This window comes from Eurosta solidaginis, chromosome 4, assembly GCF_040869045.1.
Source record: "Eurosta solidaginis isolate ZX-2024a chromosome 4, ASM4086904v1, whole genome shotgun sequence".
Taxonomy (NCBI): Eukaryota; Metazoa; Arthropoda; class Insecta; order Diptera; family Tephritidae; genus Eurosta; species Eurosta solidaginis.
Genome location: NC_090322.1, coordinates 227244828 through 227533185, shown reverse-complemented (window position 1 = coordinate 227533185; position 288358 = coordinate 227244828). Strand labels below are relative to the sequence as shown.

The following is a 288358-nucleotide window of genomic DNA, read 5'->3' as shown; positions in this document are numbered from 1 at the left end:
GAGCTAAGGCCCAATCCCTTTTAAAATACTCATTAACACCTTTCCTTTGATACCCATATCGTACAAAAAAATTCTAGAGTCACCCCTGGTCCACCTTTATGGATATATCTCGAAAAGGCGTCCACCTATAGACCTAAGGCTCACTCCCTTTTAAAATACTCATTAACGCCTTTCATTTGATACCCATATCGTACAAAAAAATTCTAGAATCACCCCTGGTCCACCTTTATGGCAATAGATAGAACTAAGGCCCACTCCATTTTAAAATACTCATTAACACCTTTCATTTGATACCCATATCGTACAAAAAAATTCTAGAGTCACCCCTGGCCCACCTTTATGGCGATATCTCGCAAAGGCGTCCACCTATAGAACTAAAGCCCACTCCCTCTTAAAATACTCATTAACACCTTTCATTACCCATATCGTACACAAAAATTCTAGAGTCACCCCTGGCCCACATTTATGGCGATATCTCGAAAAGGCGTCCACCTATAGAACTAAGGCCCACTCCCTTTTAAAATACTTATTGCCACCTTTCATTTGATACCCATATCGTACAAAAAAATTCCAGAGTCACCCCTGGTCCACCTTTATGGATATATCTCGAAAAGGCGTCCACCTATAGACCTAAGGCTCACTCCCTTTAAAATACTCATTAACACCTTTCATTTGATACCCATATCTTACAAAAAAATTCTAGAATCACCCCTGGTCCACCTTTATGGCGATATCTCGAAAAGGCGTCCACATATAGAACTAAGGCCCACTCCATTTTAAAATACTCATTAAAACCTTTCATTGGTACCCATATCGTACAAAAAAATTCTAGAGTCACCCCTGGCCCACCTTTATGGCGATATCTCGCAAAGGCGTCCACCTATAGAACTAAGGCCCACTCCCTCTTAAAATACTCATTAACACCTTTCATTTGGTACCCATATTGTACAAACGCATTCTAGAGTACCCCTGGCCCACCTGTATGGCGATATGCCGAAAAGGCGTCCACGTATAGAAATAAGGCCCACTCCCTTTTAAAATACTCATTAACACCTTTCATTTGGTACCCATATTGCACAAACGCATTCTAGAGTACCCCTGGCCCACCTTTATGGCGATATGCCGAAAAGGCGTCCACGTATAGAACTAAGGCCCACTCCCTTTTAAAATACCCATTAACACCTTTCATTTGGTACCCATATTGTACAAACGCATTCTAGAGTACCCCTGGCCCACCTTTATGGCGATATGCCGAAAAGGCGTCCACGTATAGAACTGAAGCCCACTCCCTTTTAAAATACTCATTAACACCTTTCATTTGGTACCCATATTGTACAAACGCATTCTAACGTACCCCTGTCCCACCTTTATGGCGATATGCCGAAAAGGCATCCACGTATAGAACTAAGGCCCACTCCCTTTTAAAATACTCATTAACACCTTTCATTTGGTACCCATATTGTACAAATGCATTCTAGAGTACCCCTGGCCCACCTTTATGGCGATATGCCGGAGAGGCGTCCACGTATAGAAATAAGGCCCACTCCCTTTTAAAATACTCATTAACACCTTTCATTTGGTACCCATATTATACAAACGCATTCTAGAGTACCCCTGGCCCACCTTTATATCGATATGCCGAAAAGGCGTCCACGTATAGAACTAAAGCCCACTCCCTTTTAAAATACCCATTAACACCTTTCATTTGATACCCATGTCATACAAAAAAATTCTAGAGTCACCCCTGGCCCACCTTTATGGCGATATCTCGCAAAGGCGTCCACCTATAGAACTAAGGCCCATTCCCTTTTAAAATACTCATTAACACCTTTCATTTGATACCCATATCGTACAAAAAAATTCTAGAATCACCCCTGGTTCACCTTTATGGCGATATTCCGAAAAGGCGTCCACATATAGAACTAAGGCCTACTCCCTTTTAAAATACTCATTAACACCTTTCATTTGATACCCATATTGTACAAAAATATTCTAGAGTCACCCCTGGTCCACCTTTATGGATATATCTCGAAAAGACGTCCACCTATAGAGCTAAGGCCCACTCCCTTTTGAAATACTCATTAACACCTTTCATTTGATACCCACATCGTACAAAAAATTCTAGAATAACCCCTGGTCTACCTTTATGGCGATATTCCGAAAAGGCGTCCACATATAGAACTAAGGCCCACTCCCTTTTAAAATACTCATTAAAACCTTTCATTTGGTACCCATATTGTACAAACGCATTCTAGAGTCACCCCTGGCCCACCTTTATGGCGATATCTCGCAAAGGCGTCCACCTATAGAACTAAGGCCCACTCCCTTTTAAAATACTCATTAACACCTTTCATTTGATACCCATATCGTACAAAAAAATTCTAGAATAACCCCTGGTCTACCTTTATGGCGATATTCCGAAAAGGCGTCCATATATAGAACTAAGGCCTACTCCCTTTTAAAATACTCATTAACACCTTTCATTTGATATCCATATTGTAAAAACGCATTCTAGAGTACCCCTGGTCCACGTTTATGGCGATATTCCGAAAAGGCGTCCACCCATAGAACTAAGGCCCACTCCCTTTTAAAATACTTATTAACACCTTTCGTTTGATACCCATATCATACAAACACATTCCAGGGTTACCCTAGGTTCTTTTTACTACATGGTGATTTTCCCTTATTTCATCTCCACAGCTCTCAAATGAGTATGTAATGTTCGGTTACACCCGAACTTAGCCTTCCTTACTTGTTTTTTTTTTTTTTTGTTATTTTTAAAATCTATTATGTAATATGTATGTATAAAATGGGAATGGTATCAAATTCAAGAAGCCAAGTTTTTATTTTTTTTAAAAACATAGATCTGGATCTAATGTATCGTATATTTTCTGGAAGGGAATTAAAAAGTTTGCAGGATAAGACAGTGTAGGAATTTCTAAACAATGTTGTTTGAAAAACTGGCAAAGAAACAAGTGCGCTATGGTTACTACGCCGGCTGTACATACCTCGTGTTGGATTTTGCAAATAGCCACCTCTCATGTAAACAATTTTTAAAACTTTGTAATAGGACAAATGCCGAACTGGGAATATATTTGATCTTTTAAATAAGTCAAAGGAGTGAGTCCGACGTGGACAATTAAAAATTTTTCTTACCGCACATTTTTGCAGTACAGTAAACTGATTGATTTTATTGGAATGAGCACCACCCCTGCAACTTATTCCATATTCTAAATTTGAATGGAATATATAATAATAAACTGTTTTCAGTGTATGGTTTGAAACGTATTTTCTGAGACAGTAAAGTATACGATTGGTTGAAGTAAGTATTTTCATAGAGTTGCGATTTGCTCATTCCAGTTTAGATTACAGCCAATTGTGACTCCTAGGTATTTGAAATTATTCACTTTTTCAATTTCAAAGCAGTTAGAGTCACATGCTGTATTATTATGAAAAAAATACTCATAACGATGGATGGAGCACTTATTACTGTATAGGATATTGCGTTTGCATATTGCACTGTGAAAAGTTATATAGAAAAAACAGATTACTTTGCAATAACAAACCGATAGATTGTCGATGACACATCGATAACACTTCGGCAACAAACTTTGTCGAAAACAAACCCATAACAAACCGATAAATCAGACAACATGCTGCCATATCACTGTAGCGTTTTCCAAGCGGAAGTACGAGCAGTAACCAAAGCAGTAGAAACACTGGAAGAGGATAGCTTAAGCTCCAGCCGTGTTAACTTTTATATTAACAGCAAGGCAGCAATTAAGGCAATAATCGTTAGGGTGTAGGTAATCCCTGGAAAGAATCGGGACAGTGTAAAGCATACATCTATATTGGGTATCAGGGCATATGGGAATAGATGGCAAGGAAAAGCGGATGAACTTGCTAAAAAGGGCGCATTCCTTGAAGCTTGCTCCGTAGACGTCCCAATTAGATTGAGCGAGATTAAGAGAAGGCGAGAGGTGCACAAGCGGGAAAGGTGTGGTCCGAGCGCGGGGCTGTAAATTGGCGAAGATTATGTGTAGGTTTTACAATCTTAGACCCACAAAATTGCTTCTATCATTAAAAAGAGAGGACTGTAGACTCATGACGGGTATTATGACTGGACACTGCCTTCTGGCGTCACTCGATTTTAAATTAGGCTTGATCAGTGATAGCAGATGTAGAAAGTGCGGGTTGGGGTAGGAAACGATCGAGCTTGTGTTGTGCTCGTGCCGTGCTCTGCGTTTGCCAGGCTAATACTCCAGCTATTAGGAGTGATACAGCTATCAGATCTATAAGCAGCAAGTGCCATAAGTCCTACAAAGCTTCTAGTATTTGCCAAGAGGACGGAGTTATTTCATAACACATGTGCTGGGTTTTGAATGGGTTTTTTCAGTTTGGTCGTTAAATAAACTTCTGGTAACACTCCGGTCTCATTCAGTCTATGTGAGGTGCTCATGTACCGGCCAAGAGGACGGAGTTGTTAAACGGTTTTATTTAGCTTGACTCTGTGTAGCGACCGGTCGTTGTTTACGAGTTTTGTAATTAAAATTTTAGTAACTTCCCGATAAGCTACAAACTTGAAACTTGTAATATAGTTCAGAACCGGATGACAATACCATAATAAGAAAATAACTCCGATAGGTGGCGCATGGTTCGAAATATTTCAAAAATTCGTATAAGTGGTCCGATTTGGCTCAGTTTTGGAACACATAATACATACATGAAGGGAAGCGACCTATGAAAAAATTGCCGCTAGGTGGCGCAGGTATTGAGATATTCAAAAAAAATCGTATTTGTGCTCTGATTTGGCCCATATGTATTTGGAACACATAACACATACAGAAATAGAAATCGCCTTATGAAAAGAAAAACCCCGCTAGGTATGGCAAAGATCGAGATATTAAACATACTTGTATTTGTTGTCCAATTAGGCTCATATTTGGAACAAATATTACTTACAGTCCGGTAGAAGTGACATGAAAATACTTTGGAGTTCGAGGAGGGACAAGCATATGTACGTGGCGCTGAGTCGAGCAAAGTCTTTGGAAGGATTATGTATTTAAGACTTAGATTGAAACAAATTTTCAGGAAACAGTCATTGCAATAATGAGTCACTAAATGAACTAAATAGAATAAGAAATAATATGCAATTAAATAAAGACTTACCTAGGACCTACCTAATTATTTTCTACCTTTTAGTTTTATTATTACTTAATGTAAGTATTGTTTGCAATAAAACCGTTTAACTTAAATTTTTTTTTTTAATTATTTTATTTTATAACATAGGTCCTGGTTTTTGATAGGGGTTTTTCAGTTTGGTCGTTAAAAAAACTTCTAGTAAAACTGTGGACTCATTCAGTCTATGTGAGGTGCTCATGTACTGGCCAGTTAAACATAATCGATATATATCAATATTCTTTTATAGTAAATCCATAACTTCTCAATAAATTTTCGATAACAATTTGAAATATTTCCGATAACTACAAACAAACCGATAACTCAACGATAAAAAGTCGATAATCCGTTGATAAAAACCAACAGCTCATCGATAACGGTGTTTATCGACAATAATTTTTAGCACTTCGATAACCAATCGATAACACACGCTATATCTCGTCGATAACACGCCAATAACATATCGGTAACAAATGGATAAAACTTAAATAACTCATCGGAAAGAAATAGATAACACGCCTATTGGCCCTCGATAATAATGCGAAAATTTGTTGAGACCGGTTGTTCCCTATAATAAATCTATAACTCCACGATTCAATGGCGCGATATCATGCCATCCGGTTTAGGTTTTAGTTTTTTATCCCTCCCTTCTTTTTCTTTTATAAAACCTCTTTCTCTTTCCTTCTTTTGGTTTCCTTTCCTTTCCATATATTCCCTTTCCTATCGTCTTGAATGGAACCTCGCAGAACTATCACCAACTTAGTGGACTCACGACACTTTGACATGAATGACTTCGATCTGGAGACTTTAGGAGGTTACATTTTTAACAATACAAGTCGCCCTTCTTAAAAGTCCTCGGAGTCCCTCTTTTCATTTCCCGTGAAGCCAGGTCATCTCACCCCAATTCCAATTTAGACCAACTGTATTAAAGTGTATTTTGCTAAGGTATATCGGCTAGACTGCTTCGCACGATCAAAACATCTTCTCCGATGGTTTAAACACCATTTTGATTCATGAACTAAGAACTTGACGTCGGGCTAACCACAAGCTTATGAAATTTGTTTTATAATTTGGAGCCAAAACAATGTTCTTTTATATGGTTTGAATCCATGAACCAGTTATGCAAGATCTGCTTAGACGAGTGGAAAAAGAAATTTTCGTACGTGATGTCACAATTATGGAGTCACAAGAAATGTTGAGAAAGTCGGAATTACCAAAACTGGGGTGGTAATAGAATCTTTATTGATATGGGTCCATTCTAATGAGACACCCGATTTAACACCGATAATTAACAATCGGAAGCGAGATCGGAATAAGACGCTTAAAGTTCAGACGTTTCGGAATAGAAGCTCCGCTATATCTCTATAACATATCACTCAGCTAAAATGTTACTCATACGCCGTGTCACCACGCGAATACTTACAGACCACTGTTACAGTTATTTACATACATACATATTTGATTTGAATCCTGGGAGCAATTTATTTAATTAATGAAGTGAAGATATGGCGTTTTTCTGAAATTAATTCCCTTAAAAAAGTGCAATAGAAAAAGTGAGTCAAGTAATTATTACCACGGCAACTATGTATTTGTTCTTGCTGGGCAAAGCCTATGCTATGAGCTAAGCGCTGATTTGTTAGAAACAAGGAAATTAAAACATATATTCCTTTGTACATATTTTTATATGTATGTAAATGATGAGTACGTGTATATCAAATGTCAGGTGGAGGAAAATGTAGAAATGACATTGTTTTCAAAAATAAGTCCTATTTATACAAATGCATTTATATAAGTATATTTGTGTGTGGAGTACATAGCCAGATGTATTTGTTGTTTTCCTTGAGCATTCAAATATGTTTCAATACATATTTTCTGCACCCATACATACATACTAGAGATATACGCCACCGCCGCCGCCGATTAGGGTCGTTTTTCGCACGCCGCCGCCGAATGTCAAAAATATCGGCGCGGCGGAGGCGGCGGCAGTGGCGTCCGGCGCGTTACTATATTTTCTACTCGTTTAAGACTGTTTAGGCCATTTATTGTTCATGTCGAAAATTGGTCGGATATGGTCGAAAGTGGTGTCAACGGATGCGCATCACTGCCAGTTATAAGAAACTAATTGCGAAATTTAACTCTTTCTAACTGTTCAAAAGTTATTTAAAAAAACAGGCGCTTTCGATGTCAGCTTAACACAGACTTTGCAACATCCAATTAACCAAGTTATTAAAACAAAACACTAATATAAAAGTTATATATCTAATAAATTTATATGCTCACTTTGCATATTTTTTTCAAAAAATTAATAATGAATAATGAATTCAAATAAAATGACCCAAGGCGAACATGTTTTCAAATTGTCCTCAAGTTGTTAAAAAAAAGCAAATTAACCAAAAAAGGTGCCAATTTAAAAAAAATTTATATTGCGATTGGCTGAAAGAATAAGCGAAATCAGTGACGCAAAATCCTTTAGTAGGTTCTAGGGGCATACACACTCCTTTGAAATGATTCTTACCTCATATAAGGGTTTGAAAAATCACTTGGGCTTACATTCAAACCTGTTATCTATTTGCGAAACTATACAATAGGGTCTGAAATATTAGTTTTGATTTTCACACTTAATCATTCAACACCCAAGTCTCCGGGTTTGAGATTTCCTAAAGTTAGCGACCCTATCCAAAACTAGTCCCTTGGAGTGAATCGCATTGATTATAGCCTATCAACCAAGTTTAAATATCACCTACACGTTACGGCTCCTTTTACAAATGTGAATATGTAGGCACATATATATTTACTAGGTGAGGCTTTGTCCTTCGCAAGAACACTCAAAGTGGTGAAGGAAAACTTTCCCAAGACAGTCGAACTAAGAACCGTGTGTTCTACTACCCTAACGTAGTGGACAGTCGAACTAGTCTGAAAAATGAAGCTACGCGGTCATCCATAATGAGATCTTATATCATAAGGAAAACAGAAGTTAACATCTTCCAACTTAAAATCGGTCGACTTTCATTCCAAAATATCGTTTTGATTTAACGAAGATTATTGAAATCAATGTTGTGAACGCAAACATATGCAAACTTTGGTCTACATTTTAAAAATTTTATCCAGGGTCCTTGTAAAATTTTAACTACCGGGTGGCTGATGAAAGCCGCTACCAAAAAAAAAATTAAATAACTTTTTTTCTATTTAATGAATCTGGTTAATTTTTTTTTTATTTTGCAGATTGACTTTTACATTTAACAAAAATGGATAACTGGGACACTGAAAAAAGAATTTGGATTGTCCGCCGCTATCACGCACTGAAGTCCGTGGTTGCGGTTCAAAGAGAGTATAGGCGCACGTTTGGCGGCAATCCTCCGAGAAGATGGCCCATAATGAGACTTGTAAACAATTTTGCCGAGCATGGGGCAGTCAACAGAAGACCTTACCATCGAAACCCTTCAGTTCGAACGGAGGAAACAATCGCTGCTGTAGCTGCTGCCATACAAAACAATCCACGTGATTCGACAAGAAGTTTATCTGCTCAAATGGGTGTAAGCAGACAGTCATTACAGTCAATTATGCACAAAGATTTGGACTTATTCCCATATAAAATTCAAATGGCCAACAAACTGAACCCTGCAGACTTGCCGATTCGCTTGGAATTTCGCCAGAAGATGCTTCAAATGGTGGAAGAGGATGGAAACATGTTGAACTGTCTTATCATGTCTGACGAGGCCCATTTCGATTTAAACGGCAACATAAACAAACAAAATTGTTGAATATGGAGTGCTTCCAACCCACAGATACTCCATGAGACGGAATTGCATCCACTTCGTGTCACAGTGTGGAGTGCAGTTTCATCACGCTGCATTATCGGGCCCTACTTCTTCGAAGAAAACGGTCACACGGTTACGGTTACTGGAGACCGTTACTTGAGTATATTGAGAGAGTTTTTCTATCCAGAATTACGCCGAATGAGAATTTCTTTCAACTTTGTGTGGTTTCAGCAAGATGGTGCAGGCCCGCACATAGCCCGACCTGTTATGACAGAATTGCGACGAAAATTTCCCAATAAGCTGATATCCAGAAACTCCACATTCCGTTGGCCACCCAGGTCGCCTGACCTTACTGCACCTGACTTTTTCTTGTGGGGTTATTGCAAACAGGAAGTCTACAAAGTAAAACCAACAAATTTGAATGAACTAAGGCAATCCATTCGAGAAACAATTGCGGCTATTCCTGTCTCAACTCTCCAAGCAGTAATGCACAACTTTTTGGTAAGATGCCGCATATGCATCAATGAGCAGGGGGGCATTTAAAGTCCATTATGTTTAAAACTAATTAAGCTGTATTTAATAAAATTGAATGAGCTTTAACATAAATAAAAGAAAAATGAATTCCATACACTGAAAAAAAAAATTATTTGAGTTTCTTAATGTAGCAAAATTCATCAGCCACCCTGAATAGGCTGAATAGTCACTCCCTAACGTTTCAAGGTGTTTCTCTGGTCTAGCTCGGTAGCATAGCGCGACAAAAGCATCCATTGGAAAGTTTTTGGAGCTACACCTAAAGCTTCTAGAAAAGTGACGTCAACGAAGGTATGAGTTCGAATTCGCAGTCCTATAGCTTCTGTTCTGGTACATGATGTGAGGGACAGGAGGCGTGGTAGAGACTGGTGGTCGGAATTGCTACTGTTCGCACATCGGGAATAGCTCTTAAAACAGCCGAAACAACTGGAGGCGCCCTGTACCACGAGAGTCATTAGTATTATAAGACCATTAATAGCAATCGTAGTCGCCTTTGTGCGTGGCCGCCAAGGAGCCACAAATGATTTAAAGGAATTGTATTCGCGACGATTATTAGGACAAAAGTGTGACTATTTTATATATCTCTATTTCTTTTCAGCAGACGCAGCAGTACCAATTCCAAAGACCGGGGTTAAGTTCGAAGCCTCTCTGGAGTAAGCGAACGAGGGACAATCCCTCAGCAAGGAGCTACTCCTGAAAATTTTTGAACGGTCTGCGAGATTTTGAGGCAAAAATCCCGGATATTTCCGAAATGTCCAACACGTTGATTTCCTTAAATACATACAAACAAAACCTTTCCTAAATATTATTTTTTTAAATAGAAATATAAAGCTTTTTAAAGTAAGAACACAGGCGTAGGCCCGCGCCGCCCACGCCGCCGCCGCCGGTATATAATAGAGCCTAAGCCGCCGCCGCCGATAAGGTGATCGGCGTAAACCTCTAATACATACATACATACATATGTATAAGTGTTTTGTTTAACTAAATGTCATTGAATATAATAGGGAAATTCAGGATGTCATCATCTACTCGTATGGTTCCGTCTTTACTACTTTTCCACTTTGCGCCTATTCTATTAACAAAGCTTAAATCATATTGTAAGATATACTAGTTACGATATGCTCTAAAACTAGTAGCTGTGGGTACTACTTGCGTCTTTTCATAATTTTTAATTGCTTTTATACTACTAATACTGTGCGAGGCAACTAAATCTGTAAACAGAGGCACGCCCCAGGGTGGGGTTTTATCACCAATGCTGTGGACCCTGGTTATAAACCAATTGCATAGGCGGTTCGACGGGGGACCAGTCAAACTTACGGCATATGTAGATGACGTTTGTGTCATCATAAGCGGCAGTTGCCTAACAACAATCAGCTCTCTGATAGATCAGGCACTTCGGGATGTACATGCCTGGGCATCTGGAGTCGGGTTAACCGCCAACGTGGAAAAACCCGATTTGGTATTATTTACTAGGAAGTATAAGGTCCCTAATTGGACTAAGACTAAGCTTGGAGGGTAACTCTGCGAGAAAAATAGAGCACAAAGTATATAGGGTTATACTATATAGTGGAAACTCCATGTGGAAAAGAGAGCGAAGAAAGCCTCCGCGGTACTCTATGCATGCAAGAGGATGCTAGGATGCACGTTGGGCCCATCACCCAAACTCTGGGTATTTACGGCAATTGTCAAACCCATACTTCACTATGGGGTTCTTGTTTGGTGGATAGCCACACAAAAAAGTACGTATACCAAAAAACTACCCCGACAGCAGCATTGCATGTCATTCTACACATCCCGCCTGCAGACCTAATAGCTAAAAATATCGCGTTAGCAACGGCAACAAGGCTTAGGACCTTAGGTGCAACGAAATCCTCTAGTATCTTGCTGCCGGCATATAGTGAAAAGACAAACAAAATTTCCTTCAGGTCAAAGTGACGCGTGGACAAATCTAATAATAACTAACTGAAAGAAGTTGCAAAACCTGGCACAAAACCCCTTAAAGGACTACCATAGATTGTCGGGGTTAGGGGCTTAGAATATATTTGCGGCAGGTATGCCTGTTATAGGTAGGTAGGTAGGTTGAACTGGCCGGTCCATGAGGACCTCACATAGATTGAATGAGTACGTAGTGTTACCAGAAGTTTGTTTTAACGACCAAACTGAAAAACCCTATCAAAAACCAGGACCTATGTTATAAAATAACTCCGTCCTCTTGGCAAATACTAGAAGCTTCCTATGACTTAAGTCACTTGCTGCTTCTAGATCTGACAGCTGTATCACTCCTAATAGCTGGAGTCTTAGCCTGGCAAGTGCACGGCACGAGCACAGAACGTGCTCGATAGTTTCCACCTCCAACCCGCACTTCCTACATCTGCTATCACTGACCAAGCCTAATTTAAAGGCATGTGACGCCAGAAGGCAGTGTCCAGTCAGAATACCCGTCATGAGTATACAGTCCTCTCTTTTTAATGATAGAAGCAACTTTGTTAGTCTAAGGTTGTAAGACCTACACATAATATTCGACACTTTACTGCCCCGCGCTTGAACCCACGCCTTTCCCGCTTGGTCGATCATGTGCACCTCTCGCATTCGCTTAATCTCGCCCAATCTAATTGGGATATCTACGGAGTAAGCTTCAAGGGATGCGCCCTTTTTAGCTAGTTCGTCCGCTTTTTCAGTCATACCTATTCCCATAGCCCTGAGACCCAATATAGATGTATGCTTGTCCCTGTTCCAATTCTCTCCAGAGACTGATTACACTCTAATACGCATTTTGATGCTGTGCTATGCAAGATTATTGCTCTAATTGCTGCTTGACTGTCAATATAAAAGTTAACACGGTTGCAGCTTAAGCTATTCTCTTCCAGGGTTTCTACTGCTTTGGTTACGGCTAATAGTTCCGCTTGGAAAACGCTACAGTAATCCGGTAGCCTGAAGGATCTGCTTATTTCCGGATCAGCGCAGTATACCGCAGACCCTACTCCTTCCACTACTTTGCAACCATCGGTGTACACATGTATCGCCTCGTCCGCCATTTGCGCACCCTTCCGCCAACCGTCCACCTCTATTGTGGCCTTAAGATCTCCCTCGAAGCGCAGATAGGGAATCATGTAGTCTGTTCGTCTTGTGATTGATGAAGCTATACTACTATGACCATATGGTCGGCGCGCAAGCTGCCCCGAAGCACCGAGCCTGGTTGCGGTCGCTAACGCTTTGTTCCTTGCTACCAGGTCTACAGGTGTGATGCGCAGAACTGCATACAGTGCAGCCGTCGGGGTTGTTTTCAGGGCATCGATAGTCTGCATAACCCCTCTAATTTTTTGAGGTATGTTGTTTTTTGTGTGGCTTTCTACCAAACAAGAACTCCATAGTATAGAATAGTGCGCTGTAAAAACCCAATGAGAAAGAGAGGGCGATAGCCCCCACGTTCACCCCAGCATTCTTTTATATGCATAGAGTGCCGTTGAGGCCTTGACCCTCTCCTCCACGTTGAGCTTCCATGACAGCTTACTGTCTAGGATGATTCCTAGATATTTTGTGCAAGGTTTCTCCTGTAAGGTCACCTCTCCTAACGTAGGCCTGGTCCAATTTGGGACCTTGTACCTCTTTGTAAACAAGACCATATCCGTCTTCTCCGCATTGACTTTCAACCCGACATTAGATGCCCAGGTACGAATATCCGGAAGCGCCCGATCCATCAAAGAACTAATCGTTAGAAGACACTTTCCACTTATGACAATTGCAACGTCATCTGCGTAAGCCGTAAGTTTTACGGGTCCCTCATTGAATTGCCTGAGATGTTGGTTGATGACCAGCGTCCACAGCAGAGGTGACAGCACTCCTTCCTTCGGCGTGCCCCTGTCCACTGATTGTACGAGGCCTGTCGTAAGAGACAACTAAAATACCCAATTGGTGGCGCAGATTCTGTCTTTTGGTCTGTAAGGCTAAAAAAAGTGTTTATCAAGAGCCGGCTCATCAGCGAATTAGATAAATAATTCCAGTTTGAGCCGGAATGCAAACGACCTCGCTGGAATCAATGTCATTACAGCGTTCTGAATACCCACTTTTTCAGCATGCGTGGCCAAAATCTACTCTAACTTTAATGTGTCTTAGCTGCAGCTTTTATTGCTGCTTGGCAGTCCAGGAAAAGGTAGCTACTAAACCAGTTGTGTTGCGCCGCTTGGGAGATTTCCAGGCTTTCCAAATCCTGTCGTCTTTTGCATAAAAACACTATTATACAAAGGGAGCAGAAAATCGACAGTGTCCGACGATTGGAATCTAAGTGTTCCTTTGCCCAGTTCAGAAGAAAGGGGGATACTGTAATCTGCGCCAACTATCGCGGAATCAGCCTTCTTAATATCGCATATGAGGTCCTGTCAAGTGTATTGTGCGAAAGATTGAAGCCCATCGTGAATCGGCTGATTGGATTTTATTAGTGCGGCTTCAGACCTGGTAAATCTACAATCGACCAGATTTTCACAATACATAAAATGTTGGAAAAAACCCGCGAAAAAAGAATCGACACACATCACCTCCTCGTCGATTTTAAAGCCGCCTTCGACAACATGAAAAGGATCTTCCTATATGCCGCTAAGTCTAAATTTTGTTTCCCCGCAAAACTTATACGGCTGTGCAAAATGACGTTGAGCAACACCGTCAGCTCAGTCAGAATTGGGAGGGATCTACCTGAGCTGTTCGAAACTTAACGAGGTTTCCGACAGGGTGATCCCCTATCTTGCGATTCTTTTAATTTGATGCTGGAGAAGGTTATGCTAGCTGCAGAACATAACTGCTCTGGAACAATATTCTATAAAGGCGTGCAATTACTGGCATATGCTGACGATACTGATATAATCGGCCTAAATAACCGCGCCGTTAGTTGTGCTTACTCCAAACTGGAAAAAGGAGCAGTAAAGATGGGTTTCACGGTGAATGAGGACAAAACGAAGTACCTGCTGTCTACGAGCAACGAGTCAGCGCATATGCGCGTTGGCAACCACGCTACTGTTGGCAGCCATAATTTCGAAATAGTAAAAGACTTCGTTTATTTGGGAACCAGCATCAACACTAGCAACTGCATCAGCTCTGAAATCCAGCGAGGAATCACGCTTGCCAATAAATGTTACTTTGGACTAGGTAGGCAATTGAAAAGTAAAATCCTCTCTCAGCAAACGAAAATCATAATCTACAAGTCACTTATCGTACCCGTGCTGCTATATGGTGCAGAAGCACGGATCATGACAACATCAGATGAAGCGGCTCTGGGAGTGTTGGAGAGAAAAGTTCTTCGAAAGATTTATGGAATTCTACGCATTGGCGATGGCGAGTACCGAAGAAGATTTAACGACGAGCTCTAAGCAGACATCAAAATAGTCCAGTGAATTGAAATGCAGCGGCCGCGGTGGCTAGGCAATGTTGTGCGAAAGAATTATAACGCTCCGGTCCAGAAAGTGTTTAAACTCCTTTGGTGTGACCAATTGGTGCAGGTCGGCAAAGAGATGAAGCGACTGGCACGCCTCGTTGGACGGCCATAACCGTTTAAACGGTTAAGCGCGAATTTAGTAAGTAAGTATCAGTTCGTACTGTGATCTCTGTCAATCCTACGTGGAAGTATAGTAAGGCAGTGTTAATGCTTTCAAAGTTTAGTACGTGACAATTTTATCAAATTTCGACAGTTGAGTTCTTCTTTTGTTTAATTTTTGATAATAAACTAGATAAATAATTTTTTTTTTACTGATACTATGCCAACCCATCAGAGCTGTTGAAGAATGAAATCATTTGCTTTTTGAAATTAGAGCTTTTGTACAATCATTATTTCACAATTTTTTCTTCATACGAGAATTATGCTTTAAATTTTTTAATTCTGCAATCATGCTGAGAAATGAGGATTTCATTCAGCACCGCATGCAATTGAAAAGAATGCTAAATCAAGCTGCAGAAATAAATATACTGCAATCAATGAGTGCACTCAGGTGATTTCACATTTTTGGTGTGTGAAGTCATGCATTCAGTACCAATCACTTGCTACAAAAATGCTCAAATACTCCCTAAAATAGTACGAAAAATTTTAAGTTCCTTTTTATGAAAGTTGAAATTTAAAAATTTATTAAAAAAGATGTATGACATTCTTCAGGATAAGAATAGTTGAAACAACTTGCTCAATAGAGTTAAACATGACAATTTGAAAAAGTGCAAGCAATGTATAACAGAAATAAAAGTATTATTTTCGGCAGGTTTGACATTCCTGTCTTTCATACTAACTTCTTTTTCCCCAATAAACAATGGAACAAAATATCTGAAAGAAAGAAAATGTTAATCCACAATTTTATTATCTGTCTCTTACATCATTTGAGAAAAAAATTGTTCCGAAAGTTAACTCAAACATTAATTTGCAGCTTGTTTTTTGTTTAAGAAACATTAGAGACGGGCATTTCGGAAAATATTTGAACTTTGGCCGATCTATTGTAGGCCACTTTGCATGCACATGTATATACAATCCTATCGTCAACTGCAGAATACGAGAAAATAACATTGGCGGTCGAATGTTAAAATATCTCCAAGAATGTTGGGAGAGGTGTCAAAATTCGAAATCGAAATTTTCTTGAAAAAACAAAAATTCTTGCATTTTTTAAGATTTTTGTACACGCCAGGGATCCAACCAGTTACGAATTTTATAATAAAACACTAAAAAAAAGTTTGATTGGATAACGGTTGGTTGTACAGGTATAAAGGAATCGAAATAGATGTAGACTTCCATATATCAAAATCATCATGATCGAAAAAAAATTTGATTGAGCCATGTCCGTCCGTCCGTCCGCCCTTTAACACGATAACTTGAGTAAATTTTGAGGTATCTTGATGAAATTTGGTATGTAGGTTTCTGAGAACTCATCTCAGATCCCTATTTAAATGAACGATATCGGACTATAACCACGCCCACTTTTTCGATATCGAAAATTTCGTAAAACCGAAAAAGTGCGATAATTCATTACCAAAGACAGATAAAGCGATGAAAAGGTAGGTGGGTTGAATTTATGACGCAGAATAGGAAATTAGTAAAATTTTGGACAATGGGCGTGGCACCGGCCACTTTTAAAAGAAGGTAATTTAAAATTTTGCAAGCTGTTATTTGGCAGTCGTTGAAGATATCATGATGAAATTTGGCAGTAACGTTACTCCTATTACTACATGTACGCTTAACAAAAATTAGCAAAATCGGAGAAGGACCACGCGCACTTTTAAAAAAAAATTTTTTTAAAGTAAAATTTTATCAAAAAATTTAATATATTTACAGTATATAAGTAAATTATGACAACATTCAACTCCAGTAATGATATGGTGCAACAAAATACAAAAATAAAAGAAAATTTAAAAATGGGGGAAGCCACGCTCAGGTTTTATACACAGTCTTCCGTCTGCCCTTCCGCATGGCCCTTAACACGATAACTTGAGCAAAAATCGACATATCTTTACTGAACTTAGGTCACGTACTTATCTGAACTCACTTTATCTTGGTATAAAAAATGAACGAAATCCGACCAAGACCACGCCCACTTTTTCGATATCGAAAATTACGAAAAATGCCATAATTCTATACCAAATACGAAAAAAGGGATGAAACATGGTAATTGGATTGGTTTATTGACGCGAAATATAACTTTAGAAAAAACTTTGTAAAATGGTTGTGACACCTACCATATTAAGTAGAAGAAAATGAAAAAGTTCTGCAGGGTGAAATAAAAAACCCCTGAAATCTTGGCAGGTATTACATATATAAATAAAATAGCGGTATCCAACAGATGATGTTCTGGGTCACCCTTCACATATACAACTACCACCACTCCCTTTTAAAACTCTCATTAATACCTTTAATTTGATACCAATATCGCACAAACACATTCTAGAGTCACCCCTAGTCCACCTTTATGGCGGTATCTCGAAAAGGCATCCACCTAGAGAACTAAGCCTCAAGCCCTTTTAAAATACTCATTAACATCTTTCATTTGATACCCATATCGTACAAACATATTCTAGAGTCATCCCTGGTCCACCTTTATGGCGATATCTCGAAAAATCGACCACCTATAGAACGAAGACCCATTCCCTTTTAAAAATACTCATTAACACCTTTCATTTGATACCCATATTGTACAAACGAATTCTAGAGTCACCCCTGGTCCACCTTTATGGCGATATCTCGACCACCACTCCCTTTTAAAACCCTCATTAATACCTTTACTTGTATAACCATATCGTACAAACACATTCCAGAGTCACCCCTGGTCCACCTTTATGGCGATATTTCGAAACGGCTTCCACCTATAGAACTAAGGCCCACTCCCTTTTAAAATACTCATTAACATCTTTCTTTTGATACCCATATTGTACAAACGAATTCTAGAGTCACCCCTGGTCTACCTTTATGGCGATATCTCGACCACCACTCCCTTTTAAAACCCTCATTAATACCTTTACTTGTATAACCATATCCTACAAACACATTCCAGAGTCACCCCTGGTCCACCTTTATGGCGATATTTCGAAACGGCTTCCACCTATAGAACTAAGGCCCACTCCCTTTTAAAATACTCATTAACACCTTTCTTTTGATACCCATATTGTAGAAACAAATTCTAGAGTCAACCCTGATCCACCTTTATGGCGATATCCCTAAAAGGCGTCCACCTATAGACCTATGCCCCACTCCCTTATAAAATACTCTTTAGTGCCTTTCATTTGATAGACATGTCATACAAACATATTCCAGGGTTTCCCTCGGTTCGTTTTCCTTGATGGTTATTTTCCCTTATGTTGTCTCAACTGAGTATGTAATGTTCGGTTACACCCGAAGTTAACCTTCTTTACCTGTTTTATTATAAATATGTTTGTTACAAATTTACAGGATACCCCCGACTTTTATTTTTTATTCAGATAATGTCAGTTAAAACACTACAAATATTTTAAACCTCTATAAACAAAATTTGTATCATCGTTATTTATTATATTGCCCAAGATATCCAGAATAGAAATACATATATAGTTTGTATAAAGCAAAAACTTCCCCAATCTAATAGCACTGAAATTTTTAATGAATAGAACCCCACACGGAAATTGTTCAGCACTGTTTTTGGGTGCACCGTTTAAAAAATATCTCTGAAGGCAATGATGCGAGGGTAATAATACCTGGCAGCTAAATGAAAAATATCACTACTATAACATTTTAGAAAAACAGGCGGGATTGGGAAAGGGGATGTGACACGTCCCCTAAAGAATGTATTTCCATATCTCTTAACTCCTGAACCGCTAAATCCACATTACTGGAGCTTCGAATAGCTGCTAATCTTGTTATTGCTGAAGTGTTAACTAAATCCAACTGAATTTTTTACATCTTTAACCAGTGAAGTGACATCACTGGAATTTAATGCAGTAGCTTTTATTGGTAATATTTCACTTTTACGAAAAGTGGGAAACCTTGCAAATGGAAGTGTGTACCCACAGAACTCTATAATAGTGTCTTGAATGTATATATAAATACGCGGACTATTGTGCGAACAAGGCCCACTCCCTTTTAAAATACTCATTAACACTTTTCATTTGATACCAATATCGTACAAACGAATTTTAGAGTCACCCCTTGTCCACCTTTATGGCGATATCTCGAAAAGGCGTCCTCCTATAGAACTTAGGCCCACTCCCTTTTAAAATACTCATTACCACCTTTCATTTGATACCCATATTGTACAAACAAATTCTAGAGTCACCCCTGGTCCACCTTTATGGCGATATCTCGAAAAGGCGTCCACCTATAGAACTTAGGCCCACTCCCTCTTAAAATACTCTGTAATACCTTCCATTTGATACACATGTCATACAAACACGTTCCAGGTTACCCTTGGTTCATTTTATTAGGAGGTGATTTTCCCTTATTTTGTCTCCATAGCTCTCAATTAGTATGTAATGTTCGGTTACACCCGAACTTAGCCTTCCCTACTTGTTATATATATTTTGTAACAAAAAAGAAAGTACGCTTAGAAATTAGAATTTTCGATCCTAATTTCGGATCGTGTAATGTATTGAAAATGTTGATTCTAATTTCTGGACATTCTAATTACTAAAGGTTTTAATTTGTGGGCCACTACTGTACCACACTTCAACTGTACAAATATAGAAACGAACAATTAAATACAACTAAATTTTCCTTTGAAAAAGAATAGCAAAATATTTACGCGCTAAGTGGGAAGGAGGGGGCGTCACCCAAAATTTTTAACAGAACCTATTTTGCTCTATAGCATTTATATCAAACAACATTAACCTACATGGAGAATTAAAATTTTAATTATCATCACATTCTTTTACCATTTCACAAATGTTAAGTCTAAAGTATCAAATAAGGTGTGTTCGGCCAGAAAAGCCAGCAGAAATTCAGTACCAATTGGTACCAATTTTTTCTACACATTTCCAAACACTTGTTTTCGTTCTTCGTTTATCATAATAAATTCCCGAGCTTACGATTTCTCGGACTTGTTCGCCTTCTCGCGAGATTCTGGAATCTCGAATTACTCGTAAGGCTTATAAGGCTCGCGAGTTTCTCGACAATCAATTTAATCGATTCATGGGCTGTTTTATATACATAGAGCTTACGATTTCTTCTGGAGCACAAGCCAAAATTTCCACAAAACCGCAATTAAAAAACACCGAAATGTATAGAGTACTGCCAATGCAGCGACTGAATTGAAAGTCAAGAAGCTCGCGAGTATTCCGAGTATTTCGAGATTCGAGAATCTCGCGAGAATTGAAAGTCGAGAAGCTCGCGAGTATTACGAGTATTTCGAGATTCGAGATTCTCGCGAGAAGCCGTGTTCTCGATGTCTCGTTAAAAAATAAAATATTGTGAACAAAATTATATGTATAATAAATATGTTTTGAGTTAAATGTCATTGGAAAGCAATATAATCAAAAAAAATTCACAAGTAAAAAAAAACAAGTGTATAAATACTGTCCATACAGCAATTAAGTTTATGTCGAGAAGCTCGGTAAATTTACGAGTACTTCGAGACACGAGAATCTCGCAAGAAGTCGAGTTCTCGATTTCTCAGGTCTCGAAAATCTCGCTTGTGTTTGAGAAAAAATCGTATGCTCTAATAAATTCTGTCATAATCTCGACGATATTCATTTCTCCTACTGTGTCTTTGTGCATATTTAGAATCATGCTGTGATTCAAACGTTTTTGTGTCAAGTTCCTTAGATAGTTTTTTAAACTCCGTAAAGCACTGAGTGATCGCTCCGCTGAAGCAGCCGAGGCTGGAATTGTCATTACCAGCATAATAAGCTTCACTACCTGTTCCAGCATGTTTTTGACATCTTCGTTTTGACTCTTTCGTTAATTTCGCAGCCAAAGAAGATCAAGTAGTAGATAATGCTCCCGGTAATTGGTTTAACAATTGAAGTTGAAATTTGAGAATTTCAATGTCAAAATCTTTGGCAAAATGCCCGAGTTTTTGCTACAAAACAGAAGATTCTGGAACTTGACCACGTTCTGCATCGAGAAGAATTTCCTCAAGTTGACTCAGCACATGGAATCCTTCTTGATCGAAACGGCGTTCTAGTTCGTTCACGAGCAGATCGAGAATTTCGTAAAATTCTTTTCTGTAAATCGTCTTGAAATTGAGATCAGCTGATTCTGTTGCCTGTGAGTTATGCTCTATTCGCTTGGAAATTTTTTTCCTTCGAGGCTGAAGAGGGAGGTAGAGCTCTAACTTCCTCGCTTCTTCCATTGTTTTGTCATAAATTTTATCAGAAGATGATTCCGATCGCATGTCAGGAAATTCATGAATGAGTTATTTTGCTGACTGAAGAACACCAATTGCTATCATTTCTGGTTGTTGGAGCAAGAATTTCACATGGCCCAATCACCTCAATACTGACATTTAAAAAAAAACAGCTCGAACTCACTGAGTTTTTTATCCATCCACTAATGGAACTCCTCCTTTCAAGTGTAATTGCACCTTTGTCGTCAATAATTTCTTGCAGTTTTTTGAATTTTTGCGTACACGCATTTGAATCTCACTAAAGATTTACATCGAGCGCACCATCTAGTGGGACATAATGCTACAAGACTACTCGGACTGCATGATTCCACGTTTTCTTGATTATTTTTACAGGGCGGAAGAACGATGTTTCCGTAAATTTTCTTTCTTTTTGAAGATTCAAGAATAATATTGGAGGGTTCTTTGACGAGGCATAATAAATCACACATTCCACTCCTGGTTTTATTGACTTCTTGTAACGCGAGATCAGCAGAATGGTTTGAACAGTGAACGTAAATTGATTTCGGCTGTTCATCCTTCAACATTTTTTGTACGCCTTTAAAACGACGGGACATACAGCGTGCACCATCGAAGCAATAACCGCATATATCGGAAAGAGGAAGATTAAATCTCAACAAAACATCTTTAATCGTGGCAGCCAAAGTAGAGCCTTGAGAATTTTCCGGATTGTACAGTTCAACAAGCATCTCATGTATTGTCAGTGTTTCAGGGGAAACAAATCGAATGCAAACTGAAAATTGCTTTGTCCCAGAAATGTCAGTTGTCCCATCTGCAATAATGGAGAAGTATGCAGACAACTTGATTCTTTAAGGGCTCTTATCAGCAAAGAATAAGCCATGATCTGTAATATTTCGTTTTGAATATCACGACTCAAGTAACTGTCGCGTTTTTTTAACCATGGATGAAGTTCTGGAATATCAGATGCTCTTTCTTGAAGCAAGTTCATGAGATTTCCTCCGTCGCTTTCATGTCCTCTAATGCCTATTCTAGATCGAACTAAGGAACGAAGAGAGCACTAAACATTTTCTTCCCTCCTTTTGCGATTTTAATGAAGATTCTTGTAATTGAGCATTAATAGGAACGGCAGTTTCTCTTTTTATTATTAAACCTGCGCCCTTTAAAGGAAAACGCTCTTTTGATGGGCGGAAAAGTTGGCGTTAGCATCTTTCCAGTTTCTAAATCCAACATTTAAAAATGCCTATTCCTCCTCAGAATGCCACAAATAATTATTCTCGCCCACTAACTTGCATGTTTTTATGCAAGTAAAACAAAACAAAGAATCATTTTCCTCGTTATAATGAAGCCAACCAAATCTTTGGAACCAAGAATGCTGAACACTCCGATTGCGACTTAGTCCACTTGTTTGTTTTGGGAAAACAAATCGATTGTTTGGATGATATTTCGATAATATATTTGGAATTTCTGGACATTTACTGTATTGGGAGTGACGAATGTTTGACAGGCTTGGCAGTATTGATTTATTCGATGATTGTACAATCGATGGTCCCGGTAATGAATCATTTTCCCAATCTCCTAGAGCGATACCAGGGTCAGTGGGAGCCATTGACGTTGAATTCAGCAAAGGTCATTCCTTTTTGGGTGGAGAAGACGTGCTTGAGTGACTATTATGAAATTGCTTTTCCAACAATCCATTAGATTTTTTTGCGCCATTATTAATGTTATTATCAAACACAAAAATTATAAAGCACTTTAATAGATGACTTGAATGATACGCGTAAAAAAAATTGAATAAAATCAAACTACAATACGCAACTGCAGTAAATAGGTTTTTAAAAAACAAAACTGCATAGGTGAAGAAATTGAGATTTTTATCTAAGTATACTTACTTTTATTGCAAACGGCTTCTACGGTTTTTTTATACTCATTTGAGCAGAGCTCACAGAGTATATTAACTTTGATTGGATAACGGTTGGTTGTATATATATAAAGGAATCGAGATAGATATAGACTTCCATATATCAAAATAATCAGGATCGAAAAAAAATTTGATTGAGCCATGTCCGTCCGTCCATCCGTCCGTCCGTTAACACGATAACTTGAGTAAATTTTGAGGTATCTTGATGAAATTTGGCATATGGGTTCCTGAGCACTCATCTCAGATCGCTATTTAAAATGAACGATATCGGACTATAACCACGCCTACTTTTTCGATATCGAAAATTTCGAAAAACCGAAAAAGTGCGATAATTCATTACAAAAGACAGATAAAGCGACGAAACTTGGTATATGGGTTGACCTTATAACGCAGAATAGAAAATTAGTAAAATATTTGACAATGGGCGTGGCACCGCCCACTTTTAAAAGAAGGTAATTTAAAATTTTGCAAGCTGTAATTTGGCAGTCGTTGAAGATATCATGATGAAATTTAGCAGGAACGTTACTCCTATTACTATATGTACGATTAATAAAAATTAGCAAAATCGGAGAAGGACCACGCCCACTTTTAAAAAAAATTTTTTTTTAAAGTAAAATTTTAACAAAAAATTTAATATCTTTACAGTATATAAGTAAATTATGTCAACATTCAACTCCAGTAATGATATGGTGCAACAAAATACAAAAATAAAAGAAAATTTCAAAATGGGCGTGGCTCCGCCCTTTTTCATTTAATTTGTCTAGGATACTTTTAACGCCATAAGTCGAACAAAAATTAACCAATCCTTTTGAAATTTGGTGGGGGCATAGATTTTATGACGTTAACTGTTTTCTGTGAAAATGAGCGAAATCGGTTGATGCCACGCCCAGTTTTTATACACAGTCATTCGTCTGTCCTTCCGCATGGCCGTTAACACGATAACTTGAGCAAAATTCGACATATCTTTAATGAACTTAGTTCACGTGCTTACTTGAACTCACTTTATCTTGGTATGAAAAATGAACGAAATCCGACTATGACCACGCCCACTTTTTCGATATCGAAAATTACGAAAAATTAAAAAAATGCCATAATTCTATACCAAATACGAAAAAAGGTATGAAACATGGTGAGGTAATTGGATTGGTTTATTGACGCGAAATATAACTTTAAAAAAAACTTTATAAAATGGTTGTGACACCTACCATATTAAGTAGAAGAAAATGAAAAAGTTCTGCAGGGCGAAATAAAAAAACCCTTAAAATCGTGGCAGGTATTACATATATAAATAAATTAGCGGTATCCAACAGATGATATTCTGGGTCACCCTGGTCCACATTTTGGTCGATATCTGGAAAACGCCTTCACATATACAACTACCACCACTCCCTTTTAAAACTCTCATTAATATCTTTCTTTTGATACCCATATTGTACAAACTCATTCTAGAGTCACCCCTGGTACACCTTTATGGCGATATCTCGAAAAGGCGTCCACCTATAGAACTAAGCCCCACGCCCTTTAAAAATACTCATTAACACCTTTCATTTGATACCCATATCGTACAAACATATTCTAAAGTCACCCCTGGCCCACCTTTATGGCGATATCTCGAAAAGGCGAACACCTATAGAACGAAGGCCCACTCCCTTTTAAAAATACTCATTAGCACCTTTCATTTGATACCCATATCGTACAAACAAAGCCTAGAGTCAGCCCTGATCCACCTTTATTGCGATACCTCGAAAAGGCGTCCACCTATAGAACTAAGGCCCACTCCCTTTTAAAATAATCATTAACTCCTTTCGTTTGATACCCATATTGCACAAACGAATTCTAGAGTCATACCTGGCCCACCTTTATAGCGATAACTCGAAACGGCGTCCAACTATGGAACTAAGGATTACTCCCTTTTAGAATACTCATTAACACCTTTCATTTGATACTCATATTGTACAAACAAATTCTAAGGTCACCCCTGGTCCACCTTTATGGCGATATCTCGAAAAGGCGAACATCTATAGAAAGAAGGCCCACTCCCTTTTAAAATACTCATTAACACCTTTCTTTTGATACCCATATTGTACAAACAAATTCTAAGGTCACCACTGGTCCACCTTTATGGCGATATTTCGAAACGGCGTCCACCTATGGAACTAATGATTACTCTCTTTTAGAATACTCATTAACACCTTTCATTTGATACCCATATCGTACAAACGCATTCTAGAGTCACCCCTGGTCCACCTTTATGGCGATATCTCGAAAAGGCGACCGCCTATACAACAACCACCACTCCCTTTTAAAACCCTCATTAATACGTTTAATTTGATACCCATATCGTACAAACACGTTCTAGAGTCACCCCTGGTCCACCTTTATGGCGATATTTCGAAACGGCATCCACCTATAGAACTAAGGCCCACTCCCTTTTAAAATACTCATTAACACCATTCGTTTGATGCCCATATCGTACAAACATATTCTAAAGTCACCCCTGGTCCACCTTTATGGCGATATCTCGAAAAGGCGAACACCTATAGAACGAAGGCCCACTCCCTTTTAAAAATACTCATTAGCACCTTTCATTTGATACCCATATCGTACAAACGCATTCTAGAGTCACCCCTGGTCCACCTTTATGGCGATATCTCGAAAAGGCGACCGCCTATACAACAACCACCACTCCCTTTTAAAACCCTCATTAATACGTTTAATTTGATACCCATATCGTACAAACACGTTCTAGAGTCACCCCTGGTCCACCTTTATGGCGATATTTCGAAACGGCATCCACCTATAGAACTAAGGCCCACTCCCTTTTAAAATACTCATTAACACCATTCGTTTGATGCCCATATCGTACAAACATATTCTAAAGTCACCCCTGGTCCACCTTTATGGCGATATCTCGAAAAGGCGAACACCTATAGAACGAAGGCCCACTCCCTTTTAAAAATACTCATTAGCACCTTTCATTTGATACCCATATCGTAGAAACAAATTCTAGAGTCCCCCTGGTCCACCTTTATGGCGATATCCCTAAATGGCGTCCACCTATAGAACTTTGGCCCACTCCTTTTAAAAATACTCATTAACACCTTTCATTTGATACCCATATCGCACAAACAAAGTCTAGAGTCACCCCTGGTCCACCTTTATTGCGATACCTCGAAAAGGCGTACACCTATAGGACTAAGGCCCACTCCCTTTTAAAATACTCATTAACTCTTTTCGTTTCATACCCATAATGCACACACGAATTCTAGAGTCACCCCTGGTCCACCTTTATGGCGATATCTCGAAACGGCGTCCACCTATGGAGCTAAGGATTACTCCCTTTTAAAATACTCATTAACACCTTTCTTTTGATACCCATATCGTACAAACGCATTCTAGAGTCAACCCTGATCCACCTTTATGGCTATATCCCTAAATGGCGTCCACCTATAGAACTATGGCCCACTCCCTCATAAAATACTCTTTAATGCCTTTCATTTGATACACATGTCATACAAACACATTCCAGGGTTTCCCTCGGTTCATTTTCCTACTTGGTTATTTTCCCTTATGTTGTCACCATAGCTCTCAACTGAGTATTTAATGTTCGGTTACACCCGAACTTAACCTTCCTTACTTGTTAATTATAAAAAACATTGATGTTGAAATTGATGAGGTTATTTTAACTTTTGTGGTAAGGCAACAATAACAGAGAAAAATGGTTGCTGAAATTAGCTGCTATTGAAACTAGGGCTACAAGTCAGTGGTGCCAGATGCTTTTGTCAAAACATCGTTCATAGGTGGACCTAAAATCGCCGAGTCAATGAGATTCTTCGCCGCGCTTATTTAAAAACACTAAACCGACTAATTTTAGTGGGGGGCTTAGGATCTGGCACATCCAGCCCTTCCCCTCCGGTTACTACGCCACTGGCGTGATACATGTTTTATTTTCATAGTAGAAATACGCTTGGAGTGTATGCCAAATCACTGCCGAGGATCGACCGCGCTTAGACAAAATTTTTTCCAATTGAAAAACTTGTTTTGAATTTTTGATGTTGCTTGAACCGGATGAATTTAAGATTCAAGACCTTCGGTATGGTATGCGAAGCACGCTACCACCACACCACGGCGAACGCTTTTTATCAATAAGTAGTTTGAGATTGTGGCAGGCACACGGTTAAAAGTTAGAGCCTAAATCTGAAACATTTTGGACATATGACAAAACCAAATTTTGTTTAAAATATAGGTTATACCGGTCTTCCTGAAAATTAGTGCATAGAACTGGGTTTCCATTTGAAACTGGAGAAGTCTACACTTAAAATTATAAAAAAACAAGTAAGGAAGGTTAAGTTCGGGTGTAACCGAACATTACATACTCAGTTGAGAGCTATGGTGACAACATAAGGGAAAATAACCATGTAGGATTATGAACCGAGGGAAACCCTGGAATGTGTTTGTATGACATGTGTATCAAATGAAAGGCATTAAAGAGTATTTTATGAGGGAGTGGGCCATAGTTCTATAGGTGGACGCCATTTAGGGATATAGCCATAAAGGTGGATCAGGGTTGACTCTAGAATGCGTTTGTACGATATGGGTATCAAAAGAAAGGCGTTAATGAGTATTTTAAAAGGGAGTAATCCTTAGCTCCATAGGTGGACGCCGTTTCGAGATATCGCCATAAAGGTGGACCAGGGGTGACTCTAGAATTCGTGTGTGCATTATGGGTATGAAACGAAAAGAGTTAATGAGTATTTTAAAAGGGAGTGGGCCTTAGTCCTATAGGTGTACGCCTTTTCGAGGTATCGCAATAAAGGTGGACCAGGGGTGACTCTAGACTTTGTTTGTGCGATATGGGTATCAAATAAAAGGTGTTAATGAGTATTTTTAAAAGGAGTGGGCCTTCGTTCTATAGGTGTTCGCCTTTTCGAGATATCGCCATAAAGGTGGACCAGAGGTGACTCTAGAATGAGTTTGTACGATATGGGTATCAAATTAAAGGCATTAATGAGAGTTTTAAAAGGGAGTCGTGGTAGTTGTATATGTGAAGGCATTTTCCAGATAACGACCAAAATGTGGACCAGGGTGACCCAGAACATTATCTGTTGGATACCGCTAATTTATTTATATATGTAATACCTGCCAAGATTTTAAGGGTTTTTTATTTCACCCTGCAGAACTTTTTCATTTTCTTCTACATAATATGGTAGGTGTCACAACCATTTTATAAAGTTTTTTCTAAAGTTATATTTCGCGTCAATAAAACAATCCAATTACCTTACCATGTTTCATCCCTTTTTTCGTATTTGGTATAGAATTATGGCATTTTTTTAATTTTTCGTAATTTTCGATATCGAAAAAGTGGGCATGGTCATAGTCGGATTTCGTTTATTTTTCATACCAAGGTAAAGTGAGTTCAAGTAAGCACGTGAACTAAGTTCATTAAAGATATGTCGATTTTTGCTCAAGTTATCGTGTTAACGGCCATGCGGAAGGACAGACGAACGACTGTGTATAGAAACTGGGCGTGGCATTAACCCATTCCGCCCATTTTCACAGAAAACAGTTAGCGTCACAAAATCTATTCCCCTACCAAATTTGAAAAGGATTGGTCAATTTTTGTTCGACTTATGGCGTTAAAAGTATCCTAGACAATTTAAATGAAAAAGGGCGGAGCCACGCCCATTTTGAAATATTCTTTTATTTTTCTATTTTGTTGCACCACATCATTACTGAAGATGAATGTTGACATAATTTACTTATATACTGTAAAGATATTAAATTTTTTGTTAAAATTTTACTTTAAAAAAATTTGTTTTTAAAAGTGGGCGTGGTCCTTCTCCGATTTTGCTAATTTTTATTAAGCGTACATATAGTAATAGGAGTAACGTTCCTGCCAAATTTTATCATGATATCTTCAACGACTGCAAAATTATAGCTTGCAAAATTTTAAATTACCTTCTTTTAAAAGTGGGCGGTGCCACGCCCGTTGTCCAAAATTTTACTAATTTTCTATTCTGCGTCATAAGTTCAACTCATCTACCAAGTTTCGTCGCTTTATCTGTCTTTTGTAATGAATTATCGCACTTTTTCAGTTTTTCGAAATTTTCGATATCGAAAAAGTGGGCGTGGTTATATCGGACCGTCCGTCTGTCCTTTAACACGATAACTTGAGTAAATTTTGAGATATCTTGACGAAATTCGGTATGTAGATTCCTGGACGCTCATCTCAGATCGCTATTTAAAATGAACGATATCGGACTATAACCACGCCCACTTTTTCGATATCGAAAATTTCGAAAAATCGAAAAATTGCGATAATTCATTACGAAAGAGGGATAAAGCGATGAAACTTGATAGGTGCGATGAACTTATGACGCAGAATAGAAAATAAGTAAAATTTTGGACAATGGGCGTGGCACCGCCCACTTTTAAAAGAAGGTAATTTAGAAGTTTTGCAAGCTGTAATTTGGCAGTGGTTGAAGATATCATGATGAAATTTGTCAGAAACGTTACTCCTATTACTATATGTATGCTTAATAAAAATAAGCAAAATCGGAAAACGGCCACGCCCACTTTTAAAAAAAATTTTTTTTTTAAAGTGAAATTTTTACAAAAAATTTAATATCTTTACAGTATATAAGTAAATTATGTCAACATTCAACTCCAGTAATGATATGGTGCAACAAAATATAAAAATAAAACAAAATTTCAAAATGTGCGTGGCTCCGCCCTTTTCCATTTGGTTTGTCTAGGATACATTTAATGCCATAAGTCGAACAAAAATTTACCAATCCTTGTGAAATTTGGTAGCGGCTTAGACTCTAGGACGATAACTGTTTTCTGTGAAAAAGGGCGAAATTGGTTTGAAGCCACGCCCAGTTTTTATACACAGTCGACCGTCTGTCCTTCCGCTCCGCAATTAACACGATAACTTGAGCAAAACTCGATATATCTTTACTAAACTGAGTTCACATAATTATCTGAACACTCTTTGTATTCGTATAAAAAATGGCCGAAATCCGACTATGACCACGCCCACTTTTTCGATTTCGAAAAATACGAAAAGTGAAAAAAATGCCATAATTCTATACCAAATACGAAAAAAGGGATGAAACATGGTAAGTGCATTGCTTTATTGACGCAAAATATAACTTTAGAAAGAACTTTGTAAAATGGGTGTGACACCTACCATATTAAATAGAAGAAAATGAAAAAGTTCTGCAGGGCGAAATCGAAAGCCCTTGGAATCATGGCAGGAATACTGTTCGTGGTATTACATATATAAATAAATTAGCGGTACCAGACAGATGATGTTCTGGGTCACCCTGGTCCACATTTTGGTCGATATCTCGAAAACGTCTTCACATATACAACTACAACCACTTCCTTTTAAAATTCTTATTAATACCTTTAATTTGACACCCATATTGTACAAACACTTTATAGAGTCACCCCTGGTCCACCTTTATGGCAATATATCGAAAAGGCGTCCACCTATAGAACGAAGGCCCACTCTCTTTTAAAATATCCATTATCACCTTTCGTTTGATACCCATAATGTACAAACGCATTCTAGGGTCAACCCTGGTCCACCTTTATAACGATATCGATGTCCACCTATTGAATTAAAGGCCACTCCCTTTTAAAATACTCGTTAACATCTTTCATTTGATACCCATATCGTACAAAAATTCTAAAGTCACCCCTGGTTCACCTTTATGGCGATATCTCGAAAAGGCGTCCACCTATAGAACTAAGGCCCACACCCTTTCAAAATACTCATTAGCTATTTTCATTTGATACCCATATCGTACAAACAAATTCTAGAGTCATCCCTGCTCCACCTTTATGGCGATATCCCGAAAAGGCGTCCACCCATAGAACTAAGGCCCACCCACTTTTAAAATACTCATTAGCACCTTTTGTTTGATACCCATATTGTACAAACGCATTCTAGAGTCATCCCTGGTCCACCTTTATGGCGATATCTCGAAAAGGCGTCCACCCATAGAACTAAGGCCCACCCACTTTTAAAATACTCATTAACACCTTTCATTTGATACCCATATCGAACAAACAAATTCTAGAGTCACCCATGGTCGACCTTTATGGCAATATCTCGAAAAGGGGTCCACCCATAGAACAAAGGCCCACTCCCTTTTAAAATACTCATTAACACCTTTCATTTGATACCCATATCGTACAAATAAATTCTAGAGTCAGCTCTGGTCCACCTTTATGGCGATATCTCGAAAAGGCGTCCACCTATAGAACTAAGGCCCACTCCCTTTTAAAATACTCATTAACACCTTTCATTTGATACCCATATCGTACAAATTAATTCTAGAGTCACCACTGGTCCACCTTTATGGCAATATCTCGAAAAGGCGTCCACCCATAGAACTAAGGCCCACCCCTTTTTAAAATACTCATTAACACCTTTTATTTGGTACCCATATCGTACAAACTAATTCTAGAGTCACCCCTGGTCCACCTTTATAACGATATCCCGAAAAGGCGTCCACCTATAAAACTAAGGCCCACTCCCTTTTAAAATACTCATTAACTCCTTTCATTTGATACCCATATAGTACAAATTAATTCTAGAGTCACCCCTGGTCCACCTTTATGGCAATATCTCGAAAAGGCGTCCACCCATAGAACTAAGGCCCACTCCCTTTTAAAATACTCATTAACACCTTTTATTTGGTACCCATATCGTACAAACTAATTCTAGAGTCACCCCTGGTCCACCTTTATAACGATATCCCGAAAAGGCGTCCACCTATAGAACTAAGGCCCACTCCCTTTTAAAATACTTATTAACACCTTTCATTTGATACCCATATCGTACAACCAATTCTAGAGTCATCCCTGGTCCACCTTTATGGCGATATCTCGAAAAGGCGTCCACCCATAGAACTAAGGCCCACCCACTTTTAAAATACTCATTAACACCTTTCATTTGATACCCTTATCGTAAAAATTAATTCTAGAGTCACCCCTGGTCCACCTTTATGGCAATATCTCGAAAAGGCGTCCACCCATAGAACTAAGGCCCACTCCCTTTTAAAATACTCATTAACACCTTTTATTTGGTACCCATATCGTACAAACTAATTCTAGAGTCACCCCTGGTCCACCTTTATAACGATATCCCGAAAAGGCGTCCACCTATAGAACTAAGGCCCACTCCCTTTTAAAATACTCATTAACTCCTTTCATTTGATACCCATATAGTACAAATTAATTCTAGAGTCACCCCTGGTCCACCTTTATGGCAATATCTCGAAAAGGCGTCCACCCATAGAACTAAGGCCCACTCCCTTTTAAAATACTCATTAACACCTTTTATTTGGTACCCATATCGTACAAACTAATTCTAGAGTCACCCCTGGTCCACCTTTATAACGATATCCCGAAAAGGCGTCCACCTATAGATCTAAGGCCCACTCCCTTTTAAAATACTCATTAACTCCTTTCATTTGATACCCATATAGTACAAATTAATTCTAGAGTCACCCCTGGTCCACCTTTATGGCAATATCTCGAAAAGGCGTCCACCCATAGAACTAAGGCCCACTCCCTTTTAAAATACTCATTAACACCTTTTATTTGGTACCCATATCGTACAAACTAATTCTAGAGTCACCCCTGGTCCACCTTTATAACGATATCCCGAAAAGGCGTCCACCTATAGAACTAAGGCCCACTCCCTTTTAAAATACTTATTAACACCTTTCATTTGATACCCATATCGTACAACCAATTCTAGAGTCATCCCTGGTCCACCTTTATGGCGATATCTCGAAAAGGCGTCCACCCATAGAACTAAGGCCCACCCACTTTTAAAATACTCATTAACACCTTTCATTTGATACCCTTATCGTAAAAATTAATTCTAGAGTCACCCCTGGTCCACCTTTATGGCAATATCTCGAAAAGGCGTCCACCCATAGAACTAAGGCCCACTCCCTTTTAAAATACTCATTAACACCTTTTATTTGGTACCCATATCGTACAAACTAATTCTAGAGTCACCCCTGGTCCACCTTTATAACGATATCCCGAAAAGGCGTCCACCTATAGAACTAAGGCCCACTCCCTTTTAAAATACTTATTAACACCTTTCATTTGATACCCATATCGTACAACCAATTCTAGAGTCATCCCTGGCCCACCTTTATGGCGATATCTCGAAAAGGCGTCAACCAATAGAACTAAGGCCCATTCCCTTTTAAAATACTCATTAACACCTTTCATTTGATACCCTTATCGTAAAAATTAATTCTAGAGTCACCCCTGCTCCACCTTTATGGCAATATCTCGAAAAGGCGTCCACCCATAGAACTAAGGCCCACTCCCTTTTAAAATACTCATTAACACCTTTTATTTGGTACCCATATCGTACAAACTAATTCTAGAGTCACCCCTGGTCCACCTTATAACGATATCCCGAAAAGGCGTCCACCTATAGAACTATGGCCCACTCCCTTTTAAAATACTCATTAACACCTTTCATTTGATACCCATATCGAACAAACAAATTCTAGAGTCACCCATGATCCACCTTTATGGCGATATCTCGAAAATGCGTCCACCTATAGAACTAAGGCCCACTCCCTTTTAAAATACTCATTAACACCTTTCATTTGATACCCATATCGTACAAATAAATTCTAGAGTCAGCCCTGGTCCACCTTTATGGCGATATCTCGAAAAGGCGTCCACCCATAGAACTAAGGCCCACTCCCTTTTAAATACTCATTAACACCTTTCATTTGATACCCATAAAGTACAAATTAATTCTATAGTCACCCCTGGTCCACCTTTATAACGATATCCCGAAAAGGCGTCCACCTATAGAACTAAGGCCCACTCCCTTTTAAAATACTCATTAACACCTTTCATTTGATAGCCATATAGTACAAATTAATTCTATAGTCACCCCTGGTCCACCTTTATGGCAATATCTCGAAAAGGCGTCCACCCATAGAACTAAGGCCCACCCCCTTTTAAAATACTCATTAACACCTTTCATTTGATACCCATATCGAACAAACAAATTCTAGAGTCACCCATGGTCCACCTTTATGTCGATATCTCGAAAATGCGTCCACCTATAGAACTAAGGCCCACTCCCTTTTAAAATACTCATTAACACCTTTCATTTGATGCCCATATCGCGCAAATAAATTCCAGAGTCACCCCTGGTCCACCTTTATGGCGATATCTCGAAAAGGCGTCCACCTATATAACTAAGGCCCACTCCCTTTCAAAATACTCATTACACCTTTCATTTGATACCCATATCGTACAAATAAATTCTAGAGTAAGCCCTGGTCCACCTTTATGGCGATATCTCGAAAAGGCGTCCACCCATAGAACTAAGGCCCACTCCCTTTTAAAATACTCATTAACACCTTTTATTTGGTGCTCATATCGTACAAACTGATTCTAGAGTCACCCCTGGTCCACCTTTATAACGATATCCCGAAAAGGCGTCCACCTATAGAACAAAGGCCCACTCCCTTTTAAAATACTCATTAACACCTTTCATTTGATACCCATATCGTACAAATAAATTCTAGAGTCAGCCCTGGTCCACCTTTATGGCGATATCTCGAAAAGGCGTCCACCTATAGAACTAAGGCCCACTCCCTTTTAAAATACTCATTAACACCTTTCATTTGATACCCATATCGTACAAATTAATTCTAGAGTCACCCCTGTGATAGGTCCACCTTTATGGCAATACCTCGAAAAGGCGTCCACCCATAGAACTAAGGCCCACCCCTTTTAAAATACTCATTAACACCTTTTATTTGGTACCCATATCGTACAAACTAATTCTAGAGTCACCCCTGGTCCACCTTTATAACGATATCCCGAAAAGGCGTCCACCTATAGAACTAAGGCCCACTCCCTTTTAAAATACTTATTAACACCTTTCATTTGATACCCATATCGTACAACCAATTCTAGAGTCATCCCTGGCCCACCTTTATGGCGATATCTCGAAAAGGCGTCAACCAATAGAACTAAGGCCCATTCCCTTTTAAAATACTCATTAACACCTTTCATTTGATACCCTTATCGTAAAAATTAATTCTAGAGTCACCCCTGCTCCACCTTTATGGCAATATCTCGAAAAGGCGTCCACCCATAGAACTAAGGCCCACTCCCTTTTAAAATACTCATTAACACCTTTTATTTGGTACCCATATCGTACAAACTAATTCTAGAGTCACCCCTGGTCCACCTTTATAACGATATCCCGAAAAGGCGTCCACCTATAGAACTAAGGCCCACTCCCTTTTAAAATACTTATTAACACCTTTCATTTGATACCCATATCGTACAACCAATTCTAGAGTCATCCCTGGCCCACCTTTATGGCGATATCTCGAAAAGGCGTCCACCCATAGAACTAAGGCCCACCCACTTTTAAAATACTCATTAACACCTTTCATTTGATACCCTTATCGTAAAAATTAATTCTAGAGTCACCCCTGGTCCACCTTTATGGCAATATCTCGAAAAGGCGTCCACCCATAGAACTAAGGCCCACTCCCTTTTAAAATACTCATTAACACCTTTTATTTGGTACCCATATCGTACAAACTAATTCTAGAGTCACCCCTGGTCCACCTTTATAACGATATCCCGAAAAGGCGTCCACCTATAGAACTAAGGCCCACTCCCTTTTAAAATACTTATTAACACCTTTCATTTGATACCCATATCGTACAACCAATTCTAGAGTCATCCCTGGCCCACCTTTATGGCGATATCTCGAAAAGGCGTCAACCAATAGAACTAAGGCCCATTCCCTTTTAAAATACTCATTAACACCTTTCATTTGATACCCTTATCGTAAAAATTAATTCTAGAGTCACCCCTGCTCCACCTTTATGGCAATATCTCGAAAAGGCGTCCACCCATAGAACTAAGGCCCACTCCCTTTTAAAATACTCATTAACACCTTTTATTTGGTACCCATATCGTACAAACTAATTCTAGAGTCACCCCTGGTCCACCTTATAACGATATCCCGAAAAGGCGTCCACCTATAGAACTATGGCCCACTCCCTTTTAAAATACTCATTAACACCTTTCATTTGATACCCATATCGAACAAACAAATTCTAGAGTCACCCATGATCCACCTTTATGGCGATATCTCGAAAATGCGTCCACCTATAGAACTAAGGCCCACTCCCTTTTAAAATACTCATTAACACCTTTCATTTGATACCCATATCGTACAAATAAATTCTAGAGTCAGCCCTGGTCCACCTTTATGGCGATATCTCGAAAAGGCGTCCACCCATAGAACTAAGGCCCACTCCCTTTTAAATACTCATTAACACCTTTCATTTGATACCCATAAAGTACAAATTAATTCTATAGTCACCCCTGGTCCACCTTTATAACGATATCCCGAAAAGGCGTCCACCTATAGAACTAAGGCCCACTCCCTTTTAAAATACTCATTAACACCTTTCATTTGATAGCCATATAGTACAAATTAATTCTATAGTCACCCCTGGTCCACCTTTATGGCAATATCTCGAAAAGGCGTCCACCCATAGAACTAAGGCCCACCCCCTTTTAAAATACTCATTAACACCTTTCATTTGATACCCATATCGAACAAACAAATTCTAGAGTCACCCATGGTCCACCTTTATGTCGATATCTCGAAAATGCGTCCACCTATAGAACTAAGGCCCACTCCCTTTTAAAATACTCATTAACACCTTTCATTTGATGCCCATATCGCGCAAATAAATTCCAGAGTCACCCCTGGTCCACCTTTATGGCGATATCTCGAAAAGGCGTCCACCTATATAACTAAGGCCCACTCCCTTTCAAAATACTCATTACACCTTTCATTTGATACCCATATCGTACAAATAAATTCTAGAGTAAGCCCTGGTCCACCTTTATGGCGATATCTCGAAAAGGCGTCCACCCATAGAACTAAGGCCCACTCCCTTTTAAAATACTCATTAACACCTTTTATTTGGTGCTCATATCGTACAAACTGATTCTAGAGTCACCCCTGGTCCACCTTTATAACGATATCCCGAAAAGGCGTCCACCTATAGAACAAAGGCCCACTCCCTTTTAAAATACTCATTAACACCTTTCATTTGATACCCATATCGTACAAATAAATTCTAGAGTCAGCCCTGGTCCACCTTTATGGCGATATCTCGAAAAGGCGTCCACCTATAGAACTAAGGCCCACTCCCTTTTAAAATACTCATTAACACCTTTCATTTGATACCCATATCGTACAAATTAATTCTAGAGTCACCCCTGTGATAGGTCCACCTTTATGGCAATACCTCGAAAAGGCGTCCACCCATAGAACTAAGGCCCACCCCTTTTAAAATACTCATTAACACCTTTTATTTGGTGCCCATATCGTACAAACTAATTCTAGAGTCACCCCTGGTCCACCTTTATAACGATATCCCGAAAAGGCGTCCACCTACAGAACTAAGGCCCACTCCCTTTCAAAATACTCATTAACACCTTTCATTTGATACCCATATAGTACAAATTAATTCTATAGTCACCCCTGGTCCACCTTTATGGCAATATCTCGAAAAGGCGTCCACCCATAGAACTAAGGCCCACTCCCTTTTAAAATACTCATTGACACCTTTTATTTGGTACCCATATCGTACAAACTAATTCTAGAATCACCCCTGGTCCACCTTTATAACGATATCCCGAAAAGGCGTCCACCTATAGAACTAAGGCCCACTCCCTTTTAAAATACTCATTAACACCTTTCATTTGATACCCATATCGAACAAACAAATTCTAGAGTCACCCATGGTCCACCTTTTTGGCGATATCTCGAAAAGGCGTCCACCTATAGAACTAAGGCCCACTCCCTTTTAAAATACGCATTAACACCTTTCATTTGATACCCATATCGTACAAATAAATTCTAGAGTCAGCCCTGGTCCACCTTTATGGCGATATCTCGAAAAGGCGTTCACCTATAGAACTAAGGCCCACTCCCTTTTAAAATACACATTAACACCTTTTATTTGGTACCCATATCGTACAAACTAATTCTAGAGTCACCCCTGGCCCACCTTTATAACGATATCCCGAAAAGGCGTCCACCTATAGAACTAAGGCCCACTCCCTTTTAAAATACTCATTAACACCTTTTTTTTGGTACCCATATCGTACAAACTAATTCTAGAGTCACCCCTGGTCCACCTTTATAACGATATCCCGAAAAGGCGTCCACCTATAGAACTAAGGCCCACTCCCTTTTAAAATACTCATTAACACCTTTTATTTGGTACCCATATCGTACAAACTAATTCTAGAGTCACCCCTGGCCCACCTTTATAACGATATCCCGAAAAGGCGTTCACCTATAGAACTAAGGCCCACTCCCTTTTAAAATACTCATTAACACCTTTCATTTGATACCCATATCGAACAAACAAATTCTAGAGTCACCCATGGTCCACCTTTATGGCGATATCTCGAAAAGGCGTCCACCTATAGAACTAAGGCCCACTCCCTTTTAAAATACTCATTAACACCTTTCATTTGATACCCATATCGTACAAATAAATTCTAGAGTCAGCCCTGGTCCACCTTTATGGCGATATCTCGAAAAAGTGTCCACCTATAGAACTATGGCCCACTCCCTCTTAAAATACTCTTTAATACCTGCCATTTGATACGCATGTCATACAAACACATTCCAGGGTTACACGAGGTTCATTTTCCTACATGGTGATAGGTTCATAAATCTTTCGAAGAACTTTTCTTTCGAATACTCCCAGAGCCACTTCAGCTGATATCGTCATGGTTCATGCTTCTGCACCATATAGCAGGAAGGGTAGGGATAAGTGACTTGCAGAGCATGGTTATCGTTTGCCGAGAGGGGACTTTACTTTTCGATTACCTATCTAGTCCAAAGTAGCATTTACTGGCAAGAGTGATTCTTCGCTGGTTTTCAGAGCTGATGTTATTGTTAATGTTAATGCTGGTTCCCAAATAAATGAAGTCTTTTACTATTTCGAAATTATGGCTGCCAACAGTATCGTGGTTGCCAAGGCACATGCGCGCTGGCTCTTTGCTCGTAGACAGCAGGTACATACGTTTTGTCCTCATTCACCATAAAACCCATTTTTACCGCTTAAAGAAATCGCACGTTAGGGGGTCACCATTTCTGAAACCTCGGTTATTTTCGAAGGATCCGGAGCGGTCCTTAGCGGGGATCATCTCAATTGAGATGCAGCATTTCTAACTGTATATTTATCAATAGAATGTTGCTATGTGACGACGCATTCTCAGTGATCGATTTCCTTGTCAGCTAAACTAACTAAACGACGTATATTGTGCCGGATATGGACGCTTCACAACAATCTTTTCCAACGGAATCATCTGAATGAGGAAAATGAGGAACAATATTGCTATCTAGAGGTACTAGGAGGTCATAACAATGAACAATGTACCCTTGCGAGCAAAGTTGCAGGAAAGTTCGCATATCACTTATGGTTGCCGCCAAGGCATATCTCCTTAGGAGGTGTAGATACTCATAACTTAAAAAAATGCCTGTAGTTCTTACTTCGATGAAAACTTAAAAGACACAGCAACAAAAACTTGGTAGACAGGGAACCGCCTCCCAGACGAATATTGAGTCAAATTTGCGGGATTTTCCCAGCAAGAGTTCGTCATTTGAGCCCTATCTCCACCTAAGCAGAGAAGGATCCCAACATGCCTCAAGCGGTCCGGGTTGCGTTAGGTTGAGTTGTAGTTACCCAGATAGAAGAAGCATGTAGGTTGTGATACCACATACAATTACGGTGATATAAATTATAGCAAGGTTATGTTAGGTTTCGAGGGCTGAGCTGGATACTGTGGTAACAGCTCACTACTTAGGCCACGAATGGGCCCATTGTAATACCCTATACGGTCTCAAAGAAGACCCATACACTGCCTCAAGCGGATCAAACCACTTCGTGGGATATATATATTTTGCTAGAGCCTTGAATTCATAGCTAGAGACCTCAACAAGGTCATGTAGAAAAGGTTTACCAAGGATGGCCAACGTATGCCTACTAAGCGCTGGACAATAACAGAGAAGGAGCTGCACACTCTCCTCCTCTTCTGTACATCTGCAGCTGCGACAATAGTCAAAGGTCGTTACACCCATTCTAGCACCATGCGTGCCTATTAAACAATGCCCTGTTAGAACCCGTATCAGGGACGATAGAAATGATTTGTTTAAAATAAGAAGCGCTTTTGTGCACCCTTGTCATATGAGGGCCAGGTTAGCCTGGATGTCGCACACGATGATATGGCTGACCATAGTCCATTTGCAATTCTTATAGTTCTTGTGTTTACACGAAGCCTGAAAGTGGCCATGGGTACACCTACCGAATCATTTCCCGGAAGGATATGGTCGGTGGTGCCTCTTCTGGCCAGCTCGTCTGCTCTGTAGTTGCCTTCAATATCCCTGTGCCTAGGTACCCATATAAGGCTGATACTGAAGTGCTGAGCTATCTCGTTAAGAGATCTGCGGCATTTAGTGGCCGACTTTGTGTTGTCGACGAATGAGTCCAGGGCCTTTAATGCGGCCTGTCTGTCGGAGAAAATAAACACCCGTTTACCATCCTTAGGCATAAACCCGAGATGATTCACAGCCCTGTGTATTGCCAGCATTTCCGCTTCGTAAACACTACGGTAATCTGGGAGGAGAAAAGAGACCTCTAGACCCAGACCCGGTGAAAAGAGGCCTGCTCCCACCTTCCCTTCAAGCTTAGAACCATCCGTGAATATCTTGATGGCGCCCGGTACCGTATGTTGCCTGGTATTCCAGTCTTGTCGCGATGGTATATATATATGCTATAGATTTTAACGAAGACGTTCTTTGGCGTGCAGTATTCAGTGCGTACCGGTATTGGAACTGGGGCGTTCGTGCGCAGGATTGTTGCGTGTCCACTAGATCCATTTCACCAGAGACCTGTTTCCTTTATGCGTAGAGCGGCGATGTCCGCTATTTCCTTCGCCACCACATCAAGAGGTGGAAGGTATAGTATTGTATTGAGTGCTTCAGACCGAGTGGGGTCGAGAGCCCTTTTAAAGTTATAGCAAGCAACAATATGATCTTGAAGGAACCATTTGTCGCCCTTGGTGGATTCCTCCTGAGAGGAATCTAAGTGAGTCAAGACCAAACTATTTTTTCCAATTTTTTTGTTTGTGTTTGTTTTCTAGCTCTGACTATCCGCATAGCTGGCGGAGTTCTGTACTCTCTACTGCCCTCTATGACCACTTCAGTTGCGCGCCGAAAAATTCACGTGAAAACTCCTCGGAGTACTGATATTGACTCAGATCATCCTAACTTTAGTTCGATCCAGCCACAAACGAGATTAGGCACTTCTAGGCTACACTTACGGCTGAGCTTTTGAAAAGACTCTTGGCTTTCGCTTAGTTCGTAAGTTCTCTTACAGTATAGACATCATCGCATTCAGTGCATCTTTAATCGGTTCAAACTCCGTTTGGAAGACGCAAAACTATCTCTAGTTCTAACTCCTTGCAAAAATCCTCTACATACCTTCCCAGCCAACGTCGATTCTTCTGTAAAGCAGCTAACTTGTCCACTTCCCCAGATGAGTCCAACTCCCCAGTCCTCATACAAGAAAATTAATGAGTAACTGACACATGGGGCAGTTTTCGGCATATAATAATTTGTCCTGTCTGGGACGGAATCTAATTCGGTAAGAATCGTAGTGTGGCCGAAGTCACAAATCCCCTACAACGTATCACGAAACTTGATCAAAGATCGGGCCGTAGCCGCCTCGTGTGTAATGTTTAGCGTGGCACCAAAGACAAGGCAGGTGTTGTTCTAATAGCGCCGCTTATAAAAACCAGCGATATCCGTTGCTATTAACATTATGGACATGCTCGCCGCGTCCAGTGCGCTCCGCTACAGCAGCATCTCATAGAGCATAATTGACTTAACTTCTATCTCATAAAGTAGAACTTGTGAGAGTCCTCACATCTAATAGCTTCTCTGCAACAGTAACCTTGACCATGGTTGACCTCTTGGTTTTTAACCATTAGACGAAGAATAGTTCTCGTTGACCTGTCCTTACAATATTCCTGCTTGTCAACAGTCCTCCTATCCATGTCGCATACGTGATGAGAGCACAATGTGCTACGGAATGTCGACCCCTGATGTAGAGATAAATGAAATGGTGGAGGGCTTTTGGGAGCTACGACGAGAGATTGATTTTTCTGATGTCCTCCTAAGTCACACGCTCCAACGGGATTTTGAAACGACCATGTCTTTGGTCATGTTCCCAGTTTAAAAAAATTTGTGCAAATGATGATCAACAAGCGGAACCCTTATTTGACGGCTGGCTTATTATTTAATAAAGGCTTCTTAATGTCGGTGGGTCTTTTTTAACCCGTTTTGTTACTAATCGAAGAGATCCGTCAAAGTTTGTGGACTACAATTCCTGACACTTTCCTAGCAAATCCCCTTATTAAATTGGTTTGGCTATTGATTATTTGATACACATGACGCAATTAGTAAATCTAAGGCCTTGATCTTGTGTAGGAACACGAACACTATCAGAGATTGTATATTTTAAGTATGTGTAGATCTCCATTTTATGTTATTTTGCTTGATAGCGATTATCATCTCTTTAGGACTACTGTTCGGTAGGTACTAGAAATGTTCCTATCCATAATTCTCATAGCTCAATGTCATATTTCCTCACCCCTCAAGATATTCAAACGAACTTGCCGTTTAAAGCGCAAAACGAAAAGTCAGCTAAGCATATAAGACATTTACGTAAACACAAACGAGCTTCGTACTTCGTGTATAATGTCATAAATTACACACTTTAAGCAAGCATTTTTTTAGTGAAACACACCAATGATTTTAAATATCCATGATCAAATATTTACCTGCAAATCGAAACTATGCGCCGAGCGTAGCGTACCCTTAGAACCGAATTTTGACTTCGTCAATTGTATGCTTTGCGAACGTGAACGTGCGCTCACTTCTTGTCCAGCGTTTTCTTTATCCTCATCTGAAGTACCGTCAGCACTTGGCGGCTCTTGAGTGACAATCGGTGGTGGTGCGCCACTCGATTTTCTACGTTCACTGCCTGTACTGCTTGTTATTGGTCTGCCATGCAGATCAGAAATGCTGTCGGCTAAAGTTTGTAAATAAATAAAACATTAACAGGTAAGGACGGGTTTGTCTTCGGCTGTGCCGAAAGCTTCATACCTTTCATGAATGGAGCTGAGCAATAATCTTATCCCATTTGTAATATCGGAATAATCGGCTGTATAATCGATAATTATATAGAACAGACGTACATACTTAAGAGATATTTTCGATAAATATAAAATAAACAAGTAAACCGAACATTACATACCCAGCTGTGTACTTGAAACGCTGTTGTTTGCTTTGTGTGGTTAATAGTGTTATAAGGCTACGCAATAGTACATATGCATATTATACTGGGTCGATTTATTAACCGATATCGCGCCATCGATTTTTCGATAGGATTTTGGCTTAGGAAAAAAAGTTCCACTACGCATACCCAAAAAAATAACTTTCGAGCCTTGGAAATTTCCTTTTTGAAAACTGTGATGAGCTCATACAATAAAACCTAATTATCCAATTGCTATTATTGCATAAATTATTCCTAAATAACCAAAGGTTTCTTTTTTTCCTGATTCTTGTCTAATAATATGTGAAATTATTCCAAATCCAGGTAAAATTAAAATATAAACTTCTAGATGACCAAAAAATCAAAATAAATGTTGATATAAAATAGGATCTCCACCACCTGCTGGATCAAAATATGAAGTATATAAATTTCGATCTGTTAATAATACTATAATAGCTCCTGCAAGTACTGGCAGAGTTAGAAGAAGTTTTTTCAAAAAACTGTTATCGAAAACGTTTTTAGCGGACATTTTTTTGTCGGCCGGGTATACATATGAACATTTTTTTAGTAGGTCATGAAAAAAACCTTAAAAATCAAAGTCGAAAAAAGGTCAAAAAAACTAAATTTCGCAGGCTCGAAAATTATTTTTTGGGGTATGCGTATTGGAACTTTTTTTCCTGAGCTCAAATCCTATCGAAAAATCGATGGCGCGATATGGGTTAAGTTTCGTCACTACTAATTGACCCACCCTACATTGTACATGGCTCTATTCTGAACTCATTTTCGTTCAAAAGAAGTAAAAAGTATACAGAGGCTACCACTTATGAACTTGAGCGGGTAAAAATGCAGTTTAAAAGTTGTAGCTATGAAAAAAATGTTTATGCCAAACTTCGTTCGGATTGGGTGTTTTTCGTTCCACTTATAGCATTGATTTTGATTATCTCCACTCAGTCTGTATAATTTGGCAAGGGTAATGTCTCTGCCAAATTTCAATGTAATGTCTTCAACGACAGTAAAGCATGTTAAAGTTCCAAATTTTGCCACGCCCATATTTCTAAATGTTTCTATTTTTCTAAATTTTCGATATCGTCAATACCAACCCATTTTGGGTTCAGATATCAGAATCAGTTTGTCAGTTAAACTACGCTTAAACTTATTCGGCAGATTTCCAGTCAACTTTAACTGAAGTTTAAGCTGAGTTTAAGCGGCCGATCTGGCAAGGCTAAACTATGGTTAACCTATCGGCGATTTGCATTCGTTCGAAATGGCGTCGAATATACCCAACAAGTATTTGGGCTTGAGTACCATTAGAGCTCATGCTGATAACTAGCATACCTCTAAAATATCAAGAGTTGTTACGAAACAGTGGCTAAACTTGAGAATCATAGTGCACTCAGCAAAATTGGGAATTTTTTATAAACCGAAAAATGATATTACTTAAGAAAAAATTATCGTTACGAACGTGTGGTTCTTTGACTGGACTCAAGTGTAAGATTACAATACAACAGTATTTTCACGAAATTAAATAAAATATATTGTAGCAAATTTTGGAATTCCGCTTATTCCAAACCTTCTGCTAACGTTCGAATCGCTAAACTGTTAAATAGATAACTCCAATATTCAGTAATGCAAAATGGTCTTTATTAGACTACTTTGAAAGTACTGCACAATAACACTTATACTTCACAACCAATAGCGTGCTTAAATCAAAACTGATTACTGATTCCTCAGTTTGCGCTGCTTTTATACTCTCAGTTTTCTCGTTCATCTATTTCTTCTAAGGTCTAGTCATTTCGCGAAACTGTATTCCAGAATAGTTGTATCCCTTGCTTGGTTATTAGCTACATACATATATACCTGTTTGTAGTTTATGTTTCTCTTATAGCCATAGGCAGGTGTATGCATGAGTACTGCTTCGGCTGATGATTACATGGATTTGTGAGTGTCTATTCGTTGCCTTGTATGTACATATGTGTGTAAATGATGATTGATTTGTTTGCGTACATACGAGTGGCTGCTCAGTATCAGCTTAGTGATATTAGTATCAGGTTAGTGATTCTATTAGCAAAGGCATACATCGTGTGGAAGTAGAAATACCAGAGTGGGTAGACAAAATTTTGGAAGCATTGAAGGGTACGCCGCAGAGGAATAATGATGCAGTCATGCTTTAAGTGTGGAAAGCAGGGAGCATTGCGCGTTATTGCAACACCAACCCTAATAGTTCCAACAATGTGGGTGGTCGTAAACGCAGAGCTGAAGTAGATGAGAAAATCTCCAGGACCACTCAATCGTTAAACTAAAGCGAGTCAGCCGCAAGCGGCGACAGCTGGCACCGCAATTGAATGCCCCATAATCTCTATCTCGCAGATTGGAAGAAGGTCGTGCAATCTTACTGTCGGAGGAGATGTGGATGGAAAGGAACGTTTACTGACTGTAGATATGGGTGCATCTCATTCCATCATTCGATCAGATTTAGTCAACAAGAAGATAAGACCATTGCTTGGAGCAAGATTACGTACAGCCACGTGAGAGGACACCCATGTAATTGGAGAAGTAGCAATTGGGAACGTAACGGTACTACACAATTTTATAGTGGCAGAGATTGTTGATAAAATCATAATTGGAGTGGAATTCTTAATCTACCAATGCATCAAAATCGATATGCAAAGCAAGACGATGCGTAATAACAACATGGATGTGCCACTTAATTTCGCTTACGAGAGAGACTACAGCAGTAAACGAGTGCTGGTGGAAGAGAGTCAGCAAATACCATCAAAATCAGCAACAGTCATCAGGACAAAGGTTGATAGAGATTGTGAGACAAACAAATTGTGGGTTGTAGAAGCAGCAAACAAATAAAACTTGTTGGAAAAACCCTGCCTATGACAAAACAAGATGGACGTATTCCGGTAAGAGTACTCAATGAGTTCAAACTGAACAAAGGAGCTATATTGGAAAGATGCCAAGAGTCTGAAATAGTTATTAACTGTGAACAGCTCCAAAGAAAAGTTTCAACTAGCAAGATTAATCTTTCAAATGACATCAGGACATGGACGGAGGGGCTAGAGGAAGACTATCAGAGTAAGGCAAAACAGCTGATCATAAAGTACGCAAACATATTTGACCAAGATGGCTCCAAACTAGGCCGCACCAACCTTGTGAAACATCAAATTGGTACTGGAGATGCGAGGCCGATCCGTCAAGCTCCTCGTAGTGTTTCAATGGCGAAGAGGGAAGTGGTGCGTCAAATCATACAAGAAATGAGCGACAGCGGCGTAATCAAACCATCAGATAGTCCATGGAGCTCACCGGTGGTACTTGTTAATCGGAAGTTGAATGACGTTACGAAAAAGGATAGCTACCCATGGCGAAGAACTGACGACACTCTGGGCTCGCTATCTGGCACAAAATGGTTTTCCACACTGGACTTAAAAAAGTGGCTACTGGCAAGTGGAGGAGAACGAGGAAGACAAGGAGAAAACAACTTCCAGTGTCGGAGATGGTCTTTGGCAGTTTACAGTAAAGCCCTCTGGACTATGTAATGCACCACCTACTTTTGAAAGACTCATGGATCAGGTACTGAAAGGACTACATTGGAAAACATGCTTGGTGTACCTGAACGACATCATCGTATTGGGCAAGAACTTCGAAGAACATCTGAAGAACTTGGAGGAGGTTTTCCAAAGAATAGCTGGTGGTGGTCTGAAACTTAGTCCAAAAAAGTGTTTTCTGTTCAAGAAGCAATTTAGTTACTTGGGTCATAAAGTAGCGACGGAGGGCATCTGCACCGCGAATGAAAAGATAGAAGCAGTGATGGATTGGGCAAGACCACAGAATCTTCATGAGTTAAGAACTTTCCTTGGGCTGTGCACATATTACCGCCGATTTGTACCAAATTTTTCGCGCGTAGCCCATAGCCTCCACGAGCTCACAACAAAAAATAAAGCTTTTGAATGGAAGAAGGAGCAAGAAGTGGCTTTCTAAACGTTGCCCCATTGAAATATCCGATTCCAGGAGCAACGTTTATTCTAGATACAGATGCGAGCGGATATGCTACAGAAGGCGTTTTGTCACAACTGGTTGATGGACAGGAGAAGGTAGTTGCATATTACAGCCGTTCAATTGGAAGACCAGAGGGGAAATATTGCGTTACACGGAGAGAGCTGTTGTCATTGGTAGAGTGCATTAAACAAGTACCCTTACGGGCAGCGATTCCGCGTCAGGACAAATCACGCGGCGCTGAAATGGCTCCTGCAGTACCGTAATCCGGAAGGGAAATTGGCACGGTGGATCGAGCGACTCCAAAACTATGACTTTCCATTGAGCATCGAAAAGGTAGTACCCATGGAAATGCTGATGCAATGTCACGAAGACCATGTAGTTTGGAATGCAAACAATGTCCAAAAGCCGAGGCTAAAGAAGACATTATAGATGTCCGGCTAATGACTATAACGTGTACGGATGAATAGGACAAGGAACAGCTAAGGAAGCTTCAGCTAGAAGATACAGATCTGTCACATGGTATGCAAGGGCTCGAAACGAAAGGAAGGACCAAATAGAGAGGAGATGTCAGCAGAGAGTCCCATTGCGAAGTCAAATTGGGCACAGTGGAAGAGTTTAGAATTGATATCCGGTTGCTTGCATCGACTATGGGAGAGTGAGGATGGTCAATGCAAGAAGAAACTAATAGTTGTATCCAGGAAAAGAATTCTTGACGTGCTCAGAGAGCTGCATAATGGTCCATGCGGAGGTCATCTTGGAAAACGAGTAGAAAATATAGTAACGCGCCGAACGCCGCCGCCGTGCCGATATTTTTGACATTCGGCGGCGGCGTGCAAAAAACGACTAAAATCGGCGGCGGCGGCAGCATTTATCGGCGGCGTATATCTCTAATATGTATATATACGCTAAATCAAAACAAGATCAAAAAAACAAATACTCCAATTACAATAAATAAAGTTTTTCATTAAAAATACATAAAAGATCGATAGAAACACATTAAAAAAGCCAAAAATGAAACAAAAACTTCATAACTAATATTCAGCGATGTGTAATGCTTTTTGTTAGCCGCATGATAGGCATTAGCTGATTGCAGATGGCGTCACATCAAATTCTAGGGCTAACCGCTTCCCTTGAACACCTTTCTCAAGCTTTTTCAAGATCTGAACTTTGGTTTCCATGGACAAAGTATTTTTCTTACATTTATTTGGCATTTCAGCGAATTAATTTTAAACAAACAATGCCAAAACTCGTGCTTGCGCATCGAATTTCACACAAAAACTAACAAAAAACTGTACAGAACCGTGACGAAAATCCAACGACTACCGAGCGTAACACGAATAAATTGGATTCCCCTTTTTATAACTATTTTGCAACAAAAAAGAAAATACGCTCAGAAATTAGAATTTTCGATTCTAATTTGAAATCGTGTAACGTATTGAAAAAGTTGATTCTATTGCTGGACATTCTAATTACTAAACGTTCTGATCTGATACTGTACCAAGATCCAAATAACTACAAGTTCGGTACTAAAAAGATTTTACCCAGTTATAAAATCGACAGCTTAGGTTCTTATTTTTCATATTTAATTTGAGAAATATGCTATCTACAAAATAATTGCTACCAGCTTTAAGTAATTTCGATTATTAATATGATTTCTTTTCCCAAACTTTCGGAGTTATCGATAAATGCTCTAATATCGTACTAGAAGCAGCATTTAGAATTTCTCTTTGGTTTGGAACCAACGAAATAGCACCACCTAGTACAAATAGCAACAACTAAGCTGTCACTTTTACACTAGTTTGGAGCTACTGAAATAGTTCAAATAAACCAACTAGTTCTAAAGTGGAAATATTTATACAGTTCGTAACTATAAAAAAGTTAATGCAACTCGAACCAACTAGGACATCACCATGTTAAATACGCCAGTTAGAAGCATGTAAAAGATATAGAAGGCGAACTAGTAGAGGTTACGAATGTACATACTACAAACGCACCAGTTTTGAGCTAGATATTTTTCCTACAGCGTTGCTCTACCTACTGTGTTAGAAATCATTTCATAACACCTTATATGTTTAACAAAATTTTTTGAAAAAAATTCGATAATTTGCAGCACTTTTCACAAATAAGTTTGATTGAAATTTTGCACACGTATCAAGGCTCAATGACAATGTAATAATGTGATGGTGGGGTGACATAAGGTTAACGTACATAAGGTCAATTGAACTTATGACCACCCCAAATGGCTATAGATTTGAAACCTTGCACATAATGCGAAGAACGCATTCCTTTATTAATGATAGAAGGGGGTGCATGGCACATCTACGAAAGAGCATACTGGAGCCCTTCTTAACACGCTTTTATTAGCTTGGCCTGTATCTATCTATGTATCCATGTATGTATGTAACGGAATCTGGAGTGGAGCCGAGAGGCCCGGTAATGCAGAGCTCCAAACTCCGTTGCACCTTTTGAAGCATTTTAAGATAGGTACTATTAGCTAGTGCAGGCCACCAGACCAAGGCACCATAAAGAAGAATCGGACGCACAATGGCTGTGTAAATCCAGTAGGTCACCTTAGGGGAGAATCACCAGGAGGTGCCAATTGCCCTCTTGAAGGTGAACAGCTCTGCTGCTGCCTTCTTGGATCGCTCTACTATATGGTCACTCCATAATAGCTTCCTATCCAGAATGACTCCCAAATACTTGACTTGATCGCTAAACACTAAGAACGTACCCCCAATTCATGCGGTGTAAGATTTGGTACTTTGTACCTCCTCGTGAAGAGGACAAGCTCGGTATTATTCGGGTTGACTTCCAAACCTGTGGCGGGTTGTACTCCAGGATGTCAGCTGGGTCCGTTGTCGTCACTGGAACCCAGGCTCTAGCCCTTGGTCGTGAGGGGATATCACGCGTCTGCACTACCTTGAGGCGCGCGCCCGGATATACAGCCCCTTTCAGCGTGACGGCCGCCCTATAGAGGTTTACCGACCTGGCGTCGTCAAAGGCAATTAGCTTGATATTTCCAGGGAACCGCCATGCATCGGTGTAAGATGGCGGTGGACCAGGGTTGTCCTTCTTAATCTTAACGGCCACCGTAGCTAGCGCCGCCTCGATACACTTCCACTGTTGTTTCGGGATCCTGCCATCTTCGCTGCTCTCGTCTATAATGCCAATGATCTGCCGACCCTTGGCAATTTCGGCGAAAGACCGCGACCAGCCCCCCTGCGTCTTGGCCCTTTTCGGTGTTGTGGGGTTGGATTCATCCATGGACCGCTGCCGTTTCGAGGTTTCATCACTCTCCACTACAACTTTTAAAATTACTTGAACTAAAAAATTAAAAATAAATAATAGTTTAAAAAACTAAAAAAACACGCTTCTATAGCTAACCGAACTAAAAAATAGAAAATAATTTTCAATTAAAAAGAGTTTATATAACAGTAATAGAAGGTCAAACAATCATTTATAACAGAATAATTTAATTCACAGTAAAAAGCATGGGGTGCTTGATATTGAATGCTACAATCATTCTATTGGCAACTATCTGAGAGGAAAGATATGAAATGTAGTCAAATGCACCCCACGCTTTTTACTCTGAATTAAATTATTCTCTTAATAACTTAAATTTTATTATAATTTTATTTTGAGATGATTAACTATAAATGATTGTTTGACTTTCTACTACTGTTATATACACTCTCTTTAATTGAAAATTATTTTCAATTTTTTAGTTCGGTTAGCTATAGAAGCGTGTTTTTTAGTTTTTTTAAAGTATTATTTATTTTTATACTCAGTTGAGCAGAGCTCACAGAGTATATTAACTTTGATTGGATAATGGTTGGTTGTATAGGTATAAACGAATCGAGATAGATATAGACTTCCATATATCAAAATCATCAGTATCGAAAAAAAATTTGATTGAGCCATGTCCGTCCGTCCGTCTGTCCGTTAACACGATAAATTGAGTAAATTTTGAGGTATCTTGATGAAATTTGCTATGTAGGTTCCTGAGCACTCATCTCAGATCGCTATTTAAAACGAACGAAATCGGAACGCCCACTTTTTCGAAATAGTGCGATAATTCATTACCAAAGACGGATAAAGCGGCGAAACTGGGTAGGTGGGTTGACCTTATGACGCAGAATAGATAACTAGTAAACTTTTGGACAATGGGCCTGGCACCGCCCACTTTTAAAAGAAGGTAATTTAAAAGTTTTCCAAGCTGTAATTTGGCAGTCGTTGAAGATATCATGATGAAATTTGGCAGGAACGTTACTAATATTACTATATGTGCGCTCAATAAAAATTAGCAACATCGGAGAACGACCACGCCCACTTAAAAAAAAAATATTTAAGTCAAATTTTACAGTATGTAAGTAAATTATGTCAACATTCAACTCTAGTAATGATATGGTGCAACAAAATACAAAAATAAAAGAAAATTTCAAAATGGGCGTGGCTCCGCCCTTTTTCATTTAGTTTGTTTAGGATACTTTTAAGACTGGGTCGAAAAAAAAAGTTGCTAATGTCCGCCCCTAAATTTGAAGTGTATGTTGAGAGGATTTCGGAAAAATATTTTTTAATTTTTTTCGATCCTTCGAAATACAGCCAAAAAGGTTTTTTCGTTGTAACTTTGTTATTTGACGTCCGATTTTTAAAATGGATATGTCATTATTTTTTCCTTGAGAAGCTTCACATTTCCGCTTAATGTCCTTTTAAGCTATGAAGTCGTTTTCACATGATTAGGTCAGCTAACAAAATTTTACTTTTTTTATGGGTATTGAACAAAACCTACTTTTTCGTAGAGATTGAGGCTTAAGTAAACAAAGTACTATCTCCGTTTTTCGAAGTTAGCCGCCAAAAAATAGATATCGGCTTACGAAGTTCGAAGTTCGAAATTCTACATTTCGAAATTTCATTTTATTTTTTTGTTAACGCGTTCAGCAAATTGAAAGAGTAAAGGTGAAAAGTCAGAAGTCAGAGTCTGACTTTTCACCTCGTATAACAGCTGTTATACTAGATTTCTCAAAAAAAAAGAATTCAGCCCTCCAGATAAGGGAAAAGAGCGGGCCACGCCCACATTTTTACTCTTTAAATTTGCTGAACGCGTTAACAAAAAAATAAAATTTCGAACTTCGAAATTCGTAAGCCGATATCTATTTTTTGGAGGCTTAGTTCGATATTTGGCATATCTCTATTATTCATGATATTTGGCATATCTTTATTAACTTTTCAATACAAACCCTGCAATTTTTCCTCTAAAAATATCATGTGTTTCAGGTCTAAGTATAATAAGATTCAGGTAAAATAACAGTTGCAATAAATATTGAAAGTGCTATAACTTCTTTGTTTATTATTTTAGTAATATGGTTTCAAAGCAACATTTTCTTGAATTTTCAATTACTTTCGTTTGGTAAGGAAAAAAACATACATTAGGGGGGTAAAATTTTGTTAGCTGACCTAATCATGTGAAAACGAATTCATAGCTTAAAAGGATATTAAGCGGAAATGTGAAGCTTCTCAAGGCCAAAATAATGACATATCAATTTTAAAAATCGGACGTTAAATAACCAAGTTACAACGAAAAAACTTGTTTGGCTGTATTTCGAAGGATCAAAAAAAATTAAAAAAAAAATTTTCCGAAACCCTCTCAACATAATATTCAAATTTAGGGGCGGACATTAGCAACTTTTTTTTGTATGGGGAACAACCCAGTGTAATACTTTTAATTCCATAAGTCGAACAAAAATTTGCCAATCCTTGTGAATTTGGTAGGAGCTTAGATTCTGGGACGATAACTGTTTTCTGTAAAAAAGGGCGAAATCGGTTGAAGCCACGCCCAGTTTTTATACACAGTCGACCTTCTGTCCTTCCCCTCGGTCGTTAACACGATAACTTGAACAAAAATCGATATATCTTTACTAAACACAGTGCATGTACTCACATGATCTCACTTTGTATTGGTATAAAAAATGGCCGAAATCCGACCACTTTTTCGATATCGAAAAATTACGAAAAATGAAAAAAATGCCATAATTCTATACCAAATACGAAAAAAGGGATGAAACATGGTAATTGGATTGGTTTATTGACGCAAAATATAACTTTAGTAAACAACTTTGTAAAATGGGTGTGACACCTACCATATTAAGTAGAACAAAATGAAAAAGTTTTGCAGGGCGAAATCAATAGCCCTTGGAATCTTTAATTTGATACCCATATCGTACAAACAAATTCTAGAGTCACCCCTGGTCCACCTTTATGGCGATATCCCTAAATGACGTCTACCTATAGAACTATGGCCCACTCCCTCTTAAAATACACTCTAATACTTTCCATTTGATACACATGTCATACAAACACATTACAGGGTTACCCTAGGTTCATTTTCCTACATGGTGATTTTCCTTTATTTTGTCTCCATAGCTCTCAGCTGAGTATGTAATGTCCGGTTACACCCGAACTTAGCCTTCCTTACTTGTTCATATTTAGTTTGAGAAATATGCTATCTACAAAATAACTGCTACCAACTTTAAGTAACTTCGACTATTAGTATGATTTCTTTTCGCAAACTTTCCCACTGGCTCGGAGGTATCGATAAATGCTCTAATATCGTACTAGAAGCAGCATTTAGAATTTCTCTTCGGTTCGGAACCAACGAAATAGTACCACCTAGTACAAATAGTAACAACTAGGAAGTCATTTTTACCCTAGTTTGGAGCTATTGAAATAGTTCAAATAAACCAACTAGTTCTAAAGTTGAAATATTTATACAGTTCGGAACTATAAAAGAGTTAATGCTACTCGAACCAACTACGATATCACCATGTTAAATAAGCCAGGTGGAAGCATGTAGAAGATATAGAGGGCGAACTAGTAGAGCTTCCGAATGTACTAGAAACGCATCAGTTTTGAACTAGAGATTTTTCCTACAGCGTTGCTCTACCTACTGTGTTAGAAATATTTTCATAACACCTTATATGTATATCAATATTTTTTGAAAAAGATTCGCTAATTTGCAGCACTTTTCATAAAAAATTTTGTGTTTTTTTTTTTTTTGAATTTTCAGAACCAAATTTAAACTCTTATGATAAGTTTTAAAACCAGACGCTTCTATCCCAGTTTCTATTTTTAGATTTTTGAAACCTTTTGCTTTTATTTCAAACCCAGAAGTGACTACAACTTTATATTTTTTGATTTTTTGATTTTGTTTTAAAACAATTTTTAAATTTTAAACTTATTGTTTAAACAAGATTTCCAATTTAGTAGCAAATTTTTTCAAAAAGTGTTTAAACCGATTAAGGGTTAAAAATTTAGGCTCAGATTTCTAACCGTGCACCCGAAAATTTCATCGAGCTTCACCGCTGTATATAAACAGCGCCCACAAAACTTTTCTTGCTATAGTTACTTTATACTTCTTAACAAGCAGCGAAAAAAAAACGGAAACAGAAATGAATTTAAGCAATTTCGCGATTTTGGTTGTGGTGCTAAGCTGTCTGTTGACCCATATAAATTCAAAAACTGACGATCGGCGTTATTTGGTAGCATTACTTAATAGGGAAGAATATCATTGCGCTGGGTCATTAGTGACTATGCAAATAGTGATCACAGCTGCGTTATGCCTGAACGATGTGAAAACAAATTTAATCAAGGTTACAGCTTATATAACTAATGCATACTACTTCCGCGGACCACATCGCAAAGTGAAGAAAGTATTTTATCAAAATAATTTAAAATGCGATACGGATATAGCTGGAATCCAACTGAAGGAAGCCTTTGAAAATAATGATGGAGTGAAGCCAATACCACTTTGCGAAAAGCAACTTTCGGTGGGCAAAACGATGCAAATTAGTGAATGGACTTCTCGATCATCAGGACTCCGCCGAACGCGTTTGAACCTCGTAAAACATAATTGTACTATAGTAGAACCACAGAAATGTGTGGCTTACTCCAAAGGAAAAAATATGTATTGTGTTAAAGATGACTGTGCAACGTGTATTGCACATCGTGGAGCACCGGGCATCGTAAATGGGCAACTTTGTGCGGTGGGGTTATTTTCGATTCATGGGAATTACGGAAAATCGAAACTTTATGTAAATGCAGCTGATCCAAACGTTCTAGGTTTCATAAGAGAATTGCCTGATAAAGAAAAATCTGGATGTTGGTTTTTTGAAAATAAATTGTAAATTATAATTATATAATAAATGCTGAATTAACTTTTTCAATAAGGTTGTCATACGATTTGTGATTTAATAAGAAAATAAAAAGATGATAAAAAAATTTTAAGGACTGACTACATTTATATAAATGGACCAAAAAATAGAAGGCAATTTTTCCTTTAATGCAGTTGAATTTTTACTAAAAAATTTAAGAATAGCTCTCGTAAAAGAATTTTGGGATTTAAAACTATAAAGGTGGATCGCAAATTTAAAGCAAACCATGTACTTCAAGGCCTTTAAAGTCTAACTCCCTGCGCGTCCTTTCAAACTTTCAGGCGTATGCGACTTTCACCACAATTTTTAGCTGTGTAGATTGAATAGCTAACAAACGAGGTGGAATTCTAGAACGCCTGCTACGCCCACGAGGTTATCTATGGAGTTCTGGCTAAATTCAATAAGCATAACATTTTTGTGCCGGCAGATTTTAAAAAATTTTAAAGTCTTGTAACAACATAATTTGTTTACAGAATTACCTCTTGGCTGTGGTGCATCACCACCACTAATATTTTATTCACTAGAACCCGTGATTCACCACTAGTTAGGTTATTGCGCCCAACAATTCATCAAAGAAAATCAAAGTATAAGAAGCTTCATAATAAAGAATAGTGGGTTAAGCGGCTGATAGACGAACGAAAGTCCGAAATTAACTGCCTTGATCGGAATTAACTTGAAGATACTCCTCATAGTTAATTCCCAAGATTTAAGAGAATTAGTGGAATTTTCGCTTACAACACTGGCAAAAAAACAAAATTCCACCTCGCATCATAACAATAGAATTCCACCCCGAAATTCGCATATGCCTGCAAGCCTAAAGGAATCGTGGTGAAATTCGCGTACGCCTAAAAGTATGCAAGAACTTGCATTGAGTTGGGCCTTTAACGAGGTGGAATTCTACAACGCTTGCAACACTCAGGAGGCTAGCCATGAAGGTATGGCCTAATCTTCTAAATAGTTCGACTTGTGCGTTACGTAGCTCAAATTTTTTGATCAAACATTGCACTGTCACCGAGTTTTAAACTATATTTCAGGTTTCAAGTCTCTAGATATCCAGGAAGTTAGTTAAAAATGGATTGAAAGATTCCCAAATTAAAATTAATTTTCCTAATATCTCGATCCGTGCGCCACCTAGCGAATTTTTTTTGACAAAATATTGCATTGTCACCGGGTTCTGACTCACGGCTCAAGTTTCATATATCCAGCTCACCGGGAAGTTACTCAAAAATCGATTGCAAGATTCCCCTCGTTTTTCAAGGATTTGTAGTTATCTCACTTAGCGCGCCACCTAGCGGAATTTTGTTTTCTGTAAATTATATTGTCACCAATCCTGGAACTGTGGCCAAGTTTCAAGTCTCTAGGTCACCAGGAAGTTAGTTAAAAATGGATTGAAAGATTCTCAAATGAAAATTAATTTTCTTAATATCTCGATCCATGCGCCACCTAGCGAAATTTTTTTTGATCAAATATTTCATTGTCACCTGGTTCTGACTCACAGCCCATGTTTCAAGTCTCTAGCTCACCGGGAAGTGAAATCGATCGCAAGATTCCCTGCATTTTTTCAGGGATTTTCGTTTACCTCGATTCGTCTGCCACCTGGGGGCATTTTGTTTTCCACGAATTGCAGTGCACTCGACTCGCAAACTATGCGCTAACTTTCAAGTCTCTGGATCCCCGAGAAGTTAGTTCTAACTCGATTTTTTCACCTGCATTATAATGCCCCCCAGATCTGAATTATTTTCTATGTATCAAGTGTCTAGCTCAAAGGGAAGTTACCAAAAAAGACTTTTCCGTGGGTCAAAAAATCGTATAGAAATGAGGGGACAAACATAAAAGGGACTTAATATAAAGGTAGTAAAAAGGATACAGAGGCTACCACTTGTGAACTTGAGCGGGTAAAAATGCAGTTTAAAAGTTGTAGCTATGAAACAAATTTGTATGCCAAACTTCGTTCGGATTGGGAGATTTTTGTTCGACTTATAACATTGATTTTCATTATCTTCACTCAGTCTGTATAATATGGCAAGGGTAATGTCTCTGCCAAATTTCAATGTAATATCTTTAACGGCCGTAAGTCATGTTAAAGTTCCAAATTTCCTTGTTCAAATTTTTTCCATTTTTCTAAATTTTCGATATCGTCAATACCAATCCATTTTGGGTTCAGATAAGCCCGTATACCGAATTTGGTTTAGATATCTCAATATTAGCTCTAGTCGTCGTGTTAAAAGATGGACAGACGGACGGACGGGCATGGCTCGGGCCCGGGTTTTCAATACAAGTTCAGCTCAGTTTTTCAGTTAAGCTACGCTTAACCTTATTCTGCAGGTTTTCAGTCTATTTCAACTGAAGTTTAAACTGAGCTTAAGCGGCCGATCTGGCAGGGTTAAATACTAGCTAACTTATCGGTTACTTGCGTTCGTTCCAAATGGCGTCGAATATACCCAACAAGCATAAAGCGAAAAATGCTATTACTTAAGTTGAAAAACTGATCGTTCCCAACTTTTGGTTCTTCGACTGGACTCAAGTGTAAGATTCCAATACAACAGTATTTTCCCTAAATTAAAGAAACTATATTATATATAATTAATTTTTGATAAATTACGATTCTTTACTGCTATCAATCAGGTGTTTATTTCTCGCAATAAATAGATGTTGGCTGTGGTGGTACCACCTTGGAAATTTTTTTCAATTTGACCTCAACTCGACATCAAATGTAGTATATTAACTGGTGAAACATGTATCCTCTGGGTAGCCGCTAAACATCCGTTAAGCGGTGAGCTAATGTGAGAAGGCGACAACCTGGCTAGGCCACTCTGACATAATCGGTTTAAGGGCTAGCCGTGGGAGATCTCATCGGCAGCGTCTGTACACCTCTAGGTGCGGCTGCAAGCGGGCGTCTGTCTTGGAGCAAGCGGCTCGCTATATAAACGTGCAAGTAATATTTACACCCCCGCTGAGCGTGTTGTACGCTGGGCTTGGGACCCGCCACGTAAAACCATACTTCAATGAAATATAACAACAAGCCTCGGATAAATACACTCTCTATTGATGACGACCATGGCAAAAGTTTGAAGGACAATGAATGGAGGGCGTGCATCTGGAACGTCCGCTCCCTGAATGGGATTGGTGCAGATGCCCGGCTGGTTGATGTCCTCGTCAAAGCAAAATCTGATATCACCGCCATCCAAGAAATGCGTTGGACGAAGCAAAGAAGAAAGAAGATCAAAAATTGTGACATCTATTGGAGTGGCCATACGAATAAGCGCAGTTTCGGCGTCGGATTCGTGGTGGGAGAGAGACTTTGTCGCCAAGCACTGGCGTTCACGCCTGTGGACGAGCGTCTCGCCGCTATCCGAATAAAAGCAACATTTTTTAATATATCATTCATCTGCGCCCATGCGCCGACAGAGGAGAAAGACGATGAGGTGAAAGACACTTTTTATGAACAATTAGAACGCACATACGAGCGCTGCCCCCGTCACGATATAAAAGTCGTGCTTGGTGACTTTAACGCCAGGGTGGGCAAAGAAGGTATTTTTGGCCCTAAAGTCGGAAAGTTCAGCCTACACAATGAAACTTCTCCTAAAGGATTGGGGCTGATTGACTTTGCCGGTGCTCGAAACATGGTCATATCCAGCACGAGGTTCATGCATAAAAAGATACATCAAGCTACATGGCTGTCTCCTGATCGAACTACTCGCAATCAGATCGATCACGTTGTGATAGACGGACGGCATGCCTCCAGTGTTTTAGATGTGCGCAGGATCCGACGACCTAACATCGACTCGGACCATTATCTCGTTGCAGCCAAAATTCGCACCCGCCTCAACGCGGCTAAAACCAAGGAACAAAAAACACAAGGGAAGCTAGACGTCGAAAAGCTTCAATCACAACAGACTGCCAATGATTTCACAACTCGACTCTCACACCTGCTCTCTGAGAGCACAACTCATCCTGAAGGAATACAGGAGCAGTGGGAGCATATTTCCAAAGCACTTCGTACTGCCGCCGAGCAAAAAATTGGTTACCGGCGACCACGAAAAAACAACTGGTACGATGAAGAATGCCGCGTTGCAACTGAAAGAAAAGACGCTGCCTACAGGGCTACGTTAAAAGCGAGAGCGACAAGAGGAGTGTGTGAACGCTATCGTGAGTTGAAAAAGGAAGCGAGACGCCTTTTCAGGAAGAAAAAAACAGAAGCAGAAAGGAGTGATTGCGAGGAGCTTCAACTGCTAGCCACCAGGAATAACGCCCGAAAATTTTACCAAAAAATACGGCGACAGACGGAAGGTTTTAAGACCAGGGCAAACTCCTGTAGGAACGAAAACGGCGACCTTGTAACTGATGTCCAGAGAGTGCTTAGATTATGGAGGGAACACTTCTCTGTTCTTCTAAATGGAGGCAGCAATTCAGCGCGCAGAGATGAAGAACCCGATCCCGCAATCGATGATGATGGAATATATGTCCCCCCGCCCGATTATGACGAAGTTAGAATAGCAATAACCAGATTGAAAAACAACAAGGCCGTGGGCGCTGATGGACTGCCTCCGGAGCTATTCAAGTACGGCGGCGAGGAGTTGGTAAGGCGCATGCAGCAGCTTCTTAGCAAAATATGGGTGGAAGAGTGCATGCCCGACGGTTGCAATCTAAGTGTTCTTTGCCCAGTCCACAAGAAGGGGGATACTGTAAAATGCACTAACTATCGTGGAATCAGCCTTCTCAATATCGCATATAAGGTCCTTTCAAGTGTATTGTGCGAAAGATTGAAGCCCACCGTGAACCGGCTGATTGGACCTTATCAGTGCGGCTTCAGACCTGGTAAATCTACCATCGACCAGATTTTCAGAATGCGCCAAATCTTGGAAAACCCCGTGAAAAGATAATCGACACACATCAACTCTTCGTCGACTTTAAAGCCGCCTTCGACAGCACGAAAAGGAGCTGCCTATATGCCGCTATGTCTGAATATGGTTTCCCCGCAAAACTTATATGGCTGTGCAAAATGACGTTGTGCAACACCATCAGCTCAGTCAGAATTGGGAAGGACCTCTCCGAGCCGTTCGAAACTAAACGAGGTTTCAGACAGGGTGACCCCCTATCGTGCGATTTCTTTAATTTGGTGCTGGAGAAAATTATACTAGCTGCAGAACTTAACCGCACTGGAACAATATACTATAAAAGCGTGCAATTACTGGCATATGCTGATGACATTGATATCGTCGGCCTAAACACCCGCGCTGTTAGTTCTGCTTACTCCAAACTGGAAAAAGAAGCGGTAAAGATGGGTTTGATGGTGAATGAGGACAAAACGAAGTACCTGCTGTCATCCAGCAAAGAGTCAGCGCATACGCGCCTTGGCAAACACGCTACTGTTGGCAGCCATAATTTCGAAATAGTAAAAGACTTCGTTTATTTGGGAACCAGCATCAACTCTAGCAACAACATCAGCACTGAAATCCAGCGAAGAATCAATCTTGCCAATAAATGTTACTTTGGACTAGGTAGGCAATTGAAAAGTAAAGTCCTCTCTCGGCGAACGAAAACCATACTCTACAAGTCACTTATCGTACCCGTCCTGCTATATGGGGCAGAAGCATGGACCATGACAACAGCAGATGAAGCGGCTTTGGGAGTGTTCGAGAGAAAAGTTCTTCGAAAGATTTATGGACCTCTACGCGTTGGCGATGGCGAGTACCGAAGAAGATTTAATGATGAGCTGTACGAGCTATACGCAGACATCAACATAGTCCAGCGAATTAAAGCGCAGCGGCTGCGCTGGCTAGGCCATGTAATGCGAATGAAAGATGATGCTCCGGCCAAGAAAGTGTTTCTATCGGAACCCGCCTATGGAAGCAGAGGTAGAGGGCGGCCCCCACTCCGTTGGAAGGACCAGGTGGAAAACGATTTAAACTCCCTTGGTGTGACAAATTGGCGCCGGTTGACGGAGCGAAGGAGCGACTGGCGCGCCTTGTTGGACGGCCATAACCGTTTAGACGGTTAAGCGCCAATTAAGTAAGTAAGTAAGAAACATGTCGAATATTCATTTGAGAACTGTACATTTTTCAAGATCTCTCAAATGTTGGATAATAATTTGAAAATGCTAATGACGTTGGAGATCAGTTCGAGATAATTATAAATTTTACAAGATTTCTTAAGGGTTGGAGAGTGATTAGAGAATGAAGCTGGATATCAACTAGAGAACTATCTGGTTTAAGAATAACTAAATAATAATGTTGGATATAACCTCCGGAACTAGATATATATTTCGCTGTAGAAATATCTTTTAAATGTTTGCTGGGTAAGCAAAACCCAGTTTTTGTCGTATCTACAAATTATCTAGATAATAAAATACCAATGTTGCCGTATAAAAAGCCTACACCAAAGGCGACCTTAAACTGCGACTGAATCAAAGTTGTAATACGCTATGCACAGGTGCAGCTGAGTATAAAAATAAAACACCAATTAAGAAATAATTAATTCAAAGGTACTATGTAATTACTAAAAAAATTATAGGGATTTCAAAATTAGCAGAACTTTCTATACCAGTCCTTAAATGAAATACTTCAGCTTAAAAAAATTTGAAACTAGAATTAGACATCTTACAGATAAAATAAGAAATTGGATCCCTATGTAGTTTAAACTCGTAATATAAAGGACTTTTCGATATGATATTTCACTGGCAATTATCCTTGGTATTTAATAAATTGCCATGCGCTTTCGTTTTGCTATTATAATAAACACTTCAAATGAACATCGGTTCGGATTTATATATTCAGATAAGATTAAGTAACTTATAACGAATTTGGTTTAGATAAAAACTTGGTAGCCTTCTTGTTATACAAGGAAATATCTTTGAGACACCGGTGTCCCATATGCGTGAAATGATTAAAAATACGGTCATATTGTTAACTTAACTTATGTGAACTTAAAACAGTAGACGCTCACAAATTAGAACCACTTTATTTTTAAGATGATTCTAATTTCTGAAAAATTCAAATTCCTGGACGTGCTTTTATTTGTATAAAGCCATAAAAATGAAGTCAATTTGCACTAAAAAACTACAAACGAAATCTTGTCTTATTCACTTTTATTTATAAAAACGATAAAATATAAGATAAAAATCCAGTACAATACATATCACATGTTTTTTTATTAAATATACACATAAGTATATATACGCTAAATCAAAACAAGATCCAAAAAACAAAAACTCTAATCACAATAAATTTATTTTCTCACTAAAAATAAATAAAAGATCTATAGAAACACATTAAAAAAGCCAAAAGTAAAACAAAAACTTCATAACTAAATATTCAGCGATGTGCAATGTTTTTTGTTAGCCGTATGATAGGCGCAGATGGCGCCACATCAAATTCTAGGGCTAACCGCTTCCTTTGAACGCCTTTGTCAACCTTTTCCAAGATCTTAACTTTGGTTTCCAAGGACAAAATATTTTTCTTACATTTATATGGCATTTCAGCGAATTACTTTTAAACAAACAATACCAAAATTCGTGCACGCGCATCGAATTTCACACAAAAACTAACAAAAAGCTGTACAGAACCGTCACGAAAATCGAACGACTACCGAGCGTATGAATAAATTGGCTTCCCCTTTTTATATATATTTTGCTACAAAAAAGAAAATACGCTCAGAAATTAGAATTTTCGATTCTCATTTCAGATCGTTTAATGTATTGAAAATGTTGATTCTAATTTCTGGACATTCTAATTACTAAAGGTTCTGATTTATGAGCGACTACTGTACCACAATTCAACTGTACAAATATAGAAACGAACAATTATATACAATTAAATTTTCCTTTGAAAAAGAATAGCCAAATATTTACGCGCTAATTTCATTTCGCTGGGATAAACATAACAACATTGACTTTGCTGTTTTGGTAGAACAAAAGCTGTTTGTTTAACTGTTTTAGAATTTGCTTTACTCTTGACGCATTAACTATAAAAAAATAAAAAATAAGAAATAAAATTAATTAATGCTTGGCGCAATTTATCTCAGAGAAGATTTAGGCCGAACTTCTCTTCGAATTGGTGTCTTGATCCCTTTTAATTTTCCCTACAAATTAGCGGGATACATGTTTTATTTTCATACTAGAAATACGTTTGGAGTGTACGCCAAAAAACTGCCGAGTATCGACCGCGCTTAGACAAACTTTTTTCCAATTGAAAAACTGGTTTTGAATTTTTGATGTTACTTTTACCGGAACTTGAATTCAGGACCTTCGGTGTGGTATGCGAAGCACGCTCCCACCACACCACGACGGCCGCTTTTTATCAATAAATAGTTTGAGATTGTGGAGGCACACGGATAAAAGTTTGAGCCTAAATCTGAAACATTTTTGACATACATATGAAAAAACCAAATTTTGTATAAAATGTAGATTATACCGGTCTTCCTGAAAATGAGTGCATAGAACTGGGATTCAATTTGAAACTGGAGAAGTCTACACTTAAAGTCATAAAAAAAAAATAGTGGGCGGTTCCCTGAAATCCGTTCAGTCAGTAACTAGTGATACACATTTCTGGTTCGGAACTAGATCTAATTTGCCAAATGACTACAAGTTCGGTACTAACAAGATTTTACCCAGTTATAAAATCGACAGCTTGGGTTCTTATTTTTCATATTTAATTTGAGAAATATGCTATCTACAAAATAACTGTTACCAGCTTAAGTAAATTCGACTATTAGTATGATTCCTTTTCCAAAACTTTCCAACTGGCTCGAAGGTATCGATAAATGCTCTAATATCGTACTAGAAGCAGCATTTAGAATTTCTCTTTGGTTGGGAACCAACGAAATAGTACCACCTAGTACAAATAGTAAGAACTAAGCTGTAATTTTTACACTAGTTTTGAACTACTGAAATAGTTCAAATAAACCAACTAGTTCCAAAGTGGAAATATTTGTACGGTTCGGAACTATAAAAAAGTTAATGCAACTCGAACCAACTAGGACACATGATGTTGTCAGTTGGAAGTATGTAAAAGATATAGAGGACACACTAGTAGAGGTTCCTAATGTATTAGAAACGCATCAGTTTTGAGCTAGAGATTTTTTCTACAGCGTTGCTCTACCTACTGTGTTAGAAATCATTTCATATCACCTTACTAATATGTATATCAAGATTTTTTGAAAAAGATTCGATAATTTGCAGCACTTTTCACAAATAAATGTTGTGTTTTTTTGAATTTTCAGAACCAAATTTAAACTCTTATGATAAGTTTTAAAACCAGACGTTTCAACCCCAGTTTCTCTTTTTAGATTTTTGAAACCTTTTGCTTTTGTTTCAAACCAAGAAATGACTCCAAGTTTGTATTTCTTGATTTTGTTTTAAAACAATTTTTAAATTTTAAACTTATTGTTTAAACAAGTTTTATATTGAAATTGAATAAAGTTAAAAGACAATATTAAATTGAAAGGTTTCCAATTTAGTAGCAAAATGTTTCAAAAAGTGTTTAAACCGATTCAGGGGTAAAAATTTAGGCGCAGATTTCTAACCGTGCACCCGAAAATTTCATCGAGCTTCACCGCTGTATATAAATAGCGCCCACAAAGCTTTTCTTCCTATAGTTACTTTATACTTCTTAGCAAGCAGCGAAAAAAAAAACCAAAACCTGAAATGAATTTAAGCAATTTTTTCGCGATTCTGGTTGTGGTGCTTATCTGTCTTTTGACCCATATAAATTCAGAAACTGACGATGGGCGTTATTTGGTAGCAATATTTAGGAGTGAAACATATTATTGCGCTGGGTCATTAGTGGCTATGAAAATAGTGGTCACAGCTGCGATATGCCTGAACGATGCAAAAACAAATGTAATCAAGGTTGCAGCTAATATAACTTACCATGCACACTACTTCCGCGGACCACATCGCAAAGTGAAGAAAGTATTTTATCAAAATAATATAAAATGCAGAAACAGCGATACGGATATAGCTGGAATCCAACTGAAGAAAGCCTTTACAAATAATGATGGAGTGAAGCCAATACCACTTTACGAAAAGCAACTTTCGGTGGGCAAAAAGATGCAAATTAGTGAATGGACTGCACTATTAAGATACCGACACCGTATTAAGCTCGTAAAACATAACGATACTATAGTAGCACAACAGGAATGTGTGGATTACTCCAAAGGAAAAAATATGTATTGTATTAAAGCTGGCTGTGGAAAGTGTATTGCAGATTCTGGAGCACCTGGCATCGTGAATGGACAACTTTGTGCGGTGGGGTTATTTTCGATTCATGGGAAGTACGGAAAATTGAAACTTTATGTAAATGCAGCTGATCCAGAAATTCTGTGTTTCATAAGACAATTGATTGATAATAAAAAATCTGGAAGGTGGTTTTGTTAAAATAAATTATATATTATGATTATATAATAAGCGCTGATTTTCAATAAGTTTGTCATACGATTTGTGATTTAATAAAAACAAAATGACTAACTTAACTCATTTGTATTTAATGAACCTACTTTAACTACACGGTTAAAAGTTTGAGGCTAAATTTTTAACTTTTTTGCACACCAAAGAAAATTTGGTTTAAAATTTAGATTGCACTTATTTTCGTGAAGAAAAACTGTAAAAAGCTTCTTATCTTAATAATCGGTTGTGGGGAATATATTTTATATATACGACCGATCTCATCCATTTTTGCAAACAACAATATGTGCAATATTCGAAAGTATATGGTGAAGTCTGAAGCTTCAATCTGATAAATCGAGGAAGATATGACAGAAATTCTCTTTTCTGAAAAATCGGTTTTATGGGGGATATATCCTATAGAGGGCCGATCCGGCCGGTTCCGACAAATGTCTAATCGGACAACCTAAATATACCCGCTCACCAAGATATCTCAAAAATTGAGGGACTAGTTTGTATACAAACAGACAGACAGACAGACGGACATGCTAAATTAACTCAGCTCGTTATCCTGATCAGTTCGTTATACTTTTTGGTGGGTCTATCTAAGGACCTACAATTTTGAGATTTGTGACAAAGTTAATATACCATTTCATTTTCATGAAAAGTATAAAAATCGTTAACTTAGTTGTCCGATTTCATTTTCACTCACCATCTTCCGTATCACTTTCGCTACCCTCAGCACCACACACTTTCTTTACTAATTCTAGCTGTGTCTGACGCTCAATATCGCGTATATCGTCAATTGTTAGGCCATACCATTCATCTTGCCACGCCCAAGCCTGTCGATGTGCACGCACCATAGTTTTTCGTAATGCTACGTCATGTATGAATTTTTCAAGCTTCGTTTGCATACCCTAATAACGGAACTCGACAAATTTTTTAGGCGCACATCAAGGACATATTACGAGCTGTTGGTTGCTTCTTGCCTTTCACTTAACTAGTTTTCTCAGATACAAATAGCTTTGGGTCCTCTTCTTTAACATAGTCACCGCCATACAATTGATCTTTGACAATGTCAATTAAATCTATGGAGGAGGGAGAAACACAAAAATAAATCTTCAGAAATAGGATAATTTTCTAGCAAAAGTTCTATTGAAAACGTTCTAGATCTGGGGTTACTATTCTAATATTTCTATGCTTCCATTTTCATGCGTGCTAAGAATTTGGGTGGATTGCCGCCTTAACCTATATGGAAGGCGAAAGTCTGGCTTGCGAGCGGACAGCCAGCTTACCGGGTAATAACCCTCAAACTGAAAAAGATCCCAGGAGGTAGAGGCCACAGAGAGGAGAAGAGCCGTGGGTCTGAGATCAAATAAATAAATGCAAGGCGCGATAACCTCCGAAGTGGTTTAAGGCCTAGCTTCCCTTCCAACTTGCGTCGTGCTCCTTTTAAGTAGTGTGGGCATGGCAGAGGAATACCAATCGAGAACTTTAATACAAATAGAGGGCAAACTATTGATAACACATTAATTCCACTAAAATAGGAAACTGTTGAGGGAGTCATTTCGAAGCCAGTAAGAAGTAACAACAATTTCTGCTTAATCTGAGGATCAAAAAGGATATCATATAGGAACTCCAGCCATCTGAAAAGATGGGCGAGGTGACCAAGAAATGCCTGACTGTAGCGCTGCTTGTATACAGCAAACCGTAAAGGCCAGGGCTCGTTGCAATGTGTTGATCTATAAAGAGAAAGCTGAGATAAATAATCAGTATGAAGCGGGACAATTTGTACGCACCATGGGCACAAACTCTAAAAGCTCCAAAATCTGTACATCGAATAATAGCTTTAAGAGTAGCCTCCGCTTACCGAACCGTTTTGGCACCACCCGTAAACATCCACCTCGATCGCTTATATAAAAAAGGCAGACGGATGAAGAGCGCATGAAAGTTGTAAACCAGGAAAGCTTTAGGTTTGTTTATGTGGCTTTAGAACCGGCAGTGGCATGAAATGATCCCTGTTAATACTTGTTGTTGTTGTAGCGATAAGGTTTCGCCCCGAAGGTTTAGGGATTTGTTATCGATGGGATGGTCCTTTGTCGGATACAGATCCGGTATGCTCCGGTAACACAGCACCATTAAGGTGCTAGACCGACCATATCGGGTAGATTTACATGGCCAAGCTAAACCTCCAGGCCATCCCTCCCTCCCCACCACCAAGGTGAGGTTGACAATTAGGTTTGGAGAAGCTATATATTGCGCTGGCAGCCTGAAAGGGTTGCGCTACACACCCCCTTGGATCTAGTATCTTAGTCGCCTCTTACGACAGGCATACCAACGGCGGGTATATTCTGACCCCATAACCCGCTGGGGGGCCCTGTTAATACTCTCAGACCGCTCTTGTGGTGACTTGTTCCATGTTGTATTCCCTGGCATTGAATTTGACTGTAGTCATGATGTGGTTTGAAATGAAAACTCTTATTTAAGATGAACCTGTTTTGCCTGGGTCATATTTTATCGTGTAAGCCATGCACTCAAGCCAACATGATGTCACTAGCTGATGAGAGGCTCAATATCCTCACACACTCAAGGAATTATTAAGGCTTAGCCTGAGCGGAGGAAACAATTTTAGTTAAGTGAAATGGGGCTTTCACTTAGTCAAGCAATCTTCTAATTTGCATTGAAATATGCTCGAAAACTTTCTCAGTGTTATAGGTATATTGGATCTTTCTTGCGGTACTGGTTAACGTTACCTTCTCCAAAAGTCTTCCTTAATCCCTAGTGAGTTAGGGGGCTTAGAATATACCCGCGGCAGTTATGCCTGTCGTAAGAGGCGACGACTAGCCGTCAAATTGATTTAATGAGTTGTGTAGCGTAACGCTTTCAAGAGGTTGCCAGCGCAATTTATAGCTTCTCCAACCCAATTGACAACCTCAGCTACCCGTGTAGAATCCTGTTTCCTTAATGGCCATAGTTACCGGAATCTACCGTACCTATATCCGGTAAAGGACCATCAACATCGATAACACTGCCCACAACCTTCAACAACAAAGTATTCTGTATCTTCATTAAGCAGAATACACGGGCTGCCGGTTCGGTTAAAATCCGTAGGGGTTGGCAAGTACGCAAATATCAAATAATAATAGAGACACATGACAAGCGCTGCAGTTTGACGAAACCTTTCAACACTGCCATTAAAATTGCTTAGCTCCCCAGGGACTCGTTTTATATAAGTTACACAGCTGGCTGGTGGGACAATGCTACGTGGCAGGTTGCATGGCGAAGATCTATAGTAAAAACAAGTAAGGAAGGCTCAGTTCGGGTGTAACCGAACATTCCATACTCAACTTAGAACTTTGGAGACAAAATTGTCTTTTTCATGGATACATACAAATGGTAATACTCAAAAGCGTAGCAACTTGCCTTTGTTATTTCTTCTTCTTTCATTTTAAATAGCGATCTGAGATGAGTGCCAAGGAATCTGCATACCAAATTCCATTAAGATACCTCAAAATTATGCAAAGAAAATTAATATACCTTGTGAGCTCTGCTCAGCTGAGTATAAAAAGAACAAAAATAAAAGTGTAGTTTACGGTGAACAACCCACAAATAGAGACAGTGAACGAGTGTAATGCTACGTTTCCACCAAACCCAAACTCCGTGTTTGCCAACCCTTTTATGCAAAATATCTCTTGGCAGAAATGCAAATTTTGATTTTGGCTTTCGCATTATTGATACCGAATTTAAAGCGCGTTCTTCGATTGTTTTCGCGATACGATCCATCAAAGAACTAATCGTTGGAAGGCACTTTCCACTTATGACAATTGCAACGTCATCTGCGTAAGCCGTAAGTTTTACGGGTCCCTCATCGAATTGCCTGAGCAGTTGGTTGATGACCAGCGTCCACAGCAGAGGTGATAGCACCCCTCCCTGCGGCTTGCCCCTGTCCACTGATTTCGTGGCCTCGTACAATCCCCATTGTGATGTAATCTTTCTGCAATTTAACATGCAGCCGATCCATCTGATTAAGGCAGGATGTACTTTAATGTAATTAAGACCATCCATAGTCGCCCATTTTGCAACATTATTGAAAGCCCCGGGAAATGTCCAAGAAGACTCCTACAGCATACTCCTTATATTCCAGGGATTTCTCTATGCTTATTACCACCCTATGCAATGCGGTGTCTACCGACTTGCCTTTGGTGTACGCATGCTGTGTTGTGGAGAGCAGCTTTTCATCCACGTTGGACTTTATGTATACATCTATCAGCCTCTCAAAGGTTTTGAGCAGAAATGATGTTAAGCTAATGGGTCTATAGTCTTTGGAATACATGTGACCGATCTTCCCCGCCTTTGGTAGAAAAGCTACACGAGCAGTTCTCCAAGAGTGCGGTACATGATTCAGTCGTATGCACCCATCGAATATTATTTTAAGCCATTCCACGACCGCCCTACTTGAGACTTGTAGCATGGCCGGGAATATACCATCTGGGCCCGGCGATTTAAACTTAGAAAACGTCTTCACTGCCCACTCGATCTTGGTATCGGTCACCAAGCCCGGCACTACTAGCTCCGTGATCGAAGTGTGAGTGATGTCTGCTGGCTCCTCTAAACCGTCTGCCGATGAGAAATGTGTATCGAGAAGCACCTCACGGGATTCCTCACTATTACGTGACCATTCCCCGTTCTCTTTCCTTATTAGTCCCTGGACTATGTTTCCCTTTGTTAGGAGTATTTTCAACCATGCTGTTTCGCTGGAGCACTCTATGCCCGTACAGAAACTTTTCCATGAGTTTCTCTTCGCCCTGGTAACTTCGCGCTTGTAGATCCTCAGTAGATCCCTGTACTCGTCCCGACACGCTTCGCTTTCCGCGGTCTTTGCGAGTTTAAACATTTCTTTTACCTGTCTTCTTAGAAGACTCAGCTCATTGCTCCACCATGGCGGCTTTGCTTTTCCTCTGAATCTTCTTAGAGGGCAAGCTTTGTTATACGCAGTCATAAGCGTCCTTGTTAGGAATTCATTCGACACCTCCAGTTCCTCTACATTAGCAACCTCTTTGGGTTGTACCAGTTTCGTTTCTACATGTTTCTGGAATTTAGTCCAGTTCGTTGACCTAGGGTTTCTAAAGGTTCTTCCCTTCTCTACCCTCTTTAGGGGGATGTTGAAGCTGATATACGCATGGTCGAAGAAGGATGGTCTATCAAGAAACATCCAATCATACCTTGATATATCACGCTCGGAGCTCAATGTAATATCCAGAACATTGCTGGATGTTGGACCAATGTATGTAGGGACATTTACCCTGTTGGCTATCTGCAAATTGGTTTGCAGGATGTAACAAAACAGAGATTCGCCTCTCTCGTTCGTATCTGCTCTTCCCCACGCATTGTGGTGCGCATTTGCATCTGCGCCTATGACCAACCACCCTTTGCGCCTTTCCTCCTGTACTAGCCTTTTGCACTCCATCGGTGGGACCTCCGCAGCATGGGCCATGTAGCATGACGCCAGGATAAATGCCTGCTTATTCTTTTGCTCAACGGCCACCGCTACGAGATCCTCAGTGGTGTAATTAGACAGCATATATGAATGCAGCTGTTTCCTTACCATTACTACAGCTCGCACCCGTCCTTCCGTTTGCGCGTAGTAAACGCCAAACCCGCGCGCGTTAAGTCCAGAAACCTTTCCTCTCGATGAGAGCCACGGCTCCTGGATCAGCGCCACGTCAAACGAACCCTCCTCAAGGGTTAGGAGGAGTTCGCTCGACGCCACTTTACTGTGTTGGAGGTTTATCTGTAGGACTCGCAGCATCATTGGGCTGTTTGTCCCCCTCCAGCACCTTCGTCTTGACGTCGTCGTCCTCCCCTTGCCCTTTTGGTTTAGAGTATTCGAGGCCCCCTTCAGCCTCTCGTGACTGTTGTGCAGGGTGTTCCTCTGTGCGAGTCACAGCACTATTTAGCGGTTGGACCTCTTCTAGCACATTCGTGGTGACGTCGGGGACCTCCATCTGTCTTTTTTCCCTTAGGCTTTTCAGGTCCTTTTCGACTTCGCCCACCTCTAGCGTGTTAGGGTTTTTATCCTCGGGACTTCTTTTCCTGAGTCGCATGTAAATTTTGCCAGTGCCAAAGGACATTTTACCAAGCTGCGTGTACAAAATATCCTTCGCCTGCTTGTTTATTTGGAAGATGTAGAACTGACCATCCTCGGTAGGCCGAGATACAGTAAGTACCTTCCAATCCTGTGTCGGTATGTTCGGATTCTGATTCTGCAGAAGTCACAGTGTATCCTCCGACTTCATCACGCATGGTATCCATACCTTAACTTTTGGTACCGTGGGGATTTGCGCTTTATCCACCACCTCAAACCGCGCGTTCGTGTCTTGCCTTTGGAGGTTTGGAACCACTTCCTCCAGCCACCGCAAGCTCGCGATGTTGTCGCACGCTATCATTTTCACACCATTATACCATCCGCCCGAATCAAAGGTTGGAAGGGGCTTACTTGGTTGTTCCCGCATCATCTTAAGCATTAAGCTAATAAGCTCCCTTTCCACAGATCTCCACCTTTCAGTAGTCATTTGTCTGAAAGGACTGCCACGACCAACCAGCGCCACAGTCAGTGACTGCTTTGCCACATCACTCATCTTCTCGGGAAAAGCAGGAGTCTTAGTGTTATCTCTCTTTGGCACCCCCGAGAAAGCCGGAGTCTTATCGTTAACTCCCTTTAGCGCCTCTGAGAAAGCCGGAGCCTTAGCGCTATCTCCCTTTGGCTTATCTCCTACTTCGTTAATTGGAACTTCCCTCTGACTCGCAGCTTTCGAGGTATTTGCTACCTCGCTATTGGAGCCCATCTGTCTTACAGCTTTGGGCCTACTTGTCTTGTCTATGCGACTGCCCTGCCTCGCGGCTCTAGGACTGGGTCCTTTCTGCCTCTTAAAAGCAGGCTTGTCGCCTTCCGCCGAACTTTGCCTCTTCATTCTGCCATTCGACGCTTCTTCCTCCTCGTACCGGTTGCAGAACCGAGGGTTTCTCGCAGCAAACCTTTTGAACTGCCTTCGACCTACTTCTACCGCTTCATGGGCCCATTCCAAGCGCTCGATCTCCACTTCTGTTGGGTCGACCACTGCTCCCAAGCGTTGTACAATTCTTAGTGCTGCACGGTACTGCGAGAGAGCTCTTTTACTTCCTCTGCTCCGTACCCTTCTCCACTCTTCTACTCCGTTTTCATTTGTGTGCTTCTCCAACACGGAGTTCATTGAATCAGCACTACTCTCGCCCCCCGAGTCCGACGCATCGCTTAATTCGTATTTGTCGTCCTTGGATTGCGACTCAGTCCTCCTCTTTACATCGTCCCGACAAGGCGGGCTCAGCGGTCCAGTATTATATACGGGGAAAGAACCGTACGCCACAGCAGCGCTCCTTACTGTGGTAAGGCCATTAATACTTCCCGAGGTGGTCTGGTATCGGGAAGGCCAAAATCGATTGTTTAGCCAAAAAGATTAACTTAATTTTATGTTTCAATATAGAAAAAATTTTGCAGAAAACTAATTTTTGTGGAATTTTCTAGAGAAATAAAGCAATCGAAATTCAATACTTTTGTAATACAATTAAATACTGGAAAATACATCTACCGAAAAAGTGAGGTTATGTCGCTGGCATGACCTCTATTATTACATAATGACTGAAACCATGTTAAAAACACTTCCGAGATATAACCGTTCTCTCTTCTCGTCGGCCATGATTTATTTTTTGAAGTTTTTCCGCAATTTATTTTTTAAAAATCAATATCCAAACCAAGGCGAATCCAAACCAGGTGGTGGCAAAGCGAATTCAACCAATTCGCCGTGCAAAAGAATGTCAAGTCAAAGGAGCATTTTATTTGATTTCGATTAACTCACATATTAAAGTACATACAAGGCGCTGTGTGGACAATAATCAAGAAAAAGCAATCACCTCATGGGATAACAACACTTAGTACTGGATTCGCCTTGGTCCAACCAAGGTAAAACAAAGAAATACGCAAAATAAAATATTCAAATTTGTTTGTACCTTGTACATGTCTTTATCGTGATGCAACTCAAATTTAAAAAACGTTTTCAGAAAAAATTCGAAAATTCGTGAAAATTTACTCAACTTTCGAACTTCATATTTGCAGTTCCCTGAAAGTTTCGTAGAACAATATATTTTAGTGTATCAAAGTAAGCGTTGTAGGTAGGTCTCTTAAAATTTTCATTGATTTTTTGAATTGTTTTTTTCAAAAGATGTTTCAGATTTTCGTCCATATAAAAAAATATTTCACACTTTGTATGGTGGAGAATCTAAAACACCATCCGGAAAGGAATTGTCAAAAATCATTACAAGTTTTTAGAGACATATAAGATATTGCGACCGTCGTGTTGTGATGGTAGCGTGCACCGCCTACGGTTGCAGTTCGGAGTCGGCATAAAACATGTACATAGGTCCCGTCCCGCCAATTTGTAGGGAACATTAAAAAAGGAGCACGACGAAAATTAGAAGAGAAGCTCGTCCTGAACATCTTCGGGGATAAATCACGCCAAGTATTTATTTAAATTTTCATTCATAAGATATATGTATTTTGTTAGATTAAAATTGTTTGCTATACAAAGCTAAATGCGCACCCAAAACAATTCAGAGTGATCTAAATAAAAAGTTTGAAATTTCGTAAAATTTTCTAGAATTTTTCGCAAACGTTTTTAAGACTGGTAGCAAAACTAATAAAATTGTTTCCTTCAAATATCGAAAATAAAAAAGGAGTTTAATTGAAGAAATTTGATAACATATACAACTTCTATTTTTTTGTTAGAAAAGTGAAAAAGGTTTTTCTTCAAACAAAAAAACAAAACCAAAAAAAAAAAAAAAAGAAAGGAAGGCCAAGTTCGGGTGTAACTCAACTGAGTATGTTGAGAGCTATGGAGACCAAATAAGGGAAAATCACCATGTAGGAAAATGAACCTAGGGTAAGCCTGGAATGTGTTTCTTTGACATGTGTATCAAATGGAAGGTATTAAAGAGTATTTTGAAAGGGAGTGGGCCTTAGCCTTTTCGAGATATCGCCATAAAGGTGGACCAGGGGTGACCCTAGAATTTGTTTGTACGATATGGGTATCAAATGAAAGGTTTTAATGAGTATTTTAAAAGGGAGTGGGCCTTAGTTCTATTGTTGGACGCCTTTTCGAGATATCGCCATAAAGGTGGACCAGGGGTGACCCTATAATGTGTTTGTACGATATGGGTATCAAATTAAAGGTATTTATGAGGGTTTTAAAAGGTAGTGGTGGTAGTTGTATATGTGAAGGCGTTTTCGAGATATCGACAAAAATGTGGACACGGGAGACCCAGAACATCATCTGTCGGGTACCGCTAATTTATTTATATATGTAATACCACGAACGGTATTCCTGCCAAGATTCAAAGCCCTTGATATCGCCGTGCAGAACTTTTTCATTTTCTTCTACTTAATATGGTAGGTGTCACACCCATTTTACAAAGTTTTTTCTAAAGTTATATTTTGCGTCAATAAACCAATGCAAAATACCATGTTTCATCCCTTTTTTCGTATTTGATATAGAATTATGGCATTTTTTTTAATTTTTCGTAACTTTCGATATCGAAAAAGTGGGCGTGGTCATAGTCGGATTTCGTCCATTATTTACCAATACAAAGTGAGTTCAGATAAGTAGGAGAACTGAGTTTAGTAAAGATGTATCGATTTTTGCTCAAGTTATCGTATTAACGGCCGAGCGGAAGGACAGACGGACGACTGTGTAAAAAAACTGGGCGTGGCTTCAATCGATTTCGCCCTTTTTCACGGAAAACAGTTATCGTCCTAGAAGCTAAGCCCCTACCAAATTTCACAAGGATTGGTAAATTTTTGTTCGACTTATGGCATTAAAATTATCCTAGAAAAATTAAATGAAAAAGGGCGGAGCCACGCCCATTTTGAAATTTTCTTTTATTTTTGTATTTTATTGCACAATATCATTACTGGAGTCGAAAGTTCACATAATTTACTTATATACTGTAAAGATATTGAATTTTTTGTTAAAATTTGACTTTAAAAAAAAAAATTTTTTAAAGTGGGCGTGGTCGTTCTGCGATTTTGCTAATTTTTATTAAGCATACATGTAGTAATAGGAGTAACGTTCCTGCCAAATTTAATCATGATATTTTCAACGGCTGCCAAATTACAGCTTGCAAAACTTTTAAATTACCTTCTTTTAAAAGTGGGCGGTGCCATGCCCATTGTCAAAAATTTTACTAATTTTCTATTCTTCGTCATAATGTCAACACATGTACCAAGTTTCATCGCCTTGTCTGTCTTTGCGAATGAATTATCGCATTTTTTCTGTTTTTCGAAATTTTCGATATCGAAAAAGTGGGCGTGGTTATAGTCCGATATCGTTCATTTTAAATAGCGATCTGAGTGCCCAGGAACCTACATACCAAATTTTATCAAGATACCTCAAAATTTACTCAAGTTATCGTGTTAAAGGACAGACGGACGGACGGACGGACGGACATGGCTCAATCAAATTTTTTTCTATACTGATGATTTTGATGTATGGAAGGATATATCTATCCCGATTCCTTTATACCTGTACAACCAACCGTTATCCAATCAAAGTTAATATACTCTGTGAGCTCAGCTCAGCTGAGTATAAAAAAAAGAAACGATTCACACACGGAAGTAGTTCTAGGATTTAACCGTTACGGGTACACATTTGTCTAGCCAGACCACTTTAACTAAATTTTTTTTACAGAAATTATATAGCTACAGTTCTGAGATCTTACGATATCTTCAAGCTTCAAATGAGCTGTAGCTTCGAAGCAAAAACTTAAAACCTAATAATAAATCTAAATTTTATTACTTAATTTATAACTTAACTGTACAAGAGAGGTCCAACCATATCTATGAAGTTATGGGTGAAACAATAACTAATGACTTAGTTTTTTATGTGCCTTTACTTTGAAACAAAAAAGTTTTTATACATAACAAGAGAAATGAAAATTGTTACAGTTTAAAAAAAACAATCTGGCAGCCTCTTTCAAAGTGTGCCTTAATATGGTCGCAAATCCCCTATTTTTTTGTTTGAAGGCCAGTTCAGGACCTCACATACACTGAATGAGTCCAAAGTGTGTGAAAAGTTACAACGCATAGCTTTGAGTGCTGCTCAACACCATTAGTACAGAAAATGAATAAAAAAATCTCTATACTTATGTGTCATTGAAAAAACATTTATGAACTAAGTCAAGTAAAAAAAAAAATATTATATTATTTATTTTAGTTTCTTTTTATTTTACTCACAAACTGTCTACCCAGACCGTACATAAGGTACATGAAACTAATACAATCTTTAAAACTTTGTTATAATAGCGCTGACTACAATTAAGACGGAGACTACACAAACCACAACGACAACAAAGCAAAGCTGTGCAATAAGCGTAGATGAGAATTGGTTACATGAATAGAAGGATTTGGCTAATTACGGAACATTGAATACGGTCGAACTTTTTTTTTATAAAATGACTTGAATAGGAAGTACTTCCTATGCAGGCCTCATTTTCGTGCCTTTTTACAAGGAATTCGGGCGGTAATCCCTTGTAACCCCGTAAATGTCATAATATTTGATAGTGAAACTAGAAACAACTTGGCATTTGGTTCGAAAATTCATTGGCCTCTTTCTATTCGATTTCTTGGTCATCAAAAGTATTCATTTTCTCGCTTTAATTCAATATTCAGCCAATATCGAATGGAGTTATTAGCAATATACTTTTTATTAGTATTTACGGGAAATTATAGTCAAGTAGTACCGAGGAGACTTCGTACCAGGGAGTCACGCTCTAGTATTAGCCTTTCATACAGCGGAAGTTTTCCAAGACAATGCTACTGCTGCTAATGAAGGAGTTTTTAATTACTACAATTTAGGCTTAGATTTAGTAGACAATTGATTTCCTTTAGCATTTCCAAATGGCAACATGGAGAAGCGGCGGCATTGTTGAATGGCGAGGAGATTTGAATAAAAAAAAGTAGGACGGCAAGCTTAAATTTAGAAAACGTTTATTCAATAACTCCAGCTATCCTGTGATACTTCAGGATAGGTTAGATTAGGCTGAAGTGGCTGCCTCCGCTGTCCAAGCGAGACTCACGTAGGCCGTTGTGTCCCGTTGTGCTACCACGCGGGGGCCCCTGTTTCCTATTTCCCTACTTCCGAAGAATGGTTTCTAACAGTGCGGGACAGTGGCGCAGATAGTGCTATACGCTTTCTATCTCCTCCTCATCCTTACAGCTGCGGCAGAAGTCATTTGTTTGTAGGCCCATATAGGCATCATGAGGGCACATGAGACAGTGACCTGTTAGAAGGCCCACTAGTGGGCTTATAGATATACGGTTTAACAGTATCACCGATTGCGATCTCTTTTCATCCAGCTTAGGCCAGATTTGCTTGGATATTCTACATGAAGTTTCCATGGCCCATGTGGCGTTTGCTTGATGCGTGAATAGAGTTCGCAAGCAGTGCTTGCAGGTGTTTAAAGGAGGGCTGGCCCAACCAGCGGAGGTTATTGTTTGCAGCTTGGTGCCTTCCCTAGCTAGCTCGTCCGCAGCGCAGTTTCCTGAAATTTCATAGTGTCCAGGAACCCATATAATGCTCAGGTTCCATTTTTCAGCTAGCTTGTTGAGGGTTTCTCTGCACTTCAACGCCACTAGTGACGAGGTGTTGTTGCATTGCAGGGATTTTATGGCAGCCTGACTGTCCGGGAAAATTGAAATACTTCAGGATAGGCTGGACAAATTAAAAAACAGAAATACACAAATAGGAAGAGAGAACTGGACTAATATCACTGTAAAAGCAAAATAAAAATTATTGAAAACCAATTTTTTACAGCTTTTCAGAACTTAGCAATATTATATCAGGGCATTATCTCAAAAAATGTTATCGATATAGTCGGACTTGGGTCTTTCTTCCACAATTTTTATTGGTTTATTCGTAGGCTAAAGAATTAAAAAAACTCAAAAGGTATAATTGTTTTTTGAATGCTTAATCTCTCTCCGTAGTCACTCACACCGTTTTCGATTTGAGTTAGCTTTTTTCAATACAAAAAGTGCAAGTTATGCACCTTTATAGGTACACGGTATTAATTTCAAAAAATAAAACAGATAGAAATCTAAAAAGACATCGGTTCGTTGCCTCCACTTTCGAAGATGAATATGAAGAATGTTTTAAAGAAAGTGAACTAAAGGACCGTAACCTGTTAAACCGGACTCAGCCTTTCCATTCTGGTAACTTTTTTAAAATTGTTTAAGGAGATAAATGGACTGTGGATATGTGACACTTCACATTGCGATCAGTTGTACGATGAATCGGACTTTAGTCACCGAAATATATATTAAATTGGCATATATGAAAATCTTTTGTTCTATTTTTGACGAATTCGGCTTTAGGGAATAAACTAAGGACACACTGAGCGGCGCGGCATGCAGCGTCAGCAGCGCTACACTTTTTTTTGCCTATTTGATCAGCTATCGCTAAGTGTGTGAATAGTGTGTATCCTCAGCTTTAGTTGAACATATTTTGCATATCAACTAAAATTGAGGCAGATTATAAGCAGTGAAAAGTGTTTTGCTATTAAATTTATATTTATGTGGGAATATAGAACAATCTACTTCAATAGTATTACACTGTACAGACTTTGATGTAATCGAGCGAGCGGATACTGAAATTTTCATGAACAGAAAAGATATAAATAGAGGAACAAGCAATCATTGAGGCGAGTTTCAATTTTTAAAATTTTCAAATTCCTTTCAAACTCTGTCACATTTTTTCAATTTTTTAATAAAAACCAATAATTGTAATAAACATTTATTCAAGTGACCATATATTGGGGGCTCAACCTAAAAAATAAAGCTGTATACAAGAAATTTCGCAGATTACCATGTCGTTAGGTGCGATTCCGGAAGTTCGCGAAAATTTAAAACGCAGTAAGAAAGAGTGCATAGCGGCGCTGCACAAATACGTGTTTGAGTTCGAAGGTGACCGAAAAAACCGACAACGATTACGCGAGTTTGTAGGATTCGAATTTGACGAAAATACCGCGGAATATGAAAATAAAATAAAATACATCGATGCTAATCTAAGCGAAAGCGATCTTGCTGCAATATGTAACGTCTTAAGATTGAATTATAGAGAAGAAAACTTAAAATTTCATATTTTTAAAAATTTGCGAAAAGGCCATTTGCTGTATGCTATTTCAAACGACGAAGACGATGACGATGTTGCAGACGATGATGAAGGTGGCGACGGTGGCGGCGTGAGAACAATTGACAGTTCAAGCGGTGCTGTAAGCCAAATCAATAACAGCGATGTAAATCGACGAGCGGATCGAGCGAATGTGCCACAGCAGAGAAATGACGATTGCTATTTGTCTTGTGATGGTGTCGAAGAGACAAATAACAATGACGTAGCAGGCGCGGTAGGCTTTTCGGATATTACCGGAAACTATAACGCCAACGGAAATAAGCAAAGAAGTGTAAATGTAGCTAACGAAAATAATGAGATGGCTAGAAGTAATGCAATGACACATGTTGTGCCTCGTTTTGCAATTAACTTTCGCGATGTTGAAGATAGTATAAAATCATTTGACGGGTCTGCAAAATTATGCGTTGAGACTTGGGTAGAAGAATTTGAGGAAAAACGGCAGCGTTGATGTACTGGGACGACTTCCAGAAATTTATTTTTGCCAAAAAATCGCTAAAAGGGTTGGCAAAGCTCTTTATATCGACGGAAAGGGGAATAACCTCTTGGCAGAAATTAAAAAACAGTTTGTTGTGCGAATTTAAATCGGTAACCAATAGTGCGCAGTTTCATAAACTCCTAATTGAAAGAAAACAAAATAAAGACGAAAATGTGTATGAATATTTCTTTCATATGAAAGACTTAGCATCGCGTGGTAACGTAGAAGAGTGTGCATTGATTCAATATGTGATAGATGGAATCAAAGATATAAATGTTAATAAAACTATATTGTATGGCGCGGTAAATGTAAAAGACTTTAAACTTAAATGAAAATGTTATAAAAGAATGCGTGAGAAAAATAAACAATTGCAAATAAAAGAGAGTGTTAAAAAGGACTATGAAAAGAAATCAAATGGTCTTGAGAATAATATTAAAAGCGACATTATGTGTTTTAACTGTGGAATGAAAGGGCACAAATCAATTGAATGCAAAAACAAAAGCAAAGGAGCCAAATGTTTTCAGTGTCAGAAATTTGGTCATATTGCAAAGAATTGCCCAGAAAAATCGAACAGTGACTCTACAAAAAGTGTGAATGTTGTTAGTAAAAGCAACGATGAAGTTACGAAAAAATATATATCCATTGAAAGTGTAAATTGTTATGCGCTTTTTGATACAGGCAGTAAAGTTAACATTATGTCAATTGAAGTATATAATGCTTTAAATAAACCACGCATGGTCGAGTCAAATGTAGTGTTAACCGGGTTTGGTAAAAACAATAATTGTAAGCCATTAGGTGAGCTAACGAAAACAATAACAGTTGATGGCGAGTTATACAATTTACTTTTTCGAGTGGTCCCAAGAGAATGTTTAAGCGTAGACGTTATAATTGGTACGGACATTTGCTTACAAGCCGAGCTTACAATTAATCCTTCCGGTTTTGCAATCAAAAAACTACGTGATAATAATGAAAATGCATCTGTTTTGAATATTGAAATTGACCAAGATGATGACTGTATAAATGTTGAAGAGTCAGCTAGTAAAAATGCCAAACAGAAGGTAAGAGATCTTGTCAAAAATTTTAAAACTAGACAATGTAAATCTACAAGCGTGCAATTAAGTATTGTGCTAAAAGATGAAACACCAATTTCATGTACACCTCGAAGATTGCCGTTAAGTGAAAGATTGATAGTTGATGATCAAGTTGACCAGTGGCTGAAAGATGGTATCATAGAGGAGTCTGATTCAGAGTTTAGTAGCTCAGTTGTTCTTATACGAAAACGCGATGGTACTGCAAGACTATGTGTGGACTACCGAAAAATCAACAAAGTTACCGTAAGATACCGTTTTCCTCTTCCGCTTATTGAAGATCAACTTGATAGGCTACAGAATGCAAAGATTTTTAGTACAATAGACTTGAAAAATGGATTTTTTCATGTCGATGTAGCACCTAATAGTCGTAAATACACTTCATTCGTCACCCATAGCGGACAGTACCAGTTTTTAAAAGTTCCTTTTGGCCTTTCAAATGTGCCAAGTGTATTTCAAAAGCACATAAATGCAATTTTTAGAGATTTTACGCGACGTGGTATAGCTCTGCCATATATAGATGACATAATAATTCCTTCTAGTAACGAAAATGAAGCATTAGAACATTTAGAAGAAGTTTTAAACCTATACAGAGACTATGGACTCCAAATTAACGTTAAAAAATGTCATTTTCTTAAAACTAAAATAGAATTTTTGGGGCATACAATAGAAAACCAACAAATTTCACCATCTCCGCGTAAAGTTGAAGCTTTGATGAAGTACCATATGCCTAAAAATTTAAAAGAGATAGAAAGTTTTATCGGACTAGCAAGTTACTTTCGGAAATTTATACCAAATTTTTCAGTAATCGCAAAACCACTGACGGATTTACGAAAGTTAAATACGAAATTTGAAATAAAAGAGGAACAGCTAAAAGCATTTAATTCGTTAAAGGAAGTTTTAAGCACACGACCTGTTTTAAGAATTTTCAACCAGCATTACGAAACCGAAGTTCACACAGATGCCTCAGTCGATGGTTATGGAGCCGTACTGTTGCAGAGATCACCAGATGACAAGCAACTGCATCCCGTATATTATATGAGTAAGAAAACGACGGATGCTGAGAGAAAACTTACTAGTTACGAACTAGAAGTTTTAGCTGTTATTGAAGCTATGAAAAAATTTAGAGTTTACCTACTCGGTTTGCGATTCAAACTAGTGACTGACTGTAAGGCATTTACCAAAACCCTAGAGAAAAAAACCTTAGCACTAGAGTAGCGAGATGGATTTTGTTTTTAGAAGAGTATGACTTCATAGTAGAACATAGGTCGGACTCGCAAATCCGACACGCTGACGCATTAAGCAGGCATCCAGTTATGACGATACATGATAATAATATTTTATCTAAGATTCAACGGGCGCAATTACAAGATGTAGAACTACAAACCATAAGAGAGTTACTAAAGGATAAACCATCATACAATGGGTACTGTTTGAAAAATAACATATTGTATAAGATTATAAAAGACGACGAGTTGCTAGTGGTTCCAAAAGCAATGCAGAGAGAAGTTATTAAACTGGCGCACGATAGAGGTCATTTTGCATTAAAGAAAACCAAGGAGCTTGTGAATAAAGAATTTTTTATACCTCAGCTCGATGGTAAGATACAAATACACATCGCGAACTGTATTCCTTGTATAGTTGGAAATCGAAAGGGTGGTAAGCAAGAAGGCGAGCTTTATCCTTTAGATAAAGGAGAACATCCATTACAAACGTATCATATTGATGTCCTTGGGCCGTTGGAGTCAACAAATAAGCAGTATAAGCACATTTTGGCTGTCATTGACTCGTTTACGAAATTCGCGTGGCTTTTTCCTACCAAAACGACATCTGCTAAAGAAGTTGTTTCAAAGCTGAAAATGCAAAGTATTGTCTTTGGTAATCCTGTACGGATTATATCTGATCGTGGCTCAGCTTTTACCTCTGACGAATTTAAAAATTACTGTGAAGCAGAAAATATCAAACATTTTCAAGTAACAACCAGTCTGCCTCGTGCAAATGGTCAGGTGGAAAGGTTGAATGCGACAATAATTAATGTTTTGGCAAAACTTAGCGTGGAAGACCCAACAAAGTGGTATCGTTTCGTTGGTGACGTACAGCAAGCAGTTAATTCTACGTACTTTAGAAGCATAAATAAAACAGACTTCGAACTTATGGTGGGTATCAAAATGCGCACAAAGAACGATCACAATATCAGACAGCTAATACAAGACGAATTTATTGAAAGTTTTGACGCTGAACGTGAGGCTATACGAAAGGCGGCAAAGTATCAAATCTTTAAAATTCAAAATGAGAATAAAAGGTCATTTAATCATCGACGTAAACCATCGAAAATCTAAAAAATCGGTGAAATGGTAGCAATAAAACGCACGCAATTCGGTGGTGGCCTTAAATTGAAACCAAAATTTTTGGGGCCCTACCGTGTTACCAAAGTTAAACTAAATGACACATACGACGTTGTTCGCATTAGTGAAGGTGAAGGCTCGAAGCAAACCACAACGTGTGCAGAATACATGAAACCATGGGCAAGTGAATATGATGACGATCATGACGCATTCGAGACGAATGCATAGCAGGATGGCCGAATTGTGGGAATATAGAACAATCTACTTCAATAGTATTACACTGTACAGACTTTGATGTAATCGAGTGAGCGGATACTGAAATTTCAATTAACAGAAAAGATATAAATAGAGGAACAAGCAATCATTGAGGCGAGTTTCAATTTTTAAAATTTTCAAATTCCTTTCAAACTCTGTCACATTTTTTCAATTTTTTAATAAAAACCAATAATTGTAATAAACATTTATTCAAGTGACCGTATTTATGTAGTCTACTTTTAGGCAGCTTGTAAAATCAGCGAGTACTAGTACAGTTAGAGAAAACACGTATGTAATGAAGCACCTAAAAATAGAAAACACTAATTATCTTACAATCTCTGAAAACTCGTAGGTCCCTCTTTTCGATGAATTTTATGATTAATGTAATTCAAGGTGCCATAAACTGTCCTTACCTTCTGGAAAAAATTTAATCCAACGTTCCTAGATGCAATTTTCGCGTTCCTAGGGCCAATTTAACTTCCTTAAACCTAACGACATAGTCGTAACCATACCCATATCCATAACCAACTCCAATGTGATCGATTAATGGTGCCTTAACCTAAAAATTGTGAAAATTTCATAAAAATGAAGAAAACGCAAAAAATTACATATATATTCCACAAAATATAAGCCTCTTAGTTATAACGTATCCAAAAAGTACGTACCCAAGGGCGGTTCACTAAAGAGCTGAAAATTTTAAAGAATAAAAAGTTTCGATCTTTCAAGTTGTTCGAAAAGACGGGTTTACATAACCATTACTCACAGTACTCGATTCTACGCTGCAAGTATTTTCAATTGAACAAAAAGTGTTACAAAGCTTATCTTGGTAAAATGAAAAGAAATATAACTTGCAACCTGAAGGCATTTTACGGATTTGTAAACTCTATTGAGACCAACGTTTCGCCTAATGAATACCCATACCATATTGATTCATGTTATTCAATCAGGTCTCCATTTATATCTTCAAAAGATGTATTATCTTATTTAAAAACTTTAAAAGTATCATATACATACGGCCCTGATAGGATCCCGACACACTTTCTTAAACAATGTGCTGCAAGCATCTATCAGCCGCTAACAGATTTATTTAATTTATCTTAAATTTATGGCGTTTTCCCAACAATGTGGAAGAAATCTTTTCTTATCCCGCTTCATGAAAATGGAGGCAGGTCTTGAATAGAAAACTACCGGGGCATAGCAAAGTTATCTGCTATCCCAAAGTTATTTGAGGCTATTGTTACCCACCACCTAACATTCTCTATTTCCTCCATAATTGCAAGCTCGCAACATGGGTTCTGTAAGGGCAAATCACCTATCACCAATTTACTAGAATTTACCGCTCACGTTTCTAATGGATTTTGAAAAGGCCTTCACACTGATGTAATTTACACCGATTTCAGTAAAGCTTTCGACAAAGTATCACACCCATTACTTATTCATAAGCTCGGCCAACTCGGTTTTCAACCCCGTCTTATATGTTAGATTTCTTTGTGCCTTGGTAATCGCACGCAAAAAGTAATCTTTAACAATACACTTTCTGGGGTCATCAATGTTTTTTCTGGTGTTCCTCAAGGCAGCCATCTTGGTCCGATTCTGTTCTTGTTGTTCATAAACGATATATTTAATACAATTAAATACTCAAAAATCTTGATGTACACAGATGATGTAAAACTTTTCAAATCATGTGCCTCGGTTGAGGAACATCCCTTGCTTCAAATGGATTTAAATCACTTGGTTACCTGGTGCAATGCAAATTATATGCCGCTTAATCTCAAAAAATGTAAGTTCATGTGTTTTTCTCGGAGAATTTCGCCACCAGCTTCATATACAATTAACAACTATAGTCTAGAAATTGTAAATAATTTTATTGACTTGGGAGTCATGATGGATTCCAAACTTAGTTTCAATCTTCATATTAATGCTACAGTGAATAAATGCAAAGGTGTTTTTGCATTTGTTAAACGGTGGTCAAAAGAATTTAACGACCCTTACATAACTAAAGCACTTTTTACATCATTAGTTAGGCCAATAGCAGAATACGGCTCAATAATTTGGAATCCGCGTTATCAAGTCCATGCAGACAGTCTCGAATCAATACAAAAACAATTTTTACTATTTGCCTTAAGAAATTTTCAATGGGACTCTTTAACTAATCTTCCACCTTATACTAATCGATTAAAGCTTATCAATCTTCCAAAAGAAAGGAAATGCTTAGTGTAATATTTATGACAAAACTTTTAAATTGATCAATTTCAAGCCCATTCCTTCTGAATGAAGTGAACTTTTGCGTTCCCTCTCGGACACCGAGACACTTCAAACCTCTTCTACTGAAACAATGTAGAACGAATTTCGGACAAAATGAACCTTTTCGGCGTTTGTGCCAAGATTATAGCTCTCACTCAAACACATTTGATAGCTCGGACTCCCTTTTTTCTATAAAAAAGATTGTTCTCACCTCTCTTAATTAATGTATAATACGTTTGCTTCTGTTCTCTTTAAGTATTACGCTTGGCTGATGAAATCTCTTCTGTAGCTGAGCAGTCTCAGATCGCGACGTTTGACAAACCGCTGCCCATCAAAGACTCGGCAACAAAAAAAAAAAAAAAACCAAAAAAGGTTATTAAAAGTTATTATATATATATATATTTATAAATCGATAGCGTGAACAGGATTAGCCTGGTGTCATTGGGTTACTTGAAAACGTCCATTAATAAAAAAAAAACAAGTAAGGAAGGTTAAGTTCGGGTGTAACCGAACATTACATACTCAGTTGAGAGCTATGGTGACAACATAAGGGAAAATAACCATGTAGGAAAATGAACCGAGGGACACCCTGGAATGTGTTTGTATGACATGCGTATCAAATGGCAGGTATTAAAGAGTATTTTAAGAGGGAGTGGGCCATAGTTCTATAGGTGGACGCCATTTAGGGATATAGCCATATAGGTGGATCAGGGTTGACTCTAGAATGCGTTTGTACGATATGGGTATCAAATGAAAGGTGTTAATGAGTATTTTAAAATGGAGTAATCCTTAGTTCCATAGGTGGACGCCGTTTCGAGATATCGCCACAAAGGTGGACCAGGGGTGACCCTAGAATTTGTTTGTACAATATGCGCATCAAACGAATGGTGTTAATGAGTATTTTAAAAGGGAGTGGGCCTTAGTTCTATAGGTGGATGCCGTTTCGAAATATCGCCATAAAGGTGGACCAGGGGTGACTCTAGAATGTGTTTGTACGATATGGGTATCAAATTAAAGGTATTAATGAGGGTTTTAAAAGGGGTGGTGGTTGTCGTATAGGTGGTCGCCTTTTCGAGATATTGCTATAAAGGTGGACCAGGGGTGACCCTAGAATTTGTTTGTACAATATGGGTATCAAAAGAAAGGTGTTAATGAGTATTTTAAAAGGGAGTAATCCTTAGTTCCATAGGTGGACGCCGTTTCGAGATATCGCCATAAAGGTGGATCAGGGGTGACCCTAGAATTTGTTTGTACAATATGGGTACCAAAAGGAAGGTGTTAATGAGTATTTTAAAAGAGACTAATCCTAAGTTCCATAGGTGGTCGCCGTTTCGATATATCGCCATAAAGGTGGACCAGGGGTGACCCTAGAATTTGGTTGTACAATATTGGCAGCAAACGAAAGGTGTTGATGAGTATTTTAAAAGGGAGTGGGCCTTGGTTCTATAGGTGGACGCCGTTTCGAAATATCGCCATAAACGTGGACCAGGGGTGACTCTAGACTTTGTTTGTACGATATGGGTATCAAATGAAAGGTGTTAATGAGTATTTTTAAAAGGGAGTGGGCCTTCGTTCTATAGGTGTTCGCCTTTTCGAGATATCGCCATAAAGGTGGACCAGGGGTGACTCTAGAATGTGTTTGTACATATGGGTATCAAATTAAAGGTATTAATGAGGGTTTTAAAAGGGAGTTGTGGTTGTTGTATAGGTGGTCGCATTTTCGAGATATCGCCATAAAGGTAGACCAGGGGTGACCCTAGAATTTGTTTGTACAATACGGGTATCAAAAGAAAGGTGTTAATGAGTATTTTAAAAGGGAGTGGGCCTTAGTTCTATAGGTGGTCGCCTTTTTGAGATATCGCCATAAAGGTGGACCAGGGGTGACCCTAGAATTTGTTTGTACAATATGGGTATCAAAAGAAAGGTGTTAATGAGTATTTTAAAAGAGAGTAATCCTTAGTTCCATAGGTGGACGCCGTTTCGATATATCGCCATAAAGGTGGACCAGGGGTGACCCTAGAATTTGTTTGTACAATACTGGCATCAAACGAAAGGAGTTAATGAGTATTTTAAAAGGGAGTTGGCCTTAGTTCTATAGGTGGACGCCTTTTCGAGGTATCGCAATAACCAGGGGTGACTCTAGACATTGTTTGTACGATATGGGTACCAAATAAAAGGTGTTAATGGGTATTTTTAAAAGGGAGTGGGCCTTCGTTCTGTAGGTGTTCGCCTTTTCGAGATATCGCCATAAAGGTGGACCAGGGGTGACTTTAGAATATGTTTGTACGATATGGGTATCAAATGAAAGGTGTTAATGAGTATTTTAAAAGGGCGTGGGGCTTAGTTCTATAGGTGGACGCCTTTTCGAGATATCGCCACAAAGGTGGACCAGGGGTGACTCTAGAATGAGTTTGTACGATATGGGTATCAAATTAAAGGTATTAATGAGACTTTTAAAAGGGAGTGGTGGTAGTTGTATATGTGAAGGCGTTTTCCAGATATCGACCAAAATGTGGACCAGGATGACCCAGAACATCATCTGTTGGATACCGCAAATTCATTTATATATGTAATACCTGCCAAGATTTTAAGGGTTTTTTATTTCGCCCTGCAGAAATTTTTCATTTTCATGCTACTTAATATGGTAGGTGTCACAACCATTTTATAAAGTTTTTTCTAAAGTTATATTTCGCGTCAATAAAACAATCCAATTACCTTACCATGTTTCATCCCTTTTTTCGTATTTGGTATAGAATTATGGCATTTTTTTCATTTTTCGTAATTTTCGATATCAAAAAAGTGGGCGTGGTCATAGTCGGATTTCGTTCATTTTTCATACCAAGATAAAGTGAGTTCAAGTAAGCACGTGAACTAAGTTCATTAAAGATATGTCGATTTTTGCTCAAGTTATCGTGTTAACGGCCATGCGGAAGGACAGACGGACGACTGTGTATAAAAACTGGGCGTGGCATCAACCGATTTCGCCCATTTTCACAGAAAACAGTTATCGTCATAAAATCTATGCCCCTACCAAATTTCATTGGTAAATTTTTGTTTAAAACACTCACATAAATGTAAATGCATAATGCTTTTCAAACGGTGAAAGACGGAGATCTAATAGAAATATTGTTTTTATTCAAGTCTAAAAATTTTTAATTTAAATTTTTACAGTTATTTCATTTTCCAATTTCTTTATAATTTTTGTTTTTGTTAACTAAAACCTTTGCTTTAGCCAAGTAAGCGCGATAGCTTTTGTATTTTTGTTATGTTCAGTTGTGATGGTTTTTGCCAAAACTTGTAAATTTTTTAATAAATTTAAAGCATTTTCTTAATGCAATTTCAGAACATTAATTTATTTTCCGAATAGAAGCGTGTATTGTTTTTTTTTTTTTTTTTGTATTTGGTCTACATTTGTTTAGATTTGTTTCTGTTTGGAATTTATTTTTAAAAGTTGCCTCAAATTTTTGTCACTTTATTCACAGCTGTTTCATATTAAATACTCAAGTTTTTATTTTATTTTCTTTACTGTATATGATTGTATGTGTATATGCGAGTTAGTGCAACAGAAAATACACTACTGTACCGATAACATCATCCCATGTATGATATAGAATCAGTAGTTTACATAAAAAGTATGGTCCTCTTTAAACATTGTCTATCTATCTATTAACCATTATCAGAAACCAAAATATTGTAAGCAAAGATAAGAGTTCTATTTAAACATAAACCAAATACAAACGTAAACAAAACATAAACAAAACCAAATAAAATATTATCAGCGAACAAAAGATTCCTATTCAACCATTGTAAGCATAGATAAGACTTGTACTTAAACATTATCAGCAAGATCCTTTTTTTGAACATTATCAGCAGCCACTAAACAAAAGAAACCAGAGCATATAAATAGACGATTAAGCATAGAAATAAGTTAGTCTTCTATTACACTGAAGCATATGAACTTCAGTTTAGAATTCATTAAAGTACATATAGATACAAATAAAGTATATTGTTTTATATAAAATCGAAAGTACATACTTAACTGGGGGCTCAATAAGTGAATAAGTGAATAATAAAAGGAACTCCTAAAAAATCAAATTCCACACGTCCTGAAAAAGAGGACAAGGAGAACCAGAAAATAAAACTGGACCTCTTCCGCAAAAAACGATTACAAGTGTTTGACCAAAGCAGGGGAATCATTATGGATGCAAGGTTAGTAACCTTGGAACAAGCTCATGCCGCTATAGAAGCACAATTAGCCCAGCTCCTGCATGCGCAAGTACCTAATATCGAAGAATTCCAACCGATAAGTCCCAGGATAAACAATGCAAATGAAATAAATCTGAGACTATTCGAACGGCTACCAGTGTTCAACGGAGACACATCCAAATACAGGACATGGAGGGCAACCATTATATCAGCAATGAGTCCCATAGAAGACTTTATTAATACCAAACCATATTACGATGCATTATTTATAATACGTCACACGAAGATCGAAGGAGAACCAGCAACTCTTCTACAGAATCATGGCACAGTGTTCCACTTACAAGCAATACTCAATCGCCTAGATTACAGCTACGCCGATACTAGAAGCTATAACGCCCTCATAGAGGAAATCAAAAGACAAATACAAGGAAAACAGACGCTATCCGAATTCCACAGCAAGATCTGTCAAATCTTTAATTTAGCAATGACTAAATGTGAAATTGATTACCCAGGGAATACTCACTCTCTACAGCAGGTCACAAAAGAAATGGCCATAGATTGCTTCCGCAATGGCATAAATGATGAATTTACTCAACACACATTATATGCAGCAAAACCAAGAGATTTAGAAAGTGCATACGCAATTGCCACAGAGATTCTTTATAAAAGGCAGAATAATCCGATACGACGAGAAGCGTATAACTACCCTAAACAGCCACAAAATGAAAGGAGGTATCAACCAGGAGTTCAACCTATTCCCCATATGGGAAGATCAAACCCGACACCAATGGACGTGGATACATCAATAGGAAGATTCCGGCAATCCACGAATAATCAGCATCAACAACAGCAATCGTATCAACAGAATCCTTTCGGAAACAACTATGAACGACAAAGAGCAGGATATGCACCTTTTAATCCCAATGGAGGAGAACCATTTAAACGAAACCACCAACCAACGTCATCAAGATATAATATAGTACCGCAGAAACTACAAAGGATCAATCAAATAACGGATAATAATAGTGATCAGTCATTAAAGGTAAATATAGATGAAAGTGAATTTGAAAATAGAGCTACTTTTTTAGACGAGTAAATAATCTGCCGTGTCTTCAGATTATTTTACATGATAATAAAAAACTTTTAGTTTTAATAGACACAGGCTCGACATTAAATTATATTAGGAAAAATATTCCAAATGGAAAGACCTTTCCAGTTAAATAATTTGTTAGTAGAACTCTGAATGGTTCAAACACAATAAACTCAGCTAAGAAGATAAGAATGCTAGGATAAGAATTAGTATTTTTTGAAATCGAAGAATTAAAAGAATTTGATATGATATTAGGAGAACAATCCTTGAGAGAAATGAAGGCTAAGATAGATCTGTTCGAATATAAAATGATGTATGTCAGGAGAACAGAGCAGAAGAAAAAAGAAATGGATGTCAGTCAAGTAAATTTCACAATAGATGAGAGCAAATATAAAAAAGGGGTTGAAGAAATTATGAGAATTAATGAGGAAACAAATCCTATTTTACCATTTACAACAACAATTGAAGCCACGATTCGCACTAAAACTGAAGAGCCAATATGGACAAAACAGTACCCTTACCCCTTTTCAGACAATAATTTCATAAATAAAGAAATAAATAAAATGCTAGAGAATAATATAATTAAACCCAGTAAGAGTCCCTATAACTCACCCGTTTGGACTGTACCAAAGAAAGGAACTGACGAGTTAGGAAACCCTAAGAGAAGAATGGTCATAGACTTCCAGAAATTGAATAGCGAAACCATTACCGATAGATATCCCATACCTGATGTCAACATGACAATACAGAATTTAGGTAAAGCAACTGTTTTTACAACCCTAGATTTGGAAGCAGGTTTCCATCAGATAAAAATCAAGGAGTCAGACACCGAAAAGACAGCCTTTAGCATAAACGGAGCAAAATATGAATTCTTAAGGCTGCCGTTTGGACTAAAGAATGCACCTTCAATATTTCAAAGATGCGTAGATGACATATTAAGAAATTACATAGGAAAATTCGTACATGTATATATAGACGATGTGTTAATATATTCATCCTCACATGATGAACATATGGAACACATAAGAATTGTTATAAATGCACTGCGTCAAGCAAATATGAAGATTTCATATGAAAAATCTCATTTTTTCAAAGACAGCACTGAATATTTAGGATATATTATTAAACATAACAGAATAACTGTAGACCCACAAAAAATTGAGACCATAAAAAACTACCCTGTGCCTATGAATCTGAAAGAATTAAGATCATTTTTAGGGCTAGCAGGATGTTATAGAAAATTCATCAAAGACTACGCCAAGATTACCAAACCCCTAACATTGTTTTTAAGAGGAGAAAACGGTATCGTAAAGGAAAAGCAAAGTGAAAGAATGCAAATAAAATTAGATGAGGAAGCCGTAAAAGCGATGAATATATTAAAAAAGGAATTACAAGCACAAGTCGAACTCTTTCAACCCGATTTCAATAAACCCTTTGATTTAACCACGGACGCAAGTAATTTTGCCATAGGAGCTGTGTTATCCCAAGGTAGAAATCCCATTTGTTTTATATCCAGAACACTAAGCGAGACGGAACAAAAATATAGCACAAACGAAAAAGAGTTATTAGCCATAATTTGGGCACTACAAAAACTCAGAAACTATTTATATGGACGATCAGACCTTACAATCTATACGGATCATCAGTCCTTAACCTACTCTATTTCAGAGAAGAACCCTAATAATAAACTAAAAAGGTGGAAAAACCAAATAGAAGAATACGGTGCCAAATTGGTATACAAACCAGGTTCTCAAAACATCGTTGCGGATGCACTAAGTCGGCAACAAACAATTAACCGACTCAGAATCGCAGCACTCTCAACTCAGCTCACCCACTGAAACCATAAGAAGGGTAGGCACTAGCTTAAACCATTTTAATAATCAAATTATTATCCAAACTAACAATGGATTAGTAAGAATAGAAAGTAAAAATATATTCGGAAAATTTAGACATACCATATACTTCACAACTATAGAACAATTGATAAGTGATATTAAAGGCGTACTACACCCAAACAATATTAACGCCATAATCACTACCGAAGAAATTCTATACAAAATAAAAACTACACTAGTACAAACTTTCCCAACCACTACTTTTGTAATAACAAATGCATTAGTCAGAGACATCACTGACGAAAATGAACAGAATGAGATAGTTGAACAAATACACAGAAGAGCACATAGAAATTATAGAAATAATATAAAAGAACTGTCTGAGAGCTATTACTGGCCTAACATGCGAGATATGGCAAAGAAGGCAGCACAAATATGTGAGATATGTAAAAAATGTAAATACGACAGACGTCCTAATAAATTACTTTACGGAAAAACACCAATACCAAATGAAGTAGGTACACATCTGCACATGGATAAATTTTTTATGGACAACCAAATATATATAACTACAGTAGATAGATACTCAAAATTCTGCTATATAAGAAAAATACCAGATAAGAAAAACTCATACATATATTTGAATGAAATACTATCCCAAATATTCCCATACGCAACGAACCTAACAACTGATAACGACCCGACATATGTTAATGTAGTAGCAAAATCCTTATACGATCGACTACATATACAGCACACAGCAGTGCCACCACAACATTCCACAACGAACGGTCAAGTAGAGCGGACGCACAGCACAATAGTGGAGCTAACTAACTTAATAATAAAGGAAACCAAAGGTAAACACGAAGAGGTAATATTCGAAGCAGTACGACAGTACAATAAAACCATTCACTCGGTCACAGGACATAAACCCGAGGACGTTTTTTTCAACAGGGGAGGATACGACTATACAGTCATCAGAAACAGAATTCGTTATAAGCAAGAAAGAGATATCACCCAACAGAAGGCACCGAACAAACAAATTATTTACGAGAAAGGTGATATTATTTACGTTAAGAGAAGCCGAAGAAATAAAAAACACGAAAGATTTATGAAAAAAATAATTGAACAGGATAACGGTAAAACAGTCACAACAACTGATAAAAGAATAATACACAAAGATAACATCCGTACGAACTAGAAATGAATCTCACAATGATAATAATCTTGCTGTGCATAAACAGAATTAGTTCAGACACAAGTATTACAGACCTGAAGGGAAAAGATTATATATTAATAGAAACGAATCCAGCTTTTATATTTGATAGCTATGATTATTCATATCATATTACAAATTTAACTAGAATATTAACACCTTACCAAAATATATTAAACTCAAAATATAATTTAGATTCAAATCCTGAAGTGAAAATATTACACCGAAAAATTGAAATATTAATAAAACAGATTAATCCAGTTAATAGATTTAAAAGAGGATTAAACGCTTTAGGGACAATATTAAAATGGATAACAGGTACACCAGACCACGATGATGAAGTAGATATACAGACAAGAATCAATCAACTAATTGAGGGACACAATAAACAAAAAATAATAAATAGTAATTTCGAAAAAATGTTAAACAAATTAAACCCCAAGGATTTCTCTGAAAAATTAATACTCACAGAAGTCTGCAATGAACTGAATACTCTCCTAACTACAATTAATTTAGCAAAAAATAACAACTTCCTGTCAACTTCATTGGACTTAGAAGAAATTACAGAAATCATTGCGAAAGAAAAAACAAATGTTTTAACCATAAATATTTTAGAATATGCAGAAATTAAAATTGTTAAATTCAAACAAAACTTTGTAACAGTTTACAAATACCCAAAAATCAAAGAAAAATGTGAACAATTCTACATCCACTCATTAGCTTCAAAAAAAGGAAAATTAGTTATGGATAAAAATATTGCTTTATGTAAAGGAAATCGATACGTAAGAATCAATAAATGTAAAGATTTTATAGATCAAACTATATGTAAGCAGAATAAAAAGGACGGATGTACAATACAAATATTAGAGAAAAATAATGCTCAATGTAAAATGATAAAAGAAAAGAATCCACCCTTTATTAATTATGGTAACGGAAACATTATTATTAGCGGATTGAATATATTAAACAACGAGATTTTAGATGGAGATTTTTCAATTTATTTCAAAACCAATATAACATTAAATAACGAAGTATATATAAACATTAGGGAAACTATGGTAAAAATACTCCATAAAAAGCATAAAGAAAATCTAGATATATTAGAATACTTAGAATCTCAATCAGAATACAAGTTCAATAATCTAGACGAAATATTATCTATATTTGTACCAATTGAACAAAATCCAATCAAGACTACATTTATAACTATATTAATTATAACCCTATTAATCACAATAACCAAACAATTATTAGGATTTAGAGTAAGGAGAAGGAATATACTTTATCAAAGAGCACTAATACAATGTCAAAAAGACCATGAAGAAAGAAAACAAAAATTACTAGAGTCCAAATTGTAAATGAGGACATTTAATTTTAAGAGGGAGGAGAGTTAGTGCAACAGAAAATACACTACTGTACCGATAACATCATCCCATGTATGATATAGAATCAGTAGTTTACATAAAAAGTATGGTCCTCTTTAAACATTGTCTATCTATCTATTAACCATTATCAGAAACCAAAACATTGTAAGCAAAGATAAGAGTTCTATTTAAACATAAACCAAATACAAACGTAAACAAAACATAAACAAAACCAAATAAAATATTATCAGCGAACAAAAGATTCCTATTCAACCATTGTAAGCATAGATAAGACTTCTACTTAAACATTATCAGCAAGATCCTTTTTTTGAACATTATCAGCAGCCACTAAACAAAAGAAACCAGAGCATATAAATAGACGATTAAGCATAGAAATAAGTTAGTCTTCTATTACACTGAAGCATATGAACTTCAGTTTAGAATTCATTAAAGTACATATAGATACAAATAAAGTATATTGTTTTATTTAAAATCGAAAGTACATACTTATACATGAGTATGTATAAATTAAATTTTTTTGTAATTTGAGTAACTTTGTTAATTTGCTAATAAATACAATTTGAACTTTGTTCTTTGTCATAGGTTTTTTGTTTTTTATGTTTACATGATGTATGTGTGTGCATACATACATACATATGCATGTCATGTATATATGTATGTATGTATATCATGAAAATTTGTATGTGTTTTAATTTTACAACAAAATATCAAGACAACCATGTTGAAATATTTTTTTGTATACTGAAAGAATCATTTTTAAAATAGCCTTCAATTTTCGTCCTAGAAATGATTTCTCTACAGAATTTGTGTGTGTTCTGTATGAAGCATTATTAAAATTTTATAATAAAGTTTTTTCAAAAATATTTTCTTATTCTGTTAGCTGTTTTTTTCTAAACTTTTCTCATTTGTTTTTCACGTTCCTTTTTTTTCATTTTAATCTATTTAACATACATTTAGAAATTAGGTTGATTGAAAAACCATCATACAACAGGATGAAACAGTCTTTCTTACCAGGTACCTATAAGATGCAAATACAAAGTAGTATTTCAATGTATTTTCTGAAATAAAATAGTTTAGTATGGTTACTTATTATTGAAAATATATAAAAATATAATATTGTGACGACTATGAGTGACACTAAGTGATACTCACATCCCTAGTCTGATGCTAAGTAAATAAAGTCACAACAACAATAAAGCAGACAGTTACTTGTATCCACATAAACGAATCAATCATTATGTATACACATATGTGGGTACACGCAGCTGAGAAGCAAGGCACAACCATATGCAGACATCTTATTTGAGATGCTCCTAAATGTAGGCAATCATAATTGTGGAAGTGTCGCTCACACATACAAGCATGTGGTATGAGAGAAGCTATAAAATCGTGCCAATTTAGTTATAGCTGAGAAGTTTGAGAGCTCATGGACAATACTAGTAGATTCTAGAAGATGCGAACGAGGAAACCATAGAGTATAAAAGGACGCAGATGTAGAGGCGCTGGAATTCAGTTTGATTTGAGTTGTCAAGCAGTTACGACTAAGACGATATCTAGCGAGCAATAGCAGTATTATTTTGAAAGTCAGTTTCATTTAAGCTATCAGTTTGGTTATTAAGCTATTCGTTGCACAGTTTGAGTGTTATTGTGAAGTATTTTAATAAAGGCCATTTTTCCATTATTCAATATTGGAGTTATTTATTCACCAGTTTAGCGATACGAACCAAGCAGAAGGGCAAATAAGAGGATTTGCAAGCAAATTCGTTACAATATAATCAAATAATTATAATTTTTTTTTTTTATATATGTGCATATATATCTATACAATATGTTTACATATAACTACGCGCATTCTTCGTCCTATTGGCAAGTTCGCTGTCTGAGGACTCTATCTATGTATCTATTACAGGACCTCTCAATTGATGATATATATCACACAACTAGATGAAAACAGCGACCAACTTAAAAAATCGTGATGTTCAGAAAACGCGAAAAACTGTCTATCTCTCCCATATTAGGGAACTACGCTTCCGCCGCCGCTGAATGTCAAAAATATCAGTGCGTCGGCGGCAGCGTTCGGCCCGATTCTATATTTTCTCCTCTTTTAAGACTGTCTAGTAGACTGGGTCGATTTATTAACCGATATCGCGCCATCTATTTTTCGATAGGATTTGGGCTCAGGAAAAAAAGTTCCACTACGCATACCAAAAAAAAAAATTTTGAGCCTGCGAAATTACATCGATTTTTTTCGATTTTTTATGCATTTTTTTCATTTTCAAGGCTCCAAATCATTTTTTAGGTATTTTTTTTTTGTGTCAATTGGCAATGCAAAATTGGTAAATGCAGTTTTTTGAAAAAAAAAATTCTTTTATGGAGATTTAGAAGAAATCAACTTTTTTTCACAGGCCCGAAAATTATTTTTTTGGGTATGCGTAGTGGAGCTGTTTTTTCCTGAGCCCGAAAAATCGATGGCACGATACCGGTTAACTTTCGTCAATACTAATCGACCCAACCCACTGTCTAGGCCATTTATTGTTCATATCGAAAATTCGTACCATATGGTCGAAAGGGGTATCAAGGGATGTGCATCACTGTCTTTTATACAAATCCAATTACGAAATTTAACACTTTCTAATGGTTCGAAAGGTATTTGAGCAAACAGACGCTTTCAATGCCAGCTTAACACGGATTTCGCATCACCGAATTCACCAAGTTATTAAAACAAAACACTTAACGAAAAGTTATATAATAAATTTAAATGCTCACTTCGCATAATTTGTTCAAAAAATTAATAAAGAACAATGAATTTATATATAATGCCCCAAGTCGAACATGCTTCCAAATTGTTCTCAAGTTGTTAAAAAAGCAAGTTTCGGGTAAAAGGTGCCGTTTTTTTTTTAAATTTTATATCCCGAAAGAATAAGCGAAATCAGTGATGCAAAATCCTTTAGTAGGCTCCAGTGGTTTAAATTCTTCTTTGAAATGATTCTCACCTCATACTTAAGATGAAGATCTATGCACGTATGAGAAGGGTTTGAAAAATCACTTTATTTTCTTAACTATAAAATAGCGTCTGAAATCTTACTTTTGATTTTCATTCTTCATTATTAAACACCCAAGTCTCCCGGTTTGACATTTCGTAAAGCTGGCGGCCCTATCCCCAACTAGTCCCATGGAGTGAATCACATTGTATATATCCTATCAACCATGTCTAAATATGACCTACACGTTACGGCTCCTGTTACAAATGTGAATACGTAGGCACATATTTTAACCACGTTAGGCTTTGTCCTTCGTAAGAACACTCAAAGTGGTGAAGCAAAAGATTTCTAAAGACAGTCGTACAAATGACAAGGTGTTCTACTACTCTAACGTAGGGGATATTCTGAAAACTGAAGGCGGTCATCCATAATGAGCTCTTATATCATAAGACCGGAAACGAAGATTATTGAAGTCAATGTCTCGAACACAAACTTAAATAGTAACCGGAACTAAATTGACAACTCACAGAGCGATTTCGGTCAAGTTATTCGGGTATTCACGTTGGGCGGACATGACACAAATTTTTCTTAATGTATTAATAATTGCAATTAAGTAAATAATTAACACGTTTTATATACTTGCCATAGGTTAACTAACTCTACATACTATTTTCTAATTATTATATTATTATATAACTGTTCTAAAACTACTTACTGATATTTATAATCTATCAGAGTTTATAGAAAATTAAGAAATAAATGGCGTATTCTTATTGGCCTGGCTATCAGGTCATCATCTAATGTGTTCAAATTGTTTATTTATTAAAAAAAACAAGCTATGTATGGAAAAAAATGTTCACCCTGTTAACTTGATAACTAGACCGACTTAAATACCCGCAATACCAATAAGGGAAGCCGGTGAAAGTGCTAAACGAACAACAGAAATTAGCCAATGTGATATGTTATTTGCCGACTGTGTTAAAAAGGGTGTTCCATATGGCAGCGTATCCGGCTCATAATCTTCAACGAGTTTAGAAAGAGAAAAAGGATGGGACATAAACAGTAACCTTAAAAAGGACCTGGGTAGTCCTTAAAATGAAGGCTAGGCTTTTATTTCAGATAACAGCCCCGCGAAGGGGGGAAAATACTCGAGATGGGAGGCATCTTTAATTATTTTAGTCCAGTATAGCAATGGGCTAATGATCGGGTATTATACTTCACAAAACTACTGAAATAAAGCATTAAAACAAATATTTAATTGGCGAGCCGGACCCGTACGCATCTTGCGCAGCCAATGTAAAAGTATCTTATCAAATATCAACGGAAATCAGCTGTTCTATCAGTCCATTAAAACTTGCGCTGCCATCTGGCTTATCGTAGCAACTGCCGGTACTGCAGTGAAAATATTCACAATAGTGCCATAGTACAAATAGATTTTTTTGTGTGCTCATAATCGTTTATTTTTAACAAATTATTTGAATAAAATATAGCTAAACAAAAGCACTACGACCAAAATTTCCCAAAGCTCGCTAATAGCAGAGTCTCCATCTTTACAACCAAAACTTTATTTATAGATTTGGATTCCAAATAAGAGCGAATAAGGGACCCGTACATAAAAACAGCAATTAGAAATAATATATATGTTATCCCTTCAAGGGGTGAGTCATGTGGACTGGCAATCAACCAAGGAAAAACGGAGCTGCTTTTTTTACGCGAAAATACAAGGTCCCTTTTTCACAACACCCTCCTTTGGGAGAATACCGATGGCACTTTTTGCTAGGGTTAAGAATATGGACATCATATTGGACAGGCGGCAGTGTGGTGGTATGCCTAGCACACCACGGATTCTGGGTTCAACTCCTTGGCAAAGTAACATCAAAAGTGTGGAAAAAGTTTTCTTCAATTAGGAACAAGTTTTTCTAATCGGGGTCGCCCCTGAAAACACTCCGAGTGTATTTATGTCACGAAGAGCTTTTCAGTGAAAGCTCATCTGCCTTGCAGATGTCGTTCGGAGTCGGCATAAAACATGTACTTACCGTCCCGCCACGGTGTAAGAAAAATTAAAACTACGCAATTTGGAAGAGAAGCTCCGCCTTAATCTCCTGGGAGGTAAATCGCACAAAGAATTTTTTATTTTTATTTATATATTTTTTGGACGGAAAACTGTCCTGGAGAGAAAATATGGCTGATAGGGTTAGGAAGGCTTCGGTTGTCTTGGACCTACGGTAAGAGCTGAAGACTCTCATCGATGGTAGCTAAGCCAATTTTTCTCTATGGGGTAGTGGTATGCGGGGACGCATTTAGCACGGCGAAGTTGGTCGGGAAGGCCGGTGCTGGAGTTTGTTGTCAGAGTCCCGATGTAGGCCGCAAGTTTAAGTTGTCTGAACACTGCAAGGTCGTCTAAGTGCTACTACGGTTAACAATTCAACATCTACTCCTATAGCCATGCAGCTATTAAAGCCCTTAGCTCAACTGTGGTGCGATCGAGGGTTGTGTGGAATGCCTGAACTCGCTTGAGGCTGCGTAGAACTATTGTAACTATTAATATCGTCTAGTTCCCGGGACATAGCAAAAAACATGGCACCTGGGCCGCGGAACTCCTATATCTGTATGGAACACGGTGTATCCCTGGCTATCTGTGATGTGCTCTTCTTTAGATGGGCGCGAGTCAGTTAAACAAAAACTGGAAGTGTGTAGCAAGCGGCTTGCTGAAATTATTGAGTTCAGCAAGGCTTTATGTTTTAATGGTGATTGGGGTTTTGACGGCTCATTTTCAAGTGGAATTCCATGCAGTACGTCTCAATATATGAAAAACGAGACGATTTGAAATCATCGAAACACTTCATGCTCGGCAGTCCAGCTTTTTCCAGAGCTATGCGAAAGTATTTCGGTCTCGGCTTACTAGGGTCTCTGAAGGACTTATCCAGTGTCGATATCGGTCTTATTCGAAACATCATCATTGCCAAGCAACGGTTTTTTAAATATCTACAGCTGGGGTGGCTACCTTTCAGTTGGCAATTTTTATCAAAAAACGTAAGGATAAAACTAATCTTAAAATCCATGTTTGGGCTTTGAAATAAAAAATTGACGTATCAAATTTTTTATTATACATTTCTTTTTGCATGATGTTTTCAGAAAATGTATCATAAGTCAATCAGGCTGCTCATGATCTCGTTAATTTTCTGGTTAGACAATTCAGACAAGATACCTATGTACTATTTTTTTAATATGACTCTTGACACTCCGTAAGAAGGGTCGGTAATCTGTTAAAGCCATTAAAAAATCTTAATTTATTTAATTTTTCGGTTTTCTTTTTCTTTTTTTTTTAACGAAAATCCCTTTAAAACTTAAGGTCCAAGAACTTATGTTTTGACAGTGTTGTCAGGTTTATTTCTTTGTAGCTTTCCAATTTTGCTCCCATTTCTTCTATTTTCAACTAGTTTTATTCAATGTTCAATTTTCTTTTTTGAACGAAAAAAATTTTTATTTATATTTTTTAATGAAAAAAATTAAAATTTGAGTTTTCCTTTTGCGTTCATTATGACAGGAAAATTTTCAACATGCGTTCTTTCGCCAGCGCCAAAACGACGCAAAGGTCGAAGGTATTCGGGCGTTTAGAATTAAATAAATAAAATTTTTTAAAACAACTAAGCAGTTCGCAAGGTTTCCGATCCTAGGAGATAATTATAAAATATATTCGGTTAACTGTTTGTTTGTATGGACTTCCAAAAGTCTCACACGGTATTTGATCTAAGCATCAGGTTTTATCTAACCAGTTGATCAGCATTAACGCGCTGCCTGTTAAGGTGATTAAAGTCTCTTATACAATTAGTTACGTCGTTTTGCACTCTCATTGACGACATACAATTTTTAATAATAATTTTACTTACCACGTGACACATTAGGCATGTTTTACGTCAATATTTTATTATTATAATGATTTTCTTTTATGCATTCAAACCGATTTAATTCTAATACTGTACTAAATAATGCAATTAGTCGAATGCAAATGATTCGGTAAGTGAACAATGCTGAGCTCTTGCTTCATCACAATCAATCAATACTCTATTACTACGGACACTAAATAACAGGGATGCACCTTAACGTTAAGCTAATCGTTTATCAAAAAATTTCCACCGTTTCCGTTGAAACACTTCGAAATATTATCGATAAAGAAATTATCAAGATAAATTGTATCTCGTTTTTAACCGAAACGAAAAGCTTTCGTTAACGTTAAAAACGTTAACAAAAACGTGATACTTTATGTTTGAATTGTGCTGGCAATGCTATAGCCATGGTGAAGCCGTAAGGTGGTAACAACGAGCGCACATACACACACAAACTCCATATAATTTGTTTGTGTAATTCGTTGGTGGTAATGTCAAAAACACTCTGAGAAATATTCGTACTGTCAAAATTCATGAGAAAAGTTGCAATCAGCTTGTCTATTGCTTTCATCTTTAATGACTCCGCCATCAATCAGCTTTGCCAGCATAGTTTTAAATTAATAATCAACATAAACGATTTGATTTCGTTTTGATATGGCAGAAAACGAAACAAAATCATTTCGTTAATTTGACGTTCTTAACGTTAATAAACGAAACGAAATGACTTTGTTTCGTTTATTGACGTTAATTATCGTAACGAAATGATATCGGTTCGTTGGTTAAGCATGCCTGCTAAATAAGAATGCGTTCTCATAAATAGTAGTTACACTATATAGGATTATTTAGTTAGGTAGTAGATATACAGTTATAGTGTTTTTTTTCCTGATTTTATATTCTTATGCTTATTGATGCTGGACAAACATTGAAGCGAGCGAGTGCTCTATGAGGGAACATCTGTAAGTGACGTTTCGTTGATGAGCGCTAAGCTTCAGAGGCTGCGTGACACTTTTATGTTTTGATTTTTTCAAAATTTTAGTTGCCATATATCAAGAATTTAGATGGACGTTATAAGTTTAAATTTAAATTTATTAATTAAAATTTGTATCCCAAAATTTCTTTTCTTGTGTTCCGCTGCTTCAAAGCCAAGTTATATTTTGCGCAGGCGCGCTATTAAGAACATCAGTCGCTTTTAGCACAGCGTTTTGTTTTATTTTAAGATTCTCTTTATTTAGTATTTTTTTTTTTTTTGTTGTTTGCATTTAGTGTAGACTTAGATAGGTTTTTCGTTTCAGGTAACCGCTGCGTACGGGCGACGATAATCCAGTTTCGTAGCTATTTTATGGAATTTGATTTTGTTGATGTGATTTTTATGCCATGATTATTTTTTTATTATATATGTTGCAATTATTTGAGCGATATTGGTGGTGGTTAGGTGCGCATAGAGAGGATAAAGCGAGAAAGAGATGCAAAACGCACGCGCACAGTGGATGTGGTTGTGGATGATGATGGGAGCAGGTGATCAATGTATTTTTTTTTTGCAGAGTTTGATGACGTATATAAGAAGACATAAAGAAAAGATTTGATGAGTAAAAAGCATAAATGCTGACTTTTGTATATATGTATGTATGCATATTTTTCATTAAAATTATATGATATAATATATACACATAAATACGTTATAGTCTAATAGACGCCAATTATGTGTAACAAATGATCCAATTATTGTATTTTGGTATAACAATTACTAACATAAATTCTTACAGCTAATTTAATTGAAAATAACCAATTTGAGTATTTTGTGTTTTAATTATTTAATTTTGTTTTTGTTTTTTTTTAAATAATTTGTTAGTTTAACCTTTAAAATAAAGTTTTATACCCAGCTGTGTTATATATGTTTGGTGTAAATAGCAATATTTGCTTCCTCTAATGTAGGGGCGTGCACACTTGCTCAGTTATACAAATGTGTGTCAATGAGGTGAAACAACCTAACTTGAGTTCAGGTCATTGTGGATAAGACAAGTGTGATAACTTCTCCATAGACGTCAAAATTACAAATAGAATAGATCACCTGATTTTTTATTGACTATCGCTGTCTCATTCTGTATCTCTTCGACGGATAAGATATCACACTTGTTTTATATATATATTATTTATTTATATTATATTTATATTTATATTTATATTTGAATTCTTAGGTTTTTCACAGCGATTGATTTTAATTTTCAAATCAACTGCTAGGTGGAATATCACCCTATATCCACCGTCAGTTTGAAAACGCCCTATCTGAGAATATTTTTCAAAAATATCCCGCTTCAGAATTGGTTTCAATAACACCCTACATATCTGAACTTAAATTCGATAATAGCTGGGGCATTTATGAAACAAATCCTGAGAAAGGGAATTCTTTTACCAAATTCAGAGATGGCGAGTTTATAAAAATATTCTCAGATAGGGCACTTCCGAGCTAGCAGTGGAGATAGGGGATAGTCCAATCAGCCGTCGAAATGTTCTCTCACCAAAATAAATAAGGACGGGATTGTCTTCGGCTGTGTCGAAGACTTCATACCTTTCATGAATGGAGTCTTATCCCATTCGCAATATCCGAATAATCGGCTGTATAAGATATGTAATATATTCAGAATAGATGTACATACTTAAGCGATATTCACGGTAGATCTTAAAATATATAAATTTGGTGTCACGTTGTTTATAAGGGATGGACTCCTAAGCTACTTAATCGACTTCAATCAAATTTCCACACCGTGTGCAGTTTGATCCAAATTGAAAGATAGAATAGCGTTCCTGTGAAGTTTATTTCCGCGAAGTGGACCAGGGACCTTTCTATTCAAACAAATTATATTCACGGATCTATTTGCCTGAAATTTGGTATATAGGTAGCCTTCTGCCTAGATTAGTATTTACGAAACTGTTTTTCCGAGAAGAGGACCAGGGACCGATCTTTTCGAACAAATTCTGTTCTTGTTTCGATTTACCTGAAATTGGGCATATAGGCCCTGGATTAGTATTTATGACACTTTTTTCAGGAAATGTGGCAGGGACCGACTGTGACTGGGACTGGATTTGGAACTCAAACTGGGACTTAGACTGGGACTGGGATTGGAACTGCAACTGAAAATGGGACTGCGGCTAGGCCTAGGACTTGGACTTGGGGTGGGACTGGAACTAGGAAAAAGGGATGGAGCAGAACGAGAAGAACTAGAGGGAAGAGTGAAGGAGAAAGAGATAGAGTTAGAGTAGGAAGAATATAGAGAGATATGGATAGATGGAGCGCCAAAGAAGTGAAGGAAAAGACGGAAATGGAGAAAGAGACGCAGAAAATAGAAAGGCAGGAGAAAGAGTGAATAAAAAGATAAGGGAAAGGGCGAGAGAGGAGAAAGGATAGTAAGAGGTAAAAACTGCTTAAAAGTTATGCAGATAGATCAAAGCTAGGGCAGAGCAACGTTTGCCGGGTCTGCTAGAATCAAATAAATAATAGATCGGTAATTGCTCACATAAAGTTTCACGTTTCTTGTTGCCAACAAGAGTTAGCTATGAAAATTAATCCTTTATCTGAACAAAAGGTTGTATGGGATATATAATATATATACGACTAATCTCTACGATTTTTTCAGACAACAACAGATACCATATATGTAAGCATTTTAAGCAATTTGAAGCTTATAGCTGTTAAAATGGGGCAGACATCACGGAAATGTTCTCATCTGAACAATCGGTTGTACGCGATATATACGGCGGTATGATGGTAGCGTGCTCCGCCTACCACACCGTATGCCCTGGGTTCACATTCCGGGCAAGGCAACATCAAAATAAGGGTTTTCAATTAGAAGAAAAATTTTCTAAGCGGGGTCGCCACTCGGCAGTGTTTGGCAAGCGCCCCGGGTGTATTTCTGCCATGAAAAGCTCTCAGTGAAAACTCATCTGCCTTGCAGATGCCGTTCGGAGTCGGCATAAAACATGTAGGTCCCGTCCGGCCAATTTGCAGGGAAAATCAAGAGGAGCACGACGCAGATTGGAAGAGAAGCTCGGCCTTAGATCTCTTCGGAGTTTATCGCGCCTTACATTTATTTCGTTTTTTTATTTATGATTTATGTATCTCTACGATTTTTTATACAACAATATGTACCGTATACGAAAGCATCTGGTAAACTTTTAAGTTTTTATCTGATAAATATACATAAATAAATATGCTAAAGCTATTTAAAATTTGTTCAAATGTGCTTCTTTGGTCCTTAATATTGTTTTTATTTTTATACTCAGTTGAGCAGAGCTCACAGAGTATATTAAGTTTGATTGAATAACGGTTGGTTGTACATATATAAAGGAATCGAGATAGATATAGACTTCCATATATCAAAATAATCAGGATCGAAAAAAAATTTGATTGAGCCTGTCCGTCCGTCCGTCCGTTAACACGATAACTTGAGTAAATTTTGAGGTATCTTGATGAAATTTGGTATGTAGGTTCCTGAGCACTCATCTCAGATCGCTATTTAAAATGAACTATATCGGACTATAACCACGCCCACTTTTTCGATATCGAAAATTTCGAAAAACCGAAAAAGTGCGATAATTCATTACAAAAGACAGATAAAGCGACGAAACTTGGTATATGAGTTGAACTTATAACGCAGAATAGAAAATTAGTAAAATTTTGGACAATGGGCGTGGCACCGCCCACTTTTAAAAGAAGGTAATTTAGAAGTTTTGCAAGCTGTAATTTGACAGTCGCTGAAGATATCATGATGAAATTTGGCAGGAACGTTAATCCTATTACTATATGTACGCTTAATAAAAATTAGCAAAATCGGAGAAGGACCACGCCCACTTTTAAAAAAAATTTTTTTTTAAAAGTAAAATTTTAACAAAAAATTTAATATCTTTACAGTATATAAGTAAATTATGTCAACATTCAACTCCAGTAATGATGTGGTGCAACAAAATACAAAAATATAAGAAAATTTCAAAATGGGCGTGGCTCCGCCCTTTTTTATTTAATATGTCTAGGATACTTTTAACGCCATAAGTCGAACAAAAATTAACCAATCCTTTTGAAATTTGGTACGGGCATAGATTTTATGACGTTAAATGTTTTCTATGAAAATGGGCGGAATCGGTTGATGTCTAGCCCAGTTTTTATACACAGTCGTCCGTCTGTCCTTCCGCATGGCCGTTAACACGATAACTTGAGCAAAAATCGATATATCTTTAATGAACTTAGTTCACGTGCTTACTTGAACTCACTTTATCTTGGTATGAAAAATTAACGAAATCCGACTATGACCACGCCCACTTTTTCGATATCGAAAATTACGAAAAATGAAAAAAATGCCATAATTCTATACCAAATACGAAAAAAGGGATGAAACATGGTAAGGTAATTGGATTGTTTTGTTGACGCGAAATATAACTTTAGAAAAAACTTTATAAAATGGTTGTGACACCTACCATATTAAGTAGCATGAAAATGAAAAATTTCTGCAGGGCGAAATAAAAAACCCTTAAAATCTTGGCAGGTATTACATATATAAATAAATTAGCGGTATCCATCAGATAATGTTCTGGGTCACCCTGGTCCACATGGTCGATATCTGGAAAACGCCTTCACATATACAACTACCACCACTCCATTTTAAAACCCTCATTAGTACCTTTAATTTGATACCCATATCGTACAAACACATTATAGAGTCACCCCTGGTCCACCTTTATGGCGATATCTCGAAAAGGCGACCACCTATACAACAACCACCACTCCCTTTTAAAACCCTCATTAATACCTTTAATTTGATACCCATATCACCCCTGGTCCACCTTTATGGCGATATCTCGAAACGGCGTCCACCTATGAAACTAAGGATTACTCCCTTTTAAAATACTCATTAACACCTTTCTTTTGATACCCATATTGTACAAACAAATTCTAGGGTCACCCCTGGTCCACCTTTATGGCGATATCTCGAAACGGCGTCCACCTATGGAACTAACTCCCTTTTAAAATACTCATTAACACCTTTCATTTGATACCCATATCGTACAAACGCACTCTAGAGTCACCCTTGGTCCACCTTTATGGCGATATCTCGAAAAGGCGACCACCTATACAACAACCACCACTCCCTTTTAAAACCCTCATTAATACCTTTAATTTGATACCCATATCACCCCTGGTCCACCTTTATGGCGATATCTCGAAACGGCGTCCACCTATGAAACTAAGGATTACTCCCTTTTAAAATACTCATTAACACCTTTCTTTTGATACCCATATTGTACAAACAAATTCTAGGGTCACCCCTGGTCCACCTTTATGGCGATATCTCGAAACGGCGTCCACCTATGGAACTAACTCCCTTTTAAAATACTCATTAACACCTTTCATTTGATACCCATATCGTACAAACGCACTCTAGAGTCACCCTTGGTCCACCTTTATGGCGATATCTCGAAAAGGCGACCACCTATACAACAACCACCACTCCCTTTTAAAACCCTCATTAATACCTTTAATTTGATACCCATATCACCCCTGGTCCACCTTTATGGCGATATCTCGAAACGGCGTCCACCTATGGAACTAAGGATTACTCCCTTTTAAAATACTCATTAACACCTTTCTTTTGATACCCATATCGTACAAACGCATTCTAGAGTCAACCCTGATCCACCTTTATGGCTATATCCCTAAATGGCGTCCACCTATAGAACTATGGCCCACTCCCTCATAAAATACTCTTTAATGCTTTTCATTTGATACGCATGTCATACAAACACATTCCAGGGTTTCCATCGGTTCATTTTCCTACATGGTTATTTTCCCTTATGTTGTCACCATAGCTCTCAACTGAGTATGTAATGTTCGGTTACACCCGAACTTAACCTTCCTTACTTGTTTGTTATAAACTAATTATTTCCATATAAGTATAACATAATGTAGTAAATCATAGCAACTTTCTTTTGTGGTCATTAAAAGTATGTATGTGTGTAAGAGTATGCCTTAAAATTATAATGATTTAAAAAAATATATTCTATGTAAAGTATGGTTTGTTTATCTTGCTTGGTTAGTTTAAATCGTCTGTGTTTGGCTCAATGCTTTGCTGTACAAATAAAAATAATGTTAGAAAAAAAAATACTGAAATTAAGTAAACAAAAAATTTATAAATTCTGTCAACGAAAGATTAGGAAGAACTATATATACAGCAAATAAAACGAAAACTAAGGCCCACTTGCAGATCGGCAAGTTTCTGTTTAACTCAGATTTATAGTTCCGAACAGAAAATTAGCAGTGGTTATTTTTACCAAAATTCGTCAGCTAAATGTTTTTATTTTTATTTTTGTTAATTTAAAAATAGACCTCCATCAATTTTACAACTGAAGCTATGCAAACCAATCTCAAAAACTTTTCGAAAATATTCAGGAAAGTTTTTCAGAGTTTTCTGAATTTTTTTGAGTATGCAAATTTATAGCCTAATTAATTTTAGTCTGTCAAAGTAAAAGCTATAAGTTTCTCAAAATTCGTAGACATTTTACGAAGTGTTTTTATATTTGTATGGCGGGGAAAATGGTTAAAAAAATATATGCAAATTTTGAGAGACTTGTACTCTGTAGAACTAAAACTAATTGGGTAACAAAATTGCATACTCAAACAAATTCAAAAATTTTCAAATAAAATAAAAAATTTAAGCACTTCCTTTATATAAATGGACAAAAATCAGCGAAAAATGTCTCCTTATATAGACATATTCTTGCTAAACTTTTATTTTTAAATTTTGACATAGAAATTGCAAAAATATTTATGAGAAGTAAAAATATAAAAGTGGAGCGCACATTACTTGGATTGGAAAGTTGGTAGGAAAGGAGATATGATTAGTCAATCAATTGCGCTCCACCTTTATATTTGTACTTGTCATAAATATTTTTGCAATTTCTATGTCAAAATTTAAAAAAATCAAAGTTTAGGAAGGATATGTCTTTATATAAGGAGACATTTTTCGCTGACTTTTGTTCATTTATATAAAGAAGGTACTTAAAATTGGTTTATTTTATTTTTATTTTCTCCTTTTCTTACATTTTCTCGGTGTCTCCACCTATATGTGACCCGGCCTATGAAAAGGTGGCTTATGACACAAACAAGAAATTGCGAGAAACAGCTGTTAAAGATAAACAATGCATTTCTTCAGTTTCTTAGTAGTAATTTTTTTTTTGAGTCATAAACCACCTTTTCATAGGCCGGGTCACATATGTTAAGTTTTACGCTTTTAACTCAATGAGAACTTACATAAAAATCAATCCCAAAATTCCCTCCGTTCCGTTTGATTTTTCTAAATATCTCAATCCCTGCGCCACCTAGCGAAACTTTCTGTATTGTGTCATCGGCTGTCATCAACCTCTGAATTAAGCTCTAAATTTTTAGCCTCTAGCTCATCGAGAAGATTCTTAAAACCCGGTTTCAATTTTCCAAATTATTATCTAATTTTTTCGATATCTAAATATTTCAATCCGTGCGCCACATAACGGAATTTTTTTCGCCTTTTCATAAATTTTCTCGGCGTCCTATCCTATCTATGAAGTTTTACAGTTGTAGCTCAATGAGAACTTACATAAAAATCAATCCCAAAATTCCCTCCATTTCATGCGATTTTTCTAAATATCTCATCCGTGCGCCCCCTGGCTAATCTTTTTGTATCGTGTCATCGACCTCTGAATTAAGTTTGAAATTTCAAGTATCTAGCTCATAGAGAAGTTACTTAAAAGCTGGTTTGAAAATTTTTAAATTCTTATCTAATTATTTCGATCCGTGCGCCACCTTACGGATTTTTTCCTATTGTGGCATTGTCATGGTGTTTTAACCTTTGTAGCTCAATAAGAAGGCACTTAAAAATCGTTTGCAAGATTTGTATGAAAAAAGGACAAACATTCAGCCGACCTAATGTAAAGCAAGCAAAATTAGAAATAATCGTAAAATTTTCTCGCATTTTATGTAAAATTCACACAGATGCTAAAAGAAATAATTAGTCAAGTTATCTACATTAAAAACCTAATTGAACGCAATCTTTCATACAAAATACAAATTCTTAATTATCTCATTATTGCCTTATTGCATACCTAATGGAGTTGAAACTCCAGTCGGTTATGCTTGGTGTCTCGAATTTTACTGTCAATGTCAACAAATGACAATAAAGAGTTAATTATTTTCAATAATTTACGAAAAATAGAAAAGCACGAAAAAAATTAAAAATGTTATTTTCGCTGCATTTGCAGCAAAAGATAATATGGTTTTTTTTGTAAGAGCGAAATTTTGTTTGGGGCTGTTGACAGATGTTCGCTTAATGAAGCAAGTGGCCCTGTGTAAAAAGGAAAACTTAATTATGTCATTAAATAAAATTTTGATTGTATGATTTTTTAGTAATCGGGGATTGCCCATATTACTTTTTTTTAAATGTATGAAAACATTTATTTGAAGCAATTTTTTAATTTTATAATTTATTTAATAATTTGGGAAAAATTTAAACAACGTGACATCAGGACGGACAAGGCGACAGCTGTTTCGATCATACCTTGTAAATCTCTTCAAAGCCTTTTCTCCCGGGAGTGGGAGTCGATTCCATTTCAACTATCGTAGGGGTGCGAGTTCGACTCCCACTCCCGGGAGAAAAGGCTTTGAAGAGATTTACAAGGTATGATCGAAACAGCTGTCGCCTTGTCCGTCCTGATGTCACGTTGTTTAAATTTTTCCCAAATTATTAAATAAATTATAAAATTTTGATTCGTTTAAGTTTCCTTGTGAAATTTGTATTACATTGGTTGGAGTAGTTTAAATTGCAAATTTCATGGAATGATTTTCTTGAATTATTGAAAACAGAATTTAATTTTTGATATAACGCACGTTTTATTGTAAACAGATGCAAATCAAAACTTTCATATTTCGAAATTTGATGATACCGCAAAAGAGCCGTCTAGTGAGATTACGATCACATGTATGAAAAAATAAAACTCCGTTTGCGTTTTCCTAGAAACTCAAAGCTTTACATTAATTCTGTCTACAATAAAACGAGCGATATGTAAAAAATTGCCACTGCTATTTTTTCGCTGCTTTAGTTTGTCATGAAAGGTTAAATTCATACATATCTGACAAATTTTGATATTAATTCTGAGCTAAAAAACAGCTTGGCGTTCTGGAAGTGTGTCTTAAAACATAAAACAAGTTTGTTAGTTTCAGTTTGTTTGAAGACGAAAATAATATACTCAGCTGTGCTTTTTCATAAAACGCAATTTTTTTTAAATTGTTGTGACCAATATTTAAATTTTATTATTTACTACTAGACGACCTTGACTTTGGCATACCCTCCTAGTTTTAAAAGGATTCCAAGAAGTGTTTATCTCAACTTCTACTCTCCACTCACTTTTTACCCCTCCTACTACTTTTCCTCCCACTTCATCTCGTTCTACTTATTCCTCTCTTTTGACTTTTAAAACTGCCTATGTCAATGCCTATGGTCTCCATAGGTTATGCTTCAAGCTGTCAAGTTTTTATTGCAATTCACGGAATAGTTGGAATAAGCAAGCGCAACTGAAGTTGTAATGCCAGTAAAGTGCATATGCCCGAAAACCTATACTGTACCTCTCTAGTCTCTCATTTCTCCTTTATGGGTTTCTTTCTCTTCTTCATCTTTTTCCACTTCTTCATTCTTGTTTTTTCTCCCATTTTTTCTCACTTTCTTACTCGTCTACTTCTTTCCTTCTCTCTTCTTCTTCTTATTTCTATTACTATTTCCATTCTTATTGCTATCAATATTCCTAATTTATGGGGAAAGTGTGGTAGCTTTTAAAACAATATTTCTCGAAACTTGAATAATTACGGCATTTTTTTCACAAGAGTTCGCAGAACATTTTCATTTAATATTTTGTCTGCTGAGTGGAATATCATATTATTCCGTCTGCAATCTCGAAAACGTCCTATCTCAAAAAATGTTTGAATAACGCCCTATTTTAGAATTTGTTTCAAAAATGCCGTACTTCAGAATTCGGTTCAAAGACACCCTACCTACAGAATTAGTTTCAAAAACGTCCTATCAGAACTCAAATCAATACATTTCGACATTAGCTGGAGTGTTTATGAAAACAATTCTAAGACAGAAGTTTTCCACATGGTCCTTCCAGCTTCCAATATTACATAAGAAACAGCAAAATGAGGAAAACGCATATGGGTTCCCCAAAACCTTAGGAAAAACGATTCAAATTCATTAGGTTAAGTGAAGCTGGATAACTTACTATTCGCAATATAAATATTTCCAATTTTTCGTTTTACTTTGTACAAATTGGCAAAGTCAATGGTACTCCAAAGTACACAGCTATTCCATTTTATCCTACTTATATTTATATTATTATATCGTTTTCCTATCATATATATTATTTCTAATTGCTGTTTTTGAGTACGGGTCCTTTTTTCGCTCTTATTTGTAATCCAAATCTAGAAATAAAGATTTGGTTGTAAAGATGGAGATTCGGGCTATTAGCGACTTTGGGAAATTTTGGTCGTAGTGCTTTTGTTTAGCTATATTTTATGAAAATAATTTGTTAAAAATAAACGATTGTGAGCTTTTCTTTGTGTGCTATCTATTTGTACTATGTCACTATTGTGAATATTTGCACTGCATTACCGGCAGTTGCTACCATAGCCAGATGGCAGCGCAAGCTGTAAGTTTTAATTGATTGACAGAACAGCTGATTTCCGTTGATATTTGATAAGAGACTTTTATATTGGTTGCGCAAGATGCGTACGGGTCCGGCTCGTATCTATTTCTTTCTCATTTCCTATTCTTATCTGTTTTTATCTTTTTATTTCTGATATAACTGATACTCCTCTTAATTTTTCTTTTCCTTTTCCTTCTCGTTCCAATTCCTCTATCTTATTGCCTTTTGGTTGGCCGCCGTGGTGTGATGGTAGCGTACTCCGCCTATCACAACGAAGATCCTGGGTTCACGCGCCAAGCAAAGCCACATCAAAATTTTAGAAATAAAGTTTTTTCAATTAGAAGAAAACTTTTATAGGCGGGGTAGCCACTAGGCAGTATTTGGCAAGCACTCCGAATGTATTTCTGCTATGAAAAGCTCTCAGTGAAAACTCATCTGCGCGAGCAGATGCCATTCATAGTCGGGATAAAAAAAGTAGGTTCCGTCTCGACAATTTGTAAGAAAAATTACAAGGAGTATGACGCAAATTGGAAGAGAAACGCCTTACATTTATTATTTTTTATTGCCTTTTTGTTTTCGTCTCTTTTTTTATTTCTTTTTCCATCTATTTCCTTTCACTTTTATATAGTTTTTTCTGCCTCGAGAAAAAATATTGGGTGGGTGATACAAATAGCTCCGGAGATTATTATTTTTATGACTTTATATCAGTAGGGCGTGAAGCTTCACTGACAAAAAATAAGCTAGTAAATAAATAAATAAATGTAAGACGCGATATTCTCCGAAGAGATCTAAGGCCGAGCTTCTCTTCCAATTTGCGTCGTGCTCTCTTGATTTTCCCTACAAATTGGCCGGACGGAACCTACAGAAATACAGAAATACACCCGGAGCGCTTGCCAAACACTGCCGAGGGGCGACATCGCTTACTTAAAAATTTCTTCTAATTGAAAACCTTATTTCTAAAATTTTGATGTTGCTTTGTCCGGGGTGCGAACCCAGGGCATACGGCGTGGTATGCAGAGCACGCTACCAACACACCACGGCGGCCGCTAGTAAAATCAACAAATCTTAAATTTTGAATTATTAAACCGAGTTTTTTGTAAAGAAAACAAATATGTTTAGTTATTTTAACAGGTTCTCAAACAATCTAACTGATGTTTTCTGTTAAAAGAGCTGATTTTATAGGCCAGGTGCAACTGTCAATATTATGCAAATACAAATTCAAAGAGGAACTTACGCTTACGGCGCTCACTACCCTATTATTATGACCATAGTAGAATCCTTCGTCATATAAAGGCCGTTATTTTAAAGGTTTTCTTTGGTATTGTTATAGTGACAGTAACAATTGTTAAGTTAACAGAGCTTTGGCTTACGTATGATGAATTTTTTATACCTTTCATGAACATGAAATGGCATATCAACTTTGGTCCGATGTTTGTAACGTTGAGAAATATAGAAGATAGACTCACCATTAAGTATACAGAATTGATCAGGGCGACGAACTGAGTTGATATAGCCATATCCGTTTGTCCGTCCGTCCGTCTGTCTGTTTGAACGCAAATTAGTCCCTCAAATTTTGAGATATCTCAATGAAATTGGCACAAGGATGTATTTTTGTATTATATTAGATATTTGTGGGATCCGGTAGGATCGGACCACTATAACATATATCTCCCATACAACCGATCTTTCAGATAAGACGATTTTGGTCATTCCTGTCGCAATTTAGAAAGTATAAACGTGAAACTCCGTGATATGTATTCTAATTTATCATAGAAGATTTTCTGAAAAAATCACTTTGATCGGAGCTATATATAGTATATATCCCATACAACCGATCGTTCAGATAAGGGGGTTTTTGCCATTTTTATACTCAGTTGAGCAGAGCTCACAGAGTATATTAAGTTTGATTGGATAACGGTTGGTTGTACATATATAAAGGAATCGAGATAGATATAGACTTCCATATATCAAAATAATCAGGATCGAAAAAAAATTTGATTGAGCCATGTCCGTCCGTCCGTCCGTCCGTCCGTCCGCCCGTTAACACGATAACTTGAGTAAATTTTGAGGTATCTTGATGAAATTTGGTATGTAGGTTCCTGAGCACTCATCTCAGATCGCTATTTAAAATGAACGATATCGGACTATAACCACGCCCACTTTTTCGAATTTCGAAAAACCGAAAAAGTGCGATAATTCATTACAAAAGACAGATAAAGCGACGAAACTTGGTAGATGGGTTGACGTTATGACACAGAATAGAAAATTAGTAAGATTTTGGACAATGGGCGTGGCACCGTCCACTTTTACAAGAAGGTAATTTAAAAGTTTTGCAAGCTGTAATTTGGCAGTCGTTGAAGATATCATGATGAAATTTGGCAGGAACGTTACTACTATTACCCTATATGTGCTAAATAAAAATTAGCAAAATTGGATGAAGAACGCGCCCACTTTTTAAAAAAAATTTTTTTTAAATTCAAATTTTAACAAAAAATTTAATATCTTTACTGTATATAAGTAAATTAAGTCAAAATTCAACTCCAGTAATGATATGATGCAACAAAATACAAAAATAAAAGAAAATTTCAAAATGGGCGTGGCTCCGCCCATTTTCATTTAGTTTGTCCAGAATACTTTTATTGCCATAAGTCGAACAAAAATTTACCAATCCTTCTCAAATTTGGTAGGAGCATAGATTCTATGACGGTAACTGTTCTCTGTGAAAATGGGCGAAATCGGTGGAAGCCACGCCCAGTTTTTATACACAGTCCACCGTCTGTCCTTCCGCTCGGCCGTTAACACAATAACTTGAGCAAAATCCGATATATCTTTACTAAACTTAGCCCACGTACTTACCTGAACTCACTTTTTTTTGGTATAAAAAATGGGCGAAATCTGACCATAACCACGCCCACTTCATCGATATCGAAAATTACGAAAAATGAAAAAAATGCCATAATTCTATACCAAATACGAAAAAAGGGATGAAACATGGTAACTGGATTGGTTTATTGACGCAAAATATAACTTTGGAAAAAACTTTGTAAAATGGGTGTGACACCTACCATATTAAGTAGAAGAAAATGAAAAAGTTCTACAAGGCGAAATCAACAGCCCTTGGAATCTTGGCAGGAATACTGTTAGTGGCATTGCATATATAAATAAATTAGCAGCACCCGACAGATGATTTTCTGGATCACCTGGTCCACATTTTGGTCGATATCGCGAGAACGCCTTCACATATACATCTAAGGGCCACTCGCTTTTAAAACCCTCATTAATACCTTTAATTTGATATCCATATCGTACAAAAACATACCAGAGTCACCCCTGTCCCACCCTAATGGCGATATCTCGAAAAGGCGTCCACCTATAGATCTAATGCCCACTCCCTCTTAAAATGCTCAGTAACACCTTTGGTTTGATACCCATATCGTACAAACATTCTAGAGTCACCCCTGGCCCACCCTAATGGCGATATCTCGAAAAGGCGTCCACCTATAGAACTAGTGTCCACTCCCTCTTAAAATGCTCAGTAACACCTTTCGTTTGATACCCATATCGTACAAACATTCTAGAGTCAACCCTGGCCCACCCTAATGGCGATATCTCGAAAAGGCGTCCACCTATAGACCTAATGCCCACTCCCTCTTAAAATGCTCAGTAACACCTTTCGTTTGATACCCATATCGTACAAACATTCTAGAGTCACACCTGGCCCACCCTAATGGCGATATTTCGAAAAGGCGTCCACCTATAGAACTAAGGATTACTCCCTTTTAAAATACTCATTACCACCTTTCATTTGATACCCATATCGTACAAACACATTCTAGAGTCACCCTGGCCAACCCTAATGGCGATATCTCGAAAAGGCGTCCACCTATAGACCTAATGTCCACTCCCTCTTAAAATGCTCAGTAACACCTTTCGTTTGATACCCATATCGAACAAACATTCTAGAGTCACCCCTGGCCCATCCTAATGGCGATATCTCGAAAAGGCGTCCACCTATAGAACTAATGTCCACTCCCTCTTAAAATGCTCAGTAACACCTTTCGTTTGATACCCATATCGTACAAACATTCTAGAGTCACCCCTGTCCCACCCTAATGACGATATATCGAAAAGGCGTCCACCTATAGACCTAATGCCCACTCCCTCTTAAAATGCTCAGTAACACCTTTCGTTTGATACCCATATCGTACAAACATTCTAGAGTCACACCTGCTCCACCCTAATGGCGATATCTCGAAAAGGCGTCCACCTATAGAACTAAGGATTACTCCCTTTTAAAATACTCATTACCACCTTTCATTTGATACCCATATCGTACAAACACATTCTAGAGTCACCCTGGCCCACCCTAATGGCGATATCTTGAAAAGGCGTCCACCTATAGACCTAATGCCCACTCCCTCTTAAAATGCTCAGTAACACCTTTCGTTTGATACCCATATCGTACAAATATTCTAGAGTCACCCTTGGACCACCTTTATGGCGATATCTCGAAAAGGCGTCCACCTATAGAACTAAGGATTACTCCCTTTTAAAATACTCCTTACCACCTTTCATTTGATACCCATATCGTACAAACACATTCTAGAGTCACCCCTGGCCCACCCTAATGGCGATATCTCGAAAGGCGTCCACCTATAGACCTAATGCCCACTCCCTCTTAAAATGCTCAGTAACACCTTTCGTTTGATACCCATATCGTACAAACATTCTAGAGTCACCCCTGGCCCACCCTAATGGCGATATCTCGAAAGGGCGTCCACCTATAGACCTAATGCCCACTCCCTCTTAAAATGCTCAGTAACACCTTTCGTTTGATGCACATATCGTACAAACACATTCTAGAGTCACCCCTGGCCCACCCTAATGACGATATCTCGAAAAGGCGTCCACCTATAGACCTCATGCCCACTCCCTCTTAAAATTCTCAGTAACACCTTTCGTTTGATACCCATACCGTACAAACATTCTAGAGTCACCCCTGGCCCACCCTAATGGCGATATCTCGAAAAGGCGTCCACCTATAGACCTAATGCCCACTCCCTCTTAAAATGCTCAGTAACACCTTTCATTTGATTCCCATATCGTACAAACACATTCTAGAGACACCCCTGGTCCACCTTTATGGCGATATCTCGAAACGGCGTCCACCTATGGAACTAAGGATCACTCCTTTTCAAAATACTCATTAACAGCTTTCATTTGATACCCATATCGTACAAACATATTCTAGAGTCACCCCTGGCCCACCCTAATGACGATATCTCGAAAAGGCGTCCACCTATAGACCTCATGCCCACTCCCTCTTAAAATTCTCAGTAACACCTTTCGTTTGATACCCATACCGTACAAACATTCTAGAGTCACCCCTGGCCCACCCTAATGGCGATATCTCGAAAAGGCGTCCACCGATAGACCTAAGGCCCACTCCCTCTTAAAATGCTCAGTAACACCTTTCATTTGATACCCATATCGTACAAACAAATTCTAGAGTCAGCCCTGGTCCATCTTTATGGCGATATCCCTAAATGGCGTTCATCCATAGAACTATGGCCTACTCTCTCTTAAAATACTCTTTAATACCTTTCATTTGATACACATGTTATACAACCACATTCCAGGGTTACCCCAGATTGATTTTCCTTATTTTGTTTCCATAGCTCTCAACTGAGTATGTTATGTTCGGTTACACCCGAACTTAGCCTTCCTTACTTGTTTATTTTATATTTATCTTAAAAATCGTTTAGGTATGTACATCTGTTCACTATATATTTCTTATCTTATACATCCGATTATTTGGAGATTACGAACGGGATAAGATTATTGTTCAGCCCCATTCATGAAAGGTATGAAGTCTTCGGCACAGCCGAAGACAGTCCCGACCTTACTTGTTTTCTGTTGATTTGACTGTTGAAACGATGAATTCAGAATCAACAACTTGTGCGAAATTGATTCAACAGCAATTTGCGATGGATACAATTGAATTGACCCGCACTTCAGTTGTAAAATCAACACTTTTTTCTTATAGTCTGGTAGCGTTGCAATTCAACTACTTGCAATACCTGGCTGAATTTTGAGCACTCCGCCATTATCAAAGAGGTCAAACAATTAATATGCTTAACCTGCAGCATTTTGTAATTTTTGATTTGTCAAATATTTACTGAGTTATACAAGTGTATGTTATTCTTCTAGACTTTCCATACATAAAAAATTTACGTAGTTATTATCCGATTTCACAAATTTTTAGTAGGATGTTGATCTGATTACCAAGTTACACATTTCAATTGTTAATGCCTGCTAAGCACAACTGAGTATATAATTATATTTATAAAAATAGCAAAAGAACTTAAAGTACACTCAAAGAAAAATGTTGCAGTTTATGGACTTACATTCATCCTTATTTCTGCGTATATAAGTGTGGATATTATCACAACAATAAGTTATACATACATGTAAGTGATATGAGACATGGTCTTGATCACAAATAATGCTTAACTTCAATATGGAGAATGAAGGCTCGTCGGTCAATGTTTTTTACCTAGCCTTATTTTGAAACTGGTAGAGCAAAGAAGGAATTAAATACCACGGAAACATAGAAAGTGTGTAACAGTTCACCGTGCTTTCATAGTTCGGCGGCATAGAGGAGTGTTTTAAAGAAGTTTTGAATAAATTTTAACTTTTTTCAAAATATTCTTAAAATTCTTGCTTTACTAAATAATGTTTGGTTGTTGTTGTGGTTTTATTAATGATAAAGACATTCCCCGAAGGCTTTGCCGGATACAGATCAGGTACGTTCCGGTAACAAACACCATTAAAGTATTAGCCCGACCATCTCGGGAACGATTAATATGACCACATTAAACCTTCTAATCTTTGTAAAGTAATACAGTTCAATTTTCATTTTTTTATTGAATAGTATAACAATTGGGTCAAGCGCCGCTCATGCCTGCATATGACTGAGGTCTAAGCAAAATATGGATAAAGTTGACTAGATTTTAAATTTGCCATTTTATTTATTCAATTTTATTGAAACGACCAAAGTGTTAGGAGCAAACAGAGCTTCACTTAACTGCACCTTAAACTCACCATGAACAACTTGGAATTAGGTGGCAGTGTCTGATTTCCACAGGCTAAATTTAAATAGTTTCGCTTAAATGAAAATATCTTCATTTGAAGTGGAAAGTTTCATTTGATATGACAAAAGTTTCATTTGATTTGAAAAAAAGTTTATTTTGACATGAAAAAAGTTTCATTTGCTTTGAAAAAAATTTCATCTTTTGGGAAAACAGGTTCTTTTGATTTAAAAAAAGTTTCATTTGATTTAAAAAAAGTATAATATGAAAAAAAGTTTTATTTGGTTTAAAAAAAGTTTCATTTGCTTTGAAAATTTTATCTAATTTGAAATTAGTTTTCGTTTGATTTGAAAAAAGTTTTATTTGATTTGAAAATAAATTAATTTGATTTGGCAAAAAAAAATTGATTTGCTCTGGAAAAGTTTCATTTGATTGGAAAAAAAATTCATTTGACTTAAATAAAGTTTCACTATATTTAAAAAGTTCATTTGCTTTGCAAAAAGTTTCATTTAACTTGAGTTTTATTTGATTTAAAAAAAAAAATGATTTAAAAAAATTTCATTTGACTTGAAAAATTTTCATTTGATTTGAAAAAAGTTTAAATTGAACCGAAAAAAGTTTAATTTGGTTTAAAAAGGTCTCATTCACTCTGAAAAAAGTTTGGTGTGATAAAAAAAAGTTTACTTTGACTTGAAAAAAAGTTTAATTTGAATCGAAAAAGGTTAATTTGGTTTAAAAAAGTTTCATTTGCTCCGTGTCATTTAATTTGAAAATTCTGTATCGTTTAAGAATAAACACTCAACCAAACAAAGTCAGCGATTTGTTTGTGATCAAACCGACAAAATCGTTTAAATTAAATAGATCTAAAATAGTTGTTTAATATTTATAGTATATACATATATGTATGTACAACTAAATATTAGTATTAATACGTATACTGTTGACGACACTACAACAAATAAAACAATGGACACACTAAACTATATGCACATCCACATACCTTCTGCGCCGTAGATTCGAAGCTTGCCCAGGTAAATTGAAGCAACCACGCGGAATTACCATGCGTGCATTGCCTTTGGCAGGACGTGAGCCGCCCATTACTTGTAAACCAGCCAAATGGGCAGCATAACCATCGCTTAGCACCGTAGCATTCGATTGCAATTTTTTACTAACCTAAAATGTGTATTAAAAAAAGGAAAAAAATCTATTATTTTGTATCACACTTTCACGCATACCAACTTACTTTGCCTACAATAAATATTTGATCTGGACGCAAACCCACATTCGTATAGACCGTTATATCTTTGCTGCTACCATATGCGGCGACTATAGAGATTCCATGATTTTGAACTAAATTATTTAAATAAGCGGTCTTGTGACCCAATGGATCTGTCAATAGCCCATCGGCGAATGAAATAAGACCATGTGGAAAATTGTGTTGACTTAACCATGAGACTACTCGCTGTTGTTGCATATCTGGACGTCCTGTAATGTAGATCAGCAAATATCCCAACTCTTGCCAATGCCGACATACATCAACTGCACCAGCACGTACTTTTGGATCACGCCCCGTCACCGACATCGATGCCGTAAAGGAACCATCAATACTAAATACCACGCATTCGGTCATTGGTGGTACAATGGCCAAATAACAATCGACTGATGCATGATCACCGCGTACAATTATTTTCACTGGATAAATACCATAGCCCAATGCAACTCGATCGGGTATGCTATATGAGATACGTCCCGTTTTATCAGTCAATTCGGTGGCAAGGAATGTCCATTCGCCAGCTGGTGGATCTTTCATTAAATGTATATTGACTTTTTCGCCATGCAAAGTGATCATATCGAGTGGGCGGTACATAAAACGGGCATTCAAACATTGTTCACGTCCCTCTAACACAATGACATCGTTGGCTCGATGATTGGCAGCAACGTTTTTCAGCTTGACGGAAGTACGCTTTTTCATCCACTTCTCACGTGGCTGACTCGGATGGAAGGTGACGGTGTCTTTGTCATCAGCAGATCCGACAAATGGAATGCCATCGAATTTGCCAATCTGGAAATAGCGGAATTTTGTTGTAATTCATAAACTTTTTTTATGGAAAAAATTAGAATTTGTTTAGAAGATTTAATAATTCTCTTTATTTTTAAGCTCTTAGGAACCAATTTATCTATTGTTGGCCTCGTGAGGTGACACGATTTGACTTATATTTTTTCAGGGTCAATGAAGAAAATTATCAATATTTGTGACTTTCTGTACTACGAAAAAGTGTCAACGTCAGACATTGAACAGTGGCCTTCAAGGCTAGCATTTAAAAAGGATCATAATCATTTCAAAAATTCGCTTGGGAACAGTTCAAAGCAAAAAGGTTGAAGAAACTAAGAATGTCTCCTCCGTTCTCAATATATGAGATGAAAGGTGGATCCCGGATTAAACAATAGAAATATATAAATAAAATCTGAAAACTGATCTTATGTTAAAGCCTTGAAACTTTAGTTGGGAACAGTAGATAGATGACAAATGGGGACAGACACGTTTTATGAACTCGTTTAAGAACAGATATAAATAGGAAAGCTTGTACGAAGTACAGTGATGGAGTCTTGTTTTTTTTAAGTACTCTATAAATTTATCATGACCCGTAGTTTTTATCCAAGGACTACGAAACTGCATAGGTTGAGAGGGCATTAATGGGAACTATTCACCATACCACTAGAACAAGTTAATATTGTGAATTATATTATTATTCTCCAATTAGCGGAGGAAGTGATGAAACGACTACTCTTTCTCCTCATCCCGACAACTTCTGCAGATGGAACGCTGTGAGCATATGCTCTTGTATGAAAATCGGTGAATTAGTGCAATATGTTAATCATAAGAAAAAATTTCACGCCTTTCACAAACATTGTCATAAGAACCTCAATACCGGACAATCATTTCGGTTAGGTGCGATCAAGTTTGTTAATGATGGTCGCTTGTGACTGCCGACCTCGTTTATATCCATTTCGGAATATCGAGATACTTTATGAACGCCAGCCCAGCTCGACCCCTCCTTGCAAGATATCGCGGGTGCAAGCAAAAATCGTTACATTGACCTCTAAGATTTTATTGTTTTGGAGCAGGGTAGCTGCTGCTTCGAGTACGACGAAGCCCATGATCTCCTTTCATTCCTCGCCCGAAGTATATCTTATATTTTGTATAAGTCAACCACTTCGGTAATAAAGTCCCTGTTATATGTTAGGCCAGATTTGACTCCGTTTAACGCCAAATTGTCATGTCAGCTAATATCTTATTTATACATTCTGGATTCTGTTAGTCTCAAGAAGTTGGAGAAAGAAATTTTGATTTTTCTAATGAACGGGCGACGCTGCAGATCAGCTGTTTTCCCTGGTCCGCTGAACTGATAATCAGTTCTTACGGTGCATCTCACTAGCGAGTCAGCTTTGTAGGTGTACGAGTCAGCTAGAGTCATGTCTGTGGGACTAATACTAAAATATTTTCACTTACACATCGAAACTGACTCTTGAATCTGATTCACTGTGTGTAGACCCTATTAGAAGTATTTTTTTTTTCGAGATATCATCGGTTTATATTCTGTCACATGTTCTCGAGGTTGTTGAACTCTACGGTACATATGTTTTTTCTCTAAACCTCAAGCTCTCACCAAAATAAAAAACACCTAATCAAATTTTTTTCTTTAAAATAACCAATACTCACCTGTCGCAAAATGAATGCAATCACATCGGCGCTTTCCCAATAACTGGCATGGAACAAATGCGGCAAAGCGTGAGCTGGAAAATTACTCAAACCTTCCGGGCAATATAAAGCGTAATCTAAACGTTTTGTGCCCCACCATTTCATTTGGACTGCAGATATAATGTATATATGTAATTTATATGATTAATAAGTCTAATTTTACAAATATCAATATTGGATGTAAATTAGGTTTTTAAGCAACATTTTCAAAATTATTTTTGTCAGATAAACATATCACATAAAATTCTAAGGCAAAAAGAAATGCATTACCAATTTTGAGACTTAAGCCAAAGAAGCTAACTACTTTGCTCTTATATTGAAGGATATTGCGAACTCATTTCGAGTTTTCGAAACTTGTGTTAGCTTTTGTTCTTTCATTTTCGAAAAAGGCTTCTTGGACTTATTTTCACTAAAACAATCTGATAGAAAAAATGTCGCCAAAAGAAACTGGTCCATTCTAATGTAATTATGTTATAGTTATTTTCCAAGTGTGAGTTGCTTTGCAGTGCTACAAGGCTTTATAAGAGTAACGTGTTATGTTTAGGGAAACTTTCTCTCTAAAACTTATGCTCAAGCTTTCTAAATTAACTAGCAACTTACGTGAGTGGATTGTACTTAGCGATATAATTTCAATTAGACCAGATATAGTACTTTGCATGGAAGCATCCGATAAACGTCTGCCACTAAATATATTGTTGGCATCGTTAAAATGCTGTGGGTGAGACTGAATGACCTCCACTGTAAAAAAAGGTAAATAAATATATTGAAAAATTTTCTATTAATTAGAAACTCACATAAATGATAAGGCTGCCCATTGCCTAATGGATACTTAGCATAGCGTGGAACATTTACTGGTGCCAACATGGAAAACCTGGCGCTGAGCAATGGCTCCAGACGGGAAGCAATTGGATCGGTATATTGGAATAAATTGTACACTTGATTACAGTTTGGTCGGACCATGGCTGTGCGAAAGATACACAACTCATTAATATAAGTGGCAAAACTTTACAAACTTCAAGCGCAACTTACCCGCTTGCCAACACAATGGAAAGCGGTGAGCCAAACATAAAAAAATCACCCACTTCAAACTCCAGCTTATTACCACGCGAATCACTCGATGAGGAGCGTCGACGACGTGGCGATGGCGCAACCAATAAACGTTTCGCATCCAAATCTGAATCGACAAAACGTTCATCGTCATCTGTGCGCGATGAACGGCTACCGCCACCAAAATCATCAGCACCACCACCATCAGAGGAATTACCGCGGCACAACGCTTCATAAGCCAACAGCGGACCCATAGAATCACCCAGCATTACCACTTGACCGGCGAAACCGTGACTCTTCAGATTTCATAAATTCATGATAAACAATATTTGCTGCTGTCACTGTCTTATTAACGATATCTTGAAATTCTGGTGATGCCACCGATAGCAACGGTATTGCGCCAATAGGTACATCGGCTATATATCGGCTGCCGATGGCGAAGCATCAAATGAGTATGGACTAAGGCTGTTGTTGTTGTTGTTGTAGCGATTAGGTTACTCCCCGAAGGCTTTGGGGAGTGTTATCGATGTGATGGTCCTTTGTCGGATACAGATCCGATACGCTCCGGTAGCACAGCACCATTAAGGTGCTGGCCCGACCATCTCGGGAACGATTTATATGGCCGCAATAAACCTTCAGGCCATCCCTCCCTTCCCACCCCCAAGTTCCATGAGGAGCTTGGGGTCGCCAGAGCCTCGTCTGTTAGTGAAACGGGATTCGCCGCTCGAAGGTGAGGTTGACAATTGGGTTGGAGAAGCTATATATTGCGCTACACAACCCTTTGAAACCCCGGACTAAGGCTAGAGAGTATTCCTAATGCATCGGTACAAATGGAAGGACATGGAACCATTTTTATTGTGACATGACTCAGCAAACTTGGATAATGTTGACGCATAACCCCCTCGAAAGCGCCGCGAAATGTGGTAATGTCTGACTTCTTGGCGGTCAGCTCACTGATGGCGTCTGAAATGAACAAAAAAAACAAAAAAAAAAAACATTATTAGCTTCATTTTGTAAGCATTTACTTCTCACGTCTTACCTAAAACGCTGCCCGCATGTACAACGAGTATGAGTATAGTGGTGCAACAAGATGGTGCACCTGGCGAACCTAGCGGTGAAGTTTCATGTGCACGATCTATGCTAGCCGAGGAACGAAGTTGACGCTTATTGCCACGTTCGGAAGCAACGCGCATAAGGAAGTCCTGATTGAAAATGCTATCTTTTTCACTATCTTTGTAAGCCACGCCACTTGTTGGAGGTGGGCTGTCATCACCTTCGCCGAGTAGCTCAAGCGAACTCCATTTGGCAAGTGAGTTTGTCTCATTGGTATCTAAAGCAAAAACGAAAAACAGTGAGTTATAAGGATATGCAGGTATGCAAGCAACTATTGTTAGAACCAAGGAAAATCGTGATTTGCAACTGCGATTTGAAAGTCGCAGCGATTTGCATTATTTTTGGTGACCCGAACATTGATAGAAAAATAATATTGTGATGACTAGTAGAATCACTAAGTGATACTCACTTCACTAGGCGGTTATTAAATAAAGGCACAACAAAAATAAAGCAAGCTGCCACTCTTGGTATCAATTAAGATAAGTTTCCATCTACTTTCAAACAAAACTAACAAATGTTTAAATTTGTATAAATCAAAATGTGTGAGTACCTCAAATGTACTTAATTTCGTGGAAAAAATTGTCCGATGTACCTAATTCCGTGGTAAAACGTCCCTAATTTCGTGGTATTTAGTTAAAATATAATTTTATGGAAAAAGATAGTTATAATTGATTTAAAGGGCAAATTCCTAAAGATACACAAATTCATTTACTGAAATTCATATTTAGAAATTTTTTTATTTTTTTGTTGTTATTGTTTTTATAAAAGAAAGAGTTTCAATACCAAAATAAACAGGTAAAAAAAAAATTAGTTTAATGTACGTACTTTTCAAACAACAAACAACAAACTTCTGGACTCAATCAGTCTATGTGAGGTCCTCATGGACCGGCCAGTTCAACCTACCTACGTACTTTTCAAAAGCTTTTTATTTTTGTATATGTATGTAATAGAAATAGGCGGCAATGACCAAAATTTGCTTTAGTGCAAGTCAAAGGACTCCACTATTCCACAAGCCCTAGAAAATTATAGAACTTAAAATTGAAAAAATTTTTGTGTAAATATCACGTTAAGATAAAAAACTTACAATTTATGTGTATAAATATGTAATTATTATTTACATAATGCACAGTTGTCATTAATAAATAAATTAGATTCAAGTCAAAATTTAAAAGGTTTAGATACCCTTCTGTTTAGGTATACTTGTCAAATTAGACTTTGATCCATAAGTAGAAAAAACCAACAGTTATCATAAACATAATAAATAAGCGAATGAAATGTCATCAGTGTCCTCTTTCCTGTTTACAGTTCGGCTTCTGTTTTGCATTATTCGCAAGCTTTCCAGTGTCAATCTGACTTTTCCTCGTTTTTCTTTGTCTAAGATTTTCCCATTGTTTATGTCAGCTATGTGGCCAGTGGCTGTTGTATGTTGCGATAGTGCTGTGCTGTTTTTGTTGTTTTTAATGTCTGCAGCATGTTCTTTTAATCTTATACTGTTTTCACACAGACGGCTTATTGAATAATAAAGGCAGTTTTCTACATTAAGACGCTTATTGAGCTCAATCTTCCCTACAAAATTCGAATCTATTATTATTTCATTAGTAGCTAATCGAATGCCTAATGAAGTCAAAAGCACAATGCAACTCTGTTGGCAGCGTTCCGCTTCCGTTTCCGCTTCTTAGTTTTCAAAGCAAATTTCTTTGTCTGCATGGCGGAACGATACAAGGTGGCCGCATCGAACAACTGATTATAACCTTTTTTATTTGATTTGATACATCAACTACCGGCGCAGTACGATTTTGACATTTGTCCATCGAATTTACAAGTACATGGAATTTTGTTTGTTTGTAGGTATGTCACCATGCTCCCACCTTGTATCGTTCCGCCATGATTGTCTGTCTCATCCTTCATACTAATCGAGCACTTACTTCTGTGTGAAAGCAAAAAATTTACGATTTCATTAGCAGGTGAAATGAGATCATTAAGTTTCTGTGTGAAAACAGTATTACGCCTAGTGTAAGTTTTGTTGTCCCTATGTATGTTTTATTGCATGTTTGGTTTTCTGTTCCCTTGCATTGGATTTCGTAAACTACATTGTTTTGTTGTGACGTTGGAATCGGGGTTTTTGTTTTGGTGTAGATACTTGACAGGGTTATGTTAGATTTATATGCCAAACATACGTTGTTGTTGCTTTTGATTAAGCTTTTGTTAAAATTGTCTGTTAGCCTAGGTATGTATGTTACACTGTAAAATTGTTTAGGTCTGGCATCGGTATTTTCTGTAGTGTTGTTGATTTTTGTGTGTTTAATCTGGGCCCGAATTACGTATTCCGTGAACCGAACACTCGTCCCTTAAAAGTACTTATTTGGTATTACGAGATACGTGAACGAATAGCTGCTATCAAAATTCCGTATTATGTGTTCAGTGAACGTACACAACAAATTGTAAAAATATAAAATAAGTAAAAGTATTTATAATTATATATTTTAGATAGATCGCGAAATCTGAAAACGGAAGCTGACAAATTTGCCTTTGAGATTAGCACAAGTTGTTTTATTATTTTAATGGTGAATGTGTCATGCTGCCGTATAGAACTGGACTAAAATTCCATTCGTGCTCCATTAACGATTTCGGACAATATTACTTTATTGAATTCATTAGGTTTAAGTAAATTAAATTGGTCCGAGCAAAAACTAGAAGCATCAGTAAAATGAAAACTTTAGTTTTGGCAACTAGGAGGAACTCTCTTCCACCTCTTTTTTATATTTATTATTAATTGTGCACTCATCACTAGAAATACCTGTGTTAATTTCTTTGTAAGCACTTCTTTTCCCCTGTTTTCCTTTTAAAAGTTGCTTAGGAATTTATTCCACAATGTAAATAAATAATTTTTCTTATTTGCAATTAGAATATCATATTTAACTGTCAAAATATCTATTACAAATCACCATTCAATCTATTATTGCCTGTCATAAATTACGATACGTTACTGAACGTACCTCATAATACCAATATTGCCATTCGTACGATCAGTCACGTAATCTTTATTCGTTCGATTGCCGTTTCGATCACGGAATATGTAATTCGAGCCCTGTTCCATTTCCTGTTTTATTAGATTTTGTATGAGTGTGTGAGGGTAATTATTTTGTATTAATATATTAGTGATTTTTTTCAAATTTTTATCCCAGAATTTTTGGTGGGAAATTTTCAGCACTTTATATATGAGGTTTTTTGCGGTATTCAATTTATATTTAGAGGGTTGGGCTGAAAGATAATTAATTAAACACCCAGATGAAGTGGGTTTGGTATACCAATCTAGCACAAGTTTATTGTCCATTTTGAAGATACGTGTGTCTAGAAAGGGGATGCTGCCATTATTTTCAACTTACACCGTGAAATTGAGTTTGTTGTGGTACTTGTTGAGGGTATGTAGGATTTGATCTAAGTCACTTCTCTACGATAGCAAATATATCATCCACGTATTTACATAATAATTTTATATTTATATTTGACCTTTCTTTAAGTTCTGCCATAGCGTCATTTAATAGGTCACCAATACCAAGTCGGCTATAGTAGGAGAGAATGGGTTTCCCATCGGTATTCCATAGGTTTGAGCGTAAAGCCTATCGCCCCACAGGAAATAATTATTATCTTTTAAACAAAAGTTCAGTAATTCCAGAAATTGTTTTTTTGTGATGGAGTTTCTTCTGGAGATCTCATCCCATTTTTTCATTATTATCTTGATCGCGACCATCGTAGGTATATTAGTAAACAATGATACTACATCAAACGACACCAGTATGTCGTCGTCGGAAAGATTTATATTGTTGATTTTTTCTTTGAATTCAAAGGCGTTTTTTATATTGAGTTCATCAGATATTAAATCTTTGAGGATATATCCAACATATCTAGATAATCTGTAACATGGTACATTTATGGACGATACCATTGGACGGAATGGATGACCAGGTTTGTGTATTTTAGGCAAGCCATACATTCTGGGGGCATTAGCAGTTGAGCACATAAGCTGTTGTTTTTCTTTTAAGGTAATGGCTTTGTTTTTGTATAAGTCTTCTACTAGTCAATTGTTTTTCCTTTGGAGTTCATTAGTAGGATCATTCCTAAGTGTTTTATATGTGTTTTTGTCGTCTATTATTTTCCTAATTTTTTCGGTATATTCTTCTTTGTATAGTACCACGGTTTTGTTTCCTTTGTCGGCGTCAGTTATAATAATATTTTTGTGTGCATTCAAAAATAATTTGGTTTTTTTAAATGTTTCCAAAATAAACTTTTCTTTGGATTTATGCTTATTACCTCGTTTGAATTGTTTTATTTTTATTTTTTTGTTGTTATTTTCTTTTTAATGTACGTTCTGTTCAAAAACTTTTTATTTTTTTGTTGTTATTTTCTTTTTGATTTTTTGTTTGTTTTGTATTTTTTCATTAAATCTAAGATTTCTTAGAACTTTAGACATTATTGATATGAAATAAGTAACATTAAATGAAAAAGGTTTAAAACAAAAATAAACAATAAAAAAAATTTATTCAATTGATGTAACTTGTTACTTTTCTAAAAATTACTTTTATTTATTATTACTAAAATTTTTATACTCAGTTAAGCAGAGCTCACAGAGTATATTAAGTTTGATTGGATAACGGTTGGTTGTACATATATAAAGGAATCGAGATATATATAGACTTCCATATATCAAAATAATCAGGATCGAAAAAAATTTGATTGAACCATGTCCGTCCGTCCGTTAACACGATAACTTGAGTAAATTTTGAGTTATCTTGATGAAATTTGGTATGTAGATTCCTGAGCGCTCATCTCAGATCGCTATTTAAAATGAACGATATCGGACTACCACGCCCACTTTTTCGATATCGAAAATTTCGAAAAACCGAAAAAGTGCGATAATTCATTACAAAAGACAGATAAAGCGACGAAACTTGGTAGGTGAGTTGACCTTATGACGCAGAATAGAAAATTAGTAAAATTTTGGACAATGGGCGTGGCACCGCCCACTTTTAAAAGAAGGTAATTTAAAACTTTTGCAAGCTGTAATTTTGCAGTCGTTGAAGATATCATGATGAAATTTGGCAGGAATGTTACTGCTATTACTGTATGTACGCTTAATAAAAATTAGCACAATCGGAGAAGCACCACGCCCACTTTTAAAAAAAAAATTTTTTTTAAAGTAAAATTTTAACAAAAAATTTAATATCTTTACAGTATATAAGTAAATTATGTCAACATTCAACGCCAGTAATGATATGGTGCAACAAAATACAAAAATAAAAGAAAAACTTGAGCAAAAATCGACATATCTTTAATGAACTTAGTTCGCGTGCTTACTTGAACTCACTTTATCTCGGTATGAAAAATGAACGCAATCCGACTATGACAACGCCCACTTTTTCGATATCAAAAATTACGAAAAATTAAAAAAATGCCATAATTCTATACCAAATACGAAAAAAGGGATGAAACATGGTAAGGTAATTGGATTGTTTTATTGACGCGAAATATAACTTTAGAAAAAACTTTATAAAATGGTTGTGACACCTACCATATTAAGTAGAAGAAAATGAAAAAGTTCTGCAGGGCGAAATAAAAAACCCTTAAAATCTTGGCAGGTACTATATATATAAATAAATTAGCGGTATCCAACAGATGATGTTCTGGGTCACCCTGGTCCACATTTTGGTCGATATCTGGAAAACTCCTTCACATATACAACTACCACCACTCCCTTTTAAAAGTCTCATTAATACCTTTAATTTGATACCCATATCGTACAAACTCATTCTAGAGTCACCCCTGGTCCACCTTTGTGGCGTTATCTCGAAAAGGCGTCCACCTATTGAACTAAGCCCCACGCCCTTTTAAAATACTCATTAACACCTTTCATTTGATACACATATCGTACAAACATATTCTAAAGTCACCCCTGGTCCACCTTTATGGCGATATGTCGAAAAGGCGAACACCTATAGAACGAAGGCCCACTGCCTTTTAAAAATACTCATTAACACCTTTCATTTGATACCCATATTGCACAAAAGCATTCTAGGGTCACCCCAGCTCCACCGTTATGGCGATATCTCGAAACGGCGTCCACCTATGGAACTAAGGATTACTCCCTTTTAAAATACTCATTAACACCTTTCTTTTGATACCCATATTGTACAAACAAATTCTAGGGTCACCCCTGGTCCACCTTTATGGCGATATCTCGAAAATGCGACCACCTATACAACAACCACCACTCCCTTTTAAAACCATCATTAATACCATTAATTTGATACCCATATCGTACAAACACATTCTAGAGTCACCCCTGGTCCACCTTTATGGCGATATTTCGAAACGGCGTCCACCTATAGAACTAAGGTCCACTCCCTTTTAAAATACTCATTAACACCTTTCGTTTGATGCCCGTATTGTACAAACAAATTCTAGGGTCACCCCTGGTCCACCTTTATGGCGATATCTCGAAACGGCGTCCACCTATGGAACTAAGGATTACTCCCTTTTAAAATACTCATTAACACCTTTCTTTTGATACCCATATTATACAAACGCATTCTAGAGTCACCCCTGGTCCACCTTTATGGCGATATCTCGAAAAGGCGACCACCTATACAACAACCACCACTCCCTTTTAAAACCCTCATTAATACCTATAATTTGATACCCATATCGTACAAACACATTCTAGAGTCAACCCTGGTCCACCTTTATGGCGATATTTCGAAACGGCATCCACCTATAGAACTGAGGCCCACTCCCTTTTAAAATACTCATTAACACCATTCGTTTGATGCCCATATCGTACAAACGCATTCTAGAGTCACCTCTGGTCCACCTTTATGGCGATATTTCGAAACGGCATCCACATATAGAACTAAGGCCCACTCCCTTTTAAAATACTCATTAACACCATTCGTTTGATGCCCATATTGTACAAACAAATTCTAGGGTCACCCCTGGTCCACCTTTGTGGCGATATCTCGAAACGGCGTCCACCTATGGAACTAAGGATTACTCCCTTTTAAAATACTCATTAACACCGTTAATTTGATTCCCATATCGTACAAACGCATTCTAGAGTCAACCCTGATCCACCTTTATGGCTATATCCCTAAATGGCGTCCACCTATAAAACTATTTCCCACTCCCTCATAAAATACTCTTTAATGCCTTTCATTTGATACACATGTCATACAAACACATTCCAGGGTTTCCCTCGGTTCATTTTGCTACATGGTTATTTTCCCTTATGTTGTCACCATAGCTCTCAACTGAGTATGTAATGTTCGGTTACACCCGAACTTAACCTTCCTTACTTGTTTTTTTTTATTTTTGTTTTTTATTTTTTTCATTAGTGACACCATTAAGCGCTTCTGTCAAATCTTCTTTTGTGTAACGAGCTTTTGTCATTTTTTCTATAAAATTAAGTTATTAACCCAATAATCAGCGAATAGAGATCGAATTAAGTTTGAGGCAGTTTTCTTAAATTTATTTGAAAAAATACGCGCATAAATAACTCCACTCCAAAAATGCGTGCTTTCCTGCTGAAATATAAATGGGCAGTATACCACGAAATTAGGGGCATGCACAAAATTTGGTGTACGTAAATTCGTGGTATCGCTTTAAACGGTAATTCGAGGTTTATATTCAAAATTTTTTTTTTCTATTATCAATATTCATTCAAAACTATAGTAAAGAAGTTGAAATCTTGATACCTTTTTTTTAAATTAAATGAAAAATTATTGAATAAACAAAAGTTCCATAACGCCATTATTTCGTTAAAATGTTGTGCTTCGCAGAGCTTTTTGATTAAAATATTAACGAATAGATTAATAAAAGTGTGCCACGAAATTAAATTAAAATCTTCCTCGGGGGTTTATTTAATATTTCATTTCATTTCATTTATTTAAATAAAAAAAATGTAAGGCGCGATAACCTCCGAAGAGATCTAAGGCCGAGCTTCTCTTCCAATTTGCGTCGTGCTCCTCTTGATTTTCCCTACAAATTGGCCGGACGGGACCTACATGCTTTATGCCGACTCCGAACGGCATCTGAAAGGCAGATGAGTTTTCACTGAGAGCTTTTCATGGCAGAAATACACCCGGAGCGCTTGCCAAACACTGCCGAGGGGCGACTCCGCTTAGAAAAATTTTCTTCTAATTGAAAAATCTTATTTCTAAAATTTTGATGTTGCTTTGCCCGGGGTTTGAACCCAGGGCATACGGTGTGGTAGGCGGAGCACGCTACCATCACACTACGGTGATCGCCATTTCATTTATTTATTACGGCAAAAAAGCCTAATTCATAAATTAAATTATATTACAATTTACTATCTTATTGCTAAGGTTTTACAATATTCATAAAGTTTTGCTTTAAAAGCTACGATTTCATTACAACTTTTTATATCTATAGGCAGTTCATTGAAACTTTTTAGACCTTTATAAAAAATATTTTGCAGATCTATTTCAGTTCTAAATAAAGGCAGTTTGAAATTGTGTTTATTCCTTGTATTAATGTTATGTGTTTGCTTAACTAATACTACGTTTTTACTTAGATATTCAGGTACATTTTCACTTTTAATATTAAATATAAACTTCATAGCGTGAAAAAAAATCTTTTGCTTGACACTTAACCAGTTCAAACTTCTCAGCATATCAGCCGTACGATTATCTCTAGGTTTTTTAAGAATAAATCTCATACATCTGTTTTGCATCTTTTGAAGTTTATCTATTTCTTTGTCTGGCACAATGAATAGAATAGATGGGCAGTTTACAAAGTGCGGTTCTATAATGGACTTATATATAATTATTTTGTACTTTTTTTGAATATATTTGGATGTTCTCTGCATAACCCCAATTTTTTTCGCAACTTTCTGGACTGTGTAGTTTATATTTTCTTCAAACTTGAGTTTGTTATCAATTATAATTCCCAAATAATTTATACTGTCAACTTTTTGTATGCTTTCATCATTTATTTTTAAACCAATTATATCCTCATTAACGTTCCTCCATGTTATTATCATAAATTTCGTTTTATTTATATTCAGTTTCAGTCTATTTCCGCACAACCATTTATACAGGTTATTCAAAATTAAAATACTTAAAAAAATAGAGTTTCTTATAAAATGTTAAAGAAAATATGAAAAACATAAAGTATTATATTACCCTACATCACAAAAAAGTATGTCCCTAATTCCGTGGGTTAGAAATATAAAAAAAAAAAGTAAAAAAAAAATTATTGGAATGAGTTTTGCAGTAATAGAAATTTTTAAGAAATGTTCACTAAATATCAAAAAATTATCATCATAAAAAAATTTACCGATAAAATTTTTACAGGCTTAAGAAAATACACTATACCTTAACACTTTTCTTAAGAGGCCTCCTTACAATAGGCTTATTTTCCGAACTTCCAACTATATATTGCTTGATATTTAATATTAGGTTTAATATTAAAAATTAGTAAAATATCAATTATTATACCGTAAAAACGAATTTTTATTATGAAATTTTCAGTTTAAAGAAACACTCCCCCAATTCTTTGATTGGAAGAAAAAATGGAAATGCCCCGAAATAACGTACTACCACGAAATTAGGGACACTTACCTTATAATTTGAAGTATAAGTACTCTAAAGACCATTTTGCATTATTGAATATTGGAGTTATTTATTCAACAGTTTAGCGATTCGAACGTTAGCAGTAGGTTTGGAATAAGCGGAATTTCTCTAACTTCGTTACAATATAATGTAAATCACAATCACAATTTTTGTCTCAGCAAAGAAATTAGCTGCGACATCGTGAGTCAAGGCATTTGTGATTTGGTCAGCGATTACTACTGATATTGTCACACCGACAGAAAGATCAAACTAAATCGCAGGGATATATTCAAAGAAATCACCGTGACTGAGCTAGATTTCGTTCGGAAGCATGTTTATTACAAAACGGCTCTGATCAGAGAAGTCCTTATCTGCGAAATATTAGGCAATGAGATTGTGATTGCAATAGCTACTGCTAGTTAGTTGCAGCACAAATCATACATACATTGACTCACACTATCGCAAATAATTTATCATATGAAAGAATCTGTAATTGGTCGATGTTTCTGATTATTGATAAGTGTGATTGTGAGTGTGAGATGCGTCAGTTACGGTAATTCTTCTGAACCTGTAACTCCAATTCGTTGTGCTCTTTTAGATGCTCTGATGAAGTCACAATTACAGACGTAATTTCCATCTCCTTAAGAAACTATGTTTTCGGTATATAAAGTACTTACCAACGCAGTCGAAGAACTCTTCGTCAGAGTTCGACTTAGTATCCACCTCTAAACGTTCCATACGCCAATTTGCAACCTGAAATTTTTGAATAATTAGTTATATTGCTGGGAGCAATACTTTTGTAAAAGACTATAACAACGAGGTGGTTCGGTTTACAAAGTGAGTAGGCGTTTTCAAACAGCGAAATGAAAATGGCGCCATCTATGTGTTACATTTAACAAGATTTAAACTTCTGTGTGGAAAGTTCTTTTCACTCTAGAACCGATCACACCAAACGTTCGCTTTAGTTTTGTTGTAAAACTAGAAAACTTCTATAAGAAAGAAAACCAATTAAACAATAAAAATAAAAAAAGGCATACGATTTTGCGTTCAGATATTACATTTAGTAAAACAAAGAAACTTACGCGTTTGTGGTGTGTACTCTTAGCATGCGGCTATTAATAAATTTTTTTAATTAGTGTTTTCGTTTAAATTTAAAAAAATAGTGTTAACAAGAAGAAATACAAATGCAAGTTTTGCAAAGTAATGGAAAATTGAATGCCTTGAAGGGTGAAGGAGGTCGCAAAGTAAGCATCCTTTTAAAATTAGATACTAATTTAATTGGACCTCAGTCGAGAGAATGCATAATTTAAGAGGTAAGATTTGCCCTCGTATTAAAACCCTGAGTTTGTAGAAGGAATACATATTAAGTTAGATTTTAAAATTTTTCTTTCGTTACTTCCAATTTCGCCCGAGCATAGATGGAAGGAACGAAAGACACCTCGGCTATCTTAATCGCTTCAATTACTTGCTTACTTAATTGGCGCTTAACCGCTTAAACCGTTATGGCCGTCCTACAAAGCGCACCAGTCGCCCCTTCGCTATGCCTAATGGCACCAATTGGTCACACCAAGGGAGTTTAAATCGTTTTCCGGAGTGGTGGCCGCCCACTTCCTCTGCTTCCATTGGCGGGTTCCGATAAAAATACTTTCTTAGCCGGCGCGTCATCTCTCATTCGCATAGCATGGCCTAGCCAGCGTATCCGCTGCGTTTCAATTCGATAGATTATGTTTATGACTGCGTAAAGCTCGTACAGCTCATCGTTAAATCTTTTTCGGTACTCGCCATCGCCAACGCGTAGAGGTACCTAAATTTTTCGAAGAACTTTTCTCTTTATCTCTTCAGCTGATGTTGTCATGGTACATGCTTCTGCACCATATAGCAAGAGGGGACGGATAATTGACTTGTAGAGCATCATTTTTGTTTGCCGAGAGAGCACTTTACATGTCAATTGCCTACCTAGTCCAAAGTAGCATTTATTGGCATGAGTGATTCTTTGCTGGATTTCAGAGCTGATATAATTGTTAGTGTTAATGCTAGTTCCCAAATAAACAAATTCTTTTACTATTTCGAAATTATGGCTCCAACAGCCGGAGCGATGTGTTCAATGTGCCCTTGCGAGCAAAGTTGCAACAAAGTTCAAATATCACTTATGGTTGCCGTCACGGCATATCTCCTTAGGAGGTGTAGATACTCATAACTTAAGAAAATGCTTACTTCGATGAAAAGTTTAAAGACACAGCAACAAGAACTTGGTAGACAGGGTACCGCCTCCCAGACGCATATTGAGTAAAATTTGTGAGAAGTTCTGTGAGATATCGGAGTTGTTCAGTGTACCAGTGCGGACTTTCAGGTATGCCTCAGTTCGTCATTTGAGCCCAATCTCCACCTAAGCAGAGAAGGACCTCAACATGCCTCAAGCGGTCCGGGTTGCATTAGGTTGAGTTGTAGATACCCCGGTAGGGGAAGCATGCGGGGTTTGATACCACATGCGATTACGGTGATAAAAGTTATAGCAATATAAAAATATAATCTTGAATGAAACCTATGTCGAACTTGGTTGTCAAGACCGAAATATTTTTGCCAATTTTTTTTTTTTTTTGTGTTTGTGTTAGGCTAATTATTGACCACTTTGTTGCTTTAGTGCACTAAAACGGCTCGACGTTATCTAGTTCTGACCATCCGCATAGCTAGCGGAGTTCTGTACTCTCTACTGCCCCCTATGATCACTTCAGTTGCGCGCAGAGAAATTTATGTGACAACTTCTTGGAATACTGATATTGACTCAGATCATCCTTACTTTAGTTTGATCCAGCCACAAACGAGATTAGGCACTTTTAGACTACACTTACGGATGATCTCAGAATTTTGGTAAGACTCTTGGCTTTCGCTTAGACTTTAAGTTCTCTTACAGTATAGATATTATCACATTAAGTGCATTCTTAATCGGCTCAAACTCCGTTTGGAAGAAGAAAAATTAGCCGTTTTTTTTTTCACACGCGTATACGTTTACGTTTGCACGTAAAAAAAAAATGCTTATCCTCGCTTAGATAATGCTTAGGAGACCCATCTAGCGACAGTGGTTAAATAACTAGCTACAGCACAGGGTGTACCGAAAAGCGGAGACACAACCCTTTGATGGCCATAGGGGAGAACATATAGCTGAATAAGTTGCGATGAACTGTGGACACGCATAGAATACATAGAATTGTTGTAGAGGGTGAAAAATAGACAAATATTTCAGTTACATCTGAGTATAATGCGTATTGAAATTAAGTAGGATAAATTTTATGCGCAGCAATTTCAGAGGTGTATTTAAAGTTTAACGCTTAGCAATCCATATAAAGTTTAAGCGTAAACGTCTATAGATGTAAAAAAAAACACTGCTACTATCTCTAGTTCTAACTCCTTGCAAAAATCCTCTACAAACCTTCCCAGCCAACGTCGATTTTTCTGTAAGCCAGCTAACTTGTCCACTGCCCCAGATTAGTCCAACTCCCCAGTCCTCATACAAGAAAATTAATGAGCAACTGACACATGGGGCAGTTTTCGGCATATAATAGTTTGTCCTATCTGGGACGGAATCTAATTCGGTAAGAATGGTAGTGTGGCCGAAGTTACAAATTCCCTACAACGTATCCCGAAACTTGATCAAAGACCGGGCCACAGTCGACTCGTGTGTAATGTTTAGCGTGCCACCAAAGCCAAGGTAGGTGTTGCTCTAATAGCGCCGTTTATAAAAACCAGCGATATCCGTCCAGTGCGCTCCACTACAGCAGCATCTCATAGAGCATAATTGACTTAACTTCTATCTCATAAAGCAGAACTTGTCAGAGTCCTCACATCTAATAGCTTCTTTGCAGCAGTAGCCTTGACCATGGTTGTCCTCTTGGTTTTCAACCCTCAGACGAAGAGTAGTTCTCGTTGACCTGTCCTTACTTACAATATGCCTGCTATTTTGTCAACAGCAACCCTTTCTATTTCGCATACGTAATGAGAGCACAATGTGCTACGGAATGCCGACCCCTGATGTAGAGATAAATGAAATGGTGGAGGGCTTTTGGAAGATATGACGAGAGTTTGATTTTTTAGAAGTCCTCCTAAGTGATACGCTCCAACCGGCTTTTGAATCGACGGTGCCTTTGGTCATGTTCCCAGTTTAAAAAAATTAGTGCAAATGATGATCATCAAGCGGAACCCTTGTTTGATGGCTTATTATTTAAAAAAAGCTTCTTAATGTCAGTGGGTCCTCGTGTGTAGACGACAATTCCTGACACTTTTCTAGGAAGACAAATCCCCTTATTACATTGGTTTTGCTATTGATTAGTGATACACATGAGGCAATTAGTAAATCTAAGGCCTTGATCTTGTGTAGGAACACGAACACTATCATAGATCGTGTATTTTTAGTATGTGTAGATCTCCATTTATGTTATTTTGCTCGATAGCTACTATCATCTCTTCTGGACTACTGTTCGGTAGGTACTAAAAATGTTCCCATCCATAATTCTCATAGCTCTATATCATATTTCCTCAGCCCTCAAGATATTAAACGACCTTGCCGTTTAAAGCACAAAACGAAAAGTCAGCTAGGCATAAAAGACATTCATGTAAACACAAACGAGATTCGTACTTCGTGTATGATTACAAATTATTTTAACAGTTATGTCATAAATTACACACTTTAGGCAAGCATTTTTTTAGTGAAACACACCAATGATTTTAAATATTCATGATCAAATATTTACCTGCAAATCGAAACTATGCGCCGAGCCAGCTGGCGAATGTAGCGTACCCTTAGAACCGAATTTGGACTTCGTTAATTGTATGCTTTGCGAACGTGAACGTGCGCTCACTTTTTGTCCAGCGTTTTCTTCATCCTCATCTGAAGTGCCGTCAGCACTTGGCGGCTCTTGGGTGACAATCGGTGGTGTTGCGCCACTCGATTTTCTACGTTCACTGCCTGTACTGCTTGTTATTGGTCTGCCATGCAGATCAGCAATGCTGTCGGCTAAAGTTTGTAAATAAATAAAATATTAAGAAGTAAGGACGGGATTGTCTTCGGCTGTGCCGAAGGCTTCATACCTTTCATGAATGGAGTTGAGCAATAATCTTATCCCATTTGTAATATCCGAATAATCGACTGTATAAGATATGTACCCTGCAAAAATTGTTGGATTACGTGTTCCATTTTCTTCATGTTGGAGTAGTCTAACAATACTCCTTTGCAATGCTTTTGTGGACCACCATCAGCCGATCATTGCTCGTTTTTTAACGACCGTGATCACAACACGATGACGATCGAACAGAGTTGCCAAAAGTAATATATTGCATACAAATAACTGATAATAAAATTTTACTATGGCAACTTTGATAAAATGCAACAGCCCACTGGTTTTATGTGTACATACTATAGTATAGAGAAATATTTAGTTTCTTTATTCACGCAAATGCTAAATAACATAAGAATATTCGTAGTATAAAATATAAAAGTTTTATTGCCCCTCTTCATTTACTTTCATTTTAAATTAAATTCACTCCGATAATTCTTTCCGACAACACAATTCCTCTTTAGTACTTTGGCATATGATCCTCTGTGGGTGCTCCATGGAGTACTACAGTGAAAGTACTTTGGAAAGTACTCTCACGTATGTACTCTATGGAATACTCACAAACAAAGCGAGTGTGGGATCACCTATTCCTCTCCTAGGACATCGCAATGTTAATTGGAGCACATTTATTGTATGAATAGAGATTAGTTTTGGAGCACTCCTATACTCCCAAAGGAGTATTCCTTACACTATTTATGGAGTACTCGCGTTTTCTTAAGGGTACTACAATTATATCGAACATACTTATGAGATATTTTCGATAAATATAAAATAAACAAGTAAACCGAACATTACATACCCAACTGTGCCCTTGAAACGCTGTTGTTGTTTGCTTTGTGCGGTTAATAGTGTTATAAGGCTGCGAAATGGTACATATGCATATTAGGGTGGGTCGATTTGTATGGACAAAAGTTGACCGATATCGGACCATCGATTTTTCGATAGGATTTGGGCTCAAGAAAAAAAGTTCCCCTGCGCATACCCAAAAAAATAATTTTCGAGCCTGCGAAATTTCATTTTTTTTCAACTTTGATTTTTAAGGTTTTTTTCATGACCTACTAAAAGATTTTCATTTGATTGTAAAATTTTCATGTATACCATGTCCGACCCAAAAATGTCCGCTAAAAACGTTGGCGATAACAGTTTTTTGAAAAAAAAAAAATATTTATATATATATTAGGGCGCGTCGATTTAAAAATCGCCCATTGCTCTGTGAAAATCGTATTCTAGGGATCAAAATAAGAAACTTTGCCGAAGGAACCATACCTCTAAAACGAATTCTGATGTCCCGGAGAGGCTAACACTCATGAACTTGAGCGTGTAAAAATCCAGTTTAAAAGTTGTAGGTAGTTATGAAAAAAATGTTTATGCCAAACTTCTTTCGGATTTGGAGATTTTTGTTCGACTTATAGCATTGATTTTGATTATCTTCACTCAGTCTTTATAATTTGGCAAGGGTAATGTCTGTGTCAAATATCAATGTAATGTCTATACCGTAAGGCATGTTAAAGTTACAAATTTTCTTCTTCTAAATATGGGTGGTGCCATGCCCATATTTCCAAATTTTTTTAATTTTTCTAAATTTTCGATATCGTCAATGCCAACCCATTTGGGTTCAGATAAGCCCGTATACCGAATTTGGTTTAGATATCTCATCTAATTGCTCTAGTCATCGTGTTAGCAGACGGACAGACGGACGAACGGACATGGCTTTCAACTTTGTCAGTTAAACTACGCTTAAACTTATTCTGCAGTTTTTCAGTCTACTCTAACTGAAGTTTAAGCTGAGCTTAAGCGGTCGATCTGGCGGGGTTAAATATTAGTTAACTTATACGTGATTTGCGTTCGTTCGAAATGGCTTCGAATATACCCAACAAGCAAAGAGCGAAAAATGCTATTACTTAAGTTGAAATAAAATAATTAAAAAAAATTTTTAGTTAAACGGTTTTATTGAAAACAAAACTTACATGAAGTAATAATAATACGAAAAGCTAGAAAATAATTAGGTAGGTCGTAGGTACTAGTCACCACACTCCTCATCAATCTAGAGCGTTGATCAGACAATTAAATAAAAGCGTTGGGCGCGTGAAATTTCTAAAAATGTGAGGCGTAGCATAACCTGATTAAGGTTCAGGTGGTCTTGCTTATGACTATCAATAGAAATATGACGCGTCCAACGCTTTTATTTAATTGTCTGATCAACGCTCTAGATTGATGAGGAGTGTGGTGACTAGTACCTAGGACCTACCTATTTATTTTCTAGCTTTTAGTATTATTATTACTTCATGTACGTATTGTTTTCAATAAAACCGTTTAACTTAAAATTTCTTTTTTTAATTATATTATTTTAAATTTTTTAGTCTTTATTTAATTGCCTATTATTTCTCATTCTATTTAGTTCATTTAGTGACTCATTATTACAAGGACTCTTTCCTGGCAATTTGTTACAATCTAAGTCCTCAATACATAATCCTTCCAAAGACTTTGCTCGACTCTACGTGGCGCTTGTCCCTCCTCCAACTCCAAAATATTTTGATGTCAATTCTTCCGGACTCTATGTAATATTTGTTCCAAATATGAGCCAAATCGGACATCATAGATCTCTTTCTATTCATGTATGTATTACGTGTTCCACATATGAGCCAAATCGGACCACAAATACAATTTTTGTGAATATCTCGATCTTTGCACCACCTAGCGGCGATTTTTTTCTTATTATTGCATTGTCATGGGGTTGTGAACTATATTCCAAGTTTCAAGCTTGTAGCTAATAGGGAAGTTACTTAAATTTCAATTACAAAATTCGTGCCAGCCAGCCAACCATGCATCCAACCAGCCTGTCAAGTCAAGCTAAATAAAACCGTTTAAAAAACTTTGTAGCCTTCTTGCTATACAAGGAAATATTTTTTGGACACCTGTGCCCATATGCGTGGAAGGGTTAAAAGTACGGTGATATTGTACACGTATCACTTAACCTATGTGAACTTAATACAGTAGGCACTCCCAAACATAAGAGATAAGCTATCTTCTCGCACAAAAACATTGTTTTTTTGAGAAAAAAAAAAAAAAAAATTAGAACCACTTTGTTTTTAGGATGATTCTAATTTCTGAAAAATTCTAATTCTTGTACGTGGTTTTATTTGTATAAAACCTTAAAAATTAAGTCAATTTGCACTGAAAAACTACAACGAAATCTTGTCTTATTCACTTTTATTTATAAAAACGATAAAATATAAGATAACAATCCAGTAAAATACATATCACATGTTTTTTTTTATTAAATATACACATATGTATATATACGCTGAATCAAAACAAGATCCAAAAAACAAATACTCCAATTACAATAAATATAGTTTTTCATTAAAAATACATAAAAGATCGATAGAAAAGGTCAGAAATGAAACAAAAACTTCATAACTAATATTCAGCAGTGTGAAATGTTTTTTGTTAGCCGCATGATAGGTATTAGCTGATTGCAGACGGCGTCACATCAAATTCTAGGGCTAACCGCTTCCCTTGAACACCTGTGTCAAGCTTTTCCAAGATCTTAACTTTGGTTTCCAAGGACAAAATATTTTTCTTACATTTATATGGCATTTCAACGAATTACTTTTAAACAAACAATACCAAAATTCGTGCACGCGCATCGAATTTCACACAAAAACTAACAAAAAGCTGTACAGAACCGTGACGAAAATCTAACGACTACCGAGCGTATGAATAAATTGGATTCCCCTTTTTATAATTATTTTGCAACAAAAAAGAAAATACGCTCAGAAATTAGAATTTTCGATTCTAATTTCAGATCGTGTAACGTATTGAAAAGGTTGATTTTAATTTCTCGGCATTCTAATTACTAAAGGTTCTGATTTATGAGCGACTACTGTATCACAATTCAACTGTACAAATATAGAAACGAACAATTAAATACAACTAAAATTTCCTTTGAAAAAGAATAGCCAAATATTTATGCGCTAATTTCATTTCGCTGGAATAAACATAACAACATTGACTTTGCTGTTTTGGTAGAACAAAAGCTGTTTGTTTAACTGTTTTAGAATTTGCTTTACTCTTGACGCATTAAACGTAAAAAATAATAAAAAAATAAAAAATTAATTAATGCTTGGCGCAATTTATCACAGAGAAAATTTAGGTCGAACTCTCTTCGAATTTGCGTCTTGCTCCCTTTTAATTTTCCCTACAAATTAGCGGGCTACATGTTTTATTTTCATACTAGAAATACGCTTGGAGTGTACGCCAAATGACTGCCGAGCATCGGCCGCGCTTAGACAAACTTTTTCCAATTGAAAAACTTGTTTTGAATTTCTGATGTTGCTTTGACCGAAACTTGAATTCAGGACCTTCGGTGTGGTATGCGAAGCACGCTCCTACCACACCACGACGGCCGCTTTTTATCAATAAATAATTAGAGATTGTGGCAGGCACACGGTTAAAATTTTGAGCCTAAATCTGAAGCATTTTGGACATATGAAAAAACCAAATTTTGTTTAAAATATAGATTATACCGGTCTTCTTTTACACAGTTACAAAATCGACAACATGGGTTCTTATTATTCTTATTTAATTTGAGAAATATGCTATCTCAAAACAACTGCTTCCAGCTTTAAGTAACTTCGACTATGAGTATGATTTATTTTCGCAAACTTCCCCACTCTAATATCGTACTAGAAGGAGCATTTAGAATTTATCTTCGGTTCGGAACCAACGAAATAGTACCACCTAGTACAAATAGTAACAACTAAGCTGCCAGTTTTACTCTAGCTTGGAACTACGGAAATAGTTCAAATAAACCAACTAGTTCAAAAGTGGAAATATTTATAGAGTTCGGAACTATAAAAAAGTTAATACAACTCGAACCAACTAGGACATCACCATGTTAAATACGCCAGTTGGAAGTATGTAAAAGATATAGAGGGCGAAATAGTAGAGGTTCCGAATATACTAGAAACGCACAAGTTTTCAACTAGAGATGTTTCCTACAGTGTTGCTCTACCTACTGTGTTAGAAATCATTTCATAACACCTTATGTGTATAACAAAATTTTTTGAAAAAGATTCGATAATTTGCAGGACTATTCACAAATAAATTTTGTGTTTGTTTGAATTATCAGACTCGAATTTAAACTGTTATGATTATTTTAAAACCAAACGTTTCTATTCCAGTTTATATTTTTAGATTTTTGAAACATTTTGCTTTTGTTTCAAACCCAGAAGTGACTACAAGTTTTGTATTTTTTGAAACTTTTTTGATTTTGTTTTAAAACAATTCTTAAATTTTAAACTTAGTGTCTAAACAAGTTTTAAATTGAAATTGAATAAAATTAAAAGACAAATGTTTCAAAAAGTGTTTGAACCGATAAAGGGTTAAAAATTTAGCCGCAGATTTCTAACCGTGCACCCGAAAATTTCATCGAGCTTCACCGCTGTATATAAATAGCGCCCACAAAACTTTTCTTGCTATAGTTACTTTATACTTCTTAACAAGCAGCGAAAAAAAAAATCAGAAATGAACTTAAGCAATTTCGCGATTCTGGTTGTAGTGCTTATCTATCTGTTGACCCATATAAATTCAAAAACTGACGATCGGCGTTATTTGGTAGCATTACTTAATAGGGAAGAATATCATTGCGCTGGGTCATTAGTGACTATGCAAATAGTGATCACAGCTGCGATATGCCTGAAAGATGTAAAAAGAAATGTAATGAAGGTTGCAGCTAATATAACTAATGCATACTACTTCCACGGACCACATCGCAAAGTGGAGAAAGTATTTTATCAAAATAATTTAAAATGCGATACGGATATAGCTGGAATCCAACTGAAGGAAGCCTTTGAAAATAATGATGGAGTGAAGCCAATACCACTTTGCGAAAAGCAACTTTCGGTGGGCAAAAATATCCAAATTAGCGAATGGAATCCTCTACTATATAGATACTACCGAGAGCGTTATAAACTCGTAAAACATAACGATACTATAGTAGAACCACAGAAATGTGTGGATTACGCCAAAGGAAAAAATATGTATTGTGTTCAAGCTGCCTGTGGAGTGTGTATTGCAGATTCTGGAGCACCGGGCATCGTCAATGGACAGCTTTGTGCGGTGGGATTATTTACGATTTATGGGAAGTACGGAAATTTTAAACTTTATGTAAATGCAGCTGATCCAGAAGTTCTGGGTTTCATAAAAGAATTGATGGATAATGAAAAATCTGGAAGAAAAAAACTAGATGTTGGTTTTTTTTTAAATAAATTATAAATTATAATTATATAATAAATGCAGATTTAACTTTTTAAGTTTGTCATACGATTTGATTTAATAAAAAAAATAACTAACTTAACTCATTTGTATTTAAAGAAGCTAATTTAACTACACGGTTAAAAGCTTGAGCTTAAATCTTTAACTTTTTTGCACACCAAAGAAAATTTGGTTTAAAATTTAGATGGCACTTATTTTCGTGAAGAAAAAATTACAAAAATCTTCTTGTCTGCACAATTGCTTGTGGGGGATATATGCTATATATACAACCGATCTCATCCAATTTTGCAGACAACAATATGTGCAATATACGAAAGTATATGGTGAAATTTGAAGCTTCAGTCTGATAAATCGAGGAAGATATGACAGAAATTCTCTTTTCTGAAAAATCGGTTGTATGGGGGATATATGCTATAGTGGTCCGATCCGGCCGGTTCCGACAAATGTCTAATCGGACACCTAAATATACCCGCTAACCAAGATATCTCAAAAATTGAGCGACTAGTGTGCATACAAACAGACAGATAGACAGACGGACATGGCTAAATTAACTCAGCTCTTCATCCTGATCATTTCGTTATATTTATTGGTGGGTCTATCTATTTTCCTTTAAGGACTTACAATTTTGATATTTGTGACAAAGTTAATATACCATTTTATTTTTATGAAAAGTATAAAACTGGTTAACTTACTTGTCACGATTTCATTTTCACTCACCATCTTCAGCATCGCTTTCGCTACCCTCAGCACCACACATTTTCTTTGCTATTGCTTGCTGTGTCTGATGCTCAATCTCGCGTAAATCGTCAATTGTTAGGCCATACCTTTCGTCTTGCCACGCCCATGCCTGTCGATGTGCACGCACCATAGTTTTTCGTAATGCTACATAATAATAACGGAACTCAACGCGACAAATTTTATAGGCGCACATCAAGGACATATTACGAGCTGTTGATTGCTGCCTGCCTTTCACGTCACGCCAATATTCCTCCGGCCAATCTTCGGCCAATCTTCGGCGAGTGGACCGCGTCCTTTTTTCTCAGATACAAATAGCTTTGGGTCCTCTTCTTTAACATAGTCACCGCCATACAATTGATCTTTGACAATGTCAATTAAATCTATGCAGAGAGGAGAAACAAAAAAATAAATCTTCAGAAATAGGATAATTTTTTATCAACTGAATCAATTAAATCTATGCAGGGAGGAGAAACAAAAAAATAAATCTTCAGAAATAGGATAATTTTTTAGCAAAAGTTCTATTGATAACGTTCTAAGTCTGGGATTACTATTCTAATATTTCTATGCTTTCCTTTTCTTGCATGCTAAGAATTTGGATGGATTGCCGCCTTAACCTATCTGGAAGGCGATATTCTGGCTTGGAATCGGATAGTTAGCTTACCTGGTAATAAGCCCCCAAACTGAAAAATGTTCCAGGAGGAAGAGGCCACAGAGAGAAGCGCCGTGCGCCTGAGATCAAATAAATAAATGCAAGGCGCGATAACCTCCAAAGTGATTTAAGGCCTAGCTTCCCTTCCAACTTGCGTCGTGCTCCTTTTAATTTTACGGGCAATTAGTGGGTGCATGGCAGAGGCAGAGGAATACCAATCGAGAACTTTAATACAGAGAGAGGGCAAATTATTGATAACACATTAATTCCACTAAAATAGGAGACTGTTGAGGGAGTCATTTGAAAGCCAGTAAGAAGTAACAACAATTTCTGGTTGCTCTGAGAAGCAACAAGGATATCATATAGGAACTCCAACCAGCTGAAAAGTTGGGCGAGGTGATGGAGAAATTTTCGACCGTAGCGCTGCTTCTATAGAGCAAACCGTATAGGCGAGGGCTCGTCGCAGTGTGGAGATCTATGATTGGGGAGGGGACGCACTTGCTTCATGATGGATATATGTTTTCCATTATTATTATTTTAGTTGCATCATTTCATCCTTTTTTTTTGTTCACATATCATTTTTTTTGAATTATTCGAGGTATTAAAGGGCGTCCCGTGAAGTGGTTCATTTGCGATTTTGAATGTTTTTGAACGTAGTCATTTCACTTCATATTTTTATATTTTTTTGTAAGTTTTTTGCTACACCAACAGCACATTTATTCGTTCCTTGATTATTTATATTTTTTGCGTGTTGGCGTGAAGCCACAAAGACAATGCAGCCGGCCCACCCACGTGGAGAAAAAGAAAAGACAAAAAACCATCTAACACCTTAAAGGTAGTTACACTCACTGCACTCATTAGTTCTACACGACCATCCGGGCCTCCCTGCGACGCTATATCTCGGGATATTTCACGGTTTTTCCATTATATTGTATTCTTTTTCCGGGCAGCCACGAAGTTCCACGCACCCGCTTGCGTAAGCGGAAATAATAATAAGTTACAAATTAACACTGCAAGAATTTACTGCAGTTTCATTTCGCCGGAGCGACTAAATGTAGGTCAGGTTTTGTTTTGACTTCTCTTTTCTTTGCAGCTAGCTTTCGGATGATACCATTGGAGAGTAACAAGCAAGGTGAGTCTCAACCACGGTTTCCACACCATGTTTTCATTTGGGACCAAAATTCATCGAAAAAAGGACCAAATTCCAAAGAAATTCAATAGCTGGGTGCTTTTTATACTCAGCGTGCTTTGCACGCAGAGTATACTAACTTTGATTGGGTAACGGTTGGTTGTACAGGTATAAAGGAATCGAGTGGGATATAGACTTCCATATATTAAAATCATCAGTATCGAAAAAGAATTTGATTGAGCCATGTCCGTCCGTCCGTCTGTCCGTTAACATGATAACTTGAGTAAGTATTGAGATATCTTCACCAAATTTGGTACACGAGCTTATCTGGACCCAGAATATATTGGTATTGAAAATGAGCGAAATCGGATGATAACCACGCCCACTTTTTATATATATAACATTTTGAAAAACAAAAAAAAAACCTGATTATTTAGTAAATAATACACCTAGAATGTTGAAATTTGACGCGGGGACAGATATCTTGATAAAAATTTTAAAAAAAATTTTAAATGGGAGTGGCACAGCCCACTTGTGATAAAATAAATTTTACAAATATTATTAATCATAAATCAAAAGTCTTTAAACCTATCCTAACAAAATTCGGCAGAGAGGTTGCCTTTACTATAAGGAATGCTTTGAAGTAAAACTAACGAAATCTGTTAGGGACCACGTCCACTTTTATAAAGAAGATTTTTAAAATGGTCGTGGACGAATAAAATAAGTTATATCTTTGCAAAAAAGAGCTTTACATCAATGGTATTTCATTTCCCATGTGGATTTATAACAATAAATAGGAAAAACTTCAAATTTATAAAAATGGGCGTGACACCACCCCTTTTATGACTAAGCAATTTGCTATGTTTCGGGAGCCAAGAAAAATTAACGGATCATAATAAAATTGGGTACACAGATTTTCCCTATAGCAGGAAATATTTCTAGAAGAAATGGACGAGATCGGTTAAAGACTACGCCCACTTTTATAAAAAAAAGATTTTTAAAAGGTTCGTAGACGAAAATAATAAGCTATATTTTAGTGAAAAAGAGCTTTGTATCAATAGAATTTTACTTTTTAAATTTAATTATAACATTAAATTGGAAAACACTAAAATTTTTGAAAATGGGTGTGGCACTGCCCATTTTATGACTATGCAATTTTCTATGTTTCAGGAGCCATAACTCGAAGAAAAATTATTGGATCGTAATGAAAATAACGCGGCAACTTAGATATAAAACAAGTTTAAAAGGTTTAAAAGGGTCGTAGGCTAGAATAATAAGCTATAACTTAGCAATTTGAATCAATGATATTTAACTTATCAAGTTTTATTGTAAGAGGAAATGGGGAGACATTTTTTTAACGGGCGGTGCCACGTGTTATGTAGAAAGGTAATTTATCTGAAATGAAATGTACAATTGAAGCTCTCGCTGAGTATATAATATTCGGTCACATCCGAACTTAGACACCTTTACTTGTTTTAATTTAATTCTTTTTTCTTCCGTTTACCAGTGCACCCTCTCGCTTCAATTTTCCCATCTATGGCCTAGATTCAGTAAGTGCGGGTTTCGAAATGTACATTATTTCCATGTAATTTGTGTTAGAGAAAAATGTACATTTCAAAATTCACATTAATTGAATCTAGCCACAGTCCTCAGATTTACTATTGAAAAGTTTTAAGAGTTTGAGCTGTATAGTAATGGTCGAATTTCCATTTAACGAGGTACGAGAAATTAGTTATTATTAACAATGTTATTATTCAAGTTTTTGGGGTTCTGCTCTCTAACGGGAATAATTTGGCACAAAGCGTTTATATCAGATCTGCTTTCCAAAAATATTCCTGTCTTACTTCCAATAAAAAATATTCCTTGGGTTAAGAGACTTAGTATTCTAAATTATGCACACTGACATTTTTTAAATATCCAATATTTTGATATAATCATGGCACCTAAAATGTCTCATTTTATATCGCATAACTTGAACATAAAACAATGGTAAGTGCACTTAATATAAAACAAATTAGTTTCATTAATTTATTTAGTTTTCAATACATGAATGTCTTCATCAATGGAAAACTCCGTTAAATTACTTTGAGATGTACGTGCATTTGCAACAACTTTTTTTAAGCTCAAACAGTGACAAAAGTGTATGATGATGATGATTTCGATAAACGGTAGAAATATCTAGCCACCAAAACAAGATTTTCTGATTCATCGCTTGTTCCACCAACAATTAACGAAAATTTGTTTGCTTCAAGATCCAACACTTTTATAAACTCTCTGCTAGGTGAAGTGCCATTGTTTTGCTACATTTTGTTGACATCAATTCTTTTGTAAGAAATGCATTGAGGTAAATGATAAATTATATAAGGCTTAATGAAGGTGTGGAAAATTTTGTGGGCAGTGTTGAACATTTTTTCCTCAGTGAAAACAAACAATCTTGATTACAGCCTAAAAAGGACCAAAATTGGAAAAGAGGGACCAGCGGACCAAATGGGGTTGGAAAGGACTATTTTTGGTCCAAATGGACCAAAAGTGGCAACCGTGGTCTCAACAGCATGCCCAATGTCGAATAACTAGCACCGAAATGCATAGGAGAAAAAGGAAAACTTAGCGTTTTGCCTTATAATTTAAAATCGGCCGTAAAGCTCAATAAATATAAACGAATAACTAGTTTTTACCAATACCATTAACACGCGCTTATACATAAATTAATTCACAATCAGCGGTATGACAGTTTTTAACACTCTTTTATTAGCTTGGCCTGTATGTAACGGAATTTTTGAGCTTAATTTTCACCGGTTTCTAGAAGTCTGATTAATTTGAAAATATGCATACGTATCAAGGACCGATGACAATGCATTAATGTGGTGGTGTGGTGACATAAGCTCAATGGGCCTTATTATCACTTTGAATGGCCATAAGTTTAATTGCAACTTTGCACACGTATCAAGGCTCGATGACAATGCATTAATGTGATGCTGCGGTGACATAAGGTCAACGGCCATAAGGTCAATTGGCCTTATTACCACTTTGAATGGCCATAAGTTTGATTTAAACTTTGCACACGTATCAAGGCTCGATGACAATGCATTAATGTGATGGTGTGGTGACATAAGGTCAACGGCCGTTAGGTCAATTGGCCTTATTATCACTTTGAATGGCCATAAGTTTGATTGAAACTTTGCACACGTATCAAGGCTCGATGACAATGCATTAATGTGATGGTGCGGTGACATAAGGTCAATTTGCCTTATTACCACTTTGAATGGCCATAAGTTTGATTGAAACTTTGCACACGTATCAAGGCTCGATGACAATGCATTAATGCGATGCTGTGGTGACATAAGGTAAACGGCCATAAGGTCAATTGGCCTTATTACCACTTTGAATGGCCATAAGTTTGATTGAAACTTTGCACACGTATCAAGGCTCGATGACAATGCATTAACGTAATGGTGTGGTGCCATAAGGTCAACGGCCATAAGGTCAATTGGCGTTATAACCACTTTGAATGGCCATAAGTATGATTGAAACTTTGCACACGCATCAGGGCTGAATAGCAATGCATTAATGTGATGGTGTGGTGACATAAGGTCAACGGCCATAAGGTCAATTGACCTTATTACCACTTTGAATGGCCATAAGTTTGATTGAAACTTTGCACACGTATCATGGCTCAATGACAATGCAATAATGTGATGGTGGGGTGACATAAGGTTAACGGACATAAGTTCAATTGAACTTGTGACCACCCCAAATGGATATAGATTTGAAACCTTGCACATAATGCGAAGAACACATTCCTTTATTAATGATAGAAGGGGATGCATGGCACATCTACGAAAGAGCATACTGGAGCCCTTTTTAACACGCTTTTTTTAGCTTGGCCTGTATCTATCTATGTATCTATGTATCCATGTGTGTATGTAACGGAATCTGGAGTGGAGCCAAGAGCCACGGTAATGCAGAGCGTCGAACTTCTTTGCACCTTTTGAAGCATTTTATGATAGGTACTTTTAGCTAGTGCAGGCCACCAGACCAAGGCACTATAAAGAAGAATCGGGCGCACAATGACTGTGTAAATCCAGTAGGTCACCTTAGGGGAGAATCACCAGGAGGTGCTAATTGCCCTCTTGCAGGTGAACAGCTGTGCTGCTGCCTTCTTGGATCGCTCTACTATATGGTCACTCCATAATAGCTTCCTATCCAGAACGACTCCCAAATACTTGACTTGATCGCTAAACACTAAGAACGTACCCCCAATCCTTGGCGGTGTAAGATTTGGTACTTTATACCTCCTCGTGAAGAGAACAAGCTCGGTATTATTCGGGTTGACTTCCAAACCTGTGGCGGATTGTACTCCAGGATGTCAGCTGGGTCCGTTGGCGTCATTTGAACCCAGGCTCTAGCCCTTGGTCGTGAGGAGATATCACGCGCCGGCACTACCTTGAGGCGCGCGCCCGGATATACCACCCCTTTCAGCGTGACGGCGGCCCTATAGAGGTTTACCGACCTGGCGTCGTCACAAGCAATTAGCTTGATATTGCCCTGGAACCGCCCTGCATCGGTGTAAGATGGTGGTGGACCAGGGTTGTCTTTCTTAATCTTAACGGCCACCGTAGCTAGTTCACGTCCACTTCCACTGTTGTTTCGGGATCCTGACATCTTCGCTGCTCTCGTCTATAATGCCAATGATCTGCCGACCCTTGGCAATTTCGGCGAAAGACCGCGACCAGCCCCCCTGCGTCTTGGCCCTTTTCGGTGCCGTGGGGTTGGATTCATCCATGTACCGTTGCCGTTTCGAGGTTTCATCACTCTCCACTACAACTTTTAAAATTACTTGAACTAAAAAATTAAAAATAAATAATAGTTTAAAAAACTAAAAAACACGCTTCTATAGCTAATCGAACTAAAAAATAGAAAATAATTTTCAATTAAAAAGAGTTTATATAACAGTAGTAGAAGGTCAAACAATCATTTATAGTTAATCACCTCAAAATAAAATTATATAAAATTTAAGTTATTAACAGAATAATTTAATTCACAGTAAAAAGCGTGGGGTGCTAGATATTGAATGTTACAATCATTCTATTGGCGACTATCTGAGAGGAAAGATATGAAATGTAGTCAAATGCACCCCACGCTTTTTACTCTGAATTAAATTATTCTGTTAATAACTTAAATTTTATTATAATTTTATTTTGAGGTGATTAATTATAAATGATTGTTTGACCTTCTAGTACTGTTATATAAAATCTTTTTAATAGAAAATTATTTTCTATTTATTAGTTCGGTTATCTATAAAATCGTGTTTTTCTAGTTTTTTTAAACTATTATTTATTTTATACTCAAAGTGGTTAGCACACAGAGTATACTAACTTTGATTGGGTAACGGTTGGTTGTTCAGGTATAAAGGAATCGAGATAGATATAGACTTCCATATATCAAAATCATCATTATTGAAAAAAAAATTTGATTGAGCCATGTCAGTCCCTCCGTCTGTCCGTTAACACGATAACTTGAGTAAATATTGAGATATCTTCACCAAATTTGGTACACGAGGTTATCTGTTCCCAGAATAGTTTGGTGTTGAAAATAAGCGAAATCCGATGATAACCACGCCCACTTTTTATATATATATAATTTTGGAAAACACAAATAACCTGATTATTTAGTAAATAATACACCTAGATTGTTGAAAGTTGACGTGTGGACTGATGTTGAGACTCTTGATACAAATTTGAAAAAAAAATTTAAAATGGGCGTAGCACCGCTCACTTGTGGTAAAATGAATTTTACAAATATTATTAATCATAAATCAAAAATCGTTAAACATATCGTAAGAAAATTCGGCAGAGAGAGGTTGCCTTACTATAAGGAATGCTTTGAAGAAAAATTAACGAAATCGGTTGAGGACCCCGCCCACTTTTATATAAACGAGTTTTAAAAGGGTCGTGGACGAATAAAGCAAGATATATCTTTGCAAAAAAGAGATTTATATCAATGGTATTTCATTTCCCAAGTGTATTTATAACAGTAAATAGGAAAAACTTCAAATTTTCTAAGTTTCGGGAGCCATAACTCGAAGAAAAATTAACGGATCATAATGAAATTGTGTACACATATTTTCCTTATAGCACAAAATATTTCTAGAGAAAATAGACGGGATCGGTTAAAGACCACGGCAACTTAGATATAAAACAAATTTAAAAGGGTCGTAGACTAGAATAATAAGCTACAACCTAAGCTAAAAAAATAGTTTTGAATCAATGATATTTCACTTATCAAGTTTTATTGTAAGAGGAATTGGGGAGACATTTTTTTAAACGGGCGGTGCCACGCGTTATGTAGAAGAGTTATTTATCTGAAATGAAATGTACAATTGCAGCTCACGCTGAGTATATAATGTTCGGTTTCACCCGAACTTAGATACCTTTATTTGTTGTTAGATACTCAGCGTTTTCATATAAATTCACTTTATTTCTCTAATTCTATATATGTATGTACACTATAATTAAAGTGAAAAATTTTACGTAATCAAAAGAAGAAATATTTGTTGTTTTCGTTTCACTGTATACTTGCTCTATACTGCGTGGTGGGTCAACCGTACTCGTGTCCCGTTATGACGCCTCGATGGTCGTTGCTTGTGTGTGTGTAAATGTGTTTTGTGACGCTCTGCGTCGGCGTGCGTGTCCCGTTAGGAACGTCCCGTTAGGACACCCGGCTGGACGTTGCCTGAATGCGTGTAAAACGTGTTTCGGTGACGCCTTGCGTTGGCGTGTATGTACGCGACCCTAGTGTGGTTGACGTCGTGTATTTGCGTGACTCTGCTGTGGTCACCGTAGTATGTGTCCGTAGTGCTGTTGTGGCCAGCGTGGTGCGGTGACCAACGTAATGTGCTTGCGTAGCGCTGTTGTGGCCCGCGTCGTATGTTGGCGCTTGCGGTCAGCGTAGTGGGTTGGCGCAATGCTGTGGCCAACGTCGTATGTTTGCGTAGTGATGTGGTCCACGTAATATGTTAGCGTGGTGCGGTCGCGGTCAGCGTAGTGGCTGGCGTAATGCTGTGGCCGACGTAGTGTGTGGGCGATTGTGGCCGGGGTAGTGGATTGGCGTAATGCTATGGCCAACGTAGCATGTTTGCAATTGTGACCAGCGTGGTAGTTTGGCTGGCGAATGTCACCTGCTCGCGGGGCGCGTCACTGTGGTGGTGCCGTTGCTCACGAGGTCTCAAGCGGTGTTTGTTGGTATAACCGACACATTCACCACTTGAGGCCACGACTCACTCCTGTGAAGCGACCTGTCCGCATGGTAGAACCGACAACTTCAAGGGACGCTCCACAAGTAGCTCTGGTCACGACCACAGCTCCGTGCTTCGGCACGAGGGTAACTCTGGTACAGTTGACGTAGTAGGTTTGCGTAACTTTGCTGTGTCAACGCAGTATATTATCGGGGCGCTGTCGTGGTCAGCGTAGTAGATCGTCGCAGTACTGAAGCCAACGTAGTGTATTAGCTATGGTGCTGTTGCGGCCAGCGTAGTAGACTGGCGTAATGGTATGGCCAGCGTATATATTAGCTATGATGCTGTTGCGGCTAACCTTGTTAGTTTGCGTAGTGTAGCTGCGGCCAACGTATATGCTTGCGTAGCGCTGTTTGTGGCGCTGTTACTGTCGGCGCAGGCGGGCGGACGCTGCCTGTTCGCGGGTGCGCGTTACTGTGGTAGTGCCGTTGCTGGCGAAGTCTCAAGCGGTGTTTGGTGGTATAACCGACACATTCACCACTTGAGGCCACGACTTACTCATGTGAAACGACCTGTCCGCATGGTAGACCCGACAACTTCAAGGGACGCTCCACAAGTAGTTCTGGTCACGGCCACAGCTCCGTGCTAACTAACTTCTGTCCTGCTGTGTTGCTCCTTTTATTGCTTTGTTTGGTTTTGCTGGCTCGAATGATTGCGTTGCCATGCTTGCTGTTCGATGTTGCGAACGCTCGTTGCGTTGCTGAAATTTGTTAATTTGTTGTGTTGGCATTAAAGTGTTGTGCTTGCCCGTTGTGTTGCTGAGACTTGTTGGTTGGTCTGCTGCTATAGCCTTTTGTGACTGGCTGTTGTGTCAATGCTGTATTGAACTTGTTGGTTGGTCTGTTGCTATAGCCTTTTGTGACTGGCTGTTGTGTTAGTGTTGTATCGAATATGATGTATGCTGTATTGAACTTGTTGGTTGGTCTGTTGCTATAGACTTTTGTGACTGGCTGTTGCGTTAGAGCTGTATCGAATATGATGTGGGGTCGTTTTGTGTGGGCCAAATTAATGGTGTTATATTTGGTCCTCACACTCCCCCCCCCCCCCCCCCCCCCCCCACTTCGGAGAGTGAGCCCCCGGTATTCAGTAGTCGTATGCTCGCCTTGCTTTTCATTATGGTGACCCGGTATTTCTCTGTCACGAATCGTGTTCGGGAGTAGGTTCTGCCTTCGGCGATGCGTCGGAGTTTGTCCCGTACCTCCCCTGCTATCTCCGGGAATCGGTCCAGCATTGGTCCATCTGCGTCTTTAGCCTCGATGGTTATTACTTGGAGGTCTTCTGTTGTCGTGTGTGGCTTCGTTTTGGTGTCCGGTATTATGGGGTGGGTGTTGTCCTCGGTGCTTAGTTGTGGAGCTGCGTGAGAGTGGTATGTGGTAGTAGTGTTTTGTATGGTTTCCTTCGGCTTTCGGCCGTATCGTAGGAAGCGTGCCAGCATTTCTGTGCGCTTCTTGCTCGCCATTTCCTCCGTGAACGGCTGTTTACACAGTCCGGGCATTCCTTCTCCGCTCCCTGTGTATCGTAAAACCCTCTCCATATCCTCGGCTACGTAGACGCCACAGTCGTTGTTGTTGAGTTGTTGGGGCACCTCGAGTATTAGTTCCTGCGCTTTAAAACCGTCGTGTCCGTACCGCTGTATGTATTCCCACTGGAGGAAATCTGCCCAAACCTGGGTTGCGTGGGGGACTCTGGCCCTGTGCATTGAGTCTGCTACCCATATATATCGTTCCTGCCATCATTCCGTGTCGGTGACGTGGTGGGTGACTGCTGCGTTTGCCAGACCGAACAGGTACCAGTGGTTAGCTGTGTTGTGGGGTGCTAGGACCGCACTCTTGCCAAACAGGTCGACGTTCCGGACCCATCGGCGTATGCGTTGGTAGCCTTCCTCCGTGTTACGCTTCTGGGTCAGCTGCCAGATAACGAACGGGCTGAGAGTCGTATTTCGTTGCTCACGTTGCTCTTCCAGTCACTTTGCCCAAGCGTCAATGACGGTGTCGGTCAACCATTTCGATTCTCTGAGAGTGTCGAGGTCAGTCGTATAGAGGGGTATGCCGCCTGGTCCTGCCAGGAATATTATTTTAGGCGTGTCTCTCGGCGGTGGGGCTGTGTCCTCATCCGAGGAGAGCTCGATAATTTTCGGCGACTGTGGCTTTTCCGGTGGAGCTGTGTCCTCATTGGAGGGGAACTCGATGGCTGCCGGCAACTGCCCTGCCTTCACTTCTATCCCACCGAGTGTGAATGTTATCGGCGATGCTCCGGTCTTATTGTGGGCCTTGGCCGTGACTGGTTCGGTGTTCGTGGTGTGGTAGTTTAATGATGCGTGCGACGTCAGCGTACCTGTTTGCACATGTAGTTCCACGCGTGTTGTTGACGTCGCCGCCTGTAGTATTTAATGGTGTAATGCCGTGTACGACGTCAGCGTACCTGTTTGCGCGTATAGTTACACGCGTGTGGCTGACGTCGGCCCCAGTAGTGTTTAATGGTGTAATGATGTGTTCGACGTCAGCGTACCTGTTTGCGCGTATAGTTGCACGCGTGTGGCTGACGTCGGCGCCTGTAACTCCTTCCAGCAATACGGCCCTCGGGCGTTTTGCTTCCTCCTCCTCGTAGCGCTGGGGCATACGCTTGATGCTATTGGTTAGTCTAGCGTTATAGCTCTGCATTGTAGATTATTGGTTTGTGAAAAAAAATTCGTAGCAAAAGAAAACGATGTTGTCACCTCAGTGGTTTGCATTGGAATGACCGGCACTTGATTGTCCTTGATATTAATTAATAATATAAAAAATTGTTCTCCCTGAATTTGTTTGGTTTCACGTGATGATCTCTGCTGTATGATATGCTTTTAGCTCCACGATGTTGACAGTTTTTTCCTTTCCTCCGTTGGGTTTTCGTATTTTGAGTATCACTGGGGATACATATCCTAGGATTTGGTAGGGTCCGTCATATTTGGGGGCAAACTTTGCCGCGAAATTTTCCCCGGCCTTGGAGAGATGGTGTTCCTTTGCGAGCACTAGTTCGCCGACTACGGGAGTCCATTTTCTCCGCCGTAGATTGTAATGCCGTGCTTGGTCTGCCGCTGCTCGTTCCATGTTCTGCCTCACTATTCTGAATGCCTCTTGCATTCTGTCGGATTTTTCTTCTGCCGTGGTGGTGGCTGTGCCCGTCCCCAGGTTGACCTCGTCAAACAATGCTCCTGATAATCGCGGTTCCCGTCCTTGTACGAGGAAGACTGGACTGTACCCTGTGGACGCGGTTACACTGGTGTTGATGGCCAGCTCGATCTCTGGGAGAAAGTCATCCCATTTGTTGTGTTGTGATTTGGTGAGTTGCGCTATGATCCTCTTTACCGTTCTGTTCGCCCGTTCCGTCGGGTTTTCTTGCGGTGTGTAGGGCGCCGTGAATTGTTGTCGTATCCCCATTTCCTTGAGGTAACGCTGCCACATTGTGCTGGTGAACTGAACGCCGTTGTCCGATATCAGTATCTTGGGAGCACCAAATCTTGCTAGGATGCGTTCTCTGAACGCGCGGCGAAGGCTCTCTGCTGTCGCACGCCTCATGGAGGCCAATTCCACACATTTGCTGAAGCGGTCGAAAAATACTAATAACATCGTGTTCCCGTGTGTGGATAGTGGGAGTGGTCCGACGAAATCGACGCATACCGTGGCGAATGGTTCTTGGGCCACCTGTGTGAGCATCTTTCCTGCTGGTTTTTGCTGTGCCCTTGTATTTCTGGTAAGACTCGCACTGCCGTACATATCGACTGATGTTCCGAAACATGCCGGGCCAGTAATACCGGTTGGCAATCCGTGCTACCGTCCGGCGGATGCCCATGTGTCCAGCGCTTGGGATGTTTTGGTTTTCTTCTAACACTCGTTGTCGCAGTGGTGTTGGTACACAAAATTTCCAAGGGACCGTTTCCTCATCGTGTGACCGGCAGGGAATATGGCGGTACAGTTGCCCATCTTGTATCATGTAGTCAGAAAATTTCTCAGGATTAGTGCGTACTTCGCCGACGCGCTTGTGCCACCACTTGCATTGTAGCTCTGTTGTCGTTGCTAGGCGTAGGGTCTCCAGTGGCTGCCGTGATAGTGCGTCCGCTACCAGGTTCAGCTTCCCTTTCCTGTACTCGATGTCGAAAGTGTGTTGTTGAAGCTCCAAGGCCCATCGTGCTATACGGCCTGAAGGGCTTTCGATGGAGTTTAACCACTTTAGAGACATATGGTCCGTGATTACCTTGAATCGGTATCCTTCCAAGTATGGCCTCATCTTGCGTATTCCCCAGACTATCGCGAGGCACTCCTTCTCGGTGGGCGAGTAGTTGGTTTCCTGCTGGCGTAGGCGATCACGCGTTCTCCGCCTTCCAGGTCCTGTGTCAATACGGCACCCAGCCCGAAATTGCTGGCGTCCGTTTGTACGGTGAAGGTCTTGGTGAAGTCCGGGCATGCAAGTATCGGTGCTTCCTTGAGCTTTTGCTTTAAGACCTCGAAGGCATCCTGTTGTTCGGCCCCCCACTTCCAGTGTTTGCCCTTTTTCAGCAGGGTTGTGAGTGGTTGGCTGATCGTGGCGAAGTCGGGTACGAAACGTCGGTACCAGGATGCTATACCGAGATATTGGCGTACCTCTTTCACGTTCGTTGGTTGCTTCAAGTCTTTGATGGCTGTGACTTTCTCGGGGTCGATGTGAATTCCCTTGTCGCTTACTAGGTGTCCCAGGTATCGGATTTCCTTCTTGAAGAATTCGCATTTCTCCGGATTTATTCTGAGGTTGGCGCGCTGTAGTCGTAGCATTGCTTCTCTCAGATTGCGATTGTGCTCCTCCACAGTGGATCCTATGACGATTATGTCATCGAGGTATGCGAAGGCGTGGGGTTCCATTTCAGGCCCAATAACCTGATCTAGTGCTCTTTGAAACGTTGCGGGTGCAGAGTGTAGGCCGAAAGGCATAACGCGCCACTGGAATAATCCGCGTCCCGGTACTGTGAAAGCTGTGTAGGGCCGGCTCTTGGGCTCCAGTGGTATTTGCCAGTAGCCGTTCTTCAAGTCCAAGCTGCTGATGTACTTCGCTCGTCGTAGTTTGTCCAGAATGTGTTGTATTCTGGGTAAGGAGTATGCGTCGGGTACGGATCGGGCGTTGAGCTGCCGGTAGTCCACGCAAAACCTTCACTTCCCGTTTTTCTTCTTGGCCAGTACGATCGGTGCGCTGTGTGGGCTACAGGATGGCTCGATGCATCCTTTCTGGAGCAATTCGTCAACTTCGCTGTCGATGATTGTCTGCATGACTGGGTTGCGTGGGAAATAACGTTGCTTGATGGGGCGTTCGTCCGTCAGGACAATCTTGTGCTCGGCTGTTGTCGTCACTCCACTCATGCTCTCGAATTTTCGGAGTTCCTTTGCCAGAAAACCGCGCACTCGTTCCGCTTCTTCTTGTATGTCGTCGTCGTTGTTTTGCATAATGCCGTCGTGCTTGAAGTTACTACTGCTCGGTGCTGTTACACTCTGAATGGTTCCACATGGGGCTCCAGGGGTGTCGTACCTGGCGTTACCCTTTCTCGCTCGTGTTATACTCTGATTAGTCCCCGGGGTGTCGTACCTGGCGATATCCGTTCTTGATGATGTTGAATTTTGAATAGTCCCAGGGCTGTCGTACCTGGCCATATCCGTTCTGGCTGATGGTGTACTTTGAATAGTCCCAGGGCTGTCGTACCTGGCGATATCCTTTCTTGATGATATTGAACTTGGAATAGTCCCAGGGCTGTCGTACCTGGCGATATTCGTTCTTGCTGGTGTTGTTCTCTGAATAGTTTCTGGCGCGGCTCCAGGATTCGGCGAGGGGTCTGGTTAGCACGAGGTGGCCTTCTCCACATGATGTGGTGGCTCCCATGCTTCCTAGCGTATCTAGGCCCAGTATGATGTCGTCGATCGCTCCGGGCATGACGTGTAAAACTGTGTGGAGTGACGCTTCTCCGAGGCGTACCTCAGTCCTTATGGCGTCGAAGATGGTAGTGCTAGTCCCGTTTGCCATTGTTATTTTGATGGCCACTCTCAACATTTCTCCGCTTCACGAGTTCACCACACGTTCTGCTAAGCTGCTCGAGACGAAACTTCTTGATGCCCCTGTGTCGATGACCGCCTCGGCTGATTCCGCGCCGAGCTTGTCTACGGCGTAGAGGCGACCATGCTCTTGGTACATTGTTACTGCCGTTTCAGCGCTGGGTTCCTTGGGTATCGTTACTGCCGTTTCGGCGCTAGGTCCCTTGGGCTCACGGCGCCTTCTTCTTCGTGGAGCCCTCTGTCGTTTCCCTGACGTCGGCGGCAGCATTCGATGGTTCGTATATTGTTGCGGCCACATTCCCAGCAAAAAATTTTCTGTGGGTTTCGGCACCTATTGGTGTCATGTCCTCGTTCGCCGCATCTCCTGCATACGCCGTTGGGGTCGTATATCTGATTGCCTGAAGGCGAGCGGTTCGTTAGGTTCGGTGGTGGTGGTGGTTGTGTTGCAGGTTTTGATGGTGACACCCGGGTTGTGTCACTGGCGATGTGTCGCGTAACTTCGCGATGATGTCCGCCTGATTATCTTCGATAGTCCTCGCGTATGTTCTCGTATTCTTCGGCAAGTATCAGGAGCTCTGCGAGATTAGTGAAGTCCCTCCGACGGATGTAAAGTTGGTAATCGGGGTGGCTGTTACGGAAGATTCGTTCCAGCCTCTGTTCGCTGGTGTACCCTGCGTGTCTCATCAAGCTCTGGATTCCTAGTACGTAGTCCTTATAACTCTCCTTGTTGTGTTGCCTTCGTTGGCGTATGTCGTCGTCGAGCCGCTCGAAGTACCTGACTGGTAGGAAGAAACGTAAAAAATCCTTTTTGAAGCTTGTCCACTCTCCCCAGTGCGCATTGTTATTGCGGTACCATTGTAGCGCGGCGCCCCCTAGTAGCTCGGGCATGGTTTTTGGCAGGAGGTCCACGTTTAGCGCATATACTTCGGCTAACTCCTCTATCCGTTCGATGAACGCTAACGGGTCCCGTCCACCTTCATACTTTACGGACCACTTTCTTACCTGGTCGATGATGGGCGCGAACACCACGGTCGGTGCTTGAGTTACCTGGCATGTATAGTTCATGGCTGGTGCCGTCATTCCCCCTGGTAAGTACGGTTGCGTGGGTTGAGATGTGCCGGTTGATGATGCCGTAATTTCGGATGGTACGTGCTGTTGTGTGGGTACTGTACTCCTGGGAGGTGCCTGAGATGTACCGTTGGGTGGTACCGCTATTCCTGATGGTAAGTACTGTTGTGCGGATACTGTATTCCTAGGAGGAAAGGCGAATTGAGTTTGTTCTACTGTTGTAATGGCGACCTTCGGTGTGCCTCCTCCGTTCGACGGAGTCGGTGTCTTAACCTCATTTACGTCGCTCATGTGCGTAGTTTCCTTGTAGGTGGCTTGTTTATCCCTACATTTTTCGTGGATTTCCGAGTCCGTATTTGCCTTTGAGGCCAGTGCTGCTATGCGCTTTCGGATTTCTCGGGTGGTACCTGTCTGCTCAATACCCAATTCCTGTATGATGGATATCAGCTGCTCCTTTGAAATTGTGTCTAACCACGTGGTATCGATCTGGTCGACCATTTAGGTTTCTCGTCAGAAATGTTCCTTCTGACGTGGTAACGATTTGCAGGGTCCCTGCTCGGGCGCCATTTGTAACGAAGCTTTTTCCGTCCCGGCGCTTCTTCAATAAGTGCCAGGGATATACTCGCCGTGTCCAAGGTACGCTTACAATAGATTTGTAAATTTGGGACACCGTGCAAATCGTTTTCATATAAATTCACTTTATTTCTCTAATTCTATATATGTATGTCCACTATAATTAAAATGAAAAATTTTACGTAATCAAAAGAAGAAATATTTGTTGTTTTCGTTTCACTGTATGCTTGCTCTATACTGCGTGGTGGGTCAACGGTACTCGTGTCCCGTTATGACGCCTCGATGGTCGTTGCTTGTGTGATGTATGTAAGTGTATGTATGTAAATGTGTTTTGTGACGCCCTGCGTCGGCGTGCGTGTCCCGTTAGGAACGTCCCGTTAGGACGCTCGGCTGGTCGTTGCCTGAGTGCGTGTAAAACGTGTTTCGGTGACGCCTTACGTTGGCGTGTATGTACGCGACCCTAGTGTGGTTGACGTCGTGTATTTGCGTGACTCTGCTGTGGTCACCGTAGTATGTGTGCGTAGTGCTGTTGTGGCCAGCGTGGTGCGGTGACCAACATAATGTGCTTGCGTAGCGCTGTTGTGGCCGCGTCGTATGTTGGCGCTTGCGGTCAGCGTAGTGGGTTGGCGCAATGCTGTGGCCAACGTCGTATGTTTGCGTAGTGATGTGGTCCACGTAATATGTTAGCGTGGTGCCGTCGCGGTCAGCGTAGTGGCTGGCGTACTGCTGTGGCCGACGTAGTGTGTGCGCGATTGTGGCCGGTGTAGTGGATTGGCGTAATGCTATGGCCAACGTAGTATGTTTGCGATTGTGACCAGCGTGATAGTTTGGCTGGCGAATGTCACCTGCTCGCGGGGCGCGTCACTGTGGTGGTGCCGTTGCTCACGAGGTCTCAAGCGGTGTTTGATGGTATAACCGACACATTCACCACTTGAGGCCACGACTCACTCCTGTGAAGCAACCTGTCCGCATGGTAGAACCGACAACTTCAAGGGACGCTCCACAAGTAGCTCTGGTCACGACCACAGATCCGTGCTTCGGCACGAGGGTGACTCTGGTACAGTTGACGTAGTAGGTTTGCGTAACTTTGCTGTGTCAGCGCAGCATATTATCGGGGCGCTGTCGTGGTCAGCGTAGTAGATCGGCGCAGTACTGAAGCCAACGTAGTGTATTAGCTATGGTGCTGTTGCGGCCAGCGTAGTAGATTGGCGTAATGGTATGGCCAGCGTATATATTAGCTATGATGCTGTTGCGGCTAACCTTGTTAGTTTGCGTAGTGTAGCTGCGGCCAACGTATATGCTTGCGTAGCGCTGTTTGTGGCACTGTTACTGTCAGAGCAGGCGGGCGGACGCTGCCTGTTCACGGGTGCGCGTTACTGTGGTAGTGCCGTTGCTGGCGAAGTCTCAAGCGGTGTTTGGTGGTATAACCGACACATTCACCACTTGAGGCCACGACTCACTCCTGTGGAGCGACCTGTCCGCATGGTAGAACCGACAACTTCAAGGGACGCTCCACAAGTAGCTCTGGTCACGACCACAGATCCGTGCTTCGGCACGAGGGTGACTCTGGTACAGTTGACGTAGTAGGTTTGCGTAACTTTGCTGTGTCAGCGCAGCATATTATCGGGGCGCTGTCGTGGTCAGCGTAGTAGATCGGCGCAGTACTGAAGCCAACGTAGTGTATTAGCTATGGTGCTGTTGCGGCCATCGTAGTAGATTGGCGTAATGGTATGGCCAGCGTATATATTAGCTATGATGCTGTTGCGGCTAACGTTGTTAGTTTGCGTAGTGTAGCTGCGGCCAACGTATATGCTTGCGTAGCGCTGTTTGTGGCACTGTTACTGTCGGAGCAGGCGAGCGGACGCTGCCTGTTCGCGGGTGCGCGTTACTGTGGTAGTGCCCTTGCTGGCGAAGTCTTTGCAGGGCGAAATCAAAAGTCCTTGGAATCTTGGAAGGAATATTGTTCGTGGTATTACATATATAAATAAATTAGCGGTACCCAACAGATGATGTTCTGGATCACCCTAGTCCACATTTTGGTCGATATCTCGAAAACGCCTTCACATATATAACTAAAGCCCACTCCCTTTTAAAACCCTCATTAATACCTTTATTTTGATACCCATATCGTACAAACACATTCTAGAGTCACCCCTGGTCCACGTTTATGGCGATATCTCGAAAAGGCGTCCAAATATAGAACTAAGGCCCACTCCTTTTTAAAATACTCATTAACACCTTTCATTTGATACCCATATCGTACAAAAAAATTCTAGAGTCACCCCTGGCCCACCTTTATGGCGATATCTCGAAAAGGCATCCACCTATAGAACTAAGGCCCACTCCCTTTTAAAGTACTCATTAACACCTTTCATTTGATACCCATATCGTACAAACAAATTCTAGAGTCACCCCTGGTCCACCTTTATGGCTATATCTTGAAAAGGCGTCCACCTATAGAACCAAGGCGCACTCCCTTTTAAAACACGTATTAACACCTTTCGTTTGATACCCATATTGTACAAACGCATTCTAGAGTCAACCCTGGTCCACTTTTATAACGATATTCCGAAAAGGCGTCCACCTATAGAACTATGGCCCACTCCCTTTTAAAATACTCATTAACACCTTTCATTTGATACCCATATAGTACAAACAAATTCTAGAGTCACCCCTGGTCCACCTTTATGGCGATATCTCGAAAAGGTGTCCACCTATAGAACTTAAGCCCACTCCCTTTTAAAATTATCATTAACACCTTTCATTTGATACCCATATAGTACAAACAAATTCTAGAGTCACCCCTTGTCCACCTTTATGGCGATATCTGGAAACGGCGTCCACCTATGGAACTAAGGATCACTCCCTTTTAAAATACTCATTAACACCTTTCATTTGATGCCCATATCGTACAAGCACATTCTAGAGTCACCCCTGGCCCACCTTTATGGCGATATCTCGAAAAGGCGTCCACCTATAGAACTAAGGCGCACTCCCTTTTAAAACACGTATTAACACCTTTCGTTTGATACCCATATTGTACAAACGCATTCTAGAGTCAACCCTGGTCCACTTTTATAACGATATTCCGAAAAGGCGTCCACATATAGAACTAAGGCCCACGCCCTCTTAAAATACTCATTAACACCTTCCATTTGATAATCATATCGTACAAAATAAATTCTAGAGTCACCCCTGGTCCACCTTTATGGCGATATCTCGAAAAGGCGTCCACCTATAGAACTTAGGCCCACTCCCTTTTAAAATTATCATTAACAACTTTCATTTGATACCCATATAGTACAAACAAATTCTAGAGTCACCCCTTGTCCACCTTTATGGCGATATCTGGAAACGGCGTCCACCTATGGAACTAAGGATCACTCCCTTTTAAAATACTCATTAACACCTTTCATTTGATGCCCATATCGTACAAGCACATTCTAGAGTCACCCCTGGTCCACCTTTATGGCGATATCTCGAAAAGGCGTCCACCTATAGAACTAAGGCGCACTCCCTTTTAAAACACGTATTAACACCTTTTGTTTGATACCCATATTGTACAAACGCATTCTAGAGTCAACCCTGGTCCACTTTTATAACGATATTCCGAAAAGGCGTCCACCTATAGAACTATGGCCCACTCCCTTTTAAAATACTCATTAACACCTCTCATTTGATACCCATATAGTACAAACAAATTCTAGAGTCACCCCTGGTCCACCTTTATGGCTATATCTTGAAAAGGCGTCCACCTATAGAACTAAGGCGCACTCCCTTTTAAAACACGTATTAACACCTTTCGTTTGATACCCATATTGTACAAACGCATTCTAGAGTCAACCCTGGTCCACTTTTATAACGATATTCCGAAAAGGCGTCCACCTATAGAACTATGGCCCACTCCCTTTTAAAATACTCATTAACACCTTTCATTTGATACCCATATAGTACAAACAAATTCTAGAGTCACCCCTGGTCCACCTTTATGGCGATATCTCGAAAAGGTGTCTACATATAGAACTAAGGCCCACGCCCTCTTAAAATACTCATTAACACCTTCCATTTGATACCCATATCGTACGAACAAATTCTAGAGTCAGGCCTGGGCCACCTTTATGGCGATATCCCTAAATGGCGTCCATCTATAGAACTATGGCCCACTTCCTCTTAAAATACTCTTTAGTACCTTTCATTTGATACCCATATCGTACAAACAAATTCTAGAGTCATGCCTGGTCCACCTTTATGGCGATATATCGAGAAAGAATCCACCTATAGAACTAAGGCCCACTCCCTTTTAAAATACTCATTATCACCTTTCGTTTGATACCCATATTGTACAAACGCATTCTAGAGTCACCCCTGGTCCACGTTTATGGCGATATCCCGAAAAGGTGTCCACCAATAGAACTAAGGCACACTCCCTTTTAAAACACGTATTAACACCTTTCGTTTGATACCCATATCGTACGAACAAATTCTAGGGTCAGCCCTGGTCCACCTTTATGGCGATATCCCTAAATGGCGTTCACCTATAAAACTATTACCCACTCCCTCTTAAAATACTCTTTAATACCTTCCATTTGATACACATGTCAAAGAAACACATTCCAGGGTTACCCTAGGTTCATTTTCCTACATGGTGATTTTCCCTTATTTTGTCTCCATAGCTCTCAACATACTCAGTTGAGTTACACCCGAACTTAGCCTTCCTTACTTGTTTTTTTTTTTTTTTTTTTGTTTTTTTGTTTGAAGAAAAACCTTTTTCATTTTTCTAACAAAAAAATAGCAGTTGTAATGGTTATCAAATTTCTTCAATTCAGGCCGAGCTTCTCTTCTAATTTTCGTCGTGCTCCTTTTTTAATATTCTCTACAAATTGGCAGGACGGGACCTATGTACATGTTTTATGCCGACTCCGAACTGCAACCGTAGACGGTGCACGCTACCATCACAACACGACGGATGCAATATCTTATATGTCTCTAAAAACGTGTAATGATTTTTGACAATTCCATTCCGGATGGTGTTTTAAATTCTCCACCATACAAAGTGTGAAATATTTTTTTATATGGACGAAAATCTGAAACATCTTTTGAAAAAAAAAAAAAAATCAATGCAAATTTTAAGAGACCTACCTACAACGCTTACTTTGATACACTAAAATGTATTGTTCTACGAAACTTTCAGGGAACTCCAAATACGAAGTTCGAAAGTTGAGTAAATTTTCACGAATTTTCGAATTTTTCTGAAAACGTTTTTTAAATTTGGTTTGCATCACGATAAAGACATGTGCAAGGTACAAACAAATTTGAATATTTTATTTTGTGTATTTCTTTGTTTTACCTTGGTTGGACCAAGGCGAATCCAGTACCAAGTGTTGTTATCCCAAGAGCTTATTGCTTTTTCTTGATTATTGTCCACACAGCGCCTTGTATGTACTTTAATATGTGCGTTAATCGAAATCAAATAAAATGTTCCTTTGACTTGACATTCTTTTGCACGGCGAGTTGGTTGAATTCGCTTTGCCACCACCTGGTATGGATTCGCCTTGGTTTGGATATTGATTTTTAAAAAATAAATTGCGGAAAACTTCAAAAAATAAATCATGGCCGACGAGAAGAGAGAACGGTTATATCTCGGAACTGTTTTTCAGTCATTATATAATAATAGAGGTCATGCCAGCGACATAACCTCACTTTTTGGTAGCTGTATTTTCCAGTATTTAATTGTATTACAAAAGTATTGAACTTCGATTGCTTTATTTCTCTAGAAAATTCCACAAAAATTAGTTTTCTGCAAAATTTTTTCTATATTGGAACACAAAATTAAGTTAATCTTTTTGGCTAAACAATTCTAGTAGGTGCTTATATAGTTATTATATTTCTAAACGTATAGTAAAATCTAATCCGATCGTAGTAGAACTGAAAGACAGTTCTGCATGATAGATAACCCTCTAAAATATGGATGCCGAATTTGGCAGAATAAGGAAAAAAGTCAACGTGTTGAGAACACCTGTATATGCATTTCATAATGGTTTCACTTAAAAAATTCTTTATATCGAACATATATCGAAAGTAAAAAAGATGAATTTCAATGACCAAGTTTGATAAAAATTGCCACTTCTTTCTATCTACTCTGCTTTATATTCTTAAAAAAATTAATTGTAGTATTTCGGCATTTTTTAGTGTAATTTGAAAGGGCATACTTTGATCTTTTGCGTAATAAATGAATCAAACTTAAAGTATGTACAAAACAAACTTAAAAACCAATTGTTATGGACTCGAAAAAAACAAGCTGTTGAATATTTACAAAAGTCAAATATGTACGAAGATATTAAAGATATATTCGAACTCATAAACATAATGAAATACATAGAAAAATGCATACATTTTCATGAAAATATACTCATTGAAAAGAAAAGTAGCAAGTTTAAATGGATAATAAAAAAACTAAGAAGTATATATGTATGTAGAAGCGTAAAGCCACATAAAAACTAATTAAAAACTAAATATTTTCATATACAATACAACTCCATATACAGATTTTCAAAACAAAACGCTGCAGCCATGCAGCTATACCAAATCACAAAACCCTTTGTTATTTAGAAAAAAATATAAAAAAATTCAATATAAGAAAGGCATGCAAAAACGCATTTTTTAATGAACAAAACTTGATATTTTTTTAAAATGTCATAATATATGAGTTTTATATTATAATCAAAATTTTCACATAAGACGAACAAAAATAAAATATGTCACCTAAAACACCCTAATAAGCATACAAATATAAATATGTTCGCCATATAAGTATGTATGTAAAAAGTGTTAGTTAATTAATAAAACCCAAGTTATTTGTTAAAATTTTAAAAGTGTGAAACTGTTACTTCGTGGTACTTGCTATACGCAAAAATAATTTCGCGTTTGAAATCGAAACAAATATGCGTAAGCAATTCTAATTATATACCTACATACATACATACCTAGATATACTTACATATATATTATATGAATACGTTTACTATTTAAAATTTATATTATTTGTTAACTGTTACTTATATATGTATGTATGAAAAAAGTATTTGTGGAGAAAAGAAATACAATAAATTAAAGAAAAATCAAGAAATAAAAAAAAATTGTTTTCTTAGAGGCAGATTATGTATGATGCTATTGATATTAGAGAAAAATTACAAAGTTGACAAACGGCGATGGTTACTAGGACATGTTTCTGAATTTCACTCCTTCATCAGCTAGATTCTCGGAAGCTGAGTATTGAACTCGAAATCTCCAACACTCATACTTTATATACTAGTGTAAAGGCAGATGCCTTTATCCATTCAGCTATACGAATGCCCCGCTGATCGCTTTGCAATTGGTCTTTAAGCGTTGCCTTTTATATTGCTATTCCTTTTATACACCATTGTTTACATACTAATTCTAAAGTTTTTAATCCTAATTGTATAGAATACTTATAGGCGCGCTATCAAGAGCTTAGTAACATTGGATTTTATAGCAAATTTATAAGCAGTATTTCCGTTGTTCACTATTAACTACTAGATATACCCGGCGTACGTTATAACGCCCGAAATCGAATGAATGTTGCGTTAATTTTCTGTTTTGTTTGTTGATAATTTAGTTTATTGTTCTGTAAATTGAGTTGAATTTTGTACGCATATTTGGTGAAATTTTCGTTTAAAACATTTTATTATTGTATCTTATTCTAATGCATGTGGGTACACAATATTTCTGGTTTTTTCGTTCGGTGCAAAGATAAACAAATTTCAACGGTACTAGAAAAATAGAGTTTGGAGTTAAAAATTACACTCAAGTCTTTACTCTTTTGACAACGATTAAGATATTTAGCATTTAGTTTGGAGATGAAGTATGTGGCTGTTGTCTTTTTGGAATAAGACACAACACATCATTTGTTTGAATTTAAAAATAAATTATTGTCTGCGCACTATCCGGCAAAAGAGTCCAGATTAGAACCGTTAGAAATAGTTTGACAAATAAATAGTATTTTTTGTGAAATATATAGCTTTAGTCTTATACTTCAATCATTAAAAGTGAGGAGTGATGGGGAAACATATTGAGTAAAAAGTGCTAAGTCAGGAGAAAAAATTTTTTTTGGGTGCGGAAATTGTGCTAAGTTATAAAATAGCTGCTGAGTTAGCATACATGATTTTTATTAATCTTTTTCAAAGCTTCTACACTCCAAAGTATTGTAACTAAGGTATCCTCATTCACAATTTTGAAAAAAAAGGTTATTTCAAAAATTATTCTTTTTTTTTCGTCTCCTCAAAATTCGTAAAAGTAGACTTAGCACATTTTCACATTAAGCTAATGAAATAATAATAAAAAAAAGAAAATAAAAAAAAAAGAAAAAGAAACGATTTGAATGAGGCGCTACCGGGTATATATATGTATATCTGCGAGCCTACTCCCAGTTCTCTACGCTGAGTATCTAACAAAAAAACTGTCACACCGCTCAGTGGGAATTAATTTATGTATAAGCGCGTGTTAATGGTATTGGTAAAAAATTGTTATTCGACATAACTAGTCACATATATATATACTTTAAAGATGCTGTTGAAACTCACCTCGCTTGTTCTCTCCAATGGTATCATCCGAAAGCAACATGCAAAGAAAAGAGAAGTCAAAACAACAACCCGACTTAAATTCAGTCGCTCCGACGAAATGAAACTGCAGTAAATTCTTGCAGTGTTAATTTGTAACTTATTATTATCAATCGTGAAATATCCCGAGATATAGCGTCACAGGGAGGCCCGGATGGTCGTGTAGACCTAATGAGTGCAGTGAGTGTAACTATCTTTAAGGTGTTAGGTGTTTTTATTTTTCTTCTTCTTCTCCACGTGGGTGAGACGGCTGCATTGTCTTTGTGGCTTAACGCCAACATTCAAAAGAATTGATAAAAATCTATTTTTTTTTATTTGACGTGATACAGACATTTCCATGAGTCTGGCTGCAAAAATTCAGCTCGATTGGATCACGGAAAAGGGTTAAAAATCGATCCAAAATCTTTCACACAGGCGGGCAGACGGACATAAAAATTCTGACGTGTACATGAAAATCACCGATACACGTGTATTTTTATTTTTTCTCCCCTTTCCGAAAAAGTATATTTGGTCCATAGCACAGAATGTGTGTAACGCGGTGCAATAATTGGTGATCCCAGCGTAGCTTGTATTTGTGAGTGCAAAAGTATGTTACCAATTTTGGAGTGGACTGCAGGTGAATGCTAGTGTATTGATGTGTGGATGTAGAAGGCGTTTGGTGGATAGATTTCCGGTGTATGTGGGTGGATGCTTGAGAGGATCGATGAATGTGATTGTGTTGTCAATGTGTGTGCGGCTGAAGAAATTCGTGTTGACGGTTTTGTTTGGATCGCCGGTGGATGTTAGTTATTTCGTGTAGTCGATGTAAATTTTTGTTGTATTTGTGGTGGATGCGACCATAAAGTTGCCCAAGGTATCGGTTGCCAAATCGCGGCACTGCCTGTAAAACAAAGACCACGCCAGTTAGCTCACTCTTATATGTAATACTAATGTAATAATGTATGGAATGTTCGGTTACACCCGAACTGAGCCCTCCTTACTTGTTTTTACTATAGCTCTTCGCCATGCCACTTGCCACCTAGCATTGTCCCACCAGCCAGCTGTGTAACTTATATAAAACGAGCCCTGGGGAGCTAAGCAATTTAATGGCAGTGTTGAAAGGTTTCGTCAAACTGCAGCGCTTGTCATGTGTCTCTATTATTATTTGATATTTGCGTACTTGCCAACCCCTACGGATTTTAACCGAACCGGCAGCCCGTGCACCCTGCTTAATGTAGATACAGAATACTTTGTTGTTGAAGGTTGCGGGCAGTGTTATCGATGTTGATGGTCCTTTGCCGGATATAGGTCCCGTACATTCCGGTAACTATCACCATTAAGGAAACAGGATTCGACACGGGTAGCTGAGGTTGTCAATTGGGTTGGAGAAGCTATAAATTGCGCTGGCAACCTCTTAAAAGGGTTACGCTACACAACTCATTAAATCAATTTGGCGGTTTATTCGTCGCCTCTTACGATAGGCATAACTGCCGCGGGTATATTCCAAGCCCCCTAACTCGCTGGGGATTAAGGAAGACTTTTGGAGAAGGTAACGTTAACCAGTACCGCAAGAAAGATCCAATATACCTATAACACTGAGAAATTTTTCGAGCATATTTCAATGCAAATAAGAAGATTGCTTGACTAAGTGAAAGCCCCATTTCACTTAACTAAAATTGTTTCCTACCCTCAGGCAAAGCCTTAATGATTCCTTGAGTGTGTGAGGATATTGAGCCTCTCATCAGCTAGTGACATCATGTTGGCTTGGGTACATCGTGAACAAAGTATTAGGCTTAAAGCCAGTAGCAATTGTCTAACACGATAAAATATGACCCAGGCAAAACAGGTTCATCTTAGATAAGAGTTTTGATTTCAAACCACATCATGACTACAGTCAAATTCAATGCCAGGGAATACAACATGGAATAAGTCATCACAAGAGCGGTCTGAGAGTATTAACAGGGCCCCCAGCGGGTTATGGGGTCAGAATATACCCGCGGTTGGTATGCCTGTCGTCCTCATGGAAATTGGGGGTGGGAAGGGAGGGATGGCCTGGAGGTTTAGTTTGGCAATGTAAATCTTCCGATATGGTCGGGCTAGCACCTTAATGGTGCTGTGTTACCGGAGCATACCGGATCTGTATCCGACAAAATACCATCACATCGATAACACTTCCCTAAACCTGCGGGGCGAAACCTTATCGCTACAACATCAACAACAACAAGTATTAACAGGGATGATTTCAGGCCACTGCCGGTTCTAAATCCACATAAACAAACTTAAAGCTTTCCTGGTTTACAACTTTCATGCGCTCTTCATCCGTCTGCCTTTTTTATATAAGCGATCGAGGTGGATGTTTACGGTCGGTGCCAAAACGGTTCGGTAAGCGAAGGCTACTCTTAAAGCTGTTATTCGATGTAAAGATTTTGGAGCTTTTAGAGTTTGTGCCCATGGTGCGTGCAAATGGTGTCCATCAGCAGTTTGTTTTTTATTTCTGTTAATTCTCCAATTCTCGAAGTTTTCTTATCGCATTTGCAGCTTTTTTCCTGATTTGACGTAGTCAATCGAATTTTGATGCACTGGGCGCAGATAAGCCGTGGCTCCTGGAAAAGCGCCATATCGAAGAAACCCACCTCAATATTGAGGAGAATTAGATAAAAGCCACTTTCCTGTGTTGGAGATTTACTTGCAGGACTCTCAACATCCATCTTTATATCTACCTCATTCTTCTATACCGATAATGTAAGGGTTTCGATTTCTCTTTCCTGCTCCCCTGCTTCTGACGTGCTATTCTCTTTCTAAGGCGCAAAAAATACTGCACATGACCATACTGACGAAACCCTATATATAGGAGTGACTCGGTGATTTCCCGACCAGAGACTGTTATTTCAGTATAAGCCTGTGTAAGTCGTCACATTTCATTTCCATTATTGGACTGATTAAGTGTATCGACTAAGCAGGGCGAAGCGCTGTTAAATCAACAACAACCACGAAAAGTGCCCATGCTCCGAGACATATTTGAAAAACTTCGTGTATACACTATCCGGCGGAGCCGGTCTGTTGACTTGGAGGATGTCGTTCTGACCCTCCTCTGTTGGTCGAGGCATGACACGTGTCTTCCAGTGTCGTGTTGGTTACTTTGGTTCTGCTGCTGCACGCACAGTATGTCGCCCGACTTCAATACACAACTGGAACAGTTCCTTAGCGTTTCGGGTAATTGGTACTAGCTTTCTAATCACCACTTCTTCCTCTCATATGGAGTTTAGGGGCCAGTTCACTTTGTCCCGCTTCATACTGATTATTTATCTCAGCTTTCTCTCTATAGATCTCCACATTGCAGCGAGCCCTGGCCTATACGGTTTTCTGTATACAAGCAGCGCTACAGTCGGACATTTCTTCGTCACCTCGCCCATCTTTGCAGCTGGCTGGACTTCCTAGATGATATCTTTTTTGCTTCTCAGAGCAAGCAGAAATTGTTGTTACTTCTTACTGGCTTCCAAATGCCTCCCTCAACAGTTTCCTAATTTAGTGGAATTAATGTGTTATCAATAATTTTCTCTCTCTCTGTATTAAAGTTCTCAATTGGTATTCCTCTGCCATGCCCACACTACTTACCCGAAAAATTAAAAGAAGCACGACGCAAGTTGGAAGGGAAGCTAGGCCTTAAACCACTTCGGAGGTTATCGCGCCTTGCATTTATTTATTTGATCTCAGGCTCTTCTCCTCTCTGTAGCGTCTGCCTCCTGGAACCTTTTTCAGTTTGAGGGTTATTACCCGGTAAGCTGGCTGTCCGATCGCAAGCGAGACTTTCGCCTTCCATATAGGTTAAGGCGGCAATCCACACAAATTCTTAGCACGTATGAAAAGAGAAGCATAGGAATATTAGAATAGTAACCCCAGATCTAGAGCATTATCAATAGAACTTTTGCTAGAAATTTATCCTATTTCTGAAGATTTATTTTTGTGTTTCTCCCCCCTCCATAGATTTAATTGACATTGTCAAAGATCAATTGTTTGGCGGTGACTATGTTAAAGAAGAAGACCCAAAGCTATTTGTATCTGAGAAAATTAATTAGGTGAAATGCAAGAAACAACAGCTCGTAATATATCCTTGATGTGCGCCTATAAAATTTGTCGCGTTGAGTTCCGTTATTGGGGAATGCAAACAAAGATTGAAAAATTCATACATGATGTAGCTTTACGAAAAACTATGGTGCGTGTACATCGACAGGCATGGGCGTGGCAAGATGAATGGTATGGCCTAACAATTGGCGATATACACGAGATTGAGCGTCAGACACAGCAAGCATTAGCAAAGAAAATGTGTGGTGCTGAGGGTAGCGAAAGTTATGCTGAAGATGGTGAGTTAAAATGAAATCGTGACAAGTAAGTTAACGAGTTTTATAATTTTCATGAAAATAAAATGGTATATTAACTTTGTCACAAATCTCAAAATTGTAAGTCCTTAAAGGAAAATAGCTATACCCATCAATTAGTATAATGAAATGATAAGGATAACGAGCTGAATTAATTTAGCCATCTCCGTCTGTCTGTCTGTCTGTTTATATGCAAACTAGTCCCTCAATTTTTGAGATATCTTGGTGAGCGGGTTTATTTAGGTTGTCCGATTAGACATTTGTCGGAACCGGCCGGATCGGACCACTATAGCATATATCCCCCATAAAACCGATTTTTCAGGAAAGAGAATTTCTGTCATATCTTCCTCGATTTATAAGATTCAAGCTTCAAATTTCACCATATACTTTCGTATATTGCACATATTTTTGTCTGTAAAATTGGATGAGATCGGTTGTATATATAGCATATATCCCCACAAGCAATTGTGCAGACAAGAAGATTTTTGTAATTTTTTCTTCACGAAAATAAGTGCCATCTAAATTTTAAACCAAATTTTATTTGGTGTGCAAAAAAGTTAAAGATTTAAGCTCAAGCTTTTAACCGTGTAGCTAAATTAGCTTCATTAAATACAAATGAGTTAAGTTAATTATTTTTTTTATTAAATCAAATCGTATGACAAACTTATTGAAAAAGTTAAATCTTCATTTATTATATAATATAATTTATAATTTATTTAAAAAAAAAACCAACATCCAGATTTTTCATTATCCATCAATTCTCTTATGAAACCCAGAACTTCTGGTTCAGCTGCATTTACATAAAGTTTCAATTTTCCGTACTTCCCATGATTCGAAAATAATCCCACCGCACAAAGTTGTCCATTCACGATGCCCGGTGCTCCGGAATCATCAAGACACCCTCCACAGCCAGCTTTAACACAATACATATTTTTTCCTTCTGGATAATCCACACATTTCTGTGGTTCCACTATAGTATCGTTATCTTTTACGAGTTGAGAACGCTCTCGGTAGTATTTTGATTGTGATTCAGTCCATTCACTAATTTGTATATTTTTGCCCACCGAAAGTTGCTTTTCGCAAAGTGGTATTGGCTTCACTCCATCCTTATTTTTAAAAGCTTTCTTCAGCTTAATTCCAGCTATATCCGTGTTGCTTTTTCTGCATTTTAAATTATTTTGATAAAATACTTTCTTCACTTTGCGATGTGGTCCATGGAAGTAGAATGCATTAGTTATATTAGCTTCAACCTTCAGTAAATTTGTTTTTACATCTTTCAGGCATATCGCAGCTGTGATCACTATTTGCATAGTCACTAATGACCCAGCGCAATGATATTTTTCCCTATTAAGTAATGCTACCAAATAACGCCGATCATCAATTTCCGAATATATATGGGCCAACAGACAGATAAGCACCACAGCCAGAATCGCGAAATAATTGCTTAAGTTCATTTCGGTTTCTGTTTTTTTTTTCGCTGCTTGCTAAGAAGTATAAAGTAACTATAGCAAGAAATGTTTTGCGGGCGCTATTTATATAGAGCGGTGAAGCTCGATGAAATTTTCGGGTGCACTGTTAGAAATCTGATCCTAAATTTTTAACCATTAACCGGTTTAAACACTTTTGAAACATTTTGCTACTAAATTGGAAAACTTTCATTTTAATATTGTCTTTCAATTTTATTCAATTTCAATTTAAAACTTGTATAAATAATAAGTTTAAAATTTAAAAATTGTTTTAAAACAAAATCAAAAAATACAAACTTGTAGTCACTTCTGGGTTTGAAGCAAAAGCAAAGGGTTTCAAAAATCTAAAAATAAAACTGGCATGGAAACGTCTGATTTCCAAACAAATCATAAGGGTTTAAATTTGGTTCCGAAAATTCAAAAGAAACACAAAATTTATCTGTGAAAAGTGCTGCAAATTATCGAACCTTTTTAAAAAAAATTTTGTTATACTCATAAGGTGTTATGAAATGATTTCTAACACAGTAGGTAGAGCAACGCTGTAGGAAAAATCTCTAGTTCAAAACTGGTGCGTTTCTTGTACATTCGGAACCTCTACTAGTTCGCCCTCTATATCTTTTACATGCTTCCATCTGGGATATTTAACATGGTGATGTCCTAGTTGGTTCGAGTTGCATTCACTTTTTTATAGTTCCGAACTGTACAAATATTTCCACTTTAGAACTAGTTGATTTATTTGAACTATTTCAGCAGTTCAAAACTAGTGTAAAAATGACAGCTTAGTTGTTACTATTTGTAATAGGTGGTACTATTTCGTTGGTTCCGAACCGAAGATAAATTCTAAATGCTGCTTCTTATACGATATTAGAGCATTTATCGATACCTCCGAGCCAGTGAGAAAGTTTGGGAAAAGAAATCATACTCATAGTCGAAGTTACTTAAATTTGGTAACAGTTATTTTGTAGATACCATATTTCTCAAATTAAATACGAAAAATAAAAACCTAAGTTGTCGATTTTGTAACTGTGTAAAAACTTGTTAGTACCGAACTTGTAGTTATTTGGCTAATTAGGTCTAGTTCCGAACCAGAAATGTTTATCACTAGTTACTGATTGAAAGGATTTCAGGGAGCTGCCTTCTCTTTTCTTTATAACTTCTCCAGTTTCAAATTCAAACCCAGTTCTATGCACTCATTTTCAGGAAGACCGGTATAATCCATATTTTAAACAAAAATTGGTTTTTTCATATGTCCAAAATGCATCAGATTTAGGCTCAAACTTTTAACCGTGTGCCTGCCACAATCTCAAACTACTTATTGATAAAAAGCGGCCGTCGTGGTGTGGTGGGAGCGTGCTTCGCATACCACACCAAAGGTCCTGAATTCAAGTTCTGGTCAAAACAACATCAAAAATTCAAAGCAAGTTTTTCAATTGGAAAAAAGTTTGTCTAAGCGCGGTCTATGCTCGGCAGTGATTGGCGTACAATCCAAGCGTATTTCTAGTATGAAAATAAAACATGTATCCCGCTAATTTGAAGGGAAAATTAAAAGGGAGCAAGACGCAAATTCGAAGAGAAGTTCGACCTAAATTTTCTGTGTGATAAATTGCGCCAAGCATTAATTAATTTTTTATTTTTTTATAATTTTTTACGTTTAATGCGTCAAGAGTAAAGCAAATTCTAAAACAGTTAAACAAACAGCTTTTGTTCTACCAAAACAGCAAAGTCAATGTTTTTATGTTTATTCCAGCGAAATGAAATTAGCGCATAAATATTTGGCTATTCTTTTTCAAAGGAAATTTTAGTTGTATTTAATTGTTCGTTTCTATATTTGTACAGTTGAATTGTGGTACAGTAGTCGCTCATAAATCAGAACCTTTAGTAATTAGAATGTCGAGAAATTAGAATCAACCTTTTCAATACGTTACACGATCTGAAACTAGAATCGAAAATTCTAATTTCTGAGCGTATTTTGTTTTTTGTTGCAAAATATATATAAAAAGGGGAATCCAATTTATTCAAACGCTCGGTAGTCGTTAGAATTTCGTCACGGTTCTGTACAGCTTTTGTTAGTTTTTGTGTGAAATTCGATGCGCGTGCACGAGTTTTGGTAAAGTAATTCGCTAAAATGCCAAATAAATGTAAGAAAAATATTTTGCCCTTGGAAACCAAAGTTCAGATCTTGGAAAAGCTTGACAAGGTGTTCAAGGGAAGCGGTTAGCCCTAGAATTTGATGTGGCTCCATCTGCAATCAGCTAATACCTATCATACGGCTAACAAAAAACATTGCACATCGCTGAATATTAGTTATGAAGTTTTTGTTTCATTTCTGGACTTTTCAATCGATCTTTTATGTATTTTTAATGAAAAAATATATTTATTGTAATTGGAGTTTTTGTTTTTTGGATCTTGTTTTGATTCAGCGTATATATACATATGTGTATATTTAATAAAAAAAACATGTGATATGTATTGTACTGGATTGTTATCTTATATTTTATCGTTTTTATAAATAAAAGTGAATAATACAAGATTTCGTTGTAGTTTTTTAGTGCAAATTGACTTAATTTTTAAGGTTTTATACAAATAAAACCACGTACAGGAATTAGAATTTTAAGAAATTAGAATCATCCTAAAAACAAAGTGGTTCTAATTTGTGAGCGCCTACTGTATTAAGTTCACATAGGTTAAGTGATACGTGTACAATATGACCGTACTTTTAACCCTTCCACGCACATGGGACACAGGTGTCCAAAAAATATTTCCTTGTATAGCAAGAAGGCTACAAAGTTTTTTAAACGGTTTTATTTAGCTTGACTTGACAGGCTGGTTGGATGGATGGTTGGCTGGCTGGCACGAATTTTGTAATTGAAATTTAAGTAACTTCCCTATAAGCTACAAGCTTGAAAATTGGAATATAGTTCACAACCCCATGACAATGCAATAATAAGAAAAAAATCGCCGCTAGGTGGTGCAAAGATCGAGATATTCACAAAAATCGTATTTGTGGTCCGATTTGGCTCATATTTGGAACAAATATTACATAGAGTCCGGAAGAATTGACATCAAATTGGAGTTGGAGAAGGGACAAGCCTACGTGGCGCAGAGTCGAGCAAAGTCTTTGGAAGGATTATGTATTGAGGACTTAGATTGTAAAAAATTGCCAGGAAAGAGTCCTTGTAATAATGAGTCACTAAATGAACTAAATAGAATGAGAAATAATAGGCAATTAAATAAAGGCTAAAAAATTTAAAATAAAATAATTAAAAAAAGAAATTTTAAGTTAAACGGTTTTATTGAAAACAATACTTACATGAAGTAATAATAATACTAAAAGCTAGAAAATAATTAGGTAGGTCCTAGGTACTAGTCACCACACTCCTCATCAATTTAGAGCGTTGATCAGACAATTAAATAAAAGCGTTGGACGCGTCATATTTCTATTGATAGTCATAAGTAAGACCACCTGAACCTTAATCAGGTTATGCTACACCTCACATTTTTAGAAATTTCACGGGCCCAACGCTTTTATTTAATTATCTGATCAACGCCCTAGATTGATAAGGAGTGTGATGACTAGTACCTAGAACCTACCTAATTATTTTCCAGCTTTTCGTATTATTATTACTTCATGTAAGTTTTGTTTTCAATAAAACCGTTTAACTAAAATTTTTTTTTAATTATTTTATTTCAACTTAAGTAATAGCATTTTTCGCTTTATGCTTGTTGGCTATATTCGACGCCATTTCGAACGAACGCAAATCACGGATAAGTTAACTAGTATTTAACCCCGCCAGATCGACCGCTTAAGCTCAGCTGAAACTTCAGTTAAAGTAGACTGAAAACTGCAGAATAAGTTTAAGCGTAATTTAACTGACAAACTGAGTTGAAAGCCATGTCCGTTCGTCCGTCTGTCCGTCTGCTAACACGATGACTAGAGCAAATAGATGAGATATCTAAACCAAATTCGGTATACGGGCTTATCTGAACCCAAATCGTTGGCATTGACGATATCGAAAAGTTAGAAAAATTAAAAAAATTTGGAAATATGGGCATGGCACCACCCATATTTAGAAGAAGAAAATTTGTAACTTTAACATGCCTTATGGCCCTTAAAGACATAACATTGACATTTGGCAGAGACAATACCCTTGCAAAATTATAAAGACTGAGTGAAGATAATCAAAATCAATGCTATAAATCGAACAAATATCTCCAAATCCGAAAGAAGTTTGGCATAAGCATTTTTTTCATAACTACCTACAACTTTTAAACTGGATTTTTACACGCTCAAGTTCGTGAGTGGTAGCCTCTGTATCTTTTTTGCTTCTTTCGACCGAAAATGAGTTTAGAATAGAACCATATACATTAGGGTGGGTCGATTAGTATGGGCGAAACTTAACCGATATCGCGCCATCGATTTTTCGATAGGATTTGGGCTCAGGAAAAAAAGTTCCATTACGCATACCCAAAAACCTAATTTTCGAGCCTGCGAAAATTAATTTTTTTGAGTTTTTTCGACTTTGATTTTTAAGGTTCCTTTCATGACCTACTAAAAAAATTGTCATATGTATAGGTACCATATATATTAGGGCGGGTCGATTTGTGGGGAGGCAAAAAAATCGCCCATTGCTCTGTGAAAATCATATTCTGGGGATCAAAATAAGAAACTTTGTCGAAGGAATCATACCTCTAAAACGAATTCTGATGTCCCCCCCCCCCCCCCCCAGGCAGGGGCAAATTTTGAAAAATACCACTTTGACCCATTTAGAGTGCTCTACTCGAGTCCAATTGTATGACCGACCCCCACTAACTTTGGAGGCCCGACCCACCGATGCTAGTGGCACACCCCCTGGAACCCCCCTGGGGTTCACCATACAAACATTTCAAATTATTTTATTGCAAATTTTTTTATTTGTTTATACGTAATAATAAAATGTTACGTATACGCAGTGGTTCACCTCTTTTCAAGTGGTATGGATAAGTTTGTGCTGATTTTTTCATATGAAGTGCAAAACCGGCAATTTTTTGAAATGTTTGTATGGCGAACCCCCAGGGGGGTTCTAGGGGGTGTGCCACTGGCATCGGTGGGTCGGGCCTCCAAAGTTAGTGGGGGTCGGTCATATATTTGGAGTCGATTGGAGCACTCTAAATGGGTCAAAGTGGGATTTTTCAAAATTTGCCCCTACCTGGGAGGGGGCATCAGAATTCGTTTTAGAGGTATGGTTCCTTCGGCAAAGTTTCTTATTTTAATCCCTTGAATACGATTTTCACAGAGCAATGGGCGATTTTTAAATCGACCCGCCCTAATATATATATAAATATTTTTTTTTTCAAAAAACTGTTATCGCCAACGTTTTTAGCGGACATTTTTGGGTCGGACATGGTATACATGAAAATTTTACAATCAAATGAAAATCTTTTAGTAGGTCATGAAAAAAACCTAAAAAATCAAAGTCGAAAAAAAATCGAAAAAATGAAATTTCGCAGGCTCGAAAATTATTTTTTTGGCTATGCGCTGGGGAACTTTTTTTCTTGAGCCCAAATCCTATTGAAAAATCGATGGTGCGATATCGGTCAACTTTCGTCCATACAAATCGATCCACCCTAATATGCATATGTACCATTACGCAGCCTTATAACACTATTAACCGCACAAAGCAAACAACAACAGCGTTTCAAGGGCACAGCTGGGTATGTAATGTTCGGTTTACTTGTTTATTTTATATTTATCGAAAATGTCTCTTAAGTATGTATGTCTGTTCGATATAATTGTAGTACCCTTAAAAAAACGCGAGTACTCCATAAATAGTGTAAGGAATACTCCTTTGGGAGTATATGAGTGTTCCAAAACAAATCTGTATTCATACAAAAAATGTGCTCCAATTAACATTGCGATGTCCTAGGAGAGGAATAGGTGATCCCACTCTCGCTTTGTTTGTGAGTATTCCATAGAGTACATACGTGAGAGTACTTTCCAAAGTACTTTCACTGTCGTACTCCATGAAGCTATTAGATGTGAGGACTCTGACAAGATAGAAGTTAAGTCAATTATGCTCTATGAGATGCTGCTGTAGTGGAGCGCACTGGGCGGATATCGCTGGTTTTTATAAACGGCGCTATTAGAGCAACACCTACCTTGGCTTTGGTGGCACGCTAAACATTACACACGAGGCGATTGTGGCCCGGTCTTTGATCAAGTTTCGTGATACGTTGTAGGGGATTTGTGACTTCGGCCACACTACCATTCTTACCGAATTAGATTCCGTCCCAGATAGGACAAACTATTATATGCCGAAAACTGCCCCATGTGTCAGTTCCTCATTAATTTTCTTGTATGAGGACTGGGGAATTGGACTCGTCTGGGGCAGTGGACAAGTTAGCTGGCTTACAGAAAAGTCGACGTTGGCTGGGAAGGTTTGTAGAGGATTTTTGCAAGGAGTTAGAACTAGAGATAGTAGCAGTGTTTTTTTTTTAAATCTATAGACGTTTACGGTTAAACTTTATATGGATTGCTAAGCGTCAAACTTTAAATACACCTCTGAAATTGCTGCGTATAAAATTTGTCCTACTTAATTTCAATACGCATTATACTCAGATGTAACTGAAATATGTTTCTCTGTTTCACCCTCTACACTAATTCTATGTATTCTATGCGTGTCCACAGTTCATCGCAACTGATTCAGCTATATGTTATCCCCTATGGCCATCAGAGGGTTGTGTCTCCGCTTTTCGGTACACACTGTGCTGTAGCTAGTTATTTAACCACTGTCGCCAGATGGGTCTCCTAAGCATTATCTAAGCGAGGATAAGCATTTTTTTACGCGCAAACGTAAACGTATACGCGTGTGAAAAAAAAACACGGCTAATGTTTCGTCATCCAAACGGAGATTGAACCGATTAAGAATGCACTTAATGTGATGATATCTATACTGTAAGAGAACTTAAAGTTTAAGCGAAAGCCAAGAGTCTTACCAAAATTCTGAGATCATCCGTAAGTGTAGTCTAAAAGTGCCTAATCTCGTTTGTGGCTGGACCAAACTAAAGTTAGGATGATCTGAGTCAATATCAGTATTCCAAGAAGTTGTCACATAATTTCTCGGCGCGCAACTGAAATGATCATAGGGGGCAGTACAGAGAACAGAACTCCGCCAGCTATGCGGATGGTTAGAACTAGATAACGTCGAGCCGTGTTAGTGCACTAAAGCAACAAAGTGGTCAATAATTAGCCTAACACAAACACAAAAAAAAACAAGTAAGGAAGGTTAAGTTCGGGTGTAACCGAATATTACATACGCAGTTGAGAGCTATGGTGACAGCATAAGGGAAAATAACCATGTAGGAAAATGAACCGAGGGAAACCCTGGAATGTGCTTGTATGACATGTGTATCAAATGAAAGGCATTAAAGAGTATTTTATGAGGGAGTGGGGCATATTTCTATAGGTGGACGATATGGATATCAAATTAAAGGTATTAATGAGGGTTTTAAAAGGGAGTGGTGGTTGTTGTTTAGGTGTTCGCCTTTTCGAGATATCGCCATAAAGGTGGACCAGGGGTGACTTTAGAATATGTTTGTACGATATGGGTATCAAATGAAAGGTGTTAATGAGTATTTTAAAAGGGGGTGGGCCTTAGTTCTATTGTTGAACGCCTTTTCGAGATATCGCCATAAAGGTGGACCAGAGGTGACCCTAGAATTTGTTTGTACGATATGGGTATCAAATTTAAGGTATTTATGAGGGTTTTAAAAGGGAGTGGTGGTAGTTGTATATGTGAAGGGGTTTTCGAGATATCGACCAAAATGTGGGCCAGAGTGACCCAGAACATCATCTGTCGGGTACCGCTAATTTATTTATATATGTAATACCACGAACGGTATTCCTGCCAAGATTCAAATCCTTTGATTTCGCCCTGCAGAACATTTTCATTTTCTTTTACTTAATATGGTAGGTGTCACACCCGTTTTACAAAGTTTTTTTCTAAAGTTATATTTTGCGTCAATAAACCAATCCAATTACCATGTTTCATCTCTTTTTTCGTATTTGGTATAGAATTATGGCATTTTTTTCATTTTTCGTAATTTTCGCTATCGATAAAGTGGGCGTGGTTATAGTCCGATATCGTTCATTTTAAATAGCGATCTGAGTACCCGGGAACCTACATACCAAATTTCATCAATATACCTCAAAATTTACTCAAGTTATCGTGTTAAAGGACAGACGGACGGACGGACGGACGGACATGGCTCAATCAAATTTGTTGATATATGGAAGTCTATATCTATCTCGATTCCTTTATACCTGTACAACCAACCGTTATCCAATCAAAGTTAATATACTCTGTGAGCTCTGCGCAACTGGGTATAAAAAAGAAGCGATTCACACACGGAAGTAGTTCTAGGATTTAACCCTTACGGGTACACATTTGTCTAGCCAGACCCCTTTAACTAAATTTTTTTTACCGAAATTATATAGCTACAGTTCTGAGATCTTACGATATCTTCCAGCTTCAAATGAGCTGTAGCTTCGAAGCAAAAACTTAAAACCTAATAATAAATCTAAATTTTATTACTTAATTTATAACTTAACTGTACAAGAGAGGTCCAACCATATCTATGAAGTTATGGGTGAAACAATAACTAATGACGTAGTTTTTTATGTGCCTTTACGGTGAGCTGGAGATATGAAACTTGAGCCGTAAGTCAGTACCCGGTGACAATGCAATATTTTATCAAAAAAATAAAAAATCCGCTAGGTGGCGCATGGATCGAAATATTGAGAAAACTAATTTTAAATTGGGAATCTTGCAATCGATTTTTAACTAACTTCCTGGATATCTAGAGACTTGAAACCTGAAATATAGTTTAAAACTCGGTGACAATGCAATGTTTGATCAAAAAATTTGAGCTACGTAATGCACAAGTCGAACTATTTAGAAGATTAAGCCATACCTTTATGGCTAGCCTCCTGATTGTTGCAGGCGTTGTAGAATTCCACCTCGTTGAAGGCCCAACTAAATACACGCACTTGCATACTTTTAGGCGTACGCGACTTTCATCACGATTCTTTTAGCTTACAGGCGTATACGAATTTCACCACGATTTTCACCTGTGCAAATTAAGTAGCTGACAAACGAGGTGGAATTCTCTTGTTATGATGAGAGGTGGAATTCTGTTGTTTTTGCCAGTGTTGTCAGCGAAAATTCCACTACTTCTCTTAAATCTTGCTATTTTGAACAAATAAATAAAGATAAGAATGGTCACTTAGGAATTACTGAAATTACTAATCAAATTCGCAATTGCCTTTTTGTAGGCAGTACTAAAAAATTGAAAATAAAAAGATGATAAAAAAAATGTTAAGGACTACCTTTATATAAATGGACCAAAAAAAGAAGGCAATTTTTCCTTTAATACAGACATAGCCTTGTTGAATTTTGACTACAAAACTTTAACAATAGCTCTTGTAAAAGAATTTTGGGATTTACAATTATAATGGTAGAGCGCGCGTTAATCCATTAGTTAATCCCAAGTACATGGTTTGCCTTAAATTAAAAGATTGCGCTCCACCTTTATAGTTTTAAATCCCGAAATTCTTTTACAAGAGCTATTGTTAAAGTGTGTTAGTCAGAATTCAACAAGACTATATCTCTTTTAAAGGAAAATTTGCCTTCTTTTTTTGGTCCATTTATATAAAGGTAGTCCTTAACATTTTTTTATCATCTTTTTATTAGTTTTACTTTGTACAAATGGGCAAAGTCAATGGTGCTCCAAAATATACAGCTATTACATTATATCCTACTTTTATTTATATAATTATATCGTTTTGATTTACCTATTTCTTTCTCATTTCCTATTCTTATCTATTTTTATTTTTATTTCTTATATAATTGATATTCCAATTTTTCTTTTCCTTTTCCTTCTCGTTCCAATTTCTCTTATTGCCTTTTGGTTGACGCCGTGGTGTGATGTTAGCGTGCTCCGCCTATCACAACAAAGATCCTGGGTTAACGCCCCAGGCAAAGCAATATAAAAATTTTAGAAATAAGTTTTTTCAGTTAGAAGAAAACTTTTCTAGGCGGCGTGGTCCCTCAGCAGTGTTTGTCAAGCTTACTTACTTACTTAATTGGCGCTTAACCGTCTAAACGGTTATGGCCGTCCAACAAGGCGCGCCAGTCGCTCCTTCGCTCCGCCAACCGGCGCCAATTGGTCACACCAAGGGAGTTTAAATCGTTTTCCACCTGGTCCTTCCAACGGAGTGGGGGCCGCCCTCTACCTCTGCTTCCATAGGCGGGTTCCGATAGAAACACTTTCTTGGCCGGATCATCATCTTTCATTCGCATAACATGGCCTAGCCAGCGCAGCCGCTGCGTTTTAATTCGCTGGACTATGTTGATGTCTGCGTATAGCTCGTACAGCTCATCATTAAATCTTCTTCGGTACTCGCCATCGCCAACGCGTAGAGGTCCATAAATCTTTCGAAGAACTTTTATCTCGAACACTCCCAAAGCCGCTTCATCTGCTGTTGTCATGGTCCATGCTTCTGCCCCATATAGCAGGACGGGTACGATAAGTGACTTGTAGAGTATGATTTTCGTTCGCCGAGAGAGGACTTTACTTTTCAGTTGCCGACCTAGTTCAAAGTAGCATTTATTGGCAAGATTGAATCTTCGCTTGATTTCAGCGCTGATGTTGTTGTTAGTGTTGATGCTGGTTCCCAAATAAACGAAGTCTTTTACTATTTCGAAATTATGGCTGCCAACAGTAGCGTGGTTGCCAAGGCGCATATGCGCTGACTCTTTGCTCGATGACAGCAGGTACTTCGTTTTGTCCTCATTCACAATCAAACCCATCTTTACCGCTTCTTTTTCCAGCTTGGAGTAAGCAGAACTAACAGCGCGGGTGTTTAGACCGATGATATCAATGACATCAGAATATGCCAGTAATTGCACGCTTTTATAGTATATTGTTCCAGTGCGGTTAAGTTCTGCAGCTAGTATAATTTTCTCCAGCATCAAATTAAAGAAATCGCACGATAGGGGGTCACCCTGTCTGAAACCTCGTTTAGTTTCGAACGGCTCGGAGAGGTCCTTCCCAATTCTGACTGAGCTGATGGTGTTGCTCAACGTCATTTTGCACAGCCGTATAAGTTTTGCGGGGAAACTAAATTCAGACATAGCGGCATATAGGCAGCTCCTTTTCGTGCTGTCGAAGGCGGCTTTAAAGTCGACGAAGAGGTGATGTGTATCGATTCTCTTTTAACGGGTTTTTTCCAAGATTTGGCGCATTGTGAAAATCTGGTCGATGGCAGATTTACCAGGTCTGAAGCCGCACTGATAAGGTCCAATCAGCCGGTTCACGGTGGGCTTCAATCTTTCGCACAATACACTTGAAAGGACCTTATATGAGATATTAAGAAGGCTGATTCCAAGATAGTTGGTGCATTTTGCAGTGTCCCCCTTCTTGTGGACTGGGCAAAGAACACTTAGATTCCAACCGTCGGGCATGCTTTCGTCCGCCCATATTTTGCTAAGAAGCTGCTGCATGCGCCTTACCAACTCCTCGCCGCCGAACTTGAATAGCTCCGCAGGCAATCCATCAGCGCCCACGGCCTTGTTGTTTTTCAATCTGGTTATTGCTATTCTAACTTCGTCATAATCGGGCGGGGGGACATATATTCCATCATCATCGATTGCGGGATCGGGTTCTTCATCTCTGCGCGGTGAATTGCTGCCTCCATTTATGAGAGCAGAGAAGTGCTCCCTCCATAATCTAAGCACTCTCTGGACATCAGTTACAAGGTCGCCGTTTTCATTCCTACAGGAGTTTGCCCCGGTCTTAAAACCTTCCGTCTGTCGCCGTATTTTTTTGTAGAATTTGCGGGCGTTATTCCTGGTGGCTAGCAGCTCAAGCTGCTCGCACTCACGCCTTTCTGCTTCTGCTTTTTTCTTCCTGAAAAGGCGTCTCGCTTCCCTTTTCAACTCACGATAGCGTTCACACACTCCTCTTATCGCGCTCGCTTTTAACGTAGCCCTGTAGGCAGCATCTTTTCTTTCGGTTGCAACGCGGCATTCTTCATCATACCAGTTGTGTTTTCGTGGCCGCCGGTAACCAATTTTTTCCTCGGCGGCAGTACGAAGTGCTTTGGAGATATGCTCCCACTGCTCCTGTATTCCTTCAGGATGAGTTGTGCCCTCCGAGAGCAGGTGTGAGAGTCGAGTTGCGTAATCATTGGCAGTCTGTTGTGATTGAAGCTTTTCGACGTCTATCTTTCCTTGTGTTTTTTGTTCCTTGTTTTTAGCCGCGTTGAGGCGGGTGCGTATTTTGGCTGCAACGAGATAATGGTCCGAATCGATGTTAGGTCCTCGGATCGTGCGCACATCTAAAACACTGGAGGCATGCCGTCCGTCTATCACAACGTGTACGATCTGATTGCGAGTATTTCGATCAGGAGACAGCCATGTAGCTTGATGTATCTTTTTATGCATGAACCTCTTGCTTGATATGACCATGTTTCGAGCACCGGCAAAGTCAATCAGCCTCAGTCCGTTAGGAGAAGTTTCATTGTGTAGGCTGAACTTTCCGACTGTAGGGCCAAAAACACCTTCTTTGCCCACCCTGGCGTTAAAGTCGCCAAGCACGACTTTTATATCATGACGGGGGCAGCGCTCGTATGTGCGTTCTAATTGTTCATAAAAAGTGTCTTTCACCTCATCGTCTTTCTCCTCTGTCGGCGCATGGGCGCAGATGAATGATATATTAAAAAAATTTGCTTTTATTCGGATAGCGGCGAGACGCTCGTCCACAGGTGTGAACGCCAGCACTTGGCGACAAAGTCTCTCTCCCACCACGAATCCGACGCCGAAACTGCGCTTATTCGCATGGCCACTCCAATATATGTCACAATTTTTGATCTTCTTTCTTCCTTGCTTCGTCCAACGCATTTCTTGGATGGCGGTGATGTCAGATTTTGCTTTGACGAGGACATCAACCAGCCGGGCATCTGCACCAATCCCATTCTGGGAGCGGACGTTCCAGGTGCATGCCCTCAATTCATTGTCCTTCAAACGTTTGCCATGGTCGTCATCAATAGAGAGTGTATTTATCCGAGGCTTGTTGTTATATTTCATTGGAGTATGGTTTTACGTGGCGGGTCCCAAGCCCAGCGCACAACCCGCTCAGCGGGGGTGAAAATATTACTTGGCACGTTTATATAGCGAGCCGCTTGCTCCAAGACAGACGCCCGCGTGCAGCCGCACCTAGAGGTGTACAGACGCTGCCGATGAAATCTCCCCCGGCTAGCCCTTAAGCAGATTATGTCAGAGTGGCCTAGCCAGGTTTTCGCCTTCTCACATTAGCTCACCGCTAAACGGGTGTTTAGCGGCTATCCAGAGGATACTTGGCCGCAAGCGATCGGCAGTAGTGAGCTGCTTGAACCGCATGCAAAAGAATCGCTCTGGCCATTCCCAGGTGAATGGCGGTCAGAAGCTTTCCCCACTTTCGTGGGCTTCTACACACGGCCCCACCCCGGTTTGTCAAGCACTCCGAATGTATTTCGGCCACGAAAAGCTCGAAGTGAAAACTCATCTGCTTAGCAGATGCCGTTCGGAGTCGGCATAAAACAAGTAGGTCCCGTCCCGCCAATTTGTAGGAAAAATTAAAAGGAGCACGACACAAATTGGGAGATAAGCTCGGCCTAAAAAATCTCTTCGGAGGTTATCGCGCCTTACATTTATTTATTTGTATTGCCTCTTTCTTTTCCTCTCTCTTTTATTTCTTTTTCCATCTATTTCGTTCCACTTTTTCTGCTCGTTTTTTTCTGCCTCGAGAAAAAATAGTGGGTGGCTGATACCAATAGCTCTGGAGATATATGGAATATGACTTTATATTAGTAAGGAGTGAAGCTTCACTGACAAAAAATTAGCTAGTAAAATCAAGACCTCTATTATTAGAATTGTGGCAAAACTTATCACGTTAATTCAACCGAGTTTTTTGTAAAGAACGTATTTGGTTTAATTATTTTAACAGAAGTGAAAATATTGATCTGAAGTAAACTTTCCTTTACAAAAATTACAGGCTCTCAAACAATCTAACTGATTTTTCTGTTAAAATAGCTGATTTTATAGGTCATTTGCACAGCGAACAACTGTAAAATTATGCAAATACAAAAATATAAGAGAGACTTACGCTTACGGCGCTCACTACCTTGTTATTATGACCATAGAAGGATCCTCCGTCATAAAAACAGACTTCACTGTTATCCTAATGTTGGCGAAAGCTGTTATTTTAAAAGTTTTCATTTGTATTCCTATAGTGACAGTAACAATTGTTAAATTAACAGAGCGTTGGCTTACGTATGATGTAAGTTTTTTCACTGTTAATTTGACTGTTGAAACGGTGAATTCAGAATCAACAACTTGTGCGAAATTGATTCAACAACAATTTGCGATGGATACAATTGAGAAAAGTTTCGATTGAATTTACCCGCACTTCAGCTGTAAAATCAACAGTTTTTTTTCCTTTCAGCGTATTTATGGTCTGATAGAGTTGCATTAATTCAACTACTTGCAATACCTGGATGAATTGTGAGTACTCCGCCATGATCAAGGAGGTCAAACAATTGATATGCTTAACCTGCAGCATTTTGTAATTTTTGATTTGTCAAATATTTACTGAGTTATACCATTGTATGTTGTTCTTCTAGACTTTCTATACATAAAAATTTACGGAGTTATTATCCGATTTCGCAAATTTTTAATATGATGTTGATCTGATTACCAAGTTACACATTTCAATTGTTAATGCCTGCTCAGCACAACCGAGTATATAATTATATTTATAAAAATAGGAGAAGAATTTAAAGTAAACCCAAAGCAAAATAATGCAGTTTATAAACTTACATTCATCCTTATTTGTGCGTATATAAATAAGTGTGGATATTATCACAAGAATAAGTTATACATACATGTAAGTGATATAAGACATGGTCTTGATCACAAACAATGCTTAACTTCAATATGGAGAATGAAGGCTTTTCGTTCAAAATTTTTTACGCAACCCTATCTTGAAACTGGCAGAGCAAAGACGTAATTAAATACCACGGAAACAAAAAAAGTTTATAACAGTTCATCGTTCGGTGGCATAAAGGAATGTTTTAAACAAGTTTTGAATAAACTTAAAATTTTTTCAAAATATTTTTGAAAATTCTTGCTTTACTAAATAATGTTTGGTTGTTGTTGTGGTTTTATTAACGATAAAGACACTCCCCGAATGTTTTAGGGAGGGTTATCGATGTTGATGATCCTTTGCCGGATATAGATCCAGTACGTTCCGGTAACAAACACCATTAAGGTATTAGCCCGACCTTCTAGTGATTGATCAAGTAATACAGTTAAATTAAATTTTTTTTTATTTAGTAGTATAACAATTAGGTCAAGTGCCGCCGACGCCTGCATATGACTGAGGTCTAAGCAAAATACGGATAAAGTTGACTAGATTTTAAATTTGCTATTTTATTTATTCAATTTTATTGAAACGACCAAAGTGTTAGGAGCAAACAGAGCTTCACTTAACTGCACCTTAAACTCACCACGAACAACTTGGAATTAGGTGGCAGTGTCTGATTTCCACAGGCTAAATTTAAATAGTTTCGCTTAAATGAAAATATCTTCATTTGAAGTGGAAAGTTTCATTTGATATGACAAAAGTTTCACTTGATTTGAAAGAAAGTTTATTTTGACATGAAAAAAGTTTCATTTGCGTTGAAAAAAATTTCATCTTTTCTGAAAACAGGTTCTTTTGATTTACATACTCAGTTGAGAGCTATGGAGACAAAATAAGGGAAAATCACCATGTAGGAAAATGCACCTAGGGTATCCCTGGAATGTGGTTGTATGACATGTGTATCAAATGGAAGGTATTAAAGAGTATTTTAAGAGAGAGTAGGCCATAGTTCTATGGATGGACGCCATTTAGGGATATCGCCATAAAGGTGGACCAGGGCTAAATCTAGAATTTGTTTGTGCGATATAGGTATCAAATGAAAGGTGTTAATTAGTATTTTAAAAATGTGTGTGCCTTAGTTGTATATGTGAAGGCGTTTTCGAGATATCGCCATAAATGTGGACCAGGGGTGACTCTAGAATGTGTTTGTACGATAAGGGTAACAAATGAAAGGTGTTACTGAGAATTTTAAGAGGGAGTGAGCCTTAGGTCTATAGGTGGACGCCCTTTCGAGATATCGCCATTAAGGTGGGCCAGGGGTGACTCTAGAATATGTTTGCACGATATGGGTATCAAATGAAAGGTGGTAATGAGTATTTCAAAAGGGAGTGATCCTTAGTTCTACAGGTGGACGCCTTTTCGAGATATCGCCATAAAGGTGGGCCAGGGGTGACTCTAGAATGTGCTTGTACGATATGGGCATCAAATGAAAGGTGTTAATGAGTATTTTAAAAGGGAGTGATCCTTAGTTCCATAGGTGGACGCCGTTTCCAGATATCGCCATAAAGGTGGACAAGGGGTGACTCTAGAATGTGTTTGTACGATATAGGAATCAAATGAAAGGTGTCGATGAAAATTTTAAAAGCGAGTGGGCCTTCGGTGTATAGGTGGGCGCCTTTTCGAGATATCGCCATAAAGGTGGAACAAGGGTGACTCTAGAATGTTTGTACGATATGGGTATCAAACGAAAGGTGTTACTGAGCATTTTAAGAGGGAGTGGGCCTTAGGTCTATAGGTGGACGCCTTTTCGAGATATCGCCATTAAGGTGGGCCAGGGGTGACTCTAGAATGTGTTTGTACGATATGGGTATCAAATGAAAGGTGGTAATGAGTATTTTAAAAGGGAGTCAGCCTTAGTCTATAGGTGGACGCCTTGTCCATATATCGCCATAAAGGTGGACCAAGGGTGACTCTATAATGTGTTTGTGCGATATGAGGGTATCAAATTAAAGGTATTAATGAGGGTTTTAAAAGCGAGTGGCCCTTTTGATGTAAATGTGAACCAGGGTGATCTAAAAAATCATCTGTCGGGTACTGCTAATTTATTTATATATGCAATACACGAACAGTATTCCTGCAAGATTCCAAGGGCTGTTGATTTCGCCCAGAGAACTTTTTCATTTTTTTTACTTAATATGGTAGGTGTCACACCCATTTTACAAAGTTTTCTAAAGTTATATTTTGCGTCAATAAAACAATCCAATTACCATGTTTCATCCCTTTTTTTCGTATTTTGGTATAGAATTATGGTATTTTTTTCATTTTTCGTAATTTTCGATATCGAAAAAAGTGGCGTGGTTATAGTCGGATTTCGGTAATTTTTTACACCAAGATAAAGTGAGTTCAGATAAGTACGTGGACCTAAGTTTAGTAAAGATATATCGTTTTTTTGCGCAAGTTATCGTGTTAACGACCGAACGGAAGCTCGGACGGTCGACTGTGTATAAAAACTGGGCGTGGCTTCAACCGATTTGGCCATTTTCACAGAAAACAGTTACCGTCACAGAATCTATGCCCCTACCGAATTTTACAAGGATTGGTAAATCGACTTATGGCATTAAAAGTATCCTAGACAAATTACATGAAAAAGGACGGAGCCCTTTTGAAATTTTCTTTTATTTTGTATTTTGTTGCACCATATCATTACTGGAGTTAAATTTTGACATAATTTACTTATATACTGTAAAGATATTAAATTTTTTGTTAAAATTTGACTTAAAAATTTTTTTTTAAAAAGTGGGAGTTTTCGTAATCCGATTTAGCTAATTTTTTTGTAGCACAGATATAGTATAAGTAGAATAACGCGCCTGCAAATTTCATTATGATATCTTCAACGACTGCCAAATTACACCTTGCAAAAACTTTTAAATTACGTTCTTTAAAAGTAGGCAGTGCCACGCCCGTTGTCCAAAATTTTACCAACTTTCTATTTTGCGTCATAAGATCAAGGAACTTATCGAGTTTCATAGCTTTATCGTCTTTGGTAATAAATTATCGCACTTTTTCGGATTTTCGAAATTTTCGATATCGAAAAAGTGGGCGTGGTTGTAGTCCGATTTCGTTCACTTTAAATAGCGATCTGAGATGAGCGCCCAGGAACCTACATACCAAATTTCATCAAGATACCTCAAAATTTACTTAAGTTATCGTGTTAACGGACAGACGGACGGACGGACGGACGGACATGGCTCAATCAAATTTTTTTTCGATACTGATGATTTTGATATATGGAAGTCTATATCTATCTCGATTCCTTTATACCTGTACAACCAACCGTTATCCAATCAAAGTTAATATACTCTGTGAGCTCTGCTCAACTGAGTATAAAAAGTATAATATGAAAAAAGTTTTATTTGGTTTAAAAAAAGTTTCATTTGCTTTGAAAAATTTTATCTGATTTGAAAAAAAGTTTTCGTTTGGATTTGAAACAGTTTCATTTGACTTGAAAAAAAAAAATTCATTTGACTTAAGTTTTATTTGATTTAAAAAAAAAATTGATTTAAAACAAGTAAGGAAGGTTAAGTGTGGGTGTAACCGAACATTACATACTCAGCTGAGAGCTACAGTGACAACATAAGGGAAAATAACCAAGTAAGAAAATGAAATGAATGACATGTGTATCAAATGAAAGGCATTAAAGAGTATTTTATGAGGGAGTGGGCCATAGTTCTATAGGTGGACGCCATTTAGGGATATCGCCATAAAAGTGGACCAGGGGTGACTCTAGAATGTGTTTGTACGATATGGGTATCAAATTTAAGGTATTAATGAGGGGTTTAAAAGTGAGTGGTGGTAGTTGTATAGGTGGTCGCTGTTTCGAGATATCGCCATAAAGGTGGCCCAGGAGTGACCCTAGAATTTGTTTGTACGATATGGGTATCAAATTAAAGGTATTAATGAGGGTTTTAAAAGGGAGTGGTGGTAGTTGTATATGTGCAGGCGTTTTCCAGATATCGACCAAAATGTGGACCAGGGTGACCCATAACATCATCTGTCGGGTACCGCTAATTTATTTATATATGTAATACCACGAACAGTATTCCTGCCAAGATTCCAAGGGCTTTTGATTTCGCCCTGCAGAACTTTTTCATTTTCTTCTACTTAATATGGTAGGTGTCACATCCATTTTACAAAGTTTTTTCTAAAGTTATATTTCGCGTCAATAAACCAATCCAGTTACCACGTTTCATCCCTTTTTTCGTATTTGGTATAGAATTATGGCATTTTTTTAATTTTTTCGTAATTTTCGATAACGAAAAAGTGGGCGTGGTCATAGTCGGATTTCGTTCATTTTTTATACCAAGATAAAGTGCGTTCAGATAAGTACGTGAACTAAGTTCTCTAAAGATATGTCGATTTTTGCTCAAGTTATCGTGTTAACGCCCGAGCGGAAGGACAGACGGTCGACTGTGTATAAAAACTGGGCTTGGATTCAATCGATTTCGCCCTTTTTCACAGAAATAAGTTACCGTCCCAGAATCTAAGCCCCTACCAAATTTCACAAGGATTGGTAAATTTTTGTTCGATCTATGGCATTAAAAGTATCCTAGACAAATTAAATGAAAAAGGGCGGAGCCACGCCCATTTTCAAATTTTCTTTTATTTTTGTATTTTGTTGCACCATATCATTACTGTAGTTGAATGTTGACATAATTTACTTATATACTGTAAAGATATAAAATTTTTTGTTAAAAAGTGGGCGTGGTCCTTCTCCGATTTTGCTAATTTTTATTAAGCGTACATATAGTAATAGGAGTAACGTTCCTACCAAATTTTATCATGATATCTTCAACGACTGCCAAATTACAACTTGCAAAGGTTTTAAATTACCTTCTTTTAAAAGTGGGCGGTGCCACGCCCATTGGTCAAAATTTTACTAATTTTCTATTCTTCGTCATAAGTTCAACTCACCTACCAAGTTTCGTCGCTTTATCTGTCTTTGGTAATGAATTATTGCACTTTTCGGTTTTTCGAAATTTTCGATATCGAAAAAGTGGGCGTGGTTATAGTCCGATATCGTTCATTTTAAATAGCGGTCTGAGATGAGTGCTCAGGAGCCAACATACCAAATTTCATCAAGATACCTCAAAATTTACTCAAGTTATCGTGTTAACGGGCGGACGGACGGGCATGGCTCAATCAAATTTTTTCTCGATCCTGATGATTTTGATATATGGAAATCTATATCTATCTCGATTCCTTTATACCTGTACAACCAACCGTTATCCAATCAAACTTAATATACTCTGTGAGCTCTGCTCAACTGAGTATAAAAAATTTCATTTGACTTGAAAAATTTTCATTTGATTTGAAAAAAGTTTAAATTGAACCGAAAAAATTTCATTTGGTTTAAAAAAAAAGTCTCATTCACTCTGAAAAGATTTGGTTTGATAAAGAAAAGTTTACTTTGACTTGAAAAAAAGTTTAATTTGAATTGAAAAAGTTTAATTTGGTTTAAAAAAGTTGCATTTGCTCCGTGTCATTTAATTTGAAAATTCTGTATCGTTTAAGAATCTACACTCAACCAAACAAAGTCAGCGATTTGTTTGTGATCAAACCGACAAAATAGTTTAAATTAAATAGATCTAAAATAGTTGTTTAGTATTTATAGTATATACATATATGTATGTACAACTAAATGCTTAGTATTAATACGTGTACTGTTGCCGACCTTACAACAAAAAAACAATGGACACACTAAACTATATGCACATCCACATACCTTCTGCGCCGTGAGTTCGACGCTTGTCCAGGTAAATTGAAGCAACCACGCGGAATTACCATGCGTGCATTGCCTTTGGCAGGACGTGAGCCGCCCATTACTTGTAAACCAGCCAAATGGGCAGCATAACCATCGCTTAGCACCGTAGCATTCGATTGCAATTTTTTACTAACCTAAAGCATGTATTAAAAAAAGGAAAAAATCTATTATTTTGTATCACACTTTAACGCATACCAACTTACTTTGCCAACAATAAATATTTGATCGGGACGCAAACCCACATTCGTATAGACCGTTATATCTTTGCTGCTACCATATGCGGCGACTATAGAGATTCCATGATTTTGAACTAAATTATTTAAATAAGCGGTCTTGTGACCCAATGGATCTGTCAATAGCCCATCGGCGAACGAAATAAGACCATGTGGAAAATTGTGTTGACTTAACCATGAAACTACTCGCTGTTGTTGCATATCTGGACGTCCTGTAAAGTAGATCAACAAATAGCCCAACTCTTGCCAATGCCGACATACATGAACTGCACCAGCACGTACTTTTGGATCACGCCCCGTCACCGACATCGATGCCGTAAAGGAACCATCAATACTAAACACAACACATTCGGTCATTGGTGGTACAATGGCCAAATAACAATCGACTGATGTATGATCACCGCGTACAATCATTTTCACTGGATAAATACCATAGCCCAATGTAATTTGATCGGGTATGCTATATGAGATACGTCCCGTTTTATCAGTCAATTCGGTGGCAAGGAATGTCCATTCGCCAGCTGGTGGATCTTTCTTTAAATGTATATCGAATTTTTCGCCATGCAAAGTGATCATATCGAGTTGGCCGTACATAAAACGGGCATTCAAACATTGTTCACGTCCCTCTAATACAATGACATCGTTGGCTCGATGATTGGCTGCAACATTTTTCAGCTTGACGGAAGTACGCTTTTTCATCCATTTCTCGCGTGGCTGACTCGGATGGAAGGTGACGGTGTCTTTGTCATCGGCAGATCCGATAAATGGAATGCCATCGAATTTTCCAATCTGGAAATAACGGAATTTTGTTGTAATGCGCAAACTTGTTTTATGGAAAAAAATTAGAATTTTTTTAAAAATATTGAATATTTCTCTTTTCTTTTAAGCTCTTAGGAACCAATTTATCTATTGTTGGCCTCGTGAGGTGACACGATTGGACTTATACTTTTTCAGGGTCAATGAAAGGAATGATCAATATTTGTGACTTTTTGTGCTACGAAAAAAGTGTCAACGTCAGACATTGAGTGGCCTTCAAGGCTAGCATTTAAAAACGTCCACAATCATTTCAAAAATTCGCTTTAGAACAATTCAAAGCAACAAAGTTGAATAAACTAAGAATGTCTCTTCCGTTCTCAATATATGAGATGAAAGGTGGACCCCGGATTAAACAATAGAAATATATAAATAAATCTGAAAACTAATCTTATGTTAAAGCCTTGAAACTTTAGTTGAGGGTGGGAACTGTAGATAGATGACAAATGGGAACAGATAAGTTTTATGAACTCTCTTAAGAACAGATATAAATAGGATGCTTGTGCGAAGAACATTGATGGAGTCTTGGTTTTTTAAGTACTCTATAAAATCATGACCCGTGGTTGCCATTCAAAGGCTACGAAACTGCATAGGTTAAGTTGAGAGGGCATTAATGGGAACTATTCACTATACCACTCGAACAAGTATTTGTCCATTGTGAATTATATCGATGTGCCGGCTGAATACGTACTCGTGCAAGCAAATACCTCCAATTAGCGGAGAAAGTGATGAAACGACTTCTATTTCTCCTCATCCCGACAACTTCTGCAGATGGAGCTTTGTGAGCATATGCTCTTGTTGGAAAATCGTTGAATTAGCGCAATATGTTAAGCATAAGAAAAAATGTCACACCTTTCCTATCCAAACATTGTCATAAGAACCTTAATACCGAACAATCATTTCGGTTAGATGACAGCAAGTTTGTTGGCCTAAAACTGTATTCTGCGTTTTTTCTCAGAAGATAACTTAATGACGGTCGCTCGTGACTGTCGGCCTCGTTTATATCCATTTCGGAACATCGAGATACTCTATGAGCGCCAGCCTAGCTCGACCCCTCCTTACAAGATATCGTGGGTGCAAGCACAAATCGTCACATTGATATCTAAGATTTTATTGTTTTGAAGCAGGGTAGCTGCTGCTTCGAGTACGACGAAGCCCTTGATCTCCTTTCATTCCTGCCCGAAGTAATCTTATGTTTTGTATACGAAGTCAATCACTTTGGTAATAAAGGCCCTGTTACATGTTAGGCCAGATTTGACTCCGTTTAACGCCAAATTGTCATGTCAGCTAATATCTTATTTATACATTCTGGATTCTGTTGGATTCTGTTAGTCTCAAGAAGTTGGAGGAAGAAATGTTGATTTTTCTAATGAACGGGGCACGCTGCAGATCAGCTGTTTTTCCCTGGTCCGCTGAACTGATAATCGGTTATTCTTAAAGTGTTCCCATATTATATTTCTACTGTTCCCGTCTTCTACTTAAATTTTAGCATATCAGTTAAATCGTTGGAAGATTCTGTTGAAGTGTTTAGCATTTTATGAAAATAAGTGTGTTTTATGCTTTTTTTTAATGATAACAAAATTCCCTGACGAAGTTGCGAAAGTATCGAAACGCGTACGAGGGAAAATTTAAATTTCTCATTCGTAGCCTTATTGGGTCTACACACGGTGCATCTCACTAGCGAGTCAGCTTTGTAGGTGTACGAGTCAGCTAGAGTCATGTCTGTGGGACTAATACTAAAATATTTTCACTTACACATCGAAACTGACTCTTGAATCTGATTCACTGTGTGTAGACCCTATTAAAGTATTTTTTTCGAGATATCATCGGTTTATATTCTGTCACATGTTCTCGAGGTTGTTGAACTCTACGGTACATAGGTTTTTTCTCTAAGCCTCAAGCTCTCACCTAAATAAAAAAACACCTAATCAAATTTTTTTCTTTAAAATAACCAATACTCACCTGTCGCAAAATGAATGCAATCACATCGGCGCTCTCCCAATAACTGGCATGGAACAAATGCGGCAAAGCGTGAGCTGGAAAATTACTCAAACCTTCCGGGCAATATAAAGCGTAATCTAAACGTTTTGTGCCCCACCATTTCATTTGGACTGCAGAGATAATGTATATATGTATGTAATTTATATGATTAATAAGTCTAATTTTACAAGTGTCAATATTTTATGTAAACTAGGGTGGGCCAATTTGTTTTAAGCAACTTTTTCAAAATCATTGTCATACAAACATATCACATAAAATTCTAAGTCATAGAATTGTAAGGCATTACCAATTTTGAGACTTAAGTCAAAGAGAATAACTACCTTGCTATTATATTTAAGGATATTTCGAACTCATTTCGAGTTTTCGAAACTTCTGGTAGTTTTTGTTCTTTCATTTTTGAAAAAGGCTTCTTGGACTTGTTTTCACTTAAACAATGTGCTAGAAAAGGTGTCTCTAAAAGAAACTGGTCCATCCTAATGTAACTATGTTATAGTTATTTTACAAGTTTGAGTTTCTTAGCAGTGTTACAATGCTTTATATGAGTAACGTGTTATCTATAGGGAAACTTTCTCTATAAAACTTATGCTCAAGCTTTCTAAATTAACTAGCAACTTACGTGAGTGGATTGTACTTAGCGATATATTTTCAATTAGGCCAGATATAGTACTTTGCATAGAAGCATCCGATAAACGTCTGCCACTAAATATATTGTTGGCATCGTTAAAATGCTGCGGGTGAGACTGAATGACCTCCACTGTAAAAAATAAGGTAAATAAATATATTGAAATATTTTCTTTTAATTAGAAACTCACATAAATGATAAGGCTGCCCATTGCCTAATGGATACTTAGCATAGCGTGGAACATTTACCGGTGCCAACATGGAAAACCTGGCGCTGAGCAATGGCTCTAGACGGGAAGCAATTGGATCGGTAGGATGGAATAAATTGTACACTTGATTACAGTTTGGTCGGACCATGGCTGTGTGAAATATACAAAACTCATGAATATACATAAGTGGCAAAACTTTACAAACTTCAAGCGCAACTTACCCGCCTTAGCATCGTGCAACTTGCGTGATGCCAACACAATGGAGAGCGGTGAGCCAAACATAAAAAAATCACCCAAATCAAAATCCAGCTTGTTACCGCGCGAATCACTCGATGAGGATCGTCGACGACGTGACGATGGTGCAACCAATAAACGTTTCGCATCAAAATCTGAATCGACAAGACGTTCATCGTGATCTGTGCGTGATGAGCGGCTACCGCCACCAAAATCACCAGCCCCATCAGAGCAATTACCGCGGCGCAACGCCTCATATGCCAACAGCGAACCCATCGAATCACCCAGCATTACCACTTGACCGGCGAAACCCTGACCCTCTTCAGATTTCATAAATTCATGATAAACAATATTTGCTGCTGTCACTGTCTTATTAACGGTATCTTGAAATTCTGGTGATGCCACCGATAGCAACGGTATTGCGCCAATAGGTACATCGGCTATATTTGGTATATCGGCTGCCGATGGCGAAGCATCAAATGAGTATGGACTAAGGCTGGAGAGTATACCCAATGCATCGGTACAAATGGAAGGACATGGAACCATTTTTATTGTGACATGACTCAGCAAACTTGGATAATGTTGACGCATAACCCCCTCGAAAGCGCCGCGAAATGTGGTAATGTCTGACTTCTTGGCGGTCAGCTCACTGGTGGCGTCTGAAATGAACAAAAAAAAAAAAACATTAATAGCTTCATTTTGCAAGCATTTACTTCTCACGTCTTACCTAAAACGCTGCCCGCATGTACAACGAGTATGAGTATAGTGGTGCAACAAGATGGTGCACCTGGCGAACCTAGCGGTGATGTTTCATGTGCACGATCTATGCTAGCCGAGGAACGCAGTTGACGCTTATTGCCACGTTCGGAAGCAACGCGCATAAGGAAGTCCTGATTGAAAATGCTATCTTCTTCACTATCTTTGTAAGCCACACCACTAGTTGGAGGCGGACTGTCATCACCTTCGCCGAGTAGCTCAACCGAACCCCATTTGGCAAGTGAGTTTGCTCATTGATATCTAAATCAAAAACGAAAAACAGTGAGTTATAAGGATATGCACGTATGCAAGCAACTATTGTTAGAACCAAGGAAAATCGTGATGTGTGACTGCGATTTGAATGGCGCAGCGATTTTTACACGCAACTTGCAACTGCGATTTGAAAGTCGCACCGATTTGCATTATTTTTGGTGACCCGAACATTTATAGAAAAATAATATTGTGATGACTATTAGCATCACTAAGTGATACTCACATCACTAGGCGGTTATTAAATAAAGGCACAACAACAATAAAGCAAGCTGCCACTCTTGGTACGTAAACAAATTAATCATCATTTACGCAAATACATACAATGCAATAAAGAGATATTACGCGCACACACTTGTGGTCATTAGCAGAAGTAATGCTGACATACACATGCATATGAATATGAGAAACGCCTAAACTGCAAATATACATGTATATCGCTGGTAACCAAGCAAGTGATTCTAGAAGGCGAAACGTCTAGACTTTGGTAGAAATGTGCGAATGAAGCAACGGAGAGTATAAAAGCAGCGCAAGCTGAGTAGTCAGTAATCAGTTTGATTTAAGCACGCGATTAGTTGCGAATTGAAGTATAATTGTAAGTACTCCCAAAGTAGTCTAATAAAGACCATTTTGCATTATTGAATATTGGAGTTATTTATTCAACAGTTTAACGATTCGAACGTTAGCAGTAGGTTTGGAATAAGCGGAATTTCTCTAACTTCGTTACAATATGATGTAAATCACAATCACAACTTTTGTCTCAGCAAAGAAACTAGCTGCGACAGCGTGAGTCAATGAATTTGTGATTTGTGCTGCGATTACTAGTGATATTGTCACACCGACAGAAAGATAAAACTAAATCGGCGGATAAGATTCATAGAAATCACCGTGACTGAGCTAGATTTCGTTCGGAAGCATGTTTATCACAAAACGGCTGGGATCAGAGGAGTCGTTATCTGCGAAAATATAAGCCAATGAGATTGTGACTGCACTAGCTACTGCTAGTTAGTCGCAGCACAAATCACACATACATTGACTCACGCTGTCGCAGATAATTTATCATATGAAAGAATCTGTAATTGGGTTGATGTTTCTGATTATTGATAAGTGTGATTGCGAGTGTGAGACGCGTCAGTTACGGTAATTCTTCTTAACCTGTCGCTCCAATTTGCTGTGCTCTTTTAGATGCTCTGACGAAGTCGCAATTACAGACGTACTTTTCATTTCCTTAAGAAACTATGCTTTCGGTATAGTACTTACCAACGCATTCGAAGAACTCTTCGTCAGAGTTCGACTTAGTATCCACCTCTAGACGTTCCGTGCGCCAATTTGCAACCTGAAATTTTTGAATAATTAGTTATTTTGCTGGGAGCATTACTTTTGAAAAACACTATAACAACAAGGTGTTTACAAAGTGAGTAGGCGTTTTCAAACAGCGAAATGAAAATGGCGCCATCTATGTGTTACATTTAACAAGATTTAAACTTCTGTGTGGAAAGTTCTTTTCACTCTAGAACCGGTCTTACCAAAACTTCGCTTTAGTTTTATTGTAAAACTAGAAAACTTCTATAAGAATAAAAACCAATTAAACACAAAAAAAAAAATAAAAAAAGGCATTGGATTTTGCATTCAGATATTACATTTAGTAAAACAAAGAAACTTACGTGTTTGTGGTGTGTACTCTTAGCATGCGGCTATTAATAAATTTTTTTAATTAGAGTTTTCGTTTAAATTTAAAAAATAGTGTTAACAAGAAGAAATACAAATGCAAGTTTCGCAAAGTAATGAAAAATTGAATGCCTTGAAGGGTGAAGGAAGTCGCAAAGTAAGCATCCTTTTAAAATTAGATACTAATTAAATTGGGCCTCAGTCGAGAGAATGCATAATTTAAGAGGTAAGCTTTGCCCTCGTATTAAAACCCTGAGCTGACTAAGTTTGTAGAAGGAATACATATTAAGTTAGGTTTTAAAATTTTTCTTTCGTTATTTTCAATTTCGCCCGAGCATAGATGCAATTAACGAAAGACACCTCGGCTATCTGAATCGCTTCTATTACTTGCCTACTTAATTGGCGTTTAACCGCTTAAACCGTTATGGCCGTCCTACAAAGCGCACCAGTTGCTCCTTCGCTATGCCTAATGGCACCAATTGGTCACACCAAGGGAGTCTAAATCGTTTTCCGGAGTGATGGCCGCCCACTTCCTCTGCTTCCATAGGCGGGTTCCGATAAAAATACTTTCTTAGCCGGCGCGTCATCTCTCATTCGCATAGCATGGCCTAGCCAGCGTATCCGCTGCGTTTCAATTCGATAGATTATGTTTATGGCTGCGTAAAGCTCGTACAGCTCATCGTAAAATCTTTTTCGGTACTCGCCATCGCCAAGGCGTAGAGGTTCCTAACCTTTCGAAGAACTTTTCTCTTTATCTCTTCAGCTGATGTTGTCATGGTACATGCTTCTGCACCATATAGCAAGAGGGGACGGATAATTGACTTGTAGAGCATGATTTTTGTTTGCGGAGAGAGCACTTTACATGTCAATTGCCTACCTAGTCCAAAGTAGCATTTATTGGCAAGAGTGATTCTTCGCTGGATTTCAGAGCTGATTTTATTGTTAGTGTTGAGGCTAGTTCCCAAATAAACGAATTCTTTTACTATTTCGAAATCATGGCTACCAACAGCCGGAGCGATGTGTTCAATGTGCCTTTGCGAGCAAAGTTGCAACAAAGTTCACATATCACTTATGGTTGCCGTCACGGCATATCTCCTTAGGAGGTGTAGATACTCATAACTTAAGAAAATGCTTACTTCGATGCAAACTTTAAAGACACAGCAACAAAAACTTGGTAGACAGGGAACCGCCTCCCAGACGCATATTGAGTCAAATTTGTGGGAAGTTCTGTGAAATATCGCAGTTGTTCAGTGTATCAGTGCGAACTTTCAGGTATGCCTCAGTTCGTCATTTGAGCCCAATCTCCACCTAAACAGAGAATGACCTCAACATGCCTCAAGCGGTCCGGGTTGCATTAGGTTGAGTTGTAGATACCCCGGTAGGAGAAGCATGCGGGTTGTGATACCACATGGGATTACGGTGATAAAAGTTATAGCAATATAAAAATATAATCTTGAATGAAACCTATGTCGAACTTGGTTGTCAAGACCGAAATATTTTTGCCAATTTTTATACTCAGTTGAGCAGAGCTCACAGAGTATATTAAGTTTGATTGGATAACGGTTGGTTGTACATATATAAAGGAATCGAGATAGATATAGACTTCCATATATCAAAATAATCAGGATCGAAAAAAAATTTGATTGAGCCATGTCCGTCCGTCCGTTAACACGATAACTTGAGTAAATTTTGAGGTATCTTGATGAAATTTGGTGTGTAGGTTCCTGAGCACTCATGTCAGATCGCTATTTAAAATGAACGATATCGGACTATAACCACGCCCACTTTTTCGATATCGAAAATTTCGAAAAACCGAAAAAGTGCGATAATTCATTACAAAAGACAGATAAAGCGACAAAAATTGGTAGATGGGTTGAACTTATGACGCAGAATAGAAAATTAGTAAAATTTTGGACAATGGGCGTGGCACCGCCCACTTTTAAAAGAAGGTAATTTAAAATTTTGCAAGCTGTAATTTTGCAGTCGTTGAAGATATCATGATGAAATTTGGCAGGAACGTTACTCCTATTACTATACTTACGCTTAATAAAAATTAGCAAAATCGGAGAAGGACCACGCCCACTTTTAACAAAAAATTTTTTTTAAAGTAAAATTTTAACAAAAAATTTAATATCTTTACAGTATATAAGTAAATTATGTCAACATTCAACTCCAGTAATGATATGGTGCAACAAAATACAAAAATAAAAGAAAATTTCAAAATGGGGGTGGCTCCGCCCTTTTTCATTTAATTGGTCTAGGATACTTTTAACGCCATAAGTCGAACAAAAATTAACGAATCCTTTTGAAATTAGGTTGGGGCATAGATTTTATGACGCTAACTGTTTTCTGTGAAAATGGACGAAATCGGTTGATGCCACGCCCAGTTTTTATACACAGTCGTTCGTCTGTCCTTCTGCATGGCCGTTAACACGATAACTTGAGCAAAAATCGGCATATCTTTAATGAACTTAGTTCACGTGCTTACTTGAACTCACTTTATCTTGGTATGAAAAATGAACGAAATCCGACTATGACCACGCCCACTTTTTCGATATCAAAAATTACGAAAAATGAAAAAAATGCCATAATTCTATACCAAATACGAAAAAAGGTATGAAACATGGTGGTTGGATTGGCTTATTGACGCAAAATATAACTTTAGAAAAAACTTTATAAAATGGTTGTAACACCTACCATATTAAGTAGAAGAAAATGAAAAAGTTCTGCAGGGCGAAATAAAAAACCCTTAAAATCTTGGCAGATATTTCATATATAAATAAATTATCGGTGTCCAACAAATGATGTTCTGGGTCACCCTGGTCCACATTTTGGTCGATATCTGGAAAACGCCTTCACATATACAACTACCACCACTCCCTTTTAAAACTCTCATTAATACCTTTAATTTGATACTCAAATCGTACAAACTCATTCTAGAGTCACCCCTGGTCCACCTTTATGGCGATATTTCGAAACGGCATCCACCTATAGAACTAAGGCCCACTCCTTTTAAAATACTCATTAACACCATTCCTTTGATGCCCATATTGTACAAACAAATTCTAGGGTCACCCCTGTCCACCTTTGTGGCAATATCTCGAAACGGCGTCCACCTATGGAACTAAGGATTACTCCCTTTTAAAATACTCATTAACACCTTTCATTTGATACCCATATCGTACATACGCATTCTAGAGTCAACCCTGATCCACCTTTATGGCTATATCCCTAAATGGCGTCCACCTATAGAACTATGGCCCACTCCCTCATAAAATTCTCATTAGTGCTTTTCATTTGATACACATGTCATATAAACACATTCCAGGGTTTCCCTCGGTTCATTTTCCTACGTGGTTATTTTCCCTTTTGTTGTCACCATAGCTCTCAACTGAGTATGTAATGTTCGGTTACACCCGAACTTAACTTTCCTTACTTCTTTTTTTTTTGTGTTTGTGTTAGGCTAATTATTGACCACTTTGTTGCTTTAGTGCACTAAAACGGCTCGACGTTATCTAGTTCTGACCATCCGCATAGCTAGCGGAGTTCTGTACTCTCTACTCCCCCTATGATCACTTCAGTTTCGCGCCGAGAAATTTAAGTGACAACTTCTTGGAATACTGATATTGATTCAGATCATCCCAACTTTAGTTTGATCCAGCCACAAACGAGATTAGGCACTTTTAGACTACACTTACGACTGATCTCAGAATTTTGGTAAGACTCTTGACTTTCGCTTAGACTTTAAGTTCCCTTACAGTATAGATATCATCACATTCAGTGCATTCTTAATCGGTTCAAACTCTGTTTGGAAGACGAAACATTAGCCGTGTTTTTTTTTCACTCGCGTATACGTTTACGTTTGCGCGTAAAAAAAATGCTTATCCTCGCTTAGATAATGTTTAGGAGACCCATCTGGCGACAGTGGTTAAATAACTAGCTACAGCACAGTGTGTACCGAAAAGCGGAGACACAACCCTCTGATGGCCATAGGGGATAACATATAGCTGAATCAGTTGCGATGAACTGTGGACACGCATAGAATACACAGAATTAGTGTAGAGGGTGAAACAGAGAAACATATTTCAGTTACATCTGAGTATAATGCGTATTGAAATTATGTAGGCCAAATTTTATGCGCAGCAATTTCAGAGGTGTATTTAAAGTTTGACCCTTAGCAATCCATATAAAGTTTAAGCGTAAACGTCTATAGATGTAAAAAAAAACACTGCTACTATCTCTAGTTCTAACTCCTTGCAAAAATCATCCTCTACAAACCTTCCCAGCCAACGTCGATTTTTCCGTAAGCCAGCTAACTTGTCCACTTCCCCAGATAAGTCCAACTCCCCAGTCCTCATACAAGAAAATTAATGAGTAACTGACACATGGGGCAGTTTTCGGCATATAATAGTTTGTCCTATCTGGGACGGAATCTAATTCGGTAAGAATGGTAGTGTGGTCGAAGTCACAAATCCCCCACAACGTATCACGAAACTTGATCAAAGACCGGGCCACAGTCGCCTCGTGTGAAATGTTTAGCGTGCCACCAAAGCCAAGGTAGGTGTTGCTCTAATAGCGCCGTTTATAAAAACCAGCGATATCCGTACAGTGCGCTCCACTACAGCAGCATCTCATAGAGCATAATTGACTTAACTTCTATCTCATAAAGCAGAACTTGTCAGAGTCCTCACATCTAATAGCTTCTTTGCAGCAGTACCCTTGACCATGGTTGACCTCTTGGTTTTCAACCCTCAGACGAAGAGTAGTTCTCGTTGAACTGTCCTTACTTACAATATGCCTGCTATTTTGTCAACAGCAACCCTTTCTATTTCGCATACGTAATGGGAGCACAATGTGCTACGGAATGCCGACCCTTAATGGAGAGATAAATGAAATGGTGGAGGGCTTTTGGGAGATATGACGAGAGTTTGATTTTTCCGAAGTCCTCCTAAGTGATACGCTCCAACCGGCTTTTGAATGCAAATGATGATCAACAACCGGAACCCTTGTTTGATGACTTATTATTTAAAAAATCTTCTTAATGTCAGTGGGTCCTCGTGTGTAGACGACAATTCCTGACACTTTCCTAATAACACAAATCCCCTTATTAAATTGGTTTTGCTATTGATTATGTGATACACATGAGGCAATTAGTAAATCTAAGGCCTTGATCTTGTGTACGAACACGAACACTATCAGAGATTGTGTATTTTAAGTATATATAGATCTCCATTTATGTTATTTTGCTCGATAGCTACTATCATCTCTTCTGGACTACTGTTCGGTAGGTACAAAAAATTTTCCTATCCATAATTCTCATAGCTCTATATCATATTTCCTCACCCCTCAAGATATTAAACGACCGTTTAAAGCGCAAAACGAAAAGTCAGCTAGGCATACAAGACATTCATGTAAACACAAACGAGATTCGTACTTCGTGTATGATTACAAATTATTTTAACAGTTATGTCATAAATTACACACTTTAGGCAAGCATTTTTTTAATGAAACACACCAATGATTTTAAATATTCATGATCAAATATTTACCTGTATATCGAAACTATGCGCCGAGCCAGCTGGCGAATGTAGCGTACCCTTAGAACCGAATTTGGACTTCATCAATTGTATGCTTTGCGAACGTGAATGTGCGCTCACTTCTTGTCCAGCGTTTTCTTCATCCTCATCTGAAGTGCCGTCAGCACTTGGAGGCTCTTGGGTAACAATCGGTGGTGGTGCGCCACTCGATTTTCTACGTTCACTGCCTGTACTGCTTGTTATTGGTCTGCCATGCAGATCAGCAATGGTGTCGGCTAAAGTTTGTAAATAATTAAAATATTAAGAAGTAAGGACGGGACTGTCTTCGGCTGTGCCGAAGGCTTCATACCTTTCATGAATGGAGTTGAGCAATAATCTTATCCCATTTGTAATATCCGAATAATCGACTCTATAAGATATGTACCCTGCAAAAATTGTTGGATTATGTGTTCCGTTTTCTTCATGTTGGAGTAGTCTAACAATACTCCTTTGCAATGCGTTTGTGGACCACCATCAGCCGGTCATTGCTCGTTTTTTAACGACCGTGATCACAACACGATGACGATCGAACAGAGTTCCCAAAAGTAAAATATTGCATACAAATAACTGATAATAAAATTTTACTATGGCAACTCTGATAAAATGCAACAGCGCACTGGTTTTATGTATACATACTATAGTATGGAGAAATATTTAGTTTTTTATTCACGCACATGCTAAATAACATAAGAATATTCGTAGTATAAAATATAAAAGTTGTATTGCCCCTCTTAATTTACTTTCATTTTAAATTAAATTCACTCCGATAATTCTTTCCGACAGCACAATTCCTCTTTAGTACTTTGGCATATTATCCTCTGTGGGTGCTCCATGGAGTACTACAGTGAAAGTACTTTGGAAAGTACTCTCACGTTGGAATACTCACAAACAAAACGAGAGTGGGATCACCTACTCCTCTCCTAGAACATCGCAATGTTAATTGGAGCACATTTTCCTTACACTATTTATGGAGTACTCGCGTTTTCTTAAGGGTACTACAATTATATCGAACAGACATACATACTTATGAGATATTTTCGATAAATATAAAATAAACAAGTAAACCGAACATTACATACCCAGCTGTGCCCTTGAAACGCTGTTGTTGTTTGCTTTGTGCGGTTAATAGTGTTATAAGGCTGCGCAATGGTACATATGCATATTAGGGTGGGTCGATTTGTATTTATTGTGATTTAAGGTTTTTTCATGACCTACTAAAAGATTTTCATTTGATTGTAAAATTTTCATGTATACCATGTCCGACCCAAAAATGTCCGCTAAAAACGTTGGCAGTAACAGTTTTTGAAAAAAAAAAAAAAATATTTATATATATATTAGGGCGGGTCGATTTAAAAATTGCCCATTGCTCTGTGAAAATCGTATTCTAGGGATCAAAATAAGAAACTTTGCCGAAGGAACCATACCTCTAAAACGAATTCTGATGTCCCCCCCAGGTAGGGGCAAATTTTGAAAAATGCCAATTTGACCCATTTAGAGTGCTCCAATCGAGTCCAAATGTATGACCGACCCCCACTAACTTTGGAGGCCGACCCACCGATGCCAGTGGCACACCCCCTAGAACCCCCCTGGGGGTTCACCATACAAACATTTCAAAAAATCGCCGGTTTTGCACTTTACATGAAAAAATCAGCACAAACATATCCATACCAACTGAAAAGAGGTGCACCACTGCGTATACGTAACATTTTATTATTACGTATAAACAAATAAAAACAAGTAAGGAAGGTTAAGTTCGGGTGTAACCGAACATTACATACTCAGTTGAGAGCTATGGTGACAACATAAGGGAAAATAACCATGTAGGAAATTGAACCGAGAGAAACCCTGGAATGTGTTTGTATGACATGTGTATCAAATGAAAGGCATTAAAGAGTATTTTATGAGGGAGTGGGCCATATTTCTATAGGTGGACGCCATTTGGGGATATAGCCATAAAGGTGGATCAGGGTTGACTCTAGAATGCGTCTGTACGATATGGGTATCAAATTAAAGGTGTTAATGAGTATTTTAAAAGGGAGTAATCCTTAGTTCCATAGGTTGGCGCCGTCTCGATATATCGCCATAAAGGTGGACCAGGGGTGACCCTAGAATTTGTTTGTTCAATATGGGTATCAAAAGAAAGGTGTTAATAAGTATTTTAAAAGGGAGTAATCCTTAGTCCCATAGGTGGACGCCGTTTCGAGATATCGCCACAAAGGTGGAACAGGGGTGACCCTAGAATTTGTTTGTACAATATGGGCATCAAACGACTGGTGTTTATGAGTATTTTAAAAGGGAGTGGGCCTTAGTTCTATAGGTGGATGCCGTTTCGACATATCGCCATAAAGGTGGACCGGGGTGACTCTAGAATGTGTTTGTACGATATGGGTATCAAATTAAAGGTATTAAAGAGTGTTTTAAAAGGGAGTGGTGGTTGTATAGGTGGTCGCCTTTTCGAGATATCGCCATAAAGGTGGACCAGGGGTGACTCTAGAATGCGTTTGTACGATATGGGTATCAAATGAAAGGTGTTAATGAGTATTTTAAAAGGGAGTAATCCTTAGTCCCATAGGTGGACGCCGTTTCGAGATATCGCCATAAAGGTGGACCAAGGGTGACCCTAGAATTTGTTTGTATAATATGGGCGTCAACCGAAAGGTGTTAATGAGTATTTTAAAAGGGAGTGGGCCTTAGTTCTATAGGTGGACGCCGTTTCGAAATATCGCCATAAAGGTGGACCAGGGGTGACTCTAGAATATGTTTGTACGATATGGGTATCAAATTAAAGGTATTAGTGAGGGTTTTAAAAGGGAGTGGTGGTTGTTGTATAGGTGGTCGCATTTTCGAAATATCGCCATAAAGGTGGACCAGGGGTGACTCTAGAATTTGTTTGTATAAAATGGGTATCAAAAGAAAGGTGTTAATGAGTATTTTAAAAGGGAGTGGGCCTTAGTTCTATAGGTGGGCGCCTTTTCGAGGTATCGCAATAAAGGTGGACCAGGGGTGACTCTAGACTTTGTTGTTACGATATGGGTATCAAATGAAAGGTGTTAATGAGTATTTTTAAAAGGGAGTGGGCCTTTGTTCTATAGGTGTTCGCCTTTTCGAGATATCGCCATAAAGGTGGACCAGGGGTGACTTTAGAATATGTTTGTACGATATGGGTATCAAATGAAAGGTATTAATGAGTATTTTAAAAGGGAGTGGACCTTAGTTCTATAGGTGGACGCCTTTTCGAGATATCGCCATAAAGGTGGACCAGGGGTGACTCTAGAATGAGTTTGTACGAGTGGTGGTAGTTGTATATGTGAAGGCATTTTCCAGATATCGACCAAAATGTGGACCAGGGTGACCCAGAACATCATCTGTTGGATACCGCTAATTTATTTATATATGTAATACCTGCCAAGATTTTAAGGGTTTTTTATTTCGCCCTGCAGAACTTTTTCATTTTCTTCTACTTAATATGATAGGTGTCACAACCATTTTTTAAAGTTTTTTCTAAAGTTATATTTCGTTTCGATAAAACAATCCAATTACCTTACCATGTTTCATCCCTTTTTTCGTATTTGGTATAGAACTAAGGCATTTTTTTCATTTTTCGTAATTTTCGATATCGAAAAAGTGGGCTTGGTCATAATCGGATTTCGTACATTTTTCAAGTAAGCACGTGAACTAAGTTCAATAAATTTTTTGTTAAAATTTTACTTAAAAATTTTTTTTTTAAAGTGGGCGTGGTCCTTCTCCGATTTTGCTAATTTTTATTGAGCGTACATATAGTAATAGGAGTAACGTTCCTGCCAAATTTCATCATGATATCTTCAACGACTGCCAAATTACAGCTTACAAAACTTTTAAATTACCCTCTTTTAAAAGTGGGCGGTGCCACGCCGATTGTCCAAAATTTTACTAATTTTCTATTCCGCGTCATAAGTTCAACTCATCTACCAAGTTTCGTCGCCTTATCTCTCTTTTGTAATGAATTATCGAAATTTTTCGGTTTTTCGAAATTTTCGATATCGAAAATTGGGCGTGGTTATAATCCGATATCGTCCATTTTAAATAGCGATCTGAGATGAGTGCTCAGGAACCTACATACCAAATTTCATCAAGATACCTCAAAATTTACTCAAGTTATCGTGTTAACGGACGGACGGACGGACGGACATGGCTAAATCAAATTTTTTTTCGATCCTGATGATTTTGATATATGGAAGTCTATATCTATCTCGATTCCTTTATATATGTATAACCAACCGTTATCCAATCAAAGTTAATATACTCTGTGAGCTCTGCTCAACTGAGTATAAAAATTGCAATAAAATAATTTGAAATGTTTGTATGGTGAACTCCAGGGGGGTTCCAGGGGGTGTGCCACTAGCATCGGTGGGTCGGGCCTCCAAAGTTAGTGGGGGTCGGCCATACAATTGGACTCGAGTAGAGCACTCTAAATGGGTCAAAGTGGTATTTTTCAAAATTTGCCCCTACCTGGGGGGGGGGGGGCATCAGAATTCATTTTAGAGGTATGATTCCTTCGGCAAAGTTTCTTATTTTGATCCCTAGAATATGATTTTCACAGAGCAATGGGCAATTTTTTTGCCTCCCCACAAATCGACCCGCCCTAATATATATGGTACCTATACATATGACAATTTTTTTAGTAGGTCATGAAAAGAAACCTTAAAAATCAAAGTCGAAAAAACTCAAAAAAATTAAGTTTCGCAGGCTCGAAAATTAGGTTTTTGGGTATGCGTAATGGAACTTTTTTTCCTGAGCCCAAATCCTATCGAAAAATCGATGGCGCGATATCGGTTAAGTTTCGCCCATACTAATCGACCCACCCTAATGTATATGGTTCTATTCTAAACTCATTTTCGGTCGAAAGAAGCAAAAAAGATACAGAGGCTACCACTCATTAACTTGAGCGAGTAAAAATCCAGTTTAAAAGTTGTAGGTAGTTATGAAAAAAATGCTTATGCCAAACTTCTTTCGGATTTGGAGATATTTGTTCGACTTATAGCATTGATTTTGATTATCTTCACTCAGTCTTTATAATTTTGCAAGGGTATTGTCTCTGCCAAATGTCAATGTAATGTCTTTAACGGCCTGGCATGTTAAAGTTACAAATTTTCTTCTTCTAAATATGGGTGGTGCCATGCCCATATTTCCAATTTTTTTTAATTTTTCTAAATTTTCGATATCGTCAATGCCAACCCATTTGGGTTCAGATAAGCCCGTATACCGAATTTGGTTTAGATATTTCATCTATTTGCTCTAGTCATCGTGTTAGCAGACGGACAGACGGACAGACGGACGAACGGACATGGCTTTCAACTCAGTTTGTCAGTTAAACTACGCTTAAACTTATTCTGCAGTTTTTCAGTCTACTTTAACTGAAGTTTCAGCTGAGCTTAAGCGGTCGATCTGGCGGGGTTAAATACTAGTTAACTTATCGGTGATTTGCGTTCGTTCGAAATGGCGTCGAATATACCCAACAAGCATAAAACGAAAAATGCTCTTACTTAAGTTGAAATAAAATAATTAAAAAAAAATTTTAAGTTAAACGGTTTTATTGAAAACAAAACTTACATGAAGTAATAATAATACGAAAAGCTAGAAAATAACTAGGTAGGTCCTAGGTACTAGTCATCACACTCCTTATCAATCTAGGGCGTTGATCAGACAATTAAATAAAAGCGTTGGGCCCGTGAAATTTCTAAAAATGTGAGGTGTAGCATAACCTGATTAAGGTTCAGTTGGTCTTACTTATGAATATCAATAGAAATTTTACGAGTCCAACGCTTTTATATAATTGTCTGATCAACGCCCTAGATTGATAAGGAGTGTGGTGACTAGTACCTAGGACCTACCTAATTATTTTCTAGCTTTTAGTATTATTATTACTTCATGTAAGTATTGTTTTCAATAAAACCGTTTAACTTAAAATTTCTTTTTTTAATTATTTTATTTTAAATTTTTTAGTCTTTATTTAATTGCCTATTATTTCTCATTCTATTTAGTTCATTTAGTGACTCATTATTACAGGGACTCTTTCCTGACAATTTGTTACAATCTAAGTCCTCAATACATAATCCTTCCAAAGACTTTGCTCGACTCTGCGCCACGTAGGCTTGTCCCTCCTCCAACTCCAAAATATCTTGATGTCAATTCTACTGGACTGTATGTAATATTTGTTCCAAATATGAGCCAAATCGGACCACAAATACGATTTTCTGAATATCTCGATCCTTGCGCTACCTAGCGTAGATTTTTTTCATAGGTCGCTTTCTATTCTTGTATGTATTATGTGTTCCAAATATGAGCCAAATCATACAACAAATACGATTTTTGTGAATATCTCGATCTTTGCGCCACCTAGCGGCGATTTTTTTCTTATTATTGCATTGTCATGGTGTTGTGAACTATATTCCAAGTTTCAAGCTTGTAGCTTATAGGGAAGTTACTTAAATTTCAATTACAAAATTCGTGCCAGCCAGCCAACCATCCACCCAACCAGCCTGTCAAGTCAAGCTAAATAAAACCGTTTAAAAAACTTTGTAGCCTTCTTGCTATACAAGGAAATATTTTTTGGACACCTGTGTCCCATATACGTGGAAGGGTTAAAAGTACGGTCATATTGTACACGTATCACTTAACCTATGTGAACTTAATACAGTAGGCGCTCACAAATTAGAACCACTTTGTTTTTAGGATGATTCTAATTTCTGAAAAATTCTAATTCCTTTACGTGGTTTTATTTGTATAAAACCTTAAAAATTAAGTCAAGTTGCACAAAAAACTACAACCAAATCTTGTCTTATTCACTTTTATTTATAAAAACGATAAAATATAAGATAACAATACAGTACAATACATATCACATGTTTTTTTTTTTATTAAATATACACATATGTATATATACGCTGAATCAAAACAAGATCCAAAAAACAAAAACTCCAATTACAATAAATTTATTTTTTCATTAAAAATAAATAAAAGATAGATAGAAAAGGCCAGAAATGAAACAAAAACTTCATAACTAATATTCAGCGATGTGCAATGTTTTTTGTTAGCCGTATGATAGGTATTAGCTGATTGCAGATGGAGCCACATCAAATTCTAGGGCTAACCGCTTCCCTTGAACACTTTTGTCAAGCTTTTCCAAGATCTGAACTTTGGTCTCCAAGGGCAAAATATTTTTCTTACATTTATTTGGCATTTCAGCGAATTACTTTTAAAGAAACAATGCCAAAACTCGTGCACGCGCATCGAATTTCACACAAAAACTAACAAAAAACTGTACAGAACCGTGACGAAAATCTAACGACTACCGAGCGTATGAATAAATTGGATTCCCCATTTTATAATTATTTTGCAACAAAAAAGAAAATACGCTCAGAAATTAGAATTTTCGATTCTAATTTCAGATCGTGTAACGTTTTGAAAAGTTTGATTTTAATTTCTCGACATTCTAATTACTAAAGGTTCTGATTTATGAGCGACTACTGTACCACAATTCAACTGTACAAATATAGAAACGAACAATTAAATACAACTAAAATTTCCTTTGAAAAAGAATAGCCAAATATTTATGCGCTAATTTCATTTCGCTGGGATAAACATAACAAGATGCTGTTTTGGTAGAACAAAAGCTGTTTGTGTAACTGTTTTAGAATTTGCTTTACTCTTGACGCATTAAACGTAAAAAATAATAAAAAAATAAAAAATTAATTAATGCTTGGCGTAATTTATCATAGAGAAAATTTAGGCCGAACTTCTCTTCGAATTTGCGTCTTGCTCCCTTTTAATTTTCCCTACAAATTAGCGGGATACATGTTTTATTTTCATACTAGAAATACGTTTGGAGTGTACGCCAAAAAAATGCCGAGCATCGACCGCGCTTAGACAAACTTTTTCCAATTGAAAAACTTGTTTTGAATTTTTGATGTTGCTTTGACCGGAACTTGAATTCAGGACCTTCGGTGTGGTATGCGAAGCACGCTCCCACCACACCACGACGGTCGCTTTTTATCAATAAATAGTTTGAGATTGTGGCAGGCACACGGTTAAAAGTTTGAGCCTAAATCTGAAGCATTTTGGACATATGAAAAAATCAAATTTTGTTTAAAATATAGATTATACCGGTCTTCGTGAAAATGAGTGCATAGAACTGGGTTTCCATTTGAAAGTGGAAAAGTTATAAAAAAAAAATAGGGACGGCTCCCTGAAATCCTTTCTATCAGTAACTAGTGATACACATTTCTGGTTCGGAACTATACCTAATTTGCCAAATAACTACGAGTTCGGTATTCACAAGTTTTTACACAGTTACAAAATCGACAACATGGGTTCTTATTTTTCTTATTTAATTTGAGAAATATGCTATCTGCAAAATAACTGCTTCCAGCTTTAAGTAACTTCGACTATGAGTATGATTTCTTTTCACAAACTTTCCCATTCTAATATCGTACTAGAAGGAGCATTTAGAATTTATCTTCGGTTCGGAACCAACGAAATAGTACCACCTAGTACAAATAGTAACTACTAAGCTGTCATTTTTACACTAGTTTGGAACTAATGAAATAGTTCAAATAAACCAACTAGTTCTAAAGTGGAAATAGTTACACAGTTCGGAACTATAAACAAGTTAATGCAACTCGAACCAACTAGGAGATCACCATGTTAAATACGCCAGTTGGAAGCATGTAAAAGATATATAGGGCAAACTAGTAGAGGTTCCGAATGTACTAAAAATGCACCAGTTTTGAGATAGAGATTTTTTCTACAGCGTTGCTCTACCTACTGTGTTAGAAATCATTTCATAACACCTTATGTGTATAACAACATTTTTTGAAAAAGATTCGATAATTTGCAGGACTTTGCATAAATAAATTTTGTGTTTTTTTGAATTATCAGACCCAAATTTAAACTGTTATGATAAGTTTTAAATCCAGGCGTTTCTATTCCAGTTTCTATTTTTAGATTTTTGAAACCTTTTGCTTTTGTTTCAAACCCAGAAGTGACTACAAGTTTTGTATTTTTTGAAACTTTTTTGATTTTGTTTTAAAACAATTCTTAAATTTTAAACTTAGTGTTTTAAAAAGTTATAAATTGAAATTGAATAAAATTAAAAGCCAATATTAAATTGAAAGGTTTCCTATTTAGTAGCAAAATGTTTCAAAAAGTGTTTAAACCAGGGACGGAAAATAATAATTTTTTTTTTCGGAGTCGAAAAAGGCCTGGTCAAAAAATTGTCCTAGGTGAAAATGTTTGAGTTCCCAGGTATCCCTATAGCAATATCATGTCGAATCATGCATCCGTTTTATTTTTCGAACTTTTTCCATAAAAGTCCACATATAAAAGTATTTTTATTTTTTAAGTCCGACAGAACTAGTTACACTCGGACTTTTAAAAAGAAAAGTCCCGAAATAAAAGTTAAATCAAGACTTTTATTTTTTAGGGCCGAAATAAAAGTCCCGCTGGATAACAAAGAAACGGCTTATCCGAATTAAAAAAATTTGGTACCAATCGATTCTCCTGGATTCCTAAAATTTAAAACCTTATGAACTTTTGAAAATTTCTGTTAATAATACTAGAAATTTATCATAAACACACTACATCGAAAATCTCGTAGTATAAATGGTGAACTTGCAGTAGATTTTTGCAATAAATTTCGTTCCAATACAACAATTAGAATGAAAATTGGTAAACCGCATTCTGCTATGATAGGAAAGCTTTCCAAGAAAAGAAATGGTCGTAATCAGTCAGTAGCCACGCCTCCTTCTGTATATAGAAATTTCCGCACAGAACATGCAATATTTGAGTATCTAAAGAAGCCACGTTATTTAAATTTGGCACGTAAATTACTGACATTGCATGTAGTTGATACACATAATTTTTTTGGACAATGGGCGTGGCCCTAACTACTTTTCAAATAACATTTTTTGGACTTTCAACAACTTGGACCTGCGACAACTTGTACATACTTTGAGCAATATTTTTGCAAATTGGTAAGCGAACTTCATATTTGTATTTGTACATGCCGACGGAAAAAGTTTTAAAATCGAATTAAAGTCACACCCACTTGTATATAAAAATATCAAAACTGTCTACTTGAGTTCATTGCTAAGTACATGAATATGTCGGAGTTATTTCGGGACTATTGCGGAATCATTTGGGGATCTTTCCGGTATCATTCCTGGATGACTTTTGGGATCCCGTCAGGGTCATTTCAGGACTTTTTCGGGATCATTTGGGGATCCTTCCGGCATCATTTCTGGATGGTTTTCGGGATCGCGTCGGGTTTATTTCGGTATCATTTGGCGACTCTTCCGGTTTAATTTCTGGATGGTTTTCGGGATCCCGTTAGTGTAATTTCGAGACTTTTCCTGTATTTGCTGCAAATGCCTAAAGTTTGTTATTCGTAATTTTGTGTTTTTCTAGTCCTGAGGATGGTTTCAGATTGAAACCGAAATATCGACCAATTATATAAATTATAATACCACAAAATATATGGTGTTTTATTTATCTTTTCGGCCTTGAGCCCAAGAAGTTAAAATTTTGTTTTTAAGTTAAATTAATTGATATGACAGGGGTGAAGGAATTAATATTCATAGAACAAAGAAGTAAAACTTCAATTAGCTAAAACCAAAGAGAATTTTTTAGATGAAAATAGTGTTGCTATTTCGTGTGTTTAGCTGGTTAAAATATTACAAAAAGTGCAGTTATAGCTATAATAGTTCGTTACAGGATTCAATTAAAATAATCAAAAATAGAACGAAAAAGATATTAAAAATAAAACATTCCGAACTTTAATTACGAATTTGAATTAATTTAAAAAATCATGTGTGCTGAACTACCGGTTTCGAAGACCTCAAATGATTCCGGAATGGTCCCAAAATGATATCAAAATAGTCCCGAAATGATCCCGACGGGATGCCGGAAAAATCCCTAAAACTATCCAGAAATTATGCCGGAAGGGCCCGAAAATCATCCCGAAATAGTCCCGGAAAAGTCTCGAAATTACCCTAACGGGATCCCGAAAACCATTCAGAAATTAAACCGGAAGAGTCCCAAAATGATACCGAAATAAACCCGACGCGATCCCGAAAACCATCCATAAATGATCCCGGAATACTCCCGAAAAAGTCCCGAAATAATCCTCACGGAATCCTGGACGGATCCCGAAAACTATCCAGAAATGATGCCGGAAGGATCGCCAAATGATCCCGAAAAAGTCCTGAAATGACCCTGACGGGATCCCGAAAGTCATCCAGGAATGATACCGGAAGGATCCCCAAATAATTCCGCAATAGTCCCAAAATAACTCCGACATATTCACGTACTTAGCAATGAACTCAAGTAGACAGTTTTGATATTTTTATATACAAGTGGGTATGACTTTAATTCGATTTTAAAACTTTTTCCGTCGGCATGTACAAATGCAAATATGAGGTTCGCTTACCAATTTGCAAAAATATTGCTTAAAGTATGTACAAGTTGTCGCACCTGAAAGTCCAAAAAATTTTATTTGAAAAGTAGTTGGTGCCACGCCCGTTGTCCAAAAAAATTATGTGTATCAACTACATGCAATGTCAGTAATTTACGTGCCAAATTTAAATAACGTGGCTTATTTAGATACTCAAATATTGCATGTTCTGTGCGGAAATTTCTATATACAGAAGGAGGCGTGGCTACTGACTGATTACGACCATTTCTTTTCTTGGAAAGCTTTCCTATCATAGCAGAATGCGGTTTACCAATTTTCATTCTAATTGTTGTATTGGAACGAAATTTATTGCAAAAATCTACTGCAAGTTCACCATTTATACTACGAGATTTTCGATGTAGTGTGTTTATGATAAATTTCTAGTATTATTAACAGAAATTTTCAAAAGTTCATAAGGTTTTAAATTTTAGGAATCCAGGAGAATCGATTGGTACCAAATTTTTTTTCATTCGGATAAGCTGTTTCTTTGTTATCCAGCGGGACTTTTATTTCGGCCTTAAAAATAAAAGTCTTGATTTAACTTTTATTTCGGGACTTTTATTTTTAAAATTATTATTATTATTGTTTTCAAAAATAAAAATCGGAAAATAATTTTTATCTTGATCCAAATATATTTAAAGTCCAAAATTAATAGTTTGGCAAGGACTTATATTATAAAAGGAATAACAGTTTCAGCCCCTGGTTTAAACCGATAAAGGGTAAAAATTTAAGCGCAGATTTCTAACCGTGCACCCGAAAATTTCATCGAGTTTCACCGCTTTATATAAATAGCGCCTACAAAACTTTTCTTGCTATAGTTACTTTATACTTCTTAGCAAGCAACGAAAAAAAAAACAGAAACAGAAATGAATATAAGCAATTATTTCACGATTCTGGCTGTGGTGCTAAGCTATCTGTTGACCCATATAAAATCGGAAACTGACGATCGGCGTTATTTGGTAGCAATATTTAGGAGCGAAACATATTATTGCGCTGGGTCATTAGTGACTATGAAAATAGTGATCACAGCTGCGATATGCCTCAAAGGTATAAAAACAAAAGTAATCAAAGTGGCAGCTAATACAACTAATGCACAAAAGTTCCGCGGACCACATCGCAAAGTGAAGAAAGTATTTTATCAAAATAATTTAAAATGCGATACGGATATAGCTGGAATTATACTGAAGGAAGCCTTTGAAAATAAGGATGGAGTGAAGCCAATACCACTTTGCGAAAAGCAACTTTCGGTGGGCAAAAATATGCAAATCAGTGAATGGACTGCACATGTACAATACATAGAGCGTGTTGCACTCGTAAAACATAACGAGACTATAGTAGCACCACAGAAATGTGTGGATTACCCCGAAGGAAAAAATATGTATTGTGCTTTAGCTGACTGGGGAAGGTTTATTGCAGATCGTGGAGCACCGGGCATCGTGGATGGACAACTTTGTGCAGTGGGATTATTTTCGACTATTGGGAAGCACGGAAAATTGAAACTTTATGTAAATGCAGCTGATCCAGACGTTCTGGGTTTCATAAGAGGATTGATCGATAATGAAAAATCTGGATGTTGGTTTTTTTAAAATAAATTATAAATTATAATTATATAATAAATGCTGATATAACTTTTTCAATAAGTTTGTCATACGATTTGATTTAATAAAAAAATAACTAACTTAACTCATTTGTATTTAATGAAGCTAATTTAAATACACGGTTAAAAGTTTGAGTCTAAATCTTTAACTTTTTCGCAGACCAAAGAAAATATGGTTTAACATTTAGATTGCACTTATTTTTGTGTAGAAAAAATTACAAAAGCTTCTTATCTGAACAATCGGTTGTGGGGGATATATGCTATATATACGACCGATCTCATCCATTTTTTCAGACAAAGTGTATGGTGAAGTTTGAAGCTTCAATCTGATAAATCGAGGAAGATATGACAGAAATTCTCTTTTCTGAAAAATCGGTTTTATGGGGGATATATGCTATAGTGGTCCGATTCGGCCGGTTCCGACAAATGTCTAAACGGACACCTAAATATCCCCGCTCACCAAGATATCTCAAAACTGACAGACGGACAGACAGACAGACGGGCATGGCTAAATTAACTCAGCTCTTCATCCTGATTCCTCCGATATGGTGCTTTTCCAGGAAATACGGCTTATCTGCGCCCAGTGTATTAAAATTCGACTGACAACGTCAAATCTGAAGTCAGGAAAAAAGCTGCAAATACGATAACAAAGAATCGATAATTGGAGAATCAACAGAAATAAAAGGCAAACTGCTGATGGACACCATTTGCACGCACCATGGGCACAAACACTAAAAGCTCCAAAATCTGTACATCGAGGCTTTGAGAGTAGCCTCCGCTTACCGCACCGTTTTGGCACCAACCGTAAACATTCACCTCGATCGCTTATATAAAAAAGTTAGACATAGGAAGAACGCATGAAAGTTGTAAACCAGGAAAGCTTTGAGTTTGTTTATGTAGCTTTTGAACGGGCTTGAAACCATCCATGTTGTATTCCCTGGCATTGAATTTGACTGTAGTCATGATTTGGTTTGAAATCAAAGCTCTGATCTAAGATGAACCTGTAGGCCGATTCTGTAACTCTTAACAATAAGAAAACTAGTTAGCTTAGTCAAAAGCTTTTGCCGTTTGCACTAACATTCATTGATTCTGTAACTCGGTCTAAACGATGGCATAGAGCTGATCGTTCAAAGTAATGATATGTGGCATCTCCGGCGAAAAAATGCGAAAAACACAAAGAGGAAATGTCAAAAGGAAGTTTGTGCGCGCAAAATTAGTTTTACAAAAGTGGGAATAATTCGGGGAATTTTGATCGCGGTTATTATTATTATTTAAATTAAAGGTAAGTACACAGTGCAGTGCATATTTTGCTAACTGAAAGTGTTTAAACTATTTGTATTTTACTAGGATGTGTGATAAAGCAAAAAGGAGTCATGCTTCGGGTGAGCAGTAGAGTGCAATGCTCGATTTTTTTATTTCCACCCCGAATCTTGCCAGCGGAAAGTTCCAAAAGTTGAATGGAAAGTTGGAGAACAAAAAAAAAGTGGACCGAAATAGCGGCGAAGCTGAATGCCATTGGAGGGGCGGTAAAGACGGTTTAGCAGTGGCAAAATGTAAGTTTATCTTGATTTGTTTTCAAACAAGAAATGCGCCTTTTTTGTCCCCTCCTTTTCGTGTTCGTTTGGACAATAGAGGCAAAACTTCGAAATACGTTTGCGTTTGTTTTATAAAATATCCGATTTTAAAAAGGTAAAAATGTCACTTTTTCTGCCCTGTGAAACCATTATTAGTAAAATGTAGTGGTAACATTTCTTTCATCATGGGAGAGCGCTTTCTTTCCATTAGCTTACAACTGCTAAGGCACGTCTAAAAATGTTGGGAGAGAGGTATTAAAAGATGCGTTTTGACCTCGTTACCAAAACCCGAAAGTGGAAATAAAAAATTTAGTTCTGTATATACATTTGAAATTGTTAAATAATCTAAAGCCAAAGCTCGGGCATAACAAAACATAGTATGTGGGGTCCGTTTGTAACAAATAAAATTTAAAAAAAACTTTATCTATATAGGTCCGGCGGGATTTAAAAAGTCGCACATCTACTCATGTGCGCGATCTGAAGAAGGAACAGAATATGACTGGAAACAGACCCCTTCAACAAACTCCTCTTACCAACTTGGAGAAAAAAAGTCATAGGTTTAGTACGGATCACCTACATGAAAGGAGAGTCAGATGTTAACGAGAATATTCCCATGCAAGAAGTAATTCGTTTTGTATCATCTCTATGTGCTCATCAAATTTCATTTTAATCAAGGTTTATAGGATCTGCAATTGTTCATGGAACACGATGAAGATTTTCAACTGTTCGTAGATGACGAGGAGACCCCTGACCCCGGGCGGCCACCGTGGTGTGATGGTAGCGTGCTCCGCCTACCACACCGGATGCCTTGGGTTCAAAGCCCGGGCAAAGCAACATCAAACATTTTAGAAAAAGGGTTTTCGGAGTCGGCATAAAATCATGTATGTCACGTCCGGCCAATTTGTAGGGAAAATCAAGAGGAGCACGGCGCAAATTGGAAGAGAAGTTCGGCCTTAGATCTCTTCGGAGGTTATCGCGCCTTACATTTATTTATTTTTTTTTTTTAAATCTGCCCGAAGGCGATTCGGAATGACGGTGCGAAACTCCAAAAACCCCAAACCGTACACCGAGGAAGCGGTCTGAAGAATCACCCATCACAACAACATTTTTAAAGATTGCCGAAACACAAGCCGAAACACAAAGGGTAAAACACTGCATTTATTGCAAAAATTGTTTCTTTTATTAGATGCATGTAGAGTACTCGCAGAACCAGATTGAGGCAATAAATAGAATGGCTGCTGCCACAGAAAAAATGGCAGACGCAATGATAGCATTTAGCGAGGGGGTGAAAACCTGTGCGATTCACTGTGCTTTCACGCAATTTACATATTCTTTGGGTCCTCCGCAGTAGATACTTAGTTAGTAAACAACTTTTTTTGCATACTAAAAATTTCGGAAATTTGGCTTCAAGTGATGGTTTTTTTAAAACCACCGTATCTTTCTAAACTGTAACAATAACTTAAATATTAATCAGTATGTTGTATAAGTCCATTTTTATTTTATTTTATGAAAGGCATTGTACGCAAATCGAAACAAAAGCAAGCGAACGGGTAATATTTAAATTTTATTAAGTTAGATTTTCAGTCGTTTGTAATGCATATTTCTAAGTTTAAAAATTAATGATACAGGATGTACGGTATCGTCAGGTTCATGATGTAGTTGTCACACTCATATTCAGAATCCCTAGAAAATACTTAAAATAACCCTTGTGATTCTCACAAAAAATAATAAAGAACTACTATCTCCACAGATTTTGAAACTTCAAAGATTTTGTCAAATTTCCGGCAATACAACGACCTTCACCTTTTTTGCTTAATGAACAAAATTCACTTTTTATGCATTTTGGTATGCAATAAAATATTTTGCAAGTGGGTTGCCTGAAAATCTCCTAGCAAGGATTTTTTCAATTTATTTTTTAAAAGTGCATTATTGGTTAAAATTTTGTACCCATTTACTTAATGAACAAATTATACACCAATCGAAATTATAAAACCTATGGAACACGAAGGGTTTAATAAATAAATTTTATTTCACTGTATAGAGGATATTATTACTGTATAATTTGTTCCTTAAGCAAATGGTGCCATTATTCGAAAAAATGTCCTTTAGAGAAAATAATTTAAAGTATCATTGCAAGGATATTTCCAGGCAACCAACCCTCAAAATATTTGCATGCATTCCAAAATGCATATAAAGTGCATTTCGTTCATTGAGCAGATGGGTCAAGGTCGTTGTATATCTGGATCTCCTACTATTTGAGTACAGTTTTCATTGTACTGAGTTTCTTCGTTCTACTACACTTCACCCCTTTAATTGCTTTTGTTTTGACCTTTTTGTGCAATGGTTTTCATTTGTCTTTTGTTAAAGTAAAATGTAATACAAATGTAATACTTCTCCAAGAGAAACAAGAAGAAAATGTTTTAAAGTAAAATTTAAACAGATATTACAAGAAAATTTTATTTGTAAAAATGACTAAAATAATGGTTGACACATAATTTGAAAAAAAAGAACAGTTATTTAAAAATATTTAGGCTTAAATTTGATGTATTATATTTTTAAATAACTATTGGTTTTTTTCAAATTATATGTCAACCATTATTTTAGTGATTTTTACAAATAAATTTGGCATTGTATAAGTGGCATTTAAAGTAAAATAAATCAATTGTCCGCGTCTTAAGTACGGATTTACATAATACGTTTTTTTATGTGCTCAGCCATTTATGAGATACATAGCACAAATTGCCACTCAAACTTTACATCATGATAGATTACTGATAAATGAAGACTTTTAATGTCACTTATGCAATGCCAAACTAAAGGCGTATGCCTGTTTCCAGCTTATTATCTCAAATTTTTTTATGTTCGACTCTTGTGTATCTAGTTTTACGTCTTTGAAATTAAAATTTTTTCTTGTACACTTTTTAGATTTCGGAAGCCTTTACCTGACGAAAAGTGCAATTCTATTTGAGCAATACATTTTTTAGTTTTAGGAGTTTTCGAAATTAAACATTTTTTTGAATATAAAACTTTAAAAATAAAGAAATGTTTCTGAATCATTTTTTTTCTTCCTTTTATTTGAAAAGCGGGATCAGTAGTTTTAAAAGTTTTCAGATATATTTGCTTTTCCAGTATGCAGAATTATTCAAACAGGCTCATTCCATTTCAAGACATCCGGTCCGCGCAGGACATGATTTTTGATTTCGATGAAATTTTAGTGTGTTGTTCTTTGGTCAAAATAATTAAGCGTGTATTTTTTTTTTGCCTCAAAAAATTTTTTTTCGGATTTATCGACAATTGAATTCCATAAAATGCAGTCGGTATTTTATTAACCTATTTTTTCAACTGTATTGGTATTTAGTAAAAATTTATGACTTTTTTCAAAAATTGATTTCTCAAAAAACGTTAATTTTTTTCGTTTAAACTTTTTCTATATTGAGTGAACAGTTCATGTTTCAATTTGGCTAAATGCCTATTAGCCGAAACTTGTTGTTTTCGAGATATGAATTTTTGAAAATTAAAGTTTTTAAGTATCTACATTTTTATTTTATTTTCGAAATGGACATTAGGTTGCAGGTTATATCGTTTTGAATATTTTTATACCTGAAATGACGTTTTTAAAGATTAACATATTTCCATAAAGGCTTTTTCAAGAAAATCGAAATTCGAAAGCCAACTTTTATTTTGCTCAAAAAGTTTTTCGAAAGTGTTCACACGGTTTTTGGTTAGAAATTTAACTTTGACAAATCCATTGTTTTTTTTTTTCAAATTTACATGTTTTAGTGTAAGAAGCGTTTTTTTTTTTTTTGTTACATATTGAAATTACTTTTTTCTAATTCGATCTCTAATTAGGAATTTACGGCTTCGGAATGAAGAACATTTTTTTCGAAATTTCGAAGTGATTTTTGTTTCAAATTTCCGGCTTAACATGTCTAAACTTCAAATAAAAAAATGTTTAAAAAACCAAGAAATATGTCGACCTACCCTATATAAAGAAAGGAGTAACTGGGCGGATATGTTTAAAAGTTGTATCGCGGAATTTCAGTAAAAAAAGTTTCTCAGCAAAATCATATCTCAGGTCAATATTATCCGTTTTTAAGGTATTTTTAATAGTAAAGGGAAAACATTGGGAATCCCTGGAGAATATCCAGCGAGTGTAAGAATAATATTACTTATAAAAAAAGTTTGCAATTATCCGTTTTTGGACACGTTTTGCAATTGAACTTGGCACACCAGCATTGGAACCAACTTGTATTTGTGATTCCGGATCATCGAAGTCGGATGTCTGATGATATTATGCAATGTTGCGCACGCATCAACTATTTTTCCGGCAAAACTAGGCTTATAGAGGAGAACTCTTTGGCGGGATAAACACCGCCATGTACTTTTAAGGACGCCAAAGAGTCTCTCGATATGATTGCGTGCTTTGCACAGTGCCTCGTTGTACCGAAATTTAGGCGTTCCTTCAGTCTCGTTTGGTAGAGGTGTCATCAGCCATGGCTCCAACGGATATCCAGAATCGCCTGTAATTTGTTGCTTTTGATATTGCACAGCCAAACGGAATTAAAACAACTTACCTATCAAAAACGTGTTTAAATTTCCTGCTTCGTATGAGCGTTGCAATACCTGATGTACTGCAGAGGAGGTCCAAATAAACGATTCATGTCTTGCTCCAGGAAAATTCGCATTCACGTTTAAAATTCTAAGGTGGGGATCGCATATCTGCATATTTTAACAAGCAGGCACTATTGATAAAGTTCTTTCGGGTAAGTGTGTTGTTCTTACCATTTGTACGTTGATGGAATGGTACCCATGATGATTGACGTAATTCGATTCATTATTCTTTGGACTATAAATTGACACGTGAGTGCAATCGATTGCACCGATAGTGCCCGGTATAAATGGTGAAGGCGCTGATGCAAAAATGTCCTTTGCCACCTGGCGCTCTATTTGGGTCATAGGGAATTTTATGTGATTGAAAAACAGAGAATTGTTTATTGCATCAGTCACACGATGTACGCAGCGGCTTATTGAGGTTTTGCTCATGGAAATTCCCCACTGCTCTCCCACCGGGCGCTGGTAGCATCCAGTGGCATAAAACCTTAACGCTGCTAGAACCTATCACCATTTTAAATATCACCTATAATGCATGTATAAAAATAAGTTTATAGCCTATAGGACCTATTACCTGCTTATCGGCTGATAACGCTGTTATTCTTGATCTTTTTAACTGTATATTCAGCTGCAACACTATATTCTTAGCTATACCGGGACGCAATCTATACAATTTACTGAACTCCGTTGAAGTTAAATCAAATGGATCATCAACTTCCCGGAGCCGGCGCCGGTCAACAGTAGACATATTCATTTTTTATTTTTTTTTAACTATAAATCAATGGCAGAGAAACTAAGTCTCAATAAACCAAATGTATTCCAGAAATGTTGTATTCAAATCCAAAAAAAAAGAGCTTGGTGGTATCGGAATAAAACAAATCAAACAATTGAAATATAAAACAATATCAAAAGTTAAATAAGTGGCTGCTTAAAAAGAATACAAAAAAATTTTTCAAATTAAATGACGGATATTAAAAAACATTAAAATTTAATATTAGATACTTCATAAAAACGTAAAAGCTGAGTGATCTTGGTAATGTCCTTAGATTGAAATATAGATTTAAAATCAATGTCATTAGTGAAAATTTTAAAATTAGCTCTTAAATGAGAATAATTACTACAATAAAAAGTTCTATGAATATAATTGTCAATTTCCCCACAACTACACAGTGATGAATTGTACACCTTAATTTTGTGTAAATAAGCCTTGTCATAAGTATGACCGTCAATATTCGATTAAGCCTTTTAATGTCAGTTGTAGAAAAACATAAATTTTTACACCATAGAGAATTATTCCACTCAGGAAAAAGTGACGCAAAAAGATTAGGATGATCAATTGAATAATCAATAAAACTAGAATACCATTTATTATAAATATCTCTTTTAATTAAATTTTGAGCTTCCTTGAAAGAAAGCCTAACATTTCAAGTTGGTCCATCAATAATGGTTTTTTTTAGCTAATTCATCAGCCTTCTCATTACCTGCTATACTACTATGACTAGGAGTCCAAACAATATGACAACTATTAAAATTATGGTCCCTAACCAAAACATGCATTTTACAAGCTACACTATTTAGAGTATTTTTATTACTAAGAGGCAAACAAGAAGTAAGACTGTCTGTAAAAATAACCAAACTAGAAATAGTTTTATTTATTGCAATACTAATAGCTTCCTTAATGGCCAAAACTTCATCAAAAGAAGATGAAGATTTAAAAGGTAACTTAAAAAGATGTTCTTCATTGTTCTGTAAAGTATAAATTCCACATCCCGTATTATTATCTGATAAAGAACAATCCGTAAACATGACAGTAAAACCACTATTAACATAGTCATAAATAAGAGAATTATAAGAAGATAAAATTTGTTCCTTAGGCGTACAATCTTTTTTCGACCGAAGTATATTAGTGATTATAGTTAAATTTGACGACAAAGGACCACTATTAATCGTATCAAGATTGTCAAAAACTTCCTGAAAACGTAAATAAGTATTAGTATATGGGGAGCTAATAAATGGATTTCTAGTTATGGAGCCATTTATTGGATCATTAAGAATAAAAAGCTTAATAAGTTCCTTGGCCATGAGCTATTGTGCCCTTTCAGCTGGAGGAAATTCATTAGCAAGAGCATATAATAAATATATTGGAGTTGATGGAGTTAAACTAAGACACCTACGTAAAAATTTATTCTGTAAAGTCATTATACTCTTACAGGAGTTACTAGATACATTTGTTGAAGTAGTAATACCATATTCAGTTTTTGATCTAACTAACGACTTGTAAAGATTTAAAGCTGTTTTTGGATGTAGACCAGATTTGATATTTGTAAGACACTTACACAAATTAATCTGAGAAAGGGATGCATTTAAAATTTTTGAGTGATGATCATTAGCATTCATTAAGTTATTTACCATTCCACCTAGAATCTTAACTTTCTTAACTTGTTGAATTATTTGAATATTTGAAATATTTACAAATACAACTTTACTGGTGCCCTTGCTAAAATGCAGAATGATACTTTTAGATGAATTAAAACCAAGATTTAAAGAAGAACATTTAGAACTGAAAACTTCTATCTGATTTTGTAAATTTTGATTAGCCTTCTCCAAATCTTTATCAAAAGATAAAATAAAAAAATCATCAGCAAATTGAAAAACCTTAGTATTTGAATTAACAATATCATGTAAAGCAGCAGTATATAAATTAAAAAGAATAGGAGATAAACAGCTACCTTGAGGAAATTAAAAATTTTAGTAGAAAAATATTAGTAGAAAAATTCTCAAGTTTAAGTCTTCTAAACGCAAGAAAATTAATAATCCATTCAATATAAAATTGTTGTATTCCAAAATTCTCCAGAATAGTTTCTAACACCTGAACATCAACACAATTATAAGCATTACTAATATCCGTCGTACATAACAAAACATGAAATTTTTTACTTTTAAGAAAATTTACTTCATGTAATATATGATTCAAGCATAGAAGCAGATCTTTTTTTTCTATATGCAAAAATAATAATTCGTAAACTTTTAGAATCCTCTAAAAACTTATAAATCCTATCCTTAATGCAATTATTAATTATCTTCAACAAAACAGATATATGTATTTAATTAGCGAGCTTTGCTCATATTGCTTTATACAATGGTTTTTGTAATTGATATTAGAGAAAAATTGTAAGTTTACAAACGGCGCTGGTTTTTAGCAGCTAAAAGGCTTGCACTGATATGAATGTTGGAGATTCGAGTTCAACGCTCAGCTCCCGAAAAGCTAGCTGATGAAGAAGTGAAATTCAGAAACATGTCCTAGTAACCATCGCCGTTTCTAAACTTACAATTTTTCTCTAATATCAATTACAAAAACAGATATAAGAGAAATTGGCCTGAAATTTTCAAAACTAAAAAATCACAATCACGCTTACCAATAGAAACAATTTTGATAGTTCTCCAATTATCAGGTATTTGATTAGAAAGAAATACATCAATAAGACAAGTACGAAGATTATTCAAAGTCACATCCGATAAAGCCTTAATCATCTTATAAGTAATCTTATCACAGCCTGCAGCAGAATCCCTAGTTTTATTACTTAGAACCTATATAATTTCATCATAAGTCAATTCTAAATTGGAAACACATGGAATAATTTTGTTAATAGGAAAAGTTTCATCATGATTAGGAATCTGATTTTTTAGTAAATCCAAAAACTGTTCATTATTATTATCATCCCATCTATCATCACTACTGTTATTGAAACCACCTCTAATTGATTTTACAAATCTCCAAGCATTTTTTCCTAAATTTTGATTTAGATCATCCAATTTTTCATTAAAACTATCCTTTTTACATTTTTTAACAAACTTTTTCCATTCTTTTCTCTCTCGAATTAAATTTTCCATGTTTTCTGGACTAGGAAAAGATCTACACTTCTTAAACGCAATGGTCGAAAAACGATATTTTTTATCAGCTTCAGAATTCCACCAACCATTTGGTTTTCTGTCATTCGACACTTTGTAAGTGGCATTTTTAATTTCATCTTGAATTTTACTTTCAAAAACAGCTAAATCAGGTTCACATTCAAGATAACTTAAAGCATTAAACAATTTATTTTTAGCAAGAAAGGAAGTAGGTATTTTAAGACTAGTATTGGTATTTATTTTTATCGGGAAATGATGACTACCACCAATTCGAGTTTTATCTATTTCCCAATGAATAGTTAAACTACTACTGGATAAAGCTAAATCAAGAACTGAACCTTGATCCACCCTCATATCTTTTTGATAAGTATAATCGCCATTATTTAATACTAAAAAATTTGAATTATTTACCAAACTAAACAAATGATTGCCACGAGAAGAATCCAAAGCATCACCCACTGAGTACTCCTGGCATTAAAATCACCAAGAATAAATGAATTTGGAACATTTTCTAAAAAATTTAAAATTTTTAGTATCTCATTACTGAAATTATTAACATTTAAACTAGGCGGAAAATAACATGAACAAATAGTTAAATTAGGATTGAAATTTTTTTTCTCTATTATAATAACATCAAAAAGTGAAGTAAAAGTAACTTTTCTAAATTTAATAGTATTTTTGACAGCAATAGCAACTCCACCATACCCATCACTTCTATATTTCTTAACTAAATTATAATTTTGAATTTTTCTATGTCTATTAGAAGTAGAACAAAAAATTTCACTTAAACAAGCAATGTCTATATTATGTTTATTAAAGTAATACTCAATAGAATCTAAATTAGCTTTCAAAGATTGAACATTATATTGTAAAATTTTTATTATTAGAATAAAAATTAATTAAATTTAAATCATTTTTAGTTTTAATATTAGCAAATTAACCTTTAATCATTTGAATTTCTTTAAGAATGTCAGAATCCTGGTGACTTAACGCCAGTTTCTGAGCCATATTAATCATTAAATTTAGTAATTTTTTAAATTCCGAAACACGACCTTTCTGATATTCAACTGAATTGAATACCGGATTACCATGCTTCCTATTAACTGAGTTTGAAAAATATTCTCTACGAATGGGTAAACGCTGTGATCTTTCATCACCTTTTTTAGCAATATCAGAAAAAGATTTTTTCCTTATAAGGCTACAATTTATATAATCTTCCTTATCAGGTGAGATATCAATGCTATCATTAATAGCAGGAACTCCTCCTCATCTGCCATTAAAATTTCAAAACGGTTATTGTTTTTAGGATAATACTTATCCAAAACTTCCTTCCTAGACATTTTTTCATCTTTACATTCATATTTACACAAGCCAAACATCTGGGTTTACCCTTACAAGAAAAATTAGTGTGTCCCAAACGACCACATTTACTACATTGTCTAAGAGGTGGAACATACATGTCTACTCTAAGCAGAGTATACTCAAAAATTATTTCCTTACAAATCTCATTACCACTAAAACCAATTTTCAAAGTAGTTAAAGCAGTTTCTACACCATTTTAATTTTTTTTAACAAATCTACGTGCCGACGCCAAAGGAATAGCCGATACCGCATTTTGAAGGATATCCTTTTCCGAAAAACAAAGAGGAACGCCCCTAATAACACCATATGTTTCAATGGCTGTTCTAAGCACAAAGGGATTTAAACCTCTATCAGATAATTTATTATTTAAAACAAATGTATTAGCAGCAAAAGCATTCATAAAAGTAACCTTATACAATGATCTACCAATAGCATAAATCAAACCAAGGTCCTTAATCCTAAGATCTTTAATTTCCTTCCAAAGAGTTAACCCTGTAGTTAACTTATCATTATTAATACTAGTAGAAGACGAAGTATCAACCAAAACAAAGATATCTCCCTTAAAATCATTAGGATATAAAATAGTATCTCTCTTATTAACATCAACCGAATTACCGCCTTCTTTTTTTCCACCTGAAACTCCATTTTGTAAATCCATTTTTTCATTTTCATTTTTTTTTCCGAAACTATACTACTATTATTTTCAGAAACATCAGAACCATTTTTATTTTCATTCAAAACACCATTTTGTAAATCAATTTTTTCCATTTCATTTTTTTTCGATCATCCAAAATCTTCTGCTTTTTTTTTAGCCACATTTTCCTGCTCCAAACTACAAAAAGACGCCAACGGTGACGGTGACACCATTTTGTAAATTCTTTGCCTAGCTGCCCGCGGCAGCTTAGAAGAAATTAACTTTCACCAATGAACAATTATAATAAGTATAAAAAAGTTTAAAAAGAAATGCACTACCAATGATCACTCACCCGTAAGCGCAGCCACTCCAAAAGGATTATCAATTCGATCCAATACACAAAAAAAAAATTCACAAAAAATTTAAATTATAATAATCACCGACAAAATTAATTAATTATTCTCCGCACAGAACCACACTCGCCCGTGAACAAATTCCGAATGCAGTAGACATATTTAGTTGCTCATTACGGGACAGATGCAATCCAATATACTCAAATGCCATTTTTCAAAATATTCACAAAATTTGTAATTATTTATTTTAGATTCTCAAAACTGAGTAAACAATACAAATGTCATTAATAACACAAAATGAAATGTCTTTAGGCTAGCCACAAAAATAAACAAAGAAAATCAGCTGATTGTTATTGTTGCCAATAAGCAAGTCCAAGTATTGTCTAAAATGTTACAGAATCACATAACAACAAAGAAAATTGCTAAACAGGGAAAAGAACAAGAAATGTTGTTTAAATTTGTTACATAATCGGCCTACTGTTTTGCCTAAGTCATATTTTATCGTGTAAGCCAATTGCTACTAACTTTAAACCTAATACTTTGGTCGCTATGCACCCAAGCCAACAGGATGTCACTTGTTGATGAGAGGCTCAATATCCTCACACACTCAAGAAATCGTTAAGGCTTAGCCTGAGCTGAAGAAACACACCAGATACTGCTATTTTTAAGTGAAGTGGGGCTTTCACTTAGTCAAGCAATCTTCTTATTTTCATTGAAATATGCTCCAAAAATTCCTCAGTGTCATACGTATATTTATTTATATTTATATTTATTTTAAGTAAGAGGGTGTATATGTAAGACTTCAGTCTTTTAAGATACATCAACAAGGTGGACATTTAACAAGTATATAAACTTAAATCTTATACAATTTTGTTTAAATTAATAGAATTAAATTAAATCAAATTCAGTTAAAATTTTTCAGTGGGTATCAATTAAATTTATGTATGTTTCAGATATAATTTAGATTTAATTTCAAATTTAAAAGTATAAATATATAGCATATATAGGATTTAGAAACAGTATAGGATAGAACAGACACTTAGGAACATGAACCAGTTAGATTGCAATCATACTCACTCCGCAGAACTAAAGTAATTGTGAATTACCCTTTTGTGATTACACCTACTCATAGCAGCTTTGACATGTTCTGGAATAGAATTCCACAGTCTCACAGCATTAATGAAGAAAAGTCTTGATGAGCACAAATAGGTATATTTCGGAACGATCAGGTTATGATGTCTTTTAAACCTTGGGAATTTCAGTTTGTCATAAAGGTATTCGGGAGATTTATATTCTATAAGCTTGTAAATTAATATACAATTACTTCTGCCAGGTAATCTGAAATGGTGCATCCCAGAATTTTAGTCTTCCAAGCCGATATGTGGTCATATCTTTTAATACCAATGCAACATCAATTTTGTGAGACGAAATAGAATCGAGTTTGCTGTATACGAGCTCCGAGTACGTAAAGTGAAGCAAAATTAGTTGAACAGCTAACTTTTTTCTGGTATTTAGAGGCGTAAATGAGCCTGACATTCTTAATCTTCGTAGAACAACATACACATTACTAACAATTTTATTTATATGGTCTGAACAGGTTAGCGAGGAGTTCACTACAAATCCCAAATTCCGTATCTTCTCAGTAAACATTAAAACGCTATTACCAATATACAATTCTGGAATGTCTTCCACATGAACCACTCTACTACTGATAGGCAATACATGCGACTTAGCGGCATTTAGACAAAGACGATTATCGGATGCCCATTGGGAAATTGCCAAGAGATCACTGTTAATTTTAAAACACAAATCCTCAACAAGATCAACGCGACTGGACAAATACAGTTGAATATCATCTGCGTAAGCATGAGCTTTGACGTACTGACATACAGAAAATACATCATTGACAAGAATACTAAACAAAAGGGGACCAAGAACAGATCCTTGGGGCACACCAGAGGTAACACTAATAGACATAGGAGACTCAGCATTGCAGGCAACCCTTTGTGTTCTTCCAGTAAGGTAGCTTGTCATTAGTTGAAGGGAGCTATCCGAAAATCCAACAAAGTATTTAAGCTTTTTGCAAAGGAGGTCATGATTTACCAGATCAAACGCCTTAGGAAAGTCCAGGAGACAAAGGAGCGTAAGATTACCATCGTCGAACTGTAACCTAATGTCGTCCATTATTTTTACCATAGCTGTAGAACAGCTGTGTTTAGGCTTAAACCCTGATTGTAACGGGGATAGCAAATTATTTCGCTTAATAAAAGTAGAAATTTGCGTTGCCATTAGGGACTCCCACACTTTTTAAAAGGCTGGCAAAGTACTTATTGGTCTATAATCACAAGGATTAGTGGCATTATTCTTTTTTTGAACTGGTATAACAACAGCCTTTTTCCATTCCGTTGGAAAATGCGCAGTGGTCAAACAGTGATTTCTAATATGTGTTAGAGGTCCCAAAACAAAAGGCAACACTAATTTTACAAATTTCAGGTATAACCCATGATTACCTACTGCGTTTGATTTAATCACGGTGAGTGATTTTAAAACATCAAACTCAGATACTTCCTCGAATTGAAATTTCTCATTTGAACCAAAATGACCCACAAGTGTTATAGGAAGGGGGGGGGGGGGGGGGGGCTTTTTCAGGTTATTCCAAAGTTCTCTTGTTGGTAGAGACGGACTCAGCGTGGCATCACAGTAACGTCGCTTCGCATTTCTAATAATCACAGTCGCTTTGTTTCGTGCAATTTTATACTGCGACCAAGCGTATGCAGTACCCGTCCTTCTCCATCTGGCATATAATGTATTCCGAATTTTAATAGCTGATTTTAATTTATTGTTATACCAAGGGCAATACGTGTTAATGGACTTAACACTACGAATAGGGACGTGTTCATTAAATAATTGAAAGGTGTTATTTAAAAATTCAAGTTTTTCATCCACACTCTCAAGGAACCAATATTCAGTCCAGTTGACATTTGATACACTAGCACACAGATCACCAACGTTTACAGACTTCAAGTCACGATATATAAAAGTACTACTATTAGGTGGGCAGTTAAAGGACACATCTAGTAAGCAGAATACTAACAAGCCAACCTAATATAAACGCACGCAAGTCATTTGCTGTCAAAAATGTCTCATGCACATACAACTTGTATGAGAGCAACCCAAATTGAATTTGCTGCGTGAAAAGCTAACTCGATTTCCAATTTTCGTTCTGCGTGACATTTAGATTTGACGTTTGCACAGATGCTTTACATTGTCGCAACGCATGCATATTTGGGTTAGGGCAAAAAACGCCGGTTGTTTGCGTGCGCTAAAAAAACGCAGTGCGGTTTTATTAGGTTGGCTTGTAAGTCATGATCCGATATAAAAAACATTTGGTCAAACTTTATAACATGGTCAGGACTAGATGAGATAACTAGATCCAATAGGCTAGGACGCGAGTTGTTGGCATATCTTGTTGGGACGAATCGGTTAACCACAGTAAGTCCAGCAGTAGACACATGATCCAGTAATTTTATTGTATAGGAATCATTTAAAAGATTGACATTAAAATCACCACAAATAACATAACGCTCATATTCAATCAAATACGTAGTCAACTCAAAAACAAAACGAATCTAACATGCAACATCTATGAGGATTGTACACACATGACACTAGTATTTTAGTAACATTATCTGTAATTTCAGCAATAAGAAATTTAGTTTCAGAGTTATTTGATATTGCTAAAGTTCTGATAGCAAGTGTAGACCTAAAATAAATTGCAACTACTCCACCATTTTTGTGAGTTCGATCATGCCTAATCAGACTGAAATTTCGGATGCCATAATGAATATCAGACACTGCAGGATTAAACCACGTTTCTGAGACACAAATGACATCAACACCTGATCCTCAAAAAATATCCCTAACGTAGTCCAACTTTTCACTATTGAGACTTCGCACATTAAAATGTACGACATTCAGGCCATTAGACTGCTGACATAATTTTATCTATATATTAATACGCTAACAAAATTTCCATACAATCAATTGACAGGCTGTTTCGCATACTTAGCATACGTAAAATCATATAAAAGTTATATGAATCGATTCGTATTGATCAGCGGCAGTGCATAGGCCTATCTTTGTTAACAAATATTACTCTATTTGTTTATTATTAATAGAAAAATTTTTTGTAAATTCGAAAATCTGTGCAACTATCGAAATTGCCATCTGTAGGACGCATTATGTTCACAAACCCCCTGAGTACATAGCTCCAAATTCTCAATTGTTCCGTTGCTCAAATGTTTCATCTCTACATATGTATATATTTGTACACGCCAAACGGTGAGAGAACTACTGATTCGCTCATTTTCTGTTGAAATAAAATATTGTTTCCCATTGTTTCCAATTACCTATATTGGTTTGTACCAAAATCTTTAAAAAATTGTTCTAAAAGAATTGTTAGCGCACAACAAAACTTTAAAGAGAAGTAATAACTTAACCGACCTATTTTTTTGGACAAATTTTACTTACACGTATAAGCATAGGTCTTTATTTAACAGATTTTTTGTTTTTCATTTTAGGTGCTTTAAAAAAATGAAATCAGAAATAATGATTCAACTTCTGTTCAAACTCACTAAATTTATTTATTTATAACAATTAATTGCAAATTTGACCCAAATGTTTATTGCATTTCCAGATTTTATGCTTATTTTAGATATAGCATGTCTTATAGTGAACAAAAAATAAATAAATTTGCTACAAAGATATTACATTAAAATTTGTATATTGTCTTTTATGCTAATTTATTTTAATATTTCTTATTTTATTTTATTATATTATCTTTTATTTCAACTTAGTTTATTATTATTTAAATGCAACTTGATTGAATCGGAAAATTTCACGTTGTACATATATTAAACGAAAACAAGTAAGGAAGGTTAAGTTCGGGTGTAACCGAACATTACATACTCAGCTGAGAGCTATGGTGACAACATAAGGGAAAATAACCATGTAGGAAAATGAACCGAGGGAAACCCTGGAATGTGTTTTTATGACATGTGTATCAAATGAAAGGCATTAAAGAGTATTTTATGAGGGAGTGGGCCATAGTTCTATAGGTGGACGCCATTTAGGGATATAGCCATAAAGGTGAATCAGGGTTGACTCTAGAATGCGTTTGTACGATATGGGTATCAAATGAAAGGTGTTAATGAGTATTTTAAAAGGGAGTAATCCTTAGTTCCATAGGTGGACGCCGTTTCGAGATATCGCCATAAAGGTGGACCAGAGGTGACCCTAGAATTTGTTTGTACAATATGGGTATCAAAAGAAAGGTGTTAATAAGTATTTTAAAAGGGAGTAATCCTTAGTTCCACAGGTGGACGCCGTTTCGAGATATCGCCATAAAGGTGGACCAGAGGTGACCCTAGAATTTGTTTGTACAATATGGGCATCAAACGAAAGATGTTAAAGAGTAATTTAAAAGGGAGTGGGCCTTAGTTCTATAGGTGGACGCCGTTTCGAAATTTCGCCATAAAGGTGGACCAGGGGTGACTCTAGAATGTGTTTGTACGATATGGGTATCAAATTAATGGTATTAATGAGGGTTTTAAAAGGGAGTGGTGGTTGTTGTATAGGTGGTCGCCTTTTCGAGATATGGCCATAAAGGTGGACCAGGGGTGACTCTAGAATGCGTTTGTACGATATGGGTATCAAATGAAAGGTGTTAATGAGTATTTTAAAAGGGAGTAATCCTTAGTTCCATAGGTGGACGCCGTTTCGAGATATCGCCATAAAGGTGGACCAGGGGTGACTCTAGAATACGTTTGCACAATATGGGTATCAAACGAAAAGTGTTAATGAGTATTTTAAAAGGGCGTGGGGATTAGTTCTATAGGTGGACGCCTTTTCGAGATGTCGCCATAAAGGTGGACCAGGTGTGACTCTAGAATGTGTTTGTATGATATTGGTATCAAATTAAAGGTATTAATGAGGGTTTTAAAAGGGAGTGGTAGTAGTTGTATAGGTGGTCGGTTTTGCGAGATATCGCCATAAAGGTGGAACAGGGGTGACTCTAGGATATGTTTGTACGATATGGGTATCAAATTAAAGGTATTAATGAGGGTTTTAAAAGGGAGTGGTGGTAGTTGTATAGATGGTCGCCTTTTCGAGATATCGCCATAAATGGCGACCAGGGGTGACTCTAGAATATGTTTGTACGATATGGGTATCACATGAAAGGTGTTAATGAGTATTTTAAAAGGGCGTGGGGCTTAGTTCTATAGGTGGACACCTTTTCGAGATATCGCCATAAAGGTGGGCCAGGGGTGACTTTAGAATGTGTTTGTACGATATTGGTATCAAATTTAAGGTATTAATGAGAGTTTTAAAAGGGAGCGGTGGTAGTTGTATACCTGAAGGCGTTTTCCAGATATCGACCAAAATGTGGACCAGGGTGACCCAGAACATCATCTGTTGGATACCGCTAATTTATTTATATATTTAATACCTGCAAAGATTTCAAGGGTGTTTTATTTCGCCCTGCAGAACTTTTTCATTTTCTTCTACTTAATATGGTAAGTGTCACAACCATTTTGCAAAGTTGATTCCAAAGTTATATTTCGCGTCAATAAACCAATCCAATTACCATGTTTGATCCCTTTTTTCGTATTTGGTATAGAAAATTTGGCATTTTTTCATTTGTCGGAATTTTCGATATCGAAAAAGTGGGCGTGGTCATAGTCGGATCTCGTTCATTTTTTATACCAAGATAAAGTGCGTTCATATAAGTACGTGAACTAAGTTCATCTTTACTGTCGATTTTTGCTGTAGTTATCGTGTTAAAGGCCATGCGGAAGGACAGACGGACGACCGTGAATAAATACTGGGCGTGGCTTCAACCGATTTCGCCCATTTTTACAGAAAGCAGTTACCGTCATAAAGTCTATGCCCCTACCAAATTTCAAAAGGATTGGTAAATTTTTGTTCGACTTATGGCATTAAAAGTATCCTAGACAAATTAAATGAAAAAGGGCGGAGCCACGTCCATTTTGAAATTTTCTTTTATTTTTGTATTTTGTTGGACCATATCATTACTGGAGTTGAATGTTGACATAATTTACTTATATACTGTTAAGATATAAAATTTTTTGTTAAAATTTTATTAAAAAAATTTTTTTTTTTTTAAGTGGGCGTGGTCCTTCTCCGATTTTGCTTATTTTTATTGAGCGTACATATAGTAATAGGAGTAACGTTCCTGCCAAATTTCATGATGATATCTTCAACGACTGCCAAATTACAGCTTGCAATATTTTTAAATTACCTTCTTTTAAAAGTGGGCGGTGCCACGCCCATTGTCCAAAATTTTAATAATTTTCAATTCTGCGTCATAAGTTCAACTCACCTACCAAATTTCATCACTTTATCTGTCTTTGGTAATGAATTATTGCACTTTTTCGGTTTTTCGAAATTTTCGATATCGAAATAGTGGGCGTGGTTATAGTCCGATATCGTTCATTTTAAATAGCGATCTGAGATGAGCGCTCAGGAACCTACGTACCAAATTTCATCAAGATACCTCAAAATTTACTCAAGTTATCGTGTTAACGGACGGACGGACGGACGGACGGACGGACATGGCTAAATCAAATTTTTTTTCGATCCTGATGATTTTGATATATGGAAGTCTATATCTATCTCGATTCCTTTATATCTGTACAACCAACCGTTATGCAATCAAACTTAATATACTCTGTGAGCTCTGCTCAACTGAGTATAAAAAACGACCCAAAAACGTTCTCGATTTTAGGTCGAAATATTGCATAGGCCGTATATTACTCTACTATCTATATATTAATACGCTAACAAAATTTCCATACAAAAAATTGACAGGCGGCTTCGCATAGTTAGCATACGTAAAACCATATAAAAGTGATATTAATCGATTCGTATAGATCAGCCGCAGTGCATAGGCCTATTTTTGTTAACAAATATTACTCTATTTGTCTATAATTAATAGAAAAAGTTTTTTGTAAATCCAACAATCTCTCCAAATTTGGATATTTACTTTCTTGCACAAAAGCGCGCCATCTTTGAACAAATTATGTAAGTGCTCTAAGACACAAGAAAAAGTTTTTTGTAAATCCAACAATCTCTCCAAATATGGATATTTACTTTCTTGCACAAAAGCGCGCCATCTTTGGACAAATTATGTAAGTGCTCTAAGCCACAAACCTACATAAGCGTACGCGCTACACGATGAAAAATTAAAACATGGTTTACCATTGTTGGCACTTACCTATAATACCCTCTACGAAAATCCTAAATAATTGTTCCAAAATAATTTGTAGCGTAACAAAAAATCTTAAATAAATTAATTTCTGACCTGCCCATTTTTTGTGGCAAATTTCACTTACACGTAAATACATAAGTCTTTATTTAACAGATTCTTTGTTTTTTATTTTAGTTGTTTACAAAAAAACATGAAATCGCAAATAATGAGTTAACTTTTGTTGAAACTAACTAATTTATTTATAACAATTAATGGCAAATTTGCCTCAAAATGTTTTTGCATTTGCAGATTTAATCCTCATTTTAGATAAAGTTCGTCTTATACTGAACAAAAAAAAAACTTTACAAAAATATAACATTAAATTTTTTATATTGTTTTTTATGCTAATTTATTTTATTTCTTATTTTATTTTATTATATATTCTTTTATTTCAACTTAGGTTATTATTATTTAAATGCAACTTGACTTAATCGGAAAATTTGACGTTGTATATTAAATGAACTTAGGTTATTATTATTTAAATGCAACTTGACTGAATCGGAAAATTTGACTTTGTATATCAAATGAAAAAAAAAACGTTCCAAAAACGTTTTTGATTTGACAGGCGGTTTCGCATAGTTAGCATACGTAAAATCATATAAAAGTGATATTAATCGATTCGTAAAGATCAGCCGCAGTGTAGGCCTATCTTTGTTAACAAATATTACTCTATTTGTTTATAATTAATAGAAAAAGTTTTTTGTAAATTCGAAAATCTGTGCAACTATCGAAATTGCCATCTGTAGGACGAATTATGTTCACACACCCCCCTGAATACATAGCTCCAAATTCTCAATTATTCCGTTGATCAAATGTTTCATCTCTACATATGTATATATATTTGTACACGCCAAACGGTGAGAGAACTACTGATTCGCTCATTTTCTGTTGAAATAAAATATTGTTTCCCATTATTTCCAATTACCTATATTGGTTTGTACCAAAATCTTTAAAAAATTGTTCTAAAATAATTGTTAGCGCACAAAAAAACTTTAAAGAGAAGTAACGACTTAACTGGCCCATTTTTTTGGACAAATTTTACTTACACGTAAAAGCATAGGTCTTTATTTAACAGATTCTTTGTTTTTCATTTTAGGTGCTTAAAAAAAAAATAAATCAGAAACAATGAGTCAACTTTTGTTCAAACTCACGAAATTTATTTATTTATAACAATTAATTGCAAATTTGACCCAAAAGTTTTTTGCATTTCCAGATTTTATGCTTATTTTAGATATAGCATGTCTTATAGTGAACAAAAATTTAATAAATTTGCTACAAAGATATTACATTAAAATTTGTATATTGCCTTTTATGCTAATTTATTTTGATATTTCTTATTTAATTTTATTAGCTTCGCTCATTTTCTGTTGAAATAAAATATTGTTTCCCATTGTTTCCAATTACCTATATTGGTTTGTACCAAAATCCTTAAAAAATTGTTCTAAAATAATTGTTAGCGCACAATAAAATTTAAAGAGAAGTAATAACTTAACCGGCCTATTTTTTTGGACAAATTTTACTTACACGTATAAGCATAGGTCTTTATTTAACAGATTTTTTGTTTTTCATTTTAGGTGCTTTAAAAAAAATGAAATCAGAAATAATGAGTCAACTTCTGTTCAAACTCACTAAATTTATTTATTAATAACAATTTAATGCAAATTTGACCCAAATGTTTTTTGCATTTCCAGATGTTATGCTTATTTTAGATATAGCATGTCTTATAATGAACAAAAAATAAATAAATTTACTACAAAGATATTACATTTAAATTTGTATATTGTCTTTTATGCTAATTTATTTTGATATTTCTTATTTTATTTTATTATATTATCTTTTATTTCAACTTAGTTTATTATTATTTAAATGCAACTTGATTGAATCGGAAAATTTCACGTTGTATATTAAACGAAAAAAAAACGACCCAAAAACGTTTTCGATTTTAGGTCGAAATATTGCATAGGCCGTATATTACTCTTCTATCTATATATTAATACGCTAACAAAATTTCCATACAATCAATTGACAGGCTGTTTCGCATACTTAGCATACGTAAAATCATATAAAAGTTATATGAATCGATTCGTATTGATCAGCCGCAGTGCATAGGCCTATCTTTGTTAACAAATATTACTCTATTTGTTTATAATTAATAGAAAAAGTTTTTTGTAAATTCGAAAATCTGTGCAACTATCGAAATTGCCATCTGTAGTACGCATTATGTTCACAAACCCCCCTGAGTACATAGCTCCAAATTCTCAATTGTTCCGTTGCTCAAATATTTCATCTCTATATATGTATATATTTGTACACGCCAAACGGTGAGAGAACTACTGATTCGCTCATTTTCTGTTGAAATAAAATATTGTTTCCCATTGTTTCCAATTACCTATATTGGTTTGTACCAAAATCTTTAAAAAATTGTTCTAAAATGATTGTTAGCGCACAAAAAAACTTTAAAGAGAAGCAATAACTTAACCGGCCTATTTTTTTGGACAAATTTTGCTTACACGTAAAAGCATAGGTCTTTATTTAACAGATTCTTTGTTTTTCATTTTAGGTGCTTTAAAAAAAATGAAATCAGAAATAATGAGTCAACTTCTGTTCAAACTCACTAAATTTATTTATTAATAACAATTTAATGCAAATTTGACCCAAATGTTTTTTGCATTTCCAGATGTTATGCTTATTTTAGATATAGCATGTCATATAGTGAACAAAAAATTAATAAATTTGCTACAAAGATATTACATTAAAATTTGTATATTCCCTTTTATGCTAATTTATTTTGATATTTCTTATTTAATTTTATTATACTATCTTTTATTTCAACTTAGGTTATTATTATTTAAATGCAACTTGATTGAATCGGAAAATTTCACGTTGTATATTAAACGAAAACAAGTAAGGAAGGTTAAGTTCGGGTGTAACCGAACATTACATACTCAGTTGAGAGCTATGGTGACAACATAAGGGAAAATAACCATGTAGGAAAATGAACCGAGGGAAACCCTGGAATGTGTTTGTATGACATTTGTATCAAATGAAAGGCATTAAAGAGTATTTTATGAGGGAGTGGGCCATAGTTCTATAGGTGGACGCCATTTAGGGATATAGCCATAAAGGTGAATCAGGGTTGACTCTAAAATGCGTTTGTACGATATGGGTTCCAAATGAAAGGTGTTAATGAGTATTTTAAAAGGGAGTAATCCTTAGTTCCATAGGTGGACGCCGTTTCGAGATATCGCCATAAAGATGGACCAGGGGTGACCCTAGAATTTGTTTGTACAATACGGGCATCAAACGAAAGGTGTTAATGAGTAATTTAAAAGGGAGTAATCCTTAGTTCCGTAGGTGGACGCCGTTTCGAGATATCGCCATAAAGGTGGACCAGGGGTGACCCTAGAATTTGTTTGTACAATATGGGCATCAAACGAAAGGTGTTAATGAGTAATTTAAAAGGGAGTGGGCCTTAGTTCTATAGGTGGACGCCGTTTCGAAATATCGCCATAAAGGTGGACCAGGGGTGACTCTAGAATGTGTTTGTACGATATTGGTATCAAATTTAAGGTATTAATGAGAGTTTTAAAAGGGAGTGGTGGTAGTTGTATATCTGAAGGCGTTTTCCAGATATCGACCAAAATGTGGACCAGGGTGACCCAGAACATCATCTGTTGGATACCGCTAATTTATTTATATATGTAATACCTGCAAAGATTTCAAGGGCGTTTTATTTCGCCCTGCAGAACTTTTTCATTTTCTTCTACTTAATATGGTAAGTGTCACAACCATTTTACAAAGTTTTTTCCAAAGTTATATTTCGCGTCAATAAACCAATCCAATTACCATGTTTCATCCCTTTTTTCGTATTTGATATAGAATTATGGCATTTTTTCATTTTTCGGAATTTTCGATATCGAAAAAGTGGGCGTGGCCATAGTCGGATCTCGTTCATTTTTATACCAAGATAAAGTGCTGGCGGCCGTATTGTGTAGGCAGTATATTACCCACTATCTATATATTAATACGCTAACAAAATTTCCATACAAACAATTGACAGGCGGTTTCGCATAGTTAGCATACGTAAAATCATATAAAAGTGATATTAATCGATACGTATAGATCAGCCGCAGTGCATAGGCCTATTTTTGTTAACAAATATTACTCTATTTGTCTATAATTAATAGAAAAAGTTTTTTGTAAATCCAACAATCTCTCCAAATTTGGATATTTACTTTCTTGCATAAAAGTGCGCCATTTTTGGACAAATTATGTAAGTGCTCTAAGACACAAGAAAAAGTTTTTTGTAAATCCAACAATCTCTCCAAATATGGATATTTACTTTCTTGCACAAAAGCGCGCCACCTTTGGACAAATTATGTAAGTGCTCTAAGCCACAAACCTACATAAGCGTGAAAGATTAAAACATGGTTCCCATTGTTGCAACTTACCTATAATAGCTTCTACCAAAATCCTAAATAATTGTTCCAAAATAATTTGTAGCGTACCAAAAAATCTTAAATAGAATTAATTTCTGACCTGCTCATTTTTTGTGGCAAACTTCACTTACACGTAAATACATGTCTTTATTTAACAGATTCTTTGTTTTTTATTTTAGTTGTTTACAAAAAAACATGAAATCGCAAATAATGAGTTAACTTTTGTTGAAACTAACTAATTTATTTATAACAATTAATGGCAAATTTGCCCCAAAATGTTTTTGCATTTGCAGATTTAATCCTCATTTTAGATAAAGTACGTCTTATACTGAACAAAAAAAAAAGTTACAAAAATATAACATTAAATTTTTTATATTGTTTTTTTATGCTAATTTATTTTATTTCTTAATTTACTTTATTATATATTCTTTTATTTCAACTTAGGTTATTATTATTTAACTGCAACTGTACTGAATCGGAAAATTTCACATTGTATATTAAATGAAAAAAACGTCCCAAAAACGTTTTCGATTATAGGGCAAAACGGCAACCGGCATCATGGCGGCCGTATTGTGTAGGCAGTATAGTACCCACTATCTATATATTAATACGCTAACAAAATTTCCATACAAACAATTGACAGTCGGTTTCGCATAGTTAGCATACGTAAAATCATATAAAAGTGATATGAATCGATTCGTATAGATGAGCCGCGGTGTATAGGCCTATTTTTGTTAACAAATATTACTCTATTTGTTTATAATTAATAGAAAAATTTTTTTGTAAATCCAGCAATCTCTCCAAATATCGATATTTACTTTCTTGCACACAAGCGTGTCATCTTTGGACAAATTATGTAAGTGCTCTATCCGAAGATTAGAATCTTCATATTTCCACAATAATCACATTAAAACCCGGAAAAAGGTCTAAGTGCACTTATTGCGTTTTTATATGGAACTGTTTGTTCACTTCACTTAATTTCAAGTAATTTCACCATAATTCTATGTCAATTTCATTTGATTTTACATAATTTTTATATTTTTGTTTAAGGAGCTCCATACCAAAACGTTATAATTACATGTGAAAAGTTTGTAGAAAATTTAAGAAAATACAATCAAAAAGTACAAAGTCTTAGATAAAATTCAAAATTTTACACAAAAAGTTAAGTAGATTAGACCAGTCTGCTATATTTCCAACACTTGATGCATAGACTGAGTAGAAAAAAATACACGTTGGTCGAATTTCGACCACAGGCGATACTAGTTATACTTATTATTAATGCTGGAGGCCAATGTCCTACTGGGGTTTACATCCATCCCACCGACTTTATGAAGAATAAACCACAAAATAAATGCAATACAAAAACAAAAGAACATAACAAAAAAAAAAAAAAATATGATTGCAATAAAATAAGAGAAAGAAGAAGAAGAACATACTGTAGAAAGAAAACATTTGTGCTTTGAAAAGTTAGGAAAATAAGCTGAGCACATGTACCCAAGAAAATAAATAAAAAATATGCAGGAGGTGGAAAATAATAGGAGAGAAAAAACCTGTTTCTAACTTAAATTGTAAACAAAAGCAAATTAAAACTAATACATAGCATTGTATACATATATAAAAACTCATGAAAACGATTATTTTCGTGCTTAATGCGGTAGTTAAGCCGTGGTTACTCACGAACGTACGTAGAAAAAACGTGTCAGCTGACACGACCTATCTTATGAGTGTGCAATGTAAACGAAAACTCACCGACGTGCAACGCCCGTACGTACGTAGCCCGGAACGTAGAAATCAAAACAATTTTGATTTTTTCCGTAAGAACGTGTCAGCTGATCGCTCTCTCACTAGACAGAGTTGCCCAGTAAACTTTTGTGCGCTAATTTTTGACGGTTTGCAGTCTTATACAAAAACACCTAATTAAAGTTTGAAAAATTGTGAAAATAATTCGAAATAATTATGTAAAAGTGCAGATTATAAATATGTGATCTATTTATATTTAATTAATATTAATTCCAGCCTTTTACAACATCAAAAATTAAATTGGAAAAAGTTGATGTTTCCATAAACATGCATGCAAAATGGTCAATGGCAACAGTGCTTATCTGTAAACAATACACACACAAATATGTTATGTACATGTACACAGACGCACACAATGATTCCTACGGGCTTGAGAGTTCGGTCAAACGTGCTTCGTACGACAAACGGCCGTACGTACGGCACACGTCGGTGGGTAATTGCCGCATTACTCCCGAACGTACGTACCAAAAACGTGACAGCTGACACGACCTATCTTATGAGTGTGCAATGTAAACGAAAACTCACCGACGTGCAACGCCCGTACGTACGTAGCACGGAACGTATAAATCAAAACAATTTTGATTTTTTCCGTAAGAACGTGTCAGCTGATCGCTCTCTCACTAGACAGAGTTGCCTAGTAAACTTTTGTGCGCTAATTTTTCACCGTTTGCAGTTTTATGCAAAAACATCTTATTAAAGTTTGAAAAATTGTGAAAATAATTCAAAATAATTATGTAAAAGTGAAGATTATAAATATGTAATCTATTTATATTTATTTAATATTAATTCCAGCCTTGTTTGTATGATTTAATCGGGGATTGCCCGTAAAGCGGCAATTACCCACCGACGTGTGCCGTACGTACGGACGTTTGTCGTACGAAACACGTTTGACAAAACTCTCAAGCCCGTAGGAATCAATGTGTGCGTCTGGTACATGTACATAACATATTTGTGTTTATTGTTTACAGATAAGCACTGTTGCCATTGACCATTTTGCATGCATGCTTATGGAAACATCAACTTTTTCCAATTTAATTTTTGATGTTGTAAAAGGCTGGAATTAATATTAAATAAATATAAATAGATTACATATTTATAATCTGCACTTTTACATTATTATTTCAAATTATTTTAACAATTTTTCAAACTTTAATAAGGTGTTTTGCATTAAACTGCAAACGGCCAAAAATTAGCGCACAAAAGTTTACTAAGCAACTCTGTCTAGTGAGAGAGCGATCAGCTGACACGTTCTTACGGAAAAAATCAAAATTGTTTTGATTTCTACGTTCCGGGCTACGTACGTACGGGCGTTGCACGTCAGTGAGTTTTCGTTTACATTGCACACTCATAAGATAGGTCGTGTCAGCTGACACGTTTTTGCTAAGTACGTTCGTGAGTAACTGCCGCATAACTGCCGCATTAGGCAGACTTTCATGTAAATAAATTGAGCCGTATCCCGGTAACTCAATATCAGAGAGCGCTAGCGATCTCTTTTTCGACTTGCAGAACAGAGCTATAGATTTTAGTAGTTGGTTGCGTTCATTAGCTGTGAACAATTTAACAACTATAGGGCAAGCACTGTTGTTTTTTGTCCATTGCCCCTTATGCTTCGCAACCGAAAAACGTCACGAGTGGGTGGAGGATTATGCTCAGCAACTCTGCAAATCTTCGTAAAAATATCTGAGTGACATTCACCATTTGCTTGGGGAATACCACTGACGATGAGATCAGTTGAAACCGCACTGCTTTCAAGGGCGCAGAGCTGCGCCTTGGTGTTTGCAAAAATTTTTTAAGATAAAAATGTTGCATGCGCCAACCTCAGTGGAAAGCAGCGGAGCTTCACAAAATTCTAATAGGTCACTTCCACCACACCACAACTTTCAACACAATTTTTAACATAATTTAAGCACACAAAATACACTGATTGTAGTTTAAGAGAGTAAAAATGTTAATTGTGAAAACATTAGCTCAATAAAAAGTGTAAAAATAATTGTTAAATAATAAATACAGACAGTGGTAGTTTAACAAATTCTGCTGTGGTAAGTGACCTGCAACAACTTTTTCGCCCCTGCAATATCTCTATCTTAAAATTGTCTCTGGTGTTTGCTACTTCACTGCGTAAAATGAGAACGTTAGCACAAGCATTCTTGACAGCAACAACCCTTTTCTCTACGGCTACAATTGTTGATTTTAGATTTGCAGTTTCGGCAGAGAGCTCACTGATTATTTGCATTATCCTCTCTTCTAATTTCTCCAATTTTGTAACCACCGCAGTCAGCCCATCAGTCTGCTGCTCAAGTTCGATGAAAACTTAAAAGACACAGCAATAAAAAGTTGGTAGACAGGGAACCACTTCCCAGACGCATATTGAGTCAAATTTGTGAGAAGTTCTGTGAGATATTGCAGCTGTTCTAGGCGCCAGTGTACCAATGCGAACTTTCAGCTATGCATCACCAAGAGCTCGTTGTTTAAGCAGAGAAGGATCCCAACATGCCTCAAGCAGCCCGGGTTGCGTTAGATTGAGTTGTATATACCTCGGTAGGAGAAGCATGCAGGTTGTGATACCACATGCGATTACGGTGATAAAATGTATAGCAAGCAATAATATAATCTTGAATGAAAACTATGTCGAACCTATCGAACTTGGTTGATTCCTCCTGAGAGGAATCCAAGTGAGTCAAGACCGAAATATTTTTGCAAATTTTTTTGTTTGTGTTTGTGTTAGGATAATTATTGACCCCTTTGTTGCTTTAGTGCACTAAAACGGCTCGACGTTTTCTAGTTCTGACCATCCGATCAGCTGGCGGAGTTCTGTACTCTCTACCGCCCCTATGACCACTTCAGTTGCGCGCCGATAAATTCATGTGACAATTCCTCGGAATACTGATATTGACTCAGATCATCCTAACTTTAGTTGGATCCAGCCACAAACGAGATTAGGCACTTCTGCACTACACTTACGGCTGAGCTCAGAATTTTGAAAAGACTCTTGGCTTTCGCTTACATTTTAAGTTCTCTTACAGTATAGATATCGTATTCAGTGTGTTTAAGTGACTTAAACTATGAACATTTTTCGTCCATTGAGTGTGCTTGTAATTCTCAACTGGTTAGTGACATATTCTAAAGACATAGTTTAAGTTTTTTATCCCAAAGCGGGGTTTTTCAAAGCATAACAAGGCGGCTCAACCCGCAGTCAATACCTTGGAGCCCCCAGTGCTCGCCCCCGATGAATATATACAAGGTGTAACAGGTGCGTAGCGACCTCAATCGAAACAATAAAATAATATACAGTCCACTAAAAATAACAAAATAATCTATAATATAAAAATAAAGACGCTATAACTCCAGAACGCACTAACCGATTTTCACGGTTTTGCATTCGTTCAAAGGTCTCGGGCTCCATGAAGTTTATAGAAAATAAAATTCAGGATCGGCGCACAGGGTCTTGAGATATAGGCCAAAACGTGGATCCGGGCACGCCTAGAATGTGTTCAAAGAATAAGGATATCAAATGAAAGCTGTTGATGAGTGCTCTAGTAGAAGGTAATTTTCATACCCCCGGGTGACTAGGGTCTCGAAATGTAGACCAAAACGTGGACCCGGGTACCCCTGGAATGTGTTTATAGAATATGGATAACAAATGAAAGCTGTTGATGAGTGCTTTAGTAGAGGGTAATTTTCATACCCCTGGGTGACTAGGGTCTCGAGATATAGGCCAAAATGTGGACCCGTTAACGCCTATATAGTGTTTTTACATTATGGGTATCAAATAGAAGCTGCTGATGAGTGCTTTAGTACAGGGTAGTTTTCATACCTATTGGTGACTAGGGTCTCAAGATATAGGCCAAAAGGTGGATCAGGGTAATACTAGGATGTGTTTTTACATTATGGATATCAAATTGAAGCTGTTGATGTGTGCTTTAGTACAGAGTAAGTTTTATGCCGCTGGGTGACTAGGGTTTCGAGACATGGGCCAAAACGTGGACCCGGATACACCTATAATGTGTTTTTACATTATGGGTATCAAATTGAAGCTGTTGTTGTATGCTTTAGTACAGAGTAAGTTTTACACCGCTGGGTGACTAGGGTCTCGAGATATAGGCCAAAACATGGACACGTATACACCTAGAATGTGTTTTTACATTAAGGGTATCAAATTGAATCTGTTGATGTGTTCTTTAGTACAGTGTAAGTTTTACACCGCTGGGTGACTAGGGTCTCGAGGTTTAGGCCAAAACATGGACCCGGATACCCCTAGAATGTGTGTGTATTATGGATATCACATGAAAGCTGTTGCTGAGAGCTTTAAAGTAATTTTCATTGTGATATTCGATTTAGTCGCATCAACCTGGCAAAACTGATAAATATGCATTCGAAGCCGAAGTAAAGACATGAATTAATAATATCCACATACCTATTTATATACGTCCTATTCGATTTTCCTGAAATTTGGTATATAAATTTGCCTATATTAGTATTTTCGATGCTTTTTTCCGGGAAGTAGACCAGAGACGGACTGGGATTAGGACTAGGACTGGGACTGAGACTGAGACTCGGAGTGGGTCTGGAACAAAATACGTACCACCCTCTGGGACTGGCAATAATATATGAAGAAGAATGAGAAAAACTTGAGAGAAGAGAAAAGAGAGAAGGAGACTGAGAAAGAGATAGAATGAGACGAAGATGGAGATAGATGAAGCGAAAAACACAGAGGCAGGAGTGAATACAAAGATTAGGAAAAAGTGTGGAGGGGGAAGGGCAGAGTTAGACGGAAAAGCGTATTAAAATGTACGCAGATAGACCAAATTTAGGGCAGAACAACCTCTGCCGGGTCTGCTAGTATAATCATATAAAAACCGATTCGCCTGCCGAATCACCAAAGCTTAGACACAGTGCACCCTTAATCGGTTCAAATTCCGTTTGGAAGACGCAACACTATCTCTAATTCTAACTCCTTGCAAAAATTCTCTACAAACCTTCCCAGTCAGTGCGTCATCTTTAACCCATTTTGTTAGTAATCGAAGAGATCCGTGAAAGTGTGTAGACCACAATTCCTGACACTTTGCTAGGAACACAAATCCCCTTATTAAATTGGTTTGGCTATTGATTATGTGATACACATGAGGCAATTAATAAATCTAAGGCCTTGATATTGAGAAGGGACACGAACACTATCAGATATTGTGTATTTTAAGTATGTGTAGACCTCCATTTTATGTTATTTTGCTTGACAGCGATTATCGTCTCTTCAGGACTACTGGTTTAGATATCTCATCTATTTGCTCTAGTCATCGTGTTAGCAGACGGACAGACGGACGAACGGACATGGCTTTCAACTCAGTTTGTCAGTTAAACACCGCTTAAACTTATTCTGCAGTTTTTCAGTCTACTCTAACTGAAGTTTAAGCTGAGCTTAAGCGGTCGATCTGGCGGGGTTAAATACTAGTTAACTTATCGGTGATTTGCGTTCTTTGACTGGACTCAAGTGTAAGATTCCAATACAACAGTATTTTCACTAAATTAAATAAAATATATTATATATAATTTAGTTTTGATAAATTATGCTTCTTTACTGCTATCAATCAGGTGTTTATTTCTCACAATAAATAGCTGTTCGCTGTGGTGGTACCACCTGGGAGATTTTTTTTCAACTTAAACTCAACTCGATATCAAATGTAGTATATCAACTGGAGAAACATGTCGAATATTCATTTGAAAACTGCACATTTCTCAAAATCTCTCAAATGTTGGATAATAATTTGAAAATGCTAATGACGGTGGAGATCAATTCGAGAGAACTATAAATATTACAAGATTTCTCAAAGGTTGGATAGTGATTGGAGTTGGATATCAACTTGAGAACTATCTGGTTTAAGAATAACTAGATAATGATGTTGGATATCACCTCTGGAACTAGATATGTATTTCGCTGGAGAAATATCTTTTAAATGTTTGTTGGGTAACCAAAATCCAGTTGTTGTCGTATCTAAAAATTATCTAGATAATAAAACAAGTAAGGTAGGCTAAGTTCGGGTGTAACCGAACACTACATACTCAGTTGGGAGCTATGGAGACAAAATAAGGGAAAATCACCATGTAGGAAAATGAACCTAGGGTAACCCTGGAATGTGTTGTTTGTACGATATAGGTATCAAATGAAAGGTGTTAATAATATTTCAAAAGGGCGTGGGCCTTAGTTCTATACGTGGACGCCTTTTCGAGATATCGCCATAAATGTGTACCAGGGGTGACTCTAGAATTTGTTTCTATGATATGGGTATCAAGTGAAAGGTGTTAATGAGTATTTTAAAAGGGAGTGGGCCTTAGTTTTATAGGTGGACACCTTTTCGAGATAACGCCATAAAGGTGGACCAGGGATGACTCTAGAATGCGTGTATACAATATGGGTATCAAACGAAAGGTGTTTATGAGTATTTTAAAAGGGAGTGGGCCTTAGTTCTATGGGTGGGCGCCTTTTCGAAATATCGATATAAAGGTGGACCAGGGGTGACTCTAGAATTTGTTTGTACGATACGGGTATCAAATGAAAGGTGTTAATGAATATTTTAAAAGGGAGTGGGCCTTAGCTCTATAGGTGGACGCCTTTTCGGGATATCGTTATAAAGGTGGACCAGGGGTCACACTAGAATTTGTTTGTACGATATGGGTATCAAATGAAAGGTGTTAATGAGTATTTTAAAAGGGAGTGGGCCTTAGCTCTATAGGTGGATGCCTTTTCGGGATATCGTTATAAAGGTGAACCAGGGGTGACTCTAGAATGCGCTTGTACAAAATGGGTGTCAAACGAATGGTGTTAATGAGTGTTTTAAAAGGGAGTGGGCCTTAGTTCTATGGGTGGACGCCTTTTCGAGATATCGCCATAAAGGTGGACCAGGGGTGACTCTAGAATTTGTTTGTACGATATGGGTATCAAATGAAAGGTGTTAATGAGTATTTTAAAAGGGAGTGGGCCTTTTTTTTTTTTTTTTTTTTTTTTTTTTTTTTTTTTTTTTTATATATATATTCCGATTGGTTTTTCTTTAATATTAAATATATGTGTAAGTAGGCTTTCCAATCTATATTTTATGTGCGAATAAAACTAAATTATTCCACTGTTTTCCCAACGTTTCGCTAATATTTTTATTTTTAGCATCATCAGGGGAATATTTATTAATTTATCTGTTACAAACAATATATAAAAATTATGAAAATTATAAATTAGTTTTCAAAACAGACATGAAAAACAACAAAGAAAAATAATTTGGTGAATAGCTTAACATTTAACAAGATAAACTTATGTTATTTTGTCATTAAATCAAAACAGTTGTAAAAAACATTAAAAACATAAATCATCACAATATAATCATTACCATCTGACTATCATGGTAGCTTTGTCAATACTAAAAATTATTGTTTTGTAAACAAACAATGTAAGCGGCCGCTATGTTTTCCGTATCTTCGCGTTTATTGATCGTCTTTTCTCGTCTTTCCATAATTCTCAGGCTCTCAAGTGTATATCTTGTTGCTTCTCTCTTTTCCTTATCATTATAGCCTTAGCTCTATAGGTGGACGCCTTTTCGGGATATCGTTATAAAGGTGGACCAGGGGTGACTCTAGAATGCGTTTGTACAAAATGGGTGTCAAACGAATGGTGCTAATGAGTGTTTTAAAAGGGAGTGGGCCTTAGTTCTATGGGTGGACGCCTTTTCGAGATATCGCCATAAAAGTGGACCAGGGGTGACTCTAGAATTTGTTTGTACGATATCGGAATCAAATGAAAGGTGTTAATGAGTATTTTAAAAGCGAGTGGGCCATAGTTCTATAGGTGGACGCCTTTTCGAAATATCGCCATAAAGGTGGACCAGGGGTGACTCTATAATGTGTTTGTACAATATGGGTGTCAAATTAAAGGTATTAATAAGAATTTTAAAAATGAGTTGTGGTAGTTGTATATGTGAAGGCGTTTTCAAGATGTGGACCAGGGTGACCCAGAACATCATCTGTCGGGTACCGCTAATTTATTTATATATATAATGCCACGAACAGTGTTCCTGCCATGATTCTAAGGGCTTTCGATTTCACCCTGCAAAACTTTTTCATTTCCTTCTACTTAATATGGTAGGTGTCACACCCATTTTAAATAAAAAATGTAAGGCGCGATAACCTCAGAAGAGATCTAAGGCCGAGCTTCTCTTCCAATTTGTGTCGTGCTCCTCTTGATTTTCCCTACAAATTGGCGGGATGGGACCTACATGATTTTATGCCGACTCCGAACGGCATCTGCAAGGCAGATGAGTTTTCACTGAGAGCTTTTCATGGCAGAAATACACCCGGAGCGCTTGCCAAACACTGCCGAGGGGCGACCCCGCTTAGAAAAATTTTCTTCTAATTGAAAAACCTTATTTCTAAAATTTTTGATGTTGCTTTTCCCGGGGTTTGAACCCTTGGCATCCGGTGTGGTAGGCGGAGCACGCTACCATCACACCACGGTGGCCGCCCATTTTACAAAGTTTTTTTCTAAAGTTATATTTTGCGTCAATAAACCAATGCAATTACCATGCTTCAAACCTTTTTTCGTATTTGGTATAGAATTATGGCATTTTTTATCATTTTTCTTAATTTTCGAAATCGAAAAAGTGGGCGTGGTTATAGTCGGATTTCGTCCATTTTTTATACTAATACAAAGTGTGTTCAGATAATTATGCGAACTGAGTTTAGTAAAGATATATCGATTTTTGGTCAAGTTATCGTGTTAAGGGCCGAGTGGAAGGACAGACGATCTACTGTGTATAAAAACTGGGAGTGGCTTCAACCGATTCGCCCTTTTTCACAGAAAACAGTTATCGTCATAGAATCTAAGCGCCTACCAAATTTCACAAGGATTGGTAAATATTTGTTCGACTTATGGCATTAAATGTATCCTAGACAAATCAAATGAAAAAGGGCGGAGCCACGCCCATTCTGAAATTTTCTTTTGTTTTTGTATTTTGTTGAACCATATCATTACTGGAGTTGAATGTTGACATAATTTACTTATATACTGTAAAGATATTAAATTTTTTGTAAAAATTTCACTTTAAAAAACTTTTTTTTTAAGTGGGCGTGGTCGTTCTCCGATTTTGCTAATTTTTATTAAGCACACATACAGTAATACAGGTAATGTTGCTGCCAAATTTCATCATGATATCTTCAACGACTGCCAAATTACAGCTTGCAAAACATCTAAATTACCTTCTTTTAAAAGTGGGCGGTGCCACGCCCATTGTCCAAAATTTTACTTATTTTCTATTCTGCGTCATAAGTTCAACTCACCTACCAAGTTTCATCGCTTTATCCGTCTTTGGTAATGAATTATCGCACTTTTTCGATTTTTCGAAATTTTCGATATCGAAAAAGTGGGCGTGGTTATAGTCCGCTATCGTTCATTTTAAATAGCGATCTGAGACGAGTGCCCAGGAACCTACATACCAAATTTCGTCAAGATACCTCAAAATTTACTCAAGTTATCGTGTTAACGGACGGACGGACGGACGGTCATGGCTCAATCAAATTTTTTTTCGATACTGATGATTTTGATATATGGAAGTCTATAGCTATATCGATTCCTTTATACCTGTACAACAAACAATTATCCAATCAAAGTTGTAATACCCTATGTACAAGTGGAGCTGAGCATAAAAATAAAACACCAATTGATAAATAATTAATTCAAAGCCTACTATGTAATTACTAAAAAAATTTATAGGGAATTCTAAATTTGCAGAAGTTTCTATATCAGTCCTTAAATGAAATACTTCAGCTTAAAAAAATTTAAAACTCGAATTAGATATCTTACAGATCCAATAAGGAATCGGATCCCTGTGTAGGTTAAACTCGTAATATAAAGGACTTTTCGATATGATATTTCACTGGCAATTATCCTTGGTATTTAATAAATTGCCATGCGCTTTCGATTTGTTATTATAATAAACACTTCAAATGAACATCGGTTCGGATTTATACATTCAGATAAGATTAAGTAACTTATAACGAATTTGGTTTAGATAAAAACTTGTAACTTTCTTGCTATACAAGGAAATATTTTTGAGACACCGGTGTGGGTTAAAAGTACGGTCATATTGTACACGTATCACTTAACCTATGTGAACTTAATACAGTAGGCGCTCACAAATTAGAATCACTTTGTTTTTAGGATGATTCTAATTTCTGAAAAATTCTAATTCCTGTACGTGGTTTTATTTGTATAAAACCTTAAAAATTAAGTCAATTTGCACTAAAAAACTACAACGAAATCTTGTCTTATTCACTTTAATTCATAAAAACGATAAAATATAAGACAACAATCCAGCACAATACATATCACATGTTTTTTTATTAAATATACACATATTTTTTATCATTATTATTGTTATGATAAATTTTTTCTTAATTGAAAAAAATTTTTTTAAATTAGAATAGAAGAAAGAAAAAATTTTAGACAACTGCCAAAGCTCGTTGTATAGATCCATTTCGGGAACTGCTAAATTCCTTCATCGGCAACGTTTAGGCGCCGCTGCTATAACCATTCAGCCATCACAGCGGTTTTTTGTTTGTCTTCATTAATCCTACTTCTATTCTGGGTCGTGCCAATTGATATTCACAACACTGCGACATCTGTTGCAGAATGGATGTGAAAATTGGACTTGTTTGATGGCAATGCTGCCATAGTGTCATATTTTATTGACACTTTTTCCCCGTGCTCTGGGATGTATTAACAATTTTTGTTGTTATATCGGCCTACTGATTTGTAAGATCGCGGGTTCGAATCGAGCTCAAGGCCTAACAATAATTTTTTATCATTATTATTGTTATGATAAATTTTTTCTTAATTGAAAAAATTTTTTTTAAATTAGAATTGAAGAAAGAAAAAATTTTAGACAACTGCCAAAGCTCGTTGTATAGATCCATTTCGGGAACTGCTAAATTCCTTCATCGGCAACGTTTAGGCGCCGCTGCTATAACCATTCAGCCATCACAGCGGTTTTTTGTTTGTCTTCATTAATCCTACTTCTATTCTGGCTCGTGCCAATTGATATTCACAACACTGCGACATCTGTTGCAGAATGGATGTGAAAATTGGACTTGTTTGATGGCAATGCTGCCATAGTGTCATATTTTATTGACACTTTTTCCTCGTGCTCTGGGATGTATTAACAATTTTTGTTGTTATATCGGCCTACTGATTTGTAAGATCGCGGGTTCGAATCGAGCTCAAGGCCTAACAATAATTTTTTATCATTATTATTGTTATGATAAATTTTTTCTTAATTGAAAAAATTTTTTTTAAATTATAATAGAAGAAAGAAAAAATTTTAGACAACTGCCAAAGCTCGTTGTATAGATCCATTTCGGGAACTGCTAAATTCCTTCATCGGCAACGTTTAGGCGCCGCTGCTATAACCATTCAGCCATCACAGCGGTTTTTTGTTTGTCTTCATTAATCCTACTTTTATTCTGGGTCGTGCCAATTGATATTCACAACACTGCGACATCTGTTGCAGAATGGATGTGAAAATTGGACTTGTTTGATGGCAATGCTGCCATAGTGTCATATTTTATTGACACTTTTTCCCCGTGCTCTGGGATGTATTAACAATTTTTGTTGTTATATCGGCCTACTGATTTGTAAGATCGCGGGTTCGAATCGAGCTCAAGGCCTAACAATAATTTTTTATCATTATTATTGTTATGATAAATTTTTTCTTAATTGAAAAATTTTTTTTTAAATTAGAATAGAAGAAAGAAAAAATTTTAGACAACTGCCAAAGCTCGTTGTATAGATCCATTTCGGGAACTGCTAAATTCCTTCATCGGCAACGTTTAGGCGCCGCTGCTATAACCATTCAGCCATCACTGCGGTTTTTTGTTTGTCTTCATTAATCCTACTTCTATTCTGGGTCGTGCCAATTGATATTCACAACACTGCGACATCTGTTGCAGAATGGATGTGAAAATTGGACTTGTTTGATGGCAATGCTGCCATAGTGTCATATTTTATTGACACTTTTTCCCCGTGCTCTGGGATGTATTAACAATTTTTGTTGTTATATCGGCCTACTGATTTGTAAGATCGCGGGTTCGAATCGAGCTCAAGGCCTAACAATAATTTTTTATCATTATTATTGTTATGATAAACTTTTTCTTAATTGAAAAAATTTTTTTTAAATTAGAATAGAAGAAAGAAAAAATTTTAGACAACTGCCAAAGCTCGTTGTATAGATCCATTTCGGGAACTGCTAAATTCCTTCATCGGCAACGTTTAGGCGCCGCTGCTATAACCATTCAGCCATCACAGCGGTTTTTTGTTTGTCTTCATTAATCCTACTTCTATTCTGGGTCGTGCCAATTGATATTCACAACACTGCGACATCTGTTGCAGAATGGATGTGAAAATTGGACTTGTTTGATGGCAATGCTGCCATAGTGTCATATTTTATTGACACTTTTTCCCCGTGCTCTGGGATGTATTAACAATTTTTGTTGTTATATCGGCCTACTGATTTGTAAGATCGCGGGTTCGAATCGAGCTCAAGGCCTAACAATAATTTTTTATCATTATTATTGTTATGATAAATTTTTTCTTAATTGAAAAAATTTTTTTTAAATTAGAATAGAAGAAAGAAAAAATTTTAGACAACTGCCAAAGCTCGTTGTATAGATCCATTTCGGGAACTGTTAATTCCTTCATCGGCAACGTTTAGGCGCCGCTGCTATAACCATTCAGCCATCACAGCGGTTTTTTGTTTGTCTTCATTAATCCTACTTCTATTCTGGGTCGTGCCAATTGATATTCACAACACTGCGACATCTGTTGCAGAATGGATGTGAAAATTGGACTTGTTTGATGGCAATGCTGCCATAGTGTCATATTTTATTGACACTTTTTCCCCGTGCTCTGGGATGTATTAACAATTTTTGTTGTTATATCGGCCTACTGATTTGTAAGATCGCGGGTTCGAATCGAGCTCAAGGCCTAACAATAATTTTTTATCATTATTATTGTTATGATAAATTTTTTCTTAATTGAAAAAATTTTTTTTAAATTAGAATAGAAGAAAGACAAAATTTTAGACAACTGCCAAAGCTCGTTGTATAGATCCATTTCGGGAACTGCTAAATTCCTTCATCGGCAACGTTTAGGCGCCGCTGCTATAACCATTCAGCCATCACAGCGGTTTTTTGTTTGTCTTCATTAATCCTACTTCTATTCTGGGTCGTGCCAATTGATATTCACAACACTGCGACATCTGTTGCAGAATGGATGTGAAAATTGGACTTGTTTGATGGCAATGCTGCCATAGTGTCATATTTTATTGACACTTTTTCCCCGTGCTCTGGGATGTATTAACAATTTTTGTTGTTATATCGGCCTACTGATTTGTAAGATCGCGGGTTCGAATCGAGCTCAAGGCCTAACAATAATTTTTTATCATTATTATTGTTATGATAAATTTTTTCTTAATTGAAAAAATTTTTTTTAAATTAGAATAGAAGAAAGAAAAAATTTTAGACAACTGCCAAAGCTCGTTGTATAGATCCATTTCGGGAACTGCTAAATTCCTTCATCGGCAACGTTTAGGCGCCGCTGCTATAACCATTCAGCCATCACAGCGGTTTTTTGTTTGTCTTCATTAATCCTACTTCTATTCTGGGTCGTGCCAATTGATATTCACAACACTGCGACATCTGTTGCAGAATGGATGTGAAAATTGGACTTGTTTGATGGCAATACTGCCATAGTGTCATATTTTATTGACACTTTTTCCCCGTGCTCTGGGATGTATTAACAATTTTTGTTGTTATATCGGCCTACTGATTTGTAAGATCACGGGTTCGAATCGAGCTCAAGGCCTAACAATAATTTTTTATCATTATTATTGTTATGATAAATTTTTTCTTAATTGAAAAAATTTTTTTTAAATTAGAATAGAAGAAAGAAAAAATTTTAGACAACTGCCAAAGCTCGTTGTATAGATCCATTTCGGGAACTGCTAAATTCCTTCATCGGCAACGTTTAGGCGCCGCTGCTATAACCATTCAGCCATCACAGCGGTTTTTTGTTTGTCTTCATTAATCCTACTTCTATTCTGGGTCGTGCCAATTGATATTCACAACACTGCGACATCTGTTGCAGAATGGATGTGAAAATTGGACTTGTTTGATGGCAATGCTGCCATAGTGTCATATTTTATTGACACTTTTTCCCCGTGCTCTGGGATGTATTAACAATTTTTGTTGTTATATCGGCCTACTGATTTGTAAGATCGCGGGTTCGAATCGAGCTCAAGGCCTAACAATAATTTTTTATCATTATTATTGTTATGATAAATTTTTTCTTAATTGAAAAAATTTTTTTTAAATTAGAATAGAAGAAAGACAAAATTTTAGACAACTGCCAAAGCTCGTTGTATAGATCCATTTCGGGAACTGCTAAATTCCTTCATCGGCAACGTTTAGGCGCCGCTGCTATAACCATTCAGCCATCACAGCGGTTTTTTGTTTGTCTTCATTAATCCTACTTCTATTCTGGGTCGTGCCAATTGATATTCACAACACTGCGACATCTGTTGCAGAATGGATGTGAAAATTGGACTTGTTTGATGGCAATGCTGCCATAGTGTCATATTTTATTGACACTTTTTCCCCGTGCTCTGGGATGTATTAACAATTTTTGTTGTTATATCGGCCTACTGATTTGTAAGATCGCGGGTTCGAATCGAGCTCAAGGCCTAACAATAATTTTTTATCATTATTATTGTTATGATAAATTTTTTCTTAATTGAAAAAATTTTTTTTAAATTAGAATAGAAGAAAGAAAAAATTTTAGACAACTGCCAAAGCTCGTTGTATAGATCCATTTCGGGAACTGCTAAATTCCTTCATCGGCAACGTTTAGGCGCCGCTGCTATAACCATTCAGCCATCACAGCGGTTTTTTGTTTGTCTTCATTAATCCTACTTCTATTCTGGGTCGTGCCAATTGATATTCACAACACTGCGACATCTGTTGCAGAATGGATGTGAAAATTGGACTTGTTTGATGGCAATACTGCCATAGTGTCATATTTTATTGACACTTTTTCCCCGTGCTCTGGGATGTATTAACAATTTTTGTTGTTATATCGGCCTACTGATTTGTAAGATCGCGGGTTCGAATCGAGCTCAAGGCCTAACAATAATTTTTTATCATTATTATTGTTATGATAAATTTTTTCTTAATTGAAAAAATTTTTTTTAAATTAGAATAGAAGAAAGAAAAAATTTTAGACAACTGCCAAAGCTCGTTGTATAGATCCATTTCGGGAACTGCTAAATTCCTTCATCGGCAACGTTTAGGCGCCGCTGCTATAACCATTCAGCCATCACAGCGGTTTTTTGTTTGTCTTCATTAATCCTACTTCTATTCTGGGTCGTGCCAATTGATATTCACAACACTGCGACATCTGTTGCACAATGGATGTGAAAATTGGACTTGTTTGATGGCAATGCTGCCATAGTGTCATATTTTATTGACACATTTTTCCCGTGCTCTGGGATGTATTAACAATTTTTGTTGTTATATCGGCCTACTGATTTGTAAGATCGCGGGTTCGAATCGAGCTCAAGGCCTAACAATAATTTTTTATCATTATTATTGTTATGATAAATTTTTTCTTAATTGAAAAAATTTTTTTTAAATTAGAATAGAAGAAAGAAAAAATTTTAGACAACTGCCAAAGCTCGTTGTATAGATCCATTTCGGGAACTGCTAAATTCCTTCATCGGCAACGTTTAGGCGCCGCTGCTATAACCATTCAGCCATCACAGCGGTTTTTTGTTTGTCTTCATTAATCCTACTTCTATTCTGGGTCGTGCCAATTGATATTCACAACACTGCGACATCTGTTGCAGAATGGATGTGAAAATTGGACTTGTTTGATGGCAATGCTGCCATAGTGTCATATTTTATTGACACTTTTTCCCCGTGCTCTGGGATGTATTAACAATTTTTGTTGTTATATCGGCCTACTGATTTGTAAGATCGCGGGTTCGAATCGAGCTCAAGGCCTAACAATAATTTTTTATCATTATTATTGTTATGATAAACTTTTTCTTAATTGAAAAAATTTTTTTTAAATTAGAATAGAAGAAAGAAAAAATTTTAGACAACTGCCAAAGCTCGTTGTATAGATCCATTTCGGGAACTGCTAAATTCCTTCATCGGCAACGTTTAGGCGCCGCTGCTATAACCATTCAGCCATCACAGCGGTTTTTTGTTTGTCTTCATTAATCCTACTTCTATTCTGGGTCGTGCCAATTGATATTCACAACACTGCGACATCTGTTGCAGAATGGATGTGAAAATTGGACTTGTTTGATGGCAATGCTGCCATAGTGTCATATTTTATTGACACTTTTTCCCCGTGCTCTGGGATGTATTAACAATTTTTGTTGTTATATCGGCCTACTGATTTGTAAGATCGCGGGTTCGAATCGAGCTCAAGGCCTAACAATAATTTTTTATCATTATTATTGTTATGATAAATTTTTTCTTAATTGAAAAAATTTTTTTTAAATTAGAATAGAAGAAAGAAAAAATTTTAGACAACTGCCAAAGCTCGTTGTATAGATCCATTTCGGGAACTGCTAAATTCCTTCATCGGCAACGTTTAGGCGCCGCTGCTATAACCATTCAGCCATCACAGCGGTTTTTTGTTTGTCTTCATTAATCCTACTTCTATTCTGGGTCGTGCCAATTGATATTCACAACACTGCGACATCTGTTGCAGAATGGATGTGAAAATTGGACTTGTTTGATGGCAATGCTGCCATAGTGTCATATTTTATTGACACTTTTTCCCCGTGCTCTGGGATGTATTAACAATTTTTGTTGTTATATCGGCCTACTGATTTGTAAGATCGCGGGTTCGAATCGAGCTCAAGGCCTAACAATAATTTTTTATCATTATTATTGTTATGATAAATTTTTTCTTAATTGAAAAAATTTTTTTTAAATTAGAATTGAAGAAAGAAAAAATTTTAGACAACTGCCAAAGCTCGTTGTATAGATCCATTTCGGGAACTGCTAAATTCCTTCATCGGCAACGTTTAGGCGCCGCTGCTATAACCATTCAGCCATCACAGCGGTTTTTTGTTTGTCTTCACTAATCCTACTTCTATTCTGGCTCGTGCCAATTGATATTCACAACACTGCGACATCTGTTGCAGAATGGATGTGAAAATTGGACTTGTTTGATGGCAATGCTGCCATAGTGTCATATTTTATTGACACTTTTTCCTCGTGCTCTGGGATGTATTAACAATTTTTGTTGTTATATCGGCCTACTGATTTGTAAGATCGCGGGTTCGAATCGAGCTCAAGGCCTAACAATAATTTTTTATCATTATTATTGTTATGATAAATTTTTTCTTAATTGAAAAAATTTTTTTTAAATTAGAATAGAAGAAAGAAAAAATTTTAGACAACTGCCAAAGCTCGTTGTATAGATCCATTTCGGGAACTGCTAAATTCCTTCATCGGCAACGTTTAGGCGCCGCTGCTATAACCATTCAGCCATCACAGCGGTTTTTTGTTTGTCTTCATTAATCCTACTTTTATTCTGGGTCGTGCCAATTGATATTCACAACACTGCGACATCTGTTGCAGAATGGATGTGAAAATTGGACTTGTTTGATGGCAATGCTGCCATAGTGTCATATTTTATTGACACTTTTTCCCCGTGCTCTGGGATGTATTAACAATTTTTGTTGTTATATCGGCCTACTGATTTGTAAGATCGCGGGTTCGAATCGAGCTCAAGGCCTAACAATAATTTTTTATCATTATTATTGTTATGATAAATTTTTTCTTAATTGAAAAATTTTTTTTTAAATTAGAATAGAAGAAAGAAAAAATTTTAGACAACTGCCAAAGCTCGTTGTATAGATCCATTTCGGGAACTGCTAAATTCCTTCATCGGCAACGTTTAGGCGCCGCTGCTATAACCATTCAGCCATCACAGCGGTTTTTTGTTTGTCTTCATTAATCCTACTTCTATTCTGGGTCGTGCCAATTGATATTCACAACACTGCGACATCTGTTGCAGAATGGATGTGAAAATTGGACTTGTTTGATGGCAATGCTGCCATAGTGTCATATTTTATTGACACTTTTTCCCCGTGCTCTGGGATGTATTAACAATTTTTGTTGTTATATCGGCCTACTGATTTGTAAGATCGCGGGTTCGAATCGAGCTCAAGGCCTAACAATAATTTTTTATCATTATTATTGTTATGATAAATTTTTTCTTAATTGAAAAAATTTTTTTTAAATTAGAATAGAAGAAAGACAAAATTTTAGACAACTGCCAAAGCTCGTTGTATAGATCCATTTCGGGAACTGCTAAATTCCTTCATCGGCAACGTTTAGGCGCCGCTGCTATAACCATTCAGCCATCACAGCGGTTTTTTGTTTGTCTTCATTAATCCTACTTCTATTCTGGGTCGTGCCAATTGATATTCACAACACTGCGACATCTGTTGCAGAATGGATGTGAAAATTGGACTTGTTTGATGGCAATGCTGCCATAGTGTCATATTTTATTGACACTTTTTCCCCGTGCTCTGGGATGTATTAACAATTTTTGTTGTTATATCGGCCTACTGATTTGTAAGATCGCGGGTTCGAATCGAGCTCAAGGCCTAACAATAATTTTTTATCATTATTATTGTTATGATAAATTTTTTCTTAATTGAAAAAATTTTTTTTAAATTAGAATAGAAGAAAGAAAAAATTTTAGACAACTGCCAAAGCTCGTTGTATAGATCCATTTCGGGAACTGCTAAATTCCTTCATCGGCAACGTTTAGGCGCCGCTGCTATAACCATTCAGCCATCACAGCGGTTTTTTGTTTGTCTTCATTAATCCTACTTCTATTCTGGGTCGTGCCAATTGATATTCACAACACTGCGACATCTGTTGCAGAATGGATGTGAAAATTGGACTTGTTTGATGGCAATACTGCCATAGTGTCATATTTTATTGACACTTTTTCCCCGTGCTCTGGGATGTATTAACAATTTTTGTTGTTATATCGGCCTACTGATTTGTAAGATCGCGGGTTCGAATCGAGCTCAAGGCCTAACAATAATTTTTTATCATTATTATTGTTATGATAAATTTTTTCTTAATTGAAAAATTTTTTTTTAAATTAGAATAGAAGAAAGAAAAAATTTTAGACAACTGCCAAAGCTCGTTGTATAGATCCATTTCGGGAACTGCTAAATTCCTTCATCGGCAACGTTTAGGCGCCGCTGCTATAACCATTCAGCCATCACAGCGGTTTTTTGTTTGTCTTCATTAATCCTACTTCTATTCTGGGTCGTGCCAATTGATATTCACAACACTGCGACATCTGTTGCACAATGGATGTGAAAATTGGACTTGTTTGATGGCAATGCTGCCATAGTGTCATATTTTATTGACACATTTTTCCCGTGCTCTGGGATGTATTAACAATTTTTGTTGTTATATCGGCCTACTGATTTGTAAGATCGCGGGTTCGAATCGAGCTCAAGGCCTAACAATAATTTTTTATCATTATTATTGTTATGATAAATTTTTTCTTAATTGAAAAAATTTTTTTTAAATTAGAATAGAAGAAAGAAAAAATTTTAGACAACTGCCAAAGCTCGTTGTATAGATCCATTTCGGGAACTGCTAAATTCCTTCATCGGCAACGTTTAGGCGCCGCTGCTATAACCATTCAGCCATCACAGCGGTTTTTTGTTTGTCTTCATTAATCCTACTTCTATTCTGGGTCGTGCCAATTGATATTCACAACACTGCGACATCTGTTGCAGAATGGATGTGAAAATTGGACTTGTTTGATGGCAATGCTGCCATAGTGTCATATTTTATTGACACTTTTTCCCCGTGCTCTGGGATGTATTAACAATTTTTGTTGTTATATCGGCCTACTGATTTGTAATTTTCACATCCATTCTGCAACAGATGTCGCAGTGTTGTGAATATCAATTGGCACGACCCAGAATAGAAGTAGGATTAATGAAGACAAACAAAAAACCGCTGTGATGGCTGAATGGTTATAGCAGCGGCGCCTAAACGTTGCCGATGAAGGAATTTAGCAGTTCCCGAAATGGATCTATACAACGAGCTTTGGCAGTTGTCTAAAATTTTTTCTTTCTTCTATTCTAATTTAAAAAAAATTTTTTCAATTAAGAAAAAATTTATCATAACAATAATAATGATAAAAAATTATTGTTAGGCCTTGAGCTCGATTCGAACCCGCGATCTTACAAATCAGTAGGCCGATATAACAACAAAAATTGTTAATACATCCCAGAGCACGGGGAAAAAGTGTCAGTAAAATATGACACTATGGCAGCATTGCCATCAAACAAGTCCAATTTTCACATCCATTCTGCAACAGATGTCGCAGTGTTGTGAATATCAATTGGCACGACCCAGAATAGAAGTAGGATTAATGAAGACAAACAAAAAACCGCTGTGATGGCTGAATGGTTATAGCAGCGGCGCCTAAACGTTGCCGATGAAGGAATTTAGCAGTTCCCGAAATGGATCTATACAACGAGCTTTGGCAGTTGTCTAAAATTTTTTCTTTCTTCTATTCTAATTTAAAAAAAATTTTTTCAATTAAGAAAAAGTTTATCATAACAATAATAATGATAAAAAATTATTGTTAGGCCTTGAGCTCGATTCGAACCCGCGATCTTACAAATCAGTAGGCCGATATAACAACAAAAATTGTTAATACATCCCAGAGCACGGGGAAAAAGTGTCAATAAAATATGACACTATGGCAGCATTGCCATCAAACAAGTCCAATTTTCACATCCATTCTGCAACAGATGTCGCAGTGTTGTGAATATCAATTGGCACGACCCAGAATAGAAGTAGGATTAATGAAGACAAACAAAAAACCGCTGTGATGGCTGAATGGTTATAGCAGCGGCGCCTAAACGTTGCCGATGAAGGAATTTAGCAGTTCCCGAAATGGATCTATACAACGAGCTTTGGCAGTTGTCTAAAATTTTTTCTTTCTTCTATTCTAATTTAAAAAAAATTTTTTCAATTAAGAAAAAATTTATCATAACAATAATAATGATAAAAAATTATTGTTAGGCCTTGAGCTCGATTCGAACCCGCGATCTTACAAATCAGTAGGCCGATATAACAACAAAAATTGTTAATACATCCCAGAGCACGAGGAAAAAGTGTCAATAAAATATGACACTATGGCAGCATTGCCATCAAACAAGTCCAATTTTCACATCCATTCTGCAACAGATGTCGCAGTGTTGTGAATATCAATTGGCACGACCCAGAATAGAAGTAGGATTAATGAAGACAAACAAAAAACCGCTGTGATGGCTGAATGGTTATAGCAGCGGCGCCTAAACGTTGCCGATGAAGGAATTTAGCAGTTCCTGAAATGGATCTATACAACGAGCTTTGGCAGTTGTCTAAAATTTTTTCTTTCTTCTATTCTAATTTAAAAAAAATTTTTTCAATTAAGAAAAAATTTATCATAACAATAATAATGATAAAAAATTATTGTTAGGCCTTGAGCTCGATTCGAACCCGCGATCTTTCAAATCAGTAGGCCGATATAACAACAAAAATTGTTAAATATACACATATGTATATATACGCTAAATCAAAACAAGATCAAAAAAACGAAAACTCCAATTACAATAAATATATTTTTTCATTAAAAATACATAAAAGACCGATAGAAAAGGCCAAAAATGAAACAAAAACTTCATAACTAATATTCAGCGGTGTGCAATGTTTTTTGTTAGCCGTATGATAGGTATTAGCTGATTGCAGATGGCGTCACATCAAATTCTAGGGCTAACCGTTTCCCTTGAACACCTTTGTCAAGCTTTTCCAAGATCTGAACATTGGTTTCCAAGGACAAAATATTTTTCTTACATTTATTTGGCATTTCAGCGAATTACTTTTAAACAAACAATGCCAAAACTCGTGCACGCGCATCGAATTTCAGACAAAACTTGTACAGAACTCTTACGAAAATCCAACAACTACCGAGCGCAACATGAATGAATTGGATACCCCTTTTTATACTCAGTTGAGCAGAGCTCACAGAGTATATTAAGTTTGATTGGACAACGGTTGGTTGTACATATATAAAGGAATCGAGATAGATATAGACTTCCATATATCAAAATAATCAGGATCGAAAAAAAATTTGATTGAGCCATGTCCGTCCGCCCATTAACACGATAACTTGAGTAAATTTTGAGATATCTTGATGAAATTTGGTATGTAGGTTCCTGAGCACTCATCTCAGATCGCTATTTAAAATTAACGATATCGGACTATAAACACGCCCACTTTTTCGATATCGAATATTTCGAAAAACCGAAAAAGTGCGATAATTCATTACCAAAGACAGATAAAGCGACGAAACTTGGTGAGTTGAATTTATGACGCAGAATAGAAAACTAGTAAAATTTTGGACAATGGGCGTGGCACCGCCCACTTTTAAAAGAAGGTAATTTAGAAGTTTTGCAAGCTGTAATTTGTCAGTCGTTGAAGATATCATGATGAAATTTGGCAGGGACGTTACTCCTATTACTATATGTAGGCCTAATAAAAATTAGCAAAATCGGAGAAGGACCACGCCCACTTTTAAAAAAAAAATTTGTTTTAAGTAAAATTTTAACAAAAAATTTAATATCTTCACAGTATAAAAGTAAATTATGTCAACATTCAACTCTAGTAATGATGTGGCGCAACAAAATACAAAACTAAAAGAAAATTTCAAAATGGGCGTGGCTCCGCCCTTTTTCATTTAATTTGTCTAGGATACTTTTAACGCCATAAGTCGAACAAAAATTAACCAATCCTTTTGAAATTTGGTAGGGGAATAGATTTTATGATGTTAACTGTTTTCTGTGAAAACGGGCGAAATCGGTTGATTCCACGCCCAGTTTTATACACAGTCGTTCGTCTGTCCTTCCGCATGGCCGTTAACACGATAACTTGAGCAAAAATAGACATATCTTTAATGAACTTAGTTCACGTACTTACTTGAACTCACTTTATCTTGGTATGAAAAATGAACGAAATCCGACAATGGCCACGCCCACTTTTTCGATATCTAAAATTACGAAAAATTAAAAAAATGCAATAATTCTATACCAAATACGAAAAAAGGGATGAAACATGGTGAGGTAATTGGATTGGTTTATTGACGCGAAATATAACTTTAAAAAAAAAACTTTATAAAATGGTTGTGACACCTATAATATTAAGTAGAAGAAAATGCAAAAGTTCTGCAGGGCGAAATAAAAAAACCCTTAAAATCGTGGCAGGTATTACATATATAAATAAATTAGCGGTATCCAACAGATGATATTCTGGGTCACCCTGGTCAACATTTTGGTCGATATCTGGAAAACGCCTTCACATATACAACTACCACCATTCCCTTTTAAAACTCTCATTAATACCTTTAATTTGATACCCATATCGTACAAACATATTCTAGAGTCACCCCTGGTCCACCTTTATGGCGATATCTCGAAAAGGCGACCACCTATACAACAACCACCACTCCCTTTTAAAACCCTCATTAATACCTTTAATTTGATACCAATATCGTACAAACACATTCTAGAGTCACCCCTGGTCCACCTTTATGGCGATATCCCTCAATGGCGTCCACCTATAGAACTAAGGCCCACTCCCTTTTAAATTACTCATTAACACCTTTCTTTTGATACCCATATTGTACAAACAAATTCTAGGGTCACCCCTGGTCCACCTTTATGGCGATATCCCTCAATGGCGTCCACCTATAGAACTATGACCCACTCCCTCATAAAATACTCTTTAATGTCTTTCATTTTATACACATGTCATACAAACACATTCCACGGTTTCCCTCGGTTCATTTTCCTACATGGTTATTTTCGCTTTTGTTGTCACCATAGCTCTCAACTGAGTATGTAATGTTCGGTTACACCCGAACTTAACCTTCCTTACTTGTTATATATATTTTGCAACAAAAACGAAAACACGCTCAGAAATTAGAATTTTCGATTCTCATTTCAGATCGTGTAATGTATTGAAAATGTTGATTCTAATTTCTGGACATTCTAATTACTAAAGGTTCTGATTTATGAGCGACTACTGTACCACAATTCAACTGTACAAATATAGAAACGAACAATTATATACAATTAAATTTTCCTTTGAAAAAGAATAGCAAAATATTTACGCGCTAATTTCATTACGCTGGAATAAACATAACGGCATTGACTTTGCTATTTTGATAGAACAAAAGCTGTTTGTTTAACTGTGTTAGAATTTGCTTTACTCTTGACGCATTAAACGTAAAAAATAATAAAAAAATAAAAAATTCATTAATGCTTGGCGCAATTTATCATAGAGAAAATTTAGGCCGAACTTCTCTTCGAATTTTCGTCTTTCTCCCTTCTAATTTTCCCTACAAATTAGCGGGATACATGTTTTATTTTCATACTAGAAATACGCTTGGAGTATACGCCAAATCACTGCCGAGATCGACCGCGCTTAGACAAACGTTTTTCCAATTGAAAAACTTGTTTTGAATTTTTGATGTTGCTTTAACCGGAACTTGAATTCAGGGTCTTCGGTGTGGTATGCGAAGCACGCTCCCACCACACCACGGCGGCCGCTTTTTATCAATATGTAGTTTGAGATTGTGGCAGGCACACGGTTAAAAGTTTGAGCCTAAATCTGAAACATTTTGGACATGTGACAAAACCAAATTTTGTTTAAAATATAGATTATAGCGGTCTTCCTGAAAATGAGTGCATAGAACTGGGTTTCAATTTGAAACTGGAGAAGTCTACACCTAAAGTCATAAAAAAAAAATAGTGGGCGGTTCCCTGAAATCCTTTCAGTCAGTAACTGGTGATACACATTTCTGGTTCGGAACTAGATCTAATTTGCCAAATGACTACAAGTTCGGTATTAACAAGTTTTTACACAGTTACAAAATCGACAGCTTGGGTTCTTATTTTTCATATTTAATTTGAGAAATATGCTATCTACAAAATAACTGTTACCAGCTTAAGTAACTTCGACTATTAGTATGATTCCTTTTCCAAAACTTTCCAACTGGCTCGGAGGTATCGATAAATGCTCTAATATCGTACTAGAAGCAGCATTTAGAATTTTTCTTTGGTTCGGAACCAACGAAATAGTACCACCTATTACAAATAGTAACAACTAAGCTGTCATTTTTACACTAGTTTGGAACTAATGAAATAGTTCAAATAAACCAACTAGTTCTAAAGTGGAAATATTTGTTCGGTTCGGAACTATAAAAAAGTTAATGCAACTCGAACCAACTAGGACACATGGTGATGTCAGCTGGAAGCATGTAAAAGATATAGAGGGCGAACTAGTAGAGGTTCCGAATGTACTAGAAACGCATCAGTTTTGAACTAGAGATTTTTCCTACAGCGTTGCTCTATCTACTGTGTTAGAAATCATTTCATAACACCTTATGAGTATAACAAAATTTTTTTTAAAAAGATTCGATAATTTGCAGCACTTTTCACAAACAAATTTTGTGTTTTTTTGAATTTTCAGAACCAAATTTAAACACTTATGATTTGTTTTGAAACCAGACGTTTCCATTCCAGTTTCTATTTTTAGATTTTTGAAACCTTTTGCTTTTGCTTCAAACCCAGAAGTGACTACAAGTTTGTATTTTTTAAAACAATTTTTAAATTTTAAACTTATTGTTTATACAAGTTTTAAATTGAAATTGAATAAAATTCAAAAACAAAATAAATTGAAAGATTTCCAATTTAGTAGCAAAATGTTTCAAAAGTGTTTAAACCGATTAATGGTTAAAAATTTAGGCTCAGATTTCTAACAGTGCACCCGAAAATTTCATCGAGCTTCACCGCTCTATATAAATAGCGCCCACAAAACTTTTCTTGCTATAGTTACTTTATACTTCTTAACAAGCAACGAAAAAAAAAACAGAAACAGAAATGAATATAAGCAATTATTTCACGATTCTGGCTGTGGTGCTAAGCTATCTGTTGACCCATATAAAATCGGAAACTTATGATCGGCGTTATTTGGTAGCATTACTTAGGAATGAACATATTTTTTGCGATGGGTCATTAGTGACTATGCAAATAGTGATCACAGCTGCGATATGCCTGAACGGTGTAAGAACAAAAGTAATCAGGGTTGTAGCTAATATAACTAATACAGAAAAGTTCCGCGGACCACATCGCAAAGTGAAGAAAGTATTTTATCAAAATAATATAAAATGCAGAAGCAGCGAGACGGATACAGTTGGAATCCAACTGAAAAAAGCCTTTGAAAATAGTGATGGAGTGAAGCCAATACCACTTTGCGAAAAGCAACTTTCGGTGGGCAAAAAGTTGCAAATTAGAGAATGGACTGAACAGTACAGCTACCGACCGCGTTCTGAACTCGTAAAACATAACGAGACTATAGTAGCACCACAGAAATGTGTGGACCACCCCGATGGAAAAAATATGTATTGTGCTTTAGCTGATTGTAAAGGGTGTATTGCACTTCGTGGAGCACCGGGCATCGTGAATGGACAACTTTGTGCGGTGGGATTATACTCGATTTTTGGGCAGTACGGAAAATTGAAACTTTATGTAAATGCAGCTGATCCAAAAGTTCTGGGTTTCATAAGAGAATTAATTGATAATGAAAAATCTGAAAAAAAAAAATCTGGATGTTGGTTTTTTTAATATAAATTATAAATTATAATTATATAATAAATGCTGATTTAACTTTTTCAATAAGGTTGTCATACGATTTGTGATTTAATAAGGAAAATAACTAACTTAACTCATTTGTATTTAATGAAGCTAATTTAACTACACGGTTAAAAGTTTGAGCCTAACTCTTTAACTTTTTTGCAGACCAAAGAAAATTTTGTTTAAAATTTAGATTGCACTTATTTTCGTGAACAAAAAAAACTTCTTATCTGAACAACCGGTTATGGGGGATATATGCTATATATACGACCGATCTCATTCATTTTTTCAGACAACAATATGTGCAATATTCGAAAGTATATAGTGAAGTCTGAAGCTTCAATCTGATAAATCGAGGAAGATATGACAGAAATTCTCTTTTCTGAAAAATTGGTTTTATGGGGGATATATGCTATAGTGGTCCGATCCGGCCGGTTCCGACAAATGTCCAATCGGACAACCTAAATATACCCGCTCACCAAGATTTCTCAAAAATTGAGGGACTAGTTTGCATACAAACAGACAGACAGACATATGGAGATGGCTAAATTAACTCAGCTCGTTATCCTGAACATTTCGTTATACTAATTGGTGGGTCTATCTATTTTCCTTTAAGGACTTACAATTTTGAGATTTGTGACAAAGTTAATATACCATTTCATTTTCATGAAAAGTATAAAAATCGTTAACTTAGTTGTCACGATTTCATTTTCACTCACCATCTTCAGCATCACTTTCGCTACCCTCAGCACCACTCATTTTCTTTGCTAATGCTTGCTGTGTCCGACGCTCAATCTCGTGTATATCGTCAATTGTTAGGCCATACCATTCATCTTGGCACGCCCATGCCTGTCGATGTACACGCACCATAGTTTTTCGTAAAGCTACATCATGTATGAATTTTTCAATCTTTGTTTGCATTCCCCAATACCGGAACTCAACGCGACAAATTTTATAGGCGCACATCAAGGACATATTACGAGCTGTTGGTTGTTTTTTGCCTTTCACCTAACTAATTTACTCAGGTACACATAGCTTTGGCTCCTCTTTTTTAACATAGTCACCGTCATACAATTGATCTTTGACAATGTCAATTAAATCTATGGAGGGGGGAGAAACACAAAAATAAATCTTCAGGAATAGGATAATTTTCTAGCAAAAGTTCTATTGATAACGTTCTAGATCTGGGGTTACTATCCTAATATTTCTGTGCTTCCATTTTCATACGTGCTAAGAATTTGGGTGGATTGCCGCCTTAACCTATATGGAAGGCGAAAGTCTCGCTTGCGATCGGACAGCCAGCTTACCGGGTAATAACCCTCAAACTGAAAAATGTTCCAGGAGGTAGAGGCTACAGAGAGGAGAAGAGCCGTGAGCCTGAGATCAAATAAATAAATGCAAGGCGCGATAACCTCCGAAGTTGTTTAAGGCCTAGCTTCCCTTCCAACTTGCGTCGTGCTCCTTTGAATTTTTCGGGCAAGTAGTGTGGGCATGGCAGAGGAATACCAATTGAGAACTTTAATACAGAGAGAGGGCAAATTATTGATAACACATTAATTCCACTAAATTAGGAGACCGTTGAGGGAGGCATTTGGAAGCCAGTAAGAAGTAACAACAATTTCTGCTTGCTCTGAGAAGTAAAAAAGATATCATATAGGAACTCCAGCCAGCTGCAAAGATGGGCGAGGTGACGAAGAAATGTCCGACTGTAGCGCTGCTTGTATACAGCAAACCGTATAGGCCAGGGCTCGCTGCTATGTGGAGATCTATAGAGAGAAAGATGAGATAAATAATCAGTATGAAGCGGGACAAAGTGAACTGGCCCCTAAACTCCATAGGAGAGGAAGAAGTGGTGATTAGAAAGCTAGTACCCATTACCCCAAACGCTAAGGAATGGAACCGTTGTGTATTGAAGTCGGGCGACATACTGTGCGTGCAGCAACAGAACCGAAGTAACCAACACGACACCGGAAGACACGTGTCATACCTCGACCAACAGAGGAGGGTCAGAACGACATCCTCCAAGTCAACAGACCGGCTCCGCCGGATAGTGTATACCCGAAGTTTTTCAAATATGTCTCGGAGCATGGGCACTTTTCGTGGTTGTTGTTGATTTAACAGCGCTTCGCCCTGCTTAGTCGATACACCCAATCAGTCCAATAATGGAAATGAAATGTGACGACTTATACAGGCTTATACCGAAATAACAGTCTCTGGTCGGGAAATCAACGAGTCACTCCTATATAGAGGGTTTCGACAGTATGGTCATTTGCAGTATTTTTTGCGCCTTAGAAAGAGAATAGCACGTCAGAGGCAGGGGAGCAGGAAAGAGAAATCGAAACCCTTACATTATCGGTATAGAAGAATGAGGTAGATATACAGATGGATGTTGAGAGTCCTGCAAGTAAATCTCCAACACAGGAAAGTGGCTTTTATCTAATTCTCCTCAATATTGAGGTGGGTTCCTTCGATATGGCGCTTATCCAGGAGCCACGGCTTATCTGCGCCCAGTGCATCAAAATTTGATTGACTACGTCAAATCAGAAAAAAAGCTGCAAATGCGATAAGAAAACTTCGAGAATTGGAGAATTAACAGAAATAAAAAACAAACTGCTGATGGACACCATTTGCACGCACCATGGGCACAAACTCTAAAAGCTCCAAAATCTTTACATCGAATAACAGCTTTAAGAGTAGCCTTCGCTTACCGAACCGTTTTGGCACCGACCGTAAACATCCACCTCAATCGCTTATATAAAAAAGGCAGACGGGTGAAGAGCGCATGAAAGTTGTAAACCAGGAAATCTTTAAGTTTGTTATGTGGCTTTAGAACCGGCAGTGGCCTGAAATCACCCCTGTTAATACTTGTTGTTGTTGTTGTTGTAGCGATAAGGTTTCGCCCCGAAGGTTTAGGGAAGTGTTATCGATGTGATGGTCCTTTGTCGGATACAGATCCGGTATGCTCCGGTAGCGCAGCACCATTAAGGTGCTAGCCCGACCATATCGGGTAGATTTACATTGCCAAACTAAACCTCCAGGCCATCCCTCCCTACCCACCCCCAAGTTCCATGAGGAGCTTGGGGTTGCCAGAGCCTCGTCTGTTAGTGAAACAGGATTCGCGGCGGATAGGTGATGTTGACAATTGCGTTTGGAGAAGCTATATATTGCGCTGGCAGCCTGAAAGGGTTGCGCTACACACCCCCTTGGATCTGGTATCTTAGTCGCCTCTTACGACAGTCATACCAACCGCGGGTATATTCTGACCCCATAACCCGCTGGGGGGCCCTGTTAATACTCTGAGACCGCTCTTGTGGTGACTTGTTCTATGTTGTATTCCCTGGCATTGAATTTGACTGTAGTCATGATGTGGTTTGAAACCAAAACTCTTATCTAAGATGAACCTGTTTTGCCTGGGTCATATTTTATCGTGTAAGCCATGCACCCAAGCCAACATGATGTCAGTAGCTGATGAGAAGCTCAATATCCTCACACACTCAAGGAATCATTAAGGCTTAGCCTGAGCGGAGGAAACAATTTTAGTTAAGTGAAATGGGGCTTTCACTTAGTCAAGCAATCTTCTTATTTGCATTGAAATATGCTCGAAAACTTTCTCAGTGTTATAGGTATATTGGATCTTTCTTGCGGTACTGGTTAACGTAACCTTCTCAAAAAGTCTTCCTTAATCCCCAGCGAGTTAGGGGGCTTAGAATATACCCGCGGCAGTTATGCCTGTCGTAAGAGGCGACGCCTAACCGCCAAATTAATTTAATGAGTTGTGTAGCGTAACGCTTTCAAGAGGTTACCAGCGCAATTTATAGCTTCTCCAACCCAATTGACAACCTCAGCTACCCATCAACATCGATAACACTGCCCACAACCTTCAACAACAAAGTATTCTGTATATACATTTAGCAGGGTGCACGGGCTGCCGGTTCGGTTAAAATCCGTAGGGGTTGGCAAGTACGCAATTTTTCAAATAATAATAGAGACACATGACAAGCGCTGCAGTTTGACGAAACCTTTCAACACTGCCATTAAAATTGCTTAGCTCCCCAGGGACTCGTTTTATATAAGTTACACAGCTGGCTGGTGGGACAATGCTAGGTGGCAAGTGGCATGGCGAAGAGCTATAGTAAAAACAAATAAGGAAGGCGCAGTTCGGGTGTAACCGAACATTCCATACTCAGCTTAGAACTTTGGAGACAAAATTGTCTTTTTCATGGATACATACAAATGGTAATACTCAAAAGCGTAGGAACTTGCCTTTGTTATTTCTTCTTCTTTCATTTTAAATAGCGATCTGAGATGAGTGCCAAGGAATCTGCATACCAAATTTCACTAAGATACCTCAAAATTATGCAAAGAAAATTAATATACTCTGTGAGCTCTGCTCAGCTGAGTATAAAAAGAACAAAAATAAAAGTGTAGTTTACGGTGAACAACCCACAAATAGAGACAATGAACGAGTGTTAAATGAAAGAAGATAAACCGAGAGACTGATCCAGATCCGTTAGGCTTTCGGCCAACGGAATCCTCCGGAAAGTAAAACCACCAGGGAGTACTGTCCTGGCCCTCCACCATACTCACCTGTGCACGTATTACATATAAGAGTGAGCTAACTGTCGTGTTCTTTGTTTTACAGACAGTACCGCGATTTGGCAACCGATACCTTGGGCAACTTTATGCTCGCATCCACCACAAATACAACAAAAGTTTACATCGACTACACGAAATAACTAACATCTACCGGCGATCCAAAGAAAACCGTGAAACGAATTTCTTCAGCCGCACATACATTGACAACACAATCACATTCATCGATCCTCTCAAGCATCCACCCACATGCGCCGAAAATCTATCCACAAAACGCCTTCTACATCCACACACCGATACACCAGCATTCACCTGCAGTCCACTCCAAAATTGGTAACATACTTTTGCACTCACAAATACAAGCATGCACTGGGATCACCAATCATTGCACCGCGTTACACACATTCTGTCCTATGGACCAAATATACTTTTTCGGAAGAGGGGGAAAAAATAAAAATACACGTGTATCGGCGATTTTCATGTACACGTCAGAATTTTTATGTCCCTCTGCCCGCCTGTGTGAAAGATTTTGGATCGATTTTTAACCCTTTTTCCGTGATCCAATCGAGCTGAATTTTTGCAGCCAGACTCATGGAAATGTCTGTATCACGTCAAATTAAAAAAAAAATAGATTTTTATCAATTCTTTCGAATGTTGGCGTTAAGCCACAAAGACAATGCAGCCGTCTCACCCACGTGGAGAAGAAGAAGAAAAATAAAAACACCTAACACCTTAAAGATAGTTACACTCACTGCACTCATTAGGTCTACACGACCATCCGGGCCTCCCTGTGACGCTATATCTCGGGATATTTCACGATTGATAATAATAAGTTACAAATTAACACTGCAAGAATTTACTGCAGTTTCATTTCGCTGGAGCGACTGAATTTAGGTCGGGTTGTTGTTTTGACTTCTCTTTTCTTTGCAGCTAGCTTTCGGATGATACCATTTGAGAGAACAAGCGAGGTGAGTCTCAACAGCATGCCAAAAGTATGTATATATGTGACTAGTTATGTCGAATAACTATTTTTTACCAATACCATTAACACGCGCTTATACATAAATTAATTCCCACTCAGCGGTGTGACAGTTTTTTTGTTAGATACTCAGCGTAGAGAACTGGGAGTAGGCTCGCAGATATACATATATATACCCGGTAGCGTCTCATACAAATCATTTCTTTTTCTTTTTTTTTATTTTCTTGTTTTTTTTTTTAATTATTTCGTTAGCTTAATGTGAAAATGTGCGAAATCTACTTTTACGAATTTTGAGGAGACGAAAAAAAAAGAATGATTTTTGAAATAACCTTTTTTTTTCAAAACTGTGAATGAGGATACCTTAGTTACAATACTTTTGAGTGTAGAAGCTTTGAAAAAGATTAATAAAAATATTGTATGCCAGCAGCTAGTTTATGACTTAGCACAATTTCCGCACTCAAAACAAATTTATTCTCCTGACTTAGCACTTTTTACTCAATATGTTTCCCATCACTCCTCACTTTTAATGGTTGAAATATAAGACTAAAACTATATATTTCACAAAAAATACTATTTATTTGTCAAACTAATTCTAACGGTTCTGATCTGGACTCCTTTGCCGAATAGTGCGCAGACAATAATTTATTTTTAAATTCAAACAAATGATGTGTTGTGTCTTATTCCAAAAAGACAACAGCCACATACTTTATCTACAAACTAAATGCTAAATCTATTAATCGTTGTCAAGAGAGTAAAGACTTGAGTTAACTCTTTAACTCTAAACTCTACTTTCTAGTACCATTGAAATTTGTTTATCTTTGTACGAAAAAACCAAAAATATTGTGTACCCACATGCATTAGAATAAGATACAATAATAAAATGTTTTAAACGAAAATTTCACCAAATATGCGTACAAAATTCAACTCAATTTACAGAACAATAAACTGAATTATCAACAAACAAAACAGAAAAAATAATGCAACATTCATTCGATTTCAGGCGTTACAACGTACGCTGGGTATAGCAAGAAGTAAATAGTGAACAGCGGAAATACTGCTTATAAATTTGCTATAAAATCCAATGTTACTAAGCTCTTGATAGCGCGCCTATAAGTATTCTATACAATTAGGATTAAAAATTTTTGAATTAGTATGTAAATAATAGTACATAAAAGGAATGGCAATATAAAAGGCAACACTTAAAGACCAATTGCAAAGCGATCAGCGGGGAATTCATATAGCTGAATGGATAAAGGCATCTGCCTTTACACTAGTATATAAAGTATGAGTGTTGGAGATTTCGAGTTCAATACTCAGCTTCCGAGAATCTAGCTGATGAAGGAGTGAAATTCAGAAACATGTCCTAGTAACCATCGCCGTTTGTCAACTTTGTAATTTTTCTCTAATATCAATAGCATCATACATAATCTGCCTCTAAGAAAACAATTTTTTTTTATTTCTTGATTTTTCTTTAATTTATTGTATTTCTTTTCTCCACAAATACTTTTTTCATACATACA

The 288358-nt window shown here is 37.3% G+C and overlaps 2 protein-coding genes and 1 pseudogene across 2 annotated transcripts; 1 reads left to right on the top strand and 2 right to left on the bottom strand.

Moving 5' to 3' along the window:
* Positions 1–104314: 104314 nt before the first annotated feature.
* LOC137251046 (protein retinal degeneration B-like) lies at positions 104315–175458 on the bottom strand (annotated as a pseudogene).
* On the top strand, positions 175439–286006 carry LOC137248794 (protein retinal degeneration B-like). Its single transcript, XM_067779696.1, has 3 exons — positions 175439–175556; positions 179340–179716; positions 285909–286006. The coding sequence occupies exons 2-3, from the start codon at positions 179437–179439 to the stop codon at positions 286004–286006; spliced, it is 378 nt and encodes a 125-aa protein (XP_067635797.1). The 5' UTR covers positions 175439–175556; positions 179340–179436.
* LOC137247790 (protein retinal degeneration B-like) lies at positions 201892–214761 on the bottom strand. The gene is made up of 10 exons (XM_067778739.1): positions 214647–214761; positions 214310–214572; positions 208335–208428; positions 206794–207072; positions 206054–206725; positions 205815–205982; positions 205619–205756; positions 204964–205112; positions 202159–202977; positions 201892–202089 (listed from the first exon to the last, which is right to left on the bottom strand). The coding sequence occupies exons 1-10, from the start codon at positions 214651–214653 to the stop codon at positions 201892–201894; spliced, it is 2787 nt and encodes a 928-aa protein (XP_067634840.1). The 5' UTR covers positions 214654–214761.
* Positions 286007–288358: the final 2352 nt, after the last annotated feature.

Coding starts and splice junctions, on each gene's coding strand:
- LOC137248794 (XM_067779696.1), top strand. CDS start 179,437: ATGCAAGAAACAACAGCTCGTAATATATCCTTGATGTGCGCCTATAAA. Junction 179,717..285,908: donor CGAAAGTTATGCTGAAGATG/GTGAGTTAAAAT, acceptor TTTGTTTTACAG/ACAGTACCGCGATTTGGCAA.
- LOC137247790 (XM_067778739.1), bottom strand. Junction 205,113..205,618: donor GCTAAGTACAATCCACTCAC/GTAAGTTGCTAG, acceptor TTATCTCTGCAG/TCCAAATGAAATGGTGGGGC. Junction 202,090..202,158: donor AAATATTTATTGTTGGCAAA/GTAAGTTGGTAT, acceptor TACATGCTTTAG/GTTAGTAAAAAATTGCAATC.